We start from the raw sequence: 288358 nt of genomic DNA, 5'->3' as shown, positions 1-288358 counted from the left end.
GAGATGCTGTTGTTGCTGGATGGTACGGCAAGGAACAAAGTGACTACTCCATAAGTGATTGGAAATGGCAAGGGAAAATTATGAAGGCGTTACTACCCCACTGGTGGGCACAGAAGAAATTTAAAGTAGCAGGCGGTCTTGAAAGAAGGAGAGACGGAACCGGGGTGAAGGAAGTGTTCAATGAATTGTTTGATGGTTGTGATGACATCGGAGGTTGGTCTGATGATGTAATGTGTACAATAGATATGGGGGAGAAAGTTATGGATATTGGAAATGATCTTTTGAGGGAATAGTGTCTAGGGAAAGAAGAAATCATCATTGTGCAACCTATATTAGAAATCGAGGTGGGTAACGAAAGAAATAAGTGCACTTTCAGTTTCCGGCAGAAATGTGTCAACTGTATCAGAGCAATTTGTAAATAAAAATAAGCATAAGGAATTTTTGATTTTTTGGGATAGTAGTGTCTAGACCACCGTTGCTGGGCTAATTAAACCTATAAATCATTAAATGCACTTAGAATTTAAGTATGTTGGTTACTGTTTTAGTATGAGATGTTTCATACTGCATAGCCTAGTTAAAGACGCATTGGGTAGGTATTTCCTGAGTAAATATAAAACTTCTTTAAACTGTGTTGAAAAATACCTCAAATTTGAGCTGGAGGATAAGAGAAGGGAAGCGGAAGTCGGAAATCTGTTAACTGGAGACCAACGAACTGCTCATACAGTAATTACTACAGGGTTCTACAAAGAAAGTTCTATGTATGACCGAATAAAGAAAACTGCTGAAGCGGCTGAAGATAAAAGAACGCGGAAAAGAAGGAATTGGTAACTTGTTGAATCGGTACGAAGATATATTCTCAGACAAGCCTGTTAGGGTGGTCGTTTCCGAACACTAAGTTAAGGTGAGAGTACAAGAGCCTATCAGATCAAAACCATACATGACTGCTATTGCTGATCGGGAGATTGTGCGGGCCAGATTAAAGCAGATGTTAGCATGGTATATTGCGAAACAATGTGGGAGTTATTACTAGAGTCAAGCTGTAATCGTTGAAAAGAAGGATAATTTGGTTAGAATGGTTTATGTGCAAAACAGAATAAAGTTATAGTAAGGGAACTACATCAGTCAGGCGACATGGAAGAACTCATACAGAATTTTTGCAATATGAAACTAATGCCGATTTGACCTATGGCTTTTGGAAAATTCCGCTGCCTGAAGTGACTAGGCTGTACACTGCTTTCCTATTCGAAGGGTGAAGTTATCGCTTCAAACTGATGCCATATGGATTAACAATATCTGTTGCGGTTTCCGTGAGAGTTTAAGTCACGTACTGGAAGATCGAATAATGAGCGAACATGTTGTTTTATATTTAAAATGACATTCAGTCTTGGTGAGACCACTGCGAGTTCTTGGAGGAACTATAGTGCTCATGGTCTTAAGAAAGGGAAGAATGACCTTAACACTCCCTAAGTTTGATTTTATTAGAGCTGATATGCAGTTTTTAGGTCATAAACTCTGATCCGAAGTTATTTTGCCAAGCAGAGGAGGAGGATGGTTCAAATGGCTCTGAGCACTGTGGGACTTAACATCTGAGGACATCAGTCCCCTAGACTTAGAACTACTTAAACCTAACTAACCTAAGGACAGCACATACATCCATGCACAAGGCAGGATTCGAACCTGCGACAGTAGCAGCAGCACGGTTCCGAATTGAAGCGCCTAGAACCGCTCGGCCACAGCGGCCGGCAGAGGAGGAGAAGTTTAGCGCTTATCGTCCCTTCGACAAGGAGGTCATTAGAGACGGATCGCAAGTTCAGATAAGGAAAAGATGGAGAAGGAAACCGACAGTGCCCCTTCAAACGAACCATACCAGCATTTACGTTAAGCTATTTAGGGAAATCACGGAAAACCTAAATCAGGATGGTCCGATGTGGGTTTGTACCGTCGTCCTCTCCTAAACACGAGTTCACTGACCATTGCGCCACCCCGTTTGGTTTTTGCCGGAGTGACTCAATGTGTCGAGTTAGGAAGCTAATCTGCCACATTAAGTGGAGGTGTGTAACGTTACACGTGTGTAGGCGAGCTAATCACCTGGCTGCGACTGTCAGAAAGTGAGGTGAATTTGTTTGCGGCCCCAGGAGAGCCCAGCCTCAGCCACTTCAGCAGTGGGCCGGACGTCGGTAGAGCCCAATAAGGGGTTATGTGGAGAACGACGGTCGCTTTGTACTACAGGAAGTGCTCCAAGAAAGGGCGAGATGTCAGACAATCTCATGGCTAAGTCACAGCTCTCTGAACTTCGACAACAAATCTGTTGCATATTTAAGGAAATTTGAATAACGTGCACTCCCAACAGAATTAGGCACATCGAGTGACCAAATAGTTTTTCAATATCTTTGGAACTACAGAAGTTAATATTTCACAACGAATAAACATTTTCACAATGGACCTACGAATTAACAACATTTAAATGCTTCAATATACGATATCTTGGATTATAGAATTGCACTACAACCATCATCCCTGAAAGGTACCTCTTGATTTATGATGTATTCTATATCTTTTTCATTATGCAAGTGTTTGTCAGAAGATTGTGTTCTCCACTATTACGTAGAATATGAACACACCATCAATACCTCATTGTGTCACACGTGCGATTGTATTTAATGAACTGTTTACGATTAATCAATGAAATTCCCCAAGTAACTGTGCAATTGAGATTGTATTCTTTTCGAAAACACTGTTGAGGAAGTTCATATGAACTGGGGTATTCTTTTCGAAAACACTGTTGAGGAAGTTCATACGAACTGTACGTACGACAGAAATCAGAAGGATTCTCCCACCTGTAACATACGTAAATGTAAAGGATCAAAAGGCAAAGTAAGGGGAGATTAGTATTGGTGTTGAGTTCAAAAAATGGTTCAAATGGCTCTGAGCACGATGGGACTTAACATCTGAGGTCATCAGTCCCCTAGAACTTAGAACTACTTAAACCTAACTAACCCAAGGACATCACACACATCCATGCCCGAGGCCGGATACGAACCTGCGATCGTAGCGGTCGCGCGGTTCCAGACTGAAGCGCCTAGAACCGCTCGGCGACATCGGCTGGCAGGTGTTGAGTAATACAGATATTTGTGACACAGTGTGCACTGCACTAACACTGAACTGTGCCTTTTGGAGTATGCATGTACAGTCGTGGACAAAACGAGCGAGACCCCTAGCCTTTTCTTTATGCTGATCCGCACAGCTTTAAAGCCTGCTACACAGCATAACAGGCAAGGAGACGAAGTGCTACCAACCCACTACGGACAGGCGTGAAACTGAAAAACTATCCGAACTTTGTCAGCCTGTTTTCAATCATGTGTAAGACTATATTAATGCTGATTAGTGTGTTAAACACAACAAGTAAATATAAGATATAAATGAAGGAAGAAACGCTAACTAGTATGAACTGTACTAATAAAAATGAATTTCAGCTTATCGAGAAAACATAACTGTTTTAGTTAGACAAAGTACCCCAGATCGTTACGAATTAGCAAAATATTATGCGCGTTCGGCCGCAAAACGGTCTGTGTCAACGTTCAGACCAGTCATATTGGATTACCATTGCTGACCTACCAAAAAAGTGTGCAGATTTAGCAATGTGTGAAGATTCATAACGAAAGTCAGTTAAAAATAATACAGTACCACACGTAAGTCAATTCAGTTATTGACAGAAGCGGAAAAAGTAGGCAGTAACAAGTATGAAATTCTACAAGAGTTTTATATTGACATCCACAGGGCGCCGGTACAGAATTAAGGTAGCAATAAGACATATTGGGTGCACGAGAATTTCTCAAAATTGCGTTACTGACAGTCTATCTGCCTCCATCGAGATTAGAACCGAAAACAAACCAGACCTCCCTTGCAGTAGCAAACGCCTTACACTATGATAGCAGACAACCCAGGCAAACAGCCCTCTATTATTACCCCAGACATGAATACTCCGGGGATTCCCCAATGAAAATGGCAAAATGATCTGCAGTTTCTTTTGCATAGCGCTTTCTGGACTCAAAAACGTAAATTCTATGCCTTTATGTCACCGGCCATTTGACAGTCATTCGGGATGTTTATCGAAATAACCCAATACTTTAATTAGCGAGTAAATTCAGTAGGAAAATTCTGCACCGCCCCAAGAAATAAAAGGCGACATAGCTGCCAAACGTATTCTACAATGTGTCGCGTTCTCTATTAGACTCGCCACAGCAGAAAACATTCATTAGCCGAAGTATTTCTTCAGCTAGCTAGCAATGGGAATGTTCGCACTTCTAAAAAGCGGTGGCATTAATATTGGGATCTGAATTACCACGTGTATAGGCAAATGGATTTTATTTTCATTCCTGTAAAAGTGATTTGGATCAAAAGCGTAGCTATGATTAATATGCTGATGTATCGACTGCAACTAGAACATTTCGAATAAAGAGTAGCGGGAATTACTTATGCGGCCCTCGTCTTCAGTAGCTGTCGTAGCTGTTTTCATTGTTAGGATTTCGTCACCTAAATCGGTAAAAGTCTCACTTTCTTGATCGTCTATCTGTCCACCCATTGCTTAAAACCCGTTTGCCCTGAGTACTGGTAGTCATTTTAAGCGGAAATGTATTGCACTACGTGCGGTGTATGGTCCCTTGGTGGTGTAAAGAAGTGAGCTATGTCAACGCAATCTAAAGATACAACCGTTTATGTAAAGAAAATTTACTCGAATGGTCAAAAAATGGCTCTAAGTACTATGTGACCAAACAGCTAAGGTCATCAGTGCCCTAGACCTGGAACTGCTTAAAACTACCTAACCTAACAAACATTCATACCCGGGGAAGGATTCTAACTGAAGGCGCAAGCAGCCACGCGGTCCGCGATATAACGCCGTTGAACGCACGGCTAATCCGCGCCGGCAAGCTGTTAATATCATCTGGTGTTGCTAAAAAGTTATTCACTTCTGCTGAATGTTTTTCTGCGCTGTTCATTTGAGATAGAATAACTAAAATATATTTTATGTTATGGAATTCGTTTCCCCTTGTCCTTATTTATGATGTTAGATTCGGATGCTGTGGCGTCTTCGAAGTTCGAGCTTCGCCAGCAATCTCAGCTAATCAGCTGATCGAAAGTTTTCTAGCTAGTCTAATGGACAATGGTAACACCGTAGAATACGTTTGACATCTATGAGTGGTTCATAATTATGTTAGTAAATCCATTCGATATTTTTATGTCCTTTAAATTAATTTGCTACATGATTCGCACTGAAGACGTAGGCAATGTATGTTATTTGGTCTAGGATGCACGTTCCAACAGAAATTGCTCCTTACATTGACATTTATGTTGCAAATTAGTCGTCCTATCCATCACACGGACAATGTGGATGCTCTGTTTTGCTACAGTTGTTTCATGGCTTAGTGGTATTGTGTGTTGGTGGCGTTGCCAGTTTACATACTGGGCGTGTAACAGACAGTAAAAGCGTTGAATGGCTAGAGTGATCGGTCTACTTGAAAAACGTTTGTTGTCATCCTAATTTATGTAACTTGCTGAAACTTCCTGGCAGATTAAAACTACGTGCCGGACGGAGACTGAAACTCGGGACCTTTGCCTTTCGCTGGCAAGTGCTATACCATCGAGCTACCCAAGCACGACTCACGACCCCTCCTCACAGCTTTAGTTCTGCCAGTACCTCGTCTCCTACTTTCCAAACCTTTACACTTTGAGTCTCGTTCCGGCAGAGAGTTTTAATCTGCCAGGAAGTTTCATATCAGCGCACACTCCGCTGCAGAGTGAAAATCTCAATCTGGGAACATCCCCCACGCTGTGGCTAAACCATGTCTCCGCAATATCCTTTCTTTCAGGAATGCTAGTTCTGCAAGGTTCACAGGAGAGTTTCTGCAAAAGTTTGGAAGGTAGGAGGCGACGTACCGGCAGAAGTAAAGCTGTGAGACGGGGCGTGAGTCGTGCTTCAACAGTCGGCTTTCAGCCGTGATATCGTGTGGATGGGCTGGGCGCGCCGAGCAGCGCTCCGCAGGTGTTGTTTACCCGCTAGCGCGCGGTCGCGTCGTTGTATTCCCTTATAGTACCTGTACCGACCCGCCATGGCGTTCTCATATCGAAAAGCTACAATCAAACTAACTTTCAACGCAACGTACAAGAGACCGAAGGCCCATGAAATTGAACGGTTTCTTCGAGACATCATCCACATAGAACCGCAAGAACTGATAGGCATTCACGTGTCCATTGTATCCAGCACAGCGTACCTCAAACTGATTGACGAAGCGGCCTGCGACAGACTACTCCTACGATCTGCAAACGGCTTTCGCTTCCGTCACGCAGACGGTAATGTGAGCGTGGTAGGAGTTGACCATGCCGGTCTGGGGGTGCGTACCGTATGCATCTTTGAACTACCGTTCGAAGTTCCTGCCAACCTTGTCGTTGATGGGCTGCGGCCACACGGCACAGTTCTGAGCCACACAGAAGAGAAATGGAACACATTAGAAACGTACCCTGTCCTTAACGGGGTACGACAAGTGCGCATAGAACTTAAAAAGCACGTTCCATCGTATATTTTCGTTGGTGGATGCCGCGCAATTGTTATATATAATGGCCAATCGAAGACCTGCTCGGGCTGCGGCCAGGAGGGCCGTGTTAGAACTGTCTGCTGCGCCGCCTCGTTCAGGTGACCCGCAATGAACTTCCCCAACGATCCATGATGACCTCTCTCCCGCTAACGTATGTGGAGGCGGCACGACACGATGTGACGGATGATCAAAACCTGTTACCTCCTCAAGCCGCTGCGAGCTCCGTTGGAGGGTCAGCGCCATCGAGGACGCCGCAGCCAAACGGTGCAGAGATTCCTACAGCCTATGCCAACCGCAGCGTCGTCACTATCGGGATCCGACACAGGGATTCCTGATGACCGAGACCGTGTCGAGCCCCGCCCCCCAGTGGATGTCGAATCTCGGACCCGCAAGCAGAAATCACCCAAGCGACACAAGAAGAGACGATTGTCATTTGAAGAACGGGACTGGGATGTGAAGCTGGCGGAAGACATCGACTTCGTTGACTCGTCCGCAGATGCAACGGACTCCAGTGGCATCACACACCAGAAGGTGCCTGAAGACAAGGAACACTCTCCTACATCTGGTGGCCCAGAAAACGAGGCGCATTGCATCGACTCCCAAAATGTGGGCTCCAGTGAAAGCGACCAGCCACCACTGACATCACAATCCTCTCTTGGTGATTTGGCAGACGATATGGAGGCCGATGATGCACAGGAAACATCGATATCTCCACCAGAGCCCATGGCTGACATTGAGCCTGGAGGGCTCTGCCAGTCAGGGGATCATACGGCACAGTAAGGCACAGCATGCGGCTGGATGGCTGTGTGGTGTGCGAGATCACTATGGGTTTGCACCAGCACACTGCCTCCGCCGAATGATATGTCTCAGTCATACCGTGTGGGAACAGTCAATGTCAATGGTGTCCACTCCACTGTCAAGACCTGCATGTTACACGTCATGATCAGAGTGGCAGACTTGGATATTGCACTTCTCCAGGAGGTCCGTCCCGAGCTACGTTTAGACCTATATAGCTACACCACCTACAGCCTACCCTCTGGTGACGACGCAGGAGGAACGGCGATCCTTCTCCGAGATGGCATAGACGCGACGGACGTGACGTACTTTCCGAACGGGCGAGGCATCGCTCTTACACTTCGCGCAGTCCGCCTCGTTAACGTCTACGCTCCCTCCTGTACTTCGCACCGAGGTGACAGGCATTCGGAGGAGGCAGCCCCACTATTGCAAGGAAATATGGACCATTACATAGTGGGCGGCGATTTTAACAGTGTACTGCGTCCCGAGGACCAGATACCGCATAACGTCCTACGCCCGGCTCTACAAGCATTGATACGTGACTTCGCGCTCCACGACTCATGGCTGTTACATCATGGGAACCAGCGTGGATATACGCACTTTACCAGCCAATCTGCCAGTCGTCTGGACCGGATATACGTCTCACGTGCCCTCCGCACAGAAACCCGTGATGCAGAACTCTGGCCGACGAACTTCACGGATCATATCGCGTATATCTGCACTATGGTATTCTGATATTGAGAAGGCTATCTACACTTACAGTGAAAATTTGCTTAATTCAGTAGACAAAAAATTGCAGGTAACTGGTATATTTTGTGATCTGTCAAAGGCCTTTGGCTGTGTAAATCATAATATCCTTATAAGTAAATTAGAATATTATAGTGGAACAGGAAATGCTGCAAAATGGTTCAAATCTTATATCTCTGTTATTAGGAAAGAGACATGCATTAGGCTATCAGGCATCATCCAACTGGGAACTAATTACATGTGGGGTCCCACAAGATTCCATTTTAGGGACCTTACTTTTTCTTGTGTATATCAATGACCTTTCATAAATAACATTATCAGAAGACAAGTTCGTTTTGTTTGCCGATGATACAAACATTGCAATAAATAGCAAATCAAGTGTAGTCTTAGAAAGGTCAGCTAATAAAATATTTGTGGACATAAATCACTGGTTCCTAGCCAATTCTTTGTCACTAAACTTTGAAAAAAAACACACTACATGCAGTTCAGAAACTGTAAGGGGTGTCCCACGAATATATGCCTAACATACGATGACAAGCAGATAGAAGAAGTGGACAGTCTTAAGTTCTTGGGATTACAGCTTGATAAGAAATTCAACTAGGAGGAGCACACCACAGAACTGCTGAAGCTTCTTAACAAATCTCTTATTTGGAATGCGAATTGTGTCAGACATAGGGGATATAAAAATGAAAAAGCTGTCATACTATGCTTACTTTCATTCCATAATGCCATATGGGATTATTTTGGGGGTAATTCATCAAGCCAAGCTAAAGTTTTACTGGCACAAAAACGTGCAGTAAGAGTTATATGTGGTGTGAACTCAAGATCATCCCGCAGAAGCCTGTTTAGTGAACTAGGGATACTAACCAATGCTTCCCAATATATTTATTCCTTGATTAAATTTGTCATTAAAAATATATCACTTTTTCAAAGCAACAGCTCAATTCATGGAATGAATACCAGAAATAAAAATTATCTTCATAAGGATTTAAAGTCACTTAGTTGTTTACAAAAAGGTGTGCATTATTCAGGAACACAGATTTTCAATAACTTGCCAGCAACCATAAAAAGCGTAACAACCAATGAAATTCAGTTTAAAAGAAGCCTAAAGGATTTATTGGTGGCCAACTCCTTCTACTCCATTGATGAATTTCTCAGTAGACCAACTAAGTACGATATAACTTCTGCACAATTTCAGTGCAGTAATGTGTTCATTGTAAATAAGTGTGTGTGTGTGTGTGTGTAAGTACAATCTAACTCCTGCACCAGTTCAGTGCAGTAATGTGTTCATTGTAAATAAGTATTTACTAGTTTTATTACACGTTTATTACCTTATAAATAAATAAAAGACTTTTTTAATTTTAAATTCAGTGCATTAGTATTTGTAAAATGATTCTTTCATATAGCATTCATTAAAAAATGACGACCATGCCACTGGGGCCTGTAGAATGGTACATTAGCTTATTTGTTTGAGTTGTAAATATTTGTCATGTATTGTTTTTCTGACATGTTCTACATCCTGGAGGACCTCCTCACTACGGATCAATTGGAATGAAAGTAAATCTTATCTAACCTAATCTATCACTTTACCCCGACATCTCACAAGACGCAGCAGTGGCCCGTGGATGCTGAACGTCTCCCTCCCTCGCAAGGAAGCGTGTCAGCAGGCAGTTACTGACACGTGGCGTCGATGTATCAGGCGTCTGCCCATGTATGTTTCCACGTTGCTGTGGTGGCTGGGATGTGTCAAACCCGCACTCCGAAACTCCCTGACGGCCTATGGGCGTCACAGATCGAACTGGCAAAGGACAACATCGGAATTTTACTATACAGCGTTACGTGAGCTGGTGACGCAACCCACGTCTCCCGAGCGTCAGATGTCCGTACAACGCATCAAAGCTCGTCTACTTCGCATCAGGGCAAAGCAGCTAGAAGTTGTCCGCATCCGTGCGCGAGTGCAAGACTGCATCCCCAACGAAACGGCATCAGTGTATCACATTGTGCGCGAGAGGCGCCACCGCAAACGTCAGTTCATTAGGGCGGTAAACACGCAGGAGGGCGGCCGCGCAGTGACGCAAACGACTATATCGCACACGTTCGCCTGACACTGTGGGACCTTGTACATGGAAGATCCGTGAAACGTATGTGTAGCCCGAAGGGACGTGGCACCCGATTATGGTCTGCTGTTGCCCACTACATCCGACATCGGCCTTGGCACGTGGAGCACCAAACAAGTCAACTGGACCGGACGGTTTACCCCTGGAATTCTACCGCACTTTCTACGACCTTATGGGCGACAAGTGGCTCCAAATGTTTCAAGACCTGATCCTTCCTGATTTCACTGTCCCCACAGAATTCACAGACGGCATCTTGATCCCAGTACCGAAACCGAATGGTGGTTGTAGGTGGCACTACTTTCCCCCACTCATACTCCTCAACAACGACTACAAGATCTTCGCCCGCATCCTCCGCGCGTGACTCCACACCGCTATCGGAAAAGCCATCCACACTGATCAGACATGTTTAGGTGGTGTCAGAAACATTCATACGGAGTTAGGAGCATGCCGCTACGTAATCGCTTTGACGGCGGCCTGCAAAATACGAGGCGCCCTTGTCGCCGTAAATTTTGACCACGCATTCGACCGCGTCGACCACGGCTTCTTACGCGCAGTTTTGCAACACATGGGCCTCTCTCCAGAGTCTGCACAGATGGTCCTTCGACTGGTCCACGGAGCGCGCTCCCGCATGATGGTGAAAGGTCTCTGTTGGATTCCTTTCATGTTTGATTTCTTAAATCTGTTGTCATTTATGGAATAAATTCCTCTTCTAAATTTACTGTGGCGTTTCTGACTATCTGGGAGGAGACTGAGTAGTGGAACGTGTTACTTTTACACGTAAACAAGAACGATCTGTCACACTACTACACTTTAAAACACAGTTTATATGTAATTCATGTCACACAGTCTCATACGGAACCTACATCCGCTTTCTTTTATATACTGTATATGATAAGATACTGTCATCCCCCTTCCCTTCTGTGTGAGAGGATGAATGATCAAATGTGTTTGTAGCTGCATGCTTGAGGGTAGCAGACAAGGATGTCTGCTAGAGAACAGTAGGACCAACGTCGGAACAGGTAGCTACGCTTTCTTAAAGCAGAGAGGTTTCTATCCTTAGTATGGTTCTGTCCGTCCGTTGTCATGTTGGTATAGGAAGCTGCCCCTCTGGCCACTTCCGTTTGTCTTTGTGAGCCACCCTGAGGAAGCACGCTCGGCAGTAGGCAGTTGCAGTCTGGCGGTGGCGAGCGTCTGAAGTGGTAAGATCTCCGGCTAAGCGCGTGTCTGCTAAGTCCATAGGACAATGGATTTGTTAAGTTCAGCCTAACTGAAAATTTAATCATCTAACGTTTCCACGGAGTAAAGGTATTATCATCTGTCGACCTCCGTTTGAGTTTTTGGCAAATCGTGCTACACCCATCTTGCAGATTATATACAGCGTTCCTGTGTTACGGAAATTGTTTCCAATTCCGGCGTCTCCCGTTCGGACTAAACGTCTCATCAGCTGCTTTTATAAGGGGATTAAATAGCATTTTACCTGATGATTTGAAACAGCGAGTGACAATTTACGTGGATGACATATTAATTGCGGAAAAGTCGTGGGAGGACCATAATGACGTTCTAAACAGACTACTGGATGTTTTTGAGAAGGCAGGTGTAACAGTCAACTTAGATAAGTCACAGTTCGGACGAGAGAACATAAAATTCTTAGGCCATATTGTCTCAGCAAATGGAATACAACCTGACCCAGAGAAAATTGCGGCGATAGCGGAGTGTGCAATGCCGACAAATAAAAAACAGTTGCGAGCATTCTTAGGCCTGTGTAATTTTTATAAGCGATTTATAAATTTTAGTGTACTTGGTACACCCCGTCTATGTGGACTAACAGGGAAGAACGCTTTGTGGGTCTGGGATCAAGAGGCACAGGATGAATTTTATAAATTGAAAAAGGCATTGGTAGAGGCTCCCATCCTCGTGCATCCCGACCTGACACAAGAATTCTGTTTAATGACGGACAGTTCCTTGTCAGGATTAGGTGCGGTACTGTTTCAAACGGAAGGAAATGATGATATTACAACTTGGAAAACAATCTCGTTTGGGAGCAGGGTGCTCTCTCGATGTGAAAAAAATTATTCTGTGACGGAACTCGAAGCACTCGCGATAGTTTGGGCATTCTCAAAATTTAGGTATTTTTTATTTGGGAGGACCACCAAGGTGTACACTGACCATCGTGCACTCCAATTTCTGATGAGCACAAAAATCACGCATGGGAACTAGGACGCTGGGCATTATACCTACAGGAATATAACTTCACTGTAGAATACATTCCTGGACAGAAAAATGTAATTGCTGACGCTTTATCGCGCATTCCTATAGGTTTGGTTCACACAGAAGAAAGGGAACTGGGTGAAAATAATTTTAGCATCCTATACTTACAGAATGTAGCGTTCGAGAATTTTGTTACCACCTCTTTAGGGAGTATAGCGGACGAACAGGATAAGGACGCAGTATTGAAAGATATAAAGACGAAGTGGGAGGACAAGGAGAATGTGGGAATACGCCAGTACTACTTAGTGCGCAATAGAATATTATTCAAGAAACGAGCCCCGGACGACTCCAGATGGGTGTTGGTGATTCCGGAGGAACTCGTAAACAAAATTATATGGTACATACACTTGAGTTATGGTCACTTCGGAGCACAGAAATGTTGTGAAAAACTGAAAGAGACATGCTATTTTAATAACATGCTACGGCGTATTCGTGGTGTACTTAGAGTGTGCGGACCTTGTCAGCGAGCAAAGGCGGCCACAGTGACTTATGCTGCATCATTGCACCCGATAATACCAAGCAAACTTTGTGACCTCGCGGCCGTGGATCTATTTGGGCCACTAATACGATCTAAAGCAGGTTTTGCATATGTTTTCGTAGCGGTGGAGCTAACCTCCAAGTTTGTGTGTCTGACTCCGTTGAAGAGAGCCACAGGAAGGGCAGTGGCAACTGCATTTGCAAAGCAGTTTCTGCATGAAGTTGGGAGCGTGAAAAGGGTTATCTCGGATAATGGACCACAATTTAGATCGCAATACTGGCAGCGGATGCTTCGAAGAAGAAGAATTAAACCTATATATATATATCTCTCTTTCACCCCAGCTCGAACCCCAGTGAGCGTATTATGCGTGAATTAGGAAAATTATGTAGCTTATACTGCAGTCGTGATCACCGATCGTGGGACATACACCTAAAAGGATTTCAGAACATAATTAATGAGTTGCCTAATACGTCAACAAAGCTTCCGCCAATCACTGTGCTAAAAAACAAGGAGCCCCCGAGCAAAATCAAAGAGGTGGTGCCTTGGCCACTAGAGCCGAGACTACGCCGGAACGCAGTTGTTGACTTAGCTTTACGCAACATCAAGCGTGCAGCAGAAGCCAGAGTCAAGGCGTATAAGAAACACGTGAGAAAAACAGTGTTTCATGTAGGACAAAAAGTTCTTATCAGATCACACAAGCTGTCTAACAAACGGTCAGGTGTCTGCAAGAAATTTTTTAATCTCTTTAACGGCCCGTATCGGATAAGGAAGACTCCCCATGAAAACGCCATAGAAGTGGAAACTCTTCGATCGAAGAAATCAAAAGGGCTACACCATGTGTCAAACGTAAAACCATACATTGAGTAGAAAGGGTAGTGGGGAGTAGAGAGGACGGTGAAGAGAATGAACTGATTAGTTTAAATTTGTGACATGCATTTTGAATAATATGTTGGTAAAAATTAATGATAAAAATGTTTTTATGTGATTGATTGAAGTGATGTTGTTAATTTGTTTTCTTTCCTTGTGCAATTAGGATTTAGTTTGATTCAAACGTAAAGATAAAAGGTTTCCTTGTGAACGAGTGAAATGCTGTTTATGTTTTTTTGTGTGTAAATTGAAAAGAGTCGCTCCTGAGGAAAGCAAGATCGTTGCTGAATTAGTGCATAAACTCAGGGGAATATCCGATCTGTGGGTATTATGGGTCTGGCAAACCCAGGTCCCCAGCTGTTAGTAGCCTTGTTTCCGATTTTCTGCTTTCAGTGCTACTATCTATCTATTACTATTCTATATCTGTCAGTATAAATGAGGATCTCTTACTATAGTATGCGTGCTGTATGAATATTTTAAGATAGGAGAACTCTGAGAAAGGAATGAGTAAGTTTGGAATCTTGAAAACAGGATGCGATAATACGATTGTTTAACCATTGGCTTCCCAATATGCGATGATATGTTAATATTGATGATATATGTATTTTTTGTTCTTTATAGCTGAGTACGTAAAATGCTGTCTGTGGATTTCGTAAGTATATTGATTCCCTTCAAGGTGAAAGAAGAATTGTGGTTTGTGTAATTTACGTGGCTCTGAAATATTATAATGGCAGTCAATACGAGCAGTTTTTCAGCAAATGGAGAATGGTACAGAAATATGGATCCTTTCTGTAGTCATGATTGATGTTGAGCCAAAGCCTCGAAAACTTATTCTGCGTTAATACTTGTCCCAGAAAAGCGACGTTTATGTGTTTTGCTGATGCTGTGAGCATTACAGCTTACTGTTTTCGCTGGTGCGGGATGCACTGCAGCCTATATGATGTGTACTGAGGAAATTTCCCTCTTGAAGGTAGAGGATGATTAAATAATTTTGATTATGGGAACGAAGGAAAGCTTGGTTTAAGGTAATAAGGATGAAGCAAAACATTTGTCATTTAAACTGCAGGAGGATTCGGATCTTTTGTGTCTGTTGTAAGTTCAATATGTTAAGATGATACTGTTTTACAGAATAGAGGTGACCACAATTTTGCCATTCATGAGAAATGAATCCAGAATAACCACCACAGGCGAAATGACTGATTTGGAAGAGAGAGGTAACTTAAAGAAGGAACGAAATCGCAGCAAAATGGGTAAGAAAATGTAGTATAACCTGTATAGTGCAGACATTTTACCGTTCTCAGAGCCATCTGTGTGATTAATTCTTGTGATAACGTAATTTTAGATGAAATTTTCTTACTGTTTTATGTGTGAATACATGAGTATGATAAATGTATAATTGCGAGTCTCTTTTCAGGTGTGCGAACTGGTATAAATGTTTTGGTGTGTAAATAATCATTGTTCTTTTTACTGTGTATGTTTAAGGAAAGTTTCTCCATATTTATCATGTGACAAGACGTATGCCGCGAGCGTCAAGAAGAGGACGAATTAGAACAATGTTGTAGTGGTATATACACGGTGTTGAAATAGCATTGAAGTAGCTTGTGGGCTTAACTAGTAGTGGAGTGAAGTAGAATTTTGAGTAATGCATGTTTATGGGTAGTTAGTTTGTAGAATAGACAACAGGTGTGCATGTGTGTGTGTAAATAACATGTGAACCCTATGCTGACCCGACCTATACTTGCACAAGGCATAATCCTATTCATTTTAGTGAATTAATAGGTAGCATTTGATTTATTAAAACGTAAGTGAACCACATTAGTGATGTGGATTTAAATATTATATTGTCTGTTCATTTAATTCTTATTTTTTTACATTGTAAAGTCATTTCATTTTTATTCTTTTACATTGTCAAGTCATTTAAATTTTATTTTATATTGTCGATTCATCTAATTGTTTTATAAAAAAAAAAAAATTAAGTCTCACTTTGTTCTTAAAAATTGTGAAAGACAATACTAAGTGGTATTATGTATGACATTGTGTAATCACATAACTACGATAAAAAAAAAAAATTTCCGTGAATGCAGTTGAGAACGTGAAAGCGAACCGGCTAAACTCTTACGAGACAGCGGGAGCAGCCGGACTAGTTGTAAACTGGCGGGTTTCCCAGCGGGGGACGCTGTCAACCGGGCCACTTCGGGAGCGCGGTCGACAACAAAAGAAGGGCATGCGGCAAACACTTTCCCTTGCACCTGGAGCTAATGGGCGGCCGCCCCGTGCGACCCTTCCTGAAGGCGACGACCTGAGATGGGCGAGCGGTCCACCGCGCGGAAATCCATCTGCTGGCAACGCACCACACGCACGCGACCGTGACCAGACGGCCGCGGAGAAACAACACAAGGGGCATGGAGCCTTTTGACAGGTACTGTCCAGAGAAACTGGCAGACTTCAACGACGCCTATCAACATTTCCTGATGGATGCCTACTGTCAAGCGACAGTAAATCATGGTTCGATGTTCTCTGGTCGCTAAGGGTGGCACAAAAGAAGAGCCACTAAGTGCCATCCTTGCCCAGGAATATCAACCTGGCGTGTCAATCGAGGATACCGCACGAATTTGACAACACAAACATGGAACCAAATCGAGATGTACGTGACACAGACCACCAAGAGAAACTTCATGAGAGGGCAGAGACGGCGGGATTGCACGCAACAGATGGACAAAAATCCCTACTGACAGCTGCGGCGACGCACCCCCTTCCCCTCCCCTTATACTGTGCCTCGGAACAGTGGAACTAGTGAATGTATCAGTGAACAGTGATTATACGGTTCTTAGTTCAATGCATATACGTGTGTTTCTGTCACAGAAACTTTGACTCGTGTGTTTTGCAGGTGTTCTATTTATTAATTTTTTTTAGACTTTGACTCTCGTATTTTGCAGGTGTTCTATTTATTAATTTTTTTTAGACTTTGACTCTCGTATTTTGCAGGTGTTCTATTTATTAATTTTTTTTAGACTTTGACTCTCGTATTTTGCAGGTGTTCTATTTATTTTTTATTTTAGACTTTGACCCTTGTATTTTGCAGGTGTTTTATTTATTGGTGTTTTTTATTAGATATTGACTATTGTACTGTTTTATTGATCAATGTTTGTTCTTGTGTGATGTATTAGATTTGTGTTATTTTGTTTCGTAAATTCATTCATGTGGCATTGCTTCGTTTATCAGTCAGACTGCTATTCATTCTCATTGGACTGTGATCGATTAGCCTTTGCATGGGGCATATTTATAGTGAGGAACCCCTTAAGGGTAACAATCACATAATTAATTGTATTTTCAGTATAATGACACAGTGCTCATTGTTTGCTAACTGACTGAAATATAGTAGAGTGATTAAATTAATGCCACATAGTTATGTTAATTCTACAAATTATTAGTTTTATAAGATATAGAATTTTTTTTGCGATAACCACTTTGTAAAACATGCTTTTTTTCTTATCAATTTTTGCTTTTGCGGATTGTGCATTGTAATGTTCTGCTTTATAATACCGATGTTATTTGATGTTCTTTTTTTAATTGCTGTGGCATCTTTGCTATTTTCATAAATTTTACTTGTTAATAAACAGTCATAAATTTTCCTGTGATCAGTTGGCTCTTGCAATGAGCAAATACTGGTGAACTCCATAAGGGTAACAACCAGAAATTGTTTTCATATTACTGACACAGGAACCATTGTTTTTACTTGCTGACCGAATTAGGTCTACATTATCTTTTAAATAGGTGTCACAGATTGTGTTCTTTTTTTTCTGTTTGAAATTAGTAGATTTTAAAGATTTGTTGAAATTATTGTGTTTTAGCAAGTAGCTGGTGACCTTTTTGCCTTTTCTTTACACTTTTGGTTTAAGTAGGGTGTGAGAAGCCTGCTTGGGAATGTCCTAGCATGGCCAGAAAATTCCCTGCACAGTCTTTTCCCGGAGCGTTGGGGTTATGAAAGGTCTCTGTTGGATTCCTTTCATGTTTGATTTCTTAAATCTGTTGTCATTTATGGAATAAATTCCTCTTCTAAATTTACTGTGGCGTTTCTGACTATCTGGGAGGAGACTGAGTAGTGGAACGTGTTACTTTTACACGTAAACAAGAACGATCTGTCACACTACTACACTTTAAAACACAGTTTATATGTAATTCATGTCACACAGTCTCATACGGAACCTACATCCGCTTTCTTTTATATACTGTATATGATAAGATACTGTCATCCCCCTTCCCTTCTGTGTGAGAGGATGAATGATCAAATGTGTTTGTAGTTGCATGCTTGAGGGTAGCAGACAAGGATGTCTGCTAGAGAACAGTAGGACCAACGTCGGAACAGGTAGCTACGCTTTCTTAAAGCAGAGAGGTTTCTATCCTTAGTATGGTTCTGTCCGTCCGTTGTCATGTTGGAATAGGAAGCTGCCCCTCTGGCCACTTCCGTTTGTCTTTGTGAGCCACCCTGAGGAAGCACGCTCGGCAGTAGGCAGTTGCAGTCTGGCGGTGGCAGCGTCTGAAGTGGTAAGATCTCCGGCTAAGCGTGTGTCTGCTAAGTCCATAGGACAATGGATTTGTTAAGTTCAGCCTAACTGAAAATTTAATCATCTTTATTTCGGGTTTAGCTCTAAAATATCTAAGGTTATCTTAAATTGCAGCGTAGTGTAATTCTCGTGTGAAGTTCATATTAGTTTGCGGTAGTTGCTTTGTCATTACTTTGTGCGTAAAGTGGAACCACGTGTTGATCAGTAACTCTAACTAAGTTCATCACTCTTAAATGTGAATGCTTGTGTGATTATAACGTCTCGTCTTGACAATATTTTACAAGATAGCAACTTTTCTTTATGTTCAACCCACGTGGAGTGTACTTTGCGAGACCAGTACCACGTGCTTATATAACTGTTTGACCCATCAGGTTAATAGTAAGACGTTAATAACCAGTTCAAGGTTTTTCTTTTGTCAATTGCTTTTCGATCGAATTTATTTTAATTATCAAAATTACTGTGGAGTTATACGCTTTCTGTAAACCAAGTTGACCACGTGGAGCATGTGGTGTAATCATCAAAGTAGCCTTCAGCTATTCTTTTTGGGAAGATTTCACAAAGAGTTAATATGAATTTAGTATACCAGTGTGTGGTAATTACATGACGGACAGGATTGTGTTACGAACGTAATTTCTTTGGGTGAAAACTGAATCTGTTGGTTGTCGTTAATTTCTCCTTGCTTATGTTTCAACGTTCTTTGGGTGCTGTTTTGTGAATGCAGTGTTGTACGCAGTCTCCCAATCTTGGCTCCATATTTGATGTGTTCCGTAAGATTAAAATCTCACATTTTTACAATCCTTAAACAAGGCACCAGCTCAGCTATAACTCACGTATAATATGCTGAAATTTCAATGAACAATTTTAAAATAAATTTCCAAATATAAACTGATTTCTTTCTTTTTATTTAAATTCTCCTTTTTATATATAGATATATTACCGGTTGTTGTATGACTGTAAAAGATTATAATCAATGTTAGTCTGTTTGGGAATTTGGTAAACTTAGACTAGATACCTGATGAAACAGTTGCTTAGTAATACAAGATTAACCTCCCCAGACAGCTCACAGCTTTTAACCCACTTTCATTGTCAATTAGCACCGATATCAGCATACCAAATTAAAGTTACAACATTACAATGGTCAACGGTTATCAGTTTGGTCACATTGTTATTGGACGGTCAGTGCGACAAGGGTGCCCCTTGTCGGGTATATTATTTGCGGCAGTGCTTGAACCAACTTTAAATGGTCTACGGCAGCGATTAACAGGTATTTCCATGCTGCACGCGACCTTTCATTGTGGTGCTTTCGCCGCTGACTTGGTGTTCCTGTCCAGATCAGAGGATGAAATGCATACGGCGCTACAATGGCTACGCAAGTACGGGGCGGTCGCTGGTGGGATCGTCATCAACATGAAGAAGACAAAATACATGGATGTCGGAGGGGGCTATCCCACGCAACGGCGGTGTCCTTTGACAATCTGTCCGTACTCAAGTGTTTAGGAGTGCAATAATTCTATAGCAATGTTCGCCGCACGGCGGCGGCAACGTACCGCCGGCTCCTACACCAGACATGTGCTCTGCTGCAGAACTACAAATTGCGTCGCTTGGATATGCTCCTCAGAACACGTTACATCAACGCCTATCTTGTCTCCAAACTGAACTATTATGCGCATGTCCTTCCCTTGACGGCTACGATGGCCTACAGATTTAAAGCATCATATGGACATTTCGTAAGAACCGGTCTTGTTTTTAAAGTCCGATACGCCACCCTGAAACTGCCGCAGCGGGCGGGCGGTATCGTATTAATTCATGTATATAACCGTGCGCGATCGCTTTATCTCAACACTATGCGTCGCACGTGGACCTCTGCCCACGCCACTCTGAGAGGCACCCTGGTAGCGGAAGCGGCACCACACTCTCTGCATCCCCCGGTTTCTGTAGGACACATTTGACCGGCACTCGCCCACACCAGAGAGTTCTCGATTGACCTCAGCTACTTACGGTCAGACTATCCGACGTCACAGATGCCCAGAACGAAAAACTATTATCGCCTCCATCAACCGCAGCAATGTATCAATATTTTCGCACACAGACATCCTGAAGTTGCCCGGAACACAGTGTGGCGAGCGGTACACACGCCTTTTCTACCTACGACGGTGCGTTCATTGTGGTACGTGGTTGTGAATGGGATGTTCACTACTCGTCAGAGGCTACATTCCATACATCTGACGGTCGACCCTCTGTGTACAACATGCTCAGTCGTGGACTCGGATGCACTCCGTCTGACTTGGGCCGTGTCCAGCGAGTGCTGGCTACTGACGCGGCGCATACTGGCATTACTCTTGCGGCGATTGCCGGAGTCTATCTCCCCTGATGATATATTAAGCCCCGACAGAGTATACTTTCCATCAACCAGGACGAACGCCGTTACTGGCTAAAAGGCGTCGTCCTTTACTATATATTTTGCGATGCTCCCAAAGGCACACTCGACTTTTGGTCCCTACTTATGATGACACATGCAGCTTTCAGCCGCAACCCGAAGTACAGAACTCCTTTCGCAAATTATTTAGGTTCATTATTTGCAGATCCTCCTGCTCACTGGGGCGTTCCAGGTATGAGACGCTGAAAATGAAGAAGACTCCTCGAGCATATGGATCCTCTACGGACGGAATAGGGGGGAACCCCTCCCAACAGACGAGAAGACGACTCGGACCCCCGGCTACGGCAGTTGTAGGATCTTTCTCTCTAATGAAACAAAAACAAAACCATAAATACAATACAAAATAAAAATTTAAAAAATTAAAAATGTTATAAAAATTAAAGAAATAAATAAATAAAATAACATATACCAACCCACTACATCCTCTTCCTGATCCTTCGATCCTCGGACACGTTGCTTGGGAGTGGCGGCGGGACGGCCAGGCTTCGGGTGTCGACCTCTGCCCTACCCGTCGTCCTGCTCCTGCAGCGGTTCCTTATATAAAAAAAAGATAATCGTCAAAAAAAGTTGGTAGAGCACTAGCCCGCCAAAAGCAAAGGTCTCGAGTTCGAGTCTCGGTCCGGCACACAGTTTTATTTTGCCAGGAAGTTTTACATTCTATGTGTGGTGTGCGTACTGTAAGACCTTCAGTACACACGCCATCAGGTTATTGACTTGTCGCTCTAACGAAGTAGGCGAGTGTCAGTAAAATGTCTTGTGGTCTTATCGTGGCGTGTTTATCTTCTCCCGTTAGGTCAGACAATAGAAATACCACTTGCACGCTTAGAGTAGCAGATTTACAGTGAACAACTTTAAACAGAACTTGATTAATTTTCACACACATTTATTAAAATAATAACAAGCATAAAAATTACTTAATTTGGTTCTGGTTGCAATTTACAACTGACAAGCTGAAGTGCCTTTGGTATTGGTACGTTAATCTTATTCTCACATATATCTCTGATACTTGACAAAAGTGTCTATTCATTTATCTTCATGGCTATGTACAGGAATATGGTAATCTTATTAGCCGTGGACTGAAACTTGACTATAGACTCGTACAAACAAATGTAGAACTCGTACAGACTGATACAGACTAATGCAGAGTGACTAATCGGAGGTCTGTACACTCATTATAATACCTCGCGCGTTCATGTATCACTGCACGAGAGTGATCCGCGAGGAGAAAAGGTTCTACATTAGAAGCAATCTCATTGGCTGCGTTACATATTAATATGCGGATCGGTGGAAGCAGAATTTGGTCTGTCTCTATGGCAGCGCCATCTTGTAGTGCGGAGACGGACGAGCACTGCGCCTGCGCCGTTGTGCCTAACGGGGCGCGCTCTAGTGGGAAAGTTGTGTACGCACTGACTACGCGGAAATATGTACACAACACTATGTAACTTGCTCTTCGACTTCCAATTTGATAATTTATGGAAAAATGTTTTACCTTGCTAGTCCTAGTTTCAAACATTGTCTGACTGAGAAAATGTAGGCATGAAGAAGTCAGTGAAAGTAATTATTCGCTATTGTAGAAAACTTTTGAATCCACTGGACACTTGAATTCTCTATACTGCTTCTGAGAGTTTTGTTATTCCTCTTGTTATTTACTGTCACAATATCAACCATGAGAACAATATTAAAGGCAGTGGGATTAGGTTTCTGATCTGTATACTGTATACTAACATTCTGCGCTGCTTCGTAAATCTTAAGGATTATATAATTTACGTAAAACAGAGTATCGGTTTCAGTCCTAGAATCGAAGATAAACTTCAGAAATACATCTTAAGAATAGTGGCATATCGATTATGGCTCCTTACCATCAACAATAGTTGTTATCCATAGTTTTGTATTTGCTATTTGACCGTCGTCACCCTTTAGAGACCAACCTGATCTTTCCACAATGCCATTTTTGACTTGCTTCGTAATATGTCCTATAACTACAGATTTGTTGAAAATATCAACTGTTAAATACACCATTCCACAAATTAAAAACTTACGGTTATTCTTTATATCTTGAAACTTACTACCGTTCACTGTCACTGAGGAAAAGATACATAATAATAAAATGAAATCATAGATTAGAATCTCAAAGCATTCTGTGACACGTTACTGTTCCAGAGAACTTCGGCATGTTTCAAAATTTTTTACGCCTCTTATGTTTAGCCACATCTGGACAAATAGTGGGCCTCATGAAGCAGCACTGTTTAGCCGTCACAAAATAAAGCCTCAAAAATCAGTAAATAAAACTATTCTTCTACTGTTGTTCCGAATCGCATACACCAACAGCCCTCTGCTGCGACAACGACTCGAAATATATTGGGTATTTGACATTTCTCTTCTTTTTCGGGCCTCCTTACCTCCCCTTCTAGCCCAAACTTCGCTCTCCAATTACGCCTTCATCGGCCGGCTGCTCCTCAATATTTTTCATTTGTGCTAAACTGCTTTTTACCCTTCATGCATATACACGTGCGTCGTGTATTTTTAGAGACTGCATGAATATACTGTATAACGTGAGTATTCCTCATCTTTGCAAATTAAATATTGCACACCTTGTTGTGAATTAATTTGTTTGTCCAGATTCCGTTTACTGTGTTTCCTTAAAATTATATAAAATATACGCCTGTAAAAAAAAATAACTTGAAACATCTGTTGCAGCTGATTGGTTAAGGCCTGAAGAAAAAAATGCCTCTGCTGATGCAGCTTAGTATCGCTTATAGCCTCCTTCGGCTTCCACAACGGCTCGAAGTCTCTTGGGCATTGAGCCCACAACTCTAGCCACATAACTAGGAGATTCAAGTAACTCATTCCAAGCGTCATGGCCGGCCGGGGTGGCCGTGCGGTTCTAAGCACGACAGTCTGGAACCGCGTGACCGCTACGGTCGGAGGTTCGAATCCTGCCTCGGGCATGGATGTGTGTGATGTCCTTAGGTTAGTTAGGTTTAAGTAGTTCTAAGTTCTAGGGGACTGATGACCTCAGAGGTTAAGACCCATATTGCTCAGAGCCATTTGAAGCATTTAAACCAAGCGTCATGAATCACATCAGAAATCTGTCGGAGAATCGACGGTGACTGTCCCTTTTCCCTTATTACTCTGACCATTTCTGCCCTAATATTCTCAATGGGATTCAAATCAGCTCCTTTAGGTGGCCATTCCATTACAGTAATATTACTATGGTCGTCGAACCACCTCTTAACCACACGTGCCATATGACTAGGCGATCGATCTTGTTTGAACATGATCTGATCATGGCCAAATCTTGCTGTCACAGAAGGCAACATCACGTTCTCCAGAATTGACATGTAAATTTCGCGCATCGAGTGTTCCTTCCACTTACCACGAGAGCCCATACCGTTACGGACTCCCTGCCACTCCTTCGGCAACTTTAAATATAATTTTGACTATACCTAGGAGCTTTTGGCCGGTAAACAAGTACTTTCCGGTTGATGCCGTAGAGAAAACTTTTGCAACCGCAAAAATCACTCGCCTCCAAAACTGGAGAGGTTTGTCGACATTTTCTGCAGCAAAAGCAAGGCGGGCTTCTCTGTGGGAAACAGTCAATGTTTATTTCGCAGCTGCGCTTCTTGCTCTCAGTCCACCTTCCCTTGGACGACGAGTGGCGGTCTAACTGCTAACATTGAGACCCGAAGTCTGCTGAATTTGTTGTGAGTTGAGAAATGGGTGGTTCTCACTGAAATGGCGTATCTGCCGATCTTTGCCTGCTGTTGTTTTGCAGCGACGGCCATGAGGCCTTCCATTCAGGTTACCACCCTCTTCCTTTGGTCTAATCCACCTGGTTACCGTCGACTTATGAAAACCCATAGTTCCAGCTATATAGCCATTTAAAAATCCCTCTGCATGGAGTGCTATTATAGTGCCCTTGTCTGCCTCAGCCAGATGGGCCATTTAGAGTTGACTGAATGATTCCTTGCGGTAAATGTCTGCTGCGAAAATCAGCGCTAGTAGGAAACAGACTGCCTCCTCCACGACTGCAGCCACAACGCAATGGCCAAGTACGTGTAACTTGGAAATCGATGTATAAACGAGAGATCGCAAGCCCGTACCCGTGTCATTACATAATGGAGCAACATAGAATCTATAATTTGTCTCAGAATGGACTGGTCCGCTCTTGTCATGACTTATCCTGATAAATATTACATGAAATGAAATTTTTACGTTTTACGTATACGGCAGGCCTAACGGAAGAAACATTTCAGAAATATCTGAGGCGACCTGAAGAACACTCCGTGAATTTTAGCTGTAGAAGTTTGACTTGTAATAGGGAAAACGTGTTTATCCTCGCTCGTCGTGTTTCCAAGTGGCACACTTTAATGTGATGCATACATAGTTATCGCCGGGCGTAAAAAGCGACTCGACTAACGAGGGGAACTCGCCAGGTACCATATGCTGATTGTCCGGGAACGTTGCTCAGTGAAGGAGAGGATAAAATAAGCGTACATGTGTTCGGCTTATCTGCAGACATTCGACCGTTTCCGAGAAAACGACGGTCAAAATTATCAATGCGCTGTTGCTGTAGTGTAGATACCTCTTGCACCCGAGAACGCAATTGAAGCGGTGGCTCAGTGGCTACCGTCGTTCCTTCTTAACTTTGATTCAAGAGTTCGAGACCATATTGGTTTTTTTATTATTATTCTTTCCTCCTTCTCTATCAGAATTATCTACGAATGTCTTTTTTCCAATTTATGTTGAAATAATGTTGTCATTATTCGTCAATTAACTTTTTGTGTAATTAATGAATTAAAAAAAAATAAACGAATGAGAAAATAATGTGAAATATTTTTGAACATCCTTACAACATGTAAGGTTGCAAGTACATTCACAAACATTGCACATCATTTTCTCATTCGTTTATTTTTTTAACGTCTTTCATTACACAATAAAATGGCTCTGAGCACTATGGAACTTAACTTCTGAGGTCATCAGCCCCCTAGAACTAAGAACTACTTAAACCTAACCAACCTAAGAACATCGCACACATCAATGCCCGAGGCAGGATTCGAACCTGCGACCGTAGCGGTCGCGCGGTTCCAGACTGTAGCGTCTAGAACCGATCGGCCACTCCTGCCGGCGACAAAGTAAATTAATTGACGAATAACGACAACATTGTTTCAACATAAATTGGAATAAACATTCGTAGATAATTCAGAGAGGGAGAGGGGTGGGGGGAGGGAGGGGGGGGGGGGGGAAAGAAGAAACACCCGGGTTTCAAACTCGCAGCGCGAAGTTCTGAAGTCGCGACGGTAGCCGCTGAGCCACCGCTTCAATTGAATCCTTACACGCTAAAGGGTATCTACAATATAGCAGCAGCACATTGAAAACTTTTTCACAGAAACGGTTGAGTGTATGCAGATAAGCCGAGACACGTGTTCGCTTATTTTGTCCCCTCTTTCATTGAGCGAAGTTTCGGCAAGATCGGGTTATGATACTTACGGGTCCCCTCGTAAGTGGCGTGCGTTGCGCTTCAGGAGACGGGATGCGTCCACTTTCCTCGACTACTCACTGACATGTTTGGAAACTTTAGTCCTTGTAGTGGCAGTTTGCATCTTGAGGGCTGGTTTTCCTAATAACGATCTACTAATGGACTTTGCTCCTAATTTACGTTATTGTGTAGTAGACCTAGTGTAACGACTTGAACCGGAAATGTTTGTTTATTTGGATAGTCCGCTTCTTGGTTTCCATATTTCGCAATAATATTTTCCTTTGATTCAAAACTGCAAGTTTAGTTGACCACTGCAACTTGGTAATATCAGTAACAATTCAATACTTTGAAACAGTTATGTGTGGTGTATGAGGAGTGTTCTCTGTTGAATGAGGAATACATTCAACACGAAAACTGCGTCCAGTAACAATAATTAACTTCATGTTACCTGACAAAACAAAAGTCGAAATACTGTCATTTCATCTCAGTACCCAGTAAAACTTAAACTGGAATGATCGCAAACATATTTTTTGTAGGGAAGGCAAACGAAAGACTGCGTTTTATTGGCCGCACACTAAGAATACGCAACAGGTCTACTGAAAACACTGCCTACACTACGTTTGTCCGTCCACTGCTATAGTATTCCTGCGCGGTATGGGATCAAAAAATGGCTCTGAGCACTTTGGGACTTAACATCTGAGGTCATCAGTCCCCTAGAACTTAGAACTACTTAAACCTAACTAACCTAGGGACATCACACACATCCATGCCCGAGGCAGGATTCGAAACTGCGACCGTAGCGGTCTCGCGGTTCCAAACTGAAACGCCTAGAACCGCTCGGCCACAACGGCCGGCTGTATGGGATCCTTGATAGACGTGATTGACGGTGCACGCCAAAAACGTCCAAGGAACGGTAGCACGATTTGTAATGTCACGAAATAGGGAGAGAGAGTCCCAGATGTGATAAGAGAGTTGGGGTGACATTCATGAAAAAAAAAAAAAGCATTTTTCGTTGCCGCGAGATCTTTTCACGAAATTTCAATCACCAACATCTGTTCTGAACGCCAAAACATTATTTCCTCGGGAACTTACACATTAAGAAATGACCATAGTAATAAAGTAATTCAGGACTCAAAAAGAAAAGATTTAACTGGTCCTTTTTCCCGCACGCTGTTAAAGAGTGGGACGGTAGAGAAATAGTCCGAAGGTGGTTCGATTGAACCACCTGCGAGGCACGTAAGTCTGGATTGCAAAGGAATCCTGTAGATGTAACAACGAAATTATGTTGTAATTGCGACATGTAAGTTACATTTGATTCTACATCGAAGTTGTTTGTTGTTTACCCATTTTTTGTTTCAACCATAGACAAATACCTAAGTGCGTTAAATTGATGCTGAAATAAAATGACATGCATTGACCAATAACAATAAATTCTTAACTACTTGTTATGGTACTGCAGTATCTGTCAGCGTCTTCAGAAGTGGGTACCGCATACGACGTTCCTAGGATGTTTTTAAGTTGATATTGCACACGACTTCGAAAAAAAAAAAGAATAATGTAGCTTCGTAAAAGTTCCGTGATCAAACGATCCCAGTTGCTAGTGAATACAGTTTATCCTCACTAGACGTTATATATTATCTTTACACATGAGGTGAGCAGGGTTTCGTCAGGCCACGCGGGATTAGCCGAGCGTTCTTAGGCGCTGCAATTCTAGACTATGTGGCGGAGGTTCGAGTCCTCCCTCGGGCACGGGTGTGTGTGTTTGTCCTTAGGACAATTTAGGTTAAGTAGTGTGTAAGCTTAGGGACTGATGACCTTAGCAGTTAAGTCCCATGAGACTTCACACATATTTGAACTTTTTTTGGGTTTCGTCGGCTGCGGTGGCCTTGCGGTTCTAGGCGCTTCAGTCACGAACGGCGCAGATGCTTCAGTCGCAGGCTGGAATCCTACCTCGGGCATGGATGTGTGTGATGTCCTTAGGTTAGTTAGGTTTAAGTAGTTATAGGTCTAGGGGACTGATGACCTAAGCAGTTTGGTCGCTTAGTTCTTAGGCCATTTTTTGACCTTCCGCGTAAATTTTCTTTACATTAACGGTCGTATCTTTAGGTTGCGTTGACATAGCTCACTTTTTTATTCCACCAAGGGACCGTATACCGCTGGAAGTACGATACATTTCCGCTTATTATGTCCACCCGTACTCGAGGTAAACCGGTTTTAAGGGTTGGGTAGACAGATAGATGGCAAAGAAAGTGAGACTAGTAGGGTTCCATTTTTACCGATTTAGGTGACAAAATACTAACAACGAAAATAACTACGACAGTTACTGAAGATGAGGGCCGCATAAATATTTTAAAATAAATGGTTTAAATGAATCTGAGCACTATGGGAGGTCATCTGTCCCCTAGAACTTAAAACTACTTAAAGCTAACTAACCTAAGGACATCACAGACATCCATGCCTGATGCAGGATTCGAACCTGCGACCGTAGCAGTGAAGCGGTTCCAGACTGAAGCGCCTAGAACCGATCTGCCACTGCGGCCAGCCATAAATAATTTCCCCTACTCTTCACTCGAAATCTTCTAGTTGCAGTCGATACATCAGCATATTAATCGTAGCTACGCTTTCAATCAAAATCACCTTTACAGGAACGCAAATAAAATCCGTTTGCCTATACACGTGGTAATTCAGATCCCAGTATTAATGCCACCGCGTCTTAGAAGTTCGAGCATTACCATTGCTAGCTAGCTTAAGAAATACTTCGGCTAGTGAACGTTTTGACTGTCAAATGAGCGGTGACATAGAGGTAGAAAATTCATGTTTTTGAGTCCAGAAAGCGCTATGCAACAGAAACTATAGATCATTTTGCCATTTTCATTTCGGAATTGCCGGATTATTCATGACTGGAGTAATAATAGAGGGCTTTTGGCCTGGGTTGTCTGCAGGCATAGTGTAAGTTGTTTGCTACTGCAAGAGAGGTCTGGTTTGTTTTCAGTTCTAATCCCAATGGAGGCAGATAGACTACCAGTAACGCAATTTTAAGAAATTCTCGAGACCCCAGTGCGCTTTATTGCTACCTTTATTCTGTACCGGCGCCCTGTGGATGTCAATATAAAACTGTTGTAGAATTTCATACTTGTTACTGCCTACTTTTTCGGCTTGTGTCAATAACTGAATTGATTTACGTGTGGCACTGAATGATTTTTAACTGACTTTCGTTATGAATCTTCACCCATTGCTAAATCTGCACACTTTTTTGGTAGGTTAGCAATGGTAATCCAATATGACTGGTCTGAACGTTGACACAGACCGTTTCGCGGCCGAATGCGCATAATAATTTGCTAATTCGTAACGATCTGGGGTACTTTGTCTTACTGAAACAGTTATGTTATCTCGATAAGCTGAAATTCATTTTTATTAGTACAGTTCATACTAATTAGTGTTTCTTCCTTCATTTATATCTTATATTTACTTGTTGTGTTTAACACACTAATCAGCATTAATATAGTCTTACACATGATTGAAAACAGGCTGACAAAGTTCGGATAGTTTTCCAATTTCATGCCTGTGCATAGTATGTTGGTAGCACTTCGTCACCTTGCCTGTTATGCTGTGTAGCAGGCTTTAAAGCTGTGCGGGTCAGCGTAACAAAAATGCGAGGGGTCTCGCTCGTTTTGTCCACGGCTGTACATGTACAAACAGACGCAGAAAGAATTTCTAGAGACGTATCTTACACGGCCCTAGCAGACTCATGAGGTATGATAAGTTTGTCGTCACTTTATCGGTGTGCATTACGACCTGCAGTAAACGGATGTACGTCCGACATCGTGCACTGCAATGAAGGCGCTGACATAAACAACTGCTTTAATGAGCTCAGAGATGTAACAACCGACACTTCGAGGAACTTCTTTTCCAGAAAGTCAGAGAACATAACTCGCCAGTGAAGATCCGTTATGGCTCTTATATGACGCCACCTGACGGAGGAGGGGGCGCTGAGGGAGTGTGTGGCAGTACAGGAAACGTCCGCCACTGGCTGCTCGGCAGCAGTCGACATGAGGATCTCTGTCGCTGTGGTCGCCATCTTGATGGCTGCCGCTCCCTACCGCATGCTATGCTCTGGTACGTTACTCGAATACTAGTTAACCTCCTAGCTGAATGGGCTTGTTTTCAATGTTACATACTATTTGTCATGGACTCTTTCAACCGGCCGTGGTGGCCGAGTGGTTCTAGGCGCTACAGTCTGGAACCGCGCGACCGCTACGGTCGTAGGTTCGAATCCTGCTTCGGGCATGGATGTGTGTGATGTCCTTAGGTCAGTTAGGTTTAAGTAGTTCTAAGTTCTAGGGGACTAATGACCTCAGATGTTAAGTCCCATAGTGCTCAGAGCCATTTGACATTGTCTCCAGTGGGAATTACCATCCACACCTCATCAGCACAGTTTGGTAGAAGATGTAGCACAGCATAGACATGCAGCAGAACAATTTGACTTCTTCTCTCTGTATTCGGTCTGTAATTCCAGTTTTTGTATTTTCTTTCACAGAAATTAGATGAACTGAAACTTGCCACCGGAGACGGATGTTTTGTGGAATACTGTTTTCGTAGCTTTAATAGAAACCATTTCAACGTACAACACTGCAGTTATTTGGTGACCACCCAGGCATCGTCATTATTCAATCCAGTAAAAAGACTTCTATTTGTATTTGAATTAGTCTGGGTACAATGCAAACTAAACAGGAAATACCTTCATGTCTTTTCCTTTCTTTTCTTTCTTTATTTCTTATGCTTGTGCCTTTTCCCCGCAATGACACAGGGTCGGCATGGTTAATCGGTTTGGTAGGGTTAATTTAAGGGGTGGCCGGATGCCCTTCCTGCCGCCGCCCTGTACCCTCCGGGACGGTATTAGTGTACCCAACTGCCTGTGTCTACTGTAATCCATGGAATAGTGCGAATGTGTTCAGATGCGTGCCAGCCGTGTAACTGAGTCTGGACGTGGGGACCAGCCCGGTATTCACATAGCGAGATGTGGAAAACCGCCGAAAAACCACATCCAGGCTGGCTGGCACACTGTCCTCCGTCGTTAAGCAGCCGGGCAGATTCTATCGGGAGCCAGCGCGCCTACCCAAGTCGAGGAAGCAGCGCATTAGCACTCTCGGCTAACCTGGCAGGTCTCCTACCTTCGCATCTTCTCCTATGGTTCCCATATTACCGTGTACGTTGTACAGTTGTTTCAATTTTTCGAACAACTGTAGTTGCCCTGCCCGTAAGAACAGTTCAACTTTTGCACAGGATTTTCTCCCTTTCTTCATAACCGAACACCAGTATTCTTCAGTCAGGGACAGAGCTATCGCCTGTTTTCAAAATCTATTACCTTCACTTACTTTCAAAATGTCTTCATTTAGCTGAATCTCCAAACTACTGCCAGGGTACAGGACCGTCTCGGTAGCTTCTCTTCTTGCTCTAAAAAGTGAATTCTTGGAAATCGCATAATTTGGCATATTTGCGGCGGAATCTAGAACTTCGTATTTCAAACCCTGAAGTTCTTCTGTAAAAATCTGCAAATCAGGCACTGTCCTTTCTTTGTGGATTCTTTTCCTGTAGTTCTGAATTCGTTTCTTAATCTGCATATCTCCTTCGTCAGATTGAGAAAGAGTGTTGCTGTTGAGCCATGATCCTGCTAACTGCAATTTTCAGATGGCCTCGGCAATTACTTCGTTCCGAAGTTCACACACAACTAGTTCCTATACACATCACATTTTCTGTGCATTCGTCAGTGATAAGTAGCCTTGAGAATACGCGGCTCGCCTATTGTTGTCGCAATAATTTCTATTACCCGGCACACATAGTCTGACGGTAGCATCTCTAATTAGTAATCAATACGTTCCATGGCCTCCCGTTCGAACTCCGCCACCGATTAAATTCTGCATAAAAATTATCAATTTTGGTGGCTGAAGACTTCTAGAAAAAGAAGTCATCCTCATTCTGCCAATGGCCTTGTCAAAGAGGGCGGAGGAGCGGACAGAAGTGCAGCGCACTCTCTCGGCCTTGTGGCTGCAAACTGCCCCAAAAGATGGAAAAATCATCGATGATCAACAGCATGAGGATGCAGAAGGAAATGGAAACCAGTGCATTAAATACACATTGTGTCTATCCACAGGACATTTGTCCTGTAATTGAAAAAGTGTCATGATCATCTCTCCATTGGCAAAAGATTCGTCAACAGTAGCGCTTTCCGATCTCCGGGAGAGGACAGCTAAGGGGGAAATGATCATAGCAAAAGGACTGAATATTCAACGAAACGGTAACGTCCTGCTAGTCGGGGCGTCGAAAGACGGAAGTTTCAACGTGGTAGGAAAGTGACAAAAACTGAATAGTGACATACTATGACACAGCGTAGATGTAGTGGAGTCAGTGTAGTGAAATACACTACTGGCCATTAAACTTGTTACACCAAGAAGAAATGTAGATGATAAACGGGTATTCATTGGACAAATATATTATACTAGAACTGACATGTGATTACATGTTCACGCAATTTGGGTGCATATCGTGAGAAATCAGTACGGAGAACCACCACGTCTGGCCGTAATAACGGCCTTGATACGCCTGGGCACTGAGTCAAACAGAGCTTGGATGGCGTGTACAGGTACAGCTGCCCATCCAGCTTCAACACGATGCCACAGTTCATCAAGAGTAGTGACCGCCGTATTGTGACGAGCCAGTTGCTCGGCCACCATTGCCCAGACGTTTTCAATTGGTGAGAGATCTGGAGAATGTGCTGGCCAGGGCAGCAGTCGAACATTTTCTGTATTCAGAACGGCCCGTACAGGACCTGCAACATGCGGTTGTGCATTATCCTGCTGAAATGTATGGTTTCACAGGGATCGAATGAAGGGTATAGCCACGGGTCGTAACACATCTGAAATGTAACGTCCACTGTTCAAAGTGCCGTCAATGCGAACAATAGGTGAACGACACGTCCAACCAATGGTACCGCATACCATCAAGCCGGGTGATACGCCAGTATGACGATGACGAATACACGTTTCCAATGTGCATTCACCGCGATGTCGTCAAACACGGATGCGACCATCATGATGCTGTAAACAGAACCTGGGTTCATCGGAAAAAATAACGTTTTACCATTCGTGCACCCAGGTTCGTCGTTGAGTACACCATCGCAGGCGCTCCTGTTTGTGGTGCAGCGTCAAGGGTAACCGCAGCCATGCTCTCCGAGCTGGTAGTCCATGCTGCTGCAAACGTCGTCGAACTGTTCGTGCAGATGGTTGTTGTCTTGCAAACGTCCCCATCTGTTGACTCAGGGATCGAGACGTGGCTGAACGATCCGTTACAGCCATGCGGATAAGATGCCTGTCATCTCGACTGCTAGTGATACGTGGTCGTTGGGATCCAGCTTGGCGTTCCCTATTACAGTCCTGAACCACCGATTCCATATTCTGCTAACAGTCATTGGATCTTGACCAACGCGAGAAGCAATGTCGCGATACGATAATCCGCAATCGCGATAGGCTTCAATCCGACCTTTATCAAAGTCGGAAACGTGATGGTACGCATTTCTCCTCCTTACACGAGGCATCACAACAACGTTTCACGAGGCAATGCCGGTCAACTGCTGTTTGTGTATGAGAAATCGGTTGGAAACTTTCCTCATGTCAGCACGTTGTAGGTGTCGCCACCGGCGCCAACCTTGTGTGAATGCTCTGAAAAGCTAATCATTTGCATATCACAGCATCTTCTTCCTGTCGGTTAAATTTCGCGTCCTTAGTACGTCATCTTCGTGGTGTAGCAATTTTAATGGCCAGTAGAGTGGAAAGAAGACAAGGATTTCTGGTTAGACGAGTACTGGGTAATATTTACAACACCAGTAAATGTTATAACGCGACTATCATTCATTATCAATAAGAAGGTAGGGCAGAGAGTGAGTTACTGCTAAGTGCTGGGGCTGTTCTTAATCGATAGCAAACCAACGCCGACAACGGCTGTTCACGTAGTTATCCCGATTTCGCAAGCAGAAGATGAATAGATAGGGAAAGTATGTGTGGATATTGAACAGGTAACTCAGTACGTAAAGATAGAAGGGAATTCTGTATCGTGGTAGAATGGAATGCGGTTGTAGGGGAAGGATTAGAAGAAAGAGTTACGGTAGGGTATGGGCTTGGTACTAGGAATGAGACAAGAGAAAGACTAACTGAGTTCTCTTTCCTGTCCTGCCCACACGTCTTTAAAATGGTGCCTAGGAACTGTTTTCTTGCATCGCTAGCCAACAATTCAAGCAAATCATATTAATGGAGTTTATTAGACTAAGTTAAATTGACGATACGTAACTTAGCGTATTCACAAAGGTATGTCGCAAGCAATTGGAGACATGAAAATAATCAATGTCCTTCGGTATATACAATTTCTGTGCAAGCAGAACAACACAGCTCATATGTCACATACGTCACTGCTGTGGCGATTGTGTAACGGCTCGTCTTCCACTTCGGCCGCGGCTAGTCTGCTCGGCGCTTATATTCTCTTTGTGTAGAGGCCGTCCGTCTCTCGGTGTCGGCCTAGAGAGGTGTTCGTCAGCATACTGCAGGTTAGATTGATGGGGTGGACTTCAAATGACATCAGCCGCTCCGACGTAACCACTCCCAACCATGATTACCCTGTTTCGTACCTGCCCAGCGAAACACGTTTTCAAACGGCTGTAGCACGGAAACGGTACATTTCCTGACCTAGGTTCCCATTCAAAATTTTATGTACACACTTCACTCTACAAGTCCTAGAAATAATAATGGGGACTTCCGAACACCCTGTGGCCGGCCTGTGTGGCCGAGTGGTTCTAGGCGCTTCAGTCTGGAACCGAGCCACCGCTACGGTCGCAGGTTCGAATCCTGCTACGGGCATGGATGTGTGTGATGTCCTTAGGTTAGTTAGGTTTAAGTAGTTCTAATTTCTAGGGGACTGATGACCTCAGATGTTAAGTCCCATAGTGCTCAGAGCCATTTGAACCATTCCGAACACCCAGTATGAGCAAGTAAATCGAACTTTCATTTTCGAGACAGATAAAATTGTTAAGACATTCGAAAACTCAGTTCATTTGCAAATATCGGCTGCTTCATGGGACAAGACTTTCCATTTGAAGGTACAAGATGGTAATCAAAGTATGGCTTAATCGCGCAAGTGTTATCTAACCAGTTTAATAAATGTACAGAACTGTAACTGAAGTATTGACAATATCCTCCAAATAGCTATAATATATTATACAGCACTTAAATATGTAGATCTCATAATATTTACAAATACTACAGAAAACATTGCCTCACATCTCACAACAAAAACTGTAGAAAACGCCGGAAACTGCTTACGGTGGTCTCTAATGTGCACTGTTTGGCGTTACTCTGATATCGATCGCCAGATGGAAACACCGACCAGGAACCCTCATGTGTTGCTAGGCACAGTATCCTACAAGTCCAACATAGTCCCTGTTGTCTGCTGCCTCCTTCCGAATTGTCACTTTTCTGTGTCCTGTGCTCATTCATTTTATCAAATAGACTTCTCCTTACCCATTCTCTCTCATTTCTTGTTCTTCCCACTTCTCCAGTTTCTTTCTCTAATACTTTCTCTAATACATCATATGTTTGATGATATTCGACTCTTCAGCGATCTCTGCACTTCTCTTTACACGTTCCGTTTTCTGCCTTACAACTGAAGTCTTTGTTGACTTTCTTATTTTTCAGTTGCCAACATCCCATTTATTTATGTGTTTTATTTTGTTTATTGGCTTCAGTTTTGCCCTAATATCAGCTAAGAGTGACTTTTGGTCTAATCTGGCTTCGTATCCTGGACAGGTATTTACCGCCTCAACGCTGTTTTTGAACTTCTGGTTGACAACGGAAAAGTCTGTTTTGCGTTCCAAATAAATAATCGTCGTTTTTGCTGCTTAAACCAAGTATTAGCTCTCGAGAGATCAAATCGTTTGCAGAAGGTTTGCCACTTATTATTGGTCTTTTCCAGTTCATGTTTATACATAATTGACTGACCAATTCATACAGTATAACAGGTGTTTATATATAGGTGTTAACACATGCATGTAAATACCTGTTGTACTGTATGAATTCGTTAACCAGTTATGAATAACTGCTTTAGCTGTGGCTGCCCTAGTTTTAAAATTATCTGCCAGATCATAATCTCACACTACGTCGTTTCTTCTCCCCTTTGCCCCCGTACTATTCCGTCTCCCAATATTACAGTTCTTATTTTCCTATCCCATTTTCTTCGTAGATTTCCTCGATCTTCTCGTGAACTTTGCCCACTACATCTTCGTTTGCGTCTGATGCCGGCTTGTAAACTTGAATTAAAATGTATCTATAGGGGTAATGCTTAATTTCACTACTAACGCTCTGCCACTAAGTGGAAGAACCCTAGCTATTTTGGTAAACATTTTTGAAATACAGTGATCAATTAATTGTTATATTTAGATTAAAGTTCTGTCTTGATCACGTTATGTGATCAAGACTGAACTTTAATCTAAATATAACCCTAGCTATATTCTTCCAAAGATGTCTCCTGCATATAGCTCCGACTCTACTTACCTTCCTCTCTTATCCTTTGTAAAGTGTCTTGTACCTTCCAGATTCAAATTCTCCTTCTCATCGAAACTCGCTTAACCCCAAGAGAAAGATATTATGTCTCTCCACTCATTTCTTCCAGTTTTCTAACTTTCCTTTCGTTTTCATCGTCTTCACATGCAATGCAGCTGTCCTCAACAGGGATTTTCACCTTTTGTGTTCTTGTACTGATTTAACAAAATGCCTGATTGTCCCAGGTAGGCGCCCACTCGGATGTCGGGTTACTGATGTATTCCGAAATATTTTTTTTCCAGAACAACCATACTTAAGAAGACAAACCCCTTAGACTATGGGTACAACATGGGACTTTAATATCGTGGTTTCCCTTTGCTTTCCATATTCTACGACTACACTGATTAAATCCTGTCTCAAACAATTGAATCCAATTGTAACCGTTCGCACAATGTATTAACACATTGTTAAACTCACACCACGTGATGTGTTCCGTCCTTGAAACAAGAAGTCAAGATAAAAGATTCTCATTGTCGCAACAGTTTTGTACATGCTCATACTTTTGTTGCATTCACATTTGCTAAATCTACAGTACTAACATGCTCCATGACCAAGCACAGTTATATATTATATGACCAAATATTTTGTAAATCATTGGTTGGCAGTCATTCTGGGACCATTACCCTTAAGTGTAATCAGTTGTTATCTAGTACGATCCCCCATACCTGGACTTCCAGAATCATAATTAATCTTTAGAACGGAAAACAATTTTCTTTGAACCCTTACTTTTTGAATGACATAAGGTAAATGATATTGTGTCGTCGTAAATATCGTACTAATGAGTCAATGACACAGCTGGTACTGTTCATTTCCAAAAGCTAGTTTATTTACGTAATGATGACGCAATTCTTAGTGCATCACGAGAGCTACTTACAATTTCTTCTCAAAAATGAAAGCTATCCATGCTGAAGCTAGATACTTGCAACAAAACATGTTTCTTCCGCACGACTTCTCTCCCTACAGAAAATTTTTCATTTATACCTGCAACCCATTTAGGATCGACCAAATTAAAAAGTGTGCCAATGAACTACTGTCTGTAACTCTTTTGATTGCTGGACTCCTTATTTCTGAACTGGGAATAATTAGAAGATTTTTGGCTGTCAGATCTTTGTGTCTGACCACTGATACTGCTAGTACTACTTCTACCTATAATTTTAATAGTAATAATAAACCTGCCATGTTATGCTCTCAGTTGGTCTTCTTATTGTAGCGAAACGAATAATGAAGAAACATCTGATCAACTCTGGGAAATACATATAACTTGGAGAAGGTATGTTCATGAGACACTTAAGTATATATGATGTGTATGTCTCAGTTTTGTTGTTATAGACCCATACCAGAAAGTAAAAAGTATGTATGTAGGCCGTGTACTATGTAGGGTACGTACGGCTCACATATTTGTTACAAAGTGTGACCCACACCACATTGTGTTACATGTAAGTGTTAATATTTTAATAAAATAATAATCTGCATGACCGTCTTATGAAACAGTGATAACAGTAATGATCTAATAAAAATAATTTAGTTTCATAACTGTAACCTTTTGATTTTACCCTTAAAAAATAAGTTTTCAGCCCTCAAGGGGAATTAACCTCATGTTGGCAACCATTTTCCCAATTGTAGCACTTATGTGCACGAATTCACATATTTCCGACTCATAAAATTTAAGGGCGCTAAACAATTGGAAACCAATCGACATTCATGGATATATACGTCCATATTACTCTAACTCTCCCACACGACAGACACCCTTTTCTGCTCTCGCACTGCAATTACGACATATACCATTTTATGCTCTCGCACTGCTGTTACGAATATTCCCTTAGATGCATTTATCATAAACTGTAAACAGCCATTTATCTTACTGTCACATATGTGCAAAACATCATATTAAATGGAAATTTTCTAATCTTTCTAATGCTGTCGGCAGGTTTTTGCTGATTTCATTAGTCTTAATAAAAATTAAAGTTTTGTATGCGTTATAGCTACTTTCGGATATTTTGCTCTTAAACATTCAAAACAAATAGTAGTGAATACCCTTATACATAAACAACTAAATCTAAACTAATATGCTGCCGCTACTTTTATTATTATATTAACAGTTTTGTGCCAAACTGACGTTTTTACGGTTGTAGCGCATGTTCAGTCTTGTTTAAACTACATATAACTTACAAAAATTTTAATATTGTGTTCTGAGAGAGTGCACAAGCTCTATCCCTGGACACACAGTTTACAAAAACCGACTTTAACGTTTAAAAGACATAAATTTTTTAATTTGCTATTATTTGTAAAGCCTTTGACAATGAATATAATTTCACATAAGATATCTGTTCGGAGGGTTATCACGTGATGCACATGTTTTTCTTACTTAACTGTCTTGCTCCCAAAGATTTTGAAGAGAATTTTCTGTTTCAGCTATACACTAGCCATCTTCAGAGTATCTCATTCTGCTGCGCTGTAGCAAGTCATAAGCACATAAAAATAACACAAGTCAGCTGGCACAGACAATTCTGTTCAAAGAACTACGATCAGGACAATTAAATAAAAAATTGTACTTTGGAAATGAATAACCTAAAAGCTACTGATTTCACGGGAGACACATATTCACACATACAAACACTTGTCTTAATTTTCTCTTTTTAAAGGCGATGCGGGGTTTTCTGTTACAATCTTGGATCCATTTTTATCGAATTTAGGTTTATGTGGTCATTCTTTTTCACCACGGCGGCTAGCTGCTTCCGTGCTCCTACTGCCAAACTTCCTACAATGTTCCAGACACCGCACTAAACCAAGAGTTTACTTGCTGCCCTCCTGCTGCTGTGTGATTTCTCATGCTGTCAGTGTCTGCCTCTCAGGAGTTTGATGTCTGTAACTGTCTGTTGCCCAAGTGACATTCATGCCGCCACATCCTGTCAAACGCTACAATCCTTGTGTGGATTGCCACTGGGTCCAACCCAGCACGGTCGGCACGCCACTGTCAACTGTCAAACACCTGCATACTCAGTCACGCATCCTTTCACCGTCACAACAAGATGCACTCACACAGCCGCGTCTGCTTTTTAAGGTACTGGTGTTCAGCCATATTAGGCTGCATTCCCACGGGTGACCACCTAATAGATTAAATGTTGTCTGTCTGATAGCGAGGAATCAAGTCTCGGAGGTTGGGAGACAAAGTCCACAGGGTGAATCCTGAAATTCAGCCCTTTGAACTATTCGCAACTCGGAGTAGGTATATTGGTAGGCAGTTCCAAGGTAGGCGTTTCTCGTAGACCTGAAACATGTCTGTGTGAGACATTATGAACAGAGCAGGTGGCTGTCGTGACTCGAGCTGCTTCCCCAGATGCCTGTTCTGTCGTCAGTGTTGCACAGCCACCACGAGGCAGGCCTACCGGGTTGCCCGTATTGACAATTATGCTGGATGCACAGCGAGAGAGTTTGTTGACTCCTTCCTTGGTGAAAGGTGCCCTATTGGCCACAGATGCTTCTCCTTGTGGTACATAAACTGACTTCATTACCCAAATGCAAAGGCATACCACCTACTACAAGGACTAGAAAGTCTATTATGGCATTCATATATTGTACCTCGCTATCTAATCGATTAAGTAGTTTTTCACACTACTCTTAGTAAATGTCTCTTCGACAGAGAGGAGAGATTTCCAACAAACTCTCGACAGTGACTTTCGGCCTTTTGTCCACAACTCCTTCCACAAAACCAACGATCCCTTCTAAAGTCTGCTCCAGTCCTTCGATCTGCGAAGGTTATTCGGAAAGCAAGATCCGATCGCGCGTGAAATGGAAACCACAGTGAAGTTCCGATGAAGCTTTGCGTAGATGTGTTGGCAGCGTCTATAGCATGCCTGTCGATCGCGTCACTTTGCTCTTTTCATTTCTGAGCGCACAGTGAGCACGTAAAGATGCTTAGAAGATAGTGTCCCCCTCCAAGTATGACGGCCTGGTGAGAGATTTCTCCTGATGTCATGCAGCCCACATAACATAACTGTCATGCGTTTTCTTCCTAATGACATTTCTCGGCCGCGGTCTGTGGGGGGAATGAAGACGCTCCACCAGCGTTTTCGAATATTTGATAACCCACAGTAAAGCCCGTTATTGGTTCCTCCTGAGTTTCACTTCTGCTCAGATGTACCGCTAGCTATGAAGCATTCTGACACAGACAACAAGCTGTGACCACAGTAGGAAAGTACAGGTGGCTGCCTTCCGTAACGAGAGTATTGGGAAGTTGGTACAATGCTACGGCAAATGTCTAATTTAGAGCGGCAACTATGTTGATAAGTAGCTACAAATAAAACATTTTTGATTTTCGCTACCGATCAGACCTTACTTCGCAAATATCCCTCTTGGGTTCCACTACCGCAAACTGTAACATTTGTACCGAGATTTCCTGTTTTACTTCCCTTACCTATCCATGCAGGACTTCACAGGCACCTGTCTCCTCATCTACATTGCCTACTACCCTTATGACGTGCATATAGAAACCATCGAGCCTGTTATTTAATGTCATTACAGTTTTGGGAGTTCTCAGTGACATCCTGTCCAACAAGTGGCCCTGGGAACACTAATTCATATCTAGTTTCTTACTAAGCGAAACGTTTTGCACATCTAAGGACTGATTGAAAAAGCTAGCTACCTCTGATTTGTTAATTCTGGAGCTTGATTGACAGATCAGAGCCAGTAAAGATGGACATGTCACCGGTATTCTAATAATGATTGCCTGTTCAGTCTCCAGCCGTGTAAGGCAGCAGAAATGATCCCTACTTGCAGAGGATCTTGAATATTATGGCTGCTGAATAAGATTAGGGAGATAAGTCAGATCTAAAAAGTTAAAGGAATAGTTAGTATGATAGAATAAAGTAGATGTATTCATAAATTGTAGATTCACAACAGATCGCTCATGGTAACCTTTAATAACGTTAAACATTACTAGGGAAGGGTAAGTGAATAGAAAACTTAGCTAAAGTGCACAGAAACTGCACAACCCGATGGAAATTTGCTTCAGCTACACACACAGTGATGCGTTACAAGAAAGAAAATGTTTGAGTGAATTCGCTTAACCCAGAGAGAGAGAGAGAGAGAGAGAGAGAGAGAGAGAGAGAGAGAGAGAGAGAGAGAGAGTACTGAATATGACTTAGTGATTCAGGTGACAAAGGAGAGGTCGCTGGGGTATCTCACCACATGGCTGGCGCCATTAGTCTGGTCATAGCGCGGGGTGGTCTTGCTTACCATTCAAATGAAGTGGCGTGGCTTCGTGAGTGATATTAATGAGTTCTCTTCAAGTTAGTTATTGACTGTAAAGCAGCCGGTGACTATAACAAAACCTGTCTGCAAGAGAGATGAAGCTGAATCTGTTGTCCAGCATCGAAGCTAAAACTGAATGGGGCTTTACGAGGTTACAGATGAGCTATCAATATACCCCTGTCAATGTCGGGGGAGCTGTTCTGGTTGCCCATACCACTAATCAGCTCAATTCCCACGAAATGGCCTGCATTTAATTAGGGCTGTCGTTCAGCTGATAACGTAATGAATTAAAATTCAAGAAACTAGGTTGGCCCTAGCATACTTGAAACTTGAGTAATGTAACTCAAACGATGACGAAATGTGGAGTTAAAAACCTACTTGTGATAGAAACGTTAAACCCCTAACTTCAATCTGAAAACTCCAGTACATCCTATCATTCGGTGTGTGAATGCTGCAGTGGCTTACAGTACTATCAGTGATGGCTGTAGTGTCTGAAAATTCTAAGCCTTCTGGCCTGCATTAAAGGTTGCTATCACTCACAGCCCGGAATCGAAGTCCGACTCTCGCCTGCAGTGAGTTTCGCTCGGAAGTAAGTTCTACTGAGCATTCCCAGCAAGATGCTGAAATTTGTGTGTGCGAGGCTTGTACATGATTGTGTTCAACAGTGGCAGTCATTTTTCTAAGTGCTCACCGATCAGTTGTGTTATAATATTGCAGCCATCTCCCTTCCCTTCCGTTCTCAATTTAAACATATTTGGTAACCAGTTGTGTTCGTTTTTAGTGCAGGAGCTCAGAAACAAGTAGCTTCTGACCTATTTCGCATCTTGGCTGATCAGGTCTCCAGAGCGATATCTTTTCTCCCACTTAGGCATGCCCGAGGCAGGATTCGAACCTGCGACCGTAGCAGCAGCTCTGTTCCGGGATGAAGATCCACAGCGGCCGGTTAAGGTAGTTACCTCGCCAGTTGCTGGTGCCATGTTATTAAACTCAGCAGACATGGATGGCTTCTGATTTCACTCCACTTCAGAGATTTTATTTTTGCTCTGCTCTGGTGTATTGTTTCTTGGAGAGGGCAGGGCACCACGATACTGCAGTCGACCAGTTTATGCTCGCGGCGCATCTATTCGATGCCAGCAGAGTACCCACTCTAAAAACACGATACAATATCTTTCCGTCATTTAGAACAAAAAACAGATGGCGCCTCTTTGGCAGAGATTAGTCTGCAGGTAATATACTGGTCCTAACGTGCGACATGGCTTCTTATCCCACAGCGCCAGTGGCGGTGTTTGTCCTTTGAAAATGCCTACGGCTCCTCTTAATGGCCAGACAATGGCTGTCTCCCCTGATCCGCTTGCAACTGGTCAGTCCGCACTCAATTAGATTACCAACTCCATTTACAGACACATCCATTTAAACATACCTCTAGAGGAAGAATATAATAATTAGATGAGTCAATCACTGAGATTGACTTTAATCATACTTGTACTCTAATTTGTAGCTTGCGGTTAATTTATGTATTAATTTATTTGTGTCTGATTTTGGTAGCGTGGCGATTTTCACAAATGCGATCACGTAGCAGCTGCAGTGGCAGTGGTCCGACAATTTATGACACCGTAGGCGCCACCCCGAAAATCATGGTCCGTTGCCAGCTTACACGAGGGGCCGAAGGCCAAGGCATACCTGCGGTGACATAGGGAACTGACTGCATCTCTTGCTGCCAAAAGTACAACACACTGACTCGGTCTCAGATCTCGCAAGAGTGGTCCTCAGTGTGTCCCTATGCCTTCATGTGAAAGAAAAATGAGCAGTTGACAGCTCGAAGAATTTTTAATCTTTTCTGTCATTTTGTGTAAATTATCATCTTCTCTGAAGATGACCGCAGCTGAAATACGTTTCCAGCTTTCAGCTATTCAGCACCTTAGAGATAGTTGTAACAATATCTTTTTTTCTCTCGGAATATTTATTCAAGGATTAAACTGAAACCAAAAACTAAAGGAACTCGACATAGATTTGATTTAAAATACAGTTCCACAGATAGGTTGTTCTTTATCAAAACGTCATGAATGTGTAAGAAAGTGCCGCGCGGTATTAGCCGAGCGGTCTAGGGCGCTGCAGTCATGGACTGTGCGGTTGGAGGTTCGAATCCTGCCTCGGGCATGGATGTGTGTGATGTCCTTAGGTTAGTTAGGTTTAAGTAGTTCCAAGTTCTAGGGGACTGATGACCTCAGATGTTAATTCCCATAGTGCTCAGAGCCATTTTTTTGTTGCTTTGAACGCTCTGACTGCTACGAGGCACTACATAAGTGTACAATAAGATGTCACTCTCTAATTGTAAGTTTGCTGTTCTCTTTGCGGAAACAGTGGACTTTCCAAGAACCTCTCGAAATCATCTGCCTTCTATTCTCCGTCCTTAATACACTGTAAGTGACTGTTACGTTTGGTAACAGTGTTAGTGTTACCCCTCATTATTGAAACCATCCTAAGTGTTGAATATTATCGCCTTCAATCTTGTTGCCGTACACATTTACCAGCTTAGCGACCGCTGCTTCCCTCGCATTGACTGCATGGTCGGCAGAGATCTTTTCGTTTTTCTTTAAACTAATTTTCTATGTTGTTTACAAATTGCGGTACCTAAACCCTAGACGCTAATTAATAACACAGAAGCATGGTTTTTCCGAATGTACTTCTGACCAAAAAGCGTTTATGGTACCTGGAGTCCGTGATTTTTGTTACTCATGCCTTTTCCGTTATTTCGGTCATATTTCATCGAAACTTTCATCCCCTATACATTTCTTTATATCTAACAGAGAAATGAAATACAGATTCCTATAAATATAGCTTTAAATTTTTTTAATGTAACGAAATACTTTTTAAGAACTTTTCATTCCCTCTTTCACCCTGAGGGCTTGAATTTCCAGAAACACTGTAGCATGTATATTTTTAATTTTTAACAGAGACGCCAAATACAAGTTTTCATAGATTTAGCTTGGAAAATGCTTTCATAATGAAATAATTTCATAAAACATTTCATCCCTTATCTCGCTCCCTTAGTGGTTTGAAAATCCAAAAACAATGGAAAATGTATTTTTGTATCTCCAACTGGGAAGTCGGAGAGCAATTTTCATACACACAGCTTTAAAAATGCTTCAGTAGTCTTTCAATAATAATTAGTTTCAAAGAAGTTTCATTCAATATTTTACCGCTTTAAGTCGTTGAATTTTCGATAACGCTGGAACTTAATTTTTTTCAGATTGAGAAACCAAATACCAATTTTCGTAATTCTAGTTTCAAAACTACCTTAACAGTAACATATTTCCAAATAGCCCTTCATCCCCTATACCATCTCCTTAGAAATGGAATTTCGAACTACCCTTCTTAGACTATGTCTATAGCACAAATCTACACTCTTCCCAAATTCCAAGTTAGGTCCTTGGCGTTTGGGCTGGGCGAGGAATGCTCAGTGAAGCAGTCTGGCCCTCTTTCAGCTCCTCAGAGGTTGAATTTCCTAAAACAATGGTACATCTATTTTTCTCATTTCTAACCGAGAAGCCAGTACCAATTTCCAAAGATTTAGTTTAAAAATCCTTTCACAATGAAATATTTTCTCAAGACATTTCACTCCATATTTCAATCCCTTAGGGGTTGGTCTTCCAAGAACAGTACAAAGCATATTTTCTTCATTCCTAACAGAGAAGGCGAATACAAAATATTGTAGATTTAGCTTCAAAAATGCTTATAAAATGAAATATTTTCATGAAAAGTTTCATATCCTGTTTCACACTCTTAGGGGTTGAATTTCCAAACACACTGAAACAAGCATTTCTTTATTTCTAATGGAGATGTCAGATAACTGTTTTCATAAATGTACTCATAAAAATACTTTAGTAGTTCTTTAATACCGATTAAATGTTTTAAAAAAACCTCCATAGAGGTTAAGTTTACGAATATACTAAACAAATATTTATTTATTTCTGACTGAGAGACCAAATACCAATTTTTGTGGGTCCAACTTAAAAATTGCCTTAATAGCGACATAATTTCAAAAAACATTTCATCCTCTGTTTCAATCTCTTAAAGGTGTAATTTCGAAATATCCCTTCTTAAATGACGCCTAAAGTATTTGGTCAACACCCTCTCCAAATTTCAAGTTTCTATCTTTAGCTGTTTTTGTCTGACAGTGATAGGTCAATCAGTCAGGACATTGCCTTTTGTGCACATAGATCTCGCTCTTTTATATGCACTATCTTGCATTTATCTACACTTAAAGTAGATTTTTTTTTGAGAAACTTCCTACATTTTCGTATTACGGTCCAATGACGGTACTTCACTGCATTCAACAGCATCCTCAGCAAATATTCTTACTAACGCTGACACTCTCTGATTAATCGTCTATGTATTCATAGCATTGTAGGCCCTATTACGCTCCCTTGATAGATATCAGGTTTTACTTTACTTGTCTTTGAACGATTTCCACCCTCAATGGCGTAAAAGGTTCAATCAGCTTAAAGCGTATCGAAACACTGTGCGTCAACGATCATTTCGCTCTCATTTAAGTATATGGCCTAAAGAGTCAGCCCACAGGAATTGTGAAACGAACCTTGTGGTCCACGACCGTCTGCCACAAAGAGCGTAGATTCAGCACGAGATGGGGAAATTCACAGTCGTCTATGTTCTGAATGAGGTCTAAGCGCTGTAGTGTGTGAGTGAGACAGACAAGAACCTAGGTCATAGGGAAACCCCGGAGAAGGTGTTTGGGACCAAGGAGGCGTAGCAGTGTTAAACATGGCGGACCTTAGATCGACCATAAAGGGAAACATTTAAGAAAAGTATTTAATTCTGTAGTAATTCAGGGAATGAAGCCACAGTAATTTCAATCGACCATTCTTCACAAATTTTAGTGGTGATCTTAATAAAACCTGAAAATTGATCATATCTATAGTGGTTAAGGATTTACTGTTAAAGTGTAATTAACACGTTTTGTAACAAAAACCTGAATGCTAAAATCTGAACGCTTTGGTTGATCTTAATGATCGACATTTAATACAGAAGCGCATCATTAAAATGACAAATGAATTTAAACTATCAGTATTTTCAGTTAAGCATCAGATCATCATTTCCTCCACACAAAACACATTGAACGATGACAGCATGACACCTTATTGGATCATTAGCTAACAGAATGTTTGTTGTAAAGTTTAGTGCATAATGGTTACTTTTGTTCTTTATTTGTTTATCAGAAAGCACAATGGTGCAAGGCTCCTGTCCATGACATTCAAAGTTAAGAAGGAAATTGTATTGCTTTTATGTAAAAGAATATATCGTTCATTATGTGATGATTATTATTGTTACTTTATTTAGAACGTGAAAGTGGTCAAGCTTTTGTTATTTAAATATTTTAAAATGTAAAATAACGTAGAATAAACTGTAGCCAATCAAATGGACGACTTCAGGAAAGGGAACTGCCCTACTCAGCTGAGACAGGATATTCGGCGCGCGGGAATAGCGGCCGGGGACGGGCAAAGCGGACAATGCTGGTGGAGACGAGAAAGCGGACGGTCGGTCTTTAGTTAGCTAGGAAGTGAAACGACTAAGAAAATTTCGCGTTGTGTGGTATCGCGCGACTTAGCCTCTGAGTGCTGAGCAGCCGCGCGCCTGGTGTGAACTCTTTAACTTTTCGCGAAGATAGCAAGGTGGAGTATTGGATTTGTAATTCGCGATTAGATTTTGAGTGATCGAACTGTGTCAAATGGATATGCGCTTGAGGTTAACAGTAACTCTAAATACGACCAAATTCGCTCTTATTTTGCTTTCTGAATAAACATTATTCTAACCAAATAGCAACTGAGTGGCCTATATCATTTATAAGTCATTAGTTTAGTTCCTGATATTATAATTGCTGTTATTATATGTTGTATTAATTTTGTAATTCGCAAACTTGCCATCAGCGAGAGAATTTAACCAAAGGGTCACAATTGTCTAACTGTGGGCGTGTAATGCGACAGGTGTGGTTCAACCCGTAAACGAGTTTGAGCCATGACATTTCTACGAAGAGGGACCGCATGTGAGCTTGAATATCTTTGGGATATTAGCTGGCAATGTTCGCATACCTGCCAAGAAAGGTCACAATGTCTATCGTAGTTATCAGTCAATGATATAGAACACTGTGTATCCAATTTCTGAAATATACGTAGGTTGCATCTACTTGTTAACCTGCATCCAAAATCTGCAAGACGCCGTCTACGCATATGGCACGCTGTGTCGTACACGATTTATGTTTCTATGAGTTTCAGCAGACTATTTTGGAGAAACTGCTTTGTTTCCGGCGAAGCCATGGAGTCTGGGCTCAGAGCGGGCACTACGAAGCCGCAACGATCTGACATCAGCGGCATCTGACTTTGTGAAATCCGTGCGTTTAGCTTTTATGTGAAAAGGGTTTGTCTTCTCTGAAGATGCTGTCGGGAATGTAGCCTTACACAGATGAGAAAAGTTGACGGTAGACAGTCAGACAAGAAGTTATTACAAACGTTTGGAACGTGGTACAATAGAAGAACGCTGAGGATTAGACCGCATGAGAAACGAAGAGGTTCTGTACCGAATTGTGAGGAAAGGAAATTTATGGCACAACTTGATTACGAGAACGGATCTGCTGAGGGGCACATTTTGACATATTAAGAAATAAACAGGTTCATAATGGAGACAAGTACACTGGGGAACCAAAACATTATGACCATTTACCTAATAGCTTGTTTGTCCGTCTTTCGAAAGAAACCCATAATTGCTTTGGCGCATTATGGATCCAAACGATTGTTGTTAGGTTTGTGGAAGTATGTGGCATTAGATGTCTACGCAAAGATCTTGTAGTTAGCGTTAAGAACGGGCCGCTGATTTGCGTACGCAGTGAAGGCACCCCATAGCGACCAAGATGGGTTCCATAGTAGTTATATTAGACGAATTGGGTCGCCGAGACAACAACATGAGTTCACTAAAATGTTCATCGAACCACTGTAGCTCCAAGAAACGGAAAACTATACTGCTGAAAGTTGACGTCACCGTTGGTGAGCATGAAGGGACATAGGTGGTTCGATGCTGACAGCGTGTCATTGATTACTAACACTGGTACCATGCAAGCGCAGGAGACTGTCATTGTGTAATACTGCTCTCACAACTTTATCCGTGGGACGCTGCACGTATGGAGGCGCCCTTCATTTCGATGACGGCGTTTGCTGAGACGACGTGCGACCAAGTTTAGCAAAAATGTGATTCACCGAAAAGGATAGACACATTTCCATTTATCGACAGTCTAATCCCAATAGCCCAGTGCTCACTGCTGTAGTAACTAACGACGTCTGTGGGAAAACATGTGAACACGTAGGTGTTCAACAATGTACAACCTATGGTGTGCTCCGAAATACTTGTGCGTGCACCAATATTGTGCTCTTTCGACAGAGATGCCACAGATAGGGCCGGCCGGAGTGGCCGTGTGGTTCTAGGCGCTACAGTCTGGAACCGAGCGACCGCTACGGTCGCAGGTTCGAATCCTGCCTCGGGCATGGATGTGTGTGATGTCCTTAGGTTAGTTAGGTTTAATTAGTTCTAAGTTCTAGGCGACTGATGACCTCAGAAGTTAAGTCGCATAGTGCTCAGAGCCATTTGAACCATTTGCCACAAATAATCATCTATCCTACTTTACAGAGCAGACAAACCTCTCAACCCCATACTCTGTGAAAAGTCATGGATGTCCAACCATTTTGTGCCGAATGGTACTTTCACTTGTAACACTTATATCGATTAGGAGTAGGTTTATTTTATGTAACTGTGTATCTGCAATTTATGAAGTGTGCATTCTGTGTTGTTTGAACTGCTTGATGTATGGCTACACAATTAGAGTTTTGTAATGTATATATGAAAAAAGAAAAAGAATATGCTGAAATATTAAATTATTATTTGAATATGAATACGTTTATGAAAAGAGTATGTTTTTTAAAAGCTGGTTCTTGCTTAGGGCACTTGTATTTGTAGCATGTAAATTCTCTACGGAAGTCCCTCCGCAACGAAAGTGGCATGGCGCGATAAAAGGTGGGTTTGAGGGTCAAATTGGGTGACTCCTTTGTGTGAACGGTACGCAGTGCGTGGCTAGCCTTAGCACGGTACACCTCGACGGTGCTAAGAGAGGTAACTGGAAGCTGCATTAGAAGGGATTTGCCTTGGATGTGGATCTGCTATTATTTGGTATTAACGGAATAATGGAATGGCTGTAATATGTTGAAAATCCGACGTCAAGAAGACATTTTATAGAGAATTCGCACATCAAGAGTCGTGAGTACAGTTAGCCGCCATTTCGCCTGTCACCAATCTTCGCCACTGCTACACAGACTTCATACATTCAGTTAAGTAATGTATATGGGCATGGACCATTTAATTTGTGCGTTGTTTGAATAATAATCACATAAACCGCCATTTAGTGTTCGAAACCATAACTCCAGTCCTGATGACGACCCTACACTGTGCTAAGTGCTACTAAAACGGGGTATATTGATTTAAATCAACAAATGTGGCATTCATGTATTTGAAAGTGATTTTTTGTCTAAAGTAAAAGGAGTAGCAAAAGTTAAAGTGAGAGTAACATTTGGATGCTTATTTAACGAAAAACTGCAAGTGAATTTGTTAAGGTAGGAAGTTTAAGCACAAAGCTTCAAAGATCAATTATTAGGAAAGTGAAAAACCTTAATTACTTAAAAGGTACAACAACAAAGGTGAAATTCGATAGGCTTTTGCAAAATATCCTTAGTTTATTATAAAATATACTTTTGTAGGATTACAGTGCAAGATTGGGTAAATACTATGTCGGTTTCCAAAAATAGTGTGGTTTTGGTACCCATCATGAATGGTTCCTTTTGAAGTTAATTAGGCCCAGTGTTGTACTTAATTGCCCTGCAATGTAAGTGAAGGATTAGCTTTTAGAATTAGTTTTTACTATTGGAATAATCGAAGATCCTTGGATAGCGAAACTATACCATTTCATGGTTCCCCATCATATTCTCCACCTATTAAGGAAAAATGACTTGTTACTGTTACTAAGGGAAACTGCTATATGCAGAGGAACCTAAACAGTGTATTTAAGATGTTATCCGATTTTATTCGTGTTTTTCATATCAGTCAAGATAGAAGCCCCTCATGTCCAAAATTAGTGCTGCACTTCATGCAGTGACGGTTAAGTTTTGATTAAATAATGCTCTTGAGTGTGACTGTCATTAGTATGAGCTCAGTGCAATTTTTCTCCTCATTATTTACTGGTGTATGGGTTATTGGTAACTGCTGCTACACACAGAACAGAGTGCACTGTGTCAGTTTGTATCCTGTTTGCTATTCAAAGGGAAATCACAACAAACGTAACTTCAGTAACTAACATCCAGTTTTCTCATATATGTATTTCCAAGTTAATGTGACTAATAATGCTGGCGACCGTTCATTTTTGTCATTCATTTATGATTTTACCACATCTGTTAACTCCCTACGTTAAAGCCCGTTTGGTTTTTCTGTTAACTTCACAAAATTCGAAACTGTAGTGCTATACTCTTTTCCATTAAATACACGCACGGTCGAATTTTGAAATCCTCTCGGAGCATAACATTACCGCGTTTCACGGCACGTTAAAGTTATATCTGGCAACGTGTGACACTTTTATTCACTAATATACAGATTGTAACATAAACATTGGGTATAAAGTAACTGTAAGACGAGTACTGAATGTCCAGGGGTACGAAATTGCGATAGATTGGGCAAAGTAATTAACAGAAAACTTTACAGGTTTTCTGAAGATAAAATATAAAACATTAACAAAATTAAAATGGATACAAAGACGACAGTAGATCAGAACGAGCGAAACGAAAAAGTACCTAGTGTACTACGTAGCAGTTGTTCACTAGATCAGAGCACAGATGACGCCACGGGACAGCGACAGGCTTATGTTGTGTACCATATGCACGTCAATGATCAAAAATCAGATGATGAATCCGTCGCAAGTAGAATAAGGTATGAAGGACGACACGAACGACAACAGTGGTTATGTTAACGACTCGATGGATCTATTCAATTCATCGAAAGTCGAAAATAAGCCGAGCGAAACACGAGAAGTAGAATCTAAGTATGAGAACACCCTAGAACAAGGCAGTGAAAAACCACTGAGCATGAACAATTTGTTAAAAATGTTGTCTGCACAAATTGCAGCATGAGGTAATAATATTAACAATCAGCTTAAAACACAGGCAGATGTAATTAAGAAACAAGGTATTAAAATCGGTAAAAACTTCTAAAAGGTGACTCAAAGGTAGGTGATGTAAGTAATGCAATCGAAGACTTAAAAACTGAAATAGGCACTATAAATATTGTCGCCACTCTGCTGGGACTGATTAATGACATCAGCGATGGGTTCAAAGCCGAAGTAATGAAGATTCAAGACACTGTAGAGTCTGTGGTTTTAACAAAAGTTGATGAAAATGTTTTCGGCCTCAAAACCGAATTACTAAACAAATGTAAAATCGACATTTCTCAGTTGAGGCAAACGGCGAACTATTCCTAAAAGGAACTGAGTAAACAAGTGACAACATGTGGAAAGAAGTGTGAACAGAACACTTCGCAAATTCAAGGTGAAGTAAGCGACCTTGAATAGCAATAGTGAGTATAGCAGCCCTCTCATTACTGTAAACATGAAAGATGGAGGCATGTGAGCAGTAATCGATGCACGAAAACACTAAACAAGGTTGTAAGAAGAGAAGTAGATTGTCCAGAACATTTAGGCGAACTGTTTCAGAAGTTCCGCCATGTGCAGTATTTGACTAGCTTGGATCTGAAGGAGGGGTATTGGCAAATTCCATTGCATAGAGAGTCCCTAAAGTATAGCATATTTCTATTTGTGGGAAAATGTTATCAATACAAAGTTGTTCCTTTTGGTCTTAATACTTTTGTCTCAGCCTTGATAAGTACTTTGATTCCATGTTAGGAAAGGATGGAACAGAATGGCATTCAAGTGACATTTATTTCGGCATACCATCCTGAAGGCAATCCAGTGGGGTACTATATGCGTGAACTAGGTAAATTGTGCCGTACGTACCGGCACCACAATCATACGGCATGAGGCAGGTTTATTGCAGACATTGAAATTACAATGAATACCCTCCACCATGAAATTGAAATGAATCATAAGAACAAAAGTATAATTGAAGAATCTTTACAATTTCCACCCTGTGTAGAACGAGATCTGATGGAGAATAAAGAATTAGTAAGAAACAGAATAAAACAAAAGCAGATCTAAAATGCATGATAAGGACCTCAACATCACCAAATTCAAAATTGGGGATTTTGTTTTCATAAAAACTCACGAAAAATCTACTTAAATAAACCAAGAAATTTCTAAGTTGAAATATGTTTATAATCGTCCCTTTGAAGTGTAAGGAAATCCGCACACTAACACATGTTATGTTGTTTACCCTAAGTCAAAGAAACCATTGGGTATTCGTAAGATTTTGAAGTTAATTAAGCTCAGTGTTGTATGTTACTCCCATGCAGAGAAATTTAAGTGAAGGATTAGCTTTTAGTATTAGTTTTTACTACTGCAATAATCAAAAATCCTTGGCTAGTGAAACTATACCAGCTCATGGGTCCCCCATCATATTCTCCACCTATTAAGGAAAAATTGAACTATTACTGTTACTAAGTAAAACTGCTTCAAGAGTGTATTTAAGATGTTATTCAATTTTATTTGTGTTTTTCATGTCAGTCAAGACAGAAGCCTCTGTCCAAAATTAGTTCTTCACTTCATGCAGTCATGGTTCAGTATTTGATTAAGTAATGCTCTTGAGTGTTGCTGTTATTAGTATAAGCTCAGTGCAGTCTGCTAACACTGGACTGACTACAGCCTGTTGGTGGCACATTTCTGCAGCGACTTCAGATTATCGCCCACGCTCACACCCCCGGGAACTGAGAACAGTGTGGTCTATACAGCCCTGTCAGCCATCCTTCTCAGTCCTCCGCTATCTTTACCATTTGATTGTGGTTACTGCTGATCATTCTTCCGAAAAGACTTACCAATATGGATATGCTGGTCTTGTATCTTGATTTTTTTCCCACAATTTTTCCATCTCAGGGGTTTGTAATGAATCTGTTATGTTGAATTACGTGTTCGCGTACTTTAGTTGTTCCTCTATGTATCACTTTACTCGGTGTCCTGAGCGAGTCCAGAATGTTTTTTGCTTCTTCTCCAAATCCACGCATCTGTTGCTTCTAAATCGTCTTTTTCTGTCTACCCCATGACCGACCATCACAGTCGTAGCTTAAAAATGCGCTAACTAAATGTCTTGATGAATTTGTTTATGTTAAGGTCGTGGTTTCTTAATAAATTACTCTTATTTCTGGATGTTTCTGTTGCACTGTGGTTCATCTGTGATTGTACTTCCCAGGCTCCAAAATAGTTTTCTTGAATTATTTTGTATTTTATATATTTTAATGTTTGTCCTTACTTACTTATTCGATTCATATCCCTCCATAATTTTTTTTTTTTTTTTTTTGCAGTTTATTTTCAGTTTACGGTTATCCGAGACTTTTTTCGATAGTAACTCCTTTTCTATGAGTTTGCTCATAGAAATTGTATAAACTTTGTTTTACCATATACAGACTCTTGGTGTCGCTTTTCTCTGTTTGCATTGCATTTTCTTTTAAGTAATTAAATAAGTTTATTGCTTAATGCGAGAACGACCAACGCCTATTTTTCAAGGATTTGAGACACTGCACCTAATCAGCTAGGAAAGTTACCAAGTTTTGTATGTAAGAATAACTAGACTAACTTTTTCGAGGAGTAACGGAACATGACCTCCGGAAGACTAATGTCATACGTTAAACATGGTAGTACTTCGTGCAACAGTAACCAAGGTAGACATTGGTGAAGGATTTTAAATCTCTTTTTCCTTGCTAGAAAAGCTAACGTCAATAAAGAGGAAGAACAAAATATTACATAAGAAGAAAAGAAAGCTCATTCTTATTTGCCAGAATCTACCTATGAGCAGAAGAAGATCGACAAAGAGAAATTTAGGGAAAATCAAATAATTTATTTCCTGCAGAAGTGTTTACCAAACCCCCTTGTATACTGTGAGATACCTTTCCCTAAAAGATCATGAGGGATTCTCAGTTTAACTGTGTACTCTGTGACCAACAAGCACAAATCCAGTCAGTGTTATATGAAGGACGATACTGTTGTTGGCTCCGGAGGAAATATGTTAGCTTTCTGTAATCGCAATCACGAAGTATCACTATATCAAGAAGTTGTTGAGATCGATATCTTTAGTGACTTCTACAGTTGCGATACAGTACAACGGAATAGTGTTTTGTCTGTCTTACACATGAATAGGTTTCACGAGGAAAAACGCTGTAGTAGTAAGCTGACATAGCAATCATAATTTTCTTGAACCATGTCACACTTACATGGGGGCCGACTGCACCCATGTGGGAGTCTAAAAGGACAAAAAAAAGAAAAATACGACAGTTAAAATTAATAAATTCGATCAGAATAGTTCCTATCGAACCACCGGTAAATTCAGTGAATCTTGAGCAGAACGACGATTTTATTTCAGCAAAATTATTAAAAAGCAAAACACTTCATAATACTGTATTTATTTGATCAAAGACGGGCCTGGGGCTTCTTGGCCCATCTTCAGGTGACAAATGAACATCGCAAGCACTGGTGAACATCATGTGTGACTTAGACAATACATCTTTTGTCGCACACAAGTAATTACATTAACTACAGAAAAGAGGGGACAAAAACTTTGTGTGGAGATACATTCGACAACTGAAGAGAAATCAGATGAATTTACAGTTTGCATCTATTATTTCTAAAGAAAACTTAATTTTACAAACACTTGTAGGAATTCTTGTCTGATTATTTAATGCTAATCTAGCATTCTGTCTCATATGTTTATTGATTTCCTATATTTGCAGTAGGTCCGTCTTCCTGGTTTTCTTGACAGAATGTGAAACACTCAATGTTGCTGTTTTAACTTTACACTAAGTTCACTCGTCTGTTTAACTATAAGTATGAATATACCTGAACTGGTTCACAAAGTACCTAGTCTTATTTCTGTAAATATTTGCATCTCTCATATCTCATTCAATGTTACAAGTTGTGCCAACTTTTCACTTTTAACGAATCATTGCAACGTAGAACTAGTAAGGCAGTATTTACATATAGTTACAATACAGCAGACCTCCACTCTATTCACATACAGGTGAAAAACAAAAAAGCTAATATCTGATTCATCATGTATTATTCTAAACACATCATTACTTACTTTAGTTTATTGTTTTTGAGGCACCAGGGGCCATCCATTAGAGAAGGAAAACTTCTTTGCCAAGATCGCAAATAGTAACCTTTTTATCGATAACCGCTTTTGGTAATCAATATTACGACCTTGAGATTTGGGAAGCATTCATACTGTGTGACCATATACAAAACAATTCTAATATACAGTGTCAGATACAATATGAAAGGACAAACCACAAATACAACTTACCTCCATGGACAGCTTATTGTGTATATTTTAAAACAGCATTAAAATACTCTTTCTCATGAAGTGGCAGGTACGTAACAGACCAGAAGACTGATGCAACGACATGTCATAATTAAAACAACTGTATAAACAATTATCCACAACATACATCTATCTTACGTCACTCTCAGCAGGACACATCACTGCAGCCACGGCCCCGCTAGACTGGCTGCCACGTAAACACGTTGACAACTGGACCGACAGATGTGGCTTGTGTAAGTTGTATATTCTTTCTTAAAATAAGTGTTACTTACGTAAATAAATTAGTGAAATCAAAGTGAACTACAAATTAGAATATAAATGGAAAACTTGGTTTAGTTTAGAGAGTTACATACTGGCATTCAGCGGGCAGAACAGAAGAAACAATGACCGTGGAGTCAGCGAGTTCCACATAAGCGGGCGCTGTCGATTCAGCCGTCAGGGCATCGCCCGACCGGCTCACGTGTTTCTCAGTTGTCGCATGTGAGCAAAGGCCCTCGCCTACATTCCAAGAGCCAATGACCGACGTCAAGAAGATTCTTCGAGAAGCTTTTCAACGTGACGGAAGAGGCAATGACCGGCTCACGTGTTTCTCAGTCGTCACATGCGATCAGAGGCCCCCGCCTACATTCCAAGAGCCAATGACCGAGGTCAAGAAGATTCTTCGAGAAGCTTTTCATCGTGACAGAAGAGGCAATGGCCGTGAAGTCGTTCACCTCCAGTGAACTGAAGTGAATAAATACGCGAGACGCGGTGGGCCCGACCGATGAAGGGAGAGGAAGACGGTTGAAGACAGATGAAGACAGACGGAGACGAAGACGAGAGACGAAGGAAGAAAAGAAGAGTAGCAGTAGTTTTCAGTCAGTTTCGGTGCTGAAGACCGTCATGCAAGAAGAGACTGCATCATGCACAGACGCACCAAGTCCGCCGCTGTAATGGAATAGCAAGCAGCAGCCGCGGCGCCAGAAGACAGAAGTTAAAAGGCATTGGAAGTCTGATTTTTACGTACCCGGGTGACTCGTGAGGACGGGAAGGAGACGGCCTCACCTCAGCAGTCACCTGTGAGCTGGGATAAAGACCTGACAGCCGAAGACTGGCAAGCGGGAGTCCGTGGTTCGAGTTCGGGACACTGGCCTTGCCCCGCCGCGCCGCTCCGCTGGTCGACGCACAACACACGCGGCCGCTTAGAGAAGAGAAACACTGGGACGCCACATTCAAGGTATCACCATCCGATGCACGACGTCGCTCGCAATAATTAAACGGGCCACCTCGCGCTGCGCGTCTCCGGTCAGCTGGGCGACAGGAGATACACACCGCTACGCGTAATCAGACGCCGCCGCCGCCGCTGTCGCAGCAGAAGGCTACGCCAACGACACGGCTGCCGCTCTCCGAACCAGAACGTCCCAGTAAGATACAGTTGTACGAAACTTTCAATAAAAGTTATCTTATGTAAAAATGATGTTTCATTCGACCTCATACCCGAGCCAAGGAAGAACCCACCCTGCCCACATGTTGTTAAGAGAGAAAAGTTAATTTATTTAATATTTTCACCCTGACAGAATGCTTTAGAATGCTCATCCTGACAATTGACAGCATCAAAAGAGAAAACCCAGTTACATTGAGTGACAGAAGTATCACATTTAGTAACACAACTGTTACATTGGCTGTCAAAAGCCGTTACAGTTGTTACACCATATACAAAACAATTCTAATATACAGTGTCAGATACAATATGAAAGGACAAACCACAAATACAACTTACCTCCATGGACAGCTTATTGTGTATATTTTAAAACAGCATTAAAGTACTCTTTCTCATGAAGTGGCAGGTACGTAACAGACCAGAAGACTGATGCAACGACATGTCATAATTAAAACAACTGTATAAACAATTATCCACAACATACATCTATCTTACGTCACTCTCAGCAGGACACATCACTGCAGCCACGGCCCCGCTAGACTGGCTGCCACGGAAACACGTTGACAACTGGACCGACAGATGTGGCTTGTGTAAGTTGTATATTCTTTCTTAAAATAATTTATGTCATTACATTACAGTGTACCACCTGTTTACAAAATTATGAGCAATAATTAATTAAAGGAGACCCAAAAAATATTGTTATAGCGTTAATTAAGCAGTTACCTATGTAGTAGCTGACTATATGCAGGGTGCAGAAAAATTCTCACACTCGGACTTCGCAGTGCGATTTCTCACATATTAGCAGTACGAAAATGTCTGTCACAGACTTTCGCTCTGCGCATGTTCCCAGCAGTAAATGGACGTTAAAAGATTGGCAGTCTGGCAACTCTATAGTCTCATGTACCGTAACTATTTCAGTAAAGAAATAGAAGTGGTGCTGTACAGGTGGTGCAGTGGAGAGAATTTTGCGATAGCATGCAGGAGGTCGAGAGTTCGATTTCAGGTCGAGGCGTGCTGTTTATATTTGCTAAATGTAGTCTGTGTGGTACTGTATCTGGGTCCTAATTGTCATACAGCGACTACAGCGGGTCTTCTACAAAAAAAATTGTACTTACATATTGCGAACACAGAACTGGAAGTATAATCGTTTTCATCGGTCAGCTTTTAAAAAAGCACTTTGCACGTCGTGGACGCGAGTTGTTTCGAACCATTGCCTGCACTAGATTCCAAACCTGTTTTCTGTGCACAATCCCCAAATGTCCCGCCGGCCGGAGTGGCCGAGCGGTTCTAGGCACTACAGTCTGGAACCGCGCGACCGCTTCGGTCGCGCGGTTCCAGACTCCTGCCTCGGGCATGTATGTGTGTGATGTCCTTAGGTTAGTTAGGTTTAAGTAGTTCTACGTTCTAGGGGACTGATGACCTCAGATGTTAAGTCCCATAGTGCTCAGAGCCATTTGAACCATTTGAACCAAAGGTCCCATCGATTAGTACCAACTACTAATCTTGCCACTTTCAGATCGATTACATTTCTTCAGGTCTAGTAACGGACTTCGCAAATAATTTCCAAACTCGGTTACCATTTGTGCGCATTATCACAATGGAACCATTAATTATGCCTATTAGCATTGAATGTGATAGAAGCATGCTGTTTAGTAAGTATCTCCATCTTTAGTATTATTATTAGTATAATCGATGGAAATATGGAAACATCACGTCCTTTACCGTTAGGGAAACGGTGTAATTCGGAAATGGACATTTCGTTATTACCAGTGTCAGAATGAATCATGCAGAATAATAGCTGTAATATAGGTGACATTCGTTAGGTGGAACAGGCTGCTGCAACTAATGACGTTTTTATGCACTGTTTACCAGACAGGTACTAGCTGCTGCCGTCCGCGGTGGCCGAGCGGCTCTAGGCTCTTCATTCCGGAACCCCGCGACTGCTACGGACGCAGGTTTGAATCCTGCCGCGGGCAAGGATGTGTGTGATGTCCTTAGGTTAGTTAGGTTTAAGTAGTTATAGGTTCTAGGGGACTGATGACCTCAGATGTTAAGTCCATAGTGCTCAGAGCCATTTGAACCATTTACTAGCTGCTATCGGAGTAACGCGCCGTTGACAGACTCCGCGTACATTCGTATACCTATCGTACTCTCTTCTTCCGTTATTTTTAAAACAGTGAGGCAGATGTATGGCACAGATTAACGATGAGTATGTTGATGTGCTTCTGGTCCTTGGTGCCGCTGATAACCGGGCTGGTGTTGCCGCTCGTGAATATGTGCCAGATATCCTAGTAGACGTCATCCAGGTAAACATGTGTTCCGTCGTCTAAAGTTTCGCCTTCGGGAGGCAGGTTCGGTCCCTCCACCATCGCGTGACAGAGGTCGTACAGGCCTCACCGAACTCCAGCTACTGAGGAAGCTATTCTAGAGGTCACACACCAAGAACCCAGCGAAGTACACGTAGGTAGCAAGGCAGCTGCCTGTGCCACAATGCTTGGTCATAGACATACAGCACTAGTATGGGCAGCACCCCTACCATTATTCTTTAACGCAACATCCGCATCCTGCAGATCGCCGTCTCTGGATGCAATTCTGTGAATTGTTCCAACAACAACAGGAAGCCAACGACGACTTCACAAAACATTGTTATACGGTCGGATGAAGCAGCGTTGACTCGTAGCAGTGTCTTCAGTTGGCAAAGTATCCCCCATTGGTGTGACTTTAACCTGCACGTCACCCGCGACCGTGGATATCAAGTTCGCTTTGGCATCGGAGATTGCGCTGGAATATTGGGAGATAGGGCTTCGGGTTCCTACTTGTTGCCTGACCGTTTTTCTGCACGAAGGTATCATGCATCCTACTCAAACTATTTGCCTGGCGTACTGGAAGATTTTCCACTTCGTATTCTGCAGAGGCTATAGTTCCAACATGAAGGTAGTCCTCCGCACTTTGGAATTAATGTGTGTCGGTATTTAGACATGGTTCAGACGATCACATAACTAATGAGGAAGTATTGAATAGGATTGTGGAGAAGAGAAGTTTGTGGCACAACTTGACCAGAAGAAGGGATCGGTTGGTAGGACATGTTCTGAGGCATCAAGGGATCACCAATTTAGTATTGGAGGGGAGCGTGGAGGGTAAATATCGTAGAGGGAGACCAAGAGATGAATACACTAAGCAGATTCAGAAGGATGTAGGTTGCAGTAGGTACTGGAAGATGAAGAAGCTTGCACAGGATAGAGTAGCATGGAGAGCTGCATCAAACTAGTCTCAGGACTGGAGACCACAACAACAACAACAACAACAGATGAGGTCCAGTTGCACGGCCTCCGCTTCCACCTGACCTAAATGTCCTGAATTACTTCTTAAAGGTATACTTGATAGAGAATGTGTTGTCTATTCCGCCGGCCCATGTGGAACAACTAATAGCGAGAGTTCATGCTGCTCTAGTATTTTTGCATGCAGCCATGTTGCGGGGTGTCCAGAGCCGTAAGATACACCGTGTCACCTAGTGTTTGGACTTGCAGAGGGGTCGCTTTGGACATTAGCTCTGAGGACAAAGCACTCTTATGTAAACGACTTGTGGTCATTAATATGGAAATTATTATTGATACTGGTTACTAATGTGTTACATCTGAGCCGACATACTGCATGTGGTATAAATGACTGGCAGATATTGAGTTATTTAACAGTGCAGTCATCGTTAGCATCTCGAAATTGATATGGTTTTAGCAGTTATTCTGTTCTATGACAGGTCATTTGTTTCAACTGTCTATATCTGTCTTGTCTGATCATGTTTTTGTTGTGTTCACCACTACAAAACACTGTACTATGCAAATGTCGGAAACATGTGGCTGAAGAAACGATGAACATTACAGTATTACATGGAGAATTAAACTGGCAAATATAAAAAATATGCCTCGAATCGAAATCGAAGCTTCGACCTCCTGTATGCCAACTCAGAACGCTCCCCACTGCACGAACAGCACGGATGAACTACGATGCGCTGACTGAGTTAGTTTCCTTACATGGGATTACACTGTTGCTAGATTGCCAGTCTTTAACGTCCCTTTACTGCCGGAAATATGCGCAGGACAAAAATCTGTGATATAATATTTAAAAAAAAATTAAATGAAAAAGAAGCAGGACAAAAAATTACAATCTGTACTTCTACTATGTCTTAAAGTAGCACTGTAAATAGTGGTTACATCCAAAGTAATGACAATGTACTCAAATCATAACATACCAAAAATGTTGTTATAAAATTCAGAAATATAATTATCAATAGGACTCAGACAAAATCATTTTTGTAATCTGGGCTCATACCATATCATTTAGGTAGCAGTGTAAGCTGTGGTTACATCCATAGTAACAACAATTAGCTCAGTCGTAATATAGCAAAATTGAGAATAAAAACTGAAAAACAGAAGGCATTTAAATCTAAGCTGCAGAAAAATCCGAGGGAAAACCCTGTAAGCCAAAACGGAATAATTGCTGAAACTGTGGTAACACACATAGTTCAGCGTCGTAGCAGGAGATTGTCGATGTAATCGGCTACTTCAGACACAGGGTCTATCTGTATTTCGTGTGAATGCTAATAACGCGGAAGAGCTCTAAAGCCACGTTTAAAAAATTAATTGCCAAATAACAATGACGCGGTAGATAATCCGAATGACTTTGTGTAATTCCTGCTGATACCTATATTTCCACATTTTGTAACAATAATTTTTACTATATTATCATTTGAGTACATTGCCGTTAGTTTGGATCTAACCACAGCTACTTCAGTGAGACTGTAGAAGCCCAGATTGTAATTTTTACCCTTGCTTTTATAAGATGTATAAAAAAAGTTATATTTAAAAAAATATTTTAATGGCCTTGTACGTGTGTCCGTGGTTTTCGCAAATTGTTAAATCCTTTGTTAATTAATCTACTGTATATCAATTTGTGGACCTGTTCTAAACATACAACAGTCAGCTTTTAGGTAAGTAAATTGCGTACGTAACAATATAACAACAATTTTTTATAGTATGCCTTAATTAATTCTTCCTTAAAATTTTGTAAGCATGTGGTTAGAATTATTTTCGTCCACGTTTTAGCAAGTACGCTGTAATGTGTTCTGATAAACTATTTTAAGGGAGGTTATACATCTTTCACTAGTGACACCTGTCAGTACAGTTGTGAACATCTTTCCTTCGCTGGTCACTGCCTCCCACTCTAGCGCGAGCCTGGCTGCAGTGATGTACTCTGCTGTGAGTGACGTAAGGCAGATGAACGTAGTGACTAAGTGTGTGTAGAGCTGTTTTAATTCGGACGTGCCGTTGCGTCAGTGTTGTTGTCTGTTACGCAGCTGCCAGTTCATGAGAAAGTCTGCTAAGGTTTGTTGTGTGTTCTGGTTTTTTCTTTTATATTGTACCTGATACTGTATATATGAATTGTTTTACGTATAGCCACATTCTACAAATGCTTTCACGTTTCTGAAGGTGCTAACACTGATTATCGATACCTGTTCCGGGGATAAAGGTTACTATTAGCGATGTTGGCAAAGACGTTTATCTTCTCTAATGTATTAGTTGTCTACTTGTCCGTTTGTAGGGCTATAATCCATTCGAAATTATATCATTTCTTAAAGAACTGGAATGTGATATTGTTGTCGACGCTTGGGACTAAAATAAGCATTGTCGTGGCGGGTATGATCGAAAAGTTTTCAAACCACGACGCTGCTCTCCCCTGGTTTGTGGATATATGCAAAGAACGCCCTGACCAATAATATGAACTTGAGCCTCTGTGCGATGATCTTCCACATTCCGGTAAACGACATCCCTGTCAACGTGGTACGTGACAAACAAAACACTAGCTGTGGCCTCTCCTGTAGTCTCCCCGTAAAGCTTTTGACGTAACATGCTGTCGAAGAGTGTTGGTATACAAACTACTGGAACACTACAGCGAACTACTACAGCCACATTAACACTCACAGCAGCTACCTCCCATTAGCGATTAACCTGAGCTCACAACAGCTACCCAGTATTGTTTGTTAATTCAAACAGACAATAGTTCTTACGTTCATTGAATTAAAACTAACAAGTCACATGCTCCTGTAACGTTCCCTGATGATGGTACAGTTTTATGTTTCCATCGTTCTGAAAAAAATGGTTCAAATGGCTCTGAGCACTATGGGACTTAACATCTGAGTTCATCAGTCCCCTATAACTTAGAACTACTTAAACCTAACTAACCTAAGGACATGACACACACCCATGCCCGAGGCAGGATTCGAACCTGCGACCGTAGCAGTTGCGCGGTTCCGGACTGAAGCGCCATCGTTCTGGAGACCGCGATATTTTCCAGACTTCGTTGACTCCACCACGGAAGAACTGGTTGTGAACAATTTTCGTAACTTCAGTGGTCTACGATAATATTTCCTTGTTCATACTAAAGAATTTAATGTAAGTTTTAATTATATCTCAGTCGCCTACTTCATACGTAACTGGCTTCACAGTTTTGTCAAGTGTATATTTTGTTATTTTTGCCCTGTTTTTCACTATTATAGTGACACTTCGCACCGCTCTTCTTGCATTAGCTCATCCTTATCGGGAAAACTAATATATTTCTCAGTAACACTGTACGATTTTCGAACAAAAAGAACAGTACATGACGGTACTCTGGATGACCGACGCCGCAAACTATTGATAACTGGTTCAAAGTCCCCTAACTTAACAACCCACCATTTGCACTCTTTTCCACGGTCAGCACTGAACAGACGTCCAAACTCACGTATTAGTCATTCTGGTGGGTTTGATGTTGGCTCGAATAGCAAATATCAATATGTGCCAAATTCATTGTCCTTGTGTAAAACCTTTTCAGAGATTTGAAGGTGATTGAGGACCGCTATCGGAGAAAATGTACTCTTGTTTGATAGTATTTACTGCATACTATTAGGTTTTTTAATCATAGTTTAGCTATGAGCATTCATTACGGATAGAGGTCTGCGGATTTCATAAAGACATCCAAAGAGACCATAATTTACGTGACGTTTCCCTTAAAGCGCGAAAATGGACCGCACAAATATATTCTTGAAATCTCTCCCGGTGCAGAAAAACCTTTACAACTTTATTTTTCTTACAGAACTAGCAACACATCAACATTGTACCGTCAGTCATATGGTAACGCCCACCAGGTTAGCCTATTGTGTATTAATTTGCAATTTAGCAAGAATGAAATTGCTTTATTATCTGTAACAACGATAGAATGTCTTCCTAGAAGCGAATTTTTCCAAAACTTTGAAACACGTATGTTGTGTGGCGGCGATGGCGAGGCATTGCAGAGTCTCTGACCAGAGAGCCATTTATCGTGTCACTTGTCGACATGATTTTTTTGCCATTATGTTTATTTGTTGTGAAAATGCTAAAGACATTTTTTCGATTTGTTCTGAAGTACAGTATATGTGCACTCTTGCCTTTTATATTGTATATACATTTTTATTTTGATGATATGTTCTGAACTACAGTGCATGTGCACTTATGTTATGTGTTAATATGTTTTCTACTGAACTTCAGTGCCTGTGCACTTTTCTCATTTTTCAATATGATTTGTACTCATTCTGTATGTTCAATACTTCAGTGCGTATGCACTTATGTCATTTGTTACTAATTGTATACACATTTCGTCATTTGCTGATATGTTCTCAACTGCAGTGCATGTGCACTCATGTCACTTGTCGACATGATTTTTTGCCATTCTGTTTATTTGTTCTGAAAATGCTAAAGAATTTTTTCAGTGCGTGTGCACTTTGTTATCTGTCAAATAAATTGTATATACATTTTTCTGATCTGCGAATATGTTTTGTACTCATATCTTGTCTTTATCTGAAATGTTTTGTACTCGGTGCATGTGCCCAACATTTAATTCATGTATCGAAATATTCTGTAAATTGTAAAAGTTGATTAATTAAAGAAAAAATTTTGCCGCGCTTGGCAAGTCCAAATGACTCACCATCGCTGCCAAATTTTTGCCCCCCCCCCCCAGTGGAGGGTTATGAAACACGTATGTTGTGTGGCGGCGATGGCGAGGCATTGCAGAGTCTCTGACCAGAGAGCCATTTATCGTGGCTAGTCTGCGCTTGACCGCGCGAGAGTTGCGAGCGGTACTCCGTCAGTAGTAGTCTGTGAGCAGTGCAGTCTGTCGGTAGTAGCAGTCGAGTACAGTTGTGTGTGAGGAGTCGGCGGGCGTCGACATGGCACTCTGGTCAAGATTCAGGATGAGGTATATTATTTTTAAATGCGCTCAGCTAATAATGTAAATTAACTGTAACTAATTTGTGCAACAATCGCCCCAATAATAATTTTGATTTCAAAGCAATATTTTTAACAAAAGAACTATTTAATTGAACGAACGATTCCCTCCATTTCCTTTAAAGAAAAATTTCAGTTAAATTTCAAAAAAAAAAAAAATATTACTTGCGATGTAGTTCCTCCAAGCCGTGGCCAACAATAAGAGCAGAACTTTGACATGCAGTTTCGAATGAGGTAAGAAATTAATTATGATTTTTTTGCACGGGGCCAAAGACCGATATTTTGGTTTAATTGAGTTTACATTGTCAATGAAGTCTCATTAGCATTGAATTGTTTTTCATCATTTTCGTGACAGCTTACACCTTGAGTCAGATTGCGATTCTCATTTTTATTGTCATTAAATTTAATTGCTAGGGAGGTTACGCTTGGCTCCATTTCTATTAAATATTGTCTTTTAAATTTTTTGTGGGGAGGTTACAACTTCTTGCAATGGCAAATGTTTCTCTCTGTGTGACTCTGTATTTTCACATCCAGTTAGCGAGCACAAGGCTCACAGAGGCGATAGTACGGTGTTCAATGATTCCATGAACTTGAGTCACCTGACCGAATTCTGAACTTAGTAAGCGTTGGAGTAACGATCAAGATAAAAAATTTCACTCATATCATGAAGATGAAGTACTGGTATCTCACACAGTCGTTTTGTACTTAGTTCAAACTCTTAGTGCATCCTCCTTTAAAAGTTCTATAACGACAGGAAACAAGGACAGTGCCTATAAAAAACCATTATAGAAATCGTATGATCCGAGAAAATATTTGTGTTGTTTACGGCAGTTTAGAACAGGAAGATGTCGCACTGTTCCTAGTTTCATTTGATCATGTTCCACGCAGATAGATAACTTACATATCGAAGGAATTCATTCTGTTATTTCTGAATTTTGGTTTGCCAAAGTTGACTGTTATAACAGATCTGCTAAAGATTTCTAGTATTCAGTATAGATCTTATTTCTTCCCCCAAGGCGGAGCTAATTATAATATGGTCTGTGAGGAGTGTCACATATTTGAATAATTTTTCTTCCAGAATTTCATCTAGCGCTCTCAAGAAGGTCGCTGATGAGATTGAAAGGTCAAAAGGTATTGTTTGAAACTGGTAGGATCTTCCGATGTGTAAAAATGCGGTTCGTTTTCTGCAATCTTCATCTAACAATAGTTGCCAGTAACCATTCATCAAGGCTACTTAGCTATTTCACTACTTTAAACTTTTGTAGAAGACATTCAAAATTTTTTGGTGGTCCATGTTGTGGTTGAATGATGCAGTTGACAATCATTGATAACGAGATACGCCATGCCGTCCTTCTTGGTTACGGAGTGGGTCAGCTTAAACTACCTAATTTGTACATGTGCAGACTGAAGCAACAAATGACAAAATGTGCCAAGATCTGGACTCGAACTCAGGTCTTCTGCTCACTAGGCAAGGGGTGCTGACCACTATGCATCTGTCTAGTGAGCAGGAGAACCAAGTTCGAATCCTAGCTTTAGTACAAATTTTCATTTATGTCCTCAGTCAGCATTCATCATAGATGTTTGAGAATTCTAAAGTTCTCTGGAACGATATAGTCTAATTCTCCATCTAATTCTTCAGTTGTCTGACTGACCAATATGCTTTTAATTTCTTTGTTGACAGTTTGTCTCTTGATCAAAGTTACTGGGTCTGATTTATTGGAAATGGTTCGTGGAACTTGACTTTAATTTTTGAAAGTGTTCCACGTTTGAACTATGTGCTTCTGTAAATAGACTGCATACCGTCTTAGTAGGTCTATCAGTTCTTCAGTGTCAGCTTCGTTCAGATCCACTAATGGTTGAACCTGGTTTGAATAGTACAGGGAGCATCTTCATCTTTGCTATTCACTCTCACAAGGAAACCTCCCCATCGCACCCCCCTCAGATTTAGTTATAAGTTGGCACAGTGGATAGGCCTTGAAAAACTGAACACAAATCAATCGAGAAAACAGGAAGAAGTTGTATGGAACTACGAAAAAAATAAGCAAAATATACAAACTGAGTAGTCCATGTGTAAGATAGGCAACATTAAGGAGAATATGGGCTCAGGAGCACCCTGGTCTCATGGTTAGCGTGAGTAGCTGCAGAACGAGAGGTCCATGGTTCAAGTCTTCCCTTCACTGAAAATTTTACTTTCTTTATTTTCGCAAAGTTATGATCTGTCTGTTCGTTCATTGACGTCTCTGTTCACTGTAATAAGTTTAGTGTCTGTGTTTTGCGATCGCACCGCAAAACCGTGCGATTAGTAGACGACAGGACGTGCCTCTCCAATGAGAACCGAAAACATTTGATCGCAAGGTCATAGGTCGACCGATTCCTCCACAGGAAAACGCGTCTGATATATTCTATACGACACTGGTGACGGCATGTGCGTCACATGACAGGAATATGTTGTCGACCCACCTAACTTGTACACTTGGCGAATGGGTAAAAAGATTCTTCCACCTTCCCCGATTTAGATTTTCTTGTGGATGTGATAATCACTCCCAAAAAAGTGATGAAAACATAAAAGTTTGTCACACAAGCTGAAAATAAGAAAATAAACTTTTCACTCGAGGGAAGACTTGAACCCAGGACCTCTAATTCCGTTGCAGCTCTCGCTAACCACGGGACCACGGCGCTCCTTAACTCTCATTGTCCTTGATATTGCCTATCTTGGCATTGACTATTCAGTTTGTATATTTTGCTTATTTTTTTCATAGTTCCATACAACTTCTTCCTGTTTTCACAATTGATCTGTGTTCAGTTTTTCAATGTCTAACCACTGTGCCAACTTATAACTAAATCTGAGGGGGGTGCGATGGGGAGGTTTCCTTGTCAGTATGATATCTTCCTCCTTAAAATTGCAGTTTCCTCTTCTCCCAGAGAAGTGACTTAAATTCTGTTAACATATGCAGCGTCCACATTATCTTCGTCAACGAATCCTTTAAATTTAATTCTTTTATTATTATTTATTATTCTATTTCATTCGCAGACAAAAATTTCGTTAAAACGTATCTTATACTTCATTTCTGTTAATGAATGATTTGGACACCCATATCACCCGATCTGAATCCCACCGAACATTTATGAGACATAATTGAGAAGTCAGTTGGCGCACAAAATTCCGCATCAGGAACGCCTTCGCAATTACGGACGGCTACGGCGGCAGCATCGCTCAGTATAACGTATCTTACACTTGATTTCTGTTAGAGGGAATGATTTGGACACCCAGATCGCCTGATATGAATCCCACCGAACATTTATGGGACATAATTGAGAAACCAGTTGGCGCACAAAATTCTGCATCAGGAACGCCTTAGCAATTACGGATGGCTACGGCGGCAGCAGCGCTGAGTCTTTCTGTAGGGGGCTTCCAACGAGATGTTAGGTCCATGCCACGTAGAGCAACTGCACTACGGCGGGAAAAAGGAGGTCCAACTCGATGTTAGGAGGTATTCCACGCCTTTTGTCACCTCAGTGTACGTGCACATTAACAGGAGAAGTTGGAAATGGAACAAGTGCAATTGTGACAGTTAATTTACCGATATAGTACTCCTCTCACACTCTTGATTCACTGAGGTATCCATAATTACTCTGCATACCTCCATTTCCAGTAAAGGCATCCTAATATCTTAATCATTCCCTTCTCCCTTATTGTGTACGTCTTCCTTCACATCTGCCGGCAGAAGTGGCCGTGCGGTTACAGGCGCTGCAGTCTGGAACCGCGAGACCGCTACGGTCGCAGGTTCGAATCCTGCCTCGGGCTTGGATGTTTGTGATGTCCTTAGGTTAGTTAGGTTTAACTAGTTCTAAGTTCTAGGGGACTAATGACCTCAGCAGTTGAGTCCCATAGTGCTCAGAGCCATTTGAACCATTTTTTTTCCTTCACATCTGTGACGGATAATAAAACACCCTGCTCCGTATCGAAACGCGGGGTGAGTCTCAACTTTTCGTGTAACTCGAATGGTAATTTTTGTGTTAGAATTAACACTAATTCTTCCTCTTTAACAGGCTCGTTGAGGTAAGCATTGTAGTTCGAATACATCATGTAGTTCGTTACATCATGGTGTCATGCGTAGTTCAGTGGTGTCAGAAGTTTTGATTTTATGTCCGACTGTTTTTCTCGAGCTCAAAATTTATGTAAGAATGCGTTAGCAAAATCTTTGTACTTGAAATGATATTCAGATACACTGACGCCTCAGATACGTGCTTTACCTTTCGTGTGACTGATGCCTGTGTCTGTTTTAGTATTTTTGGCATAATGTTTCGGAAATACATGCGTGAACTTGTGAGTAATGGGCGAGTTGTGCCGCCCTGGAAATATTATATGTTCGGAGTGGGGGAGGCCGCAGTCGACGCTCGTCAAAGCCGCGGCCTGGCAGTGGGGCTAAACGTCAGCTCAGCAACCGCGTGATGTCGCACAACGGGTGGTCCAGCCACAGGGCTGGGGATTCTATGATGCCGTGTCGATGAAGGAGACACGCCATGAGTGCCAAAGATGGCAGACTTTGTGAAACCTTAATGGCATAGAAATTAATAGTAGCCAGATGAATCACGATACCTGAAAAGGAAATATGTAAATTACTATTATTTGCATGACGATTCTGATGGTGCAATCAGATTTTAAATATCTTTATTAGTTTAAAGTTTAGTATCTGGCAGTAAATTATACAAGTAACACCGAGCAACTTATTTCCAAAATACAAACGCTTCAACCGATTTTATCGATCGCCGTGTCTTTAGAAAGCTATTAGCGTAAACCTAAATTTGTATGAATTACAGGCATGTAACTTAAATAGTACATGTGTTATTGGAGGTCAAAGTGGCCAATTACTATCGATCGTATCAGGCCATAAGTACTCCACAGTTACATGAAAAAACGGTAGCAGCATGCTTATAAATATATTTATTCATCTATATCTTTGTTTATATCCGATATATACTATTCATGAAGAAATTGGTCAATTATTTACTGTGTTTTAGAAGGCAGAGAGACATTAAGCTACTGGCTTACTTCTGTTCTATTCCTTTGATATATTTTTAATTAATATGCTTATGTATTTAATAATGTGTGTTAGAGCGTGTTTATGGTCCAGCCGTACGAATATTTATTTAATGTCAAGTATTTAAATGTATATCCAGTATTTCGTATGTTCTTAAATAAGTTTGTGAGTGTATCTTGGCTTAGAGACATGGAGGGAGCGCTCTAGCCAATCACAGCGCTCGTTAACGGTGAGACTGTATGAAAGTGTGGGGGGGGGGGGGGAGGGAGGATCGTTTCGAGAGAGGACACGAGGGCAGTTAGGAAGTGTGGCAGTTCTGGACAGTAGGACACAGGACACGGTAAGTGCTGGACCCGATGGCGCGACGGACGCGGAGTCGGCGGAAAGACTTGGACAGTGGAGCAGTTCGCGCGTGGTCGCAGATAAGTGTTTTGCAGAAATATACCGCATCCTCAAAAGTACTTCTACTATCGTACTCATCATTTAAAGTCGTTAAGATAGTACCTGCCGATTTTATTAAATTGCAATCTTTCGTTTATAAATTTATATGTTACTTTCATAATTCGCAACTGCCGAGTGATACAAACCTTCGACCATTCGACTCATGTGCATATTCGTATCGTATACAGTAGACTCAGCAGTATTTGGCCTGTAACGCAGCAACTGCGTATCCCAGGCCCTGGACAACGAAACCAGCCAAAACTTTTAATATTGCAACGTTGAGTGGAAGACTCTGCAGGAGAGACGCTCAGTAGCTCGGTTCGGGCTTTTGTTGAAGTTTCGAGAACATACCTTCACCGAAGAGTCAAGCAGTATATTACTCCCACCTACGTATATCTCGCGAAGAGACCATGAGGATAAAATCAGAGAGATTAGAGCCCACACAGAAGCATACCGACAGTCCTTCTTTCCACGAACAATACGAGAGTGGAGTAGAAGGGAGAACCGATAGAGGTACTCAAGGTACCCTCCGCCACACACCGTCAGGTGAGTTGCGGAGTATGGATGTAGATGTAGATGTAGAGGGTAGATAGTTGAGGACCACCACCCACATCGTTTCGTTTTCTTTTATTATTTTGAAAGTCCGGAAACTCTTTGATAAAAGCTACGGCGTGGCTACCTTGCTTGGCTTCGTAGTCTTAGATTCTGTGGACTCATCCTGTTGTCTAACCCCTCTTCAGGCACATTAGCTATGTTGTGATCTATTACACCCAGTGCTGCGTTAATCTCTAACAGTACAAACACCTAATTTACTTTGCTCGATCCTTTGTCGCATTCTAATAGTTTTTTAATGTGTGTGAAATCTTATGGGACTTACTGCTAAGGTCATCAGTCCCTAAGCTTATACACAACTTAACCTAAATTATCCTAAGGACAAACACACACACCCATGCCCGAGGGAGGACTCGAACCTTCATCGGGACCATGCTAATAGTTACCGGCGAATTTTGTCTACTACGCTGATAAACTTATTGCATTGCGTCTGAATGCCACCAATTAACTTAATAATCGTTTCTTTGTTACTGCGGCAAGCACACCAGTCGTCCGCAATTTCGTCATCTCGGACACGAATTTTACATAGCTTTTCTTTGTTGGCGTTGTTCGTCAGTTTGTTTCGTAAAATCTTGAATTTCAGTTTTCAGTCCCTCATGTTTGACATGATATTCATTTCGGAGTTAGTCATGTTTTTGATTAAATGAACTAGTAAGCCAAGTTCGCAAACTACCACTGCGTAGCTTAATTTATTGTAACAGCAGTGCATATTCCTTTTAATTTCTTGACGACAGCCTGTAATTTCCTGGCTTATTTCCCCTCTAGTGTCTTTGACTTCTTGATGAGAGCTTTTAATTTCTTGCAATATCTGAAGTCGTTTCTGAAAGTATTTGTATGGAGTGTAGCCATGTATGGAAGTGAAACATGGACGATAACCAGTTTGGACAAGAAGAGAATAGAAGCTTTCGAAATGTGGTGCTACAGAAGAATGCTGAAGATAAGGTGGGTAGATCACGTAACTAATGAGGAGGTATTGAATAGAATTGGGGAGAAGAGGAGTTTGTGGTACAACTTGACTAGAAGAAGGGATCGGTTGGTAGAACATGTTCTGAGGCATCAAGGGATCACAAATTTAGCATTGGAGGGCAGCGTGGAGGGTAAAAATCGTAGAGGTAGACCAAGAGATCAATACACTAAGCAGATTCAGAAGGATGTAGGTTGCAGTAAGTACTGGGAGATGAAGAAGCTTGCACAGGATAGAGTAGCACGTAGAGCTGCATCAAACCAGTCTCAGGACTGAAGACCACAACAACAACATCTGCCACATTAAACTATTGCTAATAATACTCGTTATTGCCTTCTGACAAACTGCCGCCGTAGACCTGAAGAATGTGGAATATAAATCGACAGTTCGTATCACAATTCACGGAAATTCACTGTCTAGTGAAACATTTCAGTTTATACAAATCAGAATTTTGAGTTTACTATTTCACTAACAATATGACTTTGATTGCACTTTGTATCAGACATTGTAATAATGTTGACTGTCATCATGCCTTAAAAACGAGGCCTATGTTTATGTTGACGGTTTCCTTCTCGAATAAACATTGTTAACACAGTTCACAGTTCCTTTGCTATTTACTCCTAAACAGCGTTGCATCCAGAGTAACAAATGGTTCAAATGGCTCTGAGCACTATGGGACTCAACTGCTGAGGTTATTAGTCCCCTAGAACTTAGAACTAGTTAAACCTAACTAACCTAAGGACATCACAAACATCCATGCCCGAGGCAGGATTCGAACCTGCGACCGTAGCGGTCTTGCGGTTCCAGACTGCAGCGCCTTTAACCGCACGGCCACTTCGGCCGGCCCAGAGTAACACGAAGTGCAGCTGTTGCAAATATCTGTTGCACTCACCCTACTGCTGTACTGCTTTACCGGACTCATCGAAAGATTGCATTGATTACAGAGTTTTCTCACGGTCGCCGTGTGTAACGGAATCTCCTCTGCAAGTATAATGACTGTGTTGATATTCTGATTTGCTGACCTTTTCTGATCACATAAGCTACATAATGCTACGAGCATTTCTGCTGATGAATTACGCGTATGAAATATAACTTCACCATTGTCACTAGCATAAAATATAGCAGTAACCCCGTGTGTTTTTTACTGAATTGGAAAGACGCCTGAGTGTAATGAGCAGACACTTACGTGAGTGAGGGGGTCAGTTGTATTTTGGAGGGAAACCTGCACGATTCTGTTAGCTAAACCGTCGATTGCCGGTGAATATCTGGTTTTTAGATCTGTAACAAATTTGACTGTTTCCTCCCCTGCTAGCATGATCCACAAACATTTGTAATTTACAGTTGTTGATCTTGCCACTGGCTGATGATTTCCACTGACACAGATTTTTGTTAATATTTCGGCATTTTTGCTGAAAGTAGTTGTTGAATATTTTTAGTGTTTCTGTTATTTATGAAATATTTTTATTATGATATAACATGACAGTATTCTCATAGGTTTTCTTATTTTATGCCGTTTCTTTTTTTATGATGTCCCACATAGGTCTTACTTTGCTCATACAATTTTTATACACCCATCATTTTTCATTATTTTTGCCTGTTTTACGACCGTTTTTGTGTATATTTTGTAAAGAGTGTGCATAGCTGCTGGTTTCTGGCTAGATGATCTAACTTCCATTGTGAGCCAGCCATTGTCTTTTGGATCATTTCTTATCTTTACCACTAATAGAGGGAAGACTATCAAAATGTTGTACCAGTTTTTCTATAGATGTTTTGGATTTTGTATCGAGACTTTCCATTCCATAGACAGCAGAACTTTCTTCACTGTGCAATAAGTGAAGTATGTTACGTTTTCCTTACAAAAGAGCCTAAGTTTGACCTTTAGTAGATTGTTTTTTGGTTGACCTCTCTCGTGTGAGTGGTGACGGAAATTATTAAAGCTTAATGGTCACTGATTCTATATAGAACTTTTCTTTGCAGACACACGCTCGCTACAACTCATTTTTAATTAATTGAATGCTGAAAGTTCAGTAGTGGTGTTAAACAGTTCAGACGAAAATAACATCAGTTGGAAGAAATGTATGCTTTCGCCTCTTGAAAACTGATAATGAAGTCTCGGATAACTCACTGATTCTGATTTTCTCTTGCAGGCTGCTGGCTACATCAGTGTAAAACACAAAATCACTAGTTATTTAGCAACTTGTCATCTTTTATTTACTTGTAACTGTTTTTATCATCCAGTTGTTCTCAAGAAACTGATCACACATCGTAAAAATAGTTCCTATTTTTTTAAAAAACTGGTAATTTTGTAAAGTTTTTACTGATTTGGTAACTACAACATAAATAAAGAATCGTAACTAGAGTTGGGCTTATGAAATTGGCTAGGCAACATATCATTTTAGCAGCTAGCTGGCAGCCGAATTCGCAATTACTGTTTCGAAATGTCCCTCCAATTCGCGAATAAATCATCAAACTCTTAAGTGTACAATGTACATGAACGTAATTCACTATAAAAATTTTAAACTTCGTGCACAGTTTCTTCGTGTATAGTCTCCCTGATTCAACAGATGCCCTACACTGTCACTTGCTGCACAAAAATCAACTTACAACCAACATATAGTCTCACATTCTGAAAGTGGGACTTTCCACTTCTTTCAGTATTAACACCAAGTACCTGAAGTTATTGTCACTCTGAAATTGGACTCCTAAGTCCAGTACACTACGATTGCCCCCCCCCCCTCGCGCCCCTCCCCCCCCCCCCCAACTTGTGTTCGCTTGCTTCGCGCTGCCTGCTCCCTTTGTTCATACTTGCCTAATGTGCTGCTCATCCTAGTGACGCGTAATGCTTTACAATGTAATAACACAGCTACTGGACCAATCGGCAGCATTTACAAATATAATTTCATAAAAAATAATGGTCAAACTCGGACAAAAATCGTACTAAGGCTTTTTATCCAAATGAAACGCTTCTCATTATTAACATGGCTATTATCATGCTGAATGAAGACATACACTGAGGCGACAAAAGTCATAGGATAGCGTCGTGATCATACTCAGATGGCTGTAGCATCGCGCTGTAGCATCGCGCGCAGAAGGTATAAAATCGTACTGTATTGGCGAAGCTGTCATTTGTATTCAGATGACTCATGTGAAAAGCCATCTGTCGTGATTATGGCCGCACAGACATTGAAAGCGGTGTGGTAATTGGAGCTAGATGCTTGGGAAATCCCATTTCGAAAGTCTTTAGCGTATACAGTATTCTGAGATTCACAGAGTCAAGAGTGGGCCGAGAATACCAAATTTCAGCCATTACCTGTCACCACGTGTAACACGCCCGGGAGTACTAATGGGGGTGGGGGACCGTTTAAACTGGTTGTCGTTCCTTGACCGTGCGCCCTGTCCACATTACGTACCTGATAATCCCGCGGCGGTCGTATTGTCCTTCTCCAAACTGCTGTTGACTTGCCTGCAAATATCTATCGAAATATGCAAGCGGGTTTAGAGGAGCCACTCAACGTTAAAATGCAACACTGTCCTTTGTCTGGTATGAACATTTATATTGTGAGACGATATGGAAACCACAGGTTGCACTGTTTACACTCTAAATCGCAAATGTTTATCCTAATTAACAATCTTGACGATTAACAGCCCAAAAGATATTCGGACGAGCGTACGCGTAATCGACACGATGCGGGTGATTGTTGATGATGCGGAAGCTGGATGATCGAACGAAAGTTCTTACGCTCGTCACACATACAGGTATCTGGTAACAGTCCTCCTTGTCACTAGTAATGATATAACATTGTTCGTAAAGCTAATTTTTTGGTTCTCAGTTCTCACTCGTACGAGCGTGCGCGTAACCGTCGCGGCGCGGCTGATGGTTGATGATGCGGAAGCGCGATGATCGAACGCACGTTCTCACGCTCGCTACAAGACACTGGCACCTGATTGCGCTCTTTTATGGTAACTAATTTCTACTGATTCACATCAGTTCATTCTGGGAGACCGAACACGGCGCGGATGATTGATACTGTGCGACACGCAACGAGAGGATACACAAATACGTTATCGGCGGCACTGCTCATTTTTAATTACATCTTGACGCACTCTCCTCTGAATTACTTCCATATTTAATCACTTTACTATAGTAGCACTTGTAGCAACACTTCAACCTGAATACTAACGATGCTTCTTATATGCAGAGCTACACACTACACAACATAACAGTTTCGTGTCCCGTGCTCGGCTCTCTAGGTGCGGCTGCCCGCAAAGATACTCCACTACTAAACCAGCGATATGACAGTACACTTGGACCTCCCAGTAGCCGACGAACTTCACTTAACGACCGAGAGCAGCGGAGTTTGCGTAGAATTTCAGTGCCAACAGACAAGCAACACCGCGTGAAGTAATCACAGAAATCAATGTGGGACCTACGGTGAACGTATGTGACAGCACAATGCGGCGAAATACGGAGTTAGCGAGCTATTGTAGGAGAAGACCGATGCGAGTGCCGTTGCTAACAGTACGACATCGCCTGCAGCGCTTCTCCAAGACTCGTGACCATATCTGTTGGACCCAAGAGCACTGGAAAACTGTCGCCTGGTCAGATGAGTCCCGATTTGAGTTGGTAAGAGCTGATGGCAGGGTTCTAATGTGATGCAGACCGCATGAAGCCCTGAACCATAGTTGTTAACAAGGCATCGCGCAAGCTTGTGATGGCTCTATACGCTTGTTCGCCCACTGCTTGTATACTGCTCAGCAGTGTGGGATCCGTACCAGATAGGGTTGATAGAAGAGATAGAGAAGATCCAACGGAGAGCAGTGCGCTTCGTTACAGGATCATTTAGTAATCACGAAAGCGTTACGGAGATGATAGATAAACTCCTCTGGAAGACTCTGCAGGAGAGACGCTCAGTAGCTCGGTAAGGGCTTTTGTTGAAGTTTCGAGAACATACTTTCACCGAGGAGTCAAGCAGTATATTGCTTCCTCCTACGTATATCTCGCGAAGAGACCATGAGGATAAAATAAGAGAGATTAGAGCCCACACAGAGGCATACCGACAATCCTTCTTTCCCCGAACATTACGAGACTGGAATAGAAGTGAGAACCGATAGAGGTACTCAAGGTACCCTCCGCCACACAACGTCAGGTGGCTTGCGAAGTATGGATGTAGATGGTGTGTCGTGTGTTTACATGGAACGGAAGTGGTTCCTCTGGTCCGACTGAACCGATCATACTTGGAGATAACTTGCTGCCATTCATGGTCTTCATGTTCCCAAACGAAGACACACCATGTCACTGTGCCACAACTGTTCACGGTTGGTTTGCAGAACATTCTGGATAATTCGAGTGAATGATTTGGCCAGCAAGATCGCCCAACATGCATCCTATCGAACATTTATGGAATATAATCGAAAGGTCAGGTCGTGCACAAAATCGTGCACCGGCAACACTTTCGCAGTAATTGACGGCAGCATGTCTCAGCATTCCTGTAATGGCCTTCCAACATCTTGTTGAGTCCATGGAAGGTCTAGTCGCTACCCTACGCCTGGCAAAAGGAGGCCCGACCCAATATTAGGAGATATCCCATGACTTTTGTCAGCTCTGTGTAAGTTTGGTTTTGAGAAAACTCCACCTCAGTGTTTCTCTTGTACGCTTGCTTACCTTTACTTGGACTACGTCTAGTTAATCTCGATGCTGATAATTGGCCGCGCGGGGTAGCCGTGTGGTCTGGGGCGTCTTGTCACGGTTCGTGCGGCTCCATCCGTCGGAGGTACGAGTCCTCCCTCGGGCATGGGTGTGTGTGTTGTCTTTAGCGTAAATTAATTTACGTTAGATTAAGTAGTGCGTAAGCCTAGGGACCGATGACAACAGCAGTTTGGTCGCTTAGTCCTTACCACAAATTTCCAAATTTTTCGATGCTGCATTAAGTGCTCTCTCTTGTACCACTGTTCGCTGTTCACCAGAGCGTTTCCCACACAGTAGCACTGCTTTCTGCTTCCCATGGTGGAAATATTCAAAAACAGGAAGACATAATCCTGTAGAATTCCTAAAGGCGCCTATCACAGGCTGAATGGTCATGAGAACCGCTTGTCAACTGTAGGAGCGACCTATTCGACTGTGTGTGTGTGTACACTGTCGGGCGCTTGTAAGGTTCGATCAGCCTTTGGTGGTGGAGTGTGTGCTGGCAGGTAGCGGTCGGGGTAACACGTAGTGGCTCGCAGGTGGTACCGACGTACCCGTACGGCGACCCGACACCGAGCCCAATGCCAACCCAGATTCCCACTCGCTATAAAGGAAACCGGCGCATACGTTTCCAAGCCGGGTTACTAGCCCAGATTAAGTTTGCCCTCTCAAGTGATTTGTGATCAGCGTTCTTCGACATAAATCTTTAGCACCCAGGAGATCCTCAATGACAGTTTGCTCGGAACGTTTGTTCTGTGATGCTGTTCCATTGTTCAAGTTACCAACAACACCATTCTTCACACTGAAGTTATTCTTGGAAATTTGCAGGTTCGCTCGAAGATGCAGGGTGCTCTGATGCTGCAATGAGAGATCCCACCATCAAATGCGAGTGCGTCGCAAGAGGATTCGGCAGAGAACAAGACCGTGAGGAGTGTCTCAGAACAGGCAAGATTTTTTTAGTCTTATGCTGTCTGTTATTTTCAGATATCCACTTGAAAGCTGAGAAACGTTGCATAACTTGTGGTACTTCAAAAGCAAACATTTCGATTGAGGAGCTATTGACGACTTGGGGTGTTTTGTAAGGTAGAAAATCTCTCAGTCCTCCAATTGAGTGTTTTCTGCGTCTCCACACCTACAACAAAACACAAAAAGCTATATCATAAAACTGATATTTATGAAGTTATCAACTTTTATTGCAATTGTCTGCGCCTTCCTTGTGTTAACATTTGCAAGACGCCACAGGGTAAGATTCTAGCCGACCTTTTTTGTCACTGACATGTACTAAACATCGCCCCTCAAGGTGCAAGTCCCGCACTATGACCCATGTGTATGTAAAAGAATTGTGTGCACGGAAACATGAAGAGTTGTTGTGTGCCCAGATTAAACGCTAGTAATTACTAAGTAGTAACGGGGACTATCAGGCACTTAACTAAACAAGGGTACAACCTATTTGCATTTATTTTTATGAATTCAATGATTGCTCTGAACAGACGAGAGTAAAATACCCACCACGGAAGAATGGGTGTGTATACACATACGAGAGTGTGATAATTGTTGATCTTCAGAGAGAAAATAGTGGAAAAGTTCTCATAAAATGTACCGAACAAACAAGAGATCGTGTTAACTCACTTTTAATACACGGAACTGAAGTCTTGATGATGACTGCATCGGAAGGTTAGTGCGTAAAGAGAAACAGAGCCTCAGTGAATAAAATAATGGCCGAAAGATCATTACACAGTAACCGATTGATCAATATGAACCAATACGCCTATCAACCCATACGAGTTTCACACGATTTGACTGTGACACTCACATCATTTGCGTGAGGCCAGGCGTGGTGTGATGGCAGGCTGGGTCAGACGCTAGTATGGGGTGACCCATCTGCTCCTGAATCGCTTCTCCTCTCGTGGTGAAGAATACCGTTGTCTGCGCGTCCTGACGACCAAGTCCGTGTACTGTAGCTCCTGGAGAAGAAGTGCTTACTACGGCTCTCAGAGAGGAAGTTTCTGATACTTTACTCTCCTACTCCTTCACAGTTTGTGAGCTCACCACTCATGCCATTTTGACCAATCCGAGACAATGTAATTAATTTCGCCAAACCGGAACCGCCTGACAATTCCGTTTGGATAGTTCTGCGTCGATTCTTTTACAACACTCTGATCACCGACCTATCCACACTGCTCTTTCCAGCAACTTGTCAGTGCTGCCCCATGGGACATTACAGTCTGCAAAGATTCCGAGCTCCGAGCAACCAACGTTTTCTCAGTGTGTACGCGCTCAAGGCGACAACAGTCTACCGGCATTAGACAAAGATCTCGCTTGTGGAGGCAACCCACTGTTACTGCAAGTATTGTGGTGTTATCTCACTGGATACGCCATTATCGTGGGTGGTTTGTCGTGTGCAGAAACCCGTGTATTCATATTCGCCTACTGGAGAGGATAAGGCAAGTTCGCTGAACTCAGCACGCAAATAGATTCCTTTCTGAGCGTGGTTAATTCTGCCAAAGACGCAAGCCAACCTCTGCCGCTGTAAATGCGACAGCAGGCAGCCGCCTTGTCAGCTGAACGTAAGCCGAGGCCAGAGGAAACTGTTTGGGTAATGTTTTCGCTGACTACAAGAATGCATTAAACATATGTTTCAGAATTAACGGAAATTGCCTACAGTCATCACCCACTCTCACGGATAATACTACAGTTTTGCATGTACATGGGCATTTATTGATTAATCAGACCCATCTTATCGATGGATTAAGTGTAAAAAGGAGAAAGAAACAAGAGGCTGCCTACAGCCTGATACGTTCCACATTCCTACATGTACATCTGCACTCCGCAAGCCGTCTTATGGTTTGTGGGACTTACATTCACGAGGGCAGCAATTCCATTGTCTGTCTAGGCGTAAACACTTAACGTTTTACGTCATTTCCCTAAATTGCTCCAGGTTAATGCCAGGATAGGTGTTTTGAAAAGTGTGCGTCCGATTTCCTTTCCTATCCTTTCGTTATCCAAACTTTTGGTCTGTTTCTAATGATTGCATTTTCGGTGTGACACGAAACATTTTCGGTGTGACACGAAACTATAGTCCGCAACTCTTCGTCGTGCGGTAGCGTTCTCGCTTCCCACGCCCGGGTTTCCGGGTTCGATTCCCGGTAGTGTCAGGAATTTTCTCTGCCTCGTGATGACTGGGTGTTGTGTGATATCCTTAGGTTAGTTAGGTTTAAGTAGTTCTAAGTTCTAGGGGACTGATGACCATAGATGTTAAGTCCCATAGTGCTCAGAGCCATTTGAACTAAACTATAACCATCCACCTTCTCCTTAATGATTTGTGGTGAAGAATAGAGTGCCTACAATTATCGTTTCTCTCTTTTCAGGTTCCATTCACGAAGGGGCCATGGAAAAAAATATTCTTGGTAAGCTGCTGTGCAATTTCTAATCTGTCTTATTTTACCTTCAGACTCTTTTCTCGGTATATACGTAGCATTTTATGAATGCACCGTGTCTGTTCTTTTGGACATGCCCAAAAGAACAGACACTGGGCGAAATGCGCAACTGTGATACACATTAGCTAAACTGAAGGTGCAGGGAGGAGAAAGAAAAGGGAAGGGAAGGAACTAATGATACAGGATACACCAGCACTTTATGTGGAATCAGCGGCGAATAATGGGACTGTGTGCCAGACTGAGAATCTGACGTTGGAATCTCTTGCATAGTACTACAGTTTTGTTAACCACTGGGCCACCGGGACACAGTGTTTACCGGAAATTCCTGGACTACCTCGGCACGCGCTCCGGCCGACTCGGGCTCTCAGCTAGCACCACCCGTTCGCAGTCTCCAACCATGTACTCCATACTCGCTTATTTTGCTTTGCCGCTGGAGGTATAACGTAAACGTGCATTCTCACTGAAGTCTGCTGACTCATTGCTCATCTAGTCGAATCGATTTCCGGACACGTCGGAAAGAGCAGACACCGCGCATTCATATAATCGACCTCCAGCTGGAATCTAAAATTAGAGAGAATAGAAAACAAGGACAGCGACTGCAAACAGGTGACACAAGGTAGAAGTGTGTGAGGGGGCATGCATAGAAAGTCCGCACATCTGCGGTAAACACTATGTGCGCATTGGTTAACTCATCAGCAGAGTAAGCAGAAGAGCACAGGTTCACCCGTCGCCACTGATGACGCGTTAACGTTCCCATGCAACTGATCCGATTAGTTCCTTTACTTTCTCTCCCTTCCACCTTCAGTTTACACAATATATACGTATTGTCTGTATGCCTCTGTGTGGGCTCTAATCTCTCTCTACATCTACATCCACACTCCGCAAGCCACAAGACAGTGTGTGGCGTAGGAGGAAGCAATAACTTGATTGATTCTTCTACGAGTGTACGTTATCGGAATTTTAATGACAAACTAATTCATGATGCGTATCACACTGCTAAATCGTTTTCACAATGTTATTTGAACAAACTCGTGTCGCTCTTGCGCCTACTAAATGAACCTGTGACGAACAGTTGTAACTCCCTCTCACGTGAACTGTAATGACTCATGAGAAGAATCATTATTTCATCCTGAACCCAATTACTGTATGTTGAGCTGTGCTGAAAATTTCCTTTAACAGACAAAAAGTAAACTCCTGCTGTTATTATTATTATTATTATTATTATTATTTATTTAATTACTGCTTTGATATAATTACTATTATTATTGCTGATTCAAGGAATTAGTTCTTTAGTATTCAGTCTCTCTAAGAAAAGTGCTTATATATTTGAAATTAATAAATAACCAGATTTCACTAGACGACGTTTATGTTCAGTGTATTGAGCATTGTAGACTAGAGATCTGCCGCTGCACGCTGACTGTAAGTACTCGATGTCTCTGCTGGTCGTCGAACTGCGTGCTGTATCTGTAGGAATCTTAGTCCGTTAACTATGGTTCAATTCTCCTTTCTATGGAAGCCTATCCGTTGAAGTGGATTTGTTTAAATGACCGTACTGACTTTTCATGTTCGAGCTTCCACAGTCCAAAGAGATGTGGGCACGCACAAGTATCTGAAAATGTGAAATTGTTATGGAGAATAAAATTCATAATACACACATTGTTTATGCTGCCAAGAAGTTGGTTTATGGGCTTATTATTCACGCACTGTATCAGAAAATTCCTTTCTATTAAAGATGGCGGTCTCGCAACAACGCCTTCTCTCCCAAGCCATTGTACATTCGTCCATACTCATTACGATCAGAAGCTAGACTATATCTTTCCACAATAGTTAACATCGAACCGTAGCTCTCTTAGTTCAAGGAATAGAGAGAGCGTCATCGATAATGCTGCTTCTCGCAGTTATTTGCGCGAGTGTACGCTTCAAATAATATCTTGTTCAGCGGTGATGCTCATTCGTGCTTCAGGTTGGATACCTGAAAGTGTTATTATACGAGTGCGTTACCGTGTCGTATCGTTACAGTTTTTGCACAGTTTTTGCACAGTTTAACAGCGTTGGTATATCCGATATTTCGGCGTTAGAGTTTTAGTAGTTATTACCCCAGAATTGCTGGGAAGTTTTTGGTGTGCGCAGTCCTTTCGCGCCGGGCCCCTGGCCATGTCAGGCGGACCCGCGCCCAGTGTGGAGAAACTCGCGAAGCAGTCTTCGCGACCCTCCGACCCTTGCACTGCCGCCCTTCGGGGAGAACCGCGTCGGAAAAGCCGCTCGTCCCGGCCTCCCGTCGCGCATAATGATCTGCCCACCTCGGAACGGGCGAAAGATCGCTTGAATCGCGCCAACCGCCACAAATCGCCGGTGGACACAACCGGCACTGAAACCGATCATCATGAAGACCGTCCACCGTCGCGTGTCAGGGTCCGTTCATCCGCGTCGTCGTCGTCGTCGTCCGACGATTCACCTGACCGCCTAGTAATTGATCTTTCTCGTAGTGAGGCGGCGAACACATCGGCTCTGTCTGACCACCACCCGGCTGTACCTGCACCCCCCTCTACGCCGTCCCGCCACAGTGGCGAGTCTTCGGGACACCCTGACCCAGTCGGAAAGTCCTCTGGCCGTCGCTCCAGACGTCCCTCCGCCCACGCGGGCTGTGGTGGCAGCGGATCGTGCTCCGATACCCCACTGCCGGGGGACGCCGCACCGGATGGTCCTGTGGATGAGGAAATGACTCATGCTCCCGACCCTCCTTCTCAAGAGATCCCGTCAAGCCCTCTGAAGAAAGAGCGGATACCCCCCATTGTGGTATATAATGTCACTAATTACACGAAACTGAACACTGAGCTCCAGCGGCTCATTGTCGGCCAATTGAGAGCTGTTTACCAAAAAGATCATGTGAAATACCTGCTTGACTGTAGGGACGACTATCTTACCATTCTCGACTTCGTAAAATCAAAGGCGATGCCTTACTTTACCCACCAGACGTCGGGTAATCGCCGCACCAAAATCGTCATCAAGGACTTGCCACCAGAGGTTACGGCAGAGGAGGTCAAGGAGGAACTGCTTCGACTCGATTTCGAAGATCCTTTGGTCCACCAGTATAGCAAGAGAAATCCTGAGACCAGGGCATTGATCCCCTGCCCTACCCACGTCGTCTCCCTTTCCCGGAGGAGGACATAGAGCGGATTTACCAAATACGGTATCTTCTGTACACGAAAGTCCGGACTGAATCGTACGAGGGCCGCAACGGGCCAGCCATCTGTCGCAAATGCCAACGTTTACGACATACTGGGAATTACTGTTCCCTGCCGTTGCGGTGTGTTAAGTGTGCTGGCCCACATTTAGTGGAGAACTGCACACTTCCTGCTTTGGAGAAACCTACCTGTGCCAGATGTTTGGGAACGACGCACGATCCCCACCACATGGCATCCTGGAGGGGGTGCCCTGTTTACCAGAAGGCACTGAAGTCTTCTCGTCCACCCAAAAAGAAACCAAGAACAAATCGACCTCCCCCACTGCTACGGGACATGACCAACTACCCTGTTTTGCGGGGTCAGCCTGGTGCACTGTCCTCAGCAGCCACTCTGGTACCAGCCACTCAGGCACCAGATGGTTCGGTGGCTCCTGTGCCCCTTCCTGCCCAGACTCCCACGACATCCTTTGCTGCTGCAGCCCGGTCTCCTCCTCATTGTCTGTCTTCCGTGACAGCTCCCACTGCTCACCAACTACAGGAGCCAGCTGCAGCTCCCTCCAGTCCATCTGTGGCTCTGTCTCAGCCCTCTGCCCCTACCCCCACTCTGCCTACTACTACACCTGCTCCTGCGCGCCGTAGGGGCAAGCAGACCACCCAGGACCCTGCCCCAGTGGTGGAGACTGATGCGTCCTTTCGGGCGGATATGCGTGAAATCCTCCAGGTCATCTCCTTTTTCACGAAACCCCACATCCGGGCTGTTATTCGTCACACTGCACAAAAAATCCGTCAGTCGGAGGACGGGCTCTCCAAGGTCATCGCCCTAGTGGAGGGGCTTAGTCAAATATTGTTGTAATGGCGAATGGACCTCCACACCACCACCAGCCCCCTCGGGATCTTGTCACTTGCATTTTTAATGCCAATGGCATAAAACGTATGAAGACGGAATGGAACAGCTTCCTCCATGACTATCGTGTGGATGTTTTACTGGTCACAGAAACACACCTCAAACCGGCAGACGATTTCCGCCTTCGCAATATGGTGTGTTACCGCTCTGACCGCCTCGACCGCCGTGGTGGAGGCACAGCTGTATTCCTCAACAAAGCTCTTGTCCATACCCAAGAGATTCTCCAGCCAATGGAACACATAGAGGCCACAGCAGTTACCATCTCCACACGCCTTGGTGCGATTACCTTTGCAGCAGCGTATTTGAGCCCAAACAAGCCACTGCTGGAAGCAGACCTACGCACATTGTCATCCTTTGACAGGCTTATCATTGGGGCAGATCTCAATGCCAAGCACCCAGCTTGGCATTCTCGCGTGTCTAACCCCAAAGGCCGGCTCCTCCTTGACCTGGAGGATACTTTAGCACTATCAGTCTATGGCCCCCACGAACCTACCCATATCCCAGTCCGTACTAACTGCCAGCCAGACGTTCTGGATGTGGCCATCTTCAAAAACATCACTGCTCAGTTTTCGCTGGAAGTTATCCACGAACTGGCCTCTGACCATGAGCCAGTACTATTACACCTCACCAATGCTGCCCTTTCATTTGATGCTCGTTCCACTGCGACCCTCGCCAACTGGGACAAGTTTACCAGGGTTCTTAATAACACCACTCGACACGACCTCGATTTGACAACACCGGCCAATATAGTCCATGCTGTGGATTACCTTACCACCAAAATACAGAAAGCAGTGAAACTCTCCACCTCCACTCCACCTCGAAATTTAACATCCCTGGAAGACTTGCCCCCTCTGTTACGAGAGCTGAAGGTGCAAAAGAACCGCTACCGCCGGAGGTGGAAGCAGTTTCGTGACCCCCAGGACAAACGCCAAATGAGACGCCTCCAACGCGAATTCAGCCACCGGCTCGCCGAATGGAGGTCTGAACAGTGGGACAGGATGTCCACTTTCCTACTCCACCAAAAATCTAACTGGGCTGTAATTCGCACCCTGCGGCGTTCTAAGCCAGCGACTGCCCATCCTATTCGCACAGCAGCGGGCTTGTCATATGATACCCTGCAAATTGTCGAAACGCTGGCAGATGCGTTCGAGGCCCAAAACCGCCCTCTGGTCCAGGACCTTTCTCCGAACGAACTACAGGAAGAACATGAAGTCCTGACAGCTGTTGCTGCATTCCGCAACCGCCCACCCCAGTCTGCTCCCCTTCTTACGTCCATGGCAGAAATTCAGCGCATCCTTCGACGGAAACGTGGCCGGTCGGCCCCTGGATTGGACGGAATTTTAAATGAACATCTTTGCCACCTTCCCCGCACACCACTCATCTTGTTCACCAAGATTTTAAACTGTTGTCTCACATCTGGCCTTTTCCCCCCTCAGTGGAAACAAGCCAAGCTGATTGCGATCCCCAAGAGGTTCAAAGACCCTACAGTCCCCACCAACAACAGGCCCATCAGCCTCCTAAACACTATGGCGAAGGTCCTTGAATCTGTGATCCTTCACCGACTTTCCCAACCTCTTGCAGCAGCTGGGACGATCCGTCCTGAACAGTTTGGATTCACTTCGCACCTCTCAGCTGAACTTCAGGTCCTACGGATCACTGAACACATCAGCAAAGGCTTCAACACTGCCAAGTCGACAGCTGCCGTTTTTTTGGACTTGCAAAACGCCTACGATAAAATCTGGCAAGACAACCTCGTACACAAGATGCTGACACAGACCCCTATACCGGATATTTATGTCAAGATCGTGGATGACTTCCTCCGTGGTAGGACTTTCCTAGTGGCTCAACGGGGAATGCGTTCTGGCATTCGCCAGTTGTCGGCAGGCACTCCGCAAGGATCGGTGCTATCTCCCATCCTATTTAATATCTATGTCAATGATATGCCGGTCACCCCCGAGTGCCACCTTGCACAATACGCTGACGACACAGCGCTATACACCACTGGCCGCATTACTGACGCCGTCGTCGCGCGCCTCCAGCGACAGGTGGACGCCACTATCACCTGGTGCCGGACAAACAAAATAGCTCTCAATGCCGCCAAAACTACGGCAGTTTACTTCACGAAACGGCGCCCAGTCCTCCGCCGCAATATCTCAATTGCAGGTGTGCAGGTGCCCTGGTCCCCGACAACCACCTATCTCGGGGTCCAGATGGACCACAAGTTGCTCTTCCACTGTCATGCGGAGTATGTCACCACCAAGGGGCAAAAGCTAACCAGGGCTTTGTACCCGCTCTTTCGCAGTAGGGATCTTAACCTGCATACCAAGCTCCGCATTTACCGAACAGTTATCCTGCCTGCCCTCACGTATGGATCTGCTGCATGGGCCACGATTAGTGTCACCAGGATGCGGACATTGCAGCGCCTGCAGAACAAGGTGCTCAGGTGGAGCCTGAACGCCCCGCCACTCACGAGAATTGTTACTCTCCACGAGGAAGCAGATATCGTCCCCCTAAAGACGACCATACGCAACAACGCGCGGCGGCTCTATGAGAAAGTGGATGCCTTGCGGGACACTGTCCATGGGTTACGCCACGTTGGGACCACACTTCCACGCCGCTGGCATCGACATCCGGTTCCACTAGCCATCCTAGAGGAAACGGATTCCGACCATGGCTAACGATAGGTCTGGCACGCCCACCACGGACGCATCCTTTGGCGGGACTAGCCCCCATTCTACGTCCAATACTTTCCAATCATACCTGCCCATGTTAGGCTAAATTTTTCTGCCTGACTCATGTAGTACTGTCACCGTCAGAGGGTGGTACGGGACTACAAGTCCCACCGCCACACCTCCAAAGTGAATTGCAGTGATGCAGTCACTGCCCTGTGGAAATTTACTGCCTCACCAACACAGTTAGACCGCAATAGAACGGTGATGCTGTAATGTAACATATCACAAAAAAAAAAAAAACGGTGATGCTGTATTGTAACATATCATCACAAGCACAATTCTTTTAATGACCGGCGCCACTGTGCTCGTAGAGGTTGTAGACAGATTATATGAATTTGTCGGCTAAGTAGTCCTAGAATGGCATCAATTCTGTTTTAGAATAGTTGAAGGTTCAACAGTTAATTAAATCTCCCAAATAATGACAGAAACGAAAGAAACGTTTTAACTATAATTTACTGCATACACCGGAACCGATATTGCGCCTGAAGCGCGCACGAACACAGAAACGTTCTTCGTGCCAATAACCGAGGCTGAGCCAGGTTGCGAAACCTCTCTTGCAAAATAAAGCGTCCCGCTCTATGGCCCAGCAGGCAGCAGCTAGTCCTTGGCCACCCAGCGAGTTGGCACCGAAACTACTTTTTTCAGCCCTAGGCACGCTAGTGTGAGGTGCCGACCAACTGACAAAAGCTGTGAGCGGCGCCGCCCCAGCCCATATCTGGAACCTCTTACTGGAAGGTCCACCAGCTGCCGTCTTGCGGGTGACCGCCTCTTATCGATAGGTCCGCTCCGCCATGCTACGGCGAGTTTAACGGCTCGTTACATCGGACATTGTCTAGTAACGGTTCTCGGTTTCGATTAGCGTTTCGGTCATTCGGTGATCGCAAGTGTTTCGCGATACTGCTGGTGATTAGCAGCTCCGGCCATGCGGTAAGGTTCACAGAAGCCTACCACACTTCCTTTTGTTGCCAAAACCTAGTTCAGTATTCTCTCACCGAAGTGTTATCTGTAAACTTGTGTAGTTATAGGTGAACGTTATTTCCGTATGTCGTTACGTGAATGTCAGTGGAATCTGCTCTCGGCTAAGTGTTTGTTGTTCTGTGCTAATTTCAAAATATATCTCTGTGTGTTGATTTCTATATCTTTTATTTGTATTGAGATTTATGCCACCTTTCCCCAGTATCCATTCCAATCAGCGACTCTCTGCAAAGAGTCCATGCCTTTTCACCTCCTGATACTGGATATGATAATGACTTGAGACCCCGATGGCTTATCAATATGTATCTCGCCTGTAAACCGGGGCAAGTTCTTTTCATCAAGGAGCCTGAGAAAAGAAAACTATGACAGTCGGTTTAGGACTGGTAGCGCACTGGGTGTGTGACACTTGCGCGAGATTCTTTGAATGAATCTCACTCGGGCATCTGTCTTACCTAACATTATTTTTATGTGGTCATGCTACTTTAAATCATTCTCCACACAAAGTTCCAGACACCTAATAGATGTTACTGCTTCCATGACTGTTCTACAATAATGTAACCACAAAAGATCAGAGCTAATCAGCCAGCCTCAGATTTTATCAATAGATGTCAGTATCTACGCCATCAGTATCTAACGCTTGTTAACAGAGTGCTGCAGTGATAAAAAGTTAGCCACATAGACGTTTCGAAAGCCGGCGTGCATATTATTTTCCACTTCTATCATTTTTTGTTGACGTTTTATGGGTGAAATGAAACAAGGTAATACCTAATGTAATAAAAATATCAACTTCACTCGGGAGGTAAAGGCACTGTAGGGGAGACTTGAGCAATATACGCTTTAAAAAAACCTTTACATCCACACTTAAAGACAGAATATGTCCGCTCCAGCATTGTACTCCAAGACTTTCGGTCTTCAGATACCTAGGATACGAATTAAATATCAATAAAGATATGACAAAAACGATTAATTTACATCCTTTAGCGTAAAGCTTTATACTTTCAGAAGAACAAAGCTATAAAGAAGTTAGTATAAGTAGTACTGGATGAGTCAAACTTCTTTAACAAAAGCGAAACTTTGTGTGTACTAGAAGAGAAGCCTGGAGCCAGGGGAGATTTATACATCAGAAGTGCACTGCATCGAAAATAACATTTCATTGAGATGGGTATGCTGGCCAAGATGAGACAAGAAGCTGAGCCATATACATAGTAATATAGTCGAAGGATGTGAGCCGGAGCTCCCTGGCAATGTAACTGGTTAGTAGGTAGTTTACAGGAGGGTAGTTACCGCCTTAGCTAAAGAAACTAAAGAAGTAACAAAATATAGGAAAAGAATCCTCGAGAGTGTATGAGAGGAAAGAACACATTATTTGGTAATGTTCTCCAACTGGTTTTGGGAACCCCTGAAAACAACATCAGTCTACTGCAAGGAAACGTTTGAACTTAAATTTGAATACTTGGGTTTGACCACTCATTTTGTCAGTTCTGCTGGAAACCTAGTCAAAGTGAAGCCTTTCTGATCAATGTTACACTCATGGACAAAGACGCACCACAAAATAATTATCCAAATGGGAGGCAAATCGGTACATATGGTGTACATGTAGATGCAAACAAATGATTACAATTCCAAAAAAAAGAAAAAAAAACTGGATCATTCATTCAAGAGAAGGAGCTTCACAAATTGAGCTAGACAATAGAACTTTGGTCCATCTCTGGTCCTTATGCAAACAATTATTCGACTTGGCGTTGGGTAACAAATTGCATCAAAACGACGCTCAAGATCGTGAAAATCCCGAGCTAGTTGGAGGGCCCTGCCCACAGTGCTTCAAATGCTCTCAATTGGAGAGAGATCCTGCGGCCTTGATTGCCACGGTAGGGTTTGGCAAGCACGAAGACAAGCAATAGAAATTCTCGCCGTGAGTGTCTGGGCGTTATTTAGCCAAAGTGTAAGCTCAGGATGGCTTGCCATGAAGGGCCACAAAACGGTGCGGGCAGTACATCGTCGATATACAACTGCGTAAAGATGCTGCGGATGACAAACAAAAAAGTTCTGCTACGAAATGAAATGGCACCCGAGGCCGTAACTTCTTGCTGTGAGGCCTGTATGGTTGGTGAGAGTGAGGTTGGTGTAGCAACGCTGTCTGTGGTTCAAAATGGTTCAAATGGCTCTGAGCACTGTGGGACTTAACATCTGAGGTCATCAGTCCCCTAGAACTTTGGACTACTTAAACCTAACTAACCTAAGAACATCACACACATGCATGCCCGAGGCAGTCTGGAGGAAGCGTTTTCTCTCTTTCGAAAACAGTTCTGCAAAATAGTTCATGGCTACGTGTAAATCAGAACAATACACAGTCTCAGGAGTGTCGTCATCCAACTGCTGACACCGCCTACCGACGACCGGCTACACGCCACCCGCCGCTTTTCAAATGCCGCCTGATCATGTGACCGTGGCGTTGCGTTATGAGTGTGTTCATCAGCCGTCATTTTCTTGTCTGAAGTTCTAGAACTTTTCTTAGAGTTAAGTAATTGACATCACATGGCTGAAACTCATGAACATCGTGTAAGCGCTTTAAAATAGGGCCACAAGTGGAAAAAAGTCTAACATTTGTTACATGTTATTCGATTTGGTTTTAATGGAGAGGTGCAGGTCGCAGTGGAAGCTCGAGTACTTTGTATTGTGTGTGGGGTGAGTACTTTCGGGCAAAACTAGTCTGAAAAGAACTTTATTCTAGTACGAAATTTTCACTCTGTAGCGGAGTGCGTGCTGATACGAAACTTCCTGGCAGATTAAAACTGTGTGCCGGACAGAGACTCGAACTCGCGACCTTTATCTTTCGCGAGCAGGTGCTCTCAGCTACCCAAGCACGATTCACAACCCGTCCTCACAACTATAATTCCACCAGTACCTCGTTTTTAAGAACTTCATTGTTTCAAGAAAGATCGTTCTAGCAGGAAAGATTTTCAACACTTAAGACGTCTCGATAACACGTATGTAGTGAAATGCGACCATTCAACTGTTGTGTGACATTTGCGTTCAATAGGAAATGTTCAGAAATCAGGTTTAGGAGTACTTCATGCTCTAATTCAAACTAACAAAGAGATTAAGAGGCGAATATTACTACATAATTGCTTCAACGTAATGAGTTCGCTCATTGAGCATTTCTATGCAGCATTGTTACTGGCGGTGAGTTATAATGCGTATATGTTAACTTCTAAATAAGAATTTAACGGTCGGGCCCTAACAATAGGCATACACTCAAGCGGTGTGTCCATCACAGCTGGTGTTAGTTGCCAACGACTGAGACACCTTTGTGAGGCAGTGAATTGAAAGATACTTAGTGAACTGCATCCCGTGTTGCTGCTACGCGTTAATCCACCCTTCCATCGGAAGCTGTTGCGTCTGTTACATCACGAATAAGTAGTGTGCGGAACTTAGTAGGAAACAGAATTACTTATTGAATTTTTACGTCAGTTCGTGGAAGAAAAATACTTCAGTTACTTCATGGAATGCCGCGCAGAATTAATAAAGAGATTTATGGTTGATACAAAGTCGCGATTGAGACAGCCATTGTTGTGGAGAAACGTATGGACAGTGGAAGTCAACGAAAAATCTTTCGTAGTCAGCCGACGGATATGAAAGGGAAGCAGTAGGTCAGAAGGGAGTGACAATAACTTTTAGGCATTCTCACACTTTCTTGTTGTTTTCTTTTGATATTTAAAGAAAGTATGACACGTAAACTAAAATAAAAAAAAAAATGTGAGAAAGGGGTTTTCTCTAGATGCTTGTTGGTTTCATCGTATAATTGTGTGATAGCTTCCCATATTAACTTAATACATATAGTGTTCTTATCAGCCACACTGATTCATTTATTGAAAGATATGTGCAACAGATTTCCAGCTCGCGAAATAACTCACGACTAGCATCAAAGTGTGCAGAAAAGGGTCTCATCAACGGAGCCAGGAAACAGAAGTATATACAAAAGTGTATCCGCCATCTTGCATCTCTTTTACAAAGTATAAAATAATAACATAAAATTTCCCAAATTTTGAAATTACTGATTTTTTTCAGCCTACATCACTGCTAAAGGAAGCAGATCTAGGCTTTACTGTGGAAAGAGTGGTACATTGTCTTACCTCGTGTTTTGACCATTAAGAACGATGTACACTCCTGCAAATTGAAATAAGAACACCGTGAATTCATTGTCCCAGGAAGGGGAAACTTTATTGACACATTCCTGGGGTCAGATACATCACATGATCATACTGACAGAACCACAGGCACATAGACACAGGCAACAGAGCATGCACAATGTCGGCTCTAGTACAGTGTATATCCACCTTCCGCAGCAATGCAGGCTGCTATTCTCCCATGGAGACGATCGTAGATATGCTGGATGTAGTCCTGTGGAACGGCTTGCCATGCCATTTCCACCTGGCGCCTCAGTTGGACCAGCGTTCGTGCTGGACGTGCAGACCGCGTGAGACGACGCTTCATCCAGTCCCAAACATGCTCAATGGGGGACAGTTCCGGAGATCTTGCTGGCCAGGGTAGTTGACTTACACCTTCTAGAGCACGTTGGGTGGCACGGGATACATGCGGACGTGCATTGTCCTGTTGGAACAGCAAGTTCCCTTGCCGGTCTAGGAATGGTAGAACGATGGGTTCGATGACGGTTTGGATGTACCGTGCACTATTCAGTGTCCCCTCGACGATCACCAGTGGTGTACGGCCAGTGTAGGAGATCGCTCCCCACACCATGATGCCGGGTGTTGGCCCTGTGTGCCTCGGTCGTATGCAGTCCTGATTGTGGCGCTCACCTGCACGGCGCCAAACACGCATACGACCATCATTGGCACCAAGGCAGAAGCGACTCTCATCGCTGAAGAGGACACGTCTCCATTCGTCCCTCCATTCACGCCTGTCGCGACACCACTGGAGACGGGCTGCACGATGTTGGGGCGTGAGCGGAAGACGGCCTAACGGTGTGCGGGACCGTAGCCCAGCTTCATGAAGACGGTTGCGAATGGTCCTCGCCGATACTCCAGGAGCAACAGTGTCCCTAATTTGCTGGGAAGTGGCGGTGCTGTCCCCTACGGCACTGCGTAGGATCCTACGGTCTTGGCGTGCATCCGTGCGTCGCTGCGGTCCGGTCCCAGGTCGACGGGCACGTGCACCTTCCGCCGACCACTGGCGACAACATCGATGTACTGTGGAGACCTCACGCCCCACGTGTTGAGCAATTCGGCGGTACGTCCACCCGGCCTCCCGCATGCCCACTATACGCCCTCGCTCAAAGTCCGTCAATTGCACATCGGTTCACGTCCACGCTGTCGCGGCATGCTACCAGTGTTAAAGACTGCGATGGAGCTCCGTATGCCACGGCAAACTGGCTGACACTGACGGCGGCGGTGCACAAATGCTGCGCAGCTAGCGCCATTCGACGGCCAACACCGCGGTTTCTGGTGTGTCCGCTGTGCCGTGCGTGTGATCATTGCTTGTACAGCCCTCTCGCAGTGTCCGGAGCAAGTATGGTGGGTCTGACACACCGGTGTCAATGTGTTCTTTTTTCCATTTCCAGGAGTGTATTTTAAGAATATACCAATTGTTTCTTCTTGCGGTTTTATTTAGTTTACAAATGTTAGATAAATTCTGTTCATTAGTAGATAATGGTTTTCAGCTTACAGAAAATCATAGATAAGTTGTTCCACATCTCACAATCGTACTGTGTGATTACATTGAAAAGAAACAGACATTTCTGAAACAAATATATTTTGAAGTAAAATTACATATACACAGCAATAATGATGTATTTTAATGGTACTAGAAGAGGTCACCAGTCACCAGGTTAGTTCTCACTTTTTGCAGCGGGACTTAAACTGGCGAAATGTCTAAACTATGAAGTTTTACGAGAATCAAAATGTTGCTCTCTAAGAATAACTGGCTTGGCTTCGTATTTTCGCAAGTGTATAGGTTTGGAATATCCTTAGCGCTTGATTTATTCGCACTGAGTAATCGGACTGCGAGAATATAATGGCACGTAAGTTCTAAATAATTTACAATTCGTACTTATGTCGCCGAGATGGCTGCAATGATGGAGAAACAGATAACGGCGAAGTTCGCGATTTCCGTTCATACAACAATGTTAACCTACACTTCTTCTTGGAAACTTGTAAGATTAGTGATATCAAATAGTAGACCTTGAGTCAGTGCTTTAACGAAATTAAGTAATTATTCTCACTTAAAGGCATATATATTAATACGCGCATCTGAACAGATCAAGGTCACCAGGAGGAAAGGTAATGAAGGAAGTGACAAAAGAAATATGTCAGACAAATGGCGGATATTGCTTTACGTAGATAACTTAGTTACTTTATGTTTCATGTAGATCAGTCTTTTCTTTATCACACATAGCACACTTCGTAGTCAAACTATTATATTTACTCTAAAAATGGCTCTACTGAAAGAGGAAAATAAGAGAAAATTTCACTAACATGTCGTTATAGCCTACAGTTTTGTTAAACATTTAACGGTGCTCTGTTGTAACAGGTAATTGGCTAGTCATTTTTGCCAATCGAACTTGGATATTCTTATATCTTGTACTTATGCCAAGATACTATGACTATTCCACCTAAATCCTGTATATTGAGAGAGACTGTGTGGGGCGGCAGGTGGAATAATAGAATAAATGTTTTGTATTTATGCTGTTTGCCGCTCTCAACACTGGCTCTCTAACTACAATATTGGCAACCAGAAAGTGATTAGCAAAACGTGAAGCCTGTAATTAGAATACCTAGTGCCCACTTCATCTGAGAAATACATTTATAGCTACAGCTTATAGCTCTGAGGAATTAGGAGATTGTCTGGGATTCATAATCAAAAACCATTCTCTCTAAAATGTTCACTATACTCTGAAAGTCACAGACCAAACTACCAGAGCAGTTCAGAGTCTAATGCGCTGGTGCAACTATAACTGTTCAAATTAAATGTTTAAGTGAATGCTCGCCATAATTTGATGATAATGTTCATCAAACGCCACGTTAATAGTGGTAGAATGTCTGTCCTGCGGCGGCACGTGAAAATACGACATACGCAAACTAAAGATAGATCATTAACGTCATCCCAAAATTAACACTTCACTCGAAAACGATTTCATGGTTCCGCGTATCCCGAGTAACTTATTACTGCATCCAAGGCTGTTTATATCAACGTTACCGACGCGACGCGACTCCCGGCACAGATGGTGTGCTAATCAGCGTCTGGAGAGAACTGAGGCCTTTTTCTTCTCGTGCAGCGTTCTTACATATAAAGCCGTGGTGCGAACGGCTAAGGGAATGCCTGATCAAATCTGCTCACCCGACTAGCTGCTGGGCTAGTAACGCACCACTTTAAGTTATCGAATAAATGATTGCTTCCTTTGCTGATAGCCGATGAAGCTTTCAATTTAATTTTGCAATCAATACACAAGTAAGTAATCATAATTTAATTACACTACACGCAGTAGACGAGCTCTGAACTTGCTCTTTGGAGATACGCTGTAGCTATAGTTTTATAGTTATTCTGTTGAAACTTCTCACATTTTTATGATTATAGCGGATCTCCCTTCTACTTAAATTTAAACATCCTAGCTTTATTTATTCGCCTACTTAATCTATCTTGCTTTCTTAATTTATAAGACGAAAACCAGAAAATCATGAATTTCAACTAAAATTTAAATTTGTGAGATCCAGAACACTGTTTCTACTAAATTATTATGCAAAAAGAATCTAAATATAATTTTTTAAGTTTCTAGCTCTATTCTGTTGCGCCAATGATTTTTACAGAAAATCATCCAAATTTCGAAAATGGTTAAAGTTATTGAACTGATATCCAACACATATTGAGTTAGTATTACTCCTGACATGCTAGAAACGTTTCAGGTTATTTACCTGATTTTTAAAGTATTGCACAACATTTATGACGTCAGAGCTAGTTACGGCACACTAGGCTGGCACACAATGGAAAGACTGATGTGAATTTTATAAGGCGTGAGTATGCTGCTTCCCTACATCACCCTCTACTTAATTTTTTTTGAATGTAAATGAAAAAAATTAATTACAAAAAGGGAATCAAGAGTACAGCTTAACTCCCTATGAGAAATTAAAATTGAAATGTAAACATATAGAAATATTAAAAGAAAACTTATTACCTACTTCAATTATTTAAATTGCTGGGATGTTCACTGCCTCGTAAGCAACATCATCACTCAAATTTTAAGCAAAAATCAATGAAACACTTTGGCATACATATTGCCTTAGGCAAACAAACACGTAAAATATGTAAAATTATGAAAATCTTAAATCCATTAAATTGTCTGTAAATATTTTTACATACACAAATTCAAAGAAAATAACACAGTTATTCATGATACATAAACGGATAATTATATCTTAGGATTCTTTTCTAAACCTGAAAGAAAATTTCACAAATCATGACAATTTCATTTTTACACACGTGGTTGTAGTCGCTTTGGCTGGCGTTCTACACTTCCATTCACAAGGGTAGAGGGGGGGGGGGGATTTGCTATGGTGTGCGTCCTTCACGTCCACTCTAACTTACATGGGGAAAGGGGAGGGGTCACTGTGAGTTGTGTCCAATTCACTCCACGCTTTCACGCAGCTACCAGGCTGCCATTATCTGGTTTGTCCTGTAGAACAAACAAAAAGAGTGCCTCAGATTCTGTTCACTTAATATCTAAGGGTGGGTCACATTGAAACGGGGATATGCACTTGTTATCTTTCAATATGTTACTGGAACAAAGTTAACAGAACTTTTTCAATTTTACTCTCGCGGTTACTTAACTGTCATAAAATCGGTAAACAAATGGCTCAAAACGCCGTTAGTCACGTACTAGAGAAAATGTATGCTCAAGGCATACAATCATGAATCCTATTTAATCTCAATTTATTATTTCTGGGCCAGAACAGGTTCGGTATATTCCTGACAAATCTGTATTTTACAATAATGTACTTACTTCATCGAAGTGTATTTATGCTGAGCTATAAATAATGTTTCACGTCTGCCATTATGTTACTCAATTTTGTTGCTAGTGTATGTACTTTTTTAACACTCACTCTATTAACATTTAACGCATAGGATAGCACATTTATTTCATATCTATAGTGTATTGCAGCTGATCAGTTTGCTTACGTTATAACTGGTATGCCAACATCTTCATCTTCAGACCAGTATAGCTTCTCAGCATGGAGCTTATGGTAACCAGCAAAAAGAAGAAATCCGACAAAAACCATTTCCACTTGATTGGATGCTGAAACCACAGGTAGTCTCTCTCGACCTACCACTAAAATGCATTAAGTGATTATGGCCGAGCGCAATGCTAAATTCCTTAAACCTATAGGACACCCTGAGCAGCCCTGTCTCATCTAACATAAGGGTACCTATGGTCGCATTCACGCCTCCAGCTCATAACCTCAATACGTGTAGGTGTGTCCTGTCACACACTACACCAAATAACGGCCTGCTCCGACCTTATAAATATTTCAAGGACGTGTGCTTCACGTCTCAACCACAAATACTGTTTAATTCTATTATACTGCCATTCCTTGCTACACAAGGTGAGTTCATTCTTACAACTTATCTGCATATTTTTCATAACAGTAAGCAATCTCTTTTACTATTAATTAGTTAGCTCTACAGCATACAATAGGTTTCACTGCCACTTCAGATCCTGCTTGTACACGAATTTGTATATCTGTTTAAATTGCTGTTGGTGGACCATTTCCAATAAAACAACAACTTTGCACTTATAATATTACCAATATATTTGTTACTCAAATACCTTTGTATCTTAATTACATCATACTTCTCTGTTGTTTATGTCACTGTTAGGTTTGTCACATTAGGTATCTTCTTCACTAATCGGTGGATAGAATGGTTACAGAACTCATGGCTTGATAGCCATGACGAAAAATTTTTGTCTTGCAAAGAAGGAGTCGAAACTTTGGTGGATAGGAAAGATGAAGATAGAGTGAGACCTGAAATGGGAAAGAAGATCTCACCCAGCTGGGACTCCACAGCTGCCACACCGTGTAGAGGTTACAGAACAACCTCCTCCCTACAGAATTCATTAGCTTAATGCTGGCTTGATAGTCATACCGGAAGATTTTAGTATTTCAGAGTAAGAGCCGAAATTTTGGTGGATAGGAAAGATGAAGAATGAGTGAGACCTGAAAAGGAAGGAAGATCTCACACAGCTGGGACTGCACAGCTGCCAGACTGTGTAGAGGCTACAGAACAACCTCCGCCCTACAGAATTCATTCGTTTGTTGTATGTTTATGAATAAAAGGTACCGTAATTACTCCGGTTATCGGCAAGACCAATTTTAACTGGCTTCTTTCAAAGTCAACAACACTCTGATATTTCGACAAAAAATCTATGCCAATTAAAACCTCAATACTGAGATTGTTTACAATTAACCATGGATGATCAATTAAATTGCCATTAATATCAAAGGGCAGTAAAGCTTCTTGCCTTACCGTTTTTGACACCTTGCCAGTAGCACCAATTATTCTTAGTTTTGAAACCCTCATTACTGTAAGCTTGTCTTTACCAGGTAATGCATCAAAGAGGGACTGAGATATCGCACTCACCTCACTTCCACTGTCTTAAGAGACAACGTACATTGATACCCAACATATTCACTATTATTATAGGGTGGCTTATTCTAGGCTGTACAGGTGGTTCCTCAAACTCATCCAATAGTTCCTTTTGGATTTGTCTGCAACTAAAGTGATCGACATCTGTCTTCATTAAATTTAGGTCAAAGTGTGTAGGGGTTTCCTGAACTACATTTTCAGCTGCCTTTTACAGCCAGTCTATTAATTTCAAATCAAAGCACCGCACGACTTCATTACATTTTGTTTGCTGAACATGACCCAAATTACTGTAGTCTGAGCGATTCTTCGCCTCCAGACAGGGCATAACACTAGTTACAGCTAAACCACTTTCACTGTTATCGTCGGGTTCCTTCTCAAGTGACAACTGGTCACAGCTACTGGTTTCATCGACCCCCAACAGGCTATCCTCTACATTCTCACTTACCTCGTATCCTAAATCTATAAGTACAGCATCGACATCCTGCACAGGCACATTAGATAAGAGCACATCATCCTCATCGTAAATATAAGCATGAATTTCTTCAGCTTCTTCACCTGACAATTCAGTATTTTGTAGCTCTTCCCTACCGTTACACTGCTGCGCCTTCTCTTTCTCTTCCCACTTAGAAAGCGTCACTAACACGGTATCTATCAAATACTGTGAATGGTTTAATATTTCTGCAGTATCATTGGACGCTACCGACCCATCATCCGAATCCTCAGTTTGAGTATTCTGATCTGTCATACTAATTACTGTAATTACTGGCTTAGGAAAAGCAACCGCCTGGTGAGTGACAGTATCCTCATAGATGGGAACTAGTTTTCCAGTCTCTGCCTACTACTGTTACCTTTATTTACATTATAGTTAACTGGCATAGCATTGCTTTCAACACTGTTGTTTACTTGCACATTTTTGTTAGGAACAAAATTACTATCATTTGGATGCCATTGTTGGTTCTGGTAATTATTTCTACAATTCCTACCTTTCTTAGGATGGCGAATACCTACTGTTCTGATGTTTACATTGCCATTCTGCTCGTTCTTAAAATTACTACTAGTGTTATTAGCATTTCTGTTATTACGTGCTTGCTCCTCATTGGCAGCCACACGCTCTACACGTTCCAAATATTCAATGAAATGATCCAGATAGTCTCTAGGGGCAGATATAATTCTAGTTTGCCAATACCATTGCAGTTTGGCTTCAAAACCTAGTATTATCATTTCAGGTTTTAGCTTTTCGGCCAAATGTGACACACGTGAGATCCATGACCTGGCAAACTCTTTAATAGATTCCTTGCCTGCAATGAAGCGTTTTCCATTTCAAAATTCTCTCAACACTTCATTTTGCTTATTGCTAGACCAATACTCATTAATGAAAGCTGTTTTAAATTCCGCTAACGTTTTACACTTCAACATAACATCAGCTGACCAACGCATGGCGTCACCCGCTAAGTGGCTCCTAATAAATGAGATTTTCTCTCGTTCAGACCTACTTGGTGGAATCACATCTTCAAAATCGTTCCAGAAATCTAGCGGGTGGATATTTTTATCTGGATCGAACCGCAAGAACTGCCGACACCCGATAAAAGCGGCGTTTGCATACTGCCATTACCAGAAGTTACTGAAGCTACTTTACTCTCAATATTAGAAATGTTAGTACTAATATTTTCTACTCTCATTTCAACATTATCTACTCTTTGCACAATATGAGTAGTATCAGTTTTGATTGCATCTACTTCTGCTTGACATATTTTTACTTTTATATTAACATCTTTAAATCTATCCGAGCACAGTTCATATTCCGCCTCGATCTTTTCTGTTAACTTGTGCTCCAGCTTCGCATCTTCCATTTGGAAGTCTTTGCGAACCTCAGCAATCAATTTTATAATTTAAACTCTCCAGATCCTCTTTCAACTTATTGCAGCCAGTCTTGAAGGAAGTTTCTAATTCAGCTTTATTGGATTCTAATTTATTGTCCATTGCCTCAAACCGTTTATTAAAATTGGTTTGGCTGGCTACAATCCTGTTATTTACCTCAATTATATCCGATTTTAACTCAGATATCATTCTAGCATTACTGGCTGACATTTTTGAATTACTGGCGGCTATTGCTTGTAATATTACATTTGAATCAAAATCTTTGGGTTGCTCACTAGCTGACTTTTTATCACACTCAGGTGACAAAAAATTAGCTCCAACGCCAGAATCATCAAAACTAAATGAAACTTCTGATTGACAGTTATACCTCTCCTTTTTAACCCATTAAGTAACAGTGTCCTATTTTGAGGACAGAGCACATATTTATTTATAAATACACAATAAATTATTAATTTGCAACTATTACTGTTCTACATAATTTGTTGATGCTTTTTATAACAAATGTATGTTTACAGGAAATTAAAAGCAATAAATCCTACCATTAATTGATTATTGAAAACTAAGGCACACTTTTCGTTATTACAGGTATTTACTTTATCGACAGTTTAGTAACATTTGAAATATGTGGCAAAGAAATTTTTGTGATTATTTATAGTCAACAATGTTTCTTTTAAAGTACTTGCATTGTTAGCTCAATTTGAGTTGTATTCATTGTTTTCCAGTGTTATAAATTTGGTGTTCTCGAAATAGGACATTGGGACTTGGTGTTAACATTTCAGTTATCTGTATTGCTGCATGTTCGAATATGAAACTCTGCTACTGATGATGTATTTTCTGCTTAGAACATGGTAATTTTACCAGATTTTGTTGCTGAGGTAAGTAACGACCCCGCTTATATATATGTATGTATATATATATATATATATATATATATATATATATATATATATATATATATATATATATATATATATTACAGGATATGAAGTTACTTTGAAATTTACAGTTGAAGAAGTGAAGGTTTTTGTCGGATTTCTTCTTTTTGCTGGCTACCATAAGCTCCCTGCTGAGAAGATACACTGGTCTGAAGATAAAGATGTTGGCATACCAGTTATAAAGACAGCTATGTTACGAAATAAATATCAGAAGTTGAAAACATTGCTTCATTTTCAAGATAATGACTTAGCCAATGAAAACAAACACAATCGCGGATTCAAAATTAGACCTCTCTTGAAAATGATAAACGAATCTTTTCAAAAATTTGGAATATTTGAGGAAAATTTGTCAATTGACGAAATGATAGTCAAATACTATGGACAAAGTGGGCTGAAACAGTTTATCCGAGGCAAGCCTATTAGATTTGGCTATACGTTGTGGTCTCTTTGTGGAGCAAGTGGCTACTGTTTCAAATTTGATTTATACTGAGGAAAGGATCCAGAAGATGCTGCAAGAGATGACCTACTATTGGGATCAAGTGTAGTCCTAAACATGCTGCACTGCATTGAAAAACCCTAGAACCATTGTCATCTGAGAAATTTGGGTTTTCGTGCAACTGGGACTGTCAGAGAGAATCGAGTTGGTGACTGTCCACTACTGATCAGCAACGAACTGAAAAAGACAATTCGAGGAAACTCTGACTACCAGTTGGACAGGAATGGTGTAGTCTTATTTGTTCGATGGCATGACAACAGATGCGTTACAATTGGTACAAATTTTGACAAAGTTGAATCTTTGGGAGCAGCTACGCGGTGCAGTACACAAGCAAGTAAGAAGACACAAGGTCAACAACCTGCCGTTTTGAAGGGAGGTTTTGACCACAATGACTGGTTAGTTGAAAAATATGCAACGTTAATTAGAGGGAAAAAATGGTACTGGGTCCTATTTACATGTATGCTGGAAATGGCCCTCGTAAATGCCTGGCTCCTCTACAGACTAGTATATGGGAAAAATGCACTGGATTTACTGGATTTCAGACGTTCTGTTGCAGTTACATACCTGAAATTGGACACTGGAAGACCGAATATTGGACGTCCAATGGAATACCCATCAAGACAGTTGAGAGTGACACCAGACATCAGGTTTGATGGAATTGGTCATATGATTGACAAAAGGAGCATGTAAAAAAGATGTGTAAGAGCTAAATGCAATGGGAAACCAAAACCATATTGTGTTAAATGCCACGTAACACTGTGTGACGTGTTTTGTACCATTTCACAAGAAATAAATAGTTAAGACATGAATACAATTTAGTATGCTATACGACACTGTTAGATCCCAGCATCCTGTTTTGAGGGCGGCCATTATATCAGCATGTATAAATATTCTTAGGCTATTTTTGTACTTATTGTGGTTCATACAGTATGTACATTATAATTAAGGAATAAAAAGGACAATTTAAAAAAATAATTTCGGACTTAATGGGTTAAACTCTACCGTCTCTGATGACTGTTTCATTTTTAATTCATCAGAGAAACTATCATCCAATAACTTAACACTTTCTGATTTCTGCTTTACTACAGGGGTCTCTACTATTGAATCGTTGCCCTTTTTCACACTACTGTCAGGAGAAGCTAGTTCGGATTTCACTTTAACATTACTATTTTCATGCATATTTACACTTGAACCGTTGTCTGGATTTACAGTTCCTTCAACAGACATAGGTCCTGATTTAAGTTTAACTTCTGTTTCTTTTTGCGGTTCCATCGCCGACAGTCTTTTAGTGCAGGTTAGTAAAAGTTTTAACAGCTTTTCACTTAACTTAGTTCCTTCTGCACGACGTATGGCGTTGCCGGCGCGGCGTACCAGGATTACTGATGTGAGGCGGCGCGTTGAACTGCAGATGGTACTTCGACATCTGCCGTGTTGTGGGCATAGCCCGCAACAGCAGACGCGGCTCCGGTCGCTCCGACGGATGACTGCATTGCGGCGAGACTGACTTCTCGCGATGCCAGCAGTGCAACTAGAATCAGCGCCAGCTCCGTCAATCCAGATGCGTTGTTAATCCAACTGCGTCGTCCACATGCACATGTAACACTGTCTATCACTGTTCCATTGCTCAGTTGCGTGTCGCATTTCACTTCCGAATCCGAATACTTAATAATCACTTTCACTTTTACTCAGTTATTTTCCTGGCCGATTAGCAACATATGTGGGGCGGCGAGTGGATATATAGAATAAATGTTTTGTATTTATGCTGTTTACCGTTCTCAACACTGGCTCTCTAACTACAATATTGGCAACCAGAAAGTGACTAGCAAAACGTGAAGCCTGTAATTAGAATACCTAGTGCCCATTTCATCTGAGAAATACATTTATAGCTACAGTGTATAGCTCTGAGGAATTAGGAGATTGTCTAGGATTTATAATCGAAAACCATTCTCTCTAAAATGTTCACTATATTCTGAAAGTCACAGACCAAAAAGAATCCACACAATCCAACTACCAGAGCAGTTCAGAGTCTAATGCGCTGGCGCAACTATAACTGTTCAAATTAAATGTTTAAGTGAATGCCCCATGAACCATGGACCTTGCCGTTGGTGGGGAGGCTTGCGTGCCTCAGCGATACAGATAGCCGTACCGTAGGTGCAACCACAACGGAGGGGTATCTGTTGAGAGGCCAGACAAACGTGTGGTTCCTGAAGAGGGGCAGCAGCCTTTTCAGTAGTTGCAAGGGCAACAGTCTGGATGATTGACTGATCTGGCCTTGTAACAATACCCAAAACGGCCTTGCTGTGCTGGTACTGCGAACGGCTGAAAGCAAGGGGAAACTACAGCCGTAATTTTTCCCGAGGGCATGCAGCTTTACTGTATGATTACATGATGATGGCGTCCTCTTGGGTAAAATATTCCGGAGGTAAAATAGTCCCCCATTCGGATCTCCGGGCGGGGACTACTCAAGAGGATGTCGTTATCAGGAGAAAGAAAACTGGCGTTCTACGGATTGGAGCGTGGAATGTCAGATCCCTTAATCGGGCAGGTAGGTTAGAAAATTTAAAAAGGGAAATGGATAGGTTGAAGTTAGATATAGTGGGAATTAGTGAAGTTCGGTGGCAGGAGGAACAAGACTTCTGGTCAGGTGACTACAGGGTTATAAACACAAAATCAAATAGGGGTAATGCAGGAGTAGGTTTAATAATGAATAGGAAAATAGGAATGCGGGTAAGCTACTACAAACAGCATAGTGAACGCATTATTGTGGCCAAGATAGATACAAAGCCCACACCTACTACAGTAGTACAAGTTTATATGCCAACTAGCTCTGCAGATGACGAAGAAATTGAAGAAATGTATGATGAAATAAAAGAAATTATTCAGATTGTGAAGGGAGACGAAAATTTAATAGTCATGGGTGACTGGAATTCGAGTGTAGGAAAAGGGAGAGAAGGAAACATAGTAGGTGAATATGGATTGGGGGACAGAAATGAAAGAGGAAGCCGCCTGGTCGAATTTTGCACAGAGCACAACATAATCATAACTAACACTTGGTTTAAGAATCATGAAAGAAGGTTGTATACATGGAAGAACCCTGGAGATACTAAAAGGTATCAGATAGATTATATAATGGTAAGACAGAGATTTAGGAACCAGGTTTTAAATTGTAAGACATTTCCAGGGGCAGATGTGGACTCTGACCACAATCTATTGGTTATGACCTGTAGATTAAAACTGAAGAAACTGCAAAAAGGTGGGAATTTAAGGAGATGGGACCTGGATAAACTAAAAGAACCAGAGGTTGTACAGAGATTCAGGGAGAGCATAAGGGAGCAATTGACAGGAATGGGAGAAATAAATACAGTAGAAGAAGAATGGGTAGCTTTGAGGGATGAAGTAGTGAAGGCAGCAGAGGATCAAGTAGGTAAAAAGACGAGGGCTAGTAGAAATCCTTGGGTAACAGAAGAAATATTGAATTTAATTGATGAAAGGAGAAAATATAAAAATGCAGTAAGTGAAACAGGCAAAAAGGAATACAAACGTCTCAAAAATGAGATCGACAGGAAGTGCAAAATGGCTAAGCAGGGATGGCTAGAGGACAAATGTAAGGATGTAGAGGCCTATCTCACTAGGGGTAAGATAGATACTGCCTACAGGAAAATTAAAGAGACCTTTGGAGATAAGAGAACGACTTGTATGAATATCAAGAGCTCAGATGGAAACCCAGTTCTAAGCAAAGAAGGGAAGGCAGAAAGGTGGAAGGAGTATATAGAGGGTCTATACAAGGGCGATGTACTTGAGGACAATATTATGGAAATGGAAGAGGATGTAGATGAAGATGAAATGGGAGATACGATACTGCGTGAAGAGTTTGACAGAGCACTGAAAGACCTGAGTCGAAACAAGGCCCCTGGAGTAGACAATATTCCATTGGAACTACTGACGGCCGTGGGAGAGCCAGTCCTGACAAAACTCTACCATCTGGTGAGCAAGATGTATGAAACAGGCGAAATACCCTCAGACTTCAAGAAGAATATAATAATTCCAATCCCAAAGAAAGCAGGTGTTGACAGATGTGAAAATTACCGAACTATCAGCTTAATAAGTCACAGCTGCAAAATACTAACACGAGTTCTTTACAGACGAATGGAAAAACTAGTAGAAGCCAACCTCGGGGAAGATCAGTTTGGATTCCGTAGAAACACTGGAACACGTGAGGCAATACTGACTATACGACTTATCCTAGAAGAAAGATTAAGGAAAGGCAAACCTATGTTTCTAGCATTTGTAGACTTAGAGAAAGCTTTTGACAACGTTGACTGGAATACTCTCTTTCAAATTCTAAAGGTGGCAGGGGTAAAATACAGGGAGCGAAAGGCTATTTACAATTTGTACAGAAACCAGATGGCAGTTATAAGAGTCGAGGGACATGAAAGGGAAGCAGTGGTTGGGAAGGGAGTAAGACAGGGTTGTAGCCTGTCCCCGATGTTGTTCAATCTGTATATTGAGCAAGCAGTAAAGGAAACAAAAGAAAAATTCGGAGTAGGTATTAAAATTCATGGAGAAGAAATAAAAACTTTGAGGTTCGCCGATGACATTGTAATTCTGTCAGAGACAGCAAAGGACTTGGAAGAGCAGTTGAATGGAATGGACAGTGTCTTGAAAGGAGGATATAAGATGAACATCAACAAAAGCAAAACAAGGGTAATGGAATGTAGTCTAATTAAGTCGGGTGATGCTGAGGGAATTAGATTAGGAAATGAGGCACTTAAAGTAGTAAAGGAGTTTTGCTATTTGGGGAGCAAAATAACTGATGATGGTCGAAGTAGAGAGGATATAAAATGTAGGCTGGCAATGGCAAGGAAATCGTTTCTGAAGAAGAGAAATTTGTTAACATCCAGTATTGATTTAAGTGTCAGGAAGTCATTTCTGAAAGTATTCGTATGGAGTGTAGCCATGTATGGAAGTGAAACATGGACGATAAATAGTTTGGACAAGAAGAGAATAGAAGCTTTCGAAATGTGGTGCTACAGAAGAATGCTGAAGATTAGATGGGTAGATCACATAACTAATGAGGAAGTATTGAATAGGATTGGGGAGAAGAGAAGTTTGTGGCGCAACTTGACCAGAAGAAGGGATCGGTTGGTAGGACATGTTCTGAGGCATCAAGGGATCACCAATTTAGTATTGGAGGGCAGCGTGGAGGGTAAAAATCGTAGGGGGAGACCAAGAGATGAATACACTAAGCAGATTCAGAAGGATGTAGGTTGCAGTAGGTACTGGGAGATGAAAAAGCTTGCACAAGATAGAGTAGCATGGAGAGCTGCATCAAACCAGTCTCAGAACTGAAGACCACAACAACAACAACAAGTGAATGCTCGCCATAATTTGATGATAATGTTCATCAAACGCCACGCTAATAATGGTAGAATGTCTGTCCGGCGGCGGCACGTGAAAATGCGACATACGCAAACTAAAGATAGATCATTAACGTCATCCCAAAATTAACACTTCACTCGAAAACGATTTCATGGTTCCGCGTATCCCAAGCAGCTTATTACTCCATCCGAGGCTGTTTATATCAACGCTACCGACGCATCGCGACTCCCGGCACAGGTGGTGCGCTAATCATCGTCTGGAAAGAACTGGGGCCTTTTTCTTCTCGCGCAGCGTTCTTACATTTAAAGCCGCGGTGCGGACGGCTAAGGGAACACCTGATCAAATCTGCTCTCCCGACTAGCTGCTGGGCTAGTAATGCAACATTTTAAGTTATCGAATAAATGATTGCTTCCTTTGCTGATGGCCGATGAAGCTTTCAATTTAGGTTTGCAATCAGCACACAAGTAAGTAATCATAATAAAAGTCTGACTTGGCTAAGTCAAATGTTTTGGCGAGAGAATCAATTTAATTACACTACATGCAGTAGACGAGCTCTGAACTTGTTCTTTGGAGACCCGCTATAGCTATAGTTTTATAGTTATTCTGTTGATTATGATTATAGCGGATCTCCCTTCTACTTAAATTTAAACATCGTAGCTTTATTTATTCGCCTAGCTAATCTATCTTTCTTCCTTAATTTCTAAGACAAAAACCAGAAAATCATGAATTTCAACTAAAATTTTAATTAGTGAGATCCAGAATATTGTTTCTACTAAATTATTAGGCAAAAGGAATCTAAATTAAAATTATTTTCTAGCTCTTTTCTGTTGCGCCAACGATTTTTACAGAAAATCATCCAAATTTCGAAAAGGGTTACACTTATTTAGCATTACTCCTGACATGCTAGAAACGTTTCAGGTTATTCACTTGATTTTTAAAGTATTGCGCAACATTTATGTCGTCAGAGCTAGTTACAGCGGACTAGGCTAGCATACAATGGAAAGACTGATGTGAATTTTATAAGGCGTGAGTATGCTGCTTCCCTACAACTGTGTTTAGATCTTGGCAGTGGATCATTAGATACGTTGTCAGTTTTGAACTGATTAGGTTTTCAAGTGTGTATATATTGACGTTAGTAAAGGAGGGCTTCGCCTTCGCAACAGACAGCAACTGCATTGCGACCAGAACTTACAGCTCTCCTCCAATTCGGCGTGTGTGAACCTGGACAGCTTCCTGCTGGATTATATACGACTCAGGAAACCTTGTGCGCTCAGGGCACACTTCATCTTTCGAAAGGACGCACTTTCTTCGAAAATGCTTTAATTTTTCGTGCGTTGTGCTATTAATGTGGTCTGCAGTTAATGGCAAAATAAAGTAGTTGCAAATGGTGCCTTGCCACGCAGAATACAATTTGGAGAAGTAGTCCCACAATGAATAAAGAGTTCTCGGTTTTCAGGCTGCATCATTTCGAATAAAACCTTTCGATGGCTGTCGCCGCCATCATCGTCAGGAATAAAAAGTCCGGGTCTGTCATCGATTTCCCGATTGTATAGACATAACTGCAGCTTCTGGCACCAGTCAGAGAGGGCCGAAACGACGTGTGCGTGGAAGTCGAGTTGTGCAGCTCGCAGCAGTTCCAGACCTTCTCTGGACATGGCTCACGAGAAATACGGGTCCCACTACAAACTTGTGACGTCACACTAGTTCGCTTGTCCATCACACTTCGTGAACGCTGTGCGTCATGCGGGTTCCACGGGAGAATCGGTATGTAACTGAAAAGTAACACAATGAAGGTCGTAACTGTCTCGTGTGCTGTCGAGAGCTTGCATGCATTTAAATGTGGAGTCAGGAATTATTAATTTAATCTGAAGTAGTTAATCGCTACCCGCCGGAGATGGTTGCTGGCAATCATAACACCTGTCGTGTCACGTGCTGTGACGTGCGCCCCACTTCTGTCTTTCCAGTGGGCCTCGTCTGAGGGACTAGTGACGTCACGTGGAGCGAGGAGATGGCGCCATATTTGAAACCGCCAGTCTTGCCTCCCTGTGAATTCTTTTGATATTTACCATACACTTAAGCTTCCTCAGACAATAACACTATAGAGCGATTTGCAAACTTTGTTACGTCTGGAACCCAGTGCATTTTCACCAAATGTTATTACGATTGTACTAAGAATAATTTTTACAAAAAACTGGAAGTGTCCCCGTGGATTCGTTACAGTGGTCCTAAAGTAGCAGTAACTTTAGAGTTCCACGTACTTAATGTTACTAAGGAATTAATTCATATTGAAGCCAACAGTGGCGACTTTATTCAAAATGTTATTCACCAGAAACAGAAAAAATACTTTGCGACGTACATACCGTGAATTAACTATTATGTATTAGATCAAGGGATCAATTTGAGCTACGAAACACTGGCAAACTGCGCACTTTTTTTGGCTTCGTTTTATTCACCTGAACCGTATTCACATTTCGATTTCGACGATGGCACTGCAACTCGGTCAATGGCATCAGCTGCATCCACCATCCCATGTAGTTCCTGTCTCTCGCTACATAGAAACTTCCGTCTTTTATGTATTTTAGATGGATGGCCATATTTACCCTCCCCTGTTTATGAATGGAATTAGTGGTAAGGGTTCAAAGTGCGTTCATAATTTATGTTCAGTTTTGGCTGTTAGCCGTGGATTCTCGAACCTGTATGTATTGACCGTGATTTTGATGTATACATTCGATTATTTTAACCAATTCCTTCACATAGAAGAGGACAAATATTATTGTATCTTTAGTGGTGAACACGTGACTGTATTTTGTGCTGCGAAACTTACAGCAGGTTTATGCTGTTCGAAAAATTCCAGTCATTTAACGAGTTTCTGTTTAGATCTGTTACCCAACTAACTGCGTATAGGCACGCACAATCACATCGGCTACCAATATGTGATATGGTTACCACACTTCTCCGCTTGCTTGCACATTTTGTGACACACATCCTTCCCGTTGTGGCAAGGGCAGCTGCATGTTTTGGAAAAGACAGCTTGTCACTGACTCCGCCATTTCTTTGTCCGTATTCGTTTTCATATATAATTTTCAATTTATATTGTTATATGTGGTGTAATGTATATGTGATGTAATGGTCCACTCAGTGATCAGTTATAATCATCACCGAAAGTATTGTCGTAGTGTAGATCCGACTGCGTACAAATAGAAAAGATATTCTGAATTTTATATCAGTTACAGAACTGAACTCTGATGTAAACTTGTCATGCCGTAACACAGGGAAAAATGTTATAATTGTAAGAGACAGTATCAGTTACCTGTTATCTGTGCGGACCCTACATGTTCACAAGCTTAAGTATTCACCATCTTCTATTTTTAATAAGTTACTAATAATACGTCTGTGTTCTGTAGTATTGGCTTTGCATTCTGAACTAGACGTCCTGCAATGCAGAGCATTATAGGACACATTATTCTGTTCCATACAACATGCCATATACAGTTATATTCTGCCTCATTCCTTTTTGTAATGACAAGTTGTCTTTGCATTTTAATATCTGCTGAGTCCTCAGCATTGCATAGGTATGCATTCAGATCTTTTACTCCATCTCCAATTCCCCTCTATCTCCATAAGCTCCTCCTCCCTCTCTGTAGATCTCCTCCTTCCCTATTTATGCCCATCCCCTCCACACCCACACTCTGTCCATATCCTCCTGCAACTCTCTGTGTCCTTCTCTTCCTCCCCCCTCTTTCTCAGCTTCTTCTCCCCCACTTTGTGTTCATCTCCCCATTGTGTCCTCTCTGTCCATATCCTCCTTCTTCCTTTCTCCCTATATCTCCCCCTCTGGTCTTTCTCCCACCATCTCCCCTTCCCTCTCCCCATCTACTCCTCCTCCTTTCTCTGTCAGTCCCCTTCTCCTCCCAGTCTCTCGGCATCATAGACTATCTCCTTCTCTGTCCATCTACTCCATCACCCTTCTCAGTCTGTCTGCTACTCCCTCCTCTCTCTGGCCACCTCCTGCACCTCCTCTCCCTGTAAATGTTTTCCATTCCGTCTTTCGATCCATCTCCACCTCCATCATTTCTCTGTCAATCGCCTGCTCTCCCCACTCTCCGCCCAACTCCTCATCTCTCTCCTTCTCCATCTGCTCCTCCCTCCTCCCTCTGTACATCTACTGCTGTCCCTATTCACTCTTCATCTGCTCCACCCTTTCTTAGTCTATCAATATCTGTGTCCTCTCTGTAGGTCTGCCCCACTCTCTGTCCTTCAGTTCCTTCCCCCTCTTTCCATCTGATCCCCGGCCCTCCTTCTCCCACTCCTTGTGCACACTCTGTTTGTCCATCTCCACTTAACCCGGATCTCTCTGTTCACATCCTCCTCCCCATACCTCTGACCATCTCTCTCTGTTCTCTGTCCTACTCTCATCTCTCTGTGTCCTCTCTGTAGGTCTGCCCCTTCCCACATCTCTGATAATCTGCTCCACTCTTCTCTCTCTGTCCATCTCTGATCCCACTCTCCCAGTCCATCTTCTCCTCCCATCTCTCGCTGTCCACCTCCTCCTCTCACTTTTATCCTTCCATCTCCTTCTTTCCCTTCTCCTAGTCGATATGCTCACACCACTCTCTCTGTCAATCTCTTTTTGCCACCTTTTTTGTCCATCTTCTCCTGTTCCCTTTCTCTGTTCATCTGGTGGCCTCACATCTGACTATTTCTTCTCTTTCTCTTCTACATTCATCCCTCCCCCTGTCTGTGCATCTTCCATGCTGCTCTGTCCATCTCCTCCTCTCTAGGTCCATCTCCTTCTCTCTATATACTTCCTTCACACCTCCATTAAATCTGTTTCCTCCTCCCCACTCCATCTCCTCCTTTCATCTACCTCAGTTCCTCTCCAACAATCTGCTCCTTACCCCTCTGTCCAACTCATCCTCTGACATGTAAGCGAATTCCTTCTCCTTCTTGTTACTCCTCCTCCTCCATCGCTCAGTCCATCCCTTTCTCCCTCTCCTCTCTGTCTGCCTCCTGGACACCACACACTTTATCTCCCTAAATGTATCTTCCTGCACATCTACTCTTACCCCTCTTCTAGTCCATCCACTCCTCCCTCCTCTCTGTCACATATGCATCTCCACTCTCTGTCCTTCAGTTCCTTCCCCCTCTTTCCATCTCATCCTCGGCCCTCCTTCTCCCACTCCTTGTGCACACTCTGTTTGTCCATCTCCACTTAACCCGTATCTCTCTGTTCACATCCTCCTCCCCATACCTCTGACCATCTCCTATCTCTCTCTGTTCTCTATCCTACTCTCATCTCTCTGTGTCGATCATCTCCTCCCCTATCTCCTAAGGTCTAACCACTGATCTGCAATTCTTTTTACCACGAGCTTCATGGGCAATCATCACATATTTTGAGGGGTTCAGCTCCTTCACTGAATGTCTGCTGAATATCGAAATAGAACTGTCGGTTCGCAGAGTTTCACTTGCAGAGGAAGTAGCAAGTTGAACTACATGACACATGTACAAGGATCAAATTCCGAATGCCTTTTCCAATTTGGTGGACGCCATTATTCATACGTGCCATTACATTCGCATTATCTGTGCGTGTACTATGCAGGTTGTTTCGATGTAATTTGAGTTCTTGAAGTGCGTCTTTAATTATTGTTATAATGTACGATGCATTACAATGCTCGAGGTGTGCTGGTTTCAAAGTTTTTTTCTTAATTATCTCATTTGTTGCAGCATTTGTCACTCTAGAAAATGGTGCTGCAGCTGTCTCGGGTTCCTTTAGTGCGACTGTGGCTTAATATGTCGGCATCACGTAGTAACAAAGTACAACGACAAAATCTACGATATGATGCTGTGCCGTCATGTTCAACTCGTTCAACTCAGTCATCAAAATTTACTGTCTCGTGGCCATTCAGCGCGAAGTTTCTGTGTATACATTGACGTAAAAAATCATCACATTGAAAACAGCACTACAGGAATGAATTGTATTGGAACGTTTTGTCACTTAGATGAATTATGACCGAGTACGCAAGAAATAAAGTCCAACACAATTTGGTAAATTTATTAATTTCTGACGTATCAGCATCAATTTGTTTCATCAATTTATTTTTGTTCTTAGAAACTTACACTATGTGATAAAAAGGATCCGGACACCCCCAAAAACATACGTTTATCATATTAGGTGCATTGTGGTGCCACCTACTGCCAGGTACTCCATATCAGCGACCCTAGTAGTCATTAGACATCGTGAGAGAGCAGAATGGGGCGCTCCGTGGAACTCAGGGACTTCGAACGCGGTAAGGTGATTCGATGTTACTTGTGTCATACGTCTGTTAGACAAGATTTCTACACTCCTCAACATCCCTAGGTCGACTGTTTCCGATGTGATAGTGAAGTGGAAACGAGAAGGGATACGTACAACACATAAGCGTACAGGCCGACCACGTCTGTTGACTGACAAAGAGACCGCCGACAGTTGAAGATGGTCGTAATGTGTAATAGGCAGACATCTATCCAGACCATCACAAAGGAACTCCAAACTACATCGGAATCCACTGCAGGTACTATGACAGTTAGGCAGTAGATAAGAAAACTTGGATTTAATGGTCGAGCGGGTGCTCATTAGCCACAAATCACGCCGGTAAATGCCAAACAACGCCTCGCTTGGTGTAAGGAGCGTAAACATTGGACTATTGAACAGTGGAGAAACGTTGTGTGGAATTACGAATCACGGTATGCAATGTGGCAGTTCAACGGCAGGATGTGGGTATGGCGAATTCCTGGTGAACATCATCTGCCAGCATGTGTAGTGCCAACAGCAAAATTCGGAGGCATGGTCGTGTTTTTCGTTTAAGGGGGCTTGTACCCTTTGTTGTTTTGCGTGGCACTATCACAGCACAGGCCTACATTGATGTCTTAAGCACCTTCTTGCTTCCTACTATTGAAGAGAAATTCTGGAATGGCGATTGCATCTTTCAGCACGATCGAGTACCTGTTCATAATGCACGGCATGTGGCGGAGTGGTTACACGACAGTAACATCCCTGTAATGGACTGACCTACACAGAGTCCTGACCTGAATCCTATAGGACACCTTTGGGATGTTTTGGAAAGCCGACTTCGTGCCAGGCCTCACCGACCGACATCGATACCTCTCCTCCGTCAAGCACTTCGTGAAGAATGGGCTGCCTTTCCCGAAGAAGCCTTCTAGCACCTAATTGAATGTATGCTTGCGAAAGTGGAAGCTGTCATCAAGGCTAACGGTGGACCAACACCATACTGAATTCCAGCGTTACCGATGGAGGACGCCAGGTGTCCGGATACTTTTGGTCACATAGTGTAGTATTGTCAAGTTAACGCTTTTGAGCTGAAAGCTGTCAGTGACACCACTAAGATATCTTCGTAAAAAGCGCTTAAACTGTATATGCACATTTGGTATTATGATTGTTTTGAATAGTATTGCCAGCTGCAGACTGTTCGAGGATTGGAACTTTAATAGTGGAAACTATTTAATTACAGCTAGTACAAGTTAGATACATGTTTCAAAGTTTTACTGACCTTCAAAGTAGACACTAGCATTGCATATAAACCGTTGCCAGCGATGTGGAAGTTCTAGGATAATCTTAGCAGTGCCAGTTGTGTTGACAGTTAGAGCGGCGCGGTCTATTGCTCGACGAATTTGTAGCAGTTGTGAAGCGAATGCCGTGAGGTGTTTCCTTCAGTACAGAAATCGAGTAGAACTCAGGAGGGTTTAAGTCAGGGGAGTGCAGTAGGTGGTATAGCACTCAGCAGCCCCATCAGCTTTCACTGTACTGCTGGTGACTACTTTGATGATCAGTAAAACTTTGAAACACGTATGTATTTTGTACGAGCTGTAAATAAATAGTTACCAATATTAAAGTTCCAACCCTCGTGTGGTTGTAGAATGTAACCGCATGTGTGCCTCTGTGTGTGCGAGCGCGCGCGCGCGCGCGTGTGTGTGTGTGTGTGTGTGCGTGTGCGTAGTAACCATTTCGAGCTTCTGACAATGTTCAATTGCAAAGTGTTCACATATGAGTGCGTGTGTGTGTGTGTGTGTGTGTGTGTGTGTGTGTGTGTGTGTGTGCGTAGTAACCATTTCATGCTCCTGACAATGTTCAATTGCAAAGTGCTCACATATGAAAGACACGAACAGACTGATTGGTGAAAGATTTGTATTCAGCAGCTAAGAGCCGGGACCAGAAGTGTGTGCAGCTTACACACACAGCAGAACAATATGTAAATTAAGGGTTGTACATATAAATGGGAATGTCTGGCAACAGATGAGTCCTCAAATCTAAGGTGAAGTGTTTCTTGGAAAACGAAAATAGTCTTTGTTGAGTGCCACCTGACAGACACGATCAAAATTTCGTTAATAGTGTTAGCTAATGTCATAGACAAAACACAACATTATAGATGGGGCTGTAGTATATTTTTGTCCCACGTCAGCAGAGTTTATGAAACACCATCACTGATATCACTGTTTTACGAGTATGAAAGGAAACTGCAGAGTAGAATTACATTGGATTTGTGTATTTTAGCGATACCACTGCAGTCATCTGAATGGTGTGCTACAGGTGGCTTACGGCACTCTTTACGGAAAGTAGGAGTGCCTTCGACACAACCGGAACATAATGTTTACATCACACTCGACATTAACCTGCGTCCCCGAACCAATAAACCTGAGTGATATCAAATTCTCCTCAGCCCAAAAATATTCTGAATTATAACGCTGATATAGTAAACGCCTGTTAATATTTGCAACGAAAATTTTCTACTCGAACCATCCGGAAATTCGATATGTTCCAGTCGGCTTTTTAATCAATTTCAATATAATTTTTACAGGTAATATTTTATGGCCCTATACATACTCTATCTCATAAAAAGTATTGGGACATCGAGTAACGCACATTAATATGGGCTGTGTCCGCCGATCGGCCTTATGACAGCTTGAACTCTGCTGTAGACATTTCCAACGAGTTGTCTGCATCTCTGTGGAGGAATGGCTCCTCATTCTTCCTGCAGAGCCAAAACCAGACCAGATATGGATGGGTGAGAAGCGAAGTCGACGTTCTACCTTTTCTCAAAAGTGTTTCACTGGTTTGAGGTCGGTCATTTCATGAATGTTATTCTTCACTTATCATTGCCTCACACATGCCACTCTGTAATCGAGTGCATTATCATGCTGATACAAACAACCATCAACTCCGAACTGTTCCTCTACAATACTAGTACACAAAGGAAAATGGCTCTGAGCACTGTGGGACTTAACATCTATAGTCATCAGTCCCCTAGAACTTAGAACTACTTAAACCTAACTAACCTAAGGACAGCACACAACACCCAGCCATCACGAGGCAGAGAAAATCCCTGACCCCGCCGGGAATCGAACCCGGGAACCCGGGCGTGGGAAGCGAGAACGCTACCGCACGACCACGAGATGCGGGCAGTACACAAAGGAATACGAGGTGATCATATGTATCCACATTTACCGTTTTCTTAAGTGGAATAAGGGGACCACACAGAAACTAGGAATAACTCTACCACACCCTAACACCACCTCTTCACCGATGGCACTACACATGTTGGCAGATAACTTTCTCCATGCATCCGCCAATCCCGATCCCTGGATTACCACAGACATACCGTGAGTCATCACTACCGATCACTCGTTTCAGTTATCCGCTGACCAGTGGGCCACATAGAAATCTAATCTGAAGATCACTATGCAACCAGATCCGCATAACACATATTTTCGGCTAATTCGTGTGGTAAATTCAAGATCACTGTGTAACCTGATACCAATCACATGTCCAGATAAAGCTCTCCATTCCCCTACTCACGGCTACATGCCACTGTAAGACTCGCACACTCCCAAATCGATTTTTGTTTTTCTTTCGAGTCCTCAGTCTTTTACATTGGACTGATGCGGCTGGCTACAAATTCCTGTGCCAATCTCTTCATCCCAGAGTAACACTATCAGCCTACGTCCTCAGTCATTGGCTAGATATATTCCAATCTTTGTCGTCCTCCACAGTTTTCACCAACTCCCTCTCGTACCATGGAAGTTATTCCCTGATTTCTGAACAGATATCCCATCATCCCTTTCCTTCTTCTTGTCAGTATGTTCCACGCATTCATTTCCTCTCCGACCCCGTCTAGAACCTCCTCACTCGTTACGTTATCAGTCCACCAAATTTTCAACATTCGTGTGTAGCACATCTTCTCAAATACTTCGATTCTCTTGTCTTCCGGTTTTCCAACAGTCCATGTTTCACTACCATACTAAGTTGTGCTCGAAAAACACATTCCCAGAAATTTATTCTTCAAGTTAAGGTCTATGTTGGACACTAGTAGACTTCTCTTGCCCAGAAATGCCCTGTTTGGAGTGCTAGTCTGTTTTTGATGTCCTCCTTGCTCCGTTCCATCATGAGTTATTTTGCTGCCTAAGTAGCAGAATTCACTAAATTCATCCACTTCGTGACCATCAACCCTGATGCTATTTTCTGTTACTTTTCATTATTTTCATGCTTCTTCATATTCTCAGTTCATATTTTGTGCTCAGTAGACTGTTCATTCCATTCAGTCGACCCTGTAACTATCCTTCATTTTCACTGAGGGTGGCAATGACATCAGCGCGTCTTATCACTGATATCCTTTAACCTGCAATTTTAATTCCATCATTGTTTCTTCGATGTACAGGTTGAATAGTATGGGCGAAAGACTGTCCTACACCCTTTTTAATACGAGCACTTTGTTCTTGGTCCTCCACTCTTATTATTCCCTCTTGACTCTTGTACATGTTGAGTATTACTCTTCTCTCCCTATAGTTTAGCCGTAGTTTTCTAAGAATTTGGAACATCTTGCACCATTTGACATTGTCGGACGCTTGTTCTAGGTCGACAAATCCTATGAACGTGTCTCGATTTTCTTTATTCTATCTTCCATCACCAACCTCAACGTCAGAACTGCCTGTTTGGTGCCTTTCCCCTTCCTAACGCGAAGCTGATCGTCATCTGACACATCTTCTGTTTTCTTCTCCATTTTTCTGTACATTATTCTTGTCAGCAACTTGGATGCACAATCTGTTAAGTTGATTGTGCGATAATTCTCGAACTTGCCTGCTCGTGCAGTCTTCGGAATCTTGTGGACGATATTTTTCCGAAAGTTAGATGGCATATCTCCAGATCCGTACATTCTATACACCAATGTGAGTAGTCGTTTCGTTGCTACTTCTCACAATGATTTTAGAAATTCTGATAGAATGTTACCTATCCCGACTGCCTTATTTGATCTTAAGCCTCCCAATGCTCTTTTAAATTTTAATTTTGAAACTGAATCCCCTATCTCTTCTATTTCGACTCCTGTTTCTTCTCGTATCTCATCAAACAAGCGTTACCACTCATAGACGCCTTCAGTAATCCCTTTCCATCTACCTTCTCTGCATTCAACAGTGAAATTCCCACTGTGGTCTTAATGTTAGCACCCTTGCTTTTTATTTCACAGAAGGTCGTTTTGACTTTCCTATAGGCTTAGTCAGTCCTACCAGCAACCATTTCGTACTCGATTTCTTCAGATTTTTCATCAAGCCATTTCACTTTAGCTTCTCTGCATTTCCAGTCTACTTCATTTCTGTCACCTGTAATTCTGTATTCCTAATTTTCCCCAAACGTTTCTTCAATGGATCAAGTGAAGTATTGCTTCTTTTACCCACGGTTTCTTCGCAGTTACCTTCCTTTTACGTATGTTCTTCTTTCTAGCTCTTGAGATTTCCTTGAATTGAAATGCTTGGAGCTATTCCTTATCGCAGTATCTACTGCTTTAGAGAACTTGTAGCGTATTTCATCATTCTTTAGCACTTCCGTATCCAACTTCTTAGCGTATTTATTCTTCCTGTCTAGTTTCTTAAACTTCAGCCTACTCTTTGTTACCACTAAATTGGAAATTGAGTCTGTATCTGGTCCTGGGTACGCCTCACAATCCAGTATCTGATTTCAGAATCTCTGCCTGACCATGATGCAATCTAACTAAAAGCTTCCCGTATCTGCAGGCCATTTACAAGTGTACCTTCTCCTCCTGTGATTCTTGAATAGAGTATTCACTATTACTTGCTGTAATTTATTGCAGAAAGCAGTTAGTCTCATTCCTTCCTAATTTCTACTACCTAGCCTTCCTTGTGCTCCTTCCCTACAACTACATTCCAGTCCCCCATAGGCCCGCCGCTGTGGCCGAGTGGTTCTAGGCGCTTCAGTCTGGAACCGTGCGACCGTTACGGTCGCAGGTTCGAATCCTGCCTCGGGCATGGATGTGTGTGATGTCCTTAGGTTAGATAGGTTTTAGTAGTTCTAAGTTCTAGGGGACCGATGACCTCAGAAGTTAAGTCCCATAATGCTCAGAACCAGTCCCCCACATCCGTTAGATTTTCGTCCCGTTTTACATGCGGTATTACCCTTTCAATATCCTTATATACGTTCTCTATCTCTTCATCTTTAGCTTGCGACATCGGCGTGTACACCTGAACTGTTGTTGTCGGTGTTGGTTTGCTGTCAGTTCTGATGAGAATAGTTCTGTCACTGAACTGTTCAGAGTAACGCATTCTCTGCCCTACATTCCTATTCGTAATGGTTCCTACTCCCGTTAGACCATTTCCTGCTGCTTTTCGTATTACCCTACACTCATCTCACCAGAAATTCCTGTCTTCTTTTCTTTTCACTTTACTACCCCCCACCATGGAAACTACAGCCGTAATTTTTCCCGATGACATGCAGCTTTACTGTATGATTAAATGATAATTGCGTCCTCTTGGGTAAAATATTCCGGAGGTAAAATAGTCCCCCATTCGGATCTCCGGGCGGGGACTACTCAAGAGGATGTCGTTATCAGGAGAAAGAAAACTGGCGTTCTACGGATCGGAGCGTGGAATGTCAGATCCCTTAATCGGGAAGGTAGGTTAGAAAATTTAAAAAGGGAAATGGGTAGGTTAAAGTTAGATACAGTGGGAATTAGTGAAGTTCGGTGGCAGGAGGAACAAGACTCCTGGTCAGGTGAACACAGGGTTATAAATACAAAATCAAATAGGGGTAATGCAGGAGTAGGTTTAATAATGAATAAAAAAATAGGAGTGCGGGTTAGCTACTATAAGCAGCATAGTGAACGCATTATTGTGGCCAAGATAGACACACACCCCCCACCATATCTAGATTGCACCTTTGCATTTTCCTTTCCAGATATTCTAGCTTCCCCACCAAGTTAAGCCTTCAGACATTTTTTGATTTACTTTCACTGTAACCTTGCTTCTTGCCAAATCTCGCGTTTCTAGTTCATGGGGCGTACCCTACAGATTTTATTGAGAGTTTTCGTATATTGAAATATGTGACATAAGTGGCCGTATCTTTTGATTCTATTGACTTAGAGATTTAAATGTTTTACACTGACATGCGACTGTAGACCTTAGTGTGAGACTCAGATTTGAAGTCGATACGCTTACGATTTCCTGAGAGAATGCCGTCTTAACTGACGGATAAAAAACGACTGAAATAGTTTTCTCGTGTGATGTAATGGCAATTTAACTATTTTCGGATACCCATTTACTTTTACTGTGAAAACTTGTTTCTTGCCAAATTGCATGATCGTAGCTCAACAGACTATCACATTTCAATCATTGAGTTTGCGAGTGTGAAAATGCGTGACACAAATGGCCGTATGTTTCGATTCCATTGACTCAGAAGCGTAAATGTTTTCGCCGCCAAGGGACTGTAGATGATAGTATGTGTAATAAATTTCAGCTTGATGTTCCTACCCGTTCCTCCGAGAAAGGGGTCTTAAGAAATGACAAAAAATATCTTTTTGTGTGTTGAGATAACAAAGTAAGAGATTCGAGTTTTTCCTTTAATTATACTATGGAACCTTGCTACTTGCCAAATTTCATGATTCTTCATCAACGGCTACTTGCCAAATTTCATGATTCTTCATCAACTGGAAGAACACTATAGCTTTTGATCAGTGACTTTGCGAGAATCGAAAATGTGACAGAAGTGGCGGTATCGTTTGACTGCATTAACTTAGAAGCTTAAATGGTTTACACCTCCAAGGAATCATAGATCTTATCAGCTGACACAAATTTAAACTTGTTATCTGTAACCGTTCCTGAGGAGAAGGAGTCTTAACCGTCGTACAGAGAGATAGACAGTAGTTGGACAATAAAGCGAGCCCATAAGGGTTTCGGACTTACCTACCAAGGTACAGAACGCTAAAAATGGCGTTGAAAGTGGAGGTAACCCATCCACTGTGAACATATGAGCTCGCTTTCAAGGTCAACCCCCACCATTCCCCAATTTATCTAGGCCAGTAGCATGACTTAAAAGTGGCGGAAAAAACGGATTCGTCTACCATCTCTCTAGGCCAATTGTCTGACTTAATGAAGGCGGGAGAGTCAAGTCCCATCCCTCCCCCCCTCCATTCTTGCCATACCTCTTTCTCACTGTAGACCAGTAACGTCAGTCTCGTCGGCTGTAGTCTGTACTTCGCAATGGAAGAAGGATCATGAGGGAGCATCATTAGGGATCACCCATTGCCACTGGGAAAAATTGGAAGCTGCAATTAAGTTATTCCTTCCACCCACTCCTCAAGGTGAATTGTGCGATAAGGTGTTATCCTGCTTAATGAATTTCTGACAGATGGATGTTTAATGATCCAAAACGGCAATCCTCAGGGTTCTCGTCTTAATTAGGATAATTTGGAGCTGACTACAGGGCATTGTTTGTAAGCTTTCCAACGTGTGAACATATCCCACTATTATTTACAATGTAGTTATCATTTGTTCAATTTTTTACCTGATTTTCCCCACAGTATTCAAAATAAACACTTTTCTAGATTGTCAACCAAAGGTGCACTTAAGTATGGGGCTTTCAGTGTTTAAGATTTACCACAGTATATTATTTAAACAAATGAACTCTCCGCTGTGTATCAAGACTACACCTCACTGTAAAGAACTTGTCCCTGCATCATTAGTACGCTAGAAGCAATACTAGTGGGTTAAAAACAACGAAATTTTCTGTAAACACTACAAAGTGTAACGACCCTCTACTGCAGTTTTCGAGTAATTTATACAGTTGCGATCGATTCCAAATACATACCTTTCAAGATCGTCAACCAAATATGTATATGAGTACTAGACTTTTAATGTTTAACAATTACTGAAGTGCATTATTTAAACAAATAAAACTCTTGTTACAGACAAAGTCTACATTTTACTGCAAGGAAGTAGTCCCTGAATTTCCAATGTGTTAAAAACAATGATGTCAAAGTGTGTTTAAGTTTGATAATATAATTTTTAGATTGCCTTAGAGGGTCTACAGTACAGGATTATAGTATACTTGCAAATGAGGGTGGAGAAATCCAAGTATGTACACACACATACACACATACACACATCACACACACACACACACACACACACACACACACACACACACACACACACACACACACACACAAAACACATCACTAAATGAGCGCCGTAAACAGATACACCCATTGGAACAGGTTAGGAATAGTATAAATATGCACTTTATTTAAAATAAACTAAGAAAAATGAGGAGTAGTCCCATGTATCATCGTCTGCTGTGGAACTCCTGGCTCTCCAGGTAGCAGGGAAAGGGTCGATGGCCAGCCCTGCTGCCTTCCGCGAATCGCAGCAGCGCCTGGCCAGGATGACTAACGCTCGCCAGAGAGGAATGGATACACAGCCATTCCGAGACACTGTGCGAACCACCCATGTTACAGAATACGACGCCAGTGTCTGTATATGACGTATGAGGCACTGACTCTTCATAGCGGTCGGTCAGCACCCACACACCTGGTAGATGCTGCTGCTGGAGAGTGAGAAAAGATTGAGAATGGCCGCTCATTGTCGCACCAGCATGCTGGAACTCGCACCTTGGTCGCGTAAGCCAGCAACGGTTGTAAGTGTCTCACACACCAGAGAGATAACGCCTCTGGAGAGATCGAGTGGGCCGGCCTCCTGAGTGCTTTCTGTCGCACCAGCCACCAACAATCAAAGATCGCCAACACATTAAACATGATAGCTAGAGGCACAGTGACACAGTTATCAGGTAATTACCCCCCACGTCAAAAACTATACGGTGACAGCCGCCACAAGAACAGCAACTTTCGGACACACCATGCCACTTGTCTAAAAAACATCTAATATATTTTTATTGCTTGTCTCCCCCTTTGGCTGAGAAAGTTTCCTGCAATGAGTTATTATTAACATTCAAAATACTATCAAATTTCTTTTTGCAGTAAATTTTTCAAGTCGATTCTGCTAAAAAACGTTTTGAGACACAAGGAATGGCAGTTATACAGTGAATTGTTTCGTGGTGACAAACTAACAACAACCAACAACCGTATTGGAATCATTAAACATGCATTTCGTTTATGTACACAGTGGTAATCTGAGATTCTACATCTACATATGTACTCCGCTAGCCACCAAGTGGTGTGTGGCGAAGGACACAATTCGCGCCAAAGTCATATTTCCTCCCCTCTGTTCCACTCGCGGATCGCGCGACGGAAAAACGACTGTCTGAACGCCTCTCTACGAGCTCTAATTTCCCTTAGCTTTGAATGGTGATCATTGCGCGATTTGAAAGTTGGTAGTAATAATATATGCTCTACATCCTCCACGAAGATCGGATTTCGGAATTTAGTGAGCAGCCCCTTCCGTGTAGCGCGTCAGGTTACTGTATCATATGAGCTGCCTATTGACAATGACACTGATTGTCCATTACATGTCATTTTGCAAGATGTGTCCTCATGTAGGTTCCTACAACGTAGTCTCAAATCTGTTTACCTGCAGTAGTTCTCTACAAAAAATAAAATAAAAGGAAAAACGTGAAAACCAAAAATAAATAGTAAAATTTTTAGGATCCTTCAATAATACTATGACTCCTTGCATCACTTCCTCCCATCTCGCGTTTACTATTGCATGTGGATAGAGTGGATCATTGTCAAACTCTTTCGTTACAGACGATTCTGGGTTAACTGTGCGAAGGTCATTTCCAATCGGGAATAACATCTCTAATTGAGTTTTATTATCATCTTACATGACTTCACTTTCTCACAGTTTCTCGTAACCTGCTGTATTTTAGAAAAATACAATGAATAATGTATTAAAGAGACACATGAAAATTGGTGTTATTTCCTGAAACGTGTCATTCAGGTGAGAAACAATTCTAATTAAATAAGGTCATAGATGTACGGTATATTCTTCTTCCTGTCCAACATTGATTGAAGAATTTAAGCACTAATGAAAGTACTAAAGGGACTCACCATACATTGACCCAGGTAACCGGTCTCCGGATCGGAAAAGGATGTGATGTCCTTGTCGCTGTCTCCATATATATCACTACTGACAGGTGCCGTATGACGATGTTGCCTCTATCTACTCTAAGTAGTTACGGTACACATGCTTCATTTACTGGTAGTTTGAGTAAGCAGATAATGACAGGTTAGATTAAGAATAGTGACTGTTAGTTGCTCACGAACTGTATGGTACTTTACCGAAAAGGTTACTCATTCCAAGCAATACTAAATATCAGAAACTGCCTATTGACTTCTGTCTTGAGTTCATCAGCCGATATTTGTTTCAAGACTCTTTTGACGTTTCGCCAGATCGAATCCAATCCACCACCAGCAATGGAGAATGCAGCTTTGGCAATGTCAACCAGTCGTGTTGGCGAAACGTCAGAAAAATTATCAAACAAACACCGGTCGAAAAGCCGAGACAGAAGCCAATAGGAAATTTCTCAGCACGAGGTAACGAAAACGTTAACAATATTAATATTAAGTGTTCTCAGTTTAGCAACATTTTTCATGTCACCATACTACACTGATCGTTTTACGCTAAAACCTTAAGGCTATCAAAACGAGGCGCGTACAGTCATCTCAAAAACAGATTAGCACGTACCCTTCAACAATGCATCTACATCTACATCTAGATGGATACTCTGCAGATCACATTTAAGTGCATAGCAGAGGGTTCATTGAACCACCTTCACAATTCCCTATTATTCCAATCTAGTATAGCGTGCGGAAAGAACAAACATCTATAACTTTCCGTACGAGCTCTGATCTCCCCTATTTCATCGTGGTGATCGTTCCCCCTATTTAGGTCAGTATCAACAAAATATTTTCGCATTCGGAGGAGAAAGCTGGTGATTGGAATTTCGGGAGAAGATTCCGTCGGAATGAAAAACGCCTTTCATCTAATGGTGTCCAGTCCAAATCCTGTATCATTTCAGTGACACTCTCTCCCATATTTCGCGATAATGCAAAACGTGCTGCCCTTCTTTGAACTTTTTCAACGCACTCAGTCAGTCTGATCTGCTAAGGATCCCACACCGTGCAGCAGTATTCTAAAAGAGGACGGACAAGCGTAATTTAGGCAGTCTTCTCAGTAGATTATCACATTTTCCAAGTGTCGTGCCAATAAGTCTTTGGTCAGCCTTTCCCACAACATTTTATATGTGTTCCTTCCAATTTAAGTTGTTCGTAATTGTAATTCCGAGGTATTTAGTTGAATTTACGGCCTTTAGCTTTGACTGATTCATCATGTATCTGAAGTTTAACGAATTCCTTTTAGCACTCATGTGGATGACCTCACACTTTTCGTTATTTAGGGTCAATTGCCAATTTTCGCACCATTCAAATATCTTTTGTAAATCGTTTTGGAATTTGTTTTGATCTTCTAATGACTTTATTACTCGATAAGCGACACCGTTATCTGCAAACAACCTAAGATGGCTGTTCAGATTGACTCTCAAATCGTTTATGTAGATAAGGAACAGCAACACGCCTATAACACTATTTTGGGAACGGCAGAAATCACTTTTGTTTTACTCGATGACTTTCCTTCAATTACTATGAACTGTGACCTCTCTGACAGGAAGTCACAAATCCAGTCACATAACTGAGACGATATTCCACAAGCACGCAATTTTACTACAGGCCGCTTGTGTGGTACAGTGTCAAAAGCCTTCCGGTAATCCAGAAATACGGAATCGATCTGAAATGCCTTCTCGAATCGACCGCAAAATGCGGACTAACAACCTTCCTAAGCGCTCGCGCCAAACAACAGTCACACTCATTTCAAAGTATTGTCATTGGCCTGTGATTACTCTTACCACTGGCTAAACCAGCAACGGATGGAATATACGTTCTGCAAGGAAACAGGCGGATAAATCTGCGAACAATTATTACAAAGAATAGTACCTTCATTGGCAGGAGAGGTATAAGATCCTCACACATCCCAAGCTCTCCTAATTAAATTTGGCCTGGAAATTTATAGTGACATAGAGTTTCAGTGTGATATTAATCAAAGTAGTAGGTCAACAGAAGGTAGGAAAGATAGAACAGATAAACTTCAATTGATAAGCAACCAAATTATTTATACCTAACAGAATTATCACTTCAAGATGCCTTGGTGCTCTTAGCAGATCATTTTGAGCCCCAGATACTGAAGCTATCATTACCTGTATTTCACCATAACCTGCCTCAGGTGTGGTGGTGAGATCAGCGAACGAGTTAATGATGTACTTCTGAGCTTGCCACATGTCCCTGGAATTCCATTACCTAGAACTTTAGTTGAGTGGAAACGTGGCAAACAGGGGCTGAATGGTTCCCTCGAACACTTGAACAGCGTTAGTCGATAAATGCAGGTCACGATGGACTACAACATATTTGACGCCATCCATTTTCGGACATACTGATAAAAAGAAAACCAGACGGCACCCTAGGAGTAGCAGTCAACAAAAAGAAATGTCTTCATGCAAAGAGATGCCATTATCCGGCGCATTGGTAGACGTTTCTGGCATCAGTAGTACACAGGACACGTGTTACTTGCGACAATGATAGTTTCCCAATGAAACACCCCCTTTGAAAAATTAGTGAACTACTGTGCTGATAAACCTCTACGTTATTTGATTTTCAAACAGCTGAGCAAAACTGAACGTACTCAGACATTACTCTCTTTACTTATTCTGAGCAACACTAAACTGAAACACAATATTTTTAGCGAAACACAATCCGACTTTCAAAAATCCCTACAAAAGAATGGCCCTGACTAACAGTAACCTATACCTTTCATGAATCACTTACCTCACAAAAATCTTCGTTACTCGAACTACTGCAATACAGCGAGCGCCACTACTACGAGCAAAATAAAAGATTCTAACTACTGAAGCCACTAACTACTGATAGGCATAGTCAGCAAATGAAAGATTTTGATAAAGAACAAACAATGCATTTACCTTAATAATGTTCAAAATTCATTATATATATATATATATATATATATATATATATATATATATATATATATATATATATATCAGTTCATGATATCCAGTATTACAAATTTACTCTTTATGATGGACACACGTCCAGATCGTCCGCTCTCAAAATTCTGCCATCTCTCTCCCCACATCCACCACTGCTGGTGACTCACCTCCCACTGCGCAACGCTACGCGCTGTTAACAGCCAACTGCCCAACACTACAACAGCGAATATTTCAAGAATGCAAACCAGCCACAGACTTCACACAGCACAGTCAGTGATTTTCATATAGAGCGCTATGTGGTGTTACCAACATAAAAACCTAAACAGCCTACTTACACCAGTTGAGCTGCAACACTTTAGAGATATGTTACGGCAAAATGGATTAAGAGAAGCCCATTTAGATGTAAGCTGAAAGAAACGAGTGATACAACCACCGACAAAAAAGAGTTAGAGAGATCGGCAAGAGAAAGTCGCCCTCATCCACTGTACTGGTCCTCCTTCAGAGAAAACTGAAAGCACCCTAGGGGGAAAAAACATCAAGGCCATCCTTAGATCAATACAAAAAACCAAATTATGCTTGGCTCTGTGAAGAACCATCAACAATTGCTAATCTCTTGCATATGTAGCGTCCCTCGCTAGTGTAACCGCCAGTACAGCGGGGAAACTCACCGCTGCAGCTCGCAACACTGCAAGGAAGTCATTAGATGATTAAGTCTGAGGCATAAAGATAAATCAGTGGAAGACAGCCTCAACGAAGGACATTTGAATTCAGAAAACAAAACAGTTTTGTCGAGTCGGTGACTTCAGGGAGACCAATTGAGATAAGGATCCATCACAGTCTTATTAAAAGGGACGAGGGTTACGACCTAAGTTCAATATGGATCTCTTCACTAGCAGCTGTATGCCAAGAATGCAGCCAGCTGTTGACACTTAATGTATCAGGGCAAATCTGAATTATTTATTTGATTTGTTTATTTAAATAATTCACTCTCGCTTCAGACCCAAAATATTGAATTTACCGAGAGTTGAACGGCGTCCTGCACCCCTTCCTTCCCTCCCAACCACAAGTCGCAAAACCTCACGCCTGTGTGTGTGGCGCGGGGGGGGGGGGGGGGGAGGGGGGGGGTTAGGTTTGGGAAGAAGCATGCTGCTCTCAGATACATAGGATGGTTCAGCAATGATTCAGCAGCCCCTTCTGCTGGGTGTTATGCAGCCGGCAACGCTTTCGACTATCACACACAAGATTTTCGTACTCGCTTGCTGTGCACAGACTATTAGCCCTACATAATTTCTTTTTCCTGGGATACATTTCCCGTGCAGTCCACAGTTTTTAAGTTATTTAAGAAAAACCCATTTGAAGGTTCTTGTTTCATAAATAATTCGTAAACTACTGCCTCTAACGAAAACATATGGCGTACAGAATTTAACTATATTAAAGTTCCTACAAAAAGCTCCTATTCGTTTCTCCTGCAGGACTAACCGTTTGCGCATAGTTAACGAGAGAACATGAAAATCCTGGGGTTCACTGAAGGATGGAATACAACCAGTCGGTTTTGGTTAATGACGTCATAGTTTACTCATAGATATTAATGTCTTTATTTTCGAGCGACAGATAATAAATCGGTTATTTTCTGTGGCGTGAAATTAATAATTGTGCTTTTAAAAGACAGGGCTAGTATTAAACCATCTGTTAGCTCCAACTCATTCAGTACTTATTTTAATTGTTAGTGAGTTTGAGATATTTTCGAAGAATTAATTATAATTCTGGACGGCTTTTATTTTTTGAGTTTTCTTTGTAGTTATGGATTTGTCTATTCCTATGAATATGGAAGACTTGAAGCAGGGCTCGTCGACTGCAGTACGGTGTACGAATTTTACATTAGTCGGTTTTTTTCGCCTTCGCTAGCGCTACTATTACTACAATATTTTTCAATCGATGCTAGTACTGTCAGAGACGAAAAGACCGACGTACAAAAGTTTGTGTCCCGTACTTCAGTTGACCTGTGTAGATCAACTGAAGACTAGGATAATAGTGCTATTAAAAAGGAAAAAAGCGACATACGTAACATTTGCATCCTATACCTCAGTTGAACTGCGACAGTAGTATCCTGTTCCTCACTTGACCGATATAGATCAGCTGAAGTATGGGACACTAATTTTATATATGTCGGTATTTCCACCTTCGCTGGTACTAGAATCAGTTGAAGAAGAGGAGGCGAAGAAAGCAACACCTGTAAAATCTGTATCCAGTACTTCAGTTGACTTATATCGGTCAATTGAAGAATAGGATGCTAGTATTATCGAAGGAAAAACGACGACATAAGTTAAATTTGTATTCAATATTGCAGTTAACCTATAAAGATCAGCTGAAGTTGGGAATACAAGTCTTACATATCAACTGAAGTACACCATGCCAACATTACTTCTGTCCCTGTTTTTTTCTTTCTTTTTTGCACTACTATCGTGTTATTCAGTTGAGCTCAATTGAGGAATAGGATACTAGGACTCAAAGAAGCGATATACTTAACATTATGTTCCAAATATGAATGTATGTGATATATATCTACCATCTGTTTTCTGTGTCCTGTAATTTTTTTTTTTTTTTTTTTTTTTTGTATCTGAACATTCGTCTTTGTTGTTCAAACTGTGGAATACTAATCTGCGGTGGCTTCTGAGGTCATTGGTCAAAGCCGATTGGTTGTATCCCATTCTTCAGTAATCCGAAATCCTGTGCATGCTTTGTGGGTTGCATGAAACCTACCGATAGGGGCAGCTAAATCGCCCACTATCTATCGGATGCCCGTGCGATCAGGACACTTCGCCATAAGTTGATGAGAGTGTTAGTTATGGAAACATCGTGTAATTTCAAGTCCGTCACCCGGATGGTAACCCGAGAGATTTCAGCAGCACTGTATGCCACGAATGCCTACATTCATACACAGGACTCTGTGTTTAAGGTGTTATTTGAAGGGAAAACTTCCATCTTTATCATTTTCTCCAATTGTTCTACCAGCTTATTCTATGGCATGGTGATGTGTACTTTAGCACAAAGGAATCGTTGACTTTCATGTCGTGACTTACAATTCTAGAGAAGTTTAAGTATGCTTAATGCATGCCGGTTAGCTTTTGAAATTATTTTCTAATAAGCTATTAATTACAAAAAACCTCAAGAATCTGTGACGAAAGGGTGTCAACGGGTTGCATAAGTCCATACGAAAGAAATTCTCTTAGTGCAAGGACTTTGGTTGTACTAAGGTAGGGAGTTGGATCATTTTCCTTGGTTTCTAATTTCAGCAACAACAGACGATATCTGTGTCCTCTTTTGATTTCGAACCTCCCACAAATATTTCGAAAATGAATTGTCGTCCTGGTGGATACTAGGAGGTGAGAGATATTAACAGGCGTAGTGATACGTGCGACCTGTCCTCCAGGTTGGTAGAAAGTGTCAGCCTGTGCGTTGAGGCCTTATAGCCTCAGTTTAATTCAGGATGTAAGAGTTCGTTTCCCTAAGCTAGGACAAGTACCTAAATAATTATATTAACATAACTATCTTTATTATCATTATTTTGTCTTTCTTTTTAGGTTTCCGAAAGAAGCGAAGCCCCCTGATAGCTCCGCTGCAACTCCACCGGATGCGCTGCGTCGCTGCTTCACCGACAGGTGAGCGTGTGCGGCACACACAGCACACACTCGTGCGCTCTTCTTCTGAACAGAGTTTACTGTGCAACTCTCGATTATCAACGCACAACTACGCGCGATGCTATTGAACTCTCGTAATGACACAGCTCAGGGGCCAGCAGGTGCATCTGCTATGCAGCATGCTTGTACTCTTCATTGTGGCACTTAGGGTCGTCGATATTTATATTAGAAATACACTGCCCTCACTGAAATGTTACCTTTTCTCCGCTCACACACCACAGAGATGCAGTTTAAATTTCAAAGGACTTCATCAAAGTTCACATCTCCTCCAGTTTATCACCCAGCAGTAATTCAACGTCACACTTGTTACTTTTAGGAAGAAAGCGTCTCAGACGTGATTAAGGAATGAGTGAATTATTGTTAGTCGTTTTCTTTACTGCGCACAAAACATGTCTTCTGCATCTGTGATGAAATTCCCTCAATTCCATATTCACTTCAAATAACGTTAACTGGTACTACTGCAAACTGAATCTAATGGTGAGTGGTGCTTTAAACTGAAAATTGTAGCCTCTTATGGAATGTATGACTACATCTAACAAAGACTGAATATGTCAGCACATCTGATTAGGATTCATTAACTAAGTGCATGGGGCTTATGTGAATATAAAAGGACAAACTGCTAATAATGAATTACATTAGACTATAAATATTGCATCTTCCTGTTGCGCGGTGGGTTGTCCTGCATCCTGTTAGAAGTGATACACTCACGTTAGCTGGTTCTGCAGCATTACGCCTTCTCTGCCACGTCATCTAGTGTTCGTTCGCTTGGAAATCTGTAATAGAGGAAGCTGTCAGAATACTGTCTAGAGGTTGCAAAATAATTCAAGTTCCAGCTGTAACTAAACTACCAAATTCACAACAGTTGTTGAACGAAAACTCCAGCTCCGTTACATTGTCATTTTTATGTACAAATATCTGCCATCATGTCTGTGTTACACTGTAGATTTCAGCATCAAACACAAAACTGAACACAATCTGCACAAAACTGAACACGCTCTTCCCGTTTGCAGCACTGTGTCTCTTAGCAACCAGTTTAAAGTTATCGTTCCTACATGGCACTGAAAAAATACACATGGAACTTTACAGTTAGAATGCTCGCGTGTGTGTTTTGCAAATCTTCTCACTTCACCTAGAAAGTTTTCGTCTACGACTGCACATCAGTCTTCGAAATAAAATCACAACTTTCACAGAAAAATTCCATAATTTACGTAATCATTGTTTACGTTCGCTGTTAAAAATTCTCCTTTACTCCTTTAAGAAATACAGCAGTCGAGTGCAATTTTATATATTTGTTGTTACGCGTTTCGAGCTTTTACCCACCTTCAGTGGCATAAACCATTTGAAAATCTTCGGTTAGCACAGCATTAACAACTTCAATTGCAATGTGGACGCAGCAGTTGCCTCTCTTTTCTGCTTGTTTTTGCTCCGATTTTATACATTTTTAAACGTAGCAGTAACACTTTGTGTTGCACAAAAACAGTGTTGTATCCGCACTGTTGGAAAGGCAGCTGCAGAATTCAAATTGCGTTGGATGTTTTTAATGACGTGCTAACTGAAGATTTAAGTATAAACCATTGAAGATAGGCGAAACCTCAAAACGACTATTTGCAAAAACAAAAATACGTGAAAAGTGCCGCATCGCTGTATCTTTAAGCACCTTAATTTACATGCACGACGTTCAACAACAAGTTGAATGGATAAATTAATCTTGATATTCTGATACTTCACAATATCCTAAATTTTATTATACTCAGAAGTAGCAAAAAGTTATAAGCTAAGTGGAACACTTACCATTGTCGAAAGAATTGAGTACCGATATTTCTCGACTCACTTAATCCCATTTCTAGTGTTAAAGCGAAACTTTGGCCAAACCCGCCAAGCCAGTTAGCTTTCGATTTTGGTCCACCCAACCCAGTATACTCCTACCATGAAGAAATACCATATCAAGATTTCTTTTGAGGGATCAGCGTTATTGCGTTTCAGAAAAAACAAATAGAAGCAAATGTCATTATCTATAAATGTCTAAAATACTGCAACATGGTACAAGGTTCGACACTACCATATGCTGTGTTGGCTTCTTTACAGTTCATAATTTCCTCCACGTATATGAATCACACAGGCACTACACTGTCAGGTTCTCACACTCATATACACTTTTTTACTCACAATTACAATGATCCATACGTCACATGCGTGTCACATTTATTCCCTCATTCACTCAGGCAATAAATTAATTAAAATTGGCACAGTTTAACAATAATTATATTGTTATTAACTATAAAATCATTGTAGCAGTGAGTGTTTTCCGTTAAACTGTGTTGTACAGTAATTATTATTGAAGCTAGGTATACAGTTCACCTTCTTCACTGACTTTTTGCTCTGTGTATGTAACCCCAACAGGAAATTACTTATTCGTCAACATTCTTTAAATAAGAAGCTGTAATTCATACTTTCATTAGCAATTATCATTACAAAATGTCATAGGAGGTATTGTCCCATTTGATGTATGGAAAAGGTCTAATTTAACTTACGATAATTAACATAATTTTCTCTCACTCTTATGGTAAGGATGCTTCAGCTAGAGTTACCAGCTGACTCATACATGAATCTATTTCACAGCGAAGGCATGAGTGCATGTAGTAAGGTAGCTAAAGTTTGACTTTATACAGGTGTTGTGCGTTGCTGGGCAACGGATTTCTTGTGATTCTTAAATTTTTCAAGTAACTGGCATTAGTGTTCTAGAACTTTTCTAACCTCAAAAGAAAAGAATTTACAAAATTTCCTAGTCTGTACTTGCTAGCTATAAAAGTAACTTAACTATTCTACAAACTAAATAGTCAAAATCCTTACCATAAGTCAGTTTTTTTACACAAACATTCTTAATAGTTTCATGATTTTTAAAAGGAAAAAGCTGAATTTCCTGTTCCAAAACGCTTGATCCTGTTCTCAAAAGTTAATTTATGTTTCATATTCAAAGTAATTAACCTTATTACACTGTTATTAGCTGTTTATTCGCTATGCTGTGTGTCTTTGTTCTTGAAATGTACAGTGTGGCCTACATATTCTGCCTTCATTTTTGCTATCTGTTCTGTCAGTGTGATGAGCGTCTTTGTTGCTCAAAAACGAATTACTGCAGTCCTTGTTTTCTATAAACATTTCTTACTTAATCATTCTCTATAGCGATGATCTATGTTATTCAGATACGAGTCTGCTCATAAAATTGGCATATTTCTAGCAAGCAAATGGTATTATTGGTCTTTACATATTTATGGCACCTTATTGGTGTGGTGTCCATAACGCAGCACAATCACTTCCAATACAGATGGGCTTCGTTAACATTAGGCTCTCCTGTAAACATAGTTCTGTCGAAGAATACAAATATAACTATATCTTTCTGAAAGGTAAATATTCAGCACATATTTTTTTGTAAAATTACCTTTTGCTTTCCATTACTACGCTACTGGCCATTAAAATTGCTACACCACGAAGATAACGTGCTACAGACGCGAAATTTAACCGACAGGAAGGAGATGCTCTGATATGCAAATGATTAGCTTTTCAGGGCATTCACACAAGGTTGGCGCCGGTGGCGACACCTACAATGTGCTGACATCAGGAAAGTTCCCAACCGATTTCTCATTCACAAACAGCAGTTGACCGGCTTTGCCTGGTGAAACGTTGTTGTGATGCCTCGTGTAAGGAGGAGAAATGCGTACCATCACGTTTCCGACTTTGATAAAGGTCGGATTGTAGCCTATCGCGATTGCGGTTTATTATATCGCGACATTGCTGCTCGCGTTGGTCGAGATCCAGTGACTGTTAGCAGAATACGGAATCGGTGGGTTCAGGAGGGTAATACGGAACGACGTGCTGGAGCCCAACGGCCTCGTATCAATAGCAGTCGGGATGACAGGCATCTTATCCCCATGGCTGTAACGGATCCTGGAGCCACGTCTCGATCCCTGAGTCAACAGATGGGGACGTTTTCAAGACAACGAACAGTTCGACGACGTTAGCAGCAGCATGGACTATCAGCTCGGTGACCATGTCTGTGGTTACCCATGATGCTACATCAGAGACAGGAGCGCCTGCGATGGGTGCACGAATGGCAAAACATCATTTTTTCGGATGAATCCAGGTTCTGTTTACAGCATCATGATGGTCGCATCCGTGTTTGGCGACATCGCGATTAACTCACATTAGAAGCGGGTATTCGTCATCGCCATACTGGCGTGTCACCCAGCGTGATGGTATGGGTGCCATCGGTTACACGTCTCGGTCACCTCTTGTTCGCATTGGCGGCACTTTGAACAGTGGACGTTACATTTCAGATCTGTTACGACTTGTGGCTCTACCCTTCGTTCGATCCCTGCGAAACCCTACATTTCAGCGGGATAATGGATGACCGCATGTTGCAGGTCATGTACGGGCCTTTCTGGATACATAAAATGTTCCACCGCTGCCCTGGCCAGCACATTCTCCAGATCTCATACCAATTGAAAACGTCTGGTCAATGGTGGCCGAGCAAATAGCTCGTCTCAATACGCCAGTCACAACTCTTGATGAAGTGTGGTATAGTGTTGAAGCTGCATGGGCAGCTGTGCCTGTACACGCCATCCAAGCTCAGTTTGAATCAATGCCCAGGCATATCAAGACTGTTACTACGCCCAGAGGTGGTTGTTCTGAGTACTGATTTCTCAGGATCTATGCACCCAAATTGCGTGAAAATGTAATGACATATCAGTTCTAGTATAAGATATTTGTCCAATGAATACCTGTTTATAATCAGCATTTCTCCTTGGTGTAGCAATTTTAATGGCCATCAGTGAATTTATGTTTTACTCATCTTACTTTTTCTTGTCAGTGAAAGTAATTTAACAGAGAATCTCTCTTTACTGGTGCTCTCCAGTGGCACAGAAAACTGGAATTACTTTAAAAATTTTATTCTCGAATTGAAAATCATCAGTTTGAAAAGAAATATGGTTGATAATGAAAACCTGTCCTACACTTAATTAATTCACTCAAAGTATTTAGTTTCATCTTTTTGCTACACTTTTATAAAATACTAAACATTGGAAAAATAATTCTTTTACAAAACTGTTGGATAGCGATTACTGTCAGTTACCTTTCTCTTGCTCCACCTTTATTACAGTTACATATGTGGCAGATAAACAATATTGTCCTTAAAGAAACTTTTCAGTTTTAAACTTTGACATGAGATAACAGTATCTCACAAGAGTGTCGTTCCTTGGAGCAAGTTTTAGTCTTTCGCCCCTGTAACAGTGGAGAAATATACTTTCCCTTTCCCTCTTATTCCATTTTGTGTTGATAGCATTCAATTTGTGTGTGCTGTAATCTTTACCTGAAATTACAAAAATTACTCAGAAACTTAAGGTTTCTCCAAATGTGAGAATCTGTTCCAAAATACAGGATAAGGATGTTCATAAGCACAAATATTCAAGTCAAAATCAAATATTTTTTAATCAAGAAAATCGTGTCAGTACAATATCTAAAAGCATGTGTTTTATTACTCTACTGCACACCAAAATAATAAGTGTTACAAAACCAGTTAAAAGTTAAAATTATTTTGGAATAGGAGGTTCTGGCAACTAACTTAAAGTGCCATTTTCAAGACAGGGATAACCATTAAGATATTAAAGAAACCCTGTTCATTTACAAGTATAGCATGTTCTACAGTAAAAGACCTTCCTGTGTTTCAGAGTACAACTTACTGCACGATCGATGTGTATGGCTTAGCTGCCCACAGATTACGTAATCACTTTTAAAAATAAACATCATTTTATTCACTAGAAAACCTGTAAGTAAATAGTTAACAGTATCCACCAAATAACTTTGACATATAATATACCACATAAATAAGTAGAACTCATACTGTTTACAGACGCTGCACGAAACACAACCTCATGGCTCACAACAACAAAAACAATAGGAAATGCCAGAAATGCTATCTCTGGTGTATCTTGCTTCATTTTATTCTAATATTGATCACTAGATTGAAATACCATCGACAAAATTTCATGTGTCCTTGGTATACTGTCCTCCAATAGAATCACACTCCCATAAATATAACTCAACAGGATACTAGTTACAGAATCATGTTTGCACAGCAGTCTCTTCCATGTACTGCATGGGAATGCAGTGTGGTAGTTTCCAGTTTTTTTCCACATGAAATGCAAAGCGAAATTAAGGTTGAAGAAGAGCAATATCTGCCATAAGATGGAAAGGGAGTAGTAACTGTCACTTGAGCGCAGTTGCAGATAGTTTAGTGATGCTCTTCATCTACTTACAAAATATTATTTTCTTACAAACTATTATTTTCTTATAAACTCTTATTTTCGACCCATTATTTTCTTATAAACTATTCAACTAGTCACATACAGATGCAAGCAAAAAATTATTAAAAATTTTCAACTAAAATTCTATGCTGCGAATCATATCTCAAATTCTTTTTACCGTACGTTGCCACATAAATAAGTGTATCTTTCGGAATTTTATCATTAAAATTTGCACACAGCTTCATTGTAGTTTTCTGTGTAGCTAACACATTCATTCTTCTAGACATACTTATAACATAGACATTTTTATAAGGAAACAACTCTCGAAAGATCCACAGAAATGTGCAAAACATTCACTATCGAACACCATTTACTCGTTTCCGAGTTTCAGGCCTCTGCCCTGTGTACACGACACTTCACGAAGACTAAGTTCAGAATGAACTGAAGTCCTTCATTTTTTCGAGTCGTTATTAAGTACACAGCCTAGGATAGAAAATGTTTTGTCAAATGGCTAGCACTACCCATGCATAATGCACTTCTGACTTCGTGAGATTATAGCCATATACTTCAGTCGATGTATCCAGTGATTTTTGATAAAGTAAAGAAGTTTCCATTTATATATATATATATATATATATATATATATATATATATATATATATATATATATATATATATATAGCTAATATTTGTGTGACAACCTTGGTTCGAGAACAAACAAAATTACTCTGATTTCTAGTTTAATATTTTAAATAATATTACCCAGAATAGCTGTTAAACAGTTTAATTAGCTTAACATCAAAGTTTAAACCACCAAAATCTCTTCAGAAATAAAAAAAATATCGTAATATAAATTTTCTGCATCCAGAGAGCTTGCTTAACTGCTGCAAGACAAGTGTAGCTGAGAGCGACAGAGACAGAGAGATCAGAGGCGGAGCTAGTTATCTGAAGGTCGCACGGCTGTTATAAAGTAGTTAGCACTTTCTGCTTGTGTCCAGTGGAGTTAACGATCTCATATGGACAGGATTTACGCAATTTCTTGCGCACGCTGCGGCCGGAGTTCGATATTTAAAAATTACACAACAAATTCTAGAATTCTCTTCATTCCTTTATATTTTAGTTTAATTTCACCATCTTTAAAAAATTGGAAGTCCAAGTTAGATATTATTTCATTAAACCTTCCTGGCAAAATAATTTTAAACTTATTATCGAGCTGTAGACAAATTTTATCACCATATCTAGTTTTTAAACTTTCACAGTCATTAATGTAATAGTGCTCATTTACATCAAGCTCACTAACCTTTTTCAACAAATTAGACTTGCTTACATTATTGACCTTCTTCAGTAAAGTGTCCATTTATATAGAATAAAATTTTGATAAAGTTTTAAATTTTAATCTTTATAAATATGAATGGTATGAATTACCTTTTGACACATTTGTTGATAGAAGTAATAAAGCAAGAGAGAAACAAGTTGAGTGTAATACTTGCAAAGATTATTTTAAACCGTCATTAATTATAGAACACTTGAACAGTCTGAAGCATACTAAACGTGTTAGTGCACTAAAGAGAATTTATGGAGAAGATTACGAAAAGTACTTTGATAACTACGAGGAAACAGATATAGAAATATGGGAGGAAATAGAAAATTCCAATTCTCTCTTTTCTATGACAGTAAAACAAATAGTAGATTCTAATTTACCAATTAATAATTTACCTACAAAATTACAAAATTACATTAGAGCTTATTCGTTATTTTTGAAAGTTTATCACTCTTATAGCCAAAAAGTTAAACAATCTAGAATACAACAAAGTGCAACTAACTAATTTATTCTATTTGTATATGGCATTTAGTATGAATTTTTATTTGCTTTAGAAGATATAGATAATTTTGATACCCATAACGCACTGTATCATAGTTATCTAAAACAATTCTTTTATCATACTGAAATGAAAAGTCTTTCGTAATCTGTTTGTTGACCAGATTTGTAGTATCAACATCTCTGGTTATCTGATTGTATTCTAACTGTATCTTTTCTTTAACTTCACTTTCTATTAACCTCATCATCGATTCACCATTCAACTTTTGAATATTTCTGCAATTTAGAGTAAAGCCTTTTACTTTCTATTGTGTCTTATTGTCTTCTCATAATAAAAACTTTTTGGTCCTGTTGAAGCCCAATCTGTAATCCAATTATTTCGTAATTCATCTGTCCATTCACCTAACATACAACTTGTTTCCACAGTATTTTTACCATCATCAATATATACTACAGAATCGGTATCCAAATATATGACAGATCCTCCGAATTTATCTAACATATCGTATAATCTAAGTCTTGCATTTGATGAAGTGAATGTAGCAATGAAAATATTAGTAGCTGCACTGTTTTCCACGTAATGATACTTGAAATTATATCTCATTTAAATCATTTCCTCTGTGATAAAATTCACATCTAAGTTATCTAATCAATCATCCAACAGTATCTCATAAAAGCGTTATAAATTGGTCACATAATCTGTTTGACTCATATTTTTCCTTTGCCCAAATTTGCCCCATAATGAATTAAGACAAATTTTAGCAACAGCTCGTTTTCCAGGCTTTTTCTTCATTCTATCATGATCCAAGTCAATATTCAGCTTCTCTTTAACTTCATGACATCCAGTCTTACAAATTTACTGTCTATGATGGACACATGTCCAGATCATTTGCTCTCAAAACTCCGCCATCTCTCTCCCCTTGTCCACCACTGCTGGCAGCTCACCTCCAACTGCTATGTGCTGTTCACATCCAACTGCCCAACACTACAATAGCGAATATTGCAGCAATGCCAACCAGCCACAGACTGCACACAGCACAGTCAGTGATTTTCATACAGAGTGCTACGTGGCGTTACCAACATAAAAACCTAAACAGCCTGCTTACATAGCCCCCATACTCCCCACAACAAATTTTACAAATTGTTTTGGGCAGTGGCCAATACAGATTTGAAAAAAAAAATTCAGAATTACAAATTACAAAGATATCAAATGCACACACTTATTGATGCAATGTTGGTCAAAAGCAAAGATTTTCTCACAGTCCAGAAATACAGTCCTGATCATTCATCACAGCAGTAACTGCAGTTTTTTTTCAAAGTCTGAGCAGTAAAAGAAAAAGCACACAGAACTAATGGATTTCCATGCGGTCTTGAAGAAGTAGTGTTGTCCTTCCAACAGAAAGACTGTGCTGTCTCTTGACATGCTGACAGGTAATGGGCCACAACAGAGCAAACCCATAACAAAGTCAGCCGAAGTTTTGAAGAATATTGCTAAGTAGGTCATCACAGAGCAGACCCACTGTAGTCCTGGTAGAGATGGCCAGCAGCCATCTGTTGCGACTCTCCAGGTGCACAATCACCATTGAAGAGTCTTGCGGACAATATAGCAAGTCCATGAACCACCACTTGTGCACTCACAAAAATTTTTTTTGAAATGTCCTTAGAACCAGCAGTGCTGTTAACCAGTCCCTTGCTGAATTATTAACACAAGTGCAAACACTTACAGTCCCCAACTTCTCACATACTGTGCATATACTACGACCAACAGAAACGTGTGCAGTGAAATGTATACTTCAAGTCACTTAATCTGATGAACTGGTGTGTTACAATTTTATAACATGAGAATACAATTACAAAGATACAGAAAACATCATTAAAACTTAATAATACAGATAACATTTGTAGTAGTACAGGCTGTACAAAAGAATAGAAATAGACATATATATCAGTGTTACAGGAATTATGACATAAGTAAATATGTAAAAGATCAGAATAGCTTTCGAAAATAATGTCTAAACGTCTTTACAAGGTAAATAACATATTATTAGAAAAATTTTACAACATAACTCTTATCAGCTAAACACATAAAGAGAGGAAAAACACAAATACACAAGAGTACACAAACATGTAGCGGAATAACACGAAAGGAAAGGACAGGGTATGTTTTCAGCGTAACATTTGGTACTGCAGTCCAACCCAAAACTTCATTCCATAGATCTTTCGTCTTATTTCAACATTTGCTCTTGCAAAAAAAAAAAAAAAAAAAAAAAAAAAAAAAAAAAGATAAATAAAATCCTATCTAACCCTGCTGTCCCTAAACCCTACTCTTTTGTTCATATCCTTTCTCAAAATAATTATTTCTCATTGTACAATACTCATTTTTGCCCAAATCTTTTTCATGTAACTTCTCAATGCATTCTTTCCCTATTCTTCATAGCGAGTTTCTTATATAGTCTACCCTCTCTTAAGCTAACTTAAATCTACTGAGCTCAGATATATGTACTAAGGGACGAGGGAATGCAGCAACAGATAACAAATTAACACAAACAGCAATGACAAAAAATGCTAATTGGCAAAGCTAGTAGCAATAAATATAAATTAGCAATGCAAATGCAACATTACAACTAATACGATCCAATGTGCAGCACCAAGAAAAATAAATCAGTAGTACAACTGGCTTAACAGAGTAATACAAAGACAAATTCAGTAACACTATGCCTGGCAAACAGCAGCAGCAAATGCAATAACTTACATCTATACATGACAAAGTTCAAGCAGAACAAATATAACAGTAAAGATAGGAAATGTCTAATAACTATGTCACATGTTAACACTAGAGTGATGCATCACCTTGTCCTATTCTACGAAACAAGTTACCAATTCATTGAAAAAATTATCTTTGCAATTCCTGTGAAGGGAAATTTCTATTTGTGCTCTCTTTTCTAAGAAAGTACATCATAAAATTATTCTTACTGGGTCTGTAGACAGAAGATATTGATATTAGTACATCTAATAAATTTTATTTTAACCATTGCTGCAGTGCAACTAGAAACTAGATGTTAAACAAAATGAGCAAATATGTACATAAAGCAAGGCGTGAAACGTCATTCACTAGGCAAATGGCGTCTCCAAAGGCAGTAAAAATATATCTCAACTAGAAAAACTATAGATGTAAAATTTTTCTCATCATAAATTAAGAGCTCCACAGTGTAATCATATGTTTTGAAGAAAGTCTCTTCCGGTTTGCTGCCGATACTACAATCAACTTGACTCGATATTTCGGCAATCCAACTGGTCACCATCTTCAGGAAAATGCTGCTTCTGCTGATGAGTCCCGCTGAGAACTGACGCCAGGTTGCAAAACGATGTCCTATATACGCCACCGTTCAGTACACGGCGCATGCGCCGCCCATCACGGTTTCTGCCTTCCGAAACAGGGAGGTGGCGCCGCCCTTAGTGAAACACTGCTGGCAACGATGTATCGCAATCAAGGCCCCACCGAAGAACATTCAGTTTTGATGCGAGATAATACAGGATTCCACGTTTTGCTAAGAGGAAACCCATTGTCTCTGGTGATTAAATTATCAGCCATCCTAATTTCAATCGCCTCTTTGTAGACACTGTTCCAAAAACCGGAAATGTTGACAACCACAACAGTTTCCTCAAATTTCATTTTGTGTCCCTCATTTAGGCAATGTTCTGCTACCGCCGATTTTTCCGGCTGTTGTAGCCTCGTATGACGGCGATGTTCTACACACGTGTCATGCACGTGGGAATAGAATGGCCAACGCAAGCTTTCCCACATTGACACGGGATTTTTGTACACCCCGGGCAGGCGCGGCTCGTAATTAAAGGCTCTGAGGCGGAGCCGCTCCAAAATATATGTTAAAGTAAATTTCGCAAGAACGTATTACATAATTTAAATTATCAGGACGAATTTCGCATATTTCTCATTCCAATAAAAACAACGACGGTCAACGTTTTTGGAACTGTTTGTATCGATAGATGTTTTCCGAACGGTTAGTAGTGTTTAGGCTGCGCCTTGGAACATCCGGAAGCTGCATTTAGTAGCGATTTGGGGGCGTGGCTTCTACATAGTACTGCTCTTTATGGGCGACCCGAAGGCTTAGAGCTTGCAGCCTAGGGGTGTCATACCAACCACCACACGTTTTTCACGTTCCACTATCTATGTAATAAAGGAATGTAGAGTGGACGAAACTTCGCTATCCAGTCTCTGTCTCTGCACATCTCTATTACGCTTCGATGCGTCATTAATTGACGTTTAGTATTATTGTTTTGATAATGTTTTACATAGTTGTTTTGTTTCTACCATTGGCTACTTTATCCACATTTAGAATAAGTTTGCAAATATCCCGCAAGAGTGCACTAGACTACAGTAACATAACAGTACTGCCATCTAGAAAGAGTCTCATAAGCGATTAGAGGACAAAGCGCGCGAAATTTGTCCCGTTACTTTACTTTCCTTGCTTGCTGATGCCGACTGCTTTTGTTGATATTTTGCAAGATTTTAGTGAGTTTTACTTGCTTGTGAATATCTGCGACATACCGCGAGTGTGAAACCAGCGCAATATGAATTCAGTGTGCAATTTAACAGGCAAAAACTTGGAACACGGCCATAGGATGAAAGTGAAAGAACTTGGTGCACCCAGACCCGATCTAACGATCAATCACGAATAGAAACAGTGCAAATCTAGGCAAGGATACAAACGCAGTCTTAATAGAGCAATGTACGATGCAGCTGAGTGGTTGTGTGGTTGTGAAATGAAAAATGCATTTTTCTGTTTCACCTGTCCTCTTACAAATAGTACTGATAGTGCGTGGACTGAAACTGCTATCACTGACTTAAAGAAATTTCACGAAGAGGTGAAAAGACATAATTCCAGTGAAAAACATTTAAATGGTTTCATTGAGTTTTCAATGCTAGGGAAAGTGGACATTATGTGCCAATTATACGGAGCTTACCGCCTTAATAAAGATATATAATTAAAATATATATTATATATAATTAAAATGTTTAAAAAAATCGGTATATGAGGGTAGACTGATAGACTGTATCAAATTTTGCGGAAAATTCGAGCTTGCCACGACGAAACAGAAGATTCCAAAAACCCAGGAATTTTTCGAAGATTAGTCAGTCTTATGGCAGAACTGGACTGCGTCTTGAAGCAGCACATTGAGAAATCAGAAAACCGTGTTTTCTTAGGCCTATCGAAGACAATTCAAAATCAACTCCTGGACTCAATTTATGAGGTATGCCTCAATTCATCAGGAGTGAACTGTCGAAGGCAAACTTTCTCGCAATAGAAGTTGATGAAACTACTGATGTGCAAATTTGTCACAATTTGTCCTAATAATTCGCTATGAGCTACTGGGACAAATAAATGAAAGATTTATTTCCTTTGTACGAAAAGTCACAATACAGACGATGTAACTGCAGCTCTTCTCTGCGAGCTAGAGAAAATGAATGTACATGAAACACCTGAAAAACTGATAGCTCAGTGTTACGACGATGCTCCTGTAATGAGTGGCCATAAAAGTGGAGTTCAAACTCAAATTAGAGAAATGTACAGGAATGCTCACTTTATTCACTGTTACGCCCATCAGTTTAATTTAATTGTTGAACGTTGTGTGACGGGCAATGAACAAATGCGGATCTTCTTTAGCAACTTGGAAGGAATTTTCACCTTTTTTTCCCGGTCTTCTAGCCGTGCAGCCATTCTTGACGAAGTAATGAAGAAGCGTATTCCTACCTGTCCTCAGTCCAGCAGATGGAATTTTAAATCACGGAGCGTAACCACTGTGTACAAATACCAAAAGGAAATTGATGAGCGCTTAGAAAGAATTATTGATGATTATGATGATGATGACAGTGATTACAAGACAATAAATAAGGCCACGGGACTGAAGGGTTTCCTGCAAGACGAAGATTTCCTCTTCTGGTTAAAATTTTTTAATTCAGTCGTGTCTCATTGTGACATTCTCTTTAATCAACTGCAGCAGAGGAATATTGATTATTTCACTGCCTCGTGATGACTGGGTGTTGTGTGATGTCCTTAGGTTAGTTAGGTGTAAGTAGTTCTAAGTTCTAGGGGACTGATGACCATAGATGTTAAGTCCCATAGTGCTCAGCGCCGTTTGAACCAATATTGATGCAGCGAAAACTGTTGAATATGTATCGCACTTTGCAGATTCTATCCAGCAAATTAGGGCCTCACTTGAAACTGACGATCACTGGGAACAGGTAGAACCAACTGCAAAACGGGGACGTTTCACAGAATCAAGAATAGTGTGTGCACAAAACGTTTGCGACCTCATCACAACTCAGATCAGAGAACGATTCAGTTTCAGTGATAACTTATCGATTACACAGCTGTTTGATCCATCGTCGTTTGCAAAACATCAAACTATTTTTCCGGAAAAAGAGCTTAAAATACCTGTTAATTTGTTAAATTTACTGTCTTAAGATCTACGTCATGAGCTGAACGTGTTGTACAGCCGAAAAGATTTTATGAAGGCGTCAGGTGCTTTGACCTTGTTGAACTTTTTTTACGATAACTATCTGGCTAAAGCTTTTCCTGAAAGTGTAAACCTTTTGCAAATAATAGTAACCTTCCCTATGACGACCGGAGAGGCAGAACGCTGCTTCTCTACGTAAAAGCGAATGAAAACATTAATGTGCAACACTATGAATGAGGACGGACTTTGTGCGTTTGTAATGTGTTCCCTAGAAAAAGAATTACTGAATCGGCCAAATTTCAATGAAATGGTCATAGACCGTTTTGCTGCACAGAAGGAGAGACGAGCTGACTTCGTCTATAAACAAATGAATTGAGGTAAGTAAAAGTGCGTTCATCATTGATAAGAGGTAATTTCTTTATATGAAGTCCTACTTAACCTATTAAGTGAAGTGAGTGAGAAAGGGTAGTGTCATGTTTAGCTAGTCATAAACGTGATGACAATTTCCGAAACGAATCACTCTTGGTACCAGTACAGAGTGTTGCGCTACAGTGTCACATTTTGTGTACTTCAGCACAACAAACCGTACTAAAAATGACGTATTTTGGAGAGATCTTTAGTGCGCTCTTTCACATACATTCATATTTTCATAATACACAATAAATACGAACTGTTCGCTTCTCAAACACGTGAATTAATACGACAGTTGCACGGATGGCTCATGCCACCCAGTCACAGCACAAGACCTGTGACGTCACCAAAACATCACAGTATCGTCATGCAAACTCGTAAACTTTGAGCTTTGGAGGTAAACTGCAATAAACGCCTTAAATTTAGAACTGAAAAAACCAAAAATATTAAGCAGCCACAAAGTTAACATTCGTCACATTAGAGATCTCTCCAAAACGCGTCTCTTCATATGATTTGCTGCAAAGTGTCAGAAAATGTAATGATGACATATAAAAACACTAACCAAGTATTTTAGCTTCTAATGATATTTAATACCTGATTATAGAAGATACAGTACGTAAAATTATGGTTAGAGAGTGATCTGCCACCCCTCCCCCCCCCCCCCCCCCGAATTCTTAGTTGTTTATGTCAAACTTATCTGTAGCGTAACCCGAGGTCAATGTTGGCTCCAACCGATAAATGTCGCAGCCTTCCCCAGTATAGAAACCATGAGGCCTGCCTGAACCCGGCTTTCCTAAGCCCCAAATCATCCTTCACAGAGCAGAGCAAAGCCCTAATCTTAGAAGGTGGACGGAACTCACTCTTAATGTTAAAATTCCATAAAACTCATCCAATATTAAACGATAAGCCTCCAGGATAAGGAAGAAAGACCACAGATCTATGTTCCTCTTCGTACACCTCCGGAGATGGTCCAAACTCCATAGCCCGACGAATCTGCTTCTCGGTGTATCCATTTTCCTTAAAACTGGACGGATTTTAAGGAATTTTAACATTAAGAGTGTATTCTGTCCACATTCTAATCAAAACTGAACGTTACTTGGTGCAGCCTTGATTGCAATATATTGTTGCCAGCAGTGTTTCACTAAGGGCGGCGCCACCTCCCTGTTTCAGAAGGCAGAAACCGTGATGGGTGGTGCATGCGCCGTGTATTGAACGGTGGCCTACATAGGACGTCGTTTTGCAACTTGGCGTCAGTTCTCAGCGGGACTCATCAGCAGAAGCAGCATTTTCCTGAAAATGGCGACCAACTGGATCGCCGAAATATCGAGTCAAGTTGATTTTCAGATCCGGCAACAAACCTGAAGAGACTTTCAAGACTTATTATGCCGGGAAAGCCTACGTAATCACATATGTTTTCAAGTCTGAGTGTGTCGTATTTGCGATGCTTTCTACAAAGAAATGTCAATAGCGAGGATAAAGGCCTCTTTCTTTCTCCACCTAATGGCTTTCTTTTTTCAGGCGACTATCGCTCAGCTGGGCGCCCACAACACATTACATCACGGTCACTTACCTTTCTTACCGAAATTTACAACAGAAGGTTCCGCTACAATGACAGTTTGATGTTGTTGTTGTTGTGGTCTTCAGTCCTGAGACTGGTTTGAAGCAGTTCTCCATGCTAATCTCCCCTGTGCAGGCTCCCAGTATGTACTGCAACCTACATCCTTGGTCTCCCTCTACGATTTTTACCCTCCACGCTGCCCTCCAGTGCTAAATTCGTGATCCCTTGATGCCTCAGGACATGTCCTACCAACCGATGCCTTCTTCTAGTCAAGTTGTGCCACAAACTTCTCTTCTCCCCAATCCTATTCAATACCTCCTAATTAGTTACGTGATCTACCCACCTAATCTTCAACATTCTTCTGTAGCACCACATTTCGAAAGCTTCTATTCTCTTCTTGTCCAAACTAGTTATCGTCCATGTTTCACTTCCATAAATGGTTACACTCCATACAAATACTTTCAGAAACGACTTCCTGACACTTAAATCTATACTCGATGTTAACAAGTGTCTCTTCTTCAGAAACGCTTTCCTTCCCATTGCCAGTCTACATTTTATATCATCTCTACTTCGACCATCATCAGTTACTTTGCTCCCCAAATAGCAAAACTCCTTTACAAATTGTAAATAGACTTTCGCACCCTGTATTTTACCCCTGCCACCTTTAGAATTTGAAAGAGAGTATTCCAATCAACATTGTCAAAAGCTTGCTCCAAGTTTACAAATGCTAGAAACGTAGGTTTGCCTTTCCTTAATCTTTCTTCTAAGATAAGTCGTAAGGTCAGTGTTGTCTTACGTGTTCCAACATTTCCACAGTTTGATACAAATAAAATTTCACAAGTCGAAAAATTACAGTAGAAATGTGTAGAAACAAAATATTATAAATATAACAGTGTCCAAAAAATTTTGGCCGGCATTGTGATACATTCATGCGTGTACACACATTTCATAATTCTTAAAGTACGATTCTTGGTTTCCAACATCCTTTTCCACAAATCAGAGTCCTTAACCTCTACTCATTAGTCTTTACCTTATTACACATATACATATTCGTCAACATTTGCTCATATTTATAAATATGTAGTATAATCAAATTCCTAATATAGCATCAGCTTATTGATCATAAACATACCTCAACAGCATAAAACACATTGCTTTAAAACATTGCTTTAAAACAAGTGTTCAGTGCATAGTGGTGTGGAATGGGGAAAAAACCGCAAATTGGCGTTCATAAGAAGAAGAACAACACCAAAAACGCTACAGGAGCGTAATATGTAGGAAATTGTCCACGCAACCTGCCACTGATAATGCCTTGCAGAAAATAAAAGCGAAACGCGTATGGCACTAAAATTGTTTTTAATTCAGTTGCTGTCAGATGGTCCATAAGAAAAAATTATTAATATACCGTAATTTATCTCCTTTCTTTCTTTAAACTCTTTCAACTAAGTATACATCTGGATATCTCGTTTTCTGTAGCTCTTGTTCATAAAAATTACCTTCGATATCTTTCAATTTATATGTGATCGGATTAGAATGAAAAACATCTTCAATTTCAATAATTTCTGTTGACCAATTTGCTGTATATCCTTTTTCTAAAAGGCCTTTAAGTTTACTACTTCTAACTTTATCACCTTTTTTAAATTTAGCCTTATCATTAGGCACAATGATGTCTATCTTATGGTTCTTTTCATTAACTTCTATTGGCTTCATTTTTATAGTTTGATGAATTGTTTTACTGTATTTACCAATTAGATCTTTAAATGTAACCATTTATAATTCTTTGTAAAGCAAATTTCTTCCACATCTTTTCTATAAGTGTTTTGTTAAATCGTTCAACAACAGATGCTTTTAATTCTGAAAAAGTTGAATAATGATTAATGTTAAATTTCTTCATCAGTTCTTTAAATTCTTTGTTATAAAATTTTTTACCATTATCTGTTTGCAGATTTTTTGGTCTCCTGGAACTGAATATTTTTTTGAATGCATCAGCCACATTATTACCTGTTTTATCTATACTAGGAACAGCCCAAGCAAATTTTGAAAATACATTGAAAACAGTCGAAAAATATTTGTATCTTCGATTTACGTTCGAAATTCCTTTCAAATTGCCTGAATCCATTTCGACTAAGTTGGCGTGTCATACATCATCTAGATCGAGAGAAGTTACATTTCTTCATGTAAAATATTTCTCATTGGCTTATGTAATTCATTAATTATTTCTTCACGAATATTACCACTTACAAATTTTCTTTTGCGAATTTACTTTTCGTCGTTTCACAAATTGTACAAAGACCTTCAGTTCTTTGTCTACCATTTTTTGTTGTTACTCCGTGTGGATTATGTGTATCAGTAAATTACTTACACTTAAAACAATAAATGTGATAGTCATGCAAAGTGTGGTTGTCCATTTTTATATACATAAAATTTATTAAACTTTTAAATTATTTCACCAAATACAATTATATTTACATCCACAGGAACAGTTTTAATAGAATCTTTCAACTTTACAGTTAGAAAATTTGGAAAAACAAAGTTCAACATTTTCTTTTATCAAATATTTAATTTTATTACCTGTATTTGATTCTATTTTATTTAGATTATTATCAGAATATATAGTTCCTGATTCAATAAATGTATTGGCATAAAGTGAGAGATCAGAACTTGTGAATAGTGTGTTCATGTCATCCATAGTTATTTGCTTTTTAGTTAAAAGATTCATTAATCCATCAGTTCCTTCATATGTTCTATTACCAATTGTTAATTTATCGCCTTCAAATTTAACAGGCAGTTTACCAACAAATTTAAATGTACCAGCAGGCTTTAATCCAAAAAGTTTATCTTCACTATGATGTATTCTAACATTCTTTCACTTATGTTTATTTCTTTAACATCCTTGTCTTTTAACTGTTTTCTTTCATCATAATTATCTAACAACTTTGTTATTTCCAACTCACTTAGTGTATAATCTCTTTTATCACTTTCATAATGTTTAATTGCTGGAATATCGTTAAATTCATCAAAATATTAAGGAACCATTTGTTTTTCAACTTCACTATTTTCTTCAATAGCTTTCAAAACATTGTCACCCAATCCTTCAATTCCTTGTTTTACTTGTTCAACAGCATCGATAACTGGTTGATCTTCTTTTTTAAATTTTTCATACTCTGTTCTTGGCTGTTTTTTCCATTTTTTAAACTCTTCTTTTAACTGTTCTGTTACTCTCCTGTTCTCTATGGCTTTTTTTAACCATTTCTGGATCGTACTTTGCAAACATTTATTTATAAATAAAAATCATTGATTAAAATATTTATGTTGTTAAGAAATGTTCTATTTTATTTCTAAACTTATCTTCATTTGTTTTTGTAGACACATCTGTTCTGAAAAATCCAAATTCATCATTCCAACATTTGCTACACATTTCTTTAAAGTTATCAAACTTTAAATCTCCACCAACAAATTCGTGATGAATAGGATTTAAATTTGTTTCATCTTGTCTAAATATATTTAAAAAATTAGGCTATCTCTTACTAATTGTTTTGGTATTTTTGAGTAAGTTTGAGCAAAGTAAAAACAATCTATTCCTTTATGTCTTCCTTTAATAAAATATTATCTAACGATATCTTGATTTTCTAGAATGAAGTCATCAAATACAACAACTGAATTATCTTCACATTTATCTATTGCAATGATTTCTTCATTATTTCCAATGTTTGTAGCTATCTTTTCATTGTGGTTGTACTCAATTTTTTCTCATCCTTTCATAAATTTCAAGTATTTTGGTTTATCTAAACTTTTTGAATAAACATACAAATGATTAATTTTATTCCAATTTAGCCATCCAGGAGTTAGAATATGATTATCAATCATTAATGTTGTTTTTCCACATCCACTTGGTCCAATTATTGCACATCTAATAGAATTTGGTAAAAGCTTGCCATATTTGTTTTTCAACTTCATTCCTGGAAGTCTTATTTCTGGCTCCCAATCGGTTTTGATCATTTATTAATAAAAAATTTTAATAGTCAATTAGTAGATTGTTTCAACTTAGTCATAAATCATCAGTTCTCTAAGAAACGTTGACTGTGCCGATACGAGATAGTTTTAGTAGTGTTTCATTAGTTGGTTTTTATTCAACTTTCCTAAACCTGAATATTACATCCAGAAATAATAAACTTTACTGCAATGGAGAAACGATAGAAATTACTGTAGGTCAGTATAGTTTGAAAAATTTGAAAAAAATTATTCATTCGAAGTAGCCAAATATCCACATTAAAGTAGATGAAATTTTAAACAGAATTATTATTGAAAGTGATGTAAAATTATATAAGGATATAGAAGATAGTATTGGAAGTTTACTTTATTTTAGTAATCAAGTTGTTTTACCTAATGAAAAAGCTGTAGCTAAAGATATTCCTAAAATTATTCCATTTGAACTAATCAATATAAATTTCAATCTTGGTGATGGAATGTATGTAAAGCATAATGATCGTTTTCACAGAGAAACTAATATTATTGCTTCATGTAAGCCTGATGCAGAATTTGGTTGACCAATAATTCATGAACTGATTTATCCTGTAAATATTCCTATTTTTGATCCAATTCAGGACTGAGAAATTACTGTAACTGACGAAAATGATATTTTAATTAACTTTAATGGTGCTTGTGTAACAGTTATTTTAGAAATTTGCTGATGCTAATATTTTTATTCTTAAATAAATCATGAACAAAGTAGAAAGTTATCTGTTTTATTCATTCCCTGTGAATGAAAAGACTAAAAATAATTTGAATCTCCCCTACAAGGACACGGACATTAATATAAATATTGGAGATGGTTTGGCTTCATCCAGATCTTGCTCTCTTGTACATGAATTTCAGTATTATCAGAAGTGATGGTACAGATTATCCAAATTATGATGGAAAATCCAATAAAAAGTTAACTGATAATTATGTAGCAAGACTACAAAGAAAGGTAACAATATTTGGTCTAGAATGGAATTTCCACTTATTTCTTCATCAGCACTTATTCGATTAACTTCGACTATAGCCAATGAGTTATCCATGGAAAGGCATATTCTTAGATATGGAAAGTTAAAAAGTAAGGAAAATCAAGTACTTTATCCATTATAATTATTTGGTGGATTTTTTAAAGATTATAAAGAATAAATGTGGGAAAGAGTTTTAAAAGTTATTTTTGCATGGAAATCGAGTGCTGGAGATGCAATTCTTCAATGGTCTGATAAAGACCAAGTTGGAGTTGAAAATATAACTACACTTCTAAAGGAGGGAAAAATTGTTATAGAATCAATCTAAATTAGTATCCCGTTGTTAAATTTCAACCACAATATTTGCTTGGATTAGAACAAGATAGACTTAAAAATCCAAAAATTCCCATATCTTTCTTTGAACCACAGACTGTAGAGATTGTTGGATTAGATGAAAAAAGAAATGTTGAGTTAGATGTTACAAATTTCTATAACTGTCCGGAATTTTATATGCCTTATTTCATCTTCGTTGCTTTCCAGACGAAAAAGAAAAATAATCAGTTATTTGACTCTTCCTTATTCGATCATGTTGAAATACAGAATATCTATATTAAAAATGGCAGAAACGAGATTTTTCCTCAAGACATGTGGAATCTAGATCCGCCAAATAATTATTTAAAAGCTTATGATGCTTTCTTGGATTTTAAGAGAACTACACAATTGAATGGTGATGTTAATGTGAGACCATTCAGCTTTATTGAAAATTATCCTGTCTGTGTTATAAATATGTCTAGAAGAATGAATGTGATAGCTACACGGAAAACTACAATGAAGCTGTGTGCAAATTTAATGATAAAATTCCGAAAGATATACTTGTGTATCAGGCAATGTATGGTAAAAAGAATTTGACAAATGATTTGCCGCATATAATTTTAGTAAAACATTTTTAATAATTTTTTTGATTTTTGTGGCTTGCATCTGTAAGTGACTAGTTGAAAAGTTTACAAGAAAATAAGGGTTTGAAAATAAGAGTTTATAAGAAAATAATAGTTTGTAAGAATAATATTTTGTAAGAAGATGAAGAGCATCACTTGCAGAGAATACACTAGCGCACAGAACCACATGGAACCTGCCTTAGGACTGTAGAGCACAAAAACTTTTTACAGGTCCACCCAGTCATTTTCTTCGTATGTGGGAAATAGAACATTAGTTCACTGTAAAATACATTTTCCTTATTAATTAATTTTATAGTCTGTTAATTTCAAACTATCAGTATTCAGTCACTACATTCGTTGTTAAATATTACCTGCACGTGAAACCAACAGCACAGTGTAACCTGCAAGATTAAGGTGTCTCAGGTATCTTCCAGGGACGTGAAGTCATATCTAACTTTCCACTTTATGCTTACAACAATTAAAAGTCTTAATTTCCCTAGTAATTACATTAAATTTGATGTTTAGATTTACAACGCTTGACTATTTCTAAGGAAAAGAAACATTGTTGGAGAGGAATAATCACAGGCGATGACGAACGACATGCACATTTTGCACCTGTTATTTATTCGAGCTACCAAAATGCGGAGGAGTTCTCGGAGGATATTGTCCCACTCGTCTCTCAAGGTGGTTTACAGTTCTTTCAAGATTCGGACGGCTGCTGTTCGTTGACAAACACGTCTGCCAAGAATATCTCTGGCTTGCCCTATAGGGCTTTGAGCAGAGGGGTACACAGAACATTCCATACGTTCAATACCTTAATTTTCCAGTGTGTGCAGTACCTCGGTGCCCTGTCTGGGCGGGATTTGTCACCCATAAACAAAAAAACGGGACCCACCGCACCCTTAAACAGGTCCTAAATAATCTCCCTACAATCCCGATGTGCCGTAATGTTACCTCGTGCAAAGACATGCAGCGGTGTTCACCCATTGTGTATGATGTCTACTCACACGAAAACTCCTTGATCATGTCGATTACGTATATGAACATTCCGCTGTGACTAACATGTTCCCGGCTCTCTACACTGTAACTGGTGGGCACAATCACTTACACTGTCAAATGGGATTCGTCAGAGAACACCACTCTGCACTATAGTTGCTGACCCCAAACAACCAGTTCCCTACGATGACTAACTCTTTCTTGACGATGGAGTGGATGAAGAGAGTTCCATTTAACAGGCTTCCGAGCATACAAAACATCCTGATTTAATCGTAGCGAAATGATTCTGGCAAAGACACGCTTGCAAGGTGTGCCGCTACCAGTGTAGGAGTGTGATATTTGTTCCTTTTCCCTACTAGGGCTTCGTATCGATCTATCTGCTCATCACAGACTGCCAGCACTGAAATGGTGTCTTTCAGACATGTTGCCGTACCATAAGGAATGTCGCACTAATCGGCCATACAGCAAACTTCTTAAAACACCATAGTGCACGTACTGTAGAATGTATACATATCGCTATTGCACAGGCTTCGCTGCAGTTAACACGCCCTTTCCTCTACATTTCCTTTTACTGTCATTCGTCAGGCAATTTGTCGGTTGTTCCGTAGCGACTGGCAGTTATTGATTAACAGGTCTCAGTTGTTCAAAAAAATGGCTATGAGCACTATGGGACTTAACATCTGAGGTCATCAGTTCCCTAGAACTTAGAATTACTTAACCCTAGCTAACCTAAGGACATTACACACATCCATGCCCGAGGCAGGATTCGAACGTACGACCGTAGCAGTCGCGCGGTTCCGGACTGAAGCGCCTAGACCCGCTCGGCCACCACGGCCAGCCGTCAGTTGTTCATCAGCAACCGTCAAGCAGCGTATTTTCAGAGGTGCTACCTGGCAAACAAGCGAACATCGTTTAGGCTGTGTCATATACCGCATAAAAATCATGTTACGTCAGCAGCATTGCATTACTTACTGCCCCGTGATGACATAAAGTGTTCGAAATCAATACTAAATTCCACTTGAAGTACCTTGCCTTCTGTAACATGGGGATGCTGTTTTAATAACCGTTTTCTTTTCTAGGAGGAAATCGTCTTTTCGAAGAAATATTTTGTGTGCCAGGAACGACCTTCATGAAGGGGTGTAACAGATGTATGTGCAGGGAGACTGGCACGAGTGCATATTGCACCGCAAAGGACTGCTTAGCGCAACTACATTCATGTAAGTCTAAGCATGCAACAGCTAGAGCGATAATATCCCCTAAACAGTAGAGGTAAGTTTAACAGATAACCTACCATATTGTCCTTTCTTCTTGCCAGTGTTTTCCTTACACACTTTTTCTCATCGACTCTGTGCACGACTTTCTCAGTGAATACCTTACCAGTACACCTAATTTTCAACATTATTCTGCACCACCACATATCAAATGCTTCCATTATCTTCTGTTCCAGTTTTTCCACAGTCCATGTTTCACTAACATACAACGCTGCGTTCCAAATTTACATTCTCAGAAATTTCTTCTTCAATTTAAGGCCTTTGTTTGATATTAATATACTCCTGTTGGTCATAAAAGCCCTTATTGGCAGTGCTAGTCTGATTTTTATGTCCTCCTTCCTCCGTCCGTCATGGGTTATTTTGCTGCATAGATAGCAGAATTCCTTACCCTCATCTCCTTCGTGATAACCAATCCTGATATTAAGTTTCTCGCTACTCTCATTCCTGTCACTTCTCATTGCTTTCGCCTTTCTTCAATTTACTCTCAACCCATATTCTTTAGTCATTATACTGTTCTTCTTCACTCACACTGACAGGGAATTTTATCGCTGATGTCCTTTGCCCTTGAATTTTAATTCCAGTCTTGAACCTCCCTTTTATTTCCATCATCGCTTCTTCGATGTGTAGACTGAACAGTAGGGGCGAAAGTTTGCATCCCTGTCTTATACTCTTTTTAATCCGAGCGCTTCGTTCTTGGTCTTCCGCTCTTATTGTTCCCTCTTGGCTTATATGTCACGCATAAAACGTGACATGTAAGTTCTGTTTCTTTTTGTACTGTTAATCAGTTTTCAGTCTTGAAATTGTATTTCTAAGTTTTTACATAAACAAAATGTTACCATGTGTGCTGCTGTCAAATAAAACTTTGCCTGTTAGTTCACGTACTAAATGCTGTTCATCATAACATTCAGCTGACTATATTTTAAATGTTAAGTAGCCTACGTATGTTGATGCACTACCAGATGGTACTCTTGTGTAATGTTCACCTTCCCGCAGTTGCTGTTCCTACCTGTGGTTTCATATGTATTAGCAGCCCATAGTGGTTCCCCTTCTGTGTATTCTTTTTTCAATTTTTGAAGCCTTTCTCGCTTGATACTTATCTTATACGTGACATATAAGTACTGTTTCTTTACTGTACTGCTAGCCAGTACCTACACTTTTATATAAAAATATTTTTCCCATAATTTTGTATCTGTGTCATAGGCCAATTTGAGTATTTAATTCCTGATGAAGGGACTCATAGAAGTGTTGAACCCTGGTCAAAAAATTTTGTGACCGAGGGCTGTAATTGCTTTAACTTCAATGTGAAGTGCATGGCAGGCGGTGCGTCATACTTACCAATTATTAGGGTGTTTTTTCATTCCATTTATGTATTTAATATGGAAAGAATGATTATTTCAGTCTATCCGTGCATGGCTCAGCAAGTCTATTCTTGACACTACGTTCCCATGGGAGGGATAAGTAGGAGGCTGTACTATATTCCTAGAGTCATCACATAAAGCCGTTTCTCTAAACTTCCTGAGTAGACTTTCTTGGAATAGTTTCTATGTTCAAGAGCCTGCCGGCTTAGTTCTTTCACCTCCCCTGCCCTTAGCTGTATACGTTCAATGTCTCCTGTTATTCCTACTTGGTATGAGTCCCACATACTTGAGCGATGTGTTGTCAACAATATCATTTGTAGACTGATTGTATTCTACCAACTAATCGAAGTCTGCTTCCTGACTTTACCTATGAATGAACCTATGTGATTGTTCCATTCCATTTCTCTAGTAAGTTTTACACCCAGTTATTTGCATGAGTTTAAAGATTCCGACTGTGACTTACTAATGTTATTACATTCGTAGGACACTATGGGCTGTTTTGTGAAATACCCAGTTTTACATTTCTGTACACGTGAAACAAGTTGCCAATCTTCGCATGACTTTAAAATCCCTCTGACTAATATTTGTACAGCTTTGTTCGGACTGTACTTCGTTGTAGACAACTACATTATCCGCGAAAATTCTGTGGTTGCTATTTTCCATCCATGTAACATCATTAATATACAATGTGAACGGCAAAGGACCCAACACACTTCCCTAGGGTATACCCACAGCCACTTCTACATCTGTCATGACACTCTCTCCAAGAAAACATGCTGCATCTCCCCTACCAAGGAATCCTCAATCCAGTCACAAATTTCGTCTGATACCCTACACGATCATACTTTTGATAATAAGTTTAGGTGTGCTTCTGAGTAAAAACCCATTTCGAAAATCAAGAAATACTGTACCTATGTGACTACCTTCGTCCATAGGTCTCAAGATGTCAAGTGAAAAAAGTACGAGTTGCGATATCTCCAACATGAGTGGGATTCTTAACTATCTTCTATATAGTTTTCAGAGAAGGCATTTACTATCGTTATACAGAATATCTTGTCATGCCCAACACTAACAAAACTTTAATTGTCCCAGTTGATTTTCCTATGATTCAAATATCCTTCAACAATTACAGTATGGTTAGGGAAATTATGAACAAGCGAAGTGAGGTTTTCTCTATTGTTGTAGGTTACACCAAGATATCAGTCTGGTGATCGATAGAAGGACCCTAATCATAATGTTATGCCCACGCTTGATACTTATTGTTGCCAGAAGTATCAAACATGCAGCTGTGACTTCTATATCAGTGGATTTGAATTTCTTCTACACTGCAACAAATACACCACGTTCATTACACATTTCCCTGTCCTTTCGGATATGTCTAAGTTTCCCCAAAGTTTTAACCACTGTCAACTTCAGGCTTTAATCTGCTTGCTGTACCTAGTATGTTATAAAGATGTGTGGGAGCTGTTGCTCAGCCTGTATATTGCTAGATTCAGAAGCAAAAAATTATTTACGTACCTAACAATCTCACAACTGTAAGTAATAGATTCAAATGAATTCATATAAAATATAGGTTACCATTCCTGTACCTGACTAGATTGTAATGACAACACACATTTCGTCTACATTCATGTCCATGTCTTAACTTACCAACTGACAATATTGCTCAGTGTTTGCTGGATTCGAAGTCAGTTATTACAATTTTAGTCATTTCCTCGGTTGAAATGATAATTAAATGGACACCCTAGCTGCAAACAGGCGTTGATGTACTTCATTGGGGACATACTGAAAATGTGTGCTCTGACCGGGACTCGAACCCGAGATCTCCTCCTTACATGGCAGATGCTCTAGCCATCTGAGCCACCGAGGGCACAGAGGATAGTGCGCCTAGAGGGACTTATCCCTTGACCGCTCTCCGTGAGACGCACTTTCCCAACATGTCCACACCACTACATCGTGGTGCGCCTTATAGATGTTTGCCCATCGTACTTGTGGCAGATTAATGAACCAAGTCCCGTAAGAGTTCGGGCACAGCGTGTGCGTTCGCACAAGAAGGTCAATGGCCGGTAAATCATATTTTAACTATATATGGCGATAGTATCTGTTCCCGAAAGAACGGATACCATGCAGCTCTGCTGGAAATGAAATGATAATTAAATGGATACCCTACCTGCAAACAGGTGTTGATGTACTTCATTAGGAGCGTGCAAGGGATAAGTCCCTGCAGGCGCACTATCCTCTGTGCCCTCGGTGGCTCAGATGGATAGAGCATCTGTCATGTAAGCATGAGATCCCGGGTTCAGGTCCCGTTCGGGGCACACATTTTCAAAATTCCCCAAAGAAAGAAAAATCAACGCCTACATGGTCATCTACGGTAACTGTTCTTTCAGGAACAGATATTGCCATCATATATGTTTCCTCGGTTGTTCAATACAACAGTATCTGAGGCGGAATATTCACTGCTTTGGACACAAAACTTACCATTCTGTAAATTTACCAAATTCATTAATTTGTAGATGCAACTGAATGATTTCGTCTTAAAATTCACTGATTTAGATACATCAATGATTGTTTTCGACGTTCAGTTGACTGATTTAGATAACAACTCGGTGATTTCAATGCCAACTTGCGATTCCGACATACAGTTGATTGATATTTATGCATAATTTGTTGATTTAGACTCAAAACTAACTGCTGACAATGTAAAATTTACTGGTTTCGAAAGAGAATTTGAATCCAACGGTAAAAAGGAAAATGTGCTTCATTTATTACTGCACCCACAATTAATGTTATTCCCTCGGTCCTAAGAACAAGGAGCAATGTGTTGAAAAGACTTAAGGCGGTCCCTACTAAAGAAATTGCTCTTCAAAGTAGAGTTAACATGGAAAACAGGCGGCAGAAGAGATCGAGGTAGTAAAAACATAAAGACAAGAGTACTTTGCAAAAACAGTTGTAATGGAGAAATAGTAAGAACTGTTGCTAGAGAAAGAACGGAACACTATTGATGTGCAAGTATGGCTACAAATTATTATTTTAAACATAGACTATGGGAAATCTAGGTAGCACAGCGGGATACAGAGCATCTGATGGAAGGAATATTAGCACATGTAAAGAACGAATATTAGCATTTGCAAACGCGACCGGGAGATCGAGGGATAGTAGCAATGGCGAGTTTTAAAACGTGTAGGGCAGGCAAAAGGTCAAGAAAAAATAATAACTGTATTGCAGAGACTTTTAGAGACGTTGCTCCTTTAAGTGCAGTTAATGTGAAAAAAAAAAAAACTAGAAACTGTAGGAGAAGTATAAGGTGCTAGTGGGAAAAGAACAGGCCACTGGGGATGTGCAAGCAAATCTTACTGTAAACACATTGAATGGAACAATTTGTAAACGATAGGAAGGGAGGGGTGACATGCAATACTTGCATTTACAGGAAATAGCAATGGAGTGTGCGATATGTTGAGTTTTGTCTGTAAGTAGGTGTTTTGTATATTGAACAACTCTATGCACGTTGCTTGTTAAAAAAATGTTAGTGTTGTTATAGATCCTTGATCGTAAATGTAAAAGTTCAATCCTGAATCGAAAATTAAAAGAAGTACGTGTACTTTATCAAATTACGTAACATTTTTGGTATTAAGCAATTGTGTAGCACTGCTATTGAAGTTCATTTGTTCTATGGCAGTAAAAGATACGCATATGAGATGTTGGTTGCACTAATGTTCTGGGTGTCAATATGCATGCAGTGGCATGTCTTGTCTATGGAGTCTCTATAGTGCATTTGCTACATCTTCCAAATGATCTGGTTGCAAAACTCATTAATAATGTGACATGCAACAAGAAATACACATTGGCTTACATGTTTCCACGGAAATGTAAGACATGTTTACACAAGCTTTATTTATGGTCGCCTGTGGATCTGCGAAATATCTAAACTCTGCGCATTTCGGTGGAAGAGTCTGTGAAGCTCTACAAAATTTACAGAACTTCCAACAACCAAGTCCGGTCGCGGAAACGGGGAGACACTCGGCTCTAGTTTCCAGAAACACGAATCTCATTGGTGGATACACGACTACTTGCTCATCAGGTGCTCTGTGGCTACCCAGAGAAGACTGATGCTGATCTAGTTACACCAGATTTTAAAAAAATATATATATTAGACTCTAACCACACAGTTAATAAGCTACTGAAGAACCAACTGCCACGCACTTTGGAAATGTTATCTGATAAGATCATGAACTCATCAGGGGCTTAGAGTTCGAGGACCAGGGCATTTAACTTGAATAATTTACTTAAATGATTCCTGAATGACAGATTACAACCATAAAACCTATTGAAATCATATGCAATTTACTCAAAACACATTAACCACGAGATTACAAAAAAAAAAAAAACACTTTATAATGGATTTAGATAAATAAATTAAAACAAGGATCAGAAAAAGGAATCGTTGTTAAATTCACCACCAGCATGATACTGGACAATTAAAGCCTAGAATAAAGATTACGAAATACGTTTTCAAACGTGATGAACAATATGAGGCCAAACAGAGCAAACAGCACATCAAAAAATGGAGGAAGGAACAGAAAGATTCATCACCAGACCGGTGAACTCCGATTAATTAACTCAATACCGGAACGAAACCGTAATGGTTACGAAATAGGTCCTCTTTGAAATAAGACTTAGATTGCAGATAACATGCCTACTAGTGAGTGAAGCGCGTATGTTAAATTATGAAAACTGAAAGTGGAAAGACGGGAACGAACTCTACTTCCTCCATTATAGCACCATCACCGAATTCGGGAGTGTGCATTACAGGTTCCTGATTACCTTCGCAAATACCATTAAGATTAAAGAATAACGCCGAAAACTTGGCAGAAGACCGAAGTCAAGAAAAACCCTTGAAAGCGCGGAATCCGAAAGAGAAAGAACATCCGAAAGAGAATGTGAAATAGCATCGAAAAACGGAAAGCCTCTCTACTTTTGATACCCTTCCTACAGACCTCGGAAAAGCACTACGCACAATCGTACCAGCCAGCACCAGGAAGGGCCAAAGTGCTCATCCAGTGAGCCATCTGGAAGTCAGATCACTTACTCCTGCCATCACGTAGAACGTGTATCCACCAATGTTATTCGTGTTTCTGGAAACGAGAGCCGAGTGTCTCCCCGTTCCGCGACCGGACTCGGTTGTTGGAAATTCTGGAAATTGTGTAGAGCTTCATAGACTCTTCCACAGAAATGCGCAGAGGTTAGATATTTCGCAGGTCCACAGGCGACCATAAATAAAGCTTGTGAAAACAGTCTATCTAAATTAAACCACACAGGGATAAAAGGAAATGAACAGCTGAGGAACACGCCGAAAGTTTACCAACAAGCAGAATTCTCATTTCTACCGTCACTGGTTTCCCGAGCTGCTAAAGTCGCTGGTTCCAACGCCATTGTTCAAGGTACGTGCAGGATAATCCACGGGAGACTTGCTCAGCTACCTGTGGGATCCAAAAGAATGTAATCTGCGCTCTGAGTGAAGTGCAGCTCCTCAAGAGCTTGAGAAATGTTCCACCGGTTTCTGTTCTCAGCGAAGAGCAGATCCCTTGACCAAGGCCAGATGCTTTGAAGAGAGAAACTACCACAATAATTAAATATTGGATTAGGTACAGACCTAACCTCTCATCTAATAAGCGCACAAAACAAGTGAGAAGTCATGAAATAGAACCGGAAAGAGATAATAAATGGAGCAAGAGGTTCCTGCATGCAAATTCACAATGTAAATCGGACAAAATGTGTGGAGAACTAAAACAGGGCGTCGCCTAATTGAAGATTTGGATCTTCTGTGTACTCTATATTGTGTTAAGAATACAGTCACATATTCTACTGTACGGTAAACAAAATATGCCATATAATATATCCGTTTGCTAAAAGTGGTTTCCTACAAATAGCGTTATTGCACAGGTCTTAAGGGAAAATATTCCGGAGGTAAAATAGTCCTCCATTCGGATCTCCGGGAGGGGACTACTCAGGAGGACGTCGGTATCAGGGGAAAGAAACCTGGCGTTCCACGGATCGGAGCGTGGAATGTCAGATCACTTAAACGAGCAGGTAGGTTAGAAAATTTAGAAAGGGAAATTGATAGGTTGAAGTTAGATATAGTAGGAACTAGTGAAGTTCGCTAGCAGGAGGAACAAGACTTTTGGTCAGGCCAATACAGGGTTATAAATACAAAATCAGATAGGGGTAATACAGGAGTCGGTTTAATAATGAATAACAAAATAGGAGTGCGGGTAAGCTACTACAAACAGCATAGTGAACGCATTATTGTGGCCAAGATAGACACGAAGCCCACAACCACTACAGTAGTACAAGTTTATATGCCAACTAGCTCTGCATATGACAAAGAAATTGAAGAAATGTATGATCAAAGAAAATAAAATTATTCAGATAGTGAAGGGAGCCGAAAATGTAATAGTCATGGGTGACTCGAAATCGGTAGTAGGAAATGGGAGAGAAGGAAACGTAGTAGGTGAATATGGATTGGGGCTAAGAAATGAAAGAGGAAGCCAGCAGGTAGAATTTTGCATAGAGCGTAATTTAATCATAGCTAACACTTGGTTCAATAATCATAAAAGAAAGTTGTGTACATGGAAGAAGCCTGGAGATACTGACAGGTTTCAGATATATTATATTATGGTACGACAGAGATTTAGGAACCAGGTTTTAAATTGTAAGACATTTCCAGGGGCAGATGTGGACTCTGACCACAATCTATTGGTTATGAACTGTAGATTAAAACCGAAGAAACTGCAAAAAGGTGGGACTTTAAGGTGATGGAACCTCGATAAACTGACTAAACCAGAGGTTGTACAGAGCTTAAGGGAGAGCATAAGGGAACAATTGACAGGAATGGGGGAAAGAAACACAGTATGCAGTCTGGAACCGCGAGACTGCTATGGTCGCAGGTACGAATCCTGCCTCGGGCGTCGATGTGTGTGATGTCCTTAGGTTAGTTAGGTTTAAGTAGTTCTGAGTTCTACGGGACTGATGACCTTAGAAGTTAAGTCCCATAGTGCTCAGAGCCATTTGAACCATTTGAAACACAGTAGAAGAAGAATGGAAAGCTTTGAGAGATGAAGTAGTGAATGCAGCAAAGTAGGTAAAAAGACGAGGGCTAGTAGAAGTCCTCAGGTAACACAAGAAATATTGAATTTAATTGATGAAAGGAGAATATATAAAAATGCAATAAATGAAGCAGGCAAAAAGGAATACAAACATCTCAAAAATGAGATCGACAGGAAGTGCAAAATGGCTGAGCAGGGATGGCTAGAGGACAGATGTAAGGATGTAGAGGTTTATCTCACTAGGGGTAAGATAGATACTGCCTACAGGAAAATTAAAGAGACCTTTGGAGAAAAGAGAATCACTTGTATGAATATCAAGAGCTCAGATGGAAACCCAGTTCTAAGCAAAGAAGGGAAAGCAGAAAGGTGGAAGGGGTATGTAGAGGGTCTATACAAGGGCGACGTACTTGAGGACAATATTATGGAAATGGAAGAGGATGTAGATGAAGATGAAATGGGAGATACAATACTGCGTGAAGAGTTTGACAGAGCACTGAAAGACCTGAGTCGAAAAAAGGCCACGGGAGTAGACAACATTCCATTAGAACTACTGACGGCCTTGGGAGAGCCAGTCCTTAGAAAACTGTACCATCTGGTGAGCAAGATGTGTGAGACAGGTGAAATACCCTCAGACTTCAAGAAGAATATAATAATTCCAATCCCAAAGAAAGCAGGTGCTGACAGATGTGAAAATTACCGAACAATCAGTTTAATAAGTCACGGATGCAAAATATAACGCGAATTACTTACAGACGAATGGAAAAACTGGTAGAAGCCGACGTCGGGGAAGATCAGTTTAGATTCCGTAGAAATGTTGGAAAACGTGAGGCAATACTGACCCTACGACTTATCTAAGAAGTTAGATTAAGGAAAGGCTAACCTACGTTTGTAGAATTTGTAGACTTAGAGAAAGCTTTTGACAATGTTGACTGGAATACTCTCTTTCAAATTCTGAAGGTGGCAGGGGTAAAATACAGGGAGCGAAAGGCTATTTCCAATTTGTACACAAACCAGGTAGCAGTTATAAGAGTCGAGGGACATGAAAGGAAAACAGTGGTTGGGAAGGGAGTGAGACAGCGTTGTACCCTCTCCACGACGTTATTCAACCTGTATATTGAGCACGCAGTGAAGGAAACAAAAGTAAAATTCGGTGTAGGTATTAAAATCCATGGAGAAGAAATATAAACTTTGAGGTTCGTCGATGACATTGTAATTGTGTCTGAAACAGTAAAGAATTAAGAAGAGCAGTTGAACGCAATGGATAGTGTCTTGAAAGGAAGATATAAGATGAACATCAACAAAAGCAAAACGAGGATAAAGGAATTTAGTCGAACTAAGTCGGCTGATGCTGAGGGAATTAGATTAGGAAATGAGACACTTAAAGTAGTAAAGGAGTTTTGCTATTTGGGGAGCAAAATAGCTGATGATGGTCGAAGTAGAGAGGATATAAAATGTAGAGTGGCAATGTCGAGGAAAGCGTTTCTGAAGGAGAGAAATTTGTTAACAGCGAGTATAGATGTAAGTGTCAGGAAGTCGTTTCTGAAAGTATTTGTATGGAGTGTAGCCATTTATGGAAGTGAAACATGAACGATAACTAGTTTGGACAAGAAGAGAATAGAAGCTTTCGAAATGTGGTGCTACAGACGAATGCTGAAGATTAGATGGGTAGATCACATAACTAATGAGGAAGTTTGAATAGGATTAGAGAGAAGAGAAGTTTGTGGGACAACTTGACTAGAAGAAGGCATCGGTTGGTTGGACATTTTCTGAGGCATCAAGGGATCACCAATTTAGTATTGGAGGGAACCGTAGAGGGTAAAAATCTTAGAGGGAGACCAACAGATGAATACGCTAAACAGATTCAGAAGGATGTAAGTTGCAGTAAGTACTGGGAGATGAAGAAGCTTGCACAGGATAGAGTAGCATGGAGAGCTGAATCAAACCAGTCTCAGGACTGAATACCACAACAACAATAACAAGGGAAAATGCTATAAATTGCTACTATTCCCACAAAATAATGTTAATGCATACATGAGCCGTGCTTGGGTAGCACAGTCGGTAGGGCACTTGCCGACGAAAGGGAAAGTTCCCGATTTCGATTCTCGGTCGGCACACAGTTGTGATCTTCCAGGAAGTTTCTTATCATCGCACACTCCGTTGCAGTGTGAAAATCTCTTTCTGGTCGTAGTAGTTGTTTTAACAATCATTATATCTTGGTTATAATTAATTGCTGCCATTTTAAACATGAAACAAGTGTGTAAATTAAATTTTCCTCTAGAACAAGCAAGATATTTCGGATTCTCCCGTCGTATTAGAATGTCCTGTTCCTCTGGAAACTACTACATTTGAGGAACAAATCTTTGGCAAGCAATTTTGAGTCATATATTAAACTAACTGGGTAATAAATTATGATGCTGACACCAATAAATTGCAAAATACATTATAATGAAGTAGTTGTGTCATAAATTGTAGGAACAATACTGTTTGAAGCACCTCTTTTGGACTGTTTTTGGCGGAGAAGTCTTTGGCAGCCATTATTTTTCGGTAAAAAACCAAAGACATGTCATGGCAGGTCATCAGTTGTACCATATCTGCCGTAATAGTTAAATCTGGCAATCACGCATGCTGCATGAGCGTTATAGGAACACATCTGACAACCTCCCAGGCTGTCACAGCTTCCTCAACCAGTAGGACAACGATCCTAACTCCAATTTTTGAATTTACTGCTTGTGGTGGGGAAAGGTAGCTATTTTTGGGTAATAAAACATAGAGGGTTGTGACAGATAATCAATTCCAATAAGAGGATAAAGATTATACGGGTGGCATATCTGGAAATGACATATACCAGTTGATGATAAATTTCTCATCCACGCAGATGTCTCTGCATTTCAGAGCAATAGGAATAAAAATTTTTTGAATTTTTAGACACTTTTGACTCACTCTATTGGCCGACAACGGAGTGTAATGGTGAGCTGGAGGGGAGACTTAACGTGACCCTGAGAGAGATCTAACAACAGTTCGGCTGTCAGACCTATGTCACTGTCCTATTGCTGATGGAACGGTGTGTTTTCTGACACAAACTGCAATGCATGCTCTACAATCATAACAAAAGCCTGTGTTCAGCTTACTAGGTAAGTCACATACCTGAGTTGCTATACCCTTGGAATTCGCTGTATTTACTAGCTACCAGTGCGAAAATGTATACATTGTGCTACGAAAGTAGCCCAGCACTGAGATAATTTACACTATCTGTGACATTCTGCATTTTGTGAATGAACAGAGGTATCCAGTTTCACACAGCTACCTTGTTGTTTGTTGTGTTGTGGTCTTCAGTCCTGAGACTGGTTTGATGCAGCTCTTCATGCCAGTCCATCCTGTGCAGGGTTCTTCATCTCCCACTACTTACTGCAACCTACATCCTTCTGAATCTACTTAGTGTGTTCTTCTCTTGGTCTCCCTCTAAGATTTTTACCCTCCAAGCTGCCCTCCAATTCTAAATTTTTGATCCCTTGATGCCTCAGAACATTTGCTACCAACCGGTCCCTTCTTTTTGTCAAGTTGTGCCACAGACTCCTCTTCTCCCCAATCCTATTCAAACCTCCTCATTAGTTATGTGATCTACCCGTCTAATCTTCAGCATTCGTCCGTAGCACCACATTTCGAAAGCTTCTATTCTCTTCTTGTCCAAACTAGTTATCGTCCATGTTTCACTTCCATAAATGGCTACACTCCATACAAATAATTTCAGAAACGACTTCCTGACACATCTATACTCGCTGTTAACAAATTTCTCTCCTTCAGAAACGCTTTCCTTACCATTGCCACTCTACATTTTATATCCTCTCTACTTCGACCATCATCAGTTATTTTGCTCCCCAAATAGCAAAACTCCTTTACTACTTTAAGTGTCTCATTTCCTAATCTAATTCCCTCAGCATCAGCCGACTTAGTTCGACTAAATTCCTTTATCCACGTTTTGCTTTTGTTGATGTTCATCTTATATCTTCCTTTCAAGACACTATCCATACCGTTCAACTGCTCTTCTTAATTCTTTACTGTCTCAGACACAATTACAATGTCATCGACGAACCTCAAAGTTTATATTTCTTCTCCATGGATTTTAATACCTACACCGAATTTTACTTTTGTTTCCTTCACTGCGTGCTCAATATACAGGTTGAATAACGTCAGGGAGAGGCTACAACGCTGTCTCACTCCCTTCCCAACCACTGTTTTCCTTTCATGTCCCTCGACTCTTATAACTGCTACCTGGTTTGTGTACAAATTGGAAATAGCCTTTCGCTCCCTGTATTTTACCCCTGCCACCTTCAGAATTTGAAAGAGAGTATTCCAGTCAACATTGTCAAAAGCTTTCTCTAAGTCTACAAATGCTAGAAACGTAGGTTTACCTTTCTTAATCTATCTTCTAAGATAAGTCGTAAGGTGAGTATTGCATCACGTGTTCCCACATTGCTACAGAATCCAAACGTATCTTCGCCGACGTCGGCTTCTACCAGTTTTTCCATTCGTCTGTAAGTAATTCGCGTTAGTATTTTGCATCCGTGACTTATTAAACTGATTGTTCGGTAATTTTCACATCTGTCAGCACCTGCTTTCTTTGGGATTGGAATTATTATATTCTTCTTGAAGTCTGAGGGTATTTCACCTGTCTCACACATCTTGCACACATGATGGTAGAGTTTTGTCATGACTGGCTCTCCCAAGGCCGTCAGTAGTTCTAATGGAATGTTGTCTACTCCCGTGGCCTTTTTTCGACTCAGGTCTTTCAGTGCTCTGTCAAACTCTTCACGCAGTATCGTATCTCCAATTTCATCTTCATCTACATCCTCTTCCATTTCCATAATATTGTCCTCAAGTACGTCGCCCTTGTATAGATCCTTTATATACCCCTTCCACCTTTCTGCTTTCCCTTCGTTGCTTATAACTGGGTTTCCTTCTGATCTCTTGATATTCATACAAGGTCTCTTTAATTTTCCTGCATGCAGTATCTATCTTACCCCTAGTGAGATAAGCCTCTACATCCTTACATTTGTCCTCTAGCCATTCTGCTTAAGCATTTTGCATTTCCTGTCGATCTCATTTTTGAGATGTTTGTATTCCTTTTTGCCTGCTTCATTGAATGCATTTTTATATTTTCTCCTTTCATCAATTAAATTGAATATTATCTCTGTTACCCAATTATTTCTACTAGCCCTCGTATTTTTGCCTAGTTGATCCTCTGCCGCCTTCACTACTTCATCCCTCAGAGCTACCCATTCTTCTTCAACTGTATTTCTTTCCCCCATTCCTGTCAATTATTCCCTTATGCTCTCCCTGAAACTCTGTACAACAACTGGTTTAATCATTTTATGCAGGCCCCATCTCCTTAAATTCCCATCTTTTTGCAGTTTCTTCAGTTTTAGTCTACAGTTCATAACCAATAGAGTGTGGTCATAGCCCACATCTGACCTTGGACATGTCTTACAATTTAAAACCTGGTTCCTAAATCTCTGTCTAACTACTACATAATCTATGTGATACCTTCTAGTATCTCCAGGACTCTTCTATGTATACAACAGCTACCTACGCCGATATTAAGACGTTTTTCTAACTTCAAATGTTAACATCAATTCCCTCACTGCTCCTTTTCAAAATTTTATCTCATATTACGTGCATTAATATTTCTCACCTAATTTGACTATAGGTTCTCGTTGAATCACTTCATATAGTTTCGTATGTTTCATTATTTCTAGTAATGATTTGCCTTTTTAGCTGGCAAGTCTGAATTCTGTTGAACAGTTCACCATCAATCTCTCAAGGTATTACTTACTTTAATGTATGTTATAAGGTCTTGGTGAGTTTCGAGCAACTACTTAATTTTCTAATTTTTATACATACTTTGTTTCATAAAACAGCCAAGGACATGATTAACCTGATTGAAACAGTATGGCCAGCCGGTGTGGCCGAGTGGTTCTAGGCGCTTCAGTCTGGAACCGCGCGACTACTACGGTCGCAGGTTCGAATCCTGCCTCGGGCATGGATGTGTGTGAAGTCCTTAGGTTAGTTAGGTTTAAGTAGTTCTAAGTTCTAGGGGACTGATGACCTCAGATGTTAAGTCCCGTAGTGCTCAGAGCCATTTGAACCATTTTTTTGAAACAGTATGAATGAACACAGCTCATGCAATGAAAAACTAAATTTTTTCGTACTTGGCCCAAATATGTTTTCTTTTTGTAATTTTTTGTTCATACGAAAGTGTAGCAGCAGATGGTTTTCGCAGCATGTAACCCAAGTTCCATTTTCCAATACAAGGAAAGCTGACGCCGAGGGTTTTAATAAATATCAAGCATTACTTTTGGTGTTTTCCATTTTCAGTGTGTTTTCCCGCTGGGAGTGTGAAAATAGTTGACTGTAACGTTTGCATCTGCGGCTTTTCAAGGACATGGGCTTGTTCGAGCTTCGACTGCCGACCACGATTACACTGTGCGTACCATTATCCTCACATCATTTTAAATGATCTATTAATTTAGATTTTTTGTTGATTTCAAAGTTTTTGTTTCTGAAAACTACTTCACAGTTTTTTATCAGTAAGTTGTTTGTGCCTGGGCCAACAAAATCTATTACTAATGTGTGGTCTACTGTGCTCGAGTGTCTAGTTTCCCCTATGTCTTCATGTGTCCGGACTCTTACATCTAAGTGTGAATTTGGATTTCTAGAAACATTTAACTGTAAGCTTGATTAGCCACATGGTGGTTTTGTCTTTTAAGAAACTTCAGGTGTCGTTCTTATGGTGTTTCTGAACGTAAAATGAATAACGTTCTTGTTATGTGCAGCTCAAGCAAGCTAAAACGAACAATTCTTATCATACGTTTCACTTGTCACGAAAGGAAACTTCAGGTTCAATTTGAGTAGAAGCATCAGAGGAAAGGAATCCGGATTTTGATGTGAAGCTCACTAAGATAGCAAGTTGTGCCAACATAAGTGGATAGCTCTGCTACACTGCCCGATTGTGCAGCTACAAGTAAATAAATGCTGTAGCCAGCTGTCAGCAGTACATTCTCCATCTACATCAATATTCCGCAAACCATTGTGAAATGCGCGGCAAAGTCTACTTCCCAGTTAATCAGTTATTAGAACTTCTTTACGTTCCAGTCACTTATATGGAGACCGGAAGAGAGATCTCTGCGTCTTCTAATAAATCTGATGTCTCTGGAAGGACCGTGGTTGAGATCCTTGCCATGCCATCCAGATTTCCATTTTTGTGGCTTCCGTAAATCGCTTAAGTAGAATGGTTCCTGTGGAAGGGCTAGGTCGTCCGCTTCCCCATCGTTCCCAGTTGGATCTTGTGCTCAGCCCATAATCATCTTGCCACCGACAAAACGCTGATATCTCTCCTTCCAACCTTCCTCTTGTCGATGCATGAGAGATGTTCGTTAGCAGATATCTGGTAAACTATGTGATCAAAAGTATCCGGACACCTCCAAAAAATACCTTTTCATATTAGGTGCATTGCGCTGCCACCTACTGCCAGGTACACCGTATCAGTGACGTCGGTAGTCATTAGACATAGCGAAAGAGCAGAATGGGGCGCTCCGCGGAACTCACGCACTTCGAAAGTGGTCAGGTGACTGGGTGTTACTTGTGTCATATGTCTGTACGCGAGATTTCCACACTCCTAAACATCCCTAGGTCCACTGGTTCCGACATGATAGTGAAGTGGAAACGTGAAGGAACACGTACAGCACAAAAGTGTACAGGCCGACCTCGTCTGTTGATTGACAAAGACCGCAGACAGTTGAAGACAGTCGTAACGTGTAGTAGGCAGACATCTATCCAGGCCATCAAACAGGTATCGCAAACTGCATCAGGATCCATTGCAACTTCTATGAAGGTTAGGCGAGAGGTAAAAAGAAAGTAGGATTTCATGGTCGAGTGGCTGCTCGTAAGCCACACGTCACGCCGGTAAATGCCAAACAGCACACCGGTTGGTGTAAGGAGCGTAAACATTGGACGATTGGACAATGGAAAGAAGTTGTGTGAAGTGACAAATCACGGTACACAATGTGGGGATCCGTTGATAGGGTGTGGGTATGGCGAATGCGCGGTGAACGTCATCTGTCAGCGTGTGTAGTGCCAACGGTAAAATTCGGAGGCGATGGTGTTAGAGTGTGGTCTTTTTCATGGAGGGGGCTTGCACCCTTCGTTGTTTTGCGTGGCACTATCACAGCACAGGCCTACATTGATGTTTAAAGCACCTTCTTGCTTCCCCACTATTGAAGAGCAATTTTTGGATGGCGATAGCATCTTTCAACACGATCGAGGACCTGTTCATAACGCACTGCTTGTGGCGGAGTGGTTACACCACAGTAACATCCGTGTAATGGACTGACCTGCACAGAGTCCTGATCTGAATCCTATTGAACAGCTTTGGGATGTTTTGGAATGCCGACTTAGTGCCAGGCCTCATCGACCAACATCGCAACCTCTCCTCAGTGCAGCACTTCGTGAAGAATGTGCCGCTATTCCCCAAGAAACCTTCCAGCACCTGATTGAACGTATGCCTGCGGGAGTGGAAACTGTCATCAAGGTGGGCCAACACCATACTGAATTCCAGCGCTACCGATGGAGGTCGTCACGAACTTGTAAGTCATTTTCATCCATGTATCCGGATAGTGTTATTTTCAGCCACTTCCTCACTCCAAAAATTTGTGAACCCGTTGAATGTATATTCGAGAGTCGCCACTGCCTAAGTGACTTGCATTTCTGTATTCCCGAAATTTCCTGAACAGTTTCGTACTTCCTTCTTTCATCGATGAGTTGCAGCATTCCTGTTTTACCCATTATTTCCTTGCATTTATCTTCCTTGTACATATGTTTTCCTTTCCTACTCCTGTGATTTTTTTAGAGCTATCCATTCTTTTTCAACTGAACCACCGTCTGAGCTATTCGTTATTGCAGTATCTGTACCCTCGGAAAATACAAGCGTTCCAGTTATTCCTTAATACTTCTATCTCCCACTTCTTTGGGCATTGACTCTTTCTGACCAGTCTCTTAAACTTCAGCCTACCCTTCATCATTACTAACTGAATTCTGAGTATATATCTGCTCCTCTTTACGCCTTACAGTCCAATATCTGATTTACAAACCACCGTCTCGACGTAATGAAATTCAGCTGGAATCTTAGCGTATCTCCACCCTTTCTTCAAGTATTTCTCCTCCTGTTCTGATTCTTGAACAGAGTATTCGCTATTACAAGGTGAAACTTACTGTAGAGCTAAGTAGTTCCCACTCCTCTCTCTCATTCCTACTACCAAGCCGAAACTCTCGTGTAATCCTTTCTTCTATTCCTTCCTCTGCAGCCGCATTCGAATCTCAGATGAATTTTAGATTTTCGTCTCCCTTTTCGTACTGAACTACCCGTTCAGTATCCTCATAGGTTTTCTCTATCATTTCATCTTCTGCTTGCGACGTTGACATGTATACCTGAAGTTGTTGGTGTTGACTTGCTGTCGATCCTGATGAGAACTGTGCTATCACCCATCTGTTCGCAGTAAATAATTCTCCGACATACGTTCTTCTCCATAATGAATCCTAGTCCTGCTATAACATTTTCTGTTGCTGTTGATATTACCCTATACACTTCTGACCAGAAACCCCTGTCTTATTTCCATTTCACTGAACTAACCCCACTACATCCAGAGTAAGATTTAGTGGTTCCATTTTGAGATTTTCTAGCTTCCCTGACACGTACAAACTTTAGACATTCCACGCTCCTCCTGGTACAGCGTTACCCTTTCGTTGAATAATACTTTTCGTCATGGCCATCTGCCCCTTGGCTGTGCTCTCCCGGAAGTCTAAATGGGGGACTAATTCGGAACATTTTGCCAGTGGAGAGGTCACGATCACACTTTGTCAATTACAGACCACATGTCCTGTGGATACGTATTATGTGTCTTTAATGCAGTTGCTGATATTTCCGCCCTTTCGAGCAGTTTCCTACCCCAAGAGTGCCATGCAGATCTGTCCCTTCCTCCGCTCTCTTTGGAAAGGGCGTCGGGAGAAAGAGGGTGACTTCTTTTGCCGGAAGTCGTCGGCCGTCATTGCTGATGGTTTTTATTCAGAATTTAAACGGTACTGGGGTTACAGCCGTAAGGAATGAATTTGAAGACATCACACGCCAGAAAAGAAAATACGATCTCTTGCATAAAAAGCCAGGATGAAATTCAAGGAATCATATAGAAATTAGCCTCGCTGACAAACATCTGGACGAAAATGGAGGTAATTGCTGAAGTGCTAAATTTCATGTCCACTGCAAAAATGATACCAACAGTACGTTACGGCATCTCCGTTTAACATGTATCTGCGTTCCCACCAGCAGCAGCGGAAGAGGTTCTTCGCGAAACCTTTTGAACAATTACCTAGGTGCGAATGCTAATATCAAACATTTAGAAGGAAAACTGAATAGTAGTTAGAAATTGGAGGGAATACAAGGAACCTGTAATACTGACGGCCTACAAGGGCAACGCTACGGTCTTAATGTCACGCGCGAGAGACAATAAGAAGAGTTTTGATCTTCTGAAAGATGTTGCCTGCTGACTGATATATTTAGAACATTCAGATAACACCGAGAGGAAGTTATGACAGTGTCAATGAATAAGGCGGGCCACATAACGTGATTTAGGGTCGTTTAACTCCGGCAGCGCTACCACCACGACTGTACGTCCTTCTTAAAATACACAAAGTGAGGGTTCCTCTAAAACCCATAGTTCTGGGGCACCTACATGTCTGCCTGGCAAAATATTTTGAACAGATAGGCAGTAAATATGTAGGGAAGAGTGAATACCACACCCTCATCTCAGCTCTCTTTGCACAATACCTTAGTCAACTGTGACCCCTCAATACTAATATTTTTGCCGGTTTGGTGTAGTCTCTCTATCAGAGTTCCGTTTTCTGAAACCTTGGAAATGCTCGAGGAAATTTCGAAGATCGTTTCACTGGACATTTTAGGTACGTTCTAACGTCAAACTGTTTACTGTTAGCCGGAAAACATTACGAAGAAACCGGTGGCGTGGCGTAGCAACAGGTAGTCTTTCCTTGCTTGTGGCGAACATGTGCAATGGAACACTTTGAACTAAAGGCACCAGAATCCGCCAGGTTCAAACCAACGCGCTTCTATCGATACGTCGACGACAGACACGTCTAAGGTGTGGCCTCATGGAACGAATGAACCTAAAGATTATCTGGAACTAATAAAGTCTATCAATGCTAATATAAAATTCACGATTGCACTTGAAAAAGAGGACCAGATACCTTTCCTTGTCGTGTTAATCAACAGAATGTCGCACTGATTACTTTGTCACAGTATGCCTAGAGATCCGAGTACAGTTGGCCTCTATCTCCACACAATGAGCCACTTTCATTTGTCAAATGGCTCTGAGCACTATGGGACTTAACATCTTAGGTCATCAGTCCCCTAGAACTTAGAACTAATTAAACATAACTAACCTAAGGACATCACACACATCCATGCCCGAGGCAGGATTCGAACCTGCGACCGTAGCGGTCGCGCGGTTCCAGACTGAAGCGCCTAGAACCGCTCGGCCACTCCGGCCAGCTTTCATTTGTCATAAAGAAATTTGATGCTTAAGTGTCTGCTCCACAGAGCTCGAATTCTTGCAGACGAGGGGAACACAACCGAAAACATTCAACACCTACGAACACTGTTAGTAAGGAATGGCTACTCTAGACAGCGCAATTGAATGAGAGCTTCAGTAACACGCAAAAAAGGCTGAGAAAGAAGTCGAGACTAAGAGAAAGTGAAGACAAGAATCTCTTACCTACCTTATGGTGGCCCAATATCCAGAAATATCGGGGAAATCATACGGAAACATGGCAGCCAGTGTGTTTCGCTCCAGTTAACAAAGATAAAAAGTCTTCGTAGTAATGCCAAAGACGATCTACGTCCCTGGATGTCGGGCATGTAAGCATTAAATCCGACTGTGGTATGTCTTACGTTGAATGGGCTGTTATAGCAACTTATGGCAGAGGTAAGGAACTTCAGCGACACACCCGACTAAAACGCATGAGAAAATCAGCCGTCGGCCACCACAGACGCAAATTAAAAGAAAAAATGATACATTATAACACGAGAGCCGTGGCGCGGACACCATGACCATTGGTCACCGCAATTAAGAATGGTATCGAAATAAACATGTCAGAAAACTAATAAACAGGGACGGCTATTTCAGTTTAAATAAGGTTTGAGCTGAGGCACTAAATTTGTGAACCTCACGCCGGACATCACATCCACCAGAGCCGAGAAATGCTTTAAGAACGTGCGTTTAAGAGAATTTCATTACGGGTTTGGCAATAAGTGTCAAAGTATACGATATATGGCCACTGAAATTCATGTTAGATAACAAATGTCATTCGGCGGGACACTCTGCTGCGACTGACATGTTTGACAGCAACTGCAGGTGAACGAACAGCACTGTGACTTTCACGTTATCGCAGCCCCAAACACTGCATGAGCAGAGTTGTGTCTGTTCCATGCTCCCCAAAAACATGAATTGCTGCGTGAAACCCAGGTTACATTTTGGTTTTTCAGCTCTCGTATCATTATGAAGAAGGTATTTAAACTATTGAGTATAATTTACGACTTGCAAAGTTTTGTTATTCCGATTTACAATGTAACGTTCTTTCGCACATGTATGCATATCGGAAGAAACCTCGCATCGTAAATCGTAATAAAACACGTACAGCAATATCGTACTTATCCGCCGTCACTGGAAAAAGGACTTTCAAGCAAAGTGTCTTGACCTGCGCTGGAATACACATAATGGGTGTGCGAGTAAAGGTTGTAGACACATGGTTGACGACATACGTAAATGGTCGCAGGTCGTGCTCAGATACCCCGATGGTAAACCGACCGGTCTCGACAAGCGGAAAGTCCGGGTTCCAGTCACGGGCCAGGACAAATTTTCACTGTCGTCATTCCTTATACAGCTCATAATTGTCCATATTCGCAACTGCGAATACATTTTGTGCAATTCTTTTGAAGTGGACATTTTGGAGCACACTGTTTACATTTCGTAACGAAGCCAACGATGCCACGTCTCCTTCGTCTACGACATCATAATATGAAAAGCACGACCCTCTTTCCATCTTTCCACCCCTCCACCATCTCTTCCCCTTCCCCTATTCCCTTTTTCAGTCAGTCACTGTGTACTCTTAAGATTAGACCGCTGATCACAGCATAATACCTTACAGACCACTAAAATGGAACAGTCAATCACACTGTAGGTACCTTCGCTGCACTGAAAAGTATACGAACGATGTGAATGTTTTTTTTTGTGCCATATTTACTCCAAACTCCAGAGAGAGAATAAGGCAAAGATGGACAAACGAAGAAGAAAGAAATGCAGTGGAAGAAGAATGGGTAGCTCTGAGAGATGAAATAGTGAAGGCAGCAGAGGATCAAGTAGGTAAAAAGACGAGGGCTAGTAGAAATCCTTGGGTAACAGAAGAGATATTGAATTTAACTGATGAAAAAGTAAATATAAAAATGTAGTAACGAAGCAGGCGAAAAGGAATACAAACGTCACAAAAATGAGTTGGAGAGGAAGTGGGAAATGGCTAAGCAGGGATAACTACAGGACAAATGTAAGAATGTAGAGGCATATATCACTAGTGGTAAGATAGTTACTGCCTACAAGAAATCTTTCGAGACCTTTCGAGAAAAGAGAACCACCTGTATGAAAATCAAGTTCTCAGATGGAAAACCAGTCCTAAGCAAAGAAGGGAAAGCAGAAAGGTGGAAGGAGTATATAGAAGGTCTATAAAAGGCCATATGAAAGGGAATCGGTGGTTGGGAAGGGAGTAAGACAGGATTGCAGCCTCTCCCCGATGTTGTTCAATCTGTATATTGAGCAAGCAGTAAAGGAAACAAAAGAAAAATTCGGAGTAGGTATTAAAATTCATGGAGAAGTTATAAAAACATTGAGGTTCGCCGATGACATTGTAATTCTGTCAGAGACAGCAAAGGACTTGGAAGAGCAGTTGAATGGAATGGACAGTATCTTGAAAGGAGGATATAAGATGAACATCAACAAAAGGAAAACAAGGATAATGGAATGTAGTCTAATTAAGTCGGGTGATGCTGAGGGAATTAGATTAGGAAATGAGACACTTAAAGTAGTAAAGGAGTTTTGCTATTTGGGGAGCAAAATAACTGATGATGGTCGAAGTAGAGAGGATATAAAATGTAGACTGGCAATGGCAAGGAAAGCGTTTCTGAAGAAGAGAAGTTTGTTAACATCGAGTATAGATTTAAGTGTCAGGAAGTCATTTCTGAAAGTATTTGTATGGAGTGTAGCCATGTATGGAAGTGAAACACGGACGATAAATAGTTTGGACAAGAAGAGAATAGAAGCTTTCGAAATGTGGCGCTACAGAAGAATGCTGAAGATTAGATGGGTAGATCACGTATCTAATGAGGAAGTATTGAATAGGATTGGGGAGAAGAGAAGTTTGTGGCACAACTTGACCAGAAGAAGGGATCGGTCGGTAGGACATGTTCTGAGGCTTCAAGGGATCACCAATTTAGCATTGGAGGGCAGCGTGGAGGGTAAAATTCGTAGAGGGAGACCAAGAGATGAATACACTAAGCAGATTCAGAAGGATGTAGGTTGCAGTAGGTACTGGGAGATGTAGAAGCTTGCACAGGATAGAGTAGCATGGAGAGCTGCATCAAACCAGTCTCAGGACTGAAGACCACAACAACAACAACATACAAGGGCATATACTTGAGGGCAATATTATGGAAATAGAAGAGGGAGGACGTTGATGAAGATGAGCTGGGAGATAAGATGCTGCGAGACGAATTTGACAGAGCACTGCGAGACCTAAGAAAAAATAGGCTGTGGGAGTAGACAACTTTCCACTACAACTGTTGATAGCCTTGCGTGAGTGAGCCATGACAAAACTCTACCATCTGGTGAGCAAGATGTATGACACAGGGGAAATACCCTCAGACTTCAAGGCGAATACAATAATTCTAATCCCAAAGCAGGCAGGTATCGACAGATGTGAAAATCGCCGAGGTATCAGTGTAATGAGTCATGGCTGCAAAATACTCACACGAATTCTCCACAGACGAATGGAGAAAGAGGTAGAAGCTGACTTGGAAGATCAGAAATGCTGGAACATGTGGGGCAATACTGACCCTACGACTTATCTTAGAAGATAGGTTAAGGAAAGGCAAACATACGTTTCTAGCATTTATAGACTTAGAGAATGCTTTGACTGGAATACTCACTTCCAAATTATGAAGGTGGCAAGGGTAAAATACAGGAAGCGAAAGGCTAGGTACAATTTGTTCAGAAACCGGGCTGCAGTTATAAGAGTCAAAAATGGCTCTGAGTACTATGGGACTTAACAGCTATGGTCATCAGTCCCCTAGAACTTAGAACTATTTAAGCCTAACTAACCTAAGGGCATCACACAACATTCAGCCATCACGAGGCAGAGAAATTATAAGAGTCGAGGGATATGGAAGGGGAGCAGCGGTTGGGAAGGCAGTGACACAGCGTTGCAGCCTATCCCCGATGTCAGTCAATCAGTATACTGATCAAGCTGTAAAGGAAGCAAAAGAAAAATGTGGTGTAGGATTAAAATTCATGGAGAAGAAGGAAAAACTTTGAGGTTTGCGGATGACATTGTAATTCTGTCAGAGACAGCAAAGAACCTGGAAGAGCAGTTGGCCGGAATGAACAGTGGCTTGAAAGGAGGATTAGTGGCCGAGCTGTTCTAGGCGCTTCAGTCCGGAACCGCGATGCTGTTACGGTCGCAGGTTCGAATCCTGCCTCGGGCATGGATGTTTGTGATGTCCTTAGGTTAGTTAGGCTAAGTAGTTCTAATTTCTAGGGGACTGATGACCTCAGCAGTTAAGTCCCATAGTGCTCAGAGCCATTTTTTTGAATGGAGGATCTAAAACGAACAACAAATGCAAAACGAGAGTAATGGAATGTAGTCGAATTGTCATGTGATGCTGAGGGAATTAGATTAGGAAATGAGACACTTAAAGTAGTAAATGAATTTTGCTATTTGGAGAGGAGAGCAAAATAACTGATGATGGTCAAAGTAGAGAGGATGTAATACGTAGACTTGCAATGGCAAGGAAAGCGTTTCTGAAGAAGAGTAATTCGTCAACGTCGAGTATAGATATAGATATAGTATAGAGTATAGATAGTATATAGTGTAAGGAAGTCTTTTCTGAAAGTATTTGTGTGGAGTGTAGGCATGTATGAAAGTGAAACATGGACGAAAACATGGACGATAAACAGCTTAAACAGGAAGAGAAAAGAAGCTTTCGAAATGTGGTGCTGCAGAAGAATGCTGAAGATTAGACGGGTACAAAACGTAACTAATGGGGAGGTACTGAATAGAATTGGGGAAAAGAGGACTTTATGGCACAACCTGACTGAAACAAGAGATTGGTTATTAGGACACGTTCTGAGGCATCAAGGATCATAGAATTTAGTATTGGAGGGAAGCGTGGAGTGTAAAAGTCGTAGAGGGAGACCAAGAGATGAATACACTAAGCAGATTCAGAGGGGTGTAGGTTGCAGTAGTTACTGGGAGATGAAGAGGCCTGCACAGGTTAGCAGAGTATGGAGAGCTGCATCAAACCAGTCTCTGGACTGAAGACCACAACAACAACAACAACAACAACAACAACAACATACCCCAAACACTACGTAACGGATGTAAATTGCGGTGTTTTGGCTGTGTTCAAATCTATGTGATTGCTCTAAACTGTTTGCCACGGTCTAAAGTATTTACATAAAAATTATGTAGCGGGTATAAATTGCAATATTTAGTACCACTTTACGGTTGTGTAAAAGTAAGCGAGCTCGAAGGTTTTTTCAAAAATGACGCCGTACTTGTCTATGTAAAACTGTAAATTTCTTTTCCTCAGGTACAAGGAATTTTCAAATTAATAATTACCTATATCTAAAGTGTTCTATAGTTCAGGTGTTACAAGGCAGCCAGACAGGCATTAGGAAGACTGAACTCACTGAGTGTTTTGCTGGTCCTACAACTGTGGTGTGCCCGCATCTCGTGGTCGTGCGGTAGCGTTCTCGCTTCCCACGCCCGGGTTCCCGGGTTCGATTCCCGGCGGGGTCAGGGATTTTCTCTGCCTCGTGATGGCTAGGTGTTGTGTGCTGTCCTTAGGTTAGTTAGGTTTAAGTAGTTCTAAGTTCTAGGGGACTGATGACCATAGATGTTAAGTCCCATAGTGCTCAGAGCCATTTGAACCATTTGAACTGTGGTTTTGACGTGGAATCCAGTTGGTGTAATGGAGAGGAGTCTTCAGGAGCAAAGGAAAGGTGGGACATACATGGAGAGAGTGTTACAGATGCATTTCTTTTAACAGCACATGTAGACAACTTGGTAAGTAACATCGGAAGTTTCATGACACTTTTCACGGAAGATTCTGTTTTCTGATTTTAGCGAAATGCAGGAAGACCTGCTGAGGATCGATGCGTGGTACATGGAGTGGCAGTTGACCGTCAACACAAACAAACGTAACGTGTTGTGTATACACAGACAGAGAGACCCATTACTCTATGGTTACACAACTGCAGAACAATGAGTGGTAACAGTTGCTTCTCTAAAAGTATCTAGGACTATGCATACAGGGAAGACCACATAAAATTAATCGCAGGAAGGGCAGATAGATACCACACAGGTTCATTGGAATAACCGTCAGAAACTGTAGCCTATCAGGAATGGTGGTAGCTTACAAAACCCTACTAGAATATTGCTTATCAGTACGGGACCCGTAAGACGTATAATTCATTGAAGAAAATGAGGAGAGCTAAAACAGAGCTAAGCATCTCACTACAGGTTTATTTAACAACCACGTAAGTCTCAGACGAATGGTCAACCAACTCCACTGGCAGACACTGCAAGAGAGGCGTTTTGCATCATGGTGAGGTTTACTATTAAAGTACCGAGAGTGTGCAGTCCTAGAAGTGTCGACAAATGCGTTGCTCCCTCCTATATGTATCTCGCGAAAAGACCATGAAGGTAAAATTAGGGAGATGAGAGCCCACATCTTATCCTAGCCTAACAATCATTAGATCTTGCTAAACACATAGTGTCGCGGAAACGAAGTTGGTAGTTTCCTGGTCTTAGTGCATGATGTGCTACAAACTGATTTCTCAGACGACAGGTGGTTTCATATTCCTTAAAGTAAGTGTTAATGCTTCTTTTTGTAGTTACTATACACTGAGTTTAAAGTTCAAAGGATATGATATACACCTGCTGTGAAAAGTGCTGGGAATAGGTCCTTGACAGTTTCCAATATTCGCGCACCTCTCTTGTGGTTTTAGATCCACGTCAGTACTTCAGTACTGTGTTTTATAAATGCTTTGTTGAGAAGGTCCATGACCGTTTATACGAATGGAAGGATAACTCTCACTTTAGTTGGTTCTTTTCCCTTAGAAGGTCTAGTCCAGTATGAAATGCCCGTAAATTCTTTCCGATTTATATTTACATTCGATCACTGTTTACGATGCACAGTTGGATTGAAACTTCCTGGCAGATTAAAACTGTGTGCCCGACCGAGACTCGAACTCGGGACCTTTGCCTTTAGCGGGCAAGTGCTCTACCATCTGAGCTACCGACGCACGACTCACGCCCGGTACTCACAGCTTTACTTCTGCCAGTGTCTCGTCTCCTACCTTCCAAACTTTACAGAAGCTCTCCTGCGAACCTTGCAGAACTAGCACTCCTGAAAGAAAGGATATTGCGGAGACATGGCTTAGCCACAGCCTGGGGGATGTTTCCAGAATGAGATTTTCACTCTGAAGCGGAGTGTGCGCTGATATGAAACTTCCTGGCAGATTAAAACTGTGTGCCCGACCGAGACTCGAACTCGGGACCTTTGCCTTTCGCGGGCAAGTGCTCTACCATCTGAGCTACCGACGCACGACTCACGCTCGGTACTCACAGCTTTACTTCTGCCAGTGTCTCGTCTCCTACCTTCCAAACTTTACAGAAGCTCTCCTGCGAACCTTGCAGAACTAGCACTCCTGAAAGAAAGGATATTGCGGAGACATGGCTTAGCCACAGCCTGGGGGATGTTTCCAGAATGAGATTTTCACTCTGAAGCGGAGTGTGCGCTGATATGAAACTTCCTGGCAGATTAAAACTGTGTGCCCGACCGAGACTCGAACTCGGGACCTTTGCCTTTCGCGGGCAAGTGCTCTACCATCTGAGCTACCGACGCACGACTCACGCCCGGTACTCACAGCTTTACTTCTGCCAGTGTCTCGTCTCCTACCTTCCAAATTTTACGGAAGCCCCAGGCTGTGGCTAAGCCATGTCTCCGCAATATCCTTTCTTTCAGGAGTGCTAGTTCTGCAAGGTTCGCAGGAGAGCTTCTGTAAAGTTTGGAAGGTAGGAGACGAGACACTGGCAGAAGTAAAGCTGTGAGTACCGGGCGTGAGTCGTGCGTCGGTAGCTCAGATGGTAGAGCACTTGCCCGCGAAAGGCAAAGGTCCCGAGTTCGAGTCTCGGTCGGGCACACAGTTTTAATCTGCCAGGAAGTTTCATATCAGCGCACACTCCGCTTCAGAGTGAAAATCTCATTCTGGAAACATCCCCCAGGCTGTGGCTAAGCCATGTCTCCGCAATATCCTTTCTTTCAGGAGTGCTAGTTCTGCAAGGTTCGCAGGAGAGCTTCTGTAAAGTTTGGAAGGTAGGAGACGAGACACTGGCAGAAGTAAAGCTGTGAGTACCGGGCGTGAGTCGTGCGTCGGTAGCTCAGATGGTAGAGCACTTGCCCGCGAAAGGCAAAGGTCCCGAGTTCGAGTCTCGGTCGGGCACACAGTTTTAATCTGCCAGGAAGTTCCATATCAGCGCACACTCCGCTTCAGAGTGAAAATCTCATTCTGGAAACATCCCCCAGGCTGTGGCTAAGCCATGTCTCCGCAATATCCTTTCTTTCAGGAGTGCTAGTTCTGCAAGGTTCGCAGGAGAGCTTCTGTAAAGTTTGGAAGGTAGGAGACGAGACACTGGCAGAAGTAAAGCTGTGAGTACCGGGCGTGAGTCGTGCGTCGGTAGCTCAGATGGTAGAGCACTTGCCCGCGAAAGGCAAAGGTCCCGAGTTCGAGTCTCGGTCGGGCACACAGTTTTAATCTGCCAGGAAGTTTCATATCAGCGCACACTCCGCTTCAGAGTGAAAATCTCATTCTGGGCATTGTTGGATTATTAATCACTACATTGACCGATACTAGCCAGCATTGCTGACACTAGCTATGTCTGTACCACTGCATGTCGGGGAGTGAATTAGAGCTGATCACTGGCAGAAAAGTCTATATGAGCTACATGTTCCTCATAAGGTGCTGTCATCTAAAGAGAGCTGTTGTGTTCTGGACGAGCGTACATTTACTACCTGAGATATAGCAGAGCGAGGAGGCGGCAGCTTAAGACGTTAGAAGCCGCAGAACACCCGTAGTACAGACAGAGCAGATGGGAGGTTACGCTCTCGTGAGTCTAAAAAAGAAAGAAAGAAAAAAGAAAATTAAAATAAAAAAACCTCGGTGTAGTGTGTACCTAGTGAAAGACCTTTGGGAGTGCAACAAGGGAAAAGACGTCCTTTTTTGGTGCAAAGGAATGTGCAAGGTCACAAACAACTGTCGAGAGCTAACTTCCGAGGAATCTTCTCATGGGAAGCACTGGGGTACTCTTCACACTGAAAAACAGATATGCGTATTTGATTGTCGGACTGCTAAAACTGCAGGAGAGGACTCACAGAAAATCTTAAAGGAATATGAACTTCCGGTGACCGGCTGGCAGATTCATGACCAGTGTAATGGGAGGTAACGTTTTTGTATCGGCTGCCGGGATTCGTCACCTGAGTACAGGCTTAGAAGTCATATGTCCTAGGGGGAGTGGGCGTGTGGTGTGGCTACGCTTACCTATGCGGATAGTCGAAGAACCTTGCCGCTGATGATCGATCTTAAGATTTCGCTGATGATAGCTCCAAGGGAGAATTTGGCGGTTAGATTTTAAGACGAGTCTTGCAACAAGCAGGACGGGAAGTCGTTTCTCTGTGAAGAGCGTTGTTATTATGTTTACTTGTGTGACGATTCTTTACTTCTCTGTGGAGTCTTACACACACTGAAATACTTCTTTATGGAAGAATACTTGAGCTGAATTTCCGTTCCTGGCTTGTGAGCAAAGAGAAATCTTGACTCATTTATTGTCTTGTACTGAAGTAATTTCAGCCTTAGGAGATTGCAGACGGCGTGTTGTGTCTATTGTGTAGGAAGACATTTACAGTTACTCCATGTACGACATGCTCACAGTGGCCTAGAACCCAACGAGCAGATTATTGGTGCAGTATAATTGCTGTTCATACTTCAGTAGGTGATATGCACACTTCGGTTTAGAAGATAGCGAAACCCTCACAGCAAATTTGTTTGTCTACTGAGCTTTTTGTGAAAATGTCAGTCAGGTTGTAGGTCTCCTTTTTGTCATTGCTAATCAGTATCAGCCAGCTTTGTGACTGTCTGATAAAAAGGGACCCAGTCTGAGGAAAGTCAATCATATGTTTTCCCAATCTCGAAATTACATTTAGTGTGGAATGTTACATCGGTTGCTTGATATTTATACAATGTTTTTCTCTCAGCATGATTTTTGAGAGTAATTCATCTACGGCATCCGAGCTTTGATTCATTCCAGTAGCGTACCGATGGAAGTAATTGGTTTGATTTGCTAGACTGAAGTGAAGTAAAACCACAACGCGAGACTTCATTTAACGGAAATCCCTAGGTATAGGCTGTCAACGGCAGGGTCGTTTAATTATCTGTGGACCTGAGAATTCCACTGTGCAGACAACATTACGCAACCACATATACAAATGCTGTTGTTTGATCTTCAGACGGAAGACTGGCTTGAAACAGTTCCCCATTGTACTTTATCCTGTGCGAGCCTCTCCATCTCTGTATAAGTACTGCAACACACATCTTTCTGAAACTGCTTACTGTATTCATCTCTTGGTCTTCCTCTACGATTTTTACCTCTCACACTTCCTTTCATTTCAGAATGTGTCCTATCAAGCGATCCCTTCTTTTGGTCAAGTTGTGTCACATACTTTTGTCTCCCCAGTTCTGTTCAATATTTCCTCATCAGTTATGTGATCTACTCTCTCATTCTTGGACATCCTTCTGTAGCGCCACATTTCACAACCTTTCTTTTCTCCTCTTATCTAAACTGTTTATCATCTATGTTGCACTTCTATATATGGTTACACATCATGTAAATACTTTCAAAAGACTTCCTAACACTTAAATCTATATTCGATGTAAACAAAATTCTTATCTTCAGAAACACTTTCCTTGCCAATGACAGTCTAAATTTATATCCGCTCTACTTTTCCCATCTTTAGTTACTTTTCTGCTCAAATAGCAAAACTCGTCTATTACTTTAAGCGTCTCGTTTCCTAATCCAATTTTCTTGGCATTCGACTACATTTAGTTATCCTTATTTCGCTTTTGTTGATGTTTATCTTATATCCTTATTTCAAGAGACTGTCCATTCTATTCAGCTGCTCTTGATGTCTGTGGCATAATTACTATGTCATCGGCAAACCTCAAAGTTTTTATTTCTTCTTCGTGAACTTTAATTCCTATTCCAGATTTTTGTTTGGTTTCCTTTTCTGATTGTTCAATGTACATAGTGCATAACATTGGGGACAGGTTACAATAATGTCTCACTCCCTTTTCAACCAATGCCTCCCTTTCATGCCCATTGACTCTTATAACTGCCATCTGGTTTCCACACTAGTTGTAAATAGCCTTTTGCTCCTTGTCTTTTACCCTGATACCTTCAGAATTCTAGAGTATTCCAGTATACATTGACGAAAGCTTCCAGTGAGTCTACAGATTCAATAAATTTAGGTTTATCTTTCCCTAATCTACACTCCTGGAAATGGAAAAAAGAACACATTGACACCGGTGTGTCAGACCCACCATACTTGCTCCGGACACTGCGAGAGGGCTGTACAAGCAATGATCACACGCACGGCACAGCGGACACACCAGGAACCGCGGTGTTGGCCGTCGAATGGCGCTAGCTGCGCAGCATTTGTGCACCGCCGCCGTCAGTGTCAGCCAGTTTGCCGTGGCATACGGAGCTCCATCGCAGTCTTTAACACTGGTAGCATGCCGCGACAGTTTGGACGTGAACCGTATGTGCAGTTGACGGACTTTGAGCGAGGGCGTATAGTGGGCATGCGGGAGGCCGGGTGGACGTACCGCCGAATTGCTCAACACGTGGGGCGTGAGGTCTCCACAGTACATCGATGTTGTCGCCAGTGATCGGCGGAAGGTGCACGTGCCCGTCGACCTGGGACCGGACCGCAGCGACGCACGGATGCACGCCAAGACCGTAGGATCCTACGCAGTGCCGTAGGGGACCGCACCGCCACTTCCCAGTAAATTAGGGACACTGTTGCTCCTGGGGTATCGGCGAGGACCATTCGCAACCGTCTCCATGAAGCTGGGCTACGGTCCCGCACACCGTTAGGCCGTCTTCCGCTCACGCCCCAACATCGTGCAGCCCGCCTCCAGTGGTGTCGCGACAGGCGTGAATGGAGGGACGAATGGAGACATGTCGTCTTCAGCGATGAGAGTCGCTTCTGCCTTGGTGCCAATGATGGTCGTTTGCGTGTTTGGCGCCGTGCAGGTGAGCGCCACAATCAGGACTGCATACGACCGAGGCACACAGGGCCAACATCCGGCATCATGGTGTGGGGAGCGATCTCCTACACTGGCCGTACACCACTGGTGATCGTTGAGGGGACACTGAATAGTGCACGGTACATCCAAACCGTCATCGAACCCATCGTTCTACCATTCCTAGACCGGCAAGGGAACTTGCTGTTCCAACAGGACAATGCACGTCCGTATGTATCCCGTGCCACCCAACGTGCTCTAGAAGGTGTAAGTCAACTACCCTGGCCAGCAAGATCTCCGAATCTGTCCCCCATTGAGCATGTTTGGGACTGGATGAAGCGTCGTCTCACGCGGTCTGCACGTCCAGCACGAACGCTGGTCCAACTGAGGCGCCAGGTGGAAATGGCATGGCAAGCCGTTCCACAGGACTACATCCAGCATCTCTACGATCGTCTCCATGGGATAATAGCAGCCTGCATTGCTGCGAAAGGTGGATATACACTGTACTAGTGCCGACCTTGTGCATGCTCTGTTGCCTGTGTCTATGTGCCTGTGGTTCTGTCAGTGTGATCATGTGATGTATCTGACCCCAGGAATGTGTCAATAAAGTTTCCCCTTCCTGGGACAATGAATTCACGGTGTTCTTATTTCAATTTCCAGGAGTGTATCTTCTAAAATTAGTTGTAGGGTCAGTATTACCTCGAGTGTTCCTACGTTTCACCGGAATCAAAACCGATCTTCCCAGAGGTCCGCTTCTACGAGTCTTCTCATTCTTGTGTTGAGAAGTCGTGTTAGTATTTTGCAAACGTGACTTATTAAACTGATGGTTCGGTAATTTTCATACCTGTCAAACAATGCTTTCTTTGGGGATGAAATTATTAAATTCTTCTTGATGTCTGAGGGTATCTAGCTTGTCTCATTCATCTTGCTCACTAGGTGGAAGAGTTTTGTCATGGCTGGCTCTCCCAAGGCTATCAGTAGTTTTGACTGAATATCGTCTAATGTGGAATATTGTTTCGACTTAGATCTTTCACAGCTTTGTCAAATTCTTCTCGCAGTATCATATCTACCATCGTATATCTTACTGTGTCCAATTCCCTTTCAATAATATTCTTTTCAAGTTCATCTCCCTTGTAGAGACACTCTATGTACTCTTTCCTCCTTATATGCTACAAACAGCACCAGCGTTTACACCCTACTTATCTCATTGTCACAGCATGTGTTTCTTGTGAATGCTGTTCTTCATTTATCGAGCTCGTGTTCCTAGTACTGCTGTTTACCAATTCATTTAGCCTGATTCACCAATGTTTTGACCACTTTTCTTTTCTGCATGGTATGATGACTGGAATTTCTGCAATTGCAGATCATGCACTAGGACTGTGTATCCCTGACACAACTTAAAGTAAAAGTAGAATTCGTATTAGGTAAGTTGTGGTACTAAGTGTTAAATAAAACAAACAGCACTAACTGTTCCCCACTACAAATCCATACCATACGTCACTGCAACTTCGCAGTCTTAGGGAACAGGATGATAATGTCACGAACCAACTGTCCCATGGGTACATAGTTCCGCTTGATGAGCTTGTTTTCAGTCTGTAACGGCTTTCTGAGTCATTAAAACTCCTGATGATGACTGCAGGATTGGGAGACGACACGTGGGGATCAGAATTATTCCTAGGACCACAGCCTAACGCCTATAATGCTAACATCAGCTGTAACACCCCACCCATCACTTATCTGGTTTTGGTGTGTGTTCACCCCAGGTAATTGACTAACAGATCAACAGAGAGTGCAAAACTGCCACAATGTCAGATAATGCAAAGCAGTAATAAGGCCCTGTGACTCCTGACTGAACTGCGGTGGCAGTGTTCACATTAATTGATTTAGAATTGATCCCTCTTAATTAAAAGGGGTGCACATTGATGTCATATTCAGCTATTGAACACCAGATGCAAATGTTGAACATATTATTAGGAAAGTGACTTGTGATTTCAACTACTTGATTGAAAACAGATGCAGTCGATTAGCACAGATTTATTTTTAACTCACGACCTTCAATCATCACGTGACTCTCCTAACAGGCAGTGGTAATAAATAGCGTTTGCGTGGAGTAAAGGGCGAGAACTCAAAAGTAATTCCTATCAACTGACCCAGGCGCAATGCGAAGTGCGATAAGAATCTACACTACACGGCCCATGAAACCCTTGTGGAAAACTTTGTTGACGTGATCCAACAAATTAATCAGTGGCCGGAGAGGGCGCAATATCACCGAATACAGCGTGGCGTCATTGTGCAGACGTCGGCCGACCTCGTCGTGCTGCAAGGCTGCGCTCGTCTATTCACTCCTAGCTATCTTGCTCAGTACATAGCTGAACCAAGGCAAGCTGAGTAAAGAACGCCACGTCCGCACTTTAGGAAAGCTGGGAACGGAAGACCTCTACGGAGAATTCTCACAGTCCGCTCTTCGCCTCAGTTTCCTGTCCAGCAAAATCACTTACGCCAATTGCAGTGCAAGTCGCGTTAATTATGCATCGCTTTCCAGCGCCGACCAATGCCTGCTCTGGGAAGTGAACAAATTCCCACAAAATTTCCTTTCCTCTCAACTTCTGCTATATAGCTACTCCCAGGCCGCCCATCAAGGTAAGCGTCTGCACAAACACCACGTTTTCCAGAATTCTGACTCTCAGGAGAGTACTTCAAATTCCTTGGTCCTACGTTCCCATCGGAGGCCAGTGTATTTCATTCTGTCGCTCTTCCCCTGATTTGCTTCAGACTCTGCAGACCGTGAATTCAGCGTGAAGTTGTTATAGTCATGAACACGCATATTTTGACCTCTTTTGACAGCTCCACCTAGCTTTGCGGGGGCTTTCTCGCATGTTTCACAAAAAATGGGATGACGGACATCTATCAACAGACGTCCAAGTTCTCCGTCTGTATCCCGATACACCAGCATGGAGTTGGGGTCAACCACCCACTCACTGTCACTCATCTTGAGGCCACGCACTGTTATCACTATCTCAGAGCTTGAGCCACCCTAAGCTGCCTATTGTCGCTTCCCTTAGCCGCACCCCCGGCGGCCACGGTCAATTCTGAGTACTTCCCTGAGGTAAACTAGCCTCTAGTAAATCGATGCATTTCCACAAAGTTTTCATGTCGTGTGATTTACTTTAAAACCATCACCCAACATTAATTATTCCAATATGTCCATACTATACCCTCTACAAGATGCATTGTGCCTTGTCAGTAATTTTTGTTCAGCCTTACTGTTCACTCAACGTGAGTTCTTTAATGACTTCATGTAAGGGGCATAGTTCTTGCCATCTTACATAGCCCCTCTCTTCAAATCAATTTTGTAGTACAGGTGATGACTCCTATGGTGTTACCATCTGTGGTACAAAATTAATATCTCCATAACTGCTATTGTAATCCATTTGCGTGGTTAGTTACAGGCGATTGATCACCAGTGCCTCCTCTCTGATGCACAATCCCACTCATTCCTAGGGTACCTGCCTTCAATGACTGGATTTACTGTTAAAGACGTGGTCATTATTTAGTCTCATTTTACTTTAATCTCTGCCGATTCCTGAGACAATTATTGGTCAGAGTACTCGAAAGAAAACTACAATTATATTACAAGGACACACATCACAAAGGGCAAATACACATGTTTAAGCACCTCTGTGCTTGTCATTTGAATGGCAAGATCCGCAATGGTATCTTAAGGTCCATTCACTCTCAGTTATCCATCCCTACTCGACTTAAATTACTAAAAACATACATGAACAATATTCATGTAACATTTTCTGAAGTTGATAGTGGTTGCTCTCATTCAATGATATGTGAACGCCTGTATGATATTTTATAAATAAAGGTTTTTTTGTGTCTCAATGTCTCTGGTCGTTTATATCGTGCATGGTGTAAGTGTCATCTTTACACAATTCAACAAGGTCTGGCCCAGTCCAGTGTCTGGGATTGTGTACACACATGTACCGTTTTTTTATACATATCTATAAAACACAACCAAAATAACAAGAATCATCGCGTATTGAGCAACCACTGTAGTGTATTTGTAACAAGGTATAAGTATGAAATCTTGTTCTAACACAAAGAGATGTGGCATGACAAATGTATGACTTTTAACAAATGGCACATTTATAACATCAGGAACTAAAAACTACAAAATGCATCCCATATGGTGAGGCGAAGAAAATTTACAAGTCCATGCAGCTGTCCACGTTCGCTGCTTCCTTTTCTTCCTTTCTCAAACAACCAGTCTTGAAAACTGATGCCGCTACACAAACGGAGGTTGCTTCTGTCAGCACTAGCACCTGCGCTTGTCAATATACATGTGCTGCTACCGTTCCTGTGAAGCCTGCTGCTCCCCCCTGGCCTTCTGACCAGGCCGTGGTAGCTGACATCATGGAACTTCCTGCCCCTTCCCGGGTCCAGTCTTGTGCACTGCCCAGCGCTGCTACACCCCCTACTGCTTCTGAGATTTTGGCTCCAATGCCACCTCAGGCCAGAACATCGAAGCCACAGACAAAGGTGAAGACTCGCCCACTAAAGGAGACTGAAGTTATACAGTCTCCTGATGTGGATGTCATTCTCACTGACGTCTCTCTCGACTCCTCTTCTGAGGTGATGGAGGTTGATGTGAGACTGGGGCAATCATCTCGCCCCAAAACTGAGCCTCCAGCTGTTGGGGGCTCTCCTCCCCGACAGAAAGTGATGGCTCCCATTATACAGTGGAACATGAATGGATTCCGGGCACATGTGGAGGAACTGAACCTCCTAGCAGGGCAACGCCCCCTGTGCTTGTGTTTACAGGAAACGCATTTAAAACCATCTGATGCTCCTGTACTAAGGGGCTATACGTCATATCGCAAAGATGACCTGACTGGAGAAAGGGCCAAAGGCGGAGTCACTGTGTTTGTCAATAATGACCACCACTCCTCAGCTCTCCCCCTGGATACTGACCTGCAAGCAGTTGCAGTTGAAATTCATTCACCTCGGAGGCTTACCGTTTGCTCCCTTTATTTACCCCCTCTGGATGCAATGACCTTAGACGCTCTCACAGATCTTATCGACCAACTCCTCCGCCCATTTCTCCTCCTGGGAGACTTCAATGCCCATCATGTCCTGTGGGTCTCCACTTCTCTTTGCGCTCGAGGTCGAATTTTGGAGAGCCTCCTAACATCTCAAGTGTTGTGCATCCTCAACACAGGTACTCTGACTCATTTCTCTACTGCTACAGAGTCATTCTCAGCCATTGACCTATCTTTCTGCTCTCCAACCCTCACTGACTCTGTTCACTGGGAGGTCATTGACGACCTTCATTCCAGCGATCACTTCCCCATCCGCATTCATCTCCTGGATGGTGTATTGCTGGAGCAGCGGCCACCATCGTGGATGATTGGCAGGGCTAACTGGCCACTGTTCAATCGGTTGGCTGTCTTTTGAAACGTCCCCTTAGAACAATTTATACAAGACTGTGCTTAAACTGACATACAATATTTTTAGCGCAACGCAATCTGACTTTCAAAAATCCCTGCAAAAGAATGGCCCTGAGTAACATTAAACTATACCTTTCAGAAATCACTTACCTCACAAAAATCTTCATTACTCGAACTACTGCATTACAGCGAGCGCCACTACTGCCAGCTAAATAAAAGATTCAAACTACGGAAGGCACTAACTACTGATAGGGATAGTTAGCAAATGAAAGATATTAATAGAGAACAAACAATGTATTTACCTTAGTATCATCAAAAGTCATAATATATATAGCAGTTCATGACAAATTACAAAACTCCGCCATCTCTCTCCCCACATCCACCACTGCTGGCGGCTCACCTCCAACTGCGCAACGCTACACGCTGTTCACAGCCAGCTGCCTTACACTACAATGGCGAGTATTACAACAATGCAAAGCAGCCACAGACTGCACACAGCACAGCCAGTGATTTTCATACAGAGGTGGCGTTACCAATAAAAAAACCTAAACAGCCTACTTACATAGCCCCCATGCTCCCCACAAAAAATTTTACAAACTGTTTTGGGCAGTGGCCAATACAGATTTGAAAAAAAAATTTCATAATTACAATAACAAAGAAATCAAATGCACACACTTATTGATACAATGTTGATCAAAAGCTAAAATTTGCTCACAGTCCATAAAGACAGTCCTGATTCATCACAGTAAAATAGCAGTGTTTTTCTCAAAGTCTGAGCAGTAAAAGAAAATGCACACAGAAGTAGTGGATTTCCATGCTGTCTGGAAGAAGTAGTGTTGTCCCTCCAACGGAAAGACAGTGCTGACTCTCGACATGCAGACAAGTAATGGGTCACAACAGAGCAAACCCACAGCAGAGTCAGTCGAAGTTTTGAAGAATATTGGTAGGGAGGTCATCACAGAGTAGACCCACTGTAGTCCTGGTAGAGAGTATGGTATTGGTGGGCCACTAGAAGTGCAGACCCACTGCAGTCCTTGTAGAAATAATGGTACTGGTGAGTCAGCAAAGGTGTAGACCCACTGTAGTCCTTGTAGAGACGGCCAGCAGCCATCTGTTGCAAATGTGCAGGTGCACAATCACCATCGAAGAGTCTTGCGGACAATATAGCAAGTCCATAAACCACCACTTGTGCACTCACAAAGTTTCTGGAATTGTCCTTAGAACCAGCAATGCTGTTATCCAGTCCCTTGCTGAATCATTAACACATGTGCAAACACTAACAGTCCCAACTTCTCACATACTGTGCATATATTATGGCCAACAGAAACGTGTGCAGTGAAATGATACTTAATTTGAAGAACTGGTAACAATTACAATTTGATAACATAAAAATACAATAACAAAGGTACAAAATACATCATTAAAGAACATAATAATACAGATAACATTTGTAGTAATAGGGCCCTTACAAAAGAATAGAAATAAACATATACATCAGTGTTACAAAAATAGTGACATAAGTACATACATAAAAGATCAGAATAACTTTCGAAACATCAACTTCACACATGAGCATTAAAACAAAACAGAATAAATAATGTCTAAACATCTTTACAAAGTAAATAACATATTATTAATGCAAATTGTATTTGAGGATAACAGTATTCCTCATCATAGTGAATGTAGCTGAGTATTAGAAAAATTCTACATCCTAAATCGCATCAGATAAACACATAAAGACAGGATGAACACAAATACACAAGGGTACACAAACATATAGCATAATAATACAAAAGGAAAGGACAGAGTTTGTTGTACTGCAGTATTTTGCAAACAAAACTTTCTTTACTTCTTGGAGATCTCCCTTCATTCATCATTATTCCCAAAAAGTCCTACCTATACCTGCTTTCTGTATTCTATTCATATTTCTTTCAATATAATTATTTCTCAGTGTACAATACTCATTTTGGCCCAAATCTTTTTCATATAACTTTGCAACGCATTCTTTACCTATTCTCCATAGTCAGTTTCTTATATAGTCTACCCCTCTTAAGCTAACTTAAATCTACTGAGCTCAGATGCTAAACTAAGGGACGAGGCAATGCAGCAGCACAAAACAATTAATACAAATAGCAATGACAAAATATTCAAATTGGCCAAGCAAGCAGCAATAATACAACTAATATTACGCAATGAGCAGCAAACAATAAAAATAAATCAGTAGTAAAACTGGCTTAACCCAGTAATACAAAGTCAAATTCAGTAACACTATGCCTGGCAAGCAGAAAAAAATATTACACTAAAAATGGCCATGTCTAATACCTATGTCACATCTTAACACTAGAGTGATGCATCACAATTTATTCTACAAAAGAAATTACCAAGTACTTGAAAAAAAAATTATGAATGCAGTTCCTTTGAAGGTAAATGTTTTACTTGATCTGTAGACAGAAAATATTTATATTAGTACATCTATAAAATTCTATTTTAACCAATGCTGCAGTGCAGCTAGAAACTAGATATTAAAAAAAATAGGCAAAGCAAGGCGTCAAACGTCATTCACTAGCCATATGGCATTTCATAATGCAGTAAACAATCTTTCAACTAACAAGACAATAGACATAAAATGTTTCTCATCATTTCATTTCAGTAAATATCATAAATTAAGAACTCTACAGTGTAATCATGTTTTCAAGTTTGAGGGTGTCGTATTTACGATGCTTTCTACAAAGGAATGTCGATAGCGAGGATAATGGCCTCCCCCCTTTTTTTTTTTCTACCACCTAATGGCTTTTTCTCAAGGCGGCTGGCACACCTGGCCGCTCACAACGAATTACGTCACGGTCACTTACCTTTCTTACCGAAATATTTACGACAGCAGTTTCCGCTACAGTGGCAGTCTCATATAAAAAATTTCAGAGGTCGAGAATTTGTGTTGCAAATGTGTAGATACAAAATCTTATCAATATAACAGTGTCATCTACCTCAAACGTACTTTAAAATCATGCTCCCTTACCAAAGACATCATTCAAAGCTCTCATAGTATCACAATGGTTCCAAAAAAATATGAACAGTTCACAAAGTACAGACAAAATACAGTTTCATAAGTGTGAAGTTATCCAACTGTGTAATTACGTAAACATCTGTCACTGATATAGTAAAATAAATGTTTGTCTCTCTCAGTTAAATGATCAGATAGCTGTGTAATTTACATGTTAGAGAAATATGGTACCGATGTGTAAAGGTGTATAAGCAAATACCATATTAGCTAGGGCTCCTTGTGCTTGCCAAACACATGGTACACAAAGTAAGCTTATACCCCCCTGAGGATAAATGTAATTATATCCTCAAGTGTTACAGATTACAGCAATGGAATGAAATGTATCACGGAAAACTTTCTTTGTAATTCAAAAATCTTGAAAAATAAATGGTTTAAGTACAAAATTGATCACTCAAATGCGTGTCCTGTAGCGCTAAATGTGCGTCTTGCTGTAAGATAATTCTGTGGAAGTGTCGTAGTTATCGTCCTCTGTAAGCAAAGTTCTGCTGAAGTCAATATACTTACCTCATCATAAACGAAAGTGAAATGCTTTGCGAATAGATATCGTAGTTATTATGTTTATTGGTGTGATGAAGAAATTACTGTACAGTAACGTATTGTTGTGCCACGAAAAAGGCTGTCTCATTGTTGCTGTACCACAAAAGTTACTACTAAAACATGTTTTACTTTCCAGAAGAATTCAGAAAAACTGTGCAGATATAAAACAGATACACCGCAAAAGCAACGAGGTAAATTGTGTCACACATTAGTAGCGTTGTGATATAGTCGTGTAGCTGTCACATAAACTAACCACTGTGTCATCTGGTATCTCACAGAATGTACTTTAAATCCAGAATGTACTTTCAAGTAAACCAAAATGTTTCATTAAAATCTCATTAGCAGTACCAGTATATGTTTTAAGTATGTGAGCCTTATGGTCGTTACGTAATCGTGCCACTAACAAGCACGAATGTACACTCACAATAACGCTGTGTCGTCAGTTCACTATAACAATGCATTCGCAATTTCTGTTTAAATAAGTTCTCTTGGTTCTTGACTGGAGATTTAACTTCAAACATTGTTGCATATTAACAGATTCTAAGTCTGACAAAGCATACTAGCAATGTAAAGTGAAAAGTTTTATGGCAAAGACAAAGTTAAAAAGCAGATTATCTCTCAATAAATGGTTTTACATGTGAAATGTGGTGTAAACCTTTACTCTTCCTAGTACGCAGACTTTCAACTGCAAAGCAATTGTCATGTTTTATACGTCGGTAAGGAATGCTAAAATTTTTCTCAAGGTTAGCGTCTATGTTATTTTTCTCTGAGCCAGCCGGCGCACGGGGCTGCCTGTGGTGCGAGTCATTGTCTGTTCCTTTGTTGGCGCGCGTCGTTGTTGGGATTTGGAGACCTAACTTCTACAAATTCACCTTGCCCAGAGGGCCCAGCCCTGTTTAAATCCCGCCAGTTCTGATGAAATTCAGGTCTGTCGTTATGATTATTTCGTCTGTCATCATGTCGGTAGTTCCTGTAGTTTCTTGTCTGTCGGTCATGTGGTGGAGAATTTCTGCCGGAATCGTAACTGCGCGCTGAACTGTTGCATCTGAAGTTATTCTGTCTCCCTTGATCATAATTGTTTTTGTTCCCATATTGTCTGTTTCTATGGTAATCTCTGTCATATTCATTACTACAGAAATGCGATCTTTCTCTGTAACTAGTATTACTCTGCCAGTGGTTGTCATATGGGTGGTGTCACGATTTGCGTTGTAAGAATAGACTTGTCGTGTCCAGTTATTGTTTCTGTCGTCACGGAATTGTGACGGATGTGACCTGTAGTGATTGTTTTCCTGTTTTCGCATCCGGCGACTGTCTGTGTCAATTTCTAGTTCTTGTAACAGTCCCTGAAAAGCTTCAATGTCGTCTTTGCAACGTCCTACTAAAATAATATGTCGTAAATGTTCAGGCAATTTGAGTAAGCAAATGCGGATGAGTTCTGAGGGGCTGTATGGGTTTGAAAGATACTGATTCTTATGCAACATGTCTTCAAAATATGTCACAAGACTGGAGAATTCAGATTGTTCGAAATGTTTCATCATTATGATGCCATGTTTTACTCGGTCTTGTGTGGCTTGAGACCAATATGCTGAGAGGAAGGCATGGTAAAATTCTCCTTCACTGTGGCAATCATGAATGACCGATCGCATTCTTACAGCTGGTTCATTCTCTAAGTAGCCACACATAAATTATAATCTGTGTTCTAGCGACCAGTTGGGAGGAAAACAATGAGAGAATTGATGGAGCCATGCTTGTGGATGAATGTCGTTGCCAGAATTTTTAAATGTTTTGAATTTACGTGTAGTAATGAACAGCTTATAGTCAAAATCATCATGTCGGCGAGTAGCATATCGGTCATTGTTACGTCGTGTCGGCGGTTCCATCTCAAAATTCGGTGCACCTTGCCAATTTCTCTCATAACTTCCGAAATGCGCTGTGTTATTATTTTGTGGCTGTTCCGTATTTCTATGTCCCTCTTCCTGTACTGGAGCGCGAGTGTCCTCTGAAATATGTAATTCTTGTATTACCTGTGTCAGCTGATCTTGTACTTCCCGGATTTCTCTTTGGTGTTGCGTATCAATTTGATTCAGATTTTGTTTCAGTTTCCTAATTTGTTCGCACTCTTCTGTGTCATTAAAGACTACCGGTTTTGTGTCATTCAGATTATCATCTACCTTCGTAGATAAATTAGTGAACTGATCCGAAAGTTCGGCTACCTTCTCCGATAGTGTACTTATTTCCTCAGTGTGTTTTTCTGAAACAAGTTTCAGAGTATCTACTGTGTCCTTTAAGTTTCCCTGAGCTTTTGCAAGTTGCGTAACCGAATCGGTAGATGCAACTGAGTCAAATTTAGCTTGCAAGGTCTCATGATTTTCATGAACAATAATTTGCAGTTCTTTTATGGCTGCTTCGTGATTCTGTAATTCATTTTCATGCCGCGAAAAAATAGGTTGGAAATGCTCACAAATTTGTGTTTTTACGTCATTACAAACTTTTTGACATTTCGATTCGATGTTATGTAGCTCAGTAGTTAAATCTTCACGCGTTTGTTCAAGAGTTTGTTCCAATGAGTCTAACTTTTGAAGCTGTTGCTGTGTTTGTCTCTGGTGTCGTTCCATTGTGTCTAACTTTTGAAGATTTTGTTCCATTGTGTCTAACTGTTGCTGTGTTTGTCTCTGGTGTTGTTCCATTGTGTCTAACTTTTAAAGCTTTTGTCCCATTTGTCTCTGATTTTGTTCCATTTGTTGCATTAATTGCAATAATAATGTATTAGTGTCTGGAATCTGTTTCTCTATGCTTTTTGGCAGTGCATTTTCACCGGCAACATTCACATTTTGACAAGCAGAAAATGTGTCTTGACTCATTTGAGAAAACGGTGAGGACCCAAAACCTAAGTCTACAGTATTTGCAATATTGTGTTCTGTCATTTCGGATTCCTGAGGCGAGCTGTTGCCGACCGATCGATCGATAATGCTTCCCTGTTCACTAATTGTATCACTGTCTACACCATTGTTTGCAGCCCGCTCCATTTCCCTATGCACAATTACCAAATTACTACTTTGAACATCAGTTAATTCATTACTCGGTGGCGCTAACACACTGCTTTCGTTTTCACTGTCATTTCTCAGTTTACTTAGGAGCCTAGTATTACGTTTTTCACACGCCATTATTGTCACAATATTTCACACGATAACACAGAAAAGCACAATTTGAAGAGCAAAAATAAGAGAACACATTAACATAGTACTGAAAATAATATCTCGTTAATTGCAAGCGCAGCAGCGAAATACTTGGTGCAAATTAACATGCATGCCACAACAACAATGAAAGACTGCAACTACAAAGGAGATTCTCTCTACAATTACGCGCTAGCAATAAACAATAGCTACACTAATTACACAAACTACAAGAAAAAAATCAGAAGATTCCAGTGAGGTATCCTCGGCAAAGGGTCGACATATGAAACGTCCCCTTAGAACAATTTATACAAGACTGTGCTTAAACTGACATACAATATTTTTAGCGCAACGCAATCTGACTTTCAAAAATCCCTGCAAAAGAATGGCCCTGAGTAACATTAAACTATACCTTTCAGAAATCACTTACCTCACAAAAATCTTCATTACTCGAACTACTGCAGTACAGCGAACGCCACTACTGTCAGCTAAATAAAAGATTCAAACTACGGAAGGCACTAACTACTGATAGGGATAGTTAGCAAATGAAAGATATTAATAGAGAACAAACAATGTATTTACCTTAGTATCATCAAAAGTCATAATATATATAGCAGTTCATGACAAATTACAAAACTCCGCCATCTCTCTCCCCACATCCACCACTGCTGGCGGCTCACCTCCAACTGCGCAACGCTACGCGCTGTTCACAGGCAGCTGCCTAACACTACAAGGGCGAGTATTACAACAATGCAAAGCAGCCACAGACTGCACACAGCACAGCCAGTGATTTTCATACAGAGGTGGCGTTACCAATAAAAAAACCTAAACAGCCTACTTACACTTTGACCGCCACAATAACGTACAGGAACGGGTGGATCACATCACGCTTGTGGTCCATCATGTTGCTGACCTGTCCATACCACAGCCGGCCCGAGTGGCCGAGCGGTTAAAGGCGCTACAGTCTGGAACCGCACGACCGCTACGGTCGCAGGTTCGAATCCTGCCTCGGGCATGGATGTGTGTGATGTCCTTAGGTTAGTTGGGTTTAAGTAGTTCTAAGTTCTAGGGGACTTATGACCACAGCAGTTGAGTCCCCTAGTGCTCAGAGCCATTTTTTTGTCCATACCACAGTCTTCTGGCACTCTTAAGCGGCGCCTTGTGCCTTGGTGGACAGAAGAGAGCCGTTTAGCCACCCGGGACAGGCGTGCGGCTCTTCGCCGATTTAAATGCCGCCCAACAGCGTTCAATCTTACCGCCTTTCGAATCGCGAGACCCAGAGCACGCCGTGTCATTAAAGAGAGCAAGAAAAGGTCATGGCAGGAGTTTCTGGACTCCATCAACCATTCCACTTGTTCCACAAAAGTATGGGAAGCCATCCGGAGGATTTCCGGTAAACATAGCCGTTTACCAATAGCTGCTGTCCTGAACCAGGGATGCCTCCAAACGACACCCAGAGCCATTGCTCAGACGCTGGCAGAGCATTTTGCACAAAGTACTGCCACTGCAAATCAGGATCCAGCGTTTCGTCGCTACCGTTCGACTGTCGAAAGAGCGACCTTGGACTTTCGGTCGAACAGTTCTGAGGCCTACAATTCCCCTTTCTGCATGTGTGAACTTGAATCGGCACTTACTGAGACTTCTGACACTGCACCAGGTTACGACCGCATCCGGTACTCCATGCTTCGACATCTGCCAGCGGCGTCAAAGGAAATCCTCCTCGAATGTTTTAATCTCATATGGCAGACAGGAGTGTTCCCCACCTCGTGGAGGGAGGCAATCCTCATCCCTCTCCTCAAACCAGGAAAGGACCGCACATGTCCCGGTAGTTATCGTAGTATCGCCTTGACAAGCTGTGTCGGAAAGACCCTGGAACGGATGGTTAACTGGCGTCTGGTCTGGCTGTTAGAGACCATGTCCCGGTAGTTATCGCAGTATCGCCTTGACAAGCTGTGTCGGAAAGACCCTGGAACAGATGGTTAACCGGCGTCTGGTCTGGCTGTTAGAGACCAGACAGCTCCTTAGCCGCTTTCAGTGTGGATTCCGAAAATTTCGGTCCACGGTTGACAGACAACCTGACCCTCCTAGAGGCGGCTATTCAGCAGGCTTTTCTCCGTCAGTATCACTGTATCTTCTTTGATATCAGTAAGGCATATGATACTACTTGGAGACACTGTATTCTTGCACAACTGCATCAATGGGGCTTTCGTGGCCGCCTCCCCATTTTCATTCGGTCTTTCCTGTCTCAGAGGTTTTTTCGGACCCGCGTTGGTAGCACACTGTCTGATCGCTTTGAGCAAGAGAACGGTGTCCTCCAGGGCAGTGTTTTAAGCGTTACTTTCTTTGCCATAGCCATCAATACTATAACGTTTACAGTGAGGAGTCCAGTACAGTGCTCCTTATTTGTGGACGACTTTGCTGTTTTCTGTTCCTCCTCCAGTGTTGCAACCGTGAGCTGTCAGTTGCAGCTAACAGTGCGGCGCTTAGAGGAGTGGGCTGCAAAGACGGGTATTCGGTTTTCTGCCGGTAACTGTGTTTGTGTTCATTTTAATCGTTCTCGTCTTCTTTTTACTTTTCCTGCCTTGCATATGGGGGATACTGTCTTACATTTTAGAGACACAGTGCGGTTTCTGGGCCTAATTTTTAACTTCAGATTGTCATGGCTGCCACACCTACGTGACTTGAAAGCCAGAACGCTGAAGGCACTGAACATCCTCAAGTGCCTCAGCCACAGGTCTTGGGGCGTGGACAGGGCGCGTCTCCTTCAGTTTTATGGAGATTATGTGCGTTCATGGCTGGACTATGGATGCACAGTATATGGGTCAGCGAGGCCATCTTATTTGCGGATCCTTGACGCTGTTCACCATGCTGGGATTCGACTGGCCACGGGTGCTTATCGGACCAGTCCCGTACCCAGCCTCTATGCTGAGTCTGGCGAACCGCCACTTACCACCCGGCGGCAGCTCCGGCTGGTGCGTCAGATTTGTAAGTTTCTTGCAGCACCCAGCTCGCCTGCTCACCGTCTTGTTGCCCATCCACCTCTGGACCGCCTTTTTTCCCGCCGTCCCCGGGCTACGTTGCTGTCTGGGATCCGTGTGCAACGTGTACTAGAGTCCCTCGGTGTGGAGTCTGTATAACCCCAAATCCAAGGTTTTAACCGCCTGCCACCCTGGTTACTGAAGAGGCCTGGAGTGATTTTAGATTTATTACAGTACAAGAGAGATTGCACTCCTGCCACCGTTTTCAATGCAGCATTTTCAGCCATTTTATCTGAGTACCACGACTATGTAGCTGTTTTTACGGATGGGTCGAAACAAGGGGATTCTGTTGGTTGCTCAGTTGTTTTTCCGGATCGTGTCCTCAAGGTCCGACTGCCTCAGACTTTTACTGTCTTTCATGCAGAATTGTCTGAGATCTTGCGGGCACTGGAGCACATGAGACATTCTTCCTCTCCTAAATTTCTTGTCAGTTCCGATTCACTGAGTGCCCTTCACTCATTGCAACGTTTGTATCCAGCAGACAAAATTGTCCAGACCATCCAGGATGCCCTCCTCCGACTACAGCGACTGGGGAAGGTTGTAGCTTTCTGCTGGGTTTCGGGGCATGTCGGCATTGCTGGAAATGAAATGGCAGATCTCGCAGCCAAGGAGGCGTGACTCGCCCCGCAAGTATCTCAGTGTGCTATCCCCCTGCACGTACTCACCTCGCTGTTGAGCTCACGGGTCATGCGTCGGTGGGAGGATGAGTGGCTGGAAGTGACTAACAATAAGCTCTGTATAGTCAAGCCCACAACGCGTGTGTGGTGTACTTCCTTTCAGTCCCATCGACGGGACGAGGTTCTCCTCACTCGGTTTCGAATAGGCCACAGCCCTATGACGCATGGCTTCCTGCTCCGGCGAGAGGACCCTCCAATGTGTGGTGCTTGCGGCGTCCAGGTCACTGTGCGCCATGTTTTATTGGATTGTGTTTTATTTTCTGACCAGCGGGTCGCGGCTGACTTGTCAGCGGACCTGCCATCTCTTTTAGGCAACACTCAGACGAATGTGGCTAAAGTTTTAAGGTTCTGTGCCCTGTCAAATGTTTTTCCAAAGATTTTAGGGAGAGGATTTTAATTTCATCTACATCTACATCTACATTGATACTCCGCAAGCCACCCAACGGTGTATGGCGGAGGGCACCTTACGTGCCACTGTCATTACCTCCCTTTCCTGTTCCAGTCGCGTATGGTTCGCGGGAAGAACGACTGTCTGAAAGCCTCCGTGCGCGCTCTAATCTCTCTAATTTTACATTCGTGATCTCCTCGGGAAGTATAAGTAGGGGGAAGCAATATATTCGATACCTCATCCAGAAACGCATCCTCTCGAAACCTGGCGAGCAAGCTACACCGCGATGCAGAGCGCCTCTCTTGCAGAGTCTGCCACTTGAGTTTATTAAACATCTCCGTAACGCTATCACGGTTACCAAATAACCCAGTGACGAAACGCGCCGCTCTTCTTTGGATCTTCTCTATCTCCTCCGTCAACCCGACCTGGTACGGATCCCACACTGATGAGCAATACTCAAGTATAGGTCGAACGAGTGTTTTGTAAGCCACCTCCTTTGTTGATGGACTACATTTTCTAAGCACTCTCCCAATGAATCTCAACCTGGTACCCGCCTTACCAACAATTAGTTTTATATGATCATTCCACTTCAAATCGTTCCGTACGCATACTCCCAGATATTTTACAGAAGTAACTGCTACCAGTGTTTGTTCCGCTATCATATAATCATACAATAAAGGATCCTTCTTTCTATGTATTCGCAATACATTACATTTGTCTATGTGAAGGGTCAGTTGCCACTCCCTGCACCAAGTGCTGTGCTCGCTGTGTGATAAGCTCGCCCATATTTTATGTAAGTGGCCAGCCAATAACAACTTCCTGTGACATTCTTGTTGCTATGTTTCCCCTTTCCTTAGGTTTTACTTTCTTATGTAGCATTTTCCTTCTTTTCCTGCTTTCTTTGAGAGTGTGCTTTAGTTTTCTTAGGTCTGTCCACATTCGTCCCTTTTAATGTGTGTCAGTGCGCTAATGACCTCGATGTTGAGCGCCCATAAGCCCCAATACACCACCACTATAACATCATAACCTTCTTATAACATAATTCATAAACAGAACAAATGAGTACTTTACGTTTTCTTGAGGTGCATGTTATTCATTTGAATCCACACTGACACACTCACACACACGGCACAAGTTTCTTTCAGGAACGGAAGTGACATTAGTTCTGACTAGCAAGTTGAGGGATGGCTAACGGCTGAGAAGAGAGCAACGTCGATTACCGAGATCGCGCCACAGGCACCGGCATCTTCTTGAGGCAGGATGGCTCTCTCCTAAGAGCTCGTTGTTGACATCTTGTCCGACAGCCACAAGACCCCATCGGTGCATCTATGATCGGTGACCTCTCGCGGCTCAGCCACAGGTCATTGCTCGTTCTATAGACGTTTTAGGGCAAGGGAGGGACCGTGATCAGACAAGAGCCTATTTTTTGCTCAGGCCTTCGAAGTTGGTGTCATTAGGCACAAAAGATCATCTGGGCTGTCGCTCCACCTGGCGTGGCGAGCAACAAATATAGAAACCTTCTTGGACCTCTTCATTGCTGCCCCCGATGCGCACCGTGTACAGCGACCAGGACCGACCTCTTTGTCATACACAGAGGTGCTGGATCTCATGCTGGATCTCACCTCTCCTTGGCTGCTGAGTTGACCACGGCCCCGTCGATTCAGGGCGTGGTCTGCATGCCATCACCATCGTCAGCCGTGTGCTCCCCTCATTGCTGTCGTCCTCGTTCCTTGTCAGCTCGTGTGTGGTGTGCCAGGTGTCGTAGCTTCAACTCCCTCTGGCTCAGTTACGCCACCTTAACACACTAAGACAACTAATTTTAGTACATGGAAAGTGCTCATGTTTAACCATCAGTACCATACCTTTTATTTTTTTTAAGACAGTGAACTGGTTTCATTACAAAAGGAATAATTTTACTTGTTTGTAAATAAACTTCAGGATAAATTAAAATAGAAATGTAACAGAACTGTTTTTTATAGCTAAACATAAAAATGTACAAGACAACTTCCTTCACAGTCGTTCACACACACACACAATCAAGGATAGGGAATCAATATTATCTGGACAGGATCCCATTACCATTTCTAACTACCAATTCGTACGACTAACACTGTGTTGGCCAACCCGACTACATATTTACTATTTTCTACTTTTTATCTCTAATCTTGTCTTTTTTTCTGGGTTCCCTATGTGTCAGACGTCCCTCTTATTGTGCCTGCGAACATGTATAAAACACAAAAAACTTAGACATGTGTCAGTCTTACCAAGATTTTTTGTTGGAAGTTTGGATAGCGTCCTTTATCGTGTTCTATTGCGACACTTCTTCTCTCCTCTATTTTCTTCCCGTTTTCTCCTTTTGTCACGAATGGTTTTTTAAGGCCTGGAACATGTTTCGGATTAGCAATGTCATAATGGCACAACACAAATATAGCTCACTGCTCACACTCGCAGTTGTTACACCATCTTGGTATCAACAAGTATTTCTGGCGTATCGATGCTGCTGTTCACTACATGCCGTTCTTTTAACATGCACTGGGTGCGCTAATTCACGCAACTGCTCAAAGCTGTCCAACTCTTACGTACTCAGGGGCATTCGAGATGCGTCGGTGCGTCCTCGTAACGACCTACGGGACTGGCCACCTTAAATATGTTCTTCAATGACGGAGATATAATTACGGGGAACTTTTCTGTTATTTACAGAGTTCCTAATCTATCTTTTTCTAGGGGTACGCACAGAAACACTTGTTTTCCGTCCTTTAATCATGTGTCTTTACAAAATTGTTTTCCGTCCTTTAATCATGTGTCTTTACAAAATACTCTAGTGCACTTCATTTTCTCAACATCTAGAGGCGAGATATCACTATTAATAATAAAAACACAAAATATAGGCACATATAAACGAGACATTCTACCACTGAGATCAGTACATATACAAACAAACAAGACACATTAGCCAAATCCTTATTCTAAGCCTATATTTACTACGTCCGCACTCTGGTTTAGTCATTCGTAATCCTGCCCGTTAAGGTGGGATGGACCAGGCTCCGGAGGGCGGACTTCGATCTATTCACGCAACTGCGCAAAGCTGCCCACCTCTTACGTATTCAGGGGCATTCGAGATGCGTCGGTGCGTCCTCGTAACGACCTACGGGACTGGCCACCTTAAATATGTTCTTCAATGACGGAGATATAATTACGGAGAACTTTTCTGTTATTTACAGAGTTCCTAATCTATCTTTTTCTAGGGGTACGCACAGAAACACTTGTTTTCCGTCCTTTAATCATGTGTCTTTACAAAATACTCTAGTGCACTTCATTTTCTCAACATCTAGAGGCGAGATATCACTAGTAATAATAAAAACACAAAATACAGGCACATAGAAACGAGACATTCTACCACTGAGATCAGTACATTGAAACACGTATGTAACATAGCAGCGATGGCGAGGCATTGTAGCATCTGTGACCAGAGAGTATGCGCTTGACCGCGCGAGTGTTGCGAGCGGTTTTCAGACAGTCGGTCAGTCGTTGCGAGTCTGTAGCTCTGTCTAGTTGGGTAGAGTACTCTGTCAGTAGTCGTCGCGTGCAGTACGCTAGTAGTCGTCATGCAGAGCAGTCGGTCAGTGGTAGCAGCCCAGTGGGGTTGTGTGATGTGGTCTGTCGGCAACACTGGTCAAGATGCTGAATGAGGTATACTGTTAATTAAGATAATCATCGGATAATGTAAAGTTTAATTATTGTAACTAATTTTCAACAAGTGCCCCCAATAATAACTTTGATTTCAAAAGCAATTTTACATAAAATTTTCATTTAATTGAAGTAACTATTTCGTTCCACTTCCCCTAAACAAAAGTTTCAGTTTTCAATTAGATTACAAAAAAAAAAAAAAGGAATATTATTATTTGCAATGCAGTTCCTCCAAGTGGTGCGCAACAACAAGAGCAGAAATTTGACTAGGTGTTGCAATGAGGTAAGGAATTTAATTTTGATTTTTGCACAGGGCCAAAGACCGATATTTCGGTTTAATTGAATCATTATTATCACTGAGATTTTCTTATCACTGAATGGACTTTAATTTTTTATGAAGAACTTATACTTGAGTCAGATTGTGATTCTCACTTTTATTGTCATTAAATTTAATTGCTAGGGAGGTTACGTTTGGCTCCCATTCATTTATTATTTCTGTCTTTAAAATTTCAGTGGATAGGTTACACTTAGCGCAATGTCCATTAGCATTCATAAATAATATTGTCATTCATTGTAAATTTTTGTGGGGAGGTTACACTTGGCGACACCCAGTCCAGGATCGTATTTCGTTGAGAGTCTTTTGAGCAACAGTCAGATATCTGCTCTTATTTGCTTAGATATAATTAGGATTTGGCGCAACGCTTTTATTAACTTGTGACTTTCTTTCTACAGGTCAACGGCAATTCTTTGCTCTGTTGTATTTGTGTGTTACTTTTGCATTGTGCTTATTTGTTTTGTGAATAATTGTGACTATTGCAAAAATGCCGCAAAAGACTGTGAATAGTGTATCGCGAGGTATTATGAATGAAATTACCGACGCAAACAACTTTACCGATAGGACATGTGACACGCAGTGTAATGATGACAATCCTGCGTTCACTAACAATCAGTGCATTCCAACCACTAGTGATGACTTTTACCTTGATAATGAACAAACGAACTCAATTGTCTCGTCTGTTAATTTGACGACAATTGATGACGCGGAGCGGTCTATAGTAATGAGCGCTGCCGAGCTTAACACACCCGATTTAGAAAATCTAAGTAATGTACAGACAAATTTGTCTAATGAAAATGAACAGATCACACAAAGTAGGACAGATTTATTTAATTCCGAAACAATGACTGATAGTATACATTTCACTGACAAACCTTTTTGTAAATCTCAAAATGACCAAATGGTTACAGAAAGTGAAACAATTCCAGATCCACTATTGAACAGCACAGAGAATAGAAATGCTGACCTTGAGTCGAATCCAATTATGGCTTTGTTGCGACAAATGAGTAAACAACTTAATGAAAATAGTGTAGATAACAAACAATTTAAAGAGAATTTCAAACAACTTAGGGAAGATAACAAACACTTAAATGAGAAACTAGACAATAATGACGAAAATCTCAAACAACTTAATAAAAAATTAGACGACAATTCCAGACAGCTTAGTGAACAAATTAGAGACGTTGCCGCGCAGTGCCATGACACTAAGGAACAGTTGCGCGTGGAAATTGAGGCTTGTTCAAAAAAAAATAGCGAAGAAATTAAGTCTGTTGCGCAGGAATTAAGAGAAATGCAAACAGCCGCAACAGACACACTCAGAGACGAAATTAGCAGAGTCGCTAAACAATGCTCTGAAAAAGCTGCACAATTACGGGACGAGTTTAAAGCAATGACGGTAGAACTTTCGCGCACAATGGACGCAAAGATAGACGCGAAATTCGAACAGCAGAACACTCAGATTAACGAGCGCTTTAATCAGCACATACAGAACAGTGATACGCGTTTCCGCAGATTTATTCAAGATCAAAACAAAGTAAAACGACAAGTCATGCAAACAATCACTGCACAAAGACAAGAGGACAAACGTAAAATGTTCGCGAAAGCAAAAACGTATGTAGACAATAATATTACTACAGTGTCCGACAAAATTAATACCATAGAACAATTGAACGCGAAATTACGGGATGAAATTTCTGATCTTAAATCAAAAACAGATACACACACAGTAAATATTCAAACAGTGACAGACAGATTCGAACAATTAGAACTAACACAGGATTGCGATGTCATCAAAGCTGATGTTAAAAAACTGAGCGAAACTACGCGTAAGTTGCAAAAACAGATTAATGCGTCTGATTCTAAAACCGACGATCAGGTTAAAATACTGACTGAAAAATGTGATGAATTGGCCAGTCGTATTGATGTTATCGGAAATACTAATGACAATAAATCAGACGATACTGCACCGGTTTCATTTAACCAAACACCTGAATTTCAAAATTTACAGCAGACAATTAATGAGATCGATTCATCTAACAACACGTTACGGAGGAAGTTGTCAAGTTTACAACAAGAAGTAACAGAAATGAAAAACATTTCAGTTAATAACATACAGCAGACGCCACGTTGCGAGCATTTGTCAGAGTCACGCAGCGTGTATAATGTGAACAATTTACAGAGACTACGCGACTTAAAAACCGAAAAGCCACGCGACTTAAAATCTGAAAAGCTACGCAACTTGAAATCCGAAATGACACAGACGAACAGATTCACACACAAACCTGAACGTGTTATCAAACTGAGTGACGAGAACGTAGATTTCGAGCAATTTGCATTTGTAAGAAAATGTCGTTATCAGGAGAAAGAAAACTGGCGTTCTACGGATCGGAGCGTGGAATGTCAGATCCCTTAATCGGGCAGGTAGGTTAGAAAATTTAAAAAGGGAAATGGATAGGTTGAAGTTAGATATAGTGGGAATTAGTGAAGTTCGGTGGCAGGAGGAACAAGACTTCTGGTCAGGTGACTACAGGGTTATAAACACAAAATCAAATAGGGGTAATGCAGGAGTAGGTTTAATAATGAATAGGAAAATAGGAATGCGGGTAAGCTACTACAAACAGCATAGTGAACGCATTATTGTGGCCAAGATAGATACGAAGCCCACACGTACTACAGTAGTACAAGTTTATATGCCAACTAGCTCTGCAGATGACGAAGAAATTGAAGGAATGTATGATGAAATAAAAGAAATTATTCAGATTGTGAAGGGAGACGAAAATTTAATAGTCATGGGTGACTGGAATTCGAGAGTAGGAAAAGGGAGAGAAGGAAACATAGTAGGTGAATATGGATTGGGGGACAGAAATGAAAGAGGAAGCCGTCTGGTAGAATTTTGCACAGAGCATAACTTAATCATAACTAACACTTGGTTTAAGAATCATGAAAGAAGGTTGTATACATGGAAGAACCCTGGAGATACTAAAAGGTATCAGATAGATTATATAATGGTAAGACAGAGATTTAGGAACCAGGTTTTAAATTGTAAGACATTTCCAGGGGCAGATGTGGACTCTGACCACAATCTATTGGTTATGACCTGTAGATTAAAACTGAAGAAACTGCAAAAAGGTGGGAATTTAAGGAGATGGGACCTGGATAAACTGAAAGAACCAGAGGTAGTACAGAGATTCAGGGAGAGCATAAGGGAGCAATTGACAGGAATGGGGGAAATAAATACAGTAGAAGAAGAATGGGTAGCTTTGAGGGATGAAGTAGTGAAGGCAGCAGAGGATCAAGTAGGTAAAAAGACGAGGGCTAGTAGAAATCCTTGGGTAACAGAAGAAATATTGAATTTAATTGATGAAAGGAGAAAATATAAAAATGCAGTAAGTGAAACAGGCAAAAAGGAATACAAACGTCTCAAAAATGAGATCGACAGGAAGTGCAAAATGGCTAAGCAGGGATGGCTAGAGGACAAATGTAAGGATGTAGAGGCCTATCTCACTAGGGGTAAGATAGATACCGCCTACAGGAAAATTAAAGAGACCTTTGGAGATCAGAGAACGACTTGTATGAATATCAAGAGCTCAGATGGAAACCCAGTTCTAAGCAAAGAAGGGAAAGCAGAAAGGTGGAAGGAGTATATAGAGGGTCTATACAAGGGCGATGTACTTGAGGACAATATTATGGAAATGGAAGAGGATGTAGATGAAGATGAAATGGGAGATACGATACTGCGTGAAGAGTTTGACAGAGCACTGAAAGACCTGAGGCGAAACAAGGCACCCGGAGTAGACAATATTCCATTGGAACTACTGACGGCCGTGGGAGAGCCAGTCCTGACAAAACTCTACCATCTGGTGAGCAAGATGTATGAAACAGGCGAAATACCCTCAGACTTCAAGAAGAATATAATAATTCCAATCCCGAAGAAAGCAGGTGTTGACAGATGTGAAAATTACCGAACTATCAGCTTAATAAGTCACAGCTGCAAAATACTAACACGAATTCTTTACAGACGAATGGAAAAACTAGTAGAAGCCAACCTCGGGGAAGATCAGTTTGGATTCCGTAGAAACACTGGAACACGTGAGGCAATACTGACCTTACGACTTATCTTAGAAGAAAGATTAAGGAAAGGCAAACCTACGTTTGTAGCATTTGTAGACTTAGAGAAAGCTTTTGACAATGTTGACTGGAATACTCTCTTTCAAATTCTAAAGGTGGCAGGGGTAAAATACAGGGAGCGAAAGGCTATTTACAATTTGTACAGAAACCAGATGGCAGTTATAAGAGTCGAGGGACATGAAAGGGAAGCAGTGGTTGGGAAGGGAGTAAGACAGGGTTGTAGCCTCTCCCCGATGTTGTTCAATCTGTATATTGAGCAAGCAGTAAAGGAAACAAAACAAAAATTCGGGGTAGGTATTAAAATTCATGGAGAATAAATAAAAACTTTGAGGTTCGCCGATGACATTGTAATTCTGTCAGAGACAGCAAAGGACTTGGAAGAGCAGTTGAATGGAATGGACAGTGTCTTGAAAGGAGGATATAAGATGAACATCAACGAAAGCAAAACAAGGATAATGGAATGTAGTCTAATTAAGTCGGGTGATGCTGAGGGAATTAGATTAGGAAATGAGGCACTTAAAGTAGTAAAGGAGTTTTGCTATTTGGGGAGCAAAATAACTGATGATGGTCGAAGTAGAGAGGATATAAAATGTAGGCTGGCAATGGCAAGGAAAGCGTTTCTGAAGAAGAGAAATTTGTTAACATCCAGTATTGATTTAAGTGTCAGGAAGTCATTTCTGAAAATATTCGTATGGAGTGTAGCCATGTATGGAAGTGAAACATGGACGATAAATAGTTTGGACAAGAAGAGAATAGAAGCTTTCGAAATGTGGTGCTACAGAAGAATGCTGAAGATTAGATGGGTAGATCACATAACTAATGAGGGAGTATTGAATAGGATTGGGGAGAAGAGAAGTTTGTGGCACAACTTGACCAGAAGAAGGGATCGGTTGGTAGGACATGTTCTGAGGCATCAAGGGATCACCAATTTAGTATTGGAGGGCAGCGTGGAGGGTAAAAATCGTAGGGGGAGACCAAGAGATGAATACACTAAGCAGATTCAGAAGGATGTAGGTTGCAGTAGGTACTGGGAGATGAAAAAGCTTGCACAGGATAGGGTAGCATGGAGAGCTGCATCAAACCAGTCTCAGGACTGAAGATCACAACAACAACAACAAGAAAATGTAAGGAATTTAATAATGACAGCGTACAGGTACACGATTTGCACTGTATACGACAATTTATCTTCGTACATTCACCGCTATTACCTGTAATGCAGAAACTAGCTTTGAACCAGAGGCGACAATTTGCTATTGTATTTTCATCAGCATTACGTATTATGCAGAAACTGGAATTAGCGAGAATACAGCGATTTACTTTTGGAATTTTACCGCTATTGCTTGCAACGCAAAAGCTAAAATTTATTTGCAGTGCGTAAAAGACCTCAGGGGATTCATTACGCTTTAATGAATATGTGCCGTAGCGAGCATAGGGCCCCGAGCTGCAGTAGTGCTGTTTCATCTTTAGTTTTCTGCACTGCTGCCTTCTCTTCTACTATCCTTTATATCTATCAAAACTGCTCTTCAACTATTGCTCTATGTAGAATTAAGAAACATTGTAATGAAAACCCGATATGACAAATCTTTTACCGAATGTGACAATTTTCAGCAGGCACTCCCGTAATGACAACTACCGCCATAACTTTAATAACAGATAAAAATCGTAATCATCAGTATGTGTAAAGTTAACAGCAAACGCATTTTTTGGTAACAATAGACGTTTTCCACCACAGTAGCATGAAAGTCAGCCGCTTAGCATACGTAACCAACAATGCAGTCTACAAGGTCAACCAAACTTTAATGTTTCGCCGCGTGCACGTATAGTCCCAGCTCCAACAAATAGCAACGCATGGCAGCAAAGAAATAACTACGTACAGATAACACACTATTTCAACTCGTATCGCAATGCACCGTATAGGAACGACTATTACGACAGACGTAAAAATAATGAGAACAATTTTCAGCGTACATCTAACAACAGGCGGACATACCAACAGCAAAATTTTACACAAGAACCTATTATCATGAATGAAACAGACAATAGGTGTCATCCATAGCGTAACACGTCAGTAAGAAATAACAAAGCAGTTCATATAGTGGATATGCCACAATATTCTCCCGTAAATAACAGCACGTACGATAGAATTTGACCAGACACAGTACAGATCGCATCTTCTAATAACACAAGCACTACCTTTGACACGCAAAATGTTATTCACGAAAATTTAATTACTTTTGACGATATCAGAGACACTCTCTTGCAGGAAAGACCAGTTATTCAGAAAACCATTTCACATCGTGTTATCGAAATTAAGATTGGTTCATCGAAATTCTCAGCAGTAATTGATTCCGGCTCACCTATATCAGTAATAAATGAGGAGACTTTCAACGAGTGCAACAAAGGGAATACTTATCCGACATTACCTTTAGGCAAAACAAAAGTGAAGGGAGCAGTATCGAGTAAAGGAGTAGACGGTAAATTACAGACGCATTTATCATTTTGTATTGGAGGTCATACTTTCCACTCTAATTTTTGGATTGTTCCTTTATTGACAACAGACGTTATTTTAGGTACGAATTTTCTGTACAACACGACGCATTTATTGATTTTCAGAATTCTTATTTAATGTTAAAGGATGAAAATATACAATTTGCTATAGAATTTCAGCACTCACTATCTGCGGAAGAGCAAACAATTAACAGCACAGAGGTCATTTCCGCAACACGTAACATAGCCTGTAATCCCACATTGTTCACAGATACGTACGTACACAACTATAATACTCCAGACGAAGCTGACTACGACGTAATGCAATTGATTTATGATAAGGTTAAAGAGAGCAGTGCAACTACAGACGACGAACGAACGCACTTACACAAAATTCTTTTACAGCAAGCTCCAGTTTTTGACAACATTCCTGGTACTATGTCCGGTTTTATGTATGAATTTCAAGTGAAACAGCACGACACATTTAAAGCAAAGCATTATCCTATTCCATATATCCACAGAGAACAAGTTAAAAAAGAATTGCAGGATATGCTCGACCAAGGAATTATAGAACCAGCAGTTAGTCCGTACGTAAACCCGTTGCATATTGTTAAGAAAAAAGATGGCTCACTTCGCCTTGTACTTGATTCACGTCACGTTAATGACATTATTATTAACGAAACAGATCGACCACAGACATTAGAGGAACTTTTACAGAAATTTCACGGTACAGCTATTTATTCTACACTAGATTTGAAATCGGGATTTTGGCAAATTCAACTTCATCCGAATTGTAGAAAATACACAGCTTTTCTCTGTTTCGGCGACTGTTATCAATTTTGCAAATTACCGTTCGGCTTAACTATTTCTTCTGCAGCTTTCATTCGCGGTTTGAACACAATACTTCCGACAGAACTTAAAGACAGAGTTACGACGTATGTAGACGACATTCTTATCGCAGAAGCTAACTGGTCTGAACACAATCTGATTCTTGAACAACTGTTACAAACTTTTCATGCACAAGGACTTACAGTTAATCTTAGTAAATCGCACTTTGGCAAAACTTCTATAAAATTTCTTGGACACGTAATTTCAGCAGAACGCATTGCACCTGATCCGGAAAAACTTCAAGCTCTACGTGACATTACTGTTCCTACGACGAAGAAGCAATTACGCAGTTTTTTGGGCTTAATTAACTTTTTTCGTAAATTTATTCATTATTCAGCTTTAGACACGCCTAGACTATGCCACTTAACAGGTAAAAACAGTATTTGGTCTTGGGATAAGCAAGCACATTCTGAATTCATGAACCTGAAGCATGCTTTGTTGAATGCTCCACTTTTATCGCACCCCGATCTTACTAGAAATTTTTCCATTGCCACCGACAATTCTAACACCGCTTTAGGCGTACATATTTTCCAGGAAATTGAAGAAGATGGTTCTACAGTAATTAAAAACATCGCATTTGCAAGTCGCATTCTGTCACCTGCTGAACGAAATTATTCCGTCACAGAACTTGAAACATTATGCGTTGTATGGGCTTTTACGAGATTTAGGCACTTTCTTTATGGCAGACATACCAACGTCTACACAGACCACAGAGCGATACAATTTTTGCTTTCAGCTAAATTTACTCACGACAGATTAAGTAGATGGAAACTATATTTACAAGAATTTAATTTTACGATTGTTCACATTCCCGGCACACAAAATGTTATAGCAGACGCACTATCGCGTTCTCTCGGCAACAATCAGCAAGACGTAGCAACCAACTTCTGATATATACACTCCTGGATATTGAAATAAGAACACCGTGAATTCATTGTCCCAGGAAGGGGAAACTTTATTGACACATTCCTGGGGTCAGATACATCACATGATCACACTGACAGAACCACAGGCATATAGACACAGGCAACAGAGCATGCACAATGTCGGCACTAATACAGTGTATATCCACCTTTCGCAGCAATGCAGGCTGCTATTCTCCCATGGAGACGATCGTAGAGATGCTGGATGTAGTCCTGTGGAACGGCTTGCCATGCCATTTCCACCTGGCGCCTCAGTTGGACCAGCGTTCGTGCTGGACGTGCAGACCGCGTGAGACGACGCTTCATCCAGTCCCAAACATGCTCAATGGGGGACAGATCCGGAGATCTTGCTGGCCAGGGTAGTTGACTTACACCTTCTAGAGCACGTTGGGTGGCACGGGATACATGCGGACGTGCATTGTCCTGTTGGAACAGCAAGTTCCCTTGCCGGTCTAGGAATGGTAGAACGATGGGTTCGATGACGGTTTGGATGTACCGTGCACTATTCAGTGTCCCCTCGACGATCACCAGTGGTGTACGGCCAGTGTAGGAGATCGCTCCCCACATCATGATGCCGGGTGTTGGCCCTGTGTGCCTCGGTCGTATGCAGTCCTGATTGTGGCGCTCACCTGCACGACGCCAAACACGCATACGACCATCATTGGCACCAAGACAGAAGCGACTCTCATCGCTGAAGACGACACGTCTCCATTTGTCCCTCCATTCACGCCTGTCGCGACACCACTGGAGGCGGGCTGCACGATGTTGGGGCGTGAGCGGAAGACGGCCTAACGGTGTGCGGGACCGTAGCCCAGCTTCATGGAGACGGTTGCGAATGGTCCTCGCCGTTACCCCAGGAGCAACAGTGTCCCTAATTTGCTGGGAAGTGGCGGTGTGGTCCCCTACGGCACTGCGTATGATCCTACGGCCTTGGCGTGCATCCGTGCGTCGCTGCGGTCCGGTCCCAGGTCGACGGGCACGTGCACCTTCCGCCGACCACTGGCGACAACATCGATGTACTGTGGAGACCTCACGCCCCACGTGTTGAGCAATTCGGCGGTACGTCCACCCGGCCTCCCGCATGCCCACTATACGCCCTCGCTGACGGCGGCGGTGCACAAATGCTGCGCAGCTAGCGCCATTCGACGGCCAACACCGCGGTTCCTGGTGTGTCCGCTGTGCCGTGCGTGTGATCATTGCTTGTACAGCCCTCTCGCAGTGCCCGGAGCAAGTATGGTGGGTCTGACACACCGGTGTCAATGTGTTCTTTTTTCCATTTCCAGGAGTGTATATTGTGAAGATCACAACGTTGTAATATATATATATATATATATATATATATATATATATATATATATATATATATAAGTGAATATTAGAATCAGAATTTATCTTCACACGTCTACGACAAGACAGAGATAAACTCCCATGTGGCTGAAGGTAAGAACCCTCACTAGGAATAATAATTTCAGAAACAGGAATAGTTCTGTAAGCCAAAATTTCCCTACTTTCAAAGGATTCCAAACCAGGTCTACCTGCACTGTTACAAGCAACGATAGCTACAGTAAGCCATCCATTACCCATACCAGCGGAACTTGAAACTTTCATAATAGAAAAGTTTAACCTCGCGCCACAAAACAAAGTAGGTCCATTAAGAAGAACAAATTGAGCAGTTTTGGAAACTCCTCTACTGTCGTTCTTTTTCCCCTTCGCGGAAGATGTAGAAGCACCAAGAGTGCCGTCCACATTTACAAGTGTTTTGTAAACAAGCAATCGTCGGCGACGACGATAACAACGTTTACGAACCATATATATATATATATATATATATATATATATATATATATATATATATATATATATATATATATATATATATATATATATATATATATATTACAACGTTGTGATCATTCACGCAAAAAATTACACATTTTAACGTTGCTTTTCCAGATGTCCTACATATGGAAAGAATTACTTTACTTGGTAAGCATCACAGATGTGGAAAAATTTCAATGACTTTCATACTTGCTTTGGAGACTAATTTTGTACATGGTAATAACCCTGTTTACTGTTCCTGACAAGTGCGCTGTAAGCTGTACATTCGATCAGCAATGGGGACGATATATCGTTTGAAATGCAGCATGAATGTCATATTACGCCGATTGGACGTTAGCAAGACGATTTGTTGTAACAAGCAAAACGCTCAGTCAGCGAATTCAGTTCTGCTTGCGTTGCCTGTCTGCCTTGTGGCACTTGCAAAGCATTACAGAGTAATTTACATGGGGAAAACAATAATTTCAGGCTTTGTTGTTCCTATGGTGAAGAAACTGAACATTGCATTTATACAAGTATTACTTCACGTAATTTTTGGGTAAAAGCTTTTGTCATTCCGCAAAAATTTCACTGTGTTTTGAGCGGATTGTAAAGTACTTTCAAGTACTACAAGTTGCGCTTTTTACTTACTTTAGCGTACAATTACTTTTGATCGTGGTGCAAAAAATTCAGAGCTGTCAGATAAATGTAGGATGAGACGAAAATACAGCATGCAGCAGCCTGTAAGTCTCACACGCGGTTTATTCTGCAACCAACATTCCAAAACCTCTGAAAACTTCACCGTAATGTCTGTAATTGCACCTGCTATCACGGCGATTTAAATCGAGCGTGATTTAATCGTCATTTCTTGATCTTACAGATAATTTTTTCGGACAAATTTAACACGACCTTCTCGTCCGACAGCGAGTCTACCGCAGCCCGCAGGTCGTCGCTCACAGAGCATATAACTCATCCAATTACGATGGAAACACTTTTCTCTCATTGGTTGATGAAAACTATCATACAATCAGATTAACCTTCCATGACCAATTTCGCGTGCAAACCACTATAGCCAATCAGCATTCGCAGATGCATCTACGTCACTTCATGTTGCAAAAATTCACAAAATTTTCCACAAAACCAAACGAAACGAAAATAAAAAAAACTATGCTTGAAATATACTTTAGAACTAAGTATCCTCTTACTGTCTTTCTGGCTGCCTTATTACAAAAGCAAACGCTCTCAGACATACGTCATCCACCAGTTAGGGGGATCCACAGTTTTCAGGACAACCTGGTTACGTAACACTTGCTAATTACGGATGGTGTAACACATTATAAAATTGAAATTTGACGTATGTCCCCACATACACGCTCACATTCACTCTCATCTACTACCATCCTAACAAAAAATATAAATATCGACTTTTAAACTATTATTTTCGTTACGAAAGCAAAATTATTAAAAGTTTACAATTAAAATTCTTTAAAAATAACTTGTGCGCACTGGGAGTGCTGATAGTATTTTCAAATGACAAAGAAACTTAAACTGTCGTGTTTCCTATCTGAATTTACTTTACTAAGTGTCGGTTAAGTATTTTTAATAGGTTTTTTATATTTTCAAAACTGTTAAAGTTATCTGCATGAAAATTTTACACAATTTCTTCTAAATTACAAAAGTTTTTATACCAAATTTGAAAGCAAACAGATCATAGTTATGCAATTTCTTAGGTGAGATGAATAACTGATCTTAGTACGCTCCACACGAGCAGTTCTCATGGCCCGCACACCGTCACAGGTGGCATTATGACGCCAGCAGCCGGCCACACAATGGCCGAGGCTGGAGGCTTCATTGCCAGCCTTCAATATAGCTTCACCTTCTTCTTCTTCTTCTATAGTGGTCGATCCAAGGATTGGTTTGCAACAGCTACAATGGCAGCTTGTCTCCATTCTGTGTGCCTTTCAGCTTTTCTCTTCATTTCTTTATAGGTGTTACATCCCACATCTTTCACGATTTGATCCATGTACCTCAGCCGTGGTCTTCCTCTTGGTCGTTTTCCCTCGACATATCCATCTATCATTGTGTTAAGGAGTCCTTTATGTCTTAATAGATGGTCTGTAAATTGCACTCTTCTTTTAACAATGACACTCCAGAAGTTTCTCTTCTCACCTGCTCTTTCCAGAACCACTTCGTTTGTGACCTTGTCGATACATCATATTTTGGGCATGCGTCTATAGCACCACATATCAAAAGAATTTAGCTTCTGGTCTTTCTCTGTCCCTAGAGGCCATGTTTCACACCCATAGCATGCCACACTCCACTCATATGATTTCAGAAGTCTTTTCCTGATTTCAAGGCTGATGCTCTTAGATGTTAAGATGTTTTTCTTCTTGTTAAAAGCAGCCTTTTTCTTGAGCAATTCTACTTCTCACTTCTGCGTTGCTCCTTCCATCCCTGGTAGTATTGCTGCCCAGATAAGTAAATTTATCAACTTGTTCAAGCAGTTCATTACCTACATGAACTTGGACTTTCACTTGATCTTTTATGTCGCATGCCATTACTTTTGTTTTTGCTTTATTAATTCTCATATTATATTCTTCCCCATAACTTTATCCATTCTATTCAGTAGGACCACAAGGTCTTCTTCACTTTCAGCTACGACAGCTATATCATTGTCATATCATATATATTCGTTGGTCATGAATTACTACACCTGTCTGTGAATTTTCCCTTACTTTTTCCAGCGCCTATTCAATGTATTGGTTAAAGATAACAGGAGATCGTGCGCAACCTTGTCGGACACCTTTACGTATCTGCACCTCTTCTTGTTTTGTCTGTCCACGGATAACTGCTGTCTCGTTTTTGTACAGGTTCCATATCATTTTTCCACCTTTATTCCTACTTTTTTGAGCACCTCAAACATCTTATCCCATTTAACATTATCAAAGGCTTTCTCTACATCTACGAAATCTATGTATGTTGTCAGGTTCTTATCTAGTCGTTTCTCTGTTATTAGTTTTAGAGCAAATATTAGTTCTCTGGTTCCTCTGTCTTTCCGGAATCCAAACTGGTCTTCGGAGAGTGTAGCTTCGACTTCTTGTTCTATACATTTTAGGATGATTAAGGTAAGTATTTTAGAGGCGTGAGTAACTAGGCTGAGCGTCCTATAATTTTCACACCTTGTAGCATTTGCCTTCTTTGGAAAGACCTAACGGAATAAAACTTACTGCAAAACTCTGCAGCCGTGTTAATAGCTGCGACGTTACAAAGCGAAGCAAGGGGAGGGTACGTGTGTGAGAGGTGAGGAGGGGGGGGGGGGGGAGAGTGACAGAAGGGGCGGGACCTATTGCTTGATGAAGTTATTGATTAAGGGGCGAGCCTCTGTTGCAGAAAGTGAACAACATGTCCCGGTATGTCCAGTGTAAACAGTGTGGTCCAGGTAGTACTAAAGTACTACTACTATCGATTATCCGAAATTATACGAGAGTTAGTCAAAAATGTTTGATTATAATCTCACTACAATCAAGTTTTGGTTATGAAAATTGATGATGTCTATGTTCCTTCTTCACATATTCATCGTTGAGCATGAGGCACTTATCTCAACCAATATGGAAGTGTAAAACTGCAAAAAAAAAAAAAAATAAATAAATAAATAAATAAATAAATAAATAAATAAATAAAATAAAAAATACATAAAATTTATGACACGGAATTCTTGTAAACGTTAAATTTTATTGCCCCAAGGCGGTCAGTATGCGAATAGAATACAACACTTTAATTACTTAGCACTGAGGGTATGTGGAATTTGTTTCGGAACTGCCGTGTTCAAGGTGTTGTGCAGAATATAAATGATGCTAGTTTCAATACAGGAATGCTCCCCTTTGTCTATCGCACTTATACGCAAAACCTTCGTGTAGATCATTGTTCACTTGTGCTGTAGCTCTATCTTTACCATACCTGTACTTACATTCAATCATCAGATTTATTGTTGACAATAGTAACTCATTCAGAAAAAACTGCAAAATCCGTTCATTAAAGACTAGACAGAAAAACAGTATGCGCTTCTTTAAGTGTTCTACAGAATGGTGTGCACTATTGAGCAGGATCACACGCAGGTCCCAGGTTCGTACATTTCTGTAAAGTTTTCGGGAGTGTACAACACCGTCCGCCACTCTTGCCCAAGTGGTTAGTGTTGCCGCCCATAGATCGCGGAGCTGTCGGTGACTAGGCACTTGCTGTTTGTGTTTTCCTAATAATTTCATCTCATCTTCACCTTCGCGCACGTCGCCGAAGTGGTGTCAAATAGAAGGACTTGTAGCCATAGGACTCCAGAAAGTTTTTCCTGGACAAGAACGCGATACCATCATTCGATTTATACCACACTGTACACTGTTAACAATGGTGCAGCAATAAGGCATAGGTCATGAATCATAGGGTGTTTGTGATTACACTTCCACTACTTGAGCCAGTACAGATGGAAAAATATTTACTGTGTTGGTACCCAGCTTTATTGGAAATATGCTCAGACACTGTACTGCAGGATTTGCGTTGTTCATCTACATCTTCATCTACTTCTACATGGATACTCTGCAAATCACATTCAAGTGCCTGGAAGAGGGTTCATCGAACTACCTTCACAATTCGCTATCGTTCCAATCTCGTATAGCGCGCGTAGAATGAATACCTATATCTTCCCGTAGGAGCTCAGATTTCCCTTATTTTATCGTGGTGATCGTTCCTCCCTATGTAGGTCGACGTCAACAAAATATTTTCGCATTCGGAGGAGGAAGTTTGTGATTGGTATTTCGGGAAAGAAGATTCCGTCGCAACGAAAAACGCCTTTCTTTAAATGATGTCCAGCACAAATCCTGTGTCATTTCTGTGACACTCTCTCCTATATTTCGCGGGAATACAAAACGTGCTGCCTTTCTTTGAACTTTTTGTATGTACTCCGTCAGTCGTATCTGGTAAGGATCACACACCGTGCATCAGTATTCGAAAAGACAAGCGTAGTGTAGGCAGTCTCTTCAAAAAACGGTTCAAATGGCTCTGAGCACTATGGGACTTAACATCTATGGTCATCAGTCCCTTATAACTTAGAACTACTTAAACCTAACTAACCTAAGGACATCACACAACACCCAGTCATCACGAGGCAGAGAAAATCCCTAGCCCCGCGGGGAATCGAACCCGGGAACCCGGGCGCGGGAAGCGAGAACGCTACCGCACGACCACGAGCTACGGACGGCAGTCTCTTCAGTAGGTCTGTTACATTTTCTAAGTGTCCTGCCAATAAAACGGAGTGTTCGTTTCCCCACAACATTTCTGTGTGTTTCTTCCAATTTAAATTGTTCGTAATTGTAATACCTAGGTATTTAGGTGAATTTACGGCTTTTAGATTAGACTAATTTATCATGTAACTGAAGTTTAAAGAGTTGCTTTTAGCACTCATGTGGATGACCTCACACTTTTCGTTATTTAACGTCAACTGCCACTTTTCGCACCATTCAGATATCTTTTCTAAATCGTTTTGCAGTTTGTTTTGATCTTCTGATGACTTTATCTGTCCATAAACGACAGCGTCATCTGCAAACAACCGAAGACGGCTGCTTTGATTGTCTCCAAAATCGTCTATATAGATAAGGAACAGCAAAGGGCCTATAACATTACCTTGGGGAACGCCAGAAATCACTTCTGTTTTACTCGATGACTTTCCGTCAATTACTACGAACTGTGGCCTCTCTGACAGGAAATCGCAAATCCAGTCACATAACTGAGACGATATTCCATAAGCACGCAATTTCACTACCAGCCGTTTGTGTGGTACAGTGTCAAAAGACTTCCGGGAATCCAGAAATACGGAATCGATCTGAAATCGCTTGTAATAGCACTAGTATTAGATGTCACGATTTGCCGTTTGCACCGGTACTGGAGCGGCGACGTAGAGCTGAAAGACAATCATCAGTGTCTGTTACAGTTTAAGGCAGTCAACACGGGTCTAGACAAGGTGAACTAGGCCTTCCTAGCATGTCTGCTTCATCAAAACGACAGCAACAGAGCTCCTGCTCCTCGTGGGTATAGAAGTGTTCAAGCAACACGGAGAGGTCCTCTTTAACTGACGATATGAGAATTCCTCCAGGGAGAGGCTAACGGCCAATTACGTCCCAAATTGTGGACGAAGTTATATTTCCATGGCTGAGAATGCTTGACGCTATTTGGGACCTTCGAGCTGTGGACGGGCTGTGTCACAACAGCTAAACATTCCATGGTCACGGCTCGAAAAGTGCTGTGAACAATGGTGAAATGGTACGTCTAATAATGTCATCCAAGAATCTGTCAATTAAGACCAAACTTATTGCATACAATGCCGTGATAGTGCCAGTATTGTTGTATTGGGCAGAGACCCTAAGCACAGCAAAGAAGGATGAAGAAAACTTGTTGGTCTTCGAAAAAAAAAAAAGAGAAGGATCTTTGGACCTGTCCAGGAAGGGAGCTCACGGAGACGTAGAAAAAACCAATCGGTAGACCCAGCGATGGGAGGATGAGCTACGGAAAGACCTTTGCTACCTAGGAGTCCGTGACAACTGAATCCAAAGTGCACAAGAGCGCTATCTATGGAGGAGCATTGTGATGATCTACAGGGTCCTCGATCCCCGATTTGATGATGATGATGATGATGATGATGATGATGATGGTGATGATGAATACGGTCCCAGGCTATCGTAGATGCTGATGGTCGTCACAGTTGTAGAGAAGGTGAAGTTTCCACTACGATTTATTACAAAGTGTCTTCGGTAACTGTATGACACAAAGGAGATCGCACAATACATTCCTGACCGTTCCATTCTCAAGTACTGCTTGAGTGTTTGAGGTCCCCACCCCATCAGATTACAGGAATACATTGAAGCAGTTGTTAGGCCTGCTGCTGGTTTCGTTGGCAGCTATTCTTATCAGTACGAGAGTGTTGCGGAAATGCTCGGTGAAATTAGACCGGAGTCGTAGGAGGGAAGAAGACATTCAGTGTGCAAGTAGGTTGTTTAGGTTTTTATAGTGGTTACGTCACGTAGCGCTCTGTATGAAAATCACTGGCTGTGCTGTGTGCAGTCTGTGGCTGGTTTGCATTGTTTTTCGCTACTGTAGTGTTGGGCAGTTGGCTGTTAACAGCGCGTAGCGTTGCGCTGTTGGAGGTGAGCCGCCAGCAGTGGTGGATGTGGGGAAGTGAGATGACGGATTTTTGAGAGCGGATGATCTGGACGTGTGTCTATCAGAATCAGTACATTTGTAAGACTGGATGTCATTAACTGCTATATATGTTATGACTTTTGAACACTATTAAGGTAAATACGTTGTTTGTTCTCTATCAAACTCTTTCATTTGCTAACTATGCCTATCAGTAGTTAGTGCCTTCAGTAGTTTGAATCTTTTATTTAGCTGGCAGTAGTGACGCTCGCTGTATTGCAGTAGTTCGAGTAACGAAGATTTTTGTGAGGTAAGTGATTTGTGAAAGGTATAGGTTAATGTTAGTCAGGGCCATTCTTTTGTAGGGATTTTTGAAAGTCAGATTGCGTTGCGCTAAAAATATTGTGTGTCAGTTTAAGCACAGTCGTGTACAACTTTTCTAAGGGGACGTTGCATATGTCGACGCTTAGCCGAGAATACCTCACTGGAATCTTCTGATTTTTTTTCTTGTAGTTTGTGTAATTAGTGTAGCTATTGTTTACTGCTAGCGCGTAATCATAGAGAGAATTTCCTTTGTAGTTGTAGTTTTTCATTGTTGTACAGTAAAACAGTTGCGGCATGCATGTAGATTTGCACCAAGTATTTCGCAGCTGCCCTTGCAATTAACTAGATATTATGTTCAGTGCAATGTTAATGTGTTCTCTTATTTTTGCTCTTCAAATTGTGCTTTTCTGTGTTATCGTGTGAAATATTGTGACAATAATGGCGTGTGAAAAACGTAACACTAGGCTCCAAAGTAAACTGAGAAATAATAGTGACGACGAGCGTAGCCTATCAGCACCACTGTGTAATGAATTAACAGACATTCGAAGTAGTAATTTGGTAATTGTGCATAGGGAAATGGAGCGGGCGGCAAATTATGGTGTAGACAGTGAAACAAGTAGTGAACAGGGAAGCATTATCGATCGATCGGTCGGCAACAGCTCCTGTTATTTTCTGTTGTCGGTTTTTGCATCCTCTCTGTGCCTCGGCTCTCGGTCGGGGCTAACATCGCTATCCTCGCGCTAAGGCACTGAGAGTTTCAGAGTCTATTACCTCATCCGCCCCCTCCTTTTGTGTATGGAACAGGATAGGTTGTGACTGGCAGTAATTCAAAGTACAATGTTGTCCTGAGCAGTACATACTGTATATTGAGATATTTTTCATAAGAGTCGAACAGAAATGGTGTAAGAACCTTCTCGATTCTAAAATGTTCCCTAATTACAGATTAAGGATGTGGAAAGAAGAAATGCACTTTGTCGATAAAAACACTAATCAAAAACTGAATCTAGCTACTCACTTTGTTTATCCTGTGTGTCTTTCTAGATGTGGACTGCAAAACAAATGCAGCACAGTTTGACGATTTTGGAACGTCGATTGAGAACTGTCGGCCAGGCACCACATTTCGACGAAACTGTAACCTGTGCTACTGCTCGGAGGATGGTATGTCAGCAGTATGCAGCACCCAGCCTTGTACCGGAATTAAAGGTAAGTTTCTGCCTGCCAGAGTAGATTTTAGTAGCGCTGTGTTACGGAAGCGGTGGGTCAGCTCCATCAACATCTACGTCACCCATTTGGCAGCCAATGCTAGACGGAGACCTTTTCCATTAATCAAAGACTTCTTTTACGCAGCCATGTGGCTCAGTTTACATTACTCCATCTTCTCTGTTTCTTCCACACTCTCCGAAATCCTACAGATACAATTTTAGGTCCGTCTATCATCCATGTACATGGCCCATGTCCAGTGCATCTGTATATAATTTTCTTTGCAGTCATAATTAGCTCTTTAGTACCTGTCTGATTCGTAATCCATTTCATGTTTTCCAGTGTGTCTCGTCATAACATGTATTATGCGTTGTCCTTTCTTCACTGAACAACAATAAATTACTGAACGACTTTCGCATAAAAAATCGCCGGCTGGAGTGGCCGAGCGGTTCGAGGCGCTTCAGTCTAGAACCGCGCGACTGCTGCGGTCGCAGGTTCGAATCCTGCCTCGGGCATGGATGTGTGTGATGTCCTTAGGTTAGTTAGGTTTAAGTAGTTCTAAGTTCTAGGGGACTGATGACCTCAGATGATGAGTCCCATAGTGCTCAGAGCCAGCCATAAAAAATCCATATAGACCTTCCATCTTTCAATACTAATAATTCACGCTCATGGTGAAATTACTTTTCTAAGCAACTGGGAACATCAGCGTTGAAACCCAGCTAAGATTATTCCAGGACATTTTTTAATACTTTGTTTATTTCATGTCCTATCTATTAAGTCACTGTCTTCATCTTTCCTGAGAGCTGGTTCTTCGATTTCTTGTTATTATTTTCGCTTTATTCATCATGCTTTACTTTAGTTTTATTATAATCGATTTTGAGACTTAGTTTCAAACCCGCCCTTTTAAGATCTTTCATTCACTGTTGGATTTATCTACAGTAAAGACTGTTATCAGATTAATGAAGTTGATTTACGCTGACGTGGCAAAAGTTACTCGGTACCTCCTAATATAAGGTCTATATTCCTTTTGCGCTGCGTAGTGCATCAGCTCGACTTGGTGTGATCTCAACATGTTGGAAGTCCCCTGCAGAAATATTGAGCCATGCTGCCTCTGCAGACGCCGTTATTGTGAATGTGTTGCCGATGCAGGAGTTTGTGCACTAACAGACTTCTGAATTATACACCAAATATGTATGATGGGATTCATGTCGGGTGATCTGGGTGGCCAAATTGTTCGCAAGAATTTTCCAGAATTTTCTTCAAACCAATCGCGAAGAGCTGTGGCTGGGTGGCATGGCACAAAGTAACGCATTAAAATTCCATATTGTTTAGAAGCATGAATTCCTGAATGGTTGCACATTGTCTCCAAGCAGCCAGAAATAATCATTTTCAATGAATAATCGGTTCAATTATAACAGAGGACCAGTCCAATCCAAGTAAACACAGTCGCACTATTATGGAGCCACCAACAGCTTGTATAGGTGCCTTGTTGGCAACTTTGGTCCATGGCTTCGTGTGGTCTGCACCATACACGAACGCTAATATCAGGTCTTACCAACTGAAGTCGGGACTCACCTAACCAGATCACGGTTTTCCAGGCGCTTAGGGTTCCACCGAAATGGTCACGAATCCAGGAGAGACGTTGCAGGCCGTATAGTGCTATTAGCAAAGGCACTCGCATCGGACGTCTGCTGCAATCTACCATTAACGCCAGTCGTAGCGGGTACCTTCGTCGTACCTCCCACAGTGATTTCTGCGATTATTTCAGTCAGTGTTGCTTGTTTGTTAGCACTGACAACTTTACGCGAACGCCACTACTCTCGGTTGTTAAGTGAAGGCCGTCAGCCACTGCGTTGTCCGTGATGGGAAGTAATGTCTGAAATTTAGTATTCTTTGCACGCTCTTGATACTGTGGATCTCGGAATATTGAATTCCCTAACGATTTCTGGAATGGAAACGCCCATGAGCGTAGATCCAACTACCATTCCGCGTTCAGAGTCTGTTTATTCCTGTCGTGGGGCCATAATCAGGTCGGAAACCTTCTCACATGAAACATATGAGGGAAATGACTGTTCCGCCAGTGTACAGCCCTTTTATACCGTGTGCTAGCGACACTACCGCCATCTCTACATGTGGATATCGCTATCCCATTACTTTTTGTCACCTCAGCGTAGGTATTCAGTGAAAAATTTCAGTGCTGGTGACTTTTCGGTGTTGTATAATCGTGGTCCATGAAACTTTTCCATACCTAACGTTACGTCCGTAGCTGCACTGGGCATTCTCAGATGTGTTTCTGGTTTCAGTGAGTCTTTCCAACTGGTGGATTGGGAGTAGCAGAGTGACATAAGTACTGTAAAACAAGGAATGTGTAGAACTTTATACACTACTGGCCATTAAAATTGGTACACCACGAAGATGACGTGCTACAGACGCGAAATTTAACCGACAGGAAGAAGATGCTGTGATATGCAAATGATTAGCTTTTCAGAGCATTCACACTAGGTTGGCGCCGGTGGTGACACCTACAATGTGCTGACATGAGGAAAGTTTCCAACCGATTTCTCATACACAAACAACAGTCGACCGGCGTTGCCTGGTGAAACATTGTTGTGATGCCTCGTGTAAGTAGGAGAAATACGTACCATCACGTTTCCGACTTTGGTAAAGGTCGCATTGTAGAGTATCGCAATTGCGGTTTATCGTATTACGACATTGCTGCTCGCGTTGGTCGAGATCCAATGACTGGTAGCAGAATATGGAATCGGAGGGTTCAGGAGGGTAATACGGAACGCCGTGAAGCATCCCAATGGCCTCGTATCACTAGCAGTCGAGATGACAGGCATCTTTCCCGCATGGCTGTAACGGATCGTGCAGCCACGTTTCGATCCCTGAGTCAACAGATGGGGACATTTGCAAGACAACAACCATCTGCACGAACAGTTCGACGACATTTGCAGCACCTTGGACCATCAGCTCGGAGACCATGGCTGCGGTTACCCTTGACGCTGCATTACAGACAGGAGCGCCTGCGCTGGTGTACTCAACGACGAACCTGGGTGCACGAATGGCTATACGTCATTTTTTCGGATGAATCCAGGTTCTGTTTACAGCATCATGATGGTCGCATCCGTGTTTGGCGACATCGCTGTGAACGCACATTCGAAGCGTGTATTCGTCATCGCCTTACTGGCGTATCACCCGGCGTGATGGTACGGGGTGCCGTTGGTTACACGTCTCGGTCGCCTCATGGTCACATTGACGGCACTTCAGACGTGTTACGACCCGTGACTCTACCCTTCATTCGATCCCTGCGAAACCCTAGATTTCAGCAGGATAATGCACGACCGCACGTTGCAGGTCCTGTACGGGTCTTTCTAGATACAGAACATGTTCGACTGCTGCCCTGGTCAGAACATTCTCCAGATCTCTCACCAATTGGAAACCTTTGGTCAATGGTGGCCGAGCAACTGGCTCATCGCAATACGCTAGTCACTACTCTTGATGAACTACGGTATCGTGTTGAAGCTGCATGGGCAGCTGTACCTGTACCCGCCATCCAAGCTCTGTTTGACTCAATGCCAAGGCGTATCAAGGCCGTTATTACGGCCAGAGGTGGTTGTTCTGGGTACTGATTTCTCAGGATCTATGCATCCAAATTGAGTGAAAATGTAAACACATGTCAGTTCTAGTATAATATATTTGTCCAATGAATAGCCGTTTATCATATGCATCTTTTCTTTTTGTAGCAATTTTAATGGTACTCATGTAATCCTTCTGAGAGACAGAAAGCTATCGACTGTCGTCTGTCAAAGATAAAACTTATTTGTCGCTTCTGTAGAGCTACTGTCCATTCATCACTAAGTTTCACAGCTGCTTACTTTCTGTTAAGATTACCTCTGTGTGTACATATTTCATTGGCTTCTTTATACAGCCCTGAATAATGCACTGTTCAGTCGCATTAATGTGACCACACTTCATATGGCTGAAGAACCACCTATTGTAGTGCGGACCGCTTCAAGACGTGCAGGGAAAGACTGAATGCGGTTCTGGAAGGTAGCGACACGGATATGGAGCCATAACGACTTCAGTGCTGAGCGCAGCTGCTGTATATTTCTCGATAGAAGATCCATGGCGCACAAGCCAGTGGGGATGGTAGTGCCAATTTCGATTGGGTTTTAATTCGGCGAGTCTGGTGGTCAGGGGAGTACGTTAACATCATCCTGGTACTCTTCGAACCACGCACTTACATTGCAAGCTGCGTGACACGATCACCGTTCTGCTGGCAGATGCCATTGGGACGAGGAGGAGAAAACTGCATGTAGGGGTGGACACTGTCTCCAAGGACAGATGTGTACCTGTGTTGATTCATTCTGTCTTCCTTAATGACGAGATCACGCAGGAACTGATTTGAAAACCTTCTGCGGATCATAACGCTCCCTCTTCTGGCCTGGACCTCTCCGACGATTGTCGCAGGGTGCTTGCAATCAGACGTTCCATGCCATACAAGCATAAAAAATGATTCATCTTGCAAAAGCTACCTGTCACCATTCAGCGGAAGTCCAGTAGCTGTACTGCCGTGCAAATTCCAGCCTCGGTCGCCCATGAACAGCAGTCAGTACGTGTCCATGAACCAGGCACCTGCTGCAAAGGCCTATATGTTCCAACGTTCGCTGAACGGTGATGAGGAGACACTGTTGGTGGCTCATTGGTTTATCTGGGCGTTCAGCTACTCAACAGTTGCACGTCTATTACCTCGTACACATATCCACAGCTGTCGTTCACCCATATAATCTACAGCCTGTGTTGCATCACAGCTGCCTGGGCGCCGGTTAAAGATAGCGTCATTTGAATCACAGCAGCACGCGAAGGTAAAAATGGTTCAAATGGCTCTGAGCACTATGGGACTTAACTTCTGAGGTCATCAGCCCCCTAGAACTTAGAACTACTTAAACCTAACTAACCTAAGGACATCACACACATCCATGCCAGAGGCAGGATTCGAACCTACGACCGTAGCGGTCGCGCGGTTCCAGACTGCAGCGCCTAGAACCGCCGGCCACCCCGGCCGGCAGCACGCGAAGGTTTCACAAACTTAGCCATTTCGCAAATTCTTCGATCCATGGCTCGAAGCCCAATGATTACGCTCTTCTAGACATGAGATAAATTGCTCCGTTTCCGCAATACGACTACGACTGTATTGTTTGCTGCATTCCATCGATACAGTTTATATAACCCCCCCCCCCCCCCCCCCCCCCACACACACACACACACTGACAGAGCTGCCACCTGCCGCCTGGGAGTGGTTATTGCACATTGAAATCGAACATGGGAGGTTGTCACATTAATGGGACTTTGCAGTGCAGATCGTCATTGCAAATAGAATTTTGCTTCCAGGAAACTTCACTTCACGGTTTCTGTCTGCAGAGCATCCTCTGCTACAGCTGATTTTTCTGTTCTCTCTTCTTTCAGCCTTGAAATCAAGCCTATCTTGGTAGATCCAATGCAGACGTTACCATACATACACCGAATTTTATACACCCCATGCTGATAAAGGAAGGCGTTTATCCATTATAGCTCACAGTGCTTGATGTACACTGCGCAAGAGAACTGAAGGGTTATTTTTCGTAAAACCAATAATATTCCCATGTGGCGACATAGAAGCGTTATACAGTACTAATCATTAAACTTGCTACACCAAGAAGAAAAGCAGATGATAAACGGGTATTCATTGGACAAATATATTATACTAGAAGTGACATGTGATAACATTTTCACGCAATTTGGGTGCATAGATCCTGAGAAATTAGTACCCAGAACAACCACCTCTGGCCGTAATAACTGCCTTGATACGCCTGGGAATCGTCAAACAGAGCTTGGATGGCGTGTACAGGTACAGCTGCCTATGCAGCTTCAACACGATTCCACAGTTCATCAAGAGTATTGACTGGCGTATTGTGATGAGCCAGTTGCTCGGCCACCATTGACTAGACGTTTTCAGCTGGTGAGAGATCTGGAGAACGTGCTAGCGAGAGCAGCAGTCGAACATTTTCTGTATCCAGAAGGGCCAGTACAGGACCTGCAACATGCGGTCTTGCATTATCCTGCTGAAATGTAGGGTTTCGCAGGGATCGAATGAAGGGTAGAGCCACGGGTCATAACACATCTGAAATGTAACGTGTACTGTTCAATATTCCGTCAGTGTGAACAAGAGGTGACCGAGACGTTTAACCAATGGCACCCCATACCATCACCAGACTGAAGCGCCTAGAACCACTCGGCCACACTGACCGGCTTTAGTGTCCATTGGACAGTCACTCAAGATGGGGTACAAGCTCACATTACCAAAGGATGGGGAAGGAAACCATCCTATCGTCTTCCTGGTGCACATTATGGAAATCACGGACAGCTGGGTGGGGATTTGAATCACGTTGTCCCAAATACGAGCCCAGTGTGCTCCACCTAACAACAGTGGTAGCTTTTGGAAAATCATATCAATGTGCTACAATGTTGTGGCCAGTGGCCTCTTACCTTACAAGGGTATACTAGTGTATGCATTTTATACGTGTAAACTCAGCTCCTTAAGTTTATTCAAATTTTATAATTAATCCTTTAACATTATGGAGAATAAATCAAAACGAAAAAAAATGGTAATAACGGGAACAGTGGCCGAGCAGATGAAGTGCTGGTATACCACGCCAGTATGTACCCAGCTACTGCTCTACATACAAATCCTTAGAGCTTGTTTTACCTTTTCGTATGACCCACTCAGGCGAAATATTCTAAGAACTTGAAAGGGGCATCTACCTGCTTCTGCTCACATAGTTTGAGCCTAATGGCTGAGTCCTGTGCGACGCCCTCCTGTTGTTTGGATTTAGACTTGTCGTAGATCTACTTAACATTTTTTAAATCTCGCTTCGTCCCCCAATGATCTACTGGAAGAGGGCCTCTTTTATCAGATCATCTACAGAAAAGACTTTTTTGGGTACATCTCCTCATGTACTTTTTTACCTTCATTTTTGACTTACAAGTGAAGTAATAGTAACTAATTTGAGTATATTAATAGTTCAAATGGCTCTGAGCACTATGGGACTTAACTTCTGAGGTCATTAGTCCCCTAAAACTTAGAACTACTTTAAACTAACTAAGGATATCACACACATCCATGCCCGAGGCAGGATTCGAACCTGCGGCCGTTGCAGTCGCGCGGTTTCGGACTGAAGCTCCTAGAACCACTCGGCCATCGCGGCCGGCGAATATATTAATATTATGTATATAAACTGTATATTTAATGTTATAATCAATAGCTTAAAATTGTATTGAACAAAATATAATGAAAAAAAGGGAATCATGGGTGTGGTGGAAGTAGAACCAGAGTCGATGAACTGCGAGTCAGTTAGCTTGACCACTCATCCACGGCGCCATTATGTCAAGAGCTCCTCATGAGTCCTCTATGCCTGCACTGCACGTTATATGCACCTTCAAAGAAAGATATTGACCTGGTCCTGCGATCAACGTAGCACTCATAGTTCCAGAAGGGATGACGTCATATCAGGGCACGCACAGTCGTAAACAGACAGCTGTGACCCTCCTTTGAGTTTATCGTAGTGTGGCTGATCATCTATTCAGCACTCAACACTGTTGTCTAGTTGTCATGGAGAGAGTGCTACAAAACATATCTGCATCTCTTTTATTTACACGCCAACACCCATTCGAAGGGAACTGGCGAAATTTTAGAGTGATTTCTGGCTCGCATTCAAAGAGAAGATATAATTTTAGTGCGATATTCGCCTCACATTCAAATTGAAATGGCCTAATTTTAAAGAGATGTTAACACTGTGCTGTAGAATATTAGCACATTATAGCTGGCTGCCTCTGAAACCAGGTTGATGAGCTGTTGTGACAGGTGGAGGAACCGGGTATATCGAGGTGAGGAAGCAGCAGTACTACCAACCAAGGCCAGCATTACAGTGCAGTGGTGAGTGGGTGTCTGTTAGAAGCTCAGTGAGACATCGGAGAATCAGTAATGGAAAAAAAACAGCTATTACTGAAAGTATGTCCTTCCTGGGATGCCAGCTCCTACAGGTGTGAGAAGTACAAGCCAAATTGAAGAAGCCACTGCAGTCAGCGCATGACACGTGGCTACTGCAAGTGGAAGGAAGTGATGGTGTCAGTGGCAGCATCACCGCAAGTCTCTGACGGAGCGAGATTAACACCTTATGTTAGCCCCACTGTCATGTGGCAGACAAAGAGCTGTGGATAAGGCGTCTGGAAGTGCGACAAATCATGCTGTGAACCCAGGGTGGAAGAGGCGGCTCAGAATAGCGAAGTCTGCCCATAAGAGCAGATGCAGGCAGCAAGAATTTCATCCACACAGATGATGGTGGACAAGCAGTAATACTCCCGAGGAGGGAGCCAGGGAGTGGGAACCAGAGATCTCCAGGTTGAAAGGCTGGCAGCAGATGAAGTAGGCCCACCACAGCTCTGAACTTAGCACCAACAGCATTTCCACAGCTAGTAGCGTCAGAGGCCTAAGAAAGTGACTGTCTGAGCCATGTATACTCGTGGACTCGTAGACTTATACGCTGACGTAGGTCCTTCCTCTAGATCGGTGGTCGGTAGGCAGTGATATCTTGCACTATAAATAAAGAGCAATTATATGGTCTTGGCCTATCCGTTGCTTTTTTTACCACATCAGTGCGTGGGATTGGATGTGAAGTAACCAGTGTGGCTACGCATTCTCTCGGCCTCTCTGCTTGACGACCAGATGAAGTAACCTCCTGGGTGCCTCACTAGCAGTACTCACTGTATCAGCAATTATTTCAAGTGAAATTTTGCTCAGTCAGCTGCTTCACTGCCTTCTTGCAGTAGCGACAGAGATAACCTTATTTTTCCCCCGTCACACCAAATACATAATTTTTCGGCCCAAAATGCCTCACTCCTTCGTTTCGGTTTCTGAAAAAAATCTCGAAATACATTTATGCATTGTCAGTACACTTAGTTTTTCTCTCGCTTTCGGTATAAATCACAAAGCTAACTGGCTATATTCTCACAGTGAAACATCTTTATCTAGGTTCAGTTCACTAGACTGTCTCACTTACCTACAGGAACATGTGTCCACAGAATCCCGCTTACAAACTGGTAAGGTCAAATTCTCCTATATTCAGAACTCTCCATCAAAAATAATAACAGTACCCATCAACTCTTTCTTATGCTCCATACTTCCCCTCGTTTACCAGGTTGTTCTCCATTTAATTTCGATTCTGGGTCAGCTTCAACCACAAAGCGCAGCACACTTAGGCGAACATAGATGATCAAAGGCGCATGTGATGTCAGTCATTAAGGCTGTCGCATATTTCCGATCTGTGTTTCGTATTACGTGTCGTCAGTTGGTTGATTTATGATCTGCATCTACATGTAAATCTACGCCTACATGGCTGCTCTGAAGTTCACACTAAAGTGCCTGACAGAGTGTTCGTCGACTAACTTTCACATTATTTCTCTGTCATTTCGGTCTCGAGCTGCGCACGGGAAAACGGATACTTAAATCTTTCCGCGAGAGGCTCTAATTTCTCTTATTTTATGACGATGATCATTTCTCCCTGCATTGGCGGGTGTCAACAAAAGTTTTTTCATTTCGTGAAAAAGTCTCGCGGCAACGAAAAACGCCTTTGTTTCAATGAGTGCCACCCCAGATAGTGTATCGTACCCGTGACAACATCTCCCCTGTTTCCCGATAATACAAAACGAGCTGCCCTTCTTTGAACTTTGACTAATCTGTCAGGATCCCCCACTGCACAGCAGTACTCTAGCAGAGGACAGACAAGCGTGCTGTAGGTAGTGTCTTTAGTTGATCTGTTGTATCCGCTGCCGGCCGGAGATGCCGAGCGGTTCTAGGCGCTACAGTCAGGAACCGCGCGACCGCCACGTTCGCAGGTTCGAATCCTGCCTCGGGCATGGATGTGTGTTAGTTAGGTTTAAGTAGTTCTAAGTTCAAGTTAGGGTACTGATGACCTCAGAAGTTAAGTCCCATAGTGCTCAGAGCCATCTGATTCATTTTTGTTGTATTCTCTAAGAGTCCTGACATTAAAACGCAGTCTTTGATTTACCATCCCCACCGCATTATCTATGGGTTTGTTGCAGTTTCAATTGTCCGTAATTGTAATGCGTAGGGATTTAGTTGAATTGGCAGTCTTTAGATTTGTCTGATTTGTCCTGTAGTCGAAACTTAGCGCAGTCCTTTTACTATTCTTGTGGATGACCTCACAGTTTTCATTATTTAGACTCAATTGCCACTTTTCGCGTTATTAAGATATTTTATCGAAATCATTCTGCAATTGGTTCTGATCTGCTGGTTACATTTTTGACGGTAAATGATAGCATCACCTTAGACAATACTGCTCAGATTGCCACTAAATCGTTTATAGCAGATTAGGAAGATCAGAGGGCCAGAACACTTCATTTAAGGAAGCCAGATGTCACTTCCATTTTACTCGATGATTTTCTGTCAATTACTACGAACTGGGATCTATATGACAGAAACACACGAATCCACAGGCTGAGCTGAGACTATAGGCCATAGGCAGGCCATTTGATTAGACGCCACTTGTGAGGAACGATACCAAAAGCTTTGAACATAGCTGCGAAGGTTCAGTGACCGCGTCAGAATTATATTAGAAGAAATAAGCCCTCGGTCACAAATATTAAGTCAAAATTGACCAGGTTTCGACGCTACTCTGAGCGTCGTTTTCAGATTAATTCTGAAGACGACACTCATAGTAGCGTCGAAACCTGGTCAGTTTTGACTTAATATTTGTGATCGAAGGCGTATTTGTTCTAATATGATACCAAAAGGTTTTTGGAAACCTGGAAATAAGGGATCACTCTGAAATGTATTCTCAATAGCACTCATTACACTGTGCCAATAAAGCGCTAGGTGAGTTTCATAAAATCGATACTTTCTGAATTCGTGTTGACTGTGTGTTAGGAAACTGTTTTCCTTGAGGTAGTTCATTATTCTCGATCACAGTGTACGTTTTATAATCCTACTGCTAATCTAAGTCAGGGATACGAATCTGTAATTCACTGGATTAATGTTATTTCTAGAACATCGATGTGACATTCACAGCTTTCCATTCTTTAGGTACAGACCTTTTGTTGAGCGAGCAGTTTATATGATAGTCAAGTACGGAGCTGCTGTATCATCATAATATGAAAGAAATCTAATAGGTATACCATCTGGAGCGAAGGATGTGCTTATATTAAGTGATTTAAGGTGTTTTTGAACACCGTTCATATTTACCTCTAAGTTACTCATGTTGGCAGCAACTCTTGATTAGAATTCTGGAATATTTACACTACTGGACATTAAAAATGCTACACGAAGACGAAATGCAGATGATAAACGGGTGTTCATTGGAGAAGTGTATTCTACTAGAACTGACATCTGATCACATTTTCACGCAATTTGGGTGCATAGATCCTGTGAAATCAGTATCCAGAACAACCACCTCTTTCCGTAATAACGGCCTTGATACGCCTGGGCATTGAGTCAAACAGAGCTTGGATGGTGGGCGTGAACGGGTACAGCTGCCCATGCAGCTTCAACACGATACCACGGTACATCAAGAGTAGTGAATGGCGTATTGTGACGCGCCAGATGCTCGGCCACCATTGACCAGACGTTTTCAATTAGTGAGAGAGATCTGGAGAATATGATGGCCAGGGCAGCCGTCGAACATTTTCTGTATCCAGAAAGGCCCGTACAGGACCTGCAACAAGCGGTTGTGCATTATCCTGCTGAAATGTAGGGTTTCGCAGGGATCGAAACAAGGGTAGAGCCACGGGTCGTAACACATCTGAAATGTTGGCGATGACGAATACATGCTTCCAATGTGCGTTTACCGCGATGTCGCCAAATACGGATGCGACCATTATGATACTGTAAACAAAACCTGGATTCATCCGAAAAAATGACGTTTTGCCATTCGTGCACCCAGTTTTGTCGTTGAGTACACCATCGCAGGCGCTCCTGTCTGTCATGCAGCGTCAAGGGTAACCGCAGCCATGATCTCGAGCAGATAGACCCTGCTGCTGCAGATGGTGGTTGTCTTGCAAACATCCCCATCTGTTCACTCATAGATCGAGACGTGGCTGCACGATCCGTTACAGCCATGCGGATAAGATGCCTGCGATCTCGACTGGCAGTGATACGAGGCCGTTGGGATGCATCACGGCGTTCCGTATTACCCCCCTGAACCCGCCGATTCCATATTCTGCTACCAGTCATTGGATCTCGACCAACGCGAGCAGCAATGTCGCAATACGATAAACCGCAATTGCGATACTCTACAATGCGACCTTTACCAAAGTCGGAAACGTGACGATACGCATTTCTCCTCCTTATACGAGGCATCACAACCATGTTTCACCAGGCAACGCCGGTCAACTGCTGTTTGTATATGAGAAATCGGTTGGAAACTTTCCTCATGTCAGCACGTTGTAGGTGTCACCACCGGCGTCAACCTTGTGTGAATTCTCTGAAAAGCTAATCATTTGCATATCACAGCATCTTCTTCCCGTCGGTTAAATTTCGCGTCTGTAGCACTTCATGTTCGTGGTGTAGCAGGTTTAATGACCAGTAGTGTACTTTGTCTTCTTTGGTGAAGGAATTTCGGAGAACCGTTTTTAGTTGATCCCAAATGTCATCGGCAACATTACCATCGGTATCGCGCAGTGAAGGTATTCACAGAAGAAGGTTGAGTCAGTACATAAGTCGCAAACTGGGATAGAGACATCGGAGCAGCCTACAACTTATTTTCTCTTGTAAACTTAAGCACTTATGCTGTCTTTCGATAAAGCGTTGAAAGGCTGCAGCATGGAATTCTTGTGCCAGCGTTCGTATTTAACGAATGACCTCTCAGTATATAACAAGAATGTTTGGTTCCTTAAACTGTTGCAACACGCAAGACTGATGTGTCCTGTGGGTAGCGAAATAGCCCTAGACGGGGAAACAATGTGCCATCACTGGATAACCAGCGCGGCCTGGACGCTCCTTGATTGCTACTTTATTTTCCTTTGCTAAATTCCTGTATCCAGTCAAAAAAAAATTTCAGTTAAGTACAGATCTAAGCAAATACCGCTCGAATTTCATTATGGACGTGCTAAGTGCATCGCCCCTCGGCTCATGAAAATCTCATTTTCTAGTCCGTTATGCACTCATAACACATCTTGGTCTGACTGCAGACCATTATGAATTGGCGCGGAATAGTGTGTACCGGTTACCTTCCACGCCATGTGTACTTCCTTCGTTCTGCATACGTAAAGGAGCGAAATTTAGAACGATATGCGTTATTCTGCCTGTTAAAAACCATCCAACAGCAAAGATTGCATGGAAATCGCTATTGTGTACCATGTTTGTCTGATACGACAGAAGTCTGTGAGTAATATGTAGATGGACATTGCCTTTTGCACAAGGCGCTTAATGCTTTAAATATTTTATCTATGACAAACCTTTCACAATACGCTGATTTTTATCTACTTGACATCTTGTGCCTGACGTTCAGAGCAAAATGAAGACCTTCTACAACAAAAAGATTTTTAAGACCTGACGATAACAGCAAAGTCTGTAGCAATCGGATATCTTAAATATAGAAATATTTTATGCGATATTGGCTGTTGAATGGGTTTTAGTAATTAAAACAAATCGCTCTTTAGTACCCTCAAAACGAGAAAATTCAGCCATATTCTGGCGTTTGCGACATATTTTTTTTTAACTCACGCTAGTATGCAATCTTCTCTCTCGTATTTTACAGATACGAAGCGATGCACCGTTGAACTGAAAAGCTACATGTTTGGGGCTGAGTAGAAGCTGGGAGCTCACAGGGGCTACCATATTAGTAGCTATGTTTTTTTCTGTAAATGCTAAATAATTATATTCTTGTATTAATATCTACAATAAGATCCCAGAAATTTGTAGAACAGCCTGCCAACACCACTGTAAACAAAATTGTCTTATTTTGTGAATTTTAACCCCCCCCTCCCCCCCCCCCCCCCCCCCCGCCATCGTTGTTTTAGTTAATGTAGCTATTTCCATGTGAAAAAACTTAATATTGTCCTATGTAAACACTCTGACATTTTTGTATCTTCTGTACCAATACGAGGGTTGCCCGTAAACTAATGCATGGATTTTTTTTTTTTTTTCTCAGCCGAAAACAATGCACGAATGCGAAACGTTACGTACGTATTTCCTGAGTGAGCACTCCACGTTTCCGTCACTTCCGACAGATAGCGTACATGCAGGATAGTTTCAAAATGGTGTCTGTAGGAGATGTGCGAGGGCCATTATTTTTTTTTTTTTTTCAACCTCCGGTCGTTTAGTGTAGAAGCTACGCGGGCGGCAGAAAGCGGACATGCACTGTAGGCTACTGTACAACTCTCGCACTACAAACTGCGCCATTTCCGACCTCAAGGCATCAGTCTGCGTTGCACTATAGCTACGTAAATATGGCTGCCGTAATTGTTGTTCCCACCAAGTGTAATTCGGTTCAGCAATCAGAAGGGAATAGTGCAGCAGAAACTCATCGGAGAATGAACCGAGTGTATGGTGATAACTTCATGAATGATAGTGTTGTGCGTGAATGATGCCTAAGGATTAAAGGTGGCTGAAATGTCGTGCATGATGAAGGAGGCCCAGGACGCAAGTCTGTCGTTACAGCTGACCTTGTTGAACGAGTTATAGAAAATCGTAGGTTCACCATAACTGCTTTGTCTATGGAAATTCCGGAAGTTTCAAGATCTGTCGTACACTCTGTAGTTACTGGAAATTTAGGTTACAAAAAACTTTGCGCTTGTTGGGTTCCAAAAATGTTGACGGACGCCCACAGAAGTCACCGAATGGCGTCAGCTTTGAATTTCCTTGACCGTTATCACGATGAAGGAGAGAACGTTTTGAAATCAATTGTTACTGGAGATGAAACTTGGATCCAATACGACACACCGGAAACAAAACGACAATCACAACAATGGGTGCATCCCATTTCACCAAACAAACCAAAAAATTTCAAACAACATTCAACAACAGAAATGTTATGGCTACCGTGTTTTGGGACCAAAATGGCGTGTTGCTTGTAGAGTTTATGCAGCCCTATCAATGCAGCTGCTTATTGTGCAACCTTATGACTTTTCGGGAGAGCCATTCAAAGCAAACGAAGAGGAATGTCGACCTCAGGAATTGTGTTGATCCATGACAACGTTCGTCCACACACTGCTGGCTCAATCCAACGGCTCCTAGAACAATTTCAATGGGACATTTTCGATCATCCGCCGTACAGTCCTGATCTGGCACCCAGCAACTTTTACCTTTTCCCTGAACTGAAGACGTGGATAGGAGGGCAGCACTTTCAAACCAACGAAGACCTTCAAAACAACGTCAATGCCCATTTGAACCTCATTGGTGGCAACATATTTTGAGGAGGGTATTGCAAAGCTTGTCCTCAGGTACAATTAATGTCTCAGTGTTTTCGGTAATTATGTTTGAAAGTAACTATAAGAGTACAAAACCTTTGGTGATAAAATCATTGTTTTTCTATGAAGTTGTCTTTTATTTATAGCTTATCGGAAGTTGAAAAAAAATGGCTCTCGCACGTTACAAGTAATGGGCCGTCATTGAATACCTCACTGCAGAGAACAAACTGTGGAGAATATTGACAAAAGCTTGTGCAAAGTCTATGGAGCATCTGCTGTCGACAGAAGTACAGTTAGTCGTTGGGCACGGAGGGTGAGGTCATCAGAAGGCGGTTCGGCGGAGCTCCACGATTTGCAACACCTGACATGTTGCAGCGAGCCTCCACTTGTTTGGGCCATTAAAGGATGACATTCGTGGAAGACATTTTGAGGTTGATGAGGAGGCGATTCACACAATGAAGCACTGGCTCCGCAACCAGGACAAAAATTGGTACCGACAAGGCATAGACACCCTGGAGGAAGGCCGACAATTCTTTCGTCTGTGTAATTCTCATTACGTTCAATAAAGAATTATTGAAGGAAAAAAATACGGTGCATTACTTTCTGGGCCACCCTCATGATACCGGCCGGTGTGGGCGAGCGGTTCTAGGTGCTTAAGTCTGGAACCGTGCGACCGCTACGGTCGCAGGATCGAATCCTGCCTCTGGATGGATGTGTGTGATGTCCTTAGTTTAGTGAGGTTTAAGTAGTTCTAACTTCTAGGGGACTGATGACCTCAGATGTTAGGTCCCATAGTGCTCAGAGCCATTTGAACCATTTGAACCACCTTCGTGACAAGTGTAAAAGAGGCACATTTATGTAGCTCTGTGAGACGTGAGTTTCTCAAGTGCATACAATCTTCAGAGAACGTATGGACGTGCAATGGGATGAAGCCGTCGACAAACGCAGCTACTTCGACAGGAACACACCCTCTCATTTTCGAGGCAAAATTACTGGAAGTCAGCGCTCTGCAAGGGAATTTAACCCTTGGATTGCACAGAAACTCCAGAAAGATTACACGCAGGCACACACACTCACATACACAAACACACACACACACACTTACACTCACACACACGCACACACACAAACACACACACACACACACACACACACACACACACATACACACACACACAAACACTGTTAACGTTATCGCCAACACACAAACCACAGATAACCGACTTCGGAAGCGGGTGAGGTAATATTAACTCTTTCCCTCTGTTTTTTGACAAGGTTTCCACATAGACTATAAGCGAAAACCTCTATCTCTGTTTGCAAGGGTACTTGGTAATTCAGTTTCAACTGTTCCTTAATGAATTATCTCAATAGCTGGAAGTGCATGTAAAAATCTCAGTGTTGTTATATTCCATAGGTTGACCAGTGTCAAGACAATCTGTGGCAATGGCCGATTATCACAGCTGTTGTAAGTGTGTGTGAAGCTTATGCTCAGTATATAGCGGCCCTCCACAATCCTGGTAGTCTCACAGATGTATGACGTGCAACCACTGCTTTGAATACTATAGAAACCCGCCTTACGTAAACTAAGATCATCCTCGACGGAAACTAAAAGGATCCTAATCTTAGACGAAGGTCTGAAAACTAGTTTCACATCGTATTTCCACAAAAGAGGGCCAATCGTGTCGTAAAAGCTCCCTGCGTAAGGTGCCCATTCGGCGTTATCACTCATCCGGTGCGCGGTTGTTCGATACTGCAACGCACTTGAGATTTGTCTTTCTCTATATCCATTCTGACAAGAGACGATCTCAAAGTCTGTTAACTCAGCTGACAAACTCTCAAGGTATGAAACGTCGTGGGCCCTGTGAACCAAGGTACAAAGCACTCCACTACACTGAACCGGATGGTCACAACTCTCATCTTGTAGATACGAGTCAGTGTGAGTAGCCTTTCATTACACAGCAGGTCTCACGGCGAACGCAATTTAATGGCGATGCTGCAGTTCGTTGTGTTCGATTTCTGGCGGACTCCAGTATTCAAGGCATGCAAGGCACTGCTGTCGGTGGAACATCGCTCTGACGCACCTCTCCGTTTTTTTTTTTTTTTTTTTTTTTACAGGAGTCTGTTGCGTCTCTTCATGTCTCGCAAAGTATGTTGAGCCATATTCAACCATCCTTCGGTGGCACACCGTTTTCCAACGTTCTCACAGCACTTCATATTAAACTGGGTTCGTCTTATGTATTTGTACCTCTCAATTGCAGGGGTTTCTGTATTCGAGCTCTAGTCCTGCGTACCTGTAAATTTTTGTTTACATCAGCATTAGGTAGACGTTTTTGCAGTAAGAATTCTGCAGTGCCTCTTCACCCTTAGGTTCACGTGTCGTAGTCTGGCCTCATGATTTATCCCGTTGTAATTTTGTACGACAGTCTTTATGTGTGTTCCTGTCACTGTGTTTGTGTAAAGTTTTAGCAACGTAGTTTTTATGTTTGAAAAATGGCAGTTATACACCTTCCTCCGGTCTCTCTGTACATTTATAGTCTTGCTTGTCGTTCTCTGGCGTTGTCTCCACGTTCGAAATGCTTTCTAGTTTCTCTTGTTCGTTAACTGAAGTTTGCAGGCTAGGGTGACCGATACATTTCTGACTTCGTTTTGGTTCATTCTTTGTGTGAGGTAGTATTGTATTTGTGTTGTCTGTATCAGTCCAATAAATTTATGGATTTTATACTCGAAGATACCTGTTACAAAACACGGAAGATAATCTAAGACTATATTTCGCAATCTGCACTAGTCCAATTTATGGAGTACAGGTCTTTTTGTAGATGCGTCACCTGCTGTGTTGCGGTCCAGTTATTTTTTATTTGTAAATACTTTACTGTTATATTGTATACAAGTGATAAAAAGTGTGGTAGCACATCATTAAACGGGCTGGCCTCATACCTGGGAGGGTGGAGGTCCATAAACCCTTTACGCCATTCTAATTTAAGTAATTTCTGGTTTCCTGAAATTACTTCACACGAATGCCAGTATGATTGCTCCTATATCAACATGGCTGACTAACTGTTCCATTCGTGACAAACAAGATCTGTAATTATACACATGCTTTTAGTACGAGGGCGTGCTGGAATTTCATGCCTCCGAATTTTTATGTGAGGGCTCTTAAATCTTTTTAAACAAAACAAACCTAATTAACATTCTACATCTACATTCTCCATGCCTTCATATTTCCAGTACTCTGTCACTAGAGGGTTCCGAAATGTAGCATCTAACAGGGCGGTATGTAACACAACTTTGTCGTGAGTGAGAAACGGCCCTCTTAGAACCCTCAACATCTTGCTATGGAGTGTTACGGAAACAGGCCCGCCAGCGAATAATGCAGCCCGCAGATAAGCGATAAGTGACATCGTACAGATCACAGGCTAACTGCTTCTGTGCAGCCCTTCTTTGTTCTCTGGTCTCTTCTGCCTTCAGAAATAAACTACTATTACGAAAGAAAAGTTGGATAATAGAGATTTTTCTCTTCACACGGTTTTGGAAGACAATGATTATTAAGAGTGTCAATAACAGTGGTCTCCGTTTACGTATCGTTTAACTGAACTCTGTGATTATTTTCTGACGTACTTCCCAGAACACGTTTATCAACACATTTGCATCAAAGACACTTTCAGTACAGAAATTCCATCAAGACTTGCCACTTAACAACAAGACCGATTCATTTTCTTCCGACTCCGCACAGAGATTAAAGTACGTCCCCTCATCACGATTTGAGTTTCGGAGATCGGCGAAGCAGGGGTTTCCGCATGTAGGAAATAAACCCCTAAGATTTTTTGGTGTCATTTGCAAAGTCCTACTGGAATGTGGAATCTTTTTCGGCACTGACAGGCGTGTAATAAAGAAGGCAACACACTTTTTTCGGGTCAAGTGTGGTTGAAAAAAAAATGCTTAATTTCTTGTAGGACATCGTCGAATAACTCCGCTTCAGCCCCAGTAGTTACATGAATTTCCGATAGGCGGCAGCGCTATACGTAGCCATGAAAATGGCGTCTCTGACGGAGGTGCGTTGCACACAGACAGTTGTCACTGATGTCCATTATAATTATACGGGCTGTTATGCCGAGGTCGGTTGATGAATTCTGTGTCGATTCCCAACGTTTCGTCTCCGACTACGGGAGACATCTTCAAGGGGGTCCGTAGCTCAATGGAAGGTCCAACACACCCACTGGCTCGCTACTGACTGCCGCTAAATTCCGTGTCCGCGCGCTCCCACGCCGCGGCGTGACGTCACGTGTTTTGAAAACGTCAGTGAAATTGGCCGCTGTCCGTCGCCGTCGATCGCCGTTGCCATTACCCAGTAGTGGGCGGGTGGTACACATCTTCTATAACACCGGCGCCCATATGCCGTTTAATTTCACACCCTCCTTCTTACGGTTGAAATTATTTGGGTGTTTAGCGATTTCGATTGCCTCCCTGTAGAGCCTTTCGTAATATCCGCTTGTGGCCGCTAGTACTTGCGTCTCCTCGAAACGAATATTGTGGTTCCCTGGCTGGAAAGCATGGTGTGTGTGCGTATGAGTGAGAGAGAGAGGGGTGGATAGAGCCGACTTCTTTGTGTGGAGGGGAGGGGTGGCGGTAATACTAGCAGTTAGGAATGGCTGAAAACTTTGGTGACAGCTGTCAAGCGCCACCCCCCCCCCCCTCCCCCCAAAATAATCGGCTCTTCCCATCTCCCTCCCCCCCCTCTCTCTCTGTCTCTCGCTCATACGCACACACACGGTATGAACACATAAACAGAAGTTAGTAACGAACATATACTTCGTTAGGGTGGCAACAATAGGTAAACATACCAAAGACGATGAAACACGTAATTGAGTCGCACTATTTCCGCTGTGAAAAGAAGTGTACGACGAAATATTTGTATCAGGTGACAGAAGAATGATAGTCCACCACGAAAAAGAGTGAGAAGCATGGTGAACAGTGTGTTGATGGCGAAAACACAAAGATGTGAATATAGAACAGTGATAAAAGTGGTAGTGCGACCTCCAGACCAGATGTGAGGAAACCAGATCAGCAAATCGTAAGTAATTACATTTTTACAAAAAAATCGCGAAGTGAACTCTTTGATAATCTATAACTAACGAAACTGTATCATTATAGATCCCACTGATGATGCTTTAGAAAAGGAGAAGGCGAAACGCGCATGGGATTAATAAAGTAACTAGCAGCAGGAAAAGGCAGTTTGTTTTGCAAAACAAGTAACTAAGAATTACTTCGTGTGAAATGATGCTACTCCACGCCCGCCTTCATTCTGCTAGGCTGACAAAAAACACTATACGGGATATGGATTGGGAAGCCACTCTGCACCCACCTTATTCACCTGATGTTGAGCCCTCAGAGTTTCACCTTTTCCGCTGTCTGTTGAACAACTTTCCAGGAACATCCTTTCTGGATGAAACTGCGCTCCGACCATGGCTGGACGAGTTCTTTGGCTAAAAATCACTTTAATTCTACAGTGGAATCGGAAATTTACTCCAGCGTAGGCAGTACTGTCATAACAGTGAAAGAGAACATGTTATTGGTGACTAAAATCTGTGTTGTGCGAAACTATTGCGTGTATTAAACTTACAAGGAAACGCTAAGAAGTTGTCCACGAACCCATAAATATTGCTCTACAGTACAGTTTTTTTTACAGATTTGAGATATTTCCAATCTGCTATATCTATACACTCGTACGTTCATTCGTAGTTCTGGGACACTGGGAGTAACTTCTACCAAACTTGGCGTGACTACGACAACTTACTATATATAAAAAATAATAATGTAACTTGTAGTACCGCAAACGGCATTGCATAGATTTAACCTATCAATTTTAAACGTGAAGATTTAGCTCTGTACCATAACTAAAAAACATTTACTCAATTAAGAGGTGTCAAAAAAAACCCTTAGACAACACTAAAATTACCGGAAAAGTCACGTTCGCATTTACTAAATAAGAACCGCAACTAATGATAAATTACAATAATCCCAGGTATATATTTTGCCTAAAGACAGACGCAAAAGCAGAGAAACTCACCCATGTCTTGTGTAATGTTGCTATACGACGAGTTCCTGAATGAAAACATAACTTCCTGAAATCGCACTTCCGTTAAACACCATTCGCTATTGCACCCATCACCCAAAACACCGACATACGCAACAGAAAACTAACTGTAGCTATTTTCCGTTGAACTGTGTCTAGACTTTCGCAGTGATGTACCCACTCCTTGACGTCGTCAGGATCCAAGTGCTGTGATTTATCTGCATCAGAGATTTGTCGCCAGTTAGACACAGCGCTAGCGACGGAGGTCAGCGACAGCTGTATATTTAGTGCTCCAATGAGAAATCGTGTATTCATGTGAGGTTTCACTCTTCCGCATGGAGGCTCACTGATTTGTGCACTACTGGACATTAAAATTGCTACACTAAGAAGAAATGCAGATGATAAACGGATATTCAATGGACAAATATATTATAATAGAACTGACATGTTATTACATTTTCACGCAATTTGGGTGCATAGATCCTGAGAAATCAGTACCCAGAACAACCACCTCTGGCCGTAATAACTGCCTTGATACGCCTGGGCACTAACAGAGCTTGGGTGGCGCGTACAGGTACAGCTGCCCATACAGCTTCAACACGATACGACAGTTCATCATGAGCAGTGACTGGCGTACTGTGACGAGTCAGTTGCTCGACACCATTGACCAGACGTTTTCAGTTGGTGAGAGATCTGGAGAATGTGTTGGCTAGGCCTGATGTAGAGCAATTTCTGTATCCAGAAAGGCCCGTACAGGACCTGCAACGTGCGGTCGTGCATTATCGTGCTGAAATGTAGGGTTTCACAGGGATCGAATGATGGGTAGATCCACGGGTCGTAACACATCTGAAATGTAACGTCCGTGTAACGGAGTGCCGTCAATGCGAACAAGAGGTGACCGAGACGTGTAACCAATGGCGCCCCATACTATCACGCCGGGTGATACGCCAGTATGGCGACGACGAATACACGCTTCCAATGTGCGTTCACCGCGATGTCGCCAAACACGGATGCGACCATCATGATGCTCTAAACAGAGCCTGGATTCATCCGAAAAAAAGACGTTTTGCCATTCGTGCACCCAGGTTCGTCGTTGAGTACACCATTGCAGGCGCTCCTGTCTGTGGTTCAGCGTCAAGGGTAACGGCAACCATGGTCTCCGAGCTGATAGTCCACGCTGCTGCAAACGCCTTCGAACTGTTCGTGCAGATGGTTGTTGTCTTGCAAATGTCCCAATCTGTTGACTCAGGGATCGAGACGTGGCTGCACGATCCGTTATAGCCATGCGGATAAGATGCCTATCATCTCGACTTCTAGTGATACGAGGCCGTTGGGATCCGGCACGGCGTTCCGTATTACCCTCGTGAACCCACCGATTTGATATTCTGCTAACAGTCATTGGATCTCGACCAATGCGAGCAGCAATGTTGCGATACGATAAACCGTAATCGCGACAGGCTTCAATCCGACCTTTATCAAAGTCGGAAACGTGACGGTACGCATTTCTTCTCATTACACGAGGCGTCGCAACAACGTTTCACCAGCCAACGCCGGTCAACTGCTGTTGGTGTATGAGAAATCGGTCGGAAACTTTCCTCATGTCGGCACGTTGTAGGTGTCGCCACCGGCGCCAACCTTGTGTGAGCGCTCTGAGAAGCTTATCATTTGCATATCACAGCATCTGCTTCCTGTCGGTTAAATTTCGCGTCTGTAGCACGTCATCTTCGTGGTGTAGCAATTTTAAGGGCCAGTAGTGTATTTTGTAGTGAGCGTTATGCAGGAGCAAGGTATTGATACCCACAACACCCAAATGAGTGCACAAAAGAGAGTTACGTAAGGAACTGAATTCGCAGATTTCATTGTTGTCCTATGTGCAATGCCACGTGAGTTGCTTCAACTCCACATAAATAATTATTCGAAAAATTAACTAATGTTCACCAAAATCTGTTACCTGGATGTGGGTATGGAAAACATGTTTAACTACTGAGATTTTGATATCACAATAACATTTATTTGAATCAAACACATTCATGTGAAATGAGATTACGCACTTGAATAATGAGCGAATGTTAGTCTCAAACATAAAGTACAAGTGAATTCTGCGACCGTATGGTTGGCAAAATTCACTATGTTCCCTACTGCCCTCTTTGAGATACCGTGCAAACTAGTGGGTATCAAAGGGAACACAATCAGCTGTAAATTAGAATACTATGCACCAGTAATCGATCACTCAGGAGAAACTGCTATGAAGCATGTGAAATGATTCATATTGCGATTTCGGCACAGTTGAGTCCACTGAGGGGGGCATTTGAACAGCCTATTAACTCGCTGAATGCCTGAGCTGCGCTTATTACCGCTACTGTTGTCATTGCTGGAATGACCTGCGACTGCGTCGAGTGGAGGCCATTCCTGGAATCAGGATGTCAGCACAGCAGGTCGATCAAAGGACACCAGAGTGAAGTCTCCACTAGCTTCGCGTTTACAAAATTACCATGTTTTGCGTCTGGTTGTCCAGATGTCGCCTGAAATAGCGTTCCAAGTGGTCCGGAGAAGCACTTCCTCGTTCCACTCAGCAACCACCAAAATCCACAGCGTTCACTCCACCAAAAGCCCGTCATTGCCAATCCTGCCCAAGCAGCAGACGTTGTGTCAGTTACACTTCCGAAACTAGCGCCGTGGACTCCCGCCACCTGAGCCGGCCTGTGTGGCCGTGCGGTTCGAGGCGCTTCAGTCTGGAACCGCGTGACCGCTATGGTCGCAGATTCGAATCCTGCCTCGGGCATGGATGTGTGTGATATACTTAGGTTAGGTAGGTTTAAGTAGTTCTTAGTTCTAGGGGACAGATGACCACAGATGTTAAATCCCATAGTGCTCTGAGCCATTTGAACCATTTTAACTCCCGCCACACATATAGTTAAACCGTATCCTCCAGTGGAATAACTTCCCATCACAGTAAATGGCGCCTTCCAGCATGAGCTGAGGTCATGGCCAGGCCACCAATCACCGAGTTTGCAGACGGCGCTTGCGGGAAGCCATAGACGTTTTGAGCGTGGGGTTGATCTGAGATTCTGTTACAGTATTCTGCGCAACGGATTAATCTGAGATGTACCCTTTACCGTGTGGCTCCTGCAAGATGAAATTTCCACCCCCACATTACTACAGAATGCAGACAGACGCTCCTAACGTTCTAAAGAGAAATGCCTGAAAAACTTTCAGCAATAAATATCTTCTGGACTCGTCCGCTATAAGGAAATGACAAAAAAAAATTCACAAAATTTCTTTCGTAACTAGTGGGATACTTGGGTACGGGAGTAGTGCTAGTTAGTGTAAGAAAAACATGACACTAACGAAAATTATTATTTATTTTGCAAAAATTCTAAGAAATCACATTGGAACTTTTAGTTATGAATTGAACAAGTTATATCCTGGTTCTTTTCAGAATGTGAAGTTACCTCTCAAGGGTAGGATTCGCTAACGAAATTTCTATACAAACTTTAAGATGGTTGTTGACTTGGCAGAATGACTGAGAGGGGCTCCTACTCAACGTGAATAATTATCCTTTAGAATGTCACTAGGTACGGTCGAGGCTGTCGCGTGTGAAATGCAGTGAAGTTTACTGTTGTGGAGGAAATATGGGGCTCGCAATAGCTGTAGCACACAATACCGTAAGCTGCGATGACTGCTGTCTGCACCGCTCACTGCTGACAAATAAGATAACTCTCGTTCTGTCTGGACTGACCTTCGCCAGTCAAACTCTCCCTATGCCTTGATGAAGTCAAGGATTCCTATTCGCCCCTAGTCTAACTATTGGCGTGGTACAACGGTCAGATAACCAGTCCACCGTGATGCCACTGAAAAATTCGCTCGCAGGCGTTTAACTATAACTCTGTCCATTCACACCGCACATAAGTGTGTCGGCCAACACAGTGAACAACGCTTAATCACAAGCAGTCAATACAGAGTGTCACACTTCGATTCACTCTCGACAGAGGTGCTCTCCCAGTGAAGTACTGAGGAGAGACTTGTTCCTCGCTCCAAGAGCGACAACAGAATGGCCCCTCTCCACATCAGACATGAAGGGGTATATCTTTTGGTCTCTTCCATTACTCCTTCAGCTCAAGGCGTCAGAAATATCGTCTGCCAATCAGCATTGCTCTTCTAAAACGAGATAATGACGTTTCGTTTAAGGCGACCAATCTGGAAACCTGTAGCATTGGCGTTTAGCGTTTGCTGTCTCCCTGTGAAAATCTCTGAAACTGCGTGCTGTGTGTAAAGAATGCGTAGGCTGGCCACTCCCTCACAATGAAGTGGAATTTGCTTTTAAGCCGAACACGGGGTCGTTCCCCTTTTCACTCAGGCCCATGCTGTCTGGCCTACAGGCTGGTTCGTCCTCTGCAGGGACCGGCCTCCCGGTGTGTGGTCTACCTCTCTCAAACTAAAAGCTCCTGTGACTGTCATGTCTGGAATGTATGTGTGTACGCCAGCCTCGAGTATTTCAACCATGGTGCCCTTACTTGTTATTTGCATATAGTTTACATGAATTCATACAACATTGACTTTATCTTATCGAGTTTGGGTCCGAATGAAGCGTCTTGATGTACGGAATATGGTTGTGAGGGCGGAATATGTAAGCAGTGAAGGTCAGGAGACCATGACGTCTTACAACGTGGGAGCACGCAAACGTGTTATACTCGTATGAAGAAAGTGGCCAACATGTGGTGCCAGAGGGTCGGGTACCCTGCGGAGTTGAGCTCATAGTTCCAGGAAGGCCAGTAAATAGGGCGTGCTGGCACTGTAGCTGGAGCTACGTCATTTGGCCGTGTATCCATCGGAACACGCCACTCCCACTGCACGGCTGTAAGACTACTGGCGAAGGCGCCATTTTCGATTCTTCCCATCCTTCAAAGAACTGGTCAGAGGCCCTCGATTCACTAACGCACTCCTTAGCTGTGTGCCCCGGCCTTACCAACAGACAACAAAACACAAAGCAGAAGAAAAGCAGCGGCGAGAAGAGAGTTGCGCAACCCAAAGTAATTGGAATATGAAACCATTTAAGTACATAGTACTCAATGACTGTTTCTGAATATTTAAGATCAGTGCACACACAATAAATACTCTTGGCATAATCGATAAAATGTAAGCGGGATGGGCCGGAAGGTGAATTGTTATTTTCGATAAAAAGAGTTTTGTCTCTATTTTGTGTGGCGCTCTATAGAGGTACCTGAAAAATAAATTTTGATTAGAGGAAGTTAACTGGAGTGCCGTTAATTAAAAGAAACAGCTAAGTGCAAAAAAAAAATTGTGAGTATAAATTATGAGATGGCACAGATAAATTTACCACTAAGAGAGAGAAAATTAAATAATTCGAGATTTTGTCTCACCTCCTTTGATACCGCTGGGGTAGACTGACCGCACACATCGTTTGTTGGCCGTATGCCGATCATTAAAATTACGCGTTTTGCACAGAGGTGCTGCCCGGAAACTGCGTTTACAGATCGGCTTAACAGATCTCAAGGACGCAAGAGAGGCTGCTACAAACTCGAACACCAATGGTGTTCGGAACTCGAGCACCAATGGTGTTCGGCAGCGGGCAGCAAATGATATGTGGGCAGTCTTGCAGTTCTCCTGGCTGAAACATAGAAAGGTTGGCAGGCAAGGTTAACGTTATTGAAATGAAACATTGATAAACAATAACAGTTATTCATATATTTACGATACTTTTACATAGATGAATACTGCACACACCTTCAAAAGGTTACATAATGATTCGAGAGCAACCATTAAGAGAGCGACTGACAAGATCCGGGACATCAGAGGCGAACGGGTCTCAGGAGAGAGAGACAGAGAGAGAGAGAGAGAGAGAGAGAGAGATTGAGAGGGAGAGAGCCAGAAGCCACTCATGGTTATATACATACAGACAACTGAAGGCAACTTTACTGTCATTCTCTTCCTCTTCTGGAAGATTCTTGCGTGGAAAAATGTTCGAGAGACTTGGCTACGCACCTTTCCAGCGCTGCTGATCGCTTAAAATTTGACTGTTGTCACTGCATGCGCTGTGTCTGATGCGTTATTTGCCAACTAAAAAATACAGTTGCTTTCTCTTGCAAGTTTTAACATCTGTAAGCTCTTTCACATTTAAGAAAGATTAATTACAATTTTAAAATATAAGACAATTTAAAAATAATACATGGAATTAATACAAGAATACAGCGTTTCTTACGTAGGTTTACGTAAATTATTTTAGTTTTTGGGGCTTACATTTATTTATTCATAAAAAGAAACATTTCAAAGGGTCACCGATCAGGGAGATGGACGGGCTAGAAAGGCCTGATTCTTTGATTGTGCTTATCTTCCTAACTTTAATGAAAGCAGCAGTCATAGTCGGAATCAAAATTCACGGAATCTTCAGCGGCTTCCTGTTCCTTCTGATGTTTCTATAGTTTCTAATGAAATGTCGACAACATTCGAATCAATGTTCAAAAAATTAACTGACGAATAGCACATGTGTAGGTTTCCACCAAAAGTGTGTTATTTCGGTTGGATACCACATTGTTTATATTTCATCTTTGCAAGGTTGAAAAGATTAACTGGATTCAACAACGCTGTGAAACTCTGGAAACCACACAAAGACAAAGGCTGTTAGGTAGCATATACCAAGAATACGTAGCGACAATAAGAAGGCAATTGACAATTATTATTGCAATTGAAAGAGTTGCAGATTTAAGTGAATAGTAACTGTGAACAATTGTGTCAGTGAAGATATCAATGAAAACTGATATTACTAGCTACGATCGCACTATGCCGTCAGTCAGCTCTATGCATCCACTTATATTGTACATGCGCTGTCTTCCATAGCTACTTCAGGACTGTACGTTCCTCCAGGCTTCTGGAAAGCTGCATATTTTACAATGATCGAAATGTCTCTTAAAATACTTGCAGTAAGATTTAGCAGCTAAAATTTTCACATTGTCTTTCTTTCGGTGGATTCTTCCCATGTAAAAAATTTCAGAACTGGTTAGGCTTTGTCTGATTGGACAATTCCCTTGTAAGAGAGAGCTTTGTCTGATGCCAAAAAGACAAATCTTAGAAACTCTGTTTAGTTACACTAGTATGTAGTTGAAGATATTTTAGTGTGAGAGGCAGGTGAATGTTTTTAACGACCTGCTTGCAACAAGTTAAGTATTTTTGAACACACTGAGACCTCCTGTTGTACTTCGACATACTTAGAGCGAACTGAGGGCCTTAATTAAATACCAAGTGTCTCTCCTTCAAAAGTATAGTTGTTTCAAAAATGGAATGGGCAAACGCCAACAACGTAAAAGGTAACAAGACGGTTCCTATTAGTCAGAGCAGCCAAAAACAGAATGCGCCGGGTGCATGTGGCAGGCGGTGAAACGTGTGACGGGATGTACTTGCCGTTTGCAAGGCTGCTACCATAGCAACCATCAAACAGAGAGCGCTCTTGGTCGCGCCCTCTATTCCATTCACCATGGTCAAACGCTAAACTGCTGTAGGTATCAGTCGCTACAGCCAGCTGCAGATAATGCATGAGGCCAGTAACACAGCAATTTTGATTCGTTTTCGTAGTGTGATTTCTTTCTCTTTGCGGGGCGTGTATTTTGCGCTGCAGAATGCCTGAAGCTTAAAGCGGAAAGTGTGCAAATAAGTATGATCAGTAAACAGGTTGTTAAGAGAACTGCACACTCACGTTCTGCGTGGTTGCACACGCGAGTTTGTGCGTCGCCAAGAACGGGATGGACTATTGTGCATATCTACTGCTTCTAAAAAGGTAGAAAAGAGAAACACATGCTTTGAATGAAAACACTGTCGTAAATATCTTTAATGAAAAATACTACGCAGAGTAAGACTGGCTCGACCATCTAAACTACGGACACTTGGTAAAAAGAGAAAGACAGAATAAGGAGTAACGCACTTGGACTCATTTCGACAAGATGCAGTTCGTCGCCACATACACGAACATTATGACAGAAAAGAACATCCAGCAGTAAACTCTTCGCGAGATATAATTATTCTGTGGCAATAGACTTCTTTGTTAGCAGTTGTCAGAGCACTCCGTCTTAGAAAAAAAAAAAGTTAAAAAGATCTACTGGACACAAACATACAATGCAGGGAAGTGTTGCCGTTCCGTACGTTCTCGATTTTCAAGAGACATTGCTACCATTTTGAAGACATTGTGTGGCCCCCATATCCGTAGGAAATCTCATCATGTTACTACGGAGTATCCTTTTGCACAAGTATGCACACTACAGTCTGTGTTATATACAATACTGGCCATTAAAATTTCTACACCAAGAAGAAATGCAGATGATAAACGGGTATTCATTGGACAAATATATTGTACTAGAACTGACATGTGATTACATTTTCAATCAATTTGGATGCATAGATCCTGAGAAATCAGTACCCAGAACAACCACCTCTGGCTGTAATAACGGCCTTGATACGCCTGGGCATTGAGTCAAACAGAGCTTGGATGGCGGGTACATGTACAGCTGCCCATGCAGCTTCACCACGATACCACAGTTCATGAAGAGTACTGACTGGCGTATTGTGACGAGCCAGTTGCTCGGCCACCATTGACCAGACGTTTTCAATTGGTGAGAGATCTGCTGAATGTGATGGCCAGGGCAGCAGTTCCAATGGCTCTGAGCACTATGGGACTCAACTGCTGAGGTCATTAGTCCTCTAGAACTTAGAACAAGTTAAACCTAACTAACCTAAGGACATCACAAACATCCATGCCCGAGGCAGGATTCGAACCTGCGACCTTAGCGGTCTTGCGGTTCCAGACTGCAGCGCCTTTAACCGCACGGCCACTTAGGCCGGCCAGGGCAGCAGTCGAACATTTTCTGTATCCAGGAAGGCCCGTACATGACCCGCAACATGTGGTCGTGCATTATCCTGCTGAAATGTAGGGTTTCGCAGGGATCTAATGAAGGGTAGAGCCACGGGTCGTAACACATCTGAAATGTGACGTCCACTGTTCAAAGTGCCGTCAATGCGAACAAGAGGTGACCGAGACGTGTAACCAATGGCACCCCATACCATCACCCCGGGTGATACGCCAGTATGGCGATGACGAATACACGCTTCCAATGTGCGTTCACCGCGATGTCGCCAAACAGGGATGCTACCATCATGATGCTGTAAACAGAATCCGGATTCATCCAAAAAAATGTTTTGCCATTCGTACACCCAGGTTCGTCGTTGAGTACACCATCTCAGGCGCTCCTGTCTGTGATGCAGCGTCAAGGGTAACTGCAGCCATGGTCTCCGAGCTGATAGTCCATGCTGCTGCAAACGTCGTCTAACTGTTCGTGCAGATGGTTGCTGTCTTGCAAACGTCCCCATACGTTGACTCAGGGATCGAGACGTGGCTGCACGATCCGTTGCAGCTATGCGGATAAGATGCCTGTCATCTCGACTGCTAGTGATACGAGACCGTTGGGATCCAGTACGGCGTTCCGTATTACCCTCCTGAACCCACCGATTTGATATTCTGCTAACAGTCATTGTATCTCGACCAATGCGAGCAGCAATGTCGCGATACGATAAACCGCAATCGCGATAGGCTACAATCCGACCTTTATCAAAGTCGGAAACGTCATGGTACGCTTTTCTCCTCCTTACACGAGGCATCACGACAACGTTTCACCAGGCAACGCCGGTCAACTGCTGTTTGTGTATGAGAAATCGGTCGGAAACTTTCCTCATGTCAGCACGTTGTAGGTGTCGCCACCGGCGCCAACCTTGTGTAAATGCTCTGAAAAGCTAATCATTTGCATATCACAGCATCTGCTTCCTGTCGGTTAAATTTCGCGTCTGTAGCACGTCATCTTCGTGGTGTAGCAATTTTAATAGCCAGTAGTGTAAATTCACATTAATGATTCAGATCCATTTGAGTACCCGTTTCATATCGAGTATGACAACTATATGTATATCATACTGGTTATTGTAAGAGAGTGCTCGCTCTATTGCTTTAGGTGAGGCATAAAAGTAACAGGGGAAGCGTATCATTCTACGCTGAGGAGTGCAACTGTTAATCCACAGTGGTATGACGTTCCTGTAACGTGAACTCAATACCGCACATGAACAAAAAGTGTAAGAAAACAAGCCAGTCTGGAAGAGCACAACTGTTGTTGCTACATCCATTCTTACACGTGTACGCGTCCTCAGCTCGTGGTCTAGTGGCTAGCGTTGCTGCCTCTGAATGACAGGGTCTTGGGTTCCATTCCCGGCCGGGTTGTGGTTCAAAATGGTTCAAATGGCTCTGAGCACTATGGGACTCAACTGCTGTGGTCATAAGTCCCCTAGAACTTAGAACTACTTAAACCTAACTAACCTAAGGACATCACACACATCCATGCCCGAGGCAGGATTCGAACCTGCGACCGCAGTGGTCGTGCGGTTCCAGACCGTAGCGCCTTTAACCGCTCGTCCACTCCGGCCGGCGGCCGGGTTGTGGATTTACTCTGCCGGAGACTGGGTGTTTGTGTTGTCTTCATCATTTCATTATCATCATTCGTGACAGTGGCTAGATTAAACTCGTTAAAAATTGGGAATTTGTATGGGCTCTGATGACCGCGCAGCTTAGCGCCCCACAAATCAAACGTCATCACACGTGTACACACCGACGAACAGACAATATCGCCCCACTCTATGCCTAACTGTGCTTCGATGTCCATCACTTTGTTATTCGAATCCAGATATAGTGTTTTGTGAGTGACAGTAATCGACTAGGTCTATCATTAGAAGGAGTGTTATTGTTGTTCATTGCAAACTGTGACAGATGAAGGTGCGAAGAAGCGAAGGAAGAAAGGGAAAGGAAGACTATCAGAAGAAAATAAGTTCAGAAATGCTCGCAAGGCCTATATTATAGCTTCACTGTAGTGAAGGCACAGGAATTTAAATACCAACAAACTGTATGTAAATGCAAATACGCTTAGCAAATGTATACATTACGACCAAAAACTTTTTTATAAGTTACACCACTGTAAACGAAACTATGAACTATGCCTAACGCAAATTAAGCTTGTTGCAAGACTAAGGCATGGTACCATAGATATTCTGCAGAAAGTAGACGTCACGTAACCGTGATGTACATTGTTACAAATGGCGAAGGTGAAATTGTGGAGATTTGTAACAATACTTTCTCCAATATCTTTTGTGTGTACGGTAAAATTCACCAGCCTTAGCAAAAATCAAACAGACTGTTAACCAAGTACATGTTGAAGAATGATGTAGTAAGAAAATTGATAAAAAATTGGGTTCTTGGAATGAGATTTTCACTCTGCAGCGGAGTGTGCGCTGATATGAAACTTCCTGGCAGATTAAAACTGTGTGCCCGACCGAGACTCGAACTCGGGACCTTTGCCTTTCGCGGGCAAGTGCTCTACCATCTGAGCTACCGAAGCACGACTCACGCCCGGTACTGCAAGGTTCGCAGGAGAGCTTCTGTAAAGTTTGGAAGGTAGGAGACGAGATACTGGCAGAAGTAAAGCTGTGAGTACCGGGCGTGAGTCGTGCTTCGGTAGCTCAGATGGTAGAGCACTTGCCCGCGAAAGGCAAAGGTCCCGAGTTCGAGTCTCGGTCGGACACACAGTTTTAATCTGCCAGGAAGTTTCATATCAGCGCACACTCCGCTGCAGAGTGAAAATCTCATTCTGGAAACATCCCCCAGGCTGTGGCTAAGCCATGTCTCCGCAGTATCCTTTCTTTCAGGAGTGCTAGTTCTGCAAGGATCGCAGGAGAGCTTCTGTAAAGTTTGGAAGGTAGGAGACGAGGTACTGGCAGAAGTAAAGCTGTGAGTACCGGGCGTGAGTCGTGCTTCGGTAGCTCAGATGGTAGAGCACTTGCCCGCGAAAGGCAAAGGTCCCGAGTTCGAGTCTCGATCGGGCACACAGTTTTAATCTGCCAGGAAGTTTCAATTGGGTTCTTGTTTGTGAGCACATAAAAAAATTTCGAAGTGCTGTAAGCCGCTATGGGAGGCAGGATTCAGGGAACATATACATTTTGCAGGTTGTACAAGGCTTTAAAAACCGAAATCTTGACAGCAATGTTCCGTACAGTTTTTATTATTTGGTATTTAATAAATTTTTCGATATTAAACTGTCCTTCTGCCATAGAGCAGACACAAGTACGGCATGTGAACTGTTAGTTTTTCAGATAACAGCATCTTCTGATACAGTTGAAACAGGGTTCAAAAATAAACTGAAACTTCAACACTTGAAAGCTGAAAAAGCCGAAAGGATGTGAAAAAGAAAGATTTTAATGACTCTCAGATTCCTAGAACCACTAGTGTGACATTTGCTTTTGTTTTATAAAGGCTACTGTCTTTCACGACCTTAACTCGTATTAACGTGTACTACCTGCGACAATTGTCAAATTTCAACCTTCAGACCCACTTCCGCAATAGCATCAGTAAAATGAATATGCGGCAGGGAGGAATATCAGGTAGGTGAGGGACTGAAATTGCAACCTCGGTCTTTTAGCCACTTAAAGAAATTGAAACTACGGACAAACTCACAATATGGGGTCATAACTGTTGTAGGCAGAATAAAATTAGAGTAAAATTTTGTGCTATATTTAAGTTGAACTGAAATGTGCGCAGAAATAAATTACAAGCTCCCAGTCAGAGAACTTTCCTTCCTGGGCTGCGACCGTGATTTTGTCGCTATTTAAAAACGGAAAAGGTTTAATAAAAGCAAAAGTCAAGAAGAATTAAAATAAATGATAGAAAATGGTAACCTGACAAATTCATTTTAAGTAAAAATGCTAATCAAAGCTGATTATTTCAACTTCAAAAAAGTAGCAGATATATTATTTAACATAGTACAAATTTACATTACAAAACTTTAATGGGTAAAAGTTACTTATAATAAACCAGTCTAAAACGTGCTTAAAAGAACCTTCAGTGAATTCGAACAAATATCTGAAACTGATATTTCTGAGAAAGACATGACCAAAAAGATAGTATCAGTAGGAAAAATAGCTATGTTGTGCAAGTTACTTATTACAGAAGATAAGAAGACCGATTTGAAGACTGGCTGAATTTTTGGTAAAACCTGACAAACAGTTTTATGAATGCATCACATCTTAAAATCCTAACTATGTGTCAGTGAGGTGGTATTAATGAACTTCAATAGTTTTCCATCAATAAACTCTAACTTTACGCAAAATCTATGTTTTGTGTTATTGGCTCACTTCTAAGCCTCAGGCACTTACAGCTCATTTTAGTTCAAATATTGTGAATATAGGACACACTGCATTTTCTGACCTTTGCTTTTTTTGAGCTTGTCTTGTTTAATTTACATATTTTTAAGTATTGATCACAGTGCAATATGTCTTAAATTATATGTCTAAACCTAGTTCCAATTAGAAAATTGAAAGAAAGTAATAACCAAAGAAAGCATGCAATTCCTGGAAATGTTAGTAATGGCACTTACATACTCATTTTATTCAGCTCTTGAATTCTTTAAAAATCACTAATATTGTTAATGCTGTTGTTTCACATGTGTCCATTTTCTAAAATAAAATCTGTGTGATACGTGTATCTGACAACAGCTGCTGAAAAGCATTGAGGCCACATGCCATGTTTGTGAGCATACACTATGTGATCACAGCTGAGTGTTCATGAAGCACACCGGAACCTGAGTCCAGACAGATGCTACTGATTGGTTCTTGTGTGACAATAGGCTAAGTCTTTTGTAGTTTTATTTTACATACGTACTTCCCATTTCTGTTCTGCACAGAGGACGTATATAAATAAATACTAGTGAAAATGGACAACACTATTAACCAACTATGAGGGTTGCATCCCTTTATCAAAAATGCTGTGACTACAAAGGCTTCGTCTGACGTATTTCCTTTTATGCCAATGTAGTCTGGAGTTCTACTCCACCAAAATTTTAACATCCCTCAAAATCCTAGAACATCATCAATCTTCCCATCTCCCCTCTCCCATTCATATCCTGCTAGTTATTAATTTCCACCTAGCTTCTCTCTCACACTGAACACCTGCAGCATTCCCACACTTTCCACATACTTGACAACAATCGAAACAATTCTTTCATACCTGGTTACCAGCCCTGTATTCTACCACATGTGTACTAGTACAAACCCCCAGCCTTACACGTATACTCTCCACATTTTATCCCAATGAAACTGGCACCACTTACTCATGTGTACAGTCTTTTCCAGCTCCAACAGAATACTCCCTTAGCTCTCTGTGCCAGAGCTACTCAGCTGCCATTTTCCCTCTTCCTTTCCCTACAGTCAGTATGGGGTAGTCCTCCCCGTTTTCTGCAAAATGCTCTGTCACAAAATCCTCTCTCCTACTGCTTATTTCACATAGCTTAATGCAGTAAACTGGAATGTTTCTTTATATTACAAACATTGACGACAATATATGAGTTTTAAAAGACAAAGATATTTTATTTAGTTTTATCAACATACAACTTGGTTTTTTTAACAATTTAAAAAAAAGTACAAATATTTTATCGTTTTAAGTCGTCTTTGTAACTGTAATCCCATACATTGTGACTGCCCTTGGCAGAAGAGTGCTGCCAACCCACCTTGGCCCCAACGATAAAGGAAAAATATAAGTAAACATACTAATATTTCCCATGTGAATTTTCTTCTAGGAACATTACTACCACTGAAACCGATCTGTGGAGATGAAGGTGGATGCAAAGATAATACACAAACACATCCACATGGAGAAAAAGATGGCACTGGAGGTAGAGTGGGAGGTAAAGGAGGTGGAAGTGGTGGTCAAAGGAGGAAAGGGCTAGCACTGCAACTGGTGATTGACCAACTCCCATGCCTGCCAGGAGATATTGTTTATGAAGATAACTGCTTTAGCTGCTATTGTTTAGTGGATGGTGCTAGCATCTTGTGCTTAAATTTGGACTGTGAACTTGAAGACATGGGTGAGTTGTATCTCAGAAATAAACCACACTTTATTTTTTCATATTAATTGTTAAGAGTAAGACACATCTTGAACACACATGAAACCCTCTGTTGCTCTTCAGCACTACACAATGAGCGACCAGAAGTCATCAGATATATCAAAGGTCACTGAATGACCATTTCAGTATTGCTACATCAAACTTGTACATCCATGCTACATTCATTTCTTGATCCCCCACTGCTACATATCCTCCATCAGAAAGGTTCCAACAAACCACTCTGTAATGACAGCCACGATGCAGGAGTTTGTATCATGAGACATTATGAACATTAATATTACAGATCAAAACAGCTGTAACAAAACATATCGTAAGTATACCACACACACGAAAAAGTCTTACGGACGCTATTTTGGTAACAGCATACAACAGAAACTTAAGTAATATGTTGCATGTCCCTGGGGAATGTGATAATTAACAAAATTGTGAATAATATGCACTACGTGATCAAAAGTATCCGGACACCTGGCTGAAAATGACTCACAAGTTCATTGCGCCCTCCATCGGTAATGTTGGAATTCAGTATGATGTTGGCCCACGCTTAGGCTTGATGATAGCTTCTAATCTCGCAAGCATACGTTCAATCTGGAAGGTTTCTTGGGGAATGGCAGCCCATTCATCACGGAGTGCTGCACTGAGGAGAGGTATCGATGTCGGTCGGTGAGGCCTGGCACGAAGTCGGAGTTCCAAAACATCATAAAGGTGTTCTATAGGATTCAGGTTGGACTCTGTGCAGGCCGTTCCATTACAGGGATGTTATTGTCGTGTAACCACTCCGCCACAGCCCTTGCATTATGAACATGTGCTCGATCGTGTTGAAAGATGAAATCGTCATCCCCGAATTGCTCTTCAGCAGGGGAAGCAAGAAGGTGCTGAAAACATCAATGTAAGCCTGTGCTGTGTTAGTGCCACGCGAAACAACAAGGGGTGCAGTCCCCTAAATGAAAAACACGGCCATACCATAACACCACCGACTTCGAATTTTACTGTTCGCACTACACACGCTGACAATGACCTTTACCGAGCATTCGCCATACTCACACCCTGCCATCGGATCGCCACATTATGTACTGTCATTCGTCACTCCACACAACGATTTTCCACTGTTCAATCGTCGAATGTTAACGCTCCTTACACCAAGCGAGGCGTCGTTTGGCATGTAACGGCGTGATGTGTGGCTTATGAGCAGCCGCTCGACCATGAAATCAAGTTTTCTCACCTTCCGCCTACCTGTCACAATACTTGCAATGAACCCTGATGCAATTTGGTATTCCTGTGTGATCATCTGAATAGATGTCTGCTCGTTACACATTACAACCATCTTCAACTGTCGGCGTTCTCTGTCAGTCATCAAATGAGGTCGGCCTGTACGTTTTTGTGCTGTACGTGTCCCTTCGCGTTTCCACTTCACTACCACATCGGAAACAGTGGACCGAGGGATGTTTAGGAGTATGGAAATGTCGCGTACAGACGTTTCACACAAGTGACATCCAGCCATCTGACCACGTTCGAAGTCCATGAGTTCCGCAGAACGTCCCATTCTGCTCTTTCACGATGTCTAATGACCACTGAGGTCACTGATATGGAGTGCCTGGCAGTACGTGGCAGCACAATGCAACTAATGTGAAAAACGTTTGTTTTTGGGGGTGTCCAGATTACATAGTGTAATTACACTTATGGGAGTTCTGATCAGTGAGCTTTGTTATCTATGAGAAAATTTCGTCACATGCAATTGGCAGCAACAGCCAGTTACAGCTCAACAAAATGTCAACCTGGTGCAAAAATGGACAGCTAGCTTTATCATACAGAACAAGAAAGTTGTTCGGTCCACACTACTTGAAAGTGTGGTGTTGTTTATCAGACTACTGAGTACCATCTACTGTCAGCCTGCCTAAACAGATATGTGTGAGTATCAATGTGAACAGATTTGAAGCAAAGTGGCCATACAGGTTTAGCTGTAAGTAAAGCAAATAGGAGACTGGAATACATTCTGGTAAAAGACTGTAACAAATATGTTGACAAAGCTCAACTCGAAGACTGTAGAAAAAAGTCATCATGCCTCTAGTAGGAATGTGCTCACTAACATGAAGAACTGCCACTTCAGCTGGAATCTATGATTATTCTTCAGGATGCCATGGAAAATTCTAGAGAGGTTGTGTAGGTGAAAAGAAACAGATACCATTTCATAGAATAGTCACCCATTTCGGTCTCGGAGGGCCTCAATAAACAGTGCTCTCGGTAATCTAAAGGCATTTCGCAACACTTTGATCCTGAAGCGTCTGCTGAACGCCATCAAGGGAATTAAACCGTCGTAACTTTACTCTCCTTGACGTCATCAAGTATCACCCCTCATTATAAGTGTCATCATAAGCCCACAAATCTCTACCCTCCCTACACTCATCCATTTTCGCCTCCTCAACTCCGCTTTTTTCCTTACTTGCAACAAATCATTGCAAAATATTAAAAAGGAAGAACCAATCAAAATTCCAAGACAGTTGAGCCAACCCAATCGTGTTAATGTGGCATTAAAACCCCCATCTAACCCTCTTCCCCTACCAACACCCAATCAAAATTTCTAAGATGGATGGACCAGATCAAATGTGCTTTATGCCATATCCTGTTCCTGTCTTTCCGACGAACCACAGTGAACTATTATAATGAAGCATCCAAACAGAAAGTAGTTTCAATAAACCAATTTAAAAAATCGAAATAGTGGGACTAGCTCAGTTGTGCTTCGTACCCTACTGCCCTATACCCACTATAGTACTAAAATTATGTGTAAAAGTTATACCAAATAGCATTATTCTGTGATATTTTCATAACTGCGTACCACACACACACACACACACACACACACACACACACACACACACACATATTGCATCTTCTAACATCTCCATCCAGTCTCCTTTAATCAGAGCAAAGGATTTTAGTCACCATTAAACTGAAAGAGCCACATCTAGGCAGCGGGTAAAAAAGAATTATGTTTTTACCATTTCCACATGCAATGAAGAGCCAGAGAAACAGGTACACCTACCTAATATCGTGTAGTGCACCCGCAAGCACGAAGAAATGCCGCTGCACGAGGTGGCATGGACTCGACTAATGTTTGAAGAAGAGCTGGATGGAACTGACACCAAGAATGCTGCAGGGCTGTCCATAAATCCGCAAGAGTCCGAGCGGATGGAGATCTCTTTTGAACAGCACCTTGCGAGATAGTCAAGATATTCTCAATAATGTTCATGTCTGGGAAGTCACGTGGGCAAACTGAAGTCTTTAAACATAGTGGAGTGTTCCTGGAGCCACTCTGTAGCAATTCTGGAAATGTGGGGTGTCGCATTGTCCTGCTGGAATTGACCAAGTCCATCGGAATGCTCAATGGACATGAATGGAAGCAGGTGATCAGACAGGATGATTACGTATGTGTCACCTGTCACAGTCGTATCTAGACATTTCAGGATTCTATATCACTCCAACTGCACATGCCTCACACCATTACACACCCTCCACCAGCTTGAACAGTCCCCCGCTGACACGAAGAGTCCATGGATTCATGATGTTGTTTCCACACCCTTAAACGTCCATTCGCTCGATACAATTTGAAACAAGGCCTGTCCGACCAGGCAACATGTTTCCCGTCATAGTCAGTCCAATGTCGCTGTTTACAGGCCCACGCGAGGCTTAAAGCTTTATGTCGCTCAGTCATCAAGTGTACACGAGTGGGCCTTCGGCTGTGAAAGCCCATATCGATGATGTTTCGATCAATGATTCGCACGCTGACAGTTGTTGATGGCCCAGCACTGAAATCTGCAGAAATTTGCGGAAGGGTTGGACTTCTGTCACCTTGAACGATTCTGTTCGGCCGTAGTAGGCTCCGTTCTTGAAGGATATTTTTTCCGGCCGCAGAGAAGTTAGAGATCTGATGTTTTACTGGATTCCTCATATTGACGGTACACTCGTGAAATGGTCGTACGAGAAAATCCCCACTTCATCGCTACCTTGGAGATGCTGTGTCTCACTGCTCGTGCGTCGACTATAACACCACGTTCAGACTCACTTAAATCTTGATAACCTGCCATTGTAGCAGCAGTAAGCGACCTAACAACTGCGCCAGGCACTTGTTGTCTCATATAGGAGCTGACGACCGCAGCGCCGTCTTCTGCCAGTTTACATATCTCTGTATATGAATACGCATGCCAATAGCAGTCTCTCTGGTACTTCAGTGTATAAAGCATGTAACCCAGCTGAATTGCGTAAAACGACGCCAAAAAGATTTCTTAACAATGCTTTAATTCGTGACCATCATAACCATTGGTTGTCTGGCTCACCTGGTACATGTGTTACTCTCATTGGAACGTATATTTCGTTCACTATGGAAGAACAGAACACGTATAAAACATACTTTTCACGAATAGTTAAAACCGAAGTTTGGTTATACAATATAATTAACAAATTAGTAATGTGTAGTTCTCAAAAATGAGTTTTGCTTTAAATATTCTGCAAAGCCCTGACGCCTGTCTTCGTCAAATGAGAGCTGCTCTGGTAAGATCCTCAAAGTCCAATTGCTGTAGCATAATGTAAGATCCCACAGAGGTTTGAATTAATTGGCAAGCACACCATGGCACTTAGCAAACATCAGAACAGGCTAAAAGTCTGCAAAAACTTATAAGAAGGACAAAAAGCAGTGTTTATGTTGAGTATCACAATCTTTACTTCAAGCATCACATTGTTATTTTACACACACATTCATCTAGTACCTCAAACATTGCTGTGGACTTTCAGATTAAGTGCCACAGTGCTATTTTCATACCTAAAAAGCAATACCTTTTCTACATTCCAAGTTAGGACCAATGGGCTGAAGCTACCTTTTTCAGTCATATAACTGTAGAATATACGTGTTAGTTAAAATACTAGACCTCAGTTCAAAAAAGGAAAAGCCAATTATATGTTGCAGAGCTATTTCCTTGCCTAAACATATGTGGTTTAAGGAATACAAAACATTTAAATTTAGGCCTATGACATCGAAGCTACATATACCTGGATTAAATACTGGGAAAACACAGAAACAAATGCAAATTCTGAACGTAAATATTAGAGGACGCTTATTATGTAACACCCTCAAATTAAATACTGAAGTGTCACAGTGATATCAAAATAAGCAAAGGGTATTCCATCTGATGTCATTTACTGTCACACATAACCTATTTTATTGATAATGTTTCACCACCAATTCACTACAGTTCACTTGTAAAACGCAATCAGTGATACTGAGCAGCAATAATACAAATGTTATGACCTAGCCAAAACAAACTGCTGGAGTTGGCACTATGGCTAACTAAAACTGTAATTAGCTGCAAAATATACAATATAAATTCTGCGACTATCACACACACCACGATTTTAGGAAGCAAGGAAAGAAATACATGTTTTAATTATTTAAACTACATTAAGATTTTAGGAAGGAAAGTAGAAGATATTTTGTTACGAAGTATCGCCTAAACTACAGGATACACACATAGTCCATGTCCAAATATTGGTTAGAGATGTAACACTTCCAAAACAATGGCTGAGTCGATATACTGAAAGTAAAGAAAATTGTTTATCATTTATCGAGTACAAAAACAAACACATGAACATACATGCAGGCTGCTTATCATAATATGCAAATACAACTACAGTTCTCTGCAAAAATTGGGCCTAAATAAATTTGTATTATTTATAAAATAATGCACACTTTGCAACCACAATGAACCTTCGAAATAGTACTCCCATGTAGGAACTGTCTGTGCTACTTACTTACCTGCGATTGACACTACTCATGAAAAATTTACGGTAAGTAGCACTCGTTACACAATGAATGTTCCATAGAAGTACCATGCTTGCAAAATCTGTGGACTTCCAAATTAGATATTTCCAGATTGAATGTATAAGTGACTAAAATTATAACTCATTCATCAGGATTTGCTCAAAAGATGTTAATGTAATGAAACGTGACTATGGAGGCATCGAACTACCTAATGGAAAGTTACAACTAAATTTCACTAATCTCAAAATACTACTCCACATAGTGACAATTAAACAGCTTTGACAAATGGAAAGTTGACATGGAGGACCACCATCATCATTTAATGAGATGAAGCGACAGCGAAACAGTGATACTGACGTTTTGTTGAACAGCGCAACTGCACAGACCTAATCCAAGCTTGTACCTCCCCCTACATGCTAATATAATATAACGGAACGAAGTCGAAAGATGTAACCGTAAATTCAAGTCAAAAGGTGCGTGGCGAAGAGTATACTGTACCACTACCAGTTTGCAAAATGAGCGGCGGGAAAAACGACTACCTACATGCCTCTGATAGGCCGTAATTTCTCGTATCTTATCTTTGTACTCCTATCGCAAAACGTATGTTGCCAGCAGCAGAATCGTTCTGCAGCCAGCTTCTAATGTCGGTCTAAATTTTCTCAACAGCGTTCCTCGATAGAACGTCACCTTCCATCCAGTGATCCCCAATTGAGCTCCCGAAGCATCTCCATCATACTGCTCGTAACAAATACAGCATCCCGCCTTTGTACTGCTTCGAAGCCTTCCTTTAATCCTACATGGTACGGATCCCAAACACTCTAGCAGTCTGAAGAGAAGGCACACTAGTGTCTCTTTTACAAATGAGTCACAGTTTTCCAAAATTCTCCCAATGAATCGCAGCATTCCTTAGCACAATCCCGACATCCTTGTTCCTTTTCACATCGTCTTGCAAGGCTACGATACTTCAATGATTTGACTGTGTCAAGGAGGATATTAATAATGCTGTATCCGAACATAACAGGTTTGTTTTCGCTACTCGTCCGCATTAACGTATATATTTCTACGCTTAGACGTAGCTGCCATTCATCACAACTTTGTCTAAGTCACCTCTTATCCTCCTACAGTCAGTTAACTTCAACACTTTCCTGTCCACCACATCATCATCAGCAACACCAGCGGATTGCTGCCCACCCTGTCTGCCAGATCATTTGTGTGTGTACAAAATAATAGCGGTCCTGTCACTCTTCCCCTGGGGCGCTCTTGACGATACTCTTACCTCTGAGGGACACAAGCTGTCGAGGACAACGTACTGTGTCCTGTTACTTAAGAGGTCTTCGAGCCTCTCACTCATTTGGTGAAAAGGGTGGTCCGTTTTGATAAAGAGGACCTTAAATGTATATATACCTTATACGAAGGTGATTCAAATGAAAACCTTAAACTTGTAATAACAAATCGAAATTTCACGCCGTTATCCTGTGAGTTGGTAAGCGTGCTACAAACCGTGCAGAATGGCCTGCAGGTGGCAGCATCGTGCAGATGCACACATGCCGTCGCAGTATCAGTATAAAGATGGCCGCCCCACTTGCGACTCGCACCAGGGAAGAACAGCGTTTTCTTATTCGGTTTTTCCTTAGTGAAGGTGTGAAACCTATTGAAATTAATCGACGAATGAAGGTTCATTATGGTGCTGCATGTTTGTCACAGCAGCAAGTCTACGAATGGAGTAGGAAGTTCGCAAATGATGTAACTTCAATGGAAGATGCTCCTCGTCCAGGTCAGGCACAACGAGTTGCGACTCCACAGAACACTGCAGCATTTGAAGCCATAGTGAAGGTAAACCGCCGAATGACACTGAATGACATTGCAGCATGTTTACAGATTAGTCATGGGTCAGCACACCACATTGTGCATGATGTGCTCCAGTTTCACAAAGTATCTGCAAGATGGGTGCCACGGCAGCTAAATCCTGAAATGAGAGAACGACGTGTTGATGCCTGCGGAGAACTTCTACGGCGCTTTGAATGAGAACGTGATGGCTTCCTTGCAAGAATCGTTACTGGGGACGAAACCTGGGTTCACTTCCACCGACCACTTCCTCATCCACCATACTCACCAGACCTTGCCCCAAGTGATTTCTAGGCGTTAGGACCACTCAAAGACACAGTGGGAGGAAAGAAGTTCCGTTCTGATGAAGAGGTACGCCACGCGGTGCATGAGTGGTTGCGCGGACTACCAAAAGAATTTTTTTTTTATAAAGAAACTTACGCACTTTGTAAGCGCTGGAGGACTTGCGTTGAGCGTGGGGGAGATTATGTTGAAAAGTGATACGACTTTGTACCACTTCTGCACAATAAATAATATTTAAAAAATGTTTATTAGAAGACTGAGCTGAGTTTTGTTAGCAAAGAGGCTATACATTGAACTCCAATTTTAATATATATTTGGATATACATTGAAATTGTAGTTTAACGTATATATGTATATTAAAATTGGAGTTTAAGGTATTGTTTCTATGGTAACAAAACATAGCTCAGTCTTCTAATGTAAGTTTTATCATTGCAGAGCAGAAGAATCTTAAAGTTGGGTTGAATAGTTTATAAAGTTAACGGGTTCAAAGTTCTTTTAACAATAACCATCTTTCTCCTATTACGATGATATATAAAATCAAGTCCGAATTTCTTCGGCATTTCGAAGCATCCCATGTTCTTCAATTTAGTCTCTGTTTTTATTTTTTTATTAATCTACCAATTCATTAAAATAATTCAATTTACTTAAGTGATCAAGACCTTTTCTTGAATCATTGTTACCTTTGCGTTTAGTAGTGGAATTTTACGATTTATCAAAATTTCATTCTGATGAAGACAGCCTTAATAGGTGTCGAAACGCAGGTCAATGTACCTAATAGTTGTTTGCAACCAATTACCTGTATAACCATACGTTGAAACTAGTATACCGTTGAAACTGTGTGGCAGATCAAAACTGTGTGCCAGCATAAGGAAAAGATCCCGGTCCGGCACACAATTTTAATCTGCCAGGAAGTTTCATATCACCGCAGAGTGAAAATCTCATTTTGCTAGTATGCTGTTGCTGACTAGCAACCATGTTTAAAACTGATTTTTTAAAAATTATTTCAACAGTCAACTTGAAACTATGGCAATCAGATTCATTTATAAACCAAAACAGAATACACATACACTATGAGCTACTGTTTAGGGGTCTTAACACTGGTTCCCGCATTAATTTCAAATAGACTTCTGATGGATGAGACGTCATAAGTGAGTTTGTGTCAACTCATGATAATGTGGCTGTACAGTCTTGGATGCTAATAATCTTCTCTTCGACGTACAACATACATTGTCGCTTATATGACGTTTATTTACAAATACGTTAGAGCTGTGTCGGTTGGACTCACTGTTCCAAGGTTATTACAAATAAGACATTTCACCGTACAACATCGTTAATGCAGTAAAACTTGAATATACGATTTATCGCCGTTCCACAGGTGAGCCATTTTTGTGCTCCGATACATAGTACCAAATGACGAATGCTGGTCGCCTTCCAATCTAGATACGGCTTTTAGTGCCGGGAATTTCCGAAGGGATATTTGGTTCCCTCCGATACAGCTCTTCTCATTTAAGCGGAGAGGCCGCATTCTTAAGGGAAACAGAAACTGTCAGGGAAGAAAGAATCCGAAAGCAATTGGCTATAGCCTGTAGCAAGGGAATAGTCTCAGTATTTGGCTAAACTGAAAATGGGAAACCATAAAAATCGTTTTCAAGGATGACGACGGAGGGATTCGAATCATCTCTCCTCCCAAATCCGGTGATTGCTAACTGTGCCTCAAATCGTTGAGCCATCGCGGTCCGTGGAGAGTTATGAAAAACTGTTTGTACATTTTTTTTTCAAATAAAATACCGGGTGATCAGAAAGTCAGTATAAATTTGAAAACTTAATAAACCACGGAATAATGTAGATAGAGAAATAAAAATTGATACACATGCTTGGAATGATATGGGGTTTTATTAGAACAAAAAAATAATAAAGTTCACAAAATGTCCGACAGATGGCGCTGGACAGCAAAACATCAGTGACTGCTCATGACAATCGTGTAGAAAAGGAGCTGTAATGAGAGAGAGAATCAGATGCGCTAGCAGTCGCAGCATGTTGACGTTACCTGAAAAGGCGCTTTTAGTGAAGCTGTATTATCAGAATGAGGAATGTGCTAGTTCAGTGCTACGATCCTATCGCCATAGGAAGGGGATTCGAACGGGTAAAGGTCCGTTGACAAATGCAGCTGTGGCGAGAATGATTTCGAAGTTCGAAGCGACGGGTTGTTTAGACGATAGACCCCGTAGTGGCCGACGGAGCACAAGGCATAATGCTGCTGAGACAGTTCAGGAAGAAATGGAGACTTAGCAGGTTCGTCTGTGCACGGGGAAGTCAGCGCTCGTGCAGTCGCACGTCGCACCGGCATTCCATACACTACTGTTTGGTTGGCACTGAGGCGTACCCTCCGATGCTGTCCTTACAAAATCCATCGGCATCATGAACTATTACCTGGCGATTTAGTGAAGCGGAGGGCATTTGCGGTGAATATGGCGGAAGATGACGACTGGTTGAGTAATGTGTTGTTCACGCTCCGAGGGTCTGTCAACGCCCACAACTGCAGAATTTGGGCTACCGAAAATCCTAGGACTGTCGTGGAAACTCCATTGCATTACGAGAAAGTCACGGTATGGGTTGGATTTACCACATCTACCGTTATCGGGCCTTTTTTCTTCGAGGAAATGCGTGATTCTGGCTTTGTAACTGCTACAGTGACGGGTGAGAGGTACACCGATATGTTACAGAATCGCATCATACTCAGCCTGGCTGATAAACACCTGCTGGAACGTACTATATGCAGGATTGCGCTCCACCCCATATTGCTAGATGCGTGAAAGATCTCTTGCGCGCGTCGTTTGGTGGTGATCGTGTGCTCAGCCGCCACTTTCGTCATGCTTGGCGTCCCAAGTCCCCAGACCAGAATCCGTGCGATTATTGGCTTTGGGGTTACCTGAAGTCGCAAGTGTATCGTGATCGACCGACATCTCTAGGGATGCTTAAAGACAACATCCGACGCAAATGCCTCACCATAACTCCGGACGTGCCTTACAGTGTTGTTCACAACATTATTCCTCGACTACAGCTATTGTTGAGGAATGATGGTGGACATATTGAGCATTTCCTGTAAAGAACAACATCTTTGCTTTGTCTTACTTTGTTATGCTAATTATTGCTATTCTGATCAGATGAAGCGCCATCTGTCGGATATTTTTTGAACTTTTGTATTTTTTTTTCTTGTTCTAATAAAATCTCATGTCATTCCAAGAATTTGTGTCAATTTGTACCTCTCTATCTACATTATTCCGTGATTTATTCAGTTTTCAAATTTATACTGACTTTTTGATCACCCGGTATAATGCTTCACAATAAAAGATGGAACTATGATGTTGCATGTTTTTCCTTTATTTGCGCATGTTTCGTCATGTGAAAGTGCATGAATGCATACATATTTTAAGATTAAATTGTGCAGGGAAGTCGTGGTTACAGTTATTATAGTATTAGACGAGTGTGAACACATTTTGGACGAAAGGTCATTAAGGCATTCATCCCACTGACGCACCAGACTGAAGATACGCGTTTGGTACAGCACGGTATTCTGCTGCGTGAAGAAGTCCGCAACTGCTTGCTGCACATGCTCGTCCGACAGGAATTTTCGACACTTCAAGGCCTTTTTTCAGTGTCCGAAGGCCAACGGCGGTTTTCGACACTCATGTTGCCTCTTATATATTACAAGTTCTCCGATGGAAATGAATAACAGCACGCTGGTCCTATTTAGGCTCATCTGACAATAACGTCCCCATAGTTCACAGTTTCCGCATTTGCAGCACGCTCATTGGAAAGACACTAAAGGCACACTAATCTCTTACCTATATGTCGGTGCTTATATACCCGCATCGGAGTCGTGCAGCGTTGCATGTACTCTGCAGCTACGTCCCCAACTGGAAACTATTTGATCGCTTCTTATAACTTTCAATTTCACTTCACAGCAACTGGGTCATGTGTAAATTTCACTTGGCCGAGGCAGGGAGGGGGAGGGGCATCCAGACCTCCCGGACCCTCCCCTTTGGTTAGGTATTTGACTCATCTATCTGGGAACCTATTACATTTGCTCGTACCGTCATTAACAGTCTGCAGATAACACTACCGCCCATATGAAGGCTGCACCGAAATACGAGACCGAACGAGGACCGATGACTGCCGCAGGATTTTGTAGTTTATCCTGGACGTAAACAAAAGTAATGTACTGCATATGAATATAGATGAAGATGTAAAACAATTTGTACTTCGAGATAAATCTCTAACCCTTAAAAGGTGTCACTATAATATGTTCGATTCTGAAACCGTTTCTTACCGAAACTAGGACGAGGTTTTGACGAATAATACAGATAATTTAGAGTGAACATTATCAACTCGACACGAGAACCATTTTGTAGTACAAGATAAGTAAGGCTTATAATTTAGACGCGTGAATAATATTGTTTGGCTTGGTACAAAGATTAAAATGTCCCCGCAAACAAGTGCAATTTATGCTATAATTTAAATCAGCAGCAGTGATGTGAATTTCGTGGTGTTATAGAAGAAATCTTTGCATATTTTGTTTGCCAGTATGTGCTTCATATGCTTTATTTTTAAATGCTATGATACCATTTGTTTTTTGTACTCGGAAGCTTACGTACTTTGATATACACTCCTGGAAATTGAAATAAGAACACCGTGAATTCATTGTCCCAGGAAGGGGAAACTTTATTGACACATTCCTGGGGTCAGATACATCACATGATCACACTGACAGAACCACAGGCACATAGACACAGGCAACAGAGCATGCACAATGTCGGCACTAGTACAGTATATATCCACCTTTCGCAGCAATGCAGGCTGCTGTTCTCCCATGGAGACGATCGTAGAGATGCTGGATGTAGTCCTGTGGAACGGCTTGCCATGCCATTTCCATCTGGCGCCTCAGTTGGACCAGCGTTCGTGCTGGACGTGCAGACCGCGTGAGACGACGCTTCATCCAGTCCCAAACATGCTCAATGGGGGACAGATCCGGAGATCTTGCTGGCCAGGGTAGTTGACTTACACCTTCTAGAGCACGTTGGGTGGCACGGGATACATGCGGACGTGCATTGTCCTGTTGGAACAGCAAGTTCCCTTGCCGGTCTAGGAATGGTAGAACGATGGGTTCGATGACGGTTTGGATGTACCGTGCACTATTCAGTGTCCCCTCGACGATCACCAGTGGTGTACGGCCAGTGCAGGAGATCGCTCCCCACACCATGATGCTGGGTGTTGGCCCTGTGTGCCTCGGTCGTATGCAGTCCTGATTGTGGCGCTCACCTGCACGACGCCAAACACGCATACGACCATCATTGGCACCAAGGCAGAAGCGACTCTCATCGCTGAAGACGACACGTCTCCATTCGTCCCTCCATTCACGCCTGTCGCGACACCACTGGAGGCGGGCTGCACGATGTTGGGGCGTGAGCGAAAGACGGCCTAACGGTGTGCGGGACCGTAGCCCAGCATCATGGAGACGGTTGCGAATGATCCTCGCCGATACCCCAGGAGCAACAGTGTCCCTAATTTGCTGGGAAGTGGCGGTGCGGTCCCCTACGGCACTGCGTAGGATCCTACGGTCTTGGCGTGCATTCGTGCTTCGCTGCGGTCCGGTCCCAGGTCGACGGGCACGTGCACCTTCCGCCGACCACTGGCGACAACATCGATGTACTGTGGAGACCTCACGCCCGACGTGTTGAGCAATTCGGCGGTACGTCCACCCGGCCTCCCGCATGCCCACTATACGCCCTCGCTCAAAGTCCGTCAACTGCACATACGGTTCACGTCCACGCTGTCGCGGCAGGCTACCAGTGTTAAAGACTGCGATGGAGCTCCGTATGCCACGGCAAACTGGCTGACACTGACGGCGGCGGTGCACAAATGCTGCGTAGCTAGCGCCATTCGACGGCCAACACCGCGGTTCCTGGTGTGTCCGCTGTGTCGTGCGTGTGATCATTGCTTGTACAGCCCTCTCGCAGTGTCCGGAGCAAGTATGGTGGGTCTGACACACCGGTGTCAATGTGTTCTTTTTTCCATTTCCAGGAGTGTATAATACACCTAATTTCATTTTGGACACAAGGTGGAATTTTGTCATTCGTGATGAGACATTTGTGTTCACACCTGTGGATTACGACAGGCAACATGTATGTGTTTTCAGGATTCCGCACCACAGTAAATGAGGACGGAATCTATATGTGATCCCTTTGTTGTCCGTCCATCCAAGTCTCTCTGTCTGTTACGAATCCTTTTTCACCTGAAAGTTACAGGTATCAGGTTGAAATACGTCACATATTAAGGTCTATGGTTCCTTGAGGAGGTTTGGATGGGGGGGGGGGGGTGTAAAACATTTAAACCTTTAAGTCAGTGGAGTCAAAAGACACGGCTGTTTACGTCAAAAATTTTAATACTCGCACACTCGCTCATCAAAAAACCATACAGTACTTCCCTCTGACCTAGAACTCTGGAATTTGGAAAGAAGCAACGCTTCGCAGTACACGTAAATTTACAAAATCCGTAAATCATTAATTTGTAATTCTGCCACGTAAAAAAATAGCTTTTTGTCTTTAGAACTTACACTGCATTCATCAGCCGTCAAAAGCGTAGTACAAAAATATTACTGAATGCAAAAATAAAGTGTACGTTATAGTCATGTTTTAGTAAGTAAATAAAATACATTATGATATCCCTTGTCTGTAAATATATAAACTGAAATCTTCTGCACACTTATTTATATATGTCCGGGCCAGTTTCAGGAGAAACTGTAGAGATTTTGTTACGGTCTTGGAATTCCTGGGACCGATATTTGTCAGCATCGGAAAGCGATAAAGGAAAAAAAATTCTCGAGATTCTCGATTCTCGGACTAGATGAACTATCGATGTATACTATTAAGCCCTCTGTCCGCGAGTCCTACTCGCATTTGTCCAATACTTTATGCATACTGTTGCTCTCCACACGAAAACATCTATTTGAGAAGGAAATTTAGTGTTGTATATCTGTTTTAAAGTACATACGCGTGAAGTCACCACACTTACGTTATAGCACGGCAGCTATGTTACATCCTTAAAGAGTAAGATAGTACCTACTGCAAAGCCCCCCCCCCTCTCATATTTGTGGAGTCCTTGAACGACTGTGATTCACCTAGTCACGTGGTATTGTGGCTATTATGGACTGATGAAAGCTCCATGCAGCAGTGTATTGGCTGCCAAACACGCACTGCAGTCCGTTAATGTTTATCTGCTATGCACAACTGTAGGTGCAACCATATTTATTGCATATTTTATACGTAGGCAACTTACGTCCTTTAATGCGACGACTTGTTTATAAGACCCGATAAATGTGCTTTCGACGGTGATTCGTCATTTAGACAGGTCGGACATTCTCTGAGACTTCATAAAGCACTTAACAATAGCTGTAATGCCGAACTCGTGATCGCATGTAATAAATGAATAAAAATTTTACAGTGAAATGGCGGAATTATCTTCAAAAACTTCTACACGACTGTGGTCCACCACGAAAAATTAAAAAAAATATCATCCTCAATAAAGATTTTCTAAATTCACAGAACAACATGTCACGACAACACTGTCACCTTTCTACCAATGTTCTCATTGACTTTCTTTGATCATCTCTATTACATTTTCGTATCTACTGTATGCCCCATGCAGCATCCCCCTGATATCATTCATTCTATGCAGTCATCGTACTTCATAAACTCTCTTTATGCTGCAATAGCACCATAAAATTGTTCACACTAGCCCCTTAAATGCGATTTACTTTTCAGATGCAACACACAATTCCTAAATAATCTACGTCTTATATTGGCCCTCAATACAACTAATGTAACCTTTTCGTCCTACATCAGACCAATTCAGAGTTACCTATAAATATTAAATAACAAATATTAAAATGTAGTGATGCGCTGGATATTTTCGCCGTTAATCTTGTAATGGGACCCTATTGGCTTTAGACAGCTGCCAGTCGTCACGCAAACCGGAAATTCTCCTCAAGTCGATCCGCATTTTATTACGATAGTTTAGAGATGGAATTTCCCTGTGGACTTTGTCAGTGAACAAAATAAATCGTTTACTTTTACTGAAAACAGTGAATATCCTTGCATGCTTCCTTTCGCACTCCGGATGAAGCATTCGGTTGAACGTTCACAATGGTTTATATTGATGAGAAATTCGTCGGTCCAGCAGCATACATACGAAGAGACTCAATGTTTTGGCTTTTGGCCGGTAATGTGGTACAGTATCGAATGCCCATTGGAAATCTATTAGGACCAGAAACTTGTCTTCACTGGCCTCTTCTGTTTGCACCATACTATGCGTCAATAAAGCGAGTTACGTTTCTCGTGTGTGTGATAATCCGTGAAGACATGTTTATTCGTTGAGAGACCATTTTCTAATAGAAACGTCATAATGTTCGAACTTTAAAACATGTTGTAGGCTCTGATAAACGTTATTGGTTACGTAACAAAAGGAACCACTGCTTTGTAGATATTTGCCAGACATACAAACTTTCTTATAACTCTCCATTTGCGTTGCAGACTCAGGCGGATGGCTAAAGAGATAAAGGGAGTATGTAACAATCATTTTTTTTCTTCTACAGGGTCGGCCCCACTGCAAACCTATGCGATTAACAGACCTAAGGTGGCGGATGTTCCATTGGTGACTAAGCAAGTGAAGTGCAGCTCGTCAGCAAAAGTTTTCTCGGAAGGCTGCAACTCCTGCATTTGCGTGGATGCAGACAGCAGTCCCGTGTGCACGAACTGGCCTTGTACGGATTCTGGAAGAAGTGAGTAACCTCCTTTCTTTTGAGCTAAACGTAAACTACAAGCAGTATCTAGACCATATACTGTACGTTACAAAGAGCTTATCAGTGCGCAATCACTTACTGCCTGGCAGTGCAATGTATTCTGCTTTTGCGAGGGTACTGCATGAGAGTTCCTCTTTTATGACGCGTTAAAGACTACTTGTGTGGGCCACAGGGACGTATTCCTGTGCTCCTTAAGCTCGTATTCACACTGGACGAGGTAACTATCGTCGACGTGGACCTGTACGAGTTTTGAGACGTCACTTCCAATTACTTCTTGTTGATGAGCCATTGCTTTGCATTGTACACGAAATATGTTCTTCGATGTTTTGGCAGCGTGCTACGAAAGGTTGAAACAAATAATGCCCTCTATGTCACAAGCAGAATTTCTGAGGCACCGTATTGTATTTGCCGTTTCCTGCTGAAGCCCACATATGATGGGTTTCACAGTATACCTTAGACCTTATAAGAATGTGAGTAGGGGGGGGGGGGCGGTTAGGCGTCTTCTAGCGAAATGATGGCATTTATCCCAATATGTAAACAAACTGGCTAGTTGCCCTAGCCTAATTCAGTGACCCATATGCAAACAAGTTACACACTTGGGCTCTTGTTTTGTTTAGTTAGGATGTAATTAATGGGCTATACCTATTATTATAATTACCATAATTTGTAGCCAAGATGGTCACAGCGTAGTGTACTTGTGCTCAAGTTTACTCAAGTCTTTATTAACGCTCAAGTGCTTTTAACCTAGAGTGATAACTGTCATTTTAATGACAATGATTTATGATCCAAAAGTGCTATCCCCTTCTGCTCACTGGTGCAATGTGCTCCTATTGGTCCCACACCATGAGTCCCTGCACCACAGCCCACCTTATGGTCGCTGCGATACTGAGAGGCGACTTGTCATTTGTAGTCTGTACCTCTCTCGAGCAACAGCACGATCACGAAGTGCCGAAAATCAACCACCTCTCCAAGGAGAATAAAAAGTGGAAGACAGTTCATTCGAATTTGTTACTTTATTACTATTATTATTATTATTTGTCACTGATTAATATTTTTCCCTGCTGTGCAGCGGACTACTGACGATAATGCAGTCAACCAGACTGATTTGTGGGAGCCATAGCCATTCAATTTTCCGCAACACCTACTCAGTTTACTAGACTTTATGTTTCCACCACCTGTTTTTTCCAGCTGTGAAACTTCACTGCAGGAGCAGTAGTGGCACACCGGCGACATATCGCACAATAATTAAATGGAACTCTTCTTCTATCACCATGACTTACCACTATCACAGTCATTGGAAACACCACCTGTGAGGTCACAGTGCCATACATCACTTATGAGAGCCTCTCTACTCAAATTTATGTGGAGACTAAGTGTGACTGCGAGTAAGTGTGTAGTTGTGTGCATGTCCTCTGGTTATGAGTTGAACACGCTAATGGTGTTTGAAAATCCTCAGGTTAGCAGCAAGAATTTTATGCTTACATCATGTGAGTGGTGGAAGTCAACAAGAATTTCTTAAAGCTTGCATATCTGTTCAATGGTTAAACAAACACCCCACATTCCCTCGCTATGTTACCGGCTTCTCACACAGTGTTTGTTCATGAACATCGAAAGACAATTAAGATTTACTACAATGTGCATAGGTTAGAGTACACCTATTTCCAGGAATCAACATTCAGATATTTTAACTTGGTGTGTGCTAGTTCTGCCATCCAGTGTCCTGAGAATGACCACGTCAGGTGGTGGGATTAAGTGTATAAATTTTTTGGTCAAGGTGTAGCATATCCTTTCAAACCAGATTAATTACAGCTCTTTAGACGAAATTTTCACTACAAATTTTGATATGTGTTATGATGCTACATGCAGCATATCTGGTGTGACACCACTACATTACGTGGCCAAAGAAATGCATACAAACCCACATACATTCATGTCCCCCCAATATTATCCAAAATGAAAGGAGAAAATCACCTGTAAAAATATGTCCAATGTTTCAAATAAATCTGCATCAGCAAGATACATAGCTTGGTCAGCAGTGTATTTGTTCTAATAAAACTGTGAATGCCCCTTTTACCAACTGATATGAAAATCACGCTACTTATATATATATATATATATATATATATATACACACATTATGATTTTTCCACCTCGTACAAATTCTAGGGATAGATCAATGAGAGGATACGGACATGATTTCCATTCTAGAGACCATCTAGCCATACTTCATCACAGAAACTGTAGTTTAATTGGCGCTGTACCATGCAGCCACATTTACAGTATGCGTAGTTTCACCCTAGACGGTGGTACTGTTCCTCATATGACACGCCCTAGCGCCCTCTCCTGCCACAGTAACTGGTGATGTTGTGTCTGATTCACTTCTCTTGCTGTCTCACCTTACAGCTGATGTAATTCAACAAAGTACACAATGGTTCTGTATATGACAACAACCACAGCGTACAGTGTTTCCAACAGTGTTTCGCCATTTCTCTGAGAGAGGGTCGTTTCAGGAAGTGGGAAATCGTGAAGGATGCATCTGACATGTTCTGGCATCAGACTTTGAGGAAACTGTGATTAACACCATGGAAGGCGACCATTGTATCAGTAACAGGCAGTTGGCAGACCGGTATAGGGTAAGCCAGATGACCGTGTGGAGCATTATTCATGACAATTCTTACTACCCTTATCACTTACAGCGTGAGCAGGGCATGCTAGGAATAAACTTTCCACATTGGGACCAGTTTTTTCACTGGTTTCTTCACCAGGTAACCATGGTTTCAGGATTTGTGTCATCCATACCATTTACAGATGATGCCACCTTTACATGGACTGGTATTTTCTAGTTCCAAAACAGTCATCTGTGTGATAGTATGCAGAACCCCCATGGTGTGGTTACAGCAAATCAATAGTATTGGTGGTTCAAAAAAATGGTTCAAATGGCTCTGAGCACTATGGGACTTAACTTCTGAGGTCTTCAGTCCTCTAGAACTTAGAACTACTTAAACCTAACCAACCTAAGGACATCACACACACACCCATGCCTGGGGCAGGATTCGAACCTGTGACTGTAGCGGTCGCGCGGTTCCAGACTGTAGCGCCTAGAACCGCTCGGCCTCTCTGGCCGGCAGTATTGGTGGAACCAGAATGTGTGGGTCAGGATAAATGGCGACTGTATTTTGGGATCACTTGTCCTTACACATCTCCTAACTGGCCAGAACTATCGGTGTTTCTTGTGGGTAACTTTGCCTCTCTGCTGGAAGAAGAGCCACTGATGATTCGAATGGTTATGTGGCTGCTATATGATGGTGCCCCAGCCCAATTCACCATTAACGTCTGGACGCATCTCAGTCATGTGCTCCCTGAACAATGGACCAGACAAGGCTTGTTCGTTCACCAGATCTCAATCCATGTGCTATTTGATTATGGGGCCATTTCAAATGTATAATGCATGTGGAGCCCATTCCAGATGTGGAGACACTGGAGCAGCATATTCATGCTGCCTTTGAAACTGTTTGGATGCAGCCTGCTCGATGTGAATGTGTGTGACAGAAGATGTTATGATGGAAACCATTTTCAGCACATACTGTAACTGTGGTTTCATGGAACAATGTGAATTAGGCCGTAGTCCCTGTAGCAATGTATGACTGAATAAATGGTCTATGCCATGGAAAACATGTATATCTGGACATAAGTTCATTACACCTTTTCTGTTCTGTAGCTTCTCGTCTATCAATCCCTAGAGTTTGTACATGGTGGAAAAAACGCCCTGTATTTACACAGAGAGAGAGAGAATAAAATATTATAGATTGTTTTATAGGTTTTAATGTAGTTACTATATTTTCATATCTGACATTAGACCTGCCAATTTAAAACCGGTAATAAAAAAAATACATCATATATACAGTAATAATTCTAGGACAGCTAACAGCAGGTGAGGAAAAGAACTACATACAGTACACATATATACATGTTCATACAAAAGTGTACATAATATGTATATTACATATTAAATTTACATGTGAGAGGTGGAGCCCCTCCACGCCCACACCGGCTTGATGGCCAACACAAAAGGTCTACTGCCATCCCTGCATAAGGGTTAGTATTCACTAAAGTGAGGTGTCGCAGGATGTGGGTACTGCGATGTTTGCGTACGTCTGGTTAGGATTAACCATTAATACGCGCTCATCTGGAGATAGATTGGTCGAAATCTGACGAAGGGTAACGGTTTGAAGGGCAGAGGAAAAAAAAGTGCCAAAGCAAGAGCCAAGGGAAAAAAACCTCTGCGAAAGTTAGGTCGGGCGGCAAGAGCAGTAGCGGTTGTCTTGCTGCCTGCGATAGGTTGTGCAAGGATAGGCTTTGTTAGTAGTGGGTATCATGCATGTGCGTTTGTGCTGCTCGGCGGCTGGCGCTGGGTGCTGGTACAGAGTCCTCGTTCAGCGTCCTGCAACCTGCAGCAGTTAGGTTTGTTATCGGTCTTGTGTCCGATAGGTCATATACCGGAGGCACAGTGTGAGGGAGTGTTGGCAGATTGTTCGTGCGTCTGTGGGCGAGCTCGTCGGTGTCCCTGCTGTGGCCCGTTGGTCGGCTCTAATAGCAGCTGGTAGTTGCCAGTCAGTGTTGCTGATATGCAGGGGCTTACCGACGATTGTCGCTGTTTGCGTATGTTAGTTTACCATAGGTGGTTATGCCCTAGCTAGCAGTGTCTTTGGCCGCTTGTGTTTCCACCTGTGGTTGTGATCGTAGTTTCCCAGAGTGAGGATGAAAGGATTGTTCGAGTGTCTCGAGTTCCTGTATAGTCGTGTGGCGTGTTTCTTGAATACTTCCTTGAGGGTATCAAGGTGGTATTCATGGTGAAGATCCACGGTGCGTGTGTAGCGTGGAGCATTGCTAATGATTCGTAGCACCTTGTTCT

At 41.9% G+C, this 288358-nt stretch overlaps 1 protein-coding gene and 1 non-coding gene across 2 annotated transcripts; both read left to right on the top strand.

Moving 5' to 3' along the window:
* The first annotated feature begins 71901 nt into the window (after positions 1 to 71901).
* Positions 71902 to 283433, top strand: LOC126419391 (uncharacterized). Its single transcript, XM_050086579.1, has 9 exons — positions 71902 to 71908; positions 80097 to 80213; positions 82637 to 82675; positions 133770 to 133847; positions 158440 to 158577; positions 173468 to 173575; positions 229976 to 230137; positions 266330 to 266617; positions 283240 to 283433. The coding sequence occupies exons 2-9, from the start codon at positions 80132 to 80134 to the stop codon at positions 283431 to 283433; spliced, it is 1089 nt and encodes a 362-aa protein (XP_049942536.1). The 5' UTR covers positions 71902 to 71908; positions 80097 to 80131.
* On the top strand, positions 203998 to 204081 carry Trnas-gga (transfer RNA serine (anticodon GGA)). Its single transcript is given in 2 exon segments — positions 203998 to 204037; positions 204047 to 204081. It is a non-coding gene; the product is annotated as a tRNA-Ser (tRNA).
* Positions 283434 to 288358: the final 4925 nt, after the last annotated feature.

Source organism: Schistocerca serialis, chromosome 9 (assembly GCF_023864345.2).
Source record: "Schistocerca serialis cubense isolate TAMUIC-IGC-003099 chromosome 9, iqSchSeri2.2, whole genome shotgun sequence".
In the NCBI taxonomy this organism is placed as follows: Eukaryota; Metazoa; Arthropoda; class Insecta; order Orthoptera; family Acrididae; genus Schistocerca; species Schistocerca serialis.
The sequence above is the reverse complement of the archived record's forward strand: the minus strand, read 5'-3'. Positions and strand labels throughout refer to the sequence as shown.

Excerpts from the sequence above, each read along its gene's own strand:
- LOC126419391 (XM_050086579.1), top strand. The coding sequence starts at position 80,132 with ATGAGAGATCCCACCATCAAATGCGAGTGCGTCGCAAGAGGATTCGGC. Across the intron at positions 158,578-173,467 it reads CTTAGCGCAACTACATTCAT|TGTGTTTTCCCGCTGGGAGT; the intron begins GTAAGTCTAAGC and ends TTCCATTTTCAG. Across the intron at positions 173,576-229,975 it reads CTGCCGACCACGATTACACT|ATGTGGACTGCAAAACAAAT; the intron begins GTGCGTACCATT and ends GTGTCTTTCTAG.